The sequence below is a fragment of the Lepidochelys kempii genome, chromosome 1 (genome assembly GCF_965140265.1).
Source record: "Lepidochelys kempii isolate rLepKem1 chromosome 1, rLepKem1.hap2, whole genome shotgun sequence".
Lineage (NCBI taxonomy): Eukaryota > Metazoa > Chordata > Testudines > Cheloniidae > Lepidochelys > Lepidochelys kempii.
Genome location: NC_133256.1, coordinates 124,739,286 through 125,027,643, shown reverse-complemented (window position 1 = coordinate 125,027,643; position 288,358 = coordinate 124,739,286). Strand labels below are relative to the sequence as shown.

At 41.4% G+C, this 288,358-nt stretch overlaps 2 protein-coding genes and 1 long non-coding RNA gene across 7 annotated transcripts in view; all 3 read left to right on the top strand.

The window, feature by feature from the left end:
* Positions 1 to 11,583, top strand: part of LOC140905136 (uncharacterized) — a 15,625-nt gene extending 4,042 nt beyond the window's left edge. For all 3 annotated transcript variants that reach the window (XR_012156767.1, XR_012156765.1, XR_012156764.1), the window contains 3 exons: positions 7,310 to 7,505; positions 10,883 to 10,965; positions 11,501 to 11,583. This is a non-coding gene — a long non-coding RNA (uncharacterized lncRNA). The remainder of the gene's footprint in view (positions 1 to 7,309; positions 7,506 to 10,882; positions 10,966 to 11,500) is intronic.
* Positions 11,584 to 56,571: 44,988 nt separating this feature from the next.
* Positions 56,572 to 281,115, top strand: DHRSX (dehydrogenase/reductase X-linked). 2 transcript variants are annotated; one of them, XM_073354104.1, is made up of 8 exons: positions 100,503 to 100,585; positions 113,576 to 113,644; positions 114,317 to 114,385; positions 192,007 to 192,075; positions 206,924 to 207,025; positions 225,032 to 225,239; positions 243,957 to 244,164; positions 264,540 to 267,023. In XM_073354104.1, exons 2-8 carry the CDS (start codon positions 113,629 to 113,631, stop codon positions 264,807 to 264,809), a joined length of 942 nt encoding a protein of 313 aa, XP_073210205.1. In that variant the 5' UTR covers positions 100,503 to 100,585; positions 113,576 to 113,628; the 3' UTR covers positions 264,810 to 267,023. The 2 variants fall into 2 exon arrangements, with proteins under 2 accessions (XP_073210196.1, XP_073210205.1); XM_073354095.1 differs by lacking the exons at positions 113,576 to 113,644; positions 192,007 to 192,075; positions 264,540 to 267,023 and adding exons at positions 56,572 to 56,888; positions 280,653 to 281,115 and having other exon boundaries at positions 100,478 to 100,585.
* Positions 56,804 to 100,562, top strand: ZBED1 (zinc finger BED-type containing 1). 2 transcript variants are annotated; one of them, XM_073354071.1, is made up of 3 exons: positions 56,804 to 56,888; positions 66,523 to 68,697; positions 100,478 to 100,562. In XM_073354071.1, exon 2 carries the CDS (start codon positions 66,574 to 66,576, stop codon positions 68,659 to 68,661), a length of 2,088 nt encoding a protein of 695 aa, XP_073210172.1. In that variant the 5' UTR covers positions 56,804 to 56,888; positions 66,523 to 66,573; the 3' UTR covers positions 68,662 to 68,697; positions 100,478 to 100,562. The 2 variants fall into 2 exon arrangements, with proteins under 2 accessions (XP_073210172.1, XP_073210182.1); XM_073354081.1 differs by lacking the exon at positions 100,478 to 100,562 and adding an exon at positions 97,835 to 97,872.
* Positions 281,116 to 288,358: the final 7,243 nt, after the last annotated feature.

Genomic DNA, 288,358 nt, shown 5'->3' with positions numbered 1-288,358 from the left:
CCAGCCCCCAATTTACTTATGGGTTTGACACAGGAACCATTTAGTGAAATTCTATGGTCTGTGTTATGCAGGTCAGACAATATGACCATAAGGGCCCCTTGTGGCTTTAAAATCTACAAACACATGCATTCTGACAAGCATTTAGTTTTATTTGAGGATTGGCTCTATATATTTATAACCTGGCTCATAGGGGATTATAAATATTAATTAGGTAATGCTTGCAGAGCAATTTGAAAATGCAGAAGGGCCATCTAAATGCCAAATATTCTTATTCTTATTCATGGGAGTAGAATGCCACATGCTCAGATATATCTATGGCACATTACATCTGCATCCTATTCTCCTTCTTCAACACTAATAATGATGCTGCCCTAATAATGTTAGTAAAAATCCCACATGGCTACATAGTATTCTAAAATGCATCTATAAGTTAGATCACCTCTTACTGAAGTCCCACATCAGTTATATAGCACTGCTTACTTTTCTGGTATGTTCTCTACACACCAAATAGTTCAATACTGCTCCACAGAGGGAACATTTGATAAAAAGTATGTTGAAAAGTTGTACTGCCATTTCTCAGCAGGTAAAGAATAGCTAACATTTTCAGGTTTTTTTGATAACTTTTTGTTTGTTTGTTTGTTTGTTCTCTGCTTTTTCTCCTAAGGTATAATATTTTGAGCTTTGACTGCTTAGGACATACTTGGAAGACAAACTGCACAAATTGATTTTCCTAAAGTGTGCTGGTAAATTGATAAGAAATATTGGAGAGCTTTCCATACAAATCTTCACTACAATATTTGTAGTAGATAACTTTATATTTTTATTTGTAGTAAACTGTTTTTCCTTGTTCAAGTAGAGATCCTTTAAAGTAAAATAGCTTCCTTGGTGTAGCATTCTGTTTTTTGTGTATGTTCTAATGAGCAGCATATAGCTACAGAGTGGTACCTTATAGACACTAGGGCCCAGATTTTTAAAGATATTTATATGCCTAGTAGGATTATCAAAAGTATCCAGGTGTATAAAACTCATTTAATTCAATGTGTGTTAGGCACTAAGGTGCTTTTGAAAATTCCAGTAGCCACCTAAAAACATTTAAAAATCTGGTCCTAAATGAAAAGATTTGGGTTTAGTCCTGCATGCACTGTCTGCGGTTGAGAATTATGTCTCTAATTCGGATACTTTGTTATGGTATTGTGGAATCCTGGGTATACTCTTTGGTGTTACAACATGTTATTGTTAACAAGCTTAGATACAAAGGGGGCATATACTAATAGAGTGATTTTTTAAAAATATAAAAATTTAATGAATTTGAATCATAGTTGGGGTTTGGATTAGTGAGACACAGGGGTGGAAAAGATTGCCTGATTTTGTGTTTGTACAAGAGAGAAATAAATGGAAAGAGAGAGCAGAAAATAATATAGCATCAAGAGGAAAGCAGAGAGACTACAGGGAATTCAAATTCTGAAAAGCGCAGCTAATGTAGAGCAGAGTGCTGGTCTCAAAGGACATGAATTGTCACTTCTGTTTAAAAAAGTATTTTTTAGATAACTATGGGATTGAGATAGAAACCCATATCTCTACAGCTACCTGAGATTCTTTATATGAATGCCTTTGTTCATTTAGGCTTGAAATTCATGTCTGTTTTAGCTCACATATACATACATGCACTTAACACTGGTAGTGTTGCAGCTACTTCACAGAGAATAAAAGAAAGATGATATTATACAATGGCACTTTAAATGAAATACACTCATGAAGGGAATACATACATACTAAACATACTATCCTCTTTCTTTAAAAAATGAGTATAGATTCCATTTGGTACACAAAAACGTTGGTTGGTAGTCCATCGCTGACGATGATGATGATATTGTCACAATTCTCATCTATAACTATGCATATGACTCTGATGTCCGAACCCTGATGCAGAGCTGGCCTCACTGAGGACATGGGAAGTCCATATCTATGATGTTTGATGATGCAGCTTTGTGGCACCTTTCACATGCAGCCTGGAAACGATTTCATTGATTCCGCTCAAACTTGTTACATGCTGATCTTGTCAGAGAGCGCCAGTGATTCCTGTTCTGAGCCATTTGCTTGAGTTCCTTAAGATTGACACCAGCTCACTGGAGACTGTTCTTCTGATGATCTTTTAAGTGCGTATATGGATGACCCATTTTTCTTTTGCCCTGCCTCAGCTCCCCATACAAGATCTGTTTTGGGAGACGGCAGTCTTCCAATATGATGACATGTCTGGTCCACCTCAGTTATGCTCTCAATAGCACTTTCTCAATTCTGATTGTGTTTACTCTCTCTAGGACCTTAATATTGTTCACTCTGTCCTGCCAGCGAATGCTCATTATTGAGAAGAGTAGGCGCTTGTGAAATTGCTTAAGCTATTTAATGTACCGTCTATAAAAAGTCCATGTCTTAGATCCATACAGGAGAGTTGTTAGAACCACTGCACTGAAGATCTTCAATTTGATGGAGAGATAAATGTTGGGTTGGTTAAGGACTTTTGTTTGGAGTCACCTGGCTGGCCTTACTGACTCTGGAGGCAATTTCCTTATCAAGGGAACTTTCACTCAAGATGGTGCTGTCCAAATACTTGAACTGATCCACATTTTTCAGCTGTTTGCCTTAGGTGAAAATGGCTGGAACTGGGACATTGGAATGAGGTGCTGGTTGGATCAAGAACTCTTTTTTACTGAGACTGATGGTGAGGCCAAAGAGCTGGGATGCTTCAGAAAACCTGTCAACAATGACCTGAAGGTCATCATGTCTATGAGCCACCAAGGCGCAGTCATCTGCAAAAAGTGCCTCAATGAGAAGTCTCTCCTGTGTCTTGGTCTTAGCATGGAGTCTTTGAAGATCAAAGAGGGTGCCATTGAGTTGGTAGCAGATGTATATCTCTTGATCCAAGTCCCTTGTGGCATAGCTGAGGACATAGGCAAAGAACAAATTGAACAGCACTGAAGCAAGTACACAACCCTGCTTCACTCAATTTGAGATTTTGAATGCATCAGAAGAGTCACCATTTGAGAGCACTTGCACTGTTATGTGGTCATGGAACAGACGTATGAACCTTCCTTGCAGCCCAGTTTATGTAGAATAGCCCATAGACCCTCTCTGTTGACCGTATCAAAAGCTTTGGTCAAGTTGATGAAGACTGCAAACAAGTCCATGGTCTGCTCCAAACATTTTTCTGGACCTGCTTTATGACAAAAATCATGTCTGTAGTATTATGACCTGGTCTGAAACCACACTGCGCTTCTGGCAGATTCTCCTCAAGTATGTTTTCAATGAGTCTGTTCAGTAGAATGCTGTACAGAGGAGCGAAATACCTCTGTAATTTCTGTAGTCAGCTTTGCTGTCTTTGTTTTTGAACAGTGATACAATAATAGCATTTCTTCTTCCTCCCAAATGCTATTCAAGATGTTGTGGAACACTTCAATAGCCTTTGGGCCTGCTACTTTGTACAGTTCTGCTGGAACACCATCCTTTCTGGACACTTTGCCAGAGTTCAATTGTTTAATGGCTTTCATGACCTCTTCAACTGATGGAGGGAGATCAAGATCCTCTTTGATGGGTTTCTCAAGTAATTGATCAAAGACATGTCGATTGACTGTGGATAGTCTTTACTGAGTAGACTATTGAAGTGTTCAGCCCAGCTCTGTATGATTCCCTCCTTGTCTTTGATGAGGGTTATGCCATCTGCCAGAGTTAGATGGTCCGTAGACTGCTTTGAGAGAGTCAAAGAACATCATTGTGTTGTTCGTATCTGTGTAATGCTGAACTTCTGCAGCCTTCCTCTCCCACCATTCATCCTGCATTCTTCTCAGTTCAAACTGGGCCTTGCTCTGTAGGTACTTAAACCTATATTTCTTTGAGATGGAAGTGAGAGTCTGCCATTCAACAAATGCTTTCTGATTGTCACTTAGGAGTTTGGAAATGTCCTCACTGTTCTCATCGAACCAGTCCTGGTGTACACTTTTCTTTGGCCCCAGTACTGATTTAGCTGTGTCAATAATCACATCTTTGAACTAGTTCCATATTTCTGTTGGGTTGCCAGTGATTGGTGGCATGAAAAAAGCTTGTAATCAAGTGACTGGTGAAACTGCTCCTGATAGTCAATGTGCTTTTGCTTTGCTGTGTTGAAGGCTGTTCTGTTGAGCTTGGGGTGCCAGCGCTGTGAGGGGATAATATGCAGGTTGAGCACCACTCTTACCAATCTGTGGTCTGTCCAGCATTCTGCACCACACATGGCTCTGGTAATTCTGACATCGCGGATATCTCATTGGTGGGTGATACCAGAGTCTATCAGCTGCCATTGTATGGTCCGTGGGAGCATCCATGGAAAAATATATCAATATCAAATAGATTTTTGTGCCTGATCTTGTTCCCACTAAATTTAATGGGAGCTTTGCCACTGACTTCAGTGAGAGAAAGGGTGGACCCTAGCATGCTAGGGGAAAAGGTTTTAGATAGTTAACTTGTTATGACCACGAAATATACATATGCACAGAAAGTAGGAAGAAGGAAGTAGCTGAATTTTAATATTTATCCTAAAAAAATAAAGTCTGTGCACAAAAGAACATACTTTTCACATTTTCTACATCGTATGTGTATGTGAAAAAGAAGGAAATCTCCTAGAAGACATGAGAGATTAAGGTTATACATAATGAAGCCTGTTGTACAATTATTGTACTTGGTGTATGGTTAGATCTTTAAAAAGAACAAACTTTTTGGATATGATTCCTATAAAATCTGTATAACAAAAGGGTTTGATGTGACTGGAATAAGAGAACATATATGCTAAGTGCAGAAAAATGCATTATCTTTTGTTTAGTAGCATCTTTCAGATTGATTGTATTTTAGGATAATAATCGAATAGATGATAATAAACTTTATCTGCCAATTCAGTATCCATTTCTACTGTACGTTGTATGTACTGTGAACTCTGTTAAATGAGGACTTGACAAACCATTTGGAAAATAGATTTATAATGCCTACAGTAATAATTAAGTAAGGTCTTCAGGGAAAATATATTGACACAGCTGACTGTACCTAACATTTCTTAAAAACATTACCTCTTTAGGTTAATGCATTTCTGAAGATTATCATCATCCCCCTTGTGAGATATGTATATCTAGCAGGGATTAAGACTAACTAAATTGATAATCAATCTCTGTTCTAATTACTTGTTTTTATTTCATATTGTAATTCCATTCTGGCAAGCCTACTAGGGATTACAATTAAATGGGAGATTAATGGAATGTTGGTATCCGTGAAGACAAAATAAAGACACTGTGAGCATACAGAAAGACACACATTGGTATAAGTTTGCAGTGACTGAAAAAGTGTAAATGAGCTGGAATAAGAATTAGGAACTGAGGAATGTACATTTACCCATTGAAAATGGAGATGCAGAAGGATGAGGTATTGCTAGACCAAATCTAACTCCCCCCTTCGGGAAATCACTCTGAGGAAGTAGTACAAAGGTTATGCTGGAGAGAGAGACAAGACTGTTGTTGGAATTCAAGGACTTGGCATGTCATGATGTGTGATAAAGGGGAGGTTTATATGGCCAAATCTTACAAGTACTAGATTACTCCCTGTGAATTCCTAGGGGCACACATGAGCTGCTTCCAGTGAGGAATCAGTTGTATTCAGTGAGGAAAATAATACTGCCTTGCTTTTATATGGCATTTTTAGTCCACAGATCTCAAAACACTTTACAAAGGAGGTCAGTATCATTTTACAGATGGGGAAACTGAGGCACAAGGTGGTTAAGTGACTTGCCCCAAGTTCACACAGCAAACAAGAGAGCCTGGGAACAGAACTAAAGTTCATCTAACTCATAGTCAAGTGTACTTTCCACTGGGACACACTGGCTTTAGATTCTCCTACTAGACTATATAGTGGCTAGCTGGCCTTAATGTCCCTCTGTTGGCTCTCAACCTGTTCCAGGCCAAATAGCCCAAACAGGAAAGATGTCAGCTTTCAAAAGAGTGTGTATCTGGACTCATTGACAGGACTTCCTGACCCATACCTGATCAAACAGCTATGCAGCAGCCTAAATCATTCTGAGAGCTTACTCTGGTCAGCAATTCACACATGCCTACCACTTACATAACTCCTCACTTCTGCCATGCCTGACTCTAGAGATGAAGTGATCTAGATACATAGACGTGCATCACTGGAAAACCTGGACCACTATAATGAGATATGGAGGGAGAATGCTGCCTCCAAATACAATACTAGTTCTGGAATACAGGGTCTAGAATCACAGGCCTGTATATTTTGTATATCTCTTATGCAGCACCTAACACACTTTTGGCACTACAGAACAATAAATCATAATAACTCAGATCATTATATTTTGTGTTGGGCATACCCCTGTGTATTACTGTGGGTTTTTTTTAGTGTACATAGCGTTCTTGCATCATTACTGCATTCTATTAAAGGTGCCCATTACTTCTCAAAATACATTACACATACTATAGTTCCCAGGTCAACTGGGCAGTATAGTATGTGTAACCATTTGTACTGTAGGGTTTGCAAGCAGTTAGCACTCAAATCTGACCTGCTTTGAGAAAAGGAGCAATTACATGGGTGTTATCATGAGAAACCTGTGCAAACGACTGCTGTGTTTTACTCCCTTATGTAGATGGAATACTGCGAATGGTGTAACTTTGTCTGTTGTGCTGCTCCCTTACTGCACTGAGCCAAGAGTGGACTTCAATGAAGATGGGAGTCAGAATAGTTTTTAGTGGGGGAACCTGATACTTCTCTGCCTACATTACTATTTACTCAGAAATTGCAATATCAAGCTAAAAATGGTAATAATTTTCAATACAACACCAAAATACTGTAAATTAGAGCTCCAGTGAACTAATCATCAGAGATTCAAACTCTGATTCTCTCAGAATAGTTCACAGACTCACTGTCATTCACCTATTAGACTCAAGAAAAGCAAGACAGAGATGCCTTTCTTATGTAATTTATTTTATCTGCAATGATGTCATATCACAATGAACGATGTTTTGAGCCTGGAACAAAATGACTTTTGCATATTTGAATGCTTAAATTGTTTTCTTGGAGGTTGACTCTAATTTATCCCCATACAGGCTTGCAAACCTGGAGAGCTTTTAAATAAAAAGAGTTAGAAAAGAGAACGTGAGGCTGTTAGGTGTATTTGTATCAACTTTCCCAGGTCTAAAAACAAATCATACATCAGCTAGCAAGAACATATATTGCACTATAGAACTATATAAAGTATATAAAGGTCTCTTTTTACATTTTACAGTTTGATAAAATAAGTGGATCGGCTATGAATAATACAGATTTGTAAGCTGTGTTCAAGAACTTGTGTGAATTTACCAGACTGTGAGGAATCAAGTTTCTGTCTCCTTGGACTATCCTGTTCCAGATACCAAGTTGAGACCAAATTCATTTAACTTGATTCTGCCAGTGGGACTGGATATGGGATCCAGAGATCAAAGGTTAGTGTATATAAATTACAAACTAACGGTTGCCATTTTGCTTCAGAAAGCATTCCTCCCAGTGTTACCAATTAGGTCAGATGCAGAGTAGGCGCATTTTTGGCAATACAGCCATTGCAAGCAGGAAGCAGGTAACAAATTCTGAAAAGATTACTTCAAATACCTAAAGTTACATGTGTCTTTCATGACAAATTCTGTTCCCAGTCACACTGGTAAATAGCCCATTGAATTAAATGAGCTTGCATTGGTATAGCTGAGACTAGAATTTTGCCCACTTTTGGATAGATCTTTAGCTGATGTAAGTCAGAATAGCTCCACTGAAGTCAATGGAGCTATGCAAAGTTACACCAGGTGAAGATCTTGTCCTATGTATAGGAGTATGCATACATGTGTACATATTGCATGTTTAATTCAAATAACATCTTTAGCTTACTAATAGAGAGACGTGCTTCTTACTACTCGGTATTAACTTTTAGAATGGTTTGCTGTACAACACTGTTAGTCAGATTTAAGGCAGATGTTGGGTGACTCAAGCTTGTGCATACACTGTAACTACTGTTTCTGTGATATACTAGTATAGTAACATGTCAGGGGGCTTATTCCTTCGCCCACTTCCCTGGTCCTTCTCGCATGAACAGAGAGCAACAATACCTGAAGTCCAAAGGTGCAAACAATTTGATATTTATTGGGGTGAACTTCCAGCAAGCATAATTCCAGTTTCCTTTCTTAGTGCCCCCCTTCCTAGCTCTGACACCACAGAGCCTTACACCCGTGTCCCTGTTCCCATTCCTGCCCTTAGCCAAACATGATTCCAATTTCCCCATCTCCATTCGCTGTTCCCATTTCCCCCACCCACCCACTCACTCACTCCCTGACTGACTGCAGACTATATAGTAAAACTTGAGTTCAGCTTAGCTATACCTTACCCAATCATTTTCCTGAAATTTAACTAACCAATCCTAACATATTGTAACATGATTATTTAACCAATTGTATCCCACCACCTTAATTAGTTTACACCCAGCAAAATTAATTATACAGCAGACAGAAACAATCACAGAACCAGACAGAGATTATACAGACAAATAATAGCAAAGTGGGAACTATAATGACAAAACAGTACAGAAGTAAGGATTTCACATCCCAGCTATTGATAAGTGAGTTCTTGCCAGACAGGATGCTATCAAACTAAGTTTTCTTTTACATTTTCTAGACACTTCCCTTTCTCTGAAGGTGATAGGCACTATCAGGACAGGATTGTATTCCTAACAGCCCAATAGCACCTTATTTCAATGTGACTAGTTTGGAATGTGAGGAGGTGACCGGTCGCTTCTCAGCTTATGGCTGCCTCTGTTGCTTAGCCAAAGACCTTAGCCTAAGAACAGGGCCTCAGACAGTCACAGTAAGAGAAGGACCTTACACTGGCAGACAGTGATTTTGATTCTTTCTTTTATACCTCTAACTAGCCAAGTGATAAGAATACACCTAAATTCTTAGAGTACAGGCCTTTACAGACAGGCCTGAATATCTATATCCTAACAGTAACATTAAAGTTGCCTTAGATACAGTTCCGAAGAAATATAGAGTTCCTTAGAAATACAGTTCTGGAACAGGTGTTTGAATCACACAATCCTTTATTTTATCCATTGCTTGAATTTTATATTCATGTAAGAAGAAAACCCTGTTCACTTGCCTCACACAAGTCAGTGGGACTACTTGTGTGAGGAAGACAAGCAGAATTTGCCCTGAAATGTCAGGACAATTGTGCTAGTTAGGGCTGGACATGTAGCTGGGCCTAATCCTATAAACTCTTTATGCACCAAATTCTCATTTGAGTCAATGGGAGTTCCATGAATGGAATGTATGTGGGATGGAGCCCACAGTTTAGACAGGATTTTGGCAAATCTTACTTGTACAACTTAATTCTAATATGCAGCTGAACCCCCGCCACCCCAGCTATCTAACAGCCTACTCCTGCTCCCTTTGAAACTGTTCCAGTGGAAATATATCAGGCCTGAAGCCCGGACTGACATTTGTAGAGAATTGTAAAGTGGTTTTGTGCTGTGGAGTAGACAGATCTCTGCTATGGGATAGGTTAAACTTTCCAAAATTATTTTAATTCACAATCTAATCTGGATTTGAAAATGAGTCTTTAGATTTAAAAGGTAAATGCATTAACCCAATGTACCAATAGTTCCCATTCTCTTGCTGTCACTAGTCAGTGTAGTTTGCAGACATGAATGTCTTCCTTTGCTTGATGGAGAACAGTAATAGAGGAATGCTGACCCTTGCTGTTCCAGCTGTAAAAAGTTAGAGAATTTATGCAATAGGAGCAGCAAATCTTAAAATAAACGACCCTCCCAGACATTTCTATGGTTGTTTATTTCCTTTTTTGTTTGTTTGTTTTTTAAAAGGTTTATGTGATACATTTTAAAGGTTTATCACCCAATGTACTCACCAAAAAGAAATTTTAAAAGTCAAAAGGAGATATTGTCAATTGTCTATTGTTGGTAAACATCTTATAAATTTCTCTCCTCATTTTTCTATCTCCATTAAATAAGCCTAGATTTTCCCCTGTTATATGATCTGTTTTTCTGCCTTTCATTGTAGTGTTTCTAAAAGGGAATATAGATTGACTGTGCTGAAAAAGGAAAGCTTAGATTCCCCAGCTGTTTCAAAACAGTGTTAGTGCACCTGGTGATATGAGGCATAGGTGGCTTTACACCACCTATTCATGCTTCCTTCTTTCTCCTCCAGGGACACTGCTAGAAGCTGAAACAATCTCTGGCACGAATTAGAGCAGCCTCAGAGTTGCTCTAACTTCTGCTGGTGAATAACATCCTGGAGAGGTTGTTCCATTGGCCAAAATCACTAGAACACATCATGCAATTCGTATTACCTCTCATATCTGACTAAGCCCCACCCCAACCCAATCCCATGCTAAAACACCCCCTACACTGGCAAAGGGGGGAGGAGCAATGCAGGAATAACTGGCATAAGATTTCCCTATACCAGGGGAATCCTCAGCTGCTGCCTTAAGGCAGTTTTAAGTCCCTTTAGCGCTGCTGAAGCACAATGATGACTAAAACTGCTTTAAGATGGCAGTAGCTGAGGATAGTCCTAATGCTGGGGAACCCTCAGATGGGACAGACATTTCAGTGAAGTGTCCTAATTTTAGACATGCCGAACCCTTTCATTTTGATACCAATATATGGTTTTAGATGACTAAGAATTGTGACTAAATCTTTCTAAAATCATCACTTAAAACCTTGTCAAATAAATGGAGAAAATATTTAAAGAAAAGGGAAAATTATTTCATTTATTGTAGCTTGTTTTCCAGACGTTTCCCTGAAATATCCCTCTGTTTTATTGTTTAGCTGTGCTAAAGGGACATTATATCACAGAAACATGGAAGGCCAAGGAAATCTATGGATAAAAAATGCACTTCAGAGTAAGAAAGGTAAAGAACAAGCAAAGGTGAAAATTATTAAGAGTTTCTATGTCTTGTTCATACCACAACTTGTGAAAGCACAAGATTCTTCCTAACAAGCATCTCACTGGCACAGACAATTGGATCCTTCGAGTTAACAGTCTTGTAGGATTTGCCTGTTCTCAGCTTTTTGTTTACAATGTTAGGGCCAATTAAATGAGGCCCTACTCAGTGCTCAGAACAAACTACTAATACTTTCAATAGGAATTTTGCCTGAGTCAGGATTGTAGAATAGCTTGGAATAAGTAATGCAGGCATGGAAATTTTGAAACGGTATTTGTGATACATTTTATGGTGTAAGCTGTACTGGGCAGCTTACATTGTGTTTGTACAGCACCTAGCACATTGTGGGTGGTACCAGAAACAAATAGTAAAATAAGGATGATGGTGATGATTACGTCTATAACTGAGAATGTAGTAGTAACAGGTGTACATACTGCTAAACCATGGTGCCTGTCCATTTGATGTCATTTTCTAAACACCTATAAATAATTCTGTCTTTCAGGTTGGATGTGGCACCTCAAAGTTATCATGTCACATCTCCTTCTCTCTCCACATGCAAAGAGGCAATAACGACAATGCTGAGATAATATAGTAATTCAAGAAAATAAAATATTTTTGAAAGTGAATGACATTTGAGTACCATTCTTTGCCTCGTAATGTCAAAGTAAAAGCACAGCTAATAAAACTACTTATAGCACTTAGAGGAGTTTACTGACACTGAAAACCTTGTCTTTTTTAAAGAAGAATAAAGGCAATTGCTAACAGGAGGAAAGTATGTTGTTGGGCAGCGAGGTTAGTCTCCTTGCTGTGACCAATGCAAGTGGCATGCCTCTTAAATAATATCTCATTCTTTTTTTTAATGCAAAAGTGAGAAGCAATCCTTTCAATGAAAGAAGGCAGTGTCTTTCGACTCAGTTTAAAAAAACCCAAAACAAAAGCCAAACTGCAGATTATATTTTATTAAAATGTGAAAGCCAGAAATGTTTGAAGATATCCTTGACCTTCAAGCTCTTTTCTTAAATATGGGAACAACAGATGAGGACTGTGAATGTTTAAAATTGCATGACTTTAGAAATGGATGGAGTGCTAATGAAGTCTAGAAACATTCTTGTTGGGTTCAGAAGGCAGAGCTGCCTAATAAATTAAGGAACTGCCCAAGAAAGGCAATGATCAGCCATGGCATGTTGGCAAAGACAAACACACAGGTCCTTATTAGTGACACAATATAAAAAGCAACAACAATTTAAACCCCCTCCCTTGTCAGGATTTCTAAGCTAATGATTTGCCCTTTTACACGTGGAGCGCTGTGTTACATAAAGGATCTCCAATCACCGTAGAATGGATGTGAAAAACATGACCTAAATGGAATGATGTGGCTACTGTACACTAAACTCTTTTTGTTAAGAAATTTGGAAGATAACATATGTGATATGAGAAGGGCTATAATCAATTTAAATGGTCTATTAGGAAAAAAAAAGACTTATTTCAATGAAAGCTCTAGAAATCCTGTGTTTCATCCATCCAGATATTAATAGTCCATCATCACGTAATCAGGATGGTTTTATAGTCTATTTTATTTATTGGGACAGAAGAATGTAAATAAAAGGTTTAGCAGGGGTCAGAAGTTACTAAAATTAAAAAAAAAATCTACCTACATTTAGAAATGGTCTATTTGCTGTAGAAATCTAAAGTACTGAAAATAGTGCCTTGTCTTTTAAATAATGAAAGGCCCTGAATTGATAAGAACAATCCTTCTTGCCCTACTCATGCAAAAGTTCCATTGAATTTTGCAAGAATAATATAATCAGGATTTGGCCCCCCAAATGCATTGATTCAGAAACTATTGCTAAAAGAACTATAGCTGGAATCCTTAAGCGATAAAAATTAAAATTACATCCAGGCCTGCCGCCAGCATGCACTCTATTACAAAGGAGCGCAAAACTAGCCTTGTCAGTACTGTATATGTAAATTATTTTCTAAATGGGAAAAATACCTTTAAGTGTTTTCATTTCATTCCATCTTGCCTACCCAACAAAATCATATTTGGAAACTTTTTTGATAGGTCTTCAAAATTCCTTGTTTGTTAAAAGGACACAATTAAGTGATTATTTTTATAGCTTTTTGTAGAAGCTCCATTTTCTGTTATAACTCTAGGAAACTTGAAAATGATTGTTTTCCCTACCAATTTTGCCACTGAAATTTACATCAACATTTACAACTTTAGCTTATGATTGTGCCTTATCACCTAGCCAGAACATCTTTGTTTATGCACGAGTATCACTGGTGATGAAAACATAGATCTCAGAATAGTATGCATTAGTGAAGGGTTCCTGCAAAGTTGGCAGAGTGAATACAAAATAAGGGTACAAATGCATCCCTTGCCTAATTCAATTGGAGAGACCCCATGTATGAATTTGGCCCACTGTGTTTTTATAGGCATGACATCTCTTGCTTTTTATTGTTATTTTTTTGGGTGGGGAGGGGAAAGGCATATGTATTTTTCTATAAAAAAAATATACATAGAGCCCCTAATGTAACAGGGTCCTGGTCCATGACAAGGACTCCGAAGCACTCTGATAATACAAATAATAATAATAATAATAAATGTAGACAATATAATCAAGTCTAGATGGTACACATTTTATCATGTCTGTGTATCACTGCTATTTTACTGAATGGAATTGAAACCACTAGACTGTGTGCCATAAGGCCTGTACGTCTGACAGCTGATGGAGATTCTCTTTCAGCTCATGTTGTAGAGATCCAATCTTTTGGAGCAAATGGATCACCGGTCTATTTCTGCTGTTGTAGGTAGCCACCAATTTGTTTACAATATTGAAGTAACCAAAGCCAGACAATTTCATCTGATGCAAATCACAAAATAGAGAATAATAATAATTAAAAGGTCCAAGCAGTACTATATCATTTTCCATTCAACTGAGGATCACAGGCTCAGTGGGTAAAATCCTGATGCCATTGAAGTTAATGGCAAAACTTCAATAGGGCCAGGAGTTCACCCAATGTATTTATTTATTTTGATTTTCAACATACAAACATTACCAAGAATGCCTACTTCAGGCACTAACATACCAGCAAAAATACAAAACTAAAACTGTCAGCGGGCAGTTGCAACCATCTCTCTCCATGCAAAAAACAAACAAACAAACAACAGTCTATACAGAAAATTGAAACTTTCCTTCTTCTTAGCTCTTGCAGAACACAGAACCCTACAATTAAATAATCCACACTCCAAGATAGATTCCTAAATGCCAGCCCAAATAGATGGACTTTGCAGTGTGCCATAGAACAGTGGTTCTCAACCAGGGGTACATGTACCCGTGGGGGTACCAAGAGGTCTTCCAGGGGGTACATTAACTCATCTAGATATTTGCCTAGTTTTACAACAGGCTACAAAAAAAGCACTAGCAAAGTGAGTACAAACTAAAATTTCATACAGACAATGACTTGTTTATACTGCTCTATATACTATATACTAAAATGTAAGTACAATATTTATAATCCAAATGATTTATTTCATAATTATATGGTAAAAATGAGAAAGTAAGCAATTTTTCAGTAATAGTGTGCTGTGACACTTCTGTATTTTTATGTCTGATTTTGTAAGCAAGTAGTTTTTAAGTGAGGTGAAATTTCAGTGTACGCAAGACAAATCAGACACCTGAAAGGGGTACAGTAGCCTGGAAAGGTTGAGGGCCACTGCCCTAAAGGTTAATAAAGTTGGATTATTTCAGCTGGCGTGAAAGAGTTAATTCCAAAGTGGAGGGGCCCTCGTTGAGAGCAGCTCCTCATAAGCTTCCTCTCTTTGCCCCAGACACTACAATTCAAGCACCTCTGCTGATCTCAACAATATTACGTAGTCAGAGATTGGATACAAGTACAATAAAAATAGAATGCACCTATTATTAAAAGAGATTTTATAATGAACAAGTTGTAGTCTGAGAAAGTACTATACCAAAGCTAACCCAAGAACTCAGTGTTCATCTTATAGAACATGAAGGCATGTTGCCTGGAAGCGTAGATGACATTTTTAAGTTTCAAGTCATTCAATTATGTTGTTGTTATTGTACTGCAGATCTTCACAATATGGAACAATGTTCACCCCTGGCATCTGTTAGCAGTCTCCCTTCCAACCTGCTGATCTATCTAGATTTTTCTGTCCACCATATAGTGTGAATCACCAGATCCATATTTGTGAGGGTGGAATTCCAAAAGGGGGCAGTTTAACCAAATATAGCTAAATGCATAAAGTTGTGTGGTGCTGTACTCATCTGAAAGTGTTAGATAAGGAGCAAATACATTGAGCCTAAGATGCTCCTAACATCAATCTTACCTTAAGTGTATGAGCCTGCATAAGTGTGCAAACAATAGGGAGCCATCCGGATACAAACATGTGACATCTTTATCCTATCCTTCTCCAAAATAATATATGCAAACATGTGCTTTGAAATTGATGACCAGTGTTTCACGCCTCTGTGACATAGCTGAAAAAGAGTGCAGCCCACTGTACATTTTCTGTTATAGAACTCTTATGATTACAATCAGTTGTTCAAACCTTCCTTTATGCCATCAGTATCTCCTGTACGCTCGCATGTTCGCATCCGAAGGGTGTTGGTTTATTCAAGTGTAGAGAGCAAGAGTCCATATTGCATGACATAGCAGACTTGTACAGATGGCCTTCCCTAGATGATAAAAGCATCAAAACAAACTGTGGCTTAATGCAAATCCCTTTATGTACTCCCAGTGGAAAAATGTCTTGAGTGAAAAAAGAAAAGGAGGACTTGTGGCACCTTAGAGACTAACCAATTTATTTGAGCATAAGCTTTCGTGAGCTACAGCTCACTTCATCAGATGCATGCCGTGGATGCATCCGATGAAGTGAGCTGTAGCTCACGAAAGCTCATGCTCAAATAAATTGGTTAGTCTCTAAGGTGCCACAAGTCCTCCTTTTCTTTTTGCAAAGACAGACTAACACGGCTGTTACTCTGAAACCTGTCTTGAGTGAGTAAGGGAAAGCAGGTGGAGCAGGATGTGGGGAGAGAAGCCATGTAGAAGCAAGAGGACTTGAGGAGAACCAGGGTCAGCTGGAGGGGGTGGAGAATAGCTAGAGGAGCAAGGAGGAACTCGAGTAGTCAGCAACATCTGGGAATTCAGGGGATAACTAAAGGGGTGAAGAGTCTGGGAGAGGAATAGTTAGATGGAGGAAGTCTAGAAGATTGCTGGGTGGCAAAAGAGCGAGACACAGCCTGGGTGAGTTGTTGTGGGAGGGAAGCAGAGCGAGAGGAGGTGAGTTGTTGGGGGTAGTGGGAGCCTGCAAGGCTTTTGGGGATGTGAGTAGTCTGGGGTGGGGGGGGTCACCTTTTTCATTCTGTCCCCTTCCAGCCTCTGCACTCTGATCCCCCTCTGCCGAGCCTCTCGCTTCCCTATCAGCAATGCACGGGGCAGGAGTTACCACCTCCTAATCGCTGAAGCTCCAATACTGACCTAGGGACAATGGAGAGGAGACCAGCGGGGCAGAGGGAGGTGGCAGAGAGGAGAGGCCAGAGAATCCAGGACCACAGCAGAGCCATGGTCGCTGGGGAGGAGGAACTGCAGTTGCAGTCCAGTTGACAGCGCAGTATCGTACATGGCCAGCAAGCAGGTGTGACAGAGCTGGCTGCCAAATGTCAGCATGTCCCATGAGAGACAGATGATACTTGTGTCCCTAGCAAAATCAAAATATGGTGAGGAAACCAAAAGCATAGAATTCATAGCAAATAATTTACTAATTTAATTTAGCCCCTTGTCCTGATCACACAATATCTATGGACAAATCGTTATGCTCTTGAATCTACTAGTTATCCAATTAATGTCATTTTCAGTGTTTTACTTTATGGGTTGATCACAAATATCCATTCCAGATGTGTTGCTTAGGTTTGTTTGGTCATGTTGGTCATGTGACAGGGAAAATATTGGTGCACTCAGATTCAAAATTTGGTTCCTTCAAATTTGCAGGTCTCTTTGAAATTCACTTTCTGTGAATCTTTGTGCCGGTAAAACTTTTCTCCAATGTTCGTGGGAACAAAATGTATTTGAAGTAAAATCACTCATTAACTGTGCCAGTCATACAAACCTTCCAGAGTACTATCATATGCTCCTGCTCCCAAAGTCTCTTACTTAGTGGCTCAAATTTTAATATTTTTTGAAACTACCCCTGCATGTTCTTTAGGAGACAAAAGTCTCCTCCTCTGCATGCTGCAGAACAGGCTGTTCCAAGAAGCAATTACTTAAGGTGCCGAGAAATTGCTTGTCTAAACCCTATCCCATTGGAACATTTGGCCAGTTTATATGAGGGTAGTTGATGTCCCCCATTGTTACTATTTTATTATCTCTTGTTACCTATTTGATTTCTCTCAGCAGTCTACACTTAATATCATTTTATTGATCTGGAATCTAATAGTACAAGCCTATTGGTATATTTGTATTCTTACGATATGGCACTTGTGTCCATAAACATTTGACTGTGTGATCTTCTCCACTCAGAGGGTAAAATCCTGACCCCATTCAAATTATTTAGAGTTCTGCCATTGACTTGAATGGGCCCAAGATTTCTCTTTCAATTTTTATTTCACTAGATGCAACGGAATCTTGTATGCACATAGTATCATCCCTCCACCTCTCCAATCTAACTAATCTTTTCTGTATAATTTATAGTCCGCTATTACAGTATCCCATTGGTTTTTTTTGTTCCATCATGTGGACTTATTATACTCCTACAAATGTACAGTTTATGCTTGGGACTATCAAAGGGCCAGAAGAGAATTAGGCACTCAAATCCCATTGAATGTCAATGGGAGTTGCACACCTAACAACCTTAGGCTCCTTTGAAAATCCCAGCCTACAGTGCAAAATTCTTAAACAATGATGAGGGAGAATAAATTAATGATGACTTTAACAAGACTATAACACTGATCTGCTTTTTTTTTAAACCGTGAAGGATAAGGAAATAAGATAGAGATACTGAAGATATAACAAAGATCTTATAAATAGAGTTTTTTAGAAAAAGCAAGTAACAGAAAAAAGGGAATCAAATTTTCAGGACCAAATGATATACATTCCAGAGTGTTCAAAGAATCAGTTAATAAACTTTGAAAAGTTAGGACAAGTTGGGATGTACCCAAAGAGAAAGATATGAGCTATCTATTTATATATGAATAATTTATCATCATATATTTATGGATACATGATAAAAACAAGATTTTATAAAGACAAATTCAAGTCAGATAAACTTGATCACTTTATTGGGATAAAATTACAAAATGACGGATTGCTGTAGATGTAACATACCTGGACATTATAGTAAAGCATTCGATATCATCTCCTAAAACCTTAACGTGAAAACATAATGATTGGAACTGAGATTGCCACATGGACTAACGACTTGTGGAAGGACTGTAAACAAAGGATAGCGAGTAATAAAAACCCCTAAAGTACTAGGCTGAGGGAGGTTGCCAGCGGTGTCCCACAGAGATCAGTATTAGGCCCTGCTTTAATATCTTAGTTAAGAATCTAGAAACGCAGTAAACAACACTGAGTAAATTGAAATATGAATGTCTATATTTTGACTAACTGACATCAAAGGGAAAATCTGCTTCCCAAACCACCTACCCTGAGGAGTATAAACAGCACGGAGGGAAAGGAATTATTCAGGGTGCTTTTAGGACGGAGGATCAAATTTATAAACTGAAAAACCAGGACACCTGTCCCTAGAGGGGAATTGAACAGGTGAGCGGTTAGGTTAGGGGTAGTCACAGAAGTGTGCACTGCAGGCTGTTGGGAGCTGGATTGTATGATATATTGCTCCCTCTCCCTCTCTATTTTCAGAATAAAAACGCAAGCATTGTACAGTAAAAGGTGAGGTGGGAGAAAATTGTTTGTCCTTTTAATGGTCCTTTTTGGTCCCAACCTCTAATGGTACAGGAAAGCTTTAGCTGAATATCAGGCAGGATTTCCTAATGATATGGGTCTCCAAAACCCCCCTCGAGTAAAGCTTGCAGGATCAGGTCCTGTGAGATCCATTAAACTGTGAAATCATCTTGTAGAAAAGTGCTGAAAATCTCATCTGAACCTGAGATATTTAAAACCGGACTGATCAAATAATTAAGAATGTAGTTTAGGGAATTATCCTGAATTCTAAATACTAAATGAGCCAATAGCTTTTTAGTAGTCTCCACTACCCCAATCTTTCATTTCTATGATTATATAACTTTAACATACTATGTAGCACTAATTGGGCTAATTTAATAAAAAAAACCTAAACATTTAAAAAAGGCAACCACATTTTATAATTACCTACTTCTTGTCCCTTTGTCTTTAATTTCTTCCATAGCTAAAATATCCACTTATCTTTGATATTCATTAAAATATAATGTGAGTCTCTTCCAATAAAGGCCAAATTCTGTTCTCAGATGCACACAGGTCCCATTGACTTTAGTGAGAATTGCACGTCCACCATCTGATGATAGATTTTGACCCTAAGAAATGGTTGATTAAAGCTCCTTCCTTAACTTGAGACATCCACATAGTGGCGCTCTCAATAGTATGACTGATGGGCTGTAGTGCCTTTTTTTCTCCAGTTAGCTACCTGAGTCAGTGGTTTTTAGGTGATTTCCTTAGAATGTCTAAAGATTCATTAAATGGCAATATGCCAGTCAGAGAATTCTTGTTTTACATAGTGTTTTGCTTCTCTGTTACATTGGTACTTGGCATTTTAGCTGCCATTTCAAAACAGCTTAGAGATCCTTTACCCTGAGCCTGTTGTCACTGTAAATGCTTACCAATGTTCTGTGATTTTCCATTAAAAAGTTAATAACGATAGCCCTGATCTTGTGACGAGAATTGTGCTGGGGGAACCCTGTGCCTTTGTGGAGATCCACTGAAGTGAGCAGGGTTCTGTGCAGACAGAGGAGTCTTCCTCTGCAGTTCTCTTTAAATATTTCTCTTCTGTATTTGGGGAAAAAAACAGATTATATAGTCTCATCATAGGGTGATAACACTGTTTCCATTCCACTGTTAGCTCTAGAGGATGTTAAAAAGAAGCTACTAAAGTGAGACATTTTAAAATTATCAAATCCAAATAACATGGGCCCATATAATCTTCATCCAAGAATATTAAAGGAATTGGCACATATAATTGCATGCCCATTAGCAAGAATTTTTAATGAATCTGTAAACTCAGGGGTTGTACCCTATGACTGGAGAATTGCTAACATAGTTCCTATTTTTAAGAAAGGAAAAAAAAAGTGATCCGGGTAACTGCAGGCCTGTTAGTTTGACATCTGTAGTATGCAAGGTCTTGGAAAAAATTTTGAAGGAGAAAGTAGTTAAGGACATTTAGGTCAATGGTAAATGGGACAAAATACAATATGGTTTTACGAAAGGTAGATCGTGCCAAACGAACCTGATCTCCTTCTTTGAGAAAGTAGCAGATTTTTTAGACAAAGGAAACGCAGTGGATCTAATTTACCTCGATTTCAGTAGGCGTTTGATACCGTGCCACATGGGGAATTATTAGTTAAATTGGAAAAGATGGGGATCAATATGAAAATTGAAAGGTGGATAAGGAATTGGTTAAAAGGGAGACTAGAGCGGGTTATACTGAAAGGTGAACTGTCACGCTGGAGGAAGGTTACCAGTAGAGTTCCTCAGGGATCAGTTTGTGGATGATACAAAGCTGGGAGGTATTGCCAATTTAGAGAAGGACTGGGGTATCATACAGGAGGAGCTGGATGACCTTGTAAACTGGAGTGATAGTAATAGGATGAAATTTAATAGTGAGAAGTGTAAGGTCATGCGTTCAGGGATTAATAACAAGAATTTTAGTTATAAGCTGGGGACGCATCAATTAGAAGTAAAGGAGGAGGAGAAGGACCTTGGAGTATTGGTTGACCCAGGATGACTATGAGCCGCCAATGTGATATGGCTGTGAAAAAAGCTAATGCGGTCTTGGGATGCATCAGGCGAGGTATTTGCAGTAGAGATCAGGAGGTGTTAGTACCGTTATACAAGGCACTGGTGAGACCTCATCTGGAATACTGTGTGCAGTTCTGGTCTCCCATGTTTAAGAAGGATGAATTCAAACTGGAACAGGTACAGAAAAGGGCTACCAGGATGATCTGAGGAATGGAAAACCTGTCGTATGAAAGGAGACTCAAGGACCTTGGCTTGTTTAGCCTAACCAAAAGAAGGCTGAGGAGAGATATGATTGCTCTCTATAAATATATCAGAGGGATAAATACCAGGGAGCGAGAGGAATTATTTAAGCTCAGTACCAGTGTGGACACAAGAACAAATGGATATAAATTGGCCATTGGGAAGTTTAGACTTGAAATTAGATGAAGGTTTCTAACCATCAGAGGAGTGAAGTTCTGGAATAGCCTTCCAAGGGAAGCAGTGGGGGCAAAAGACCTATCTGGCTTCAAGATTAAACTCGATAAGTTTATGGAGAAGATGGTATGATGGAATAACATGATTCTGGCAATTAATTATCTTTAAATATTCATAATGGCCTGTGATGGAATGTTAGATGGGGTGGGATCTGAGTTACTACAGAGAATTCTTTCCTGGGTATCTGGCTGGTGAATCTTGCCCACACGCTCAGGGTTCAGCTGATTGCCATATTTGGGGTCGGGAAGGAATTTTCCTCCAGGGCAGATTGGCAGAGGCCCTGGGGGGTTTTCATGTTCCTCTGTAGCATGGGGCACGGGTCACTTGCTGGAGAATTCTCTGCACCTTGAAGTCTTTAAACCGTGATTTGAGGACTTCAGTAGCTCAGACATAGGTGAGAGGTTTATTGCAGGAGTGGGTGGGTGAGATTCTGTGGCCTGCATTGTTCAGGAGGTCAGACGAGATGATCATAATGGTCCCTTCTGACCTTAATATCTATGAATCTATAAGAGTTTAAAAAGAGCTGCTGGGGAAGTTTCAGAAGACTGGAAGAAAGCTAATGTAGTGCCAAATTTTTTTAAAAAAGGAATGACCTGGGTAATTATAGGCCTATCAGCCTGACATCGATGCTGGGCAAGGTAATGGAGCCACCGATATAGGACACAATTAATAAAGAACTAAATGAGAGCAGTGTAATTAATGCAACTCAACATGGGTTTATGGAAAATAGATCCTGTCAAAGTAACTTTGATATCTTATTTTCATGAGATTACAAGGTTGGCTGATAAAGGTAATAATGTTGATGTAACATACTTGGACTTCTTTAAGGTATTTGATTTGGTACCACACAACATTTTCATTAAAAAAATTAAAAAACAGAATGATATAAAATTAACCTGGCACACATTAAATGGATTAAAAACTGGCTAACTGATAGGTCTCAAAATGTAACTGTAAACAAGAAATAGATTGAGAGGGTCTGTTTCAGGTAGGATCCCACAGGGATCAGGTTTTGGCTCTATGCTGTTTAAAATCTTTATCAATGACCTGGAAGAAAACATAAAAATATCACTGATAAAGTTTGCAAATAACTCAAAAATTGAGGAAGTGGTAAATAATGAAGAGGACAGCTCATACATTCAGGGTGATCTGGATTGCTTAGTAAACTGGGCACAAGCAAACAATATACATTTTAAGATGGGTAAAGGTAAATGTATACATCTAGGAACAAAGAATGTAGGCTGCACTTACAGAATGGGGGACTCTATCCTGAGAAACAGTCACTCTGAAAAAGATTTAGGGGTTGTGGTGGATAATCAGCTGAACATGAGCTCCTAGTGTGATTCCAAAGCCAAAAGAGCTAAAGTGATTCGGAGATGCATAAACAGGGGAATCTCAAGTAGGAGTAGAGAGATTATTTTACCACTGTATTTGGCACTGGTGCAATTACTGCTGGAATATCATATCCAGTTCTGGTGCCCACAATTGAAGAAGGATATTGAAAAACGGGAGCGGGTTCAGAGAAGAGCCACGAAAATGATTAAGAGATTAGAAAACATGCTTTCTAGTGATAGACTCAAGGAGTTCAATCTATGTAGATTAACAAAGAGAAAATTAGAGGGTGAGACTTAAATATTTGCTCCCTATGTAGATTCTTACAATGGGCTCTTCAAAATAGCAGAGGAAGGTGTAAATCAATCCAATGGCAGGAAGTTGAAGCTAGACAAATTCAGACTGGAAATAAGGCATACATTTTTAACGGTGAGAGTAATTAACCACGGGAACAATTTACGCTGGGTTGTGGTGGATTCTCCATCACTGACAAATTTGAAATCAAGATTGAATGCTTTTCTAAAAGACGTGCTCTAGGAATTATTTTGGGGATGCTCTATAGCCTGCGTTGTACAGGAGATAGATGATCATAATGGTCCTTTCTGGCTTTAGAATCTATGAATCTTGGGAGGATCCAATGTTAAGGCCTAGATTCTGCAGTCAGAACTTCAAAGAGGCTCTGTATAGGCACAAGGGTCTGCAGACATGGATCAAATTACAGGTCAGGGCCTAAAAATTTGACTTCACCAAAAGTACACTTTGATATCCAAAGAGATTAAACAGGACGCACGAGTCAGTGAAAATTTAAGTGAGATGACAGTGAAAGAGAAAATGTTAGTGAACACCACTGCAAACTCTTATGATTTTATCTTACAATATTTGGTGGTTTTCTTAGAGCCTCAGCTTCTGGACTCATGATAGCACCAGACACCCAGCTTTCACTTTAAGGAAAGTAAGATTCTAGCCTTCATGACTGCAGAAAAAAGCATGAAAACATGAACCAATTCCACCTAAAGGGATCAAAACCCTGAAGACAAATACAAAGGACCTAAAACTTACATTTTTTAAACAATCTCATGATATTTTGGGACCCGACTCATGATTTTTGAATGTTTGGGGTTGGCACTACTGATGTATTTACATACATTTTAGGTTACCTTTTTCACATTTGTGTGTTTGCCACTTCAGGTGCTGTTTACATAGATTTCTTGACATTTTAATGGCTTCCATTGAATCAGAAAGGTTTCTTCCATGCACCCAAGAGTTTAAATTTAAAAAAAATCTGGTTTTAATTTGTATTTGTTTGTGGTAAAATTGATTCAGGTACTGCAGGCCTGGGCAAGACCTTCTGAGACCCTTAAAATAGGGTAGTTCGTGGAATGCCTCTATTGAGAGGAATTTGCATTAACTGAGTGCCACAGAATGGGCTTCTGTCTGGCTTATTGGCCAGGGTTGGGCTGTTTATGAGCCCATGGATTTTTGCAAGTGTTGCACATAAGCAAAGGGGTTATAGAAGGGTTACAGCTGCTGCTGCTGTGCAGTAGCTTCCCCACAGGCAGTCCATTTACTTAGGCTCTCTAGAGAGATGTGAATGTCACTTGATATTTGGCTGATCAGTAAAACAGAAAATTCCACCACGAGCAATCAACTTCTTTGTGTGAACATGTCTCAGCTAACTATGCTCTCTCAGATAAGCTCATTAAGCTATGGAGACTGACATTCGCTCCTTTAGAAAGTTATCAGGTATTAGAGAGATTCATCTGCTAGTTCAGGACAGCAGTTCAGTTTTATTTCAAATCAAAACCAAACAGAGTTGCATTTGGCATGGAGAAAAGGGAAGGCAGGCAGACTGAGAGAAAGGACACCATGATAACGTAAATCAAACTAGATCTGAGACCATGTTTCTTTGCAGTTGTGAAAGAAATAGCATTCATTACCTCCTGATGCTTAAGCACAGTCAGCAATGCTCAGCAGTGACAAAACTGATTTGGACTAAGTAACAGCTTGCATTGCAGCAGGAGGCTTAACTATGTAAATATTTGAAACTGTAACCATACATGTTTTTAAACTTAACTGGCAAAATAATCTTCAAACGGCCAAAAGTTCAGTGTGTGTCTCAAAGAACTGACATTGGCATAGTCACGAAGTGGCAGCTGACCCGGATGTGTGGTGTTGCCTAGCAATCCCGCACTATCACATACAACCCAAATGTGGGTTAGAATGATTTACACAAGGAGAAAACAAAATGCTAATTTGCACCAGAAGGTTCTAGTTTTCTGTTGTGATTAGGAATTATATTAATTTATAACACCTCTTTTCTTCCTAACACTTTCTAACACATGAAACTGGAATCATCTGTCCAAAGTCTGTAAACAGGTGAGTTCTTTCGTCTTCAATGCATTCAACTAATTTGTTTCCCTGAGGACAGTGGTTCTCAACTGTGGTCCACCGTTTGTTCAGGGAAAGCCCCTGGCATGCCGGGCCAGTTTGTTTACCTGCTGCGTCCACAGGTTCAGCCGATCGCGGCTCCCACTGGATGCGGTTCGCCGCTCCAGGCCAATGGGAGCTGCGGGAAGCGGCGCAGGCCGAGGGATGTGCTGGCCACCCTTCCCGCAGCCCCCATTGGCCTGGACCGGCGAACTGCGGCCAATGGGAGCCACAATCGGCCGAACCTGTGGACGCGGCAGGTAAACAAACCGACCCGGCATGCCAGGGGCTTTCCCTGAACAAGCAGTGGACCACAGTTGAGAACCACTGCCCTAGGAGATAACCTTTTTTGAAAAAGGTAAATGCAAAGGAAGGGTTCTTCTAATACCATCTGAAAGGCATTCTAGATGCTCAGAATTATGGATGTATCACCCAGACAGTGATCGTGCAGTGAGCTCTGCACATTGACCCCACATGGAGCCCAGTTGACTTCCAGTGTAGAGGTTTGTCCACATGGAACTCATTGCATGATCAAACAAACATTTTGGGCAAAATCTCACTCCACAGGGAAAGCCCACATTCCAAGAGAAGTGTGGAGCTCATGTGTCATCCTATCATTGCTAAAGTGGAGATATACAGATTTTGGACCTTTGGTGGAAGGTGTTTAGAGCAGGTTTCTCAACCCATGGGTTGGGACCCAAAATTGGGTCACCAGAATATTTCAAAGGATCATGTGGCATCTCCTGTGGCTCCTGTCCCCAAGGGGTAGCTGGGCTCACCTCTCTGCTCCAGGCACTGTGACCTCTGAGGTCCCAGTGGCACGCAGGTTTGGCCCAGGCCAGAGGCGCTGACTCCGTGAGTGCTCCGGGGCTGGTGCCAGCGGTGAAAGTAATAATACATTGTTACCGGTACAGGAGCTGGCTCCGTCCCCTGGAAGGGGCAGGGCCTTGGGTGGAAGGGGCGGGGCTGGGGGGAAAGCCTCCCCCCAGACAGCCCATCTGCGCTGCCTGGCTCCCACCACCCGTGGCTCCGGCAGCGATTTAAAAGGGCCTGGGGCTCCGGCTGCTGCTGTCGGAGGCCCGGGGTGGGCCAAAGGGGGAAGGACGTTTGCTTTAACGGCCTTGCACCTTTTGCCTCCCCTGTTGGCGCCCTTGCCAGTAGGGTCTATATCGGCAGGGCTGCCACCGGCGGGGTTGGGGAGAAGGGGCAGCAATGTTAAGGCGCTGCCATGGCAGCGCTTTAACGTGGGCTGCGTATGGGCTGGTATCAGCTTCTTACCAGTATGCCATACCGCCCCATACCGGCTCACTTCCACCCCTGGCTGGTGCACCCACGGGGGAAAACATGGTGGGTGCTGAGCACCCACCAGCAGCAGCCCTATCAGCTCCCTTCTTCCCCCCAAGTGCATCCCACCCGCCGGTGGGCCCCACCAATCAACACTTCCCCCATCTCCCTGCACCTCCCACCCACCGTGATCACCTGTTTCACGGCAAGCGGGAGGCTCTTGGGGGAAGGAGAGAGGAGCGAGGGCCCAGCACGCTCGGCGGAGGTGGTGGAACAGGGCAGGAAGGGGTGGAGGTGAAGCGGGGGTGAGAAAAGGAGGGGTGGGGCAGGGGCTTGGAAAACGGGTTGGGGGGAAGGGGTGGAGTAGGAGTAGGGCCTGGGGCAGAGCTGTGGGTCAAGCACCCACCAGCACATTGGAAAGTCGGTGCTTGTGGCCCAGTCATCATGATGATAAGAGTCCAGGTAGGCCAAATTTGAGTGAGTAGCACTGCAACCCCATGAGCCAGGTCACAACCCCACTCACACAAATTTGTCATGGGCTCCACTCACACAAATTTGTCATATCAGTCATGGGGGGCAAACCTGAGCGGACTGTAACCCCAGAGGTTGCAACGCTCGGAGCGGAGAGCCAAGCCAAGCCAGCCCCACAGCACAGGAACTGCAGGAACCGCCACTGTGGGGTGAATGCCAGGCAGGACCCAAGCTCCCCGGGGGGAGGATCTGCTCGAAACCATCCCAGGGCCTCTACCCTTGGACTATTTACTGGGTCGCGACAGGCCATAAACATTTATAATTGGGTTCTGAGCCCAAAAAGGTCCTCAGAACCACTAATTTACACACACTGGTATATGGTCCATGTCTCATCAGTGAATAGTACCTGTTTCAATCCTTGGTGTGTTGGTCAAGATGGCAGCCACCACACAAGATCACACAAGATCATTAGAAACTTGTTTCCCCCCACCCTCAAAGGGAGAGGAGCCATACTTGCAGTAGAACTTTACCTGCAAACAGGTAGTAGAATGTGGAGTACTTTTTGCCTAAACCATCCTTTTGTCCTACCAAACTGCACAACCTTTTAATTCTCAATGAGCACTAACACGGAGGAACTGTGGAGCAGGAAATGTTCATTGTGTCAGACTGTGGTCAAAACTACCATACTCTACTAACATGTGAAAAGTTACCTGACATTGCCAGCTGTCACAGAGCCATATCTCAAGATTGGAATAGGCCCAATGTCTTCTTTTTTTTTTTAGTTTTGGTTACAGTAGCTGAACTCTATCTCATTACTGTAATAATAGTCCATCATCGTGCTATCAGACTTGTCCCCCAGATGGTTCTGGCCTCCCTCACGTGGTGGACCAACCCTTCCAAAGTCCTGGTTGGAACCCCCTTTACCCTCTCCCACCCCACAGGCCACCAATGGATGCCTCCCTTGCAAGTTGGGGAATCTATTTGGACCATCACAGCCCAGGGAGTCTGGATGCCACGAGAAGCCAGGATGCTGGCACTACCTGTAACAAGTGCCTACTCTTCCCCGTACCTTGTATAAGGATGTGTGACTGCACTCTGTTGCCAGCTCCTTGGCTTCATAGAAACCCTATGTGTTTCTGCCCAGGTGAGCTTCATCCCCAATTAAGCCTCCCTGAATCCTAGCTCCCCCCCAGGAGCAGCCTCTGGCTAATTGGCTTCTCTTGCCTATATTAACTCCTCCAGGGCTAGTGTGGGGTGAATGCCCCATCATAAGGAGACAGACATGACATCTGACAAAATTGCTCAGTTTATCGATAAAAAGATACTTTGATCTATTTGCCAGCCCAGCAACTCAATCTAGCCTCTGAAGATCAACTGGATTTTTTCCCCTAGCTCCTATATCATCACCAATATTTAAGATTCTGCATGCCAAATCATTCCCTCAGTTACTCCTGTGCATCCCCACTGATACCTAATGGGTTGTACAAGTGTAATTGAGAATATAATGTGGCCTGCGGTAGTAGGGAACCATATGATGCCAATTTTTCCAAAGTCGCTTTTCAGAATAGAACCAAAGTTTAACTATAGAGAAACAATTAAAAAGATACATTTTGAAATGGATTTGGGACATACGTTAATGCTGCTGCAATTTACTGACATAGTCAAAACAACCCCAGTTCAGGGAGAAGAGACCCCTAAAGCATTCCCACATGAATACCTTTTTCAGTTTTGTTCTTTCCATTGTTAGAATTATAACACCTACCTGGAGAGGGACTGAGCTAGTCAGAAGTGGGGACAAAGGGAAAAAACCTCAGAATTTTAGAGAAAGGAGACCCAACTCCGAATCCTACCAAAAAACAAAACAAAACAAAAAAACAGCATAGAGAAACAGCACTAGCCCTTCTCCTCTGAAAATCATATTGTTTCCTCAGTAGAATATGATCTTATTTCTCCTGTTATCTTTCTCCATCACTGTTGAGCCCACCAGGAGTTCAATTAGCTCCAGCTAAACCCCATCTGCATTCTCAGAACTACCTCGGCAGGATCATTACTCAATCACATCTCTGCATATGTGCAAGAAAGATCTGATCCAAAGCTTACTGAAGTCAGTGGGAATCTTTTCATGGTATTAATAGGATTTGGTTCAGACCCTAAGTGAGTAGCCAGTGGAAAGGCTCAGTTTCACCTTATTCATGTAGTTGTTACAAATGGCACTGCTATACTGAGGGACAGCATGGTGGGTAAGGTTAAAGCTTCATCTTAAACGCTTTATTTCCTGTGTCAGTCCAACATACCATAATGAGCATGGTCATTGTCTTGGTCTTTCGCTGTGCTGGGAGAGAGAGAGAGAAGAGTATCTCACATGGGTGTCTAACTGCATTGTTATTATTCAGATTGGTAAGGATGGGTTCCGCAGTGACCTATGTCCAGCCCTCTTTGATCAGAGGGAAGAGGACAGTAACACAGCCAGTTTGCAGTCAGGACCTGAAGAGATCCATGTAGGTTCAAGAGAAGGTGGAAAAAGGGAGGATCTCAAAGAAAAGTCTTTCTCACAGAACCAGGATTGGTTTGCACTTGTCATTATTATTTAGAGCTTTTCAAAGCAGTGCATGAGAATTTTGTCACGTGATTCCCACTGATATTGGTGGATATTTGTTGGTGCTCTTTTGTTGCTTACCCTTTAATAGGTGGGTACTTGGAACTCTTTAGTGAATTGCCACAATAACTAAATGAAAATAAAGGAATATTGCCAGTTCATTACAGCTCATAATTTTACTACGCCTAAAAATACCACAAAATAACAATGTGAGGACTCCCTCTGCTGTCTTGACTAACAAATACTATTGCCAGAGCAGTGTTGGTAATTCAAACTGTTATTTATTCTGACAGTTATGTTTCTATAGAGTCTGTTTCTCTGAAGAAAAAGCAGACTCCTTATGTGAAAAACCAGTGGCTAGAATTCAGATCTTCCTACAGTATGTGTTACAGATAGGAGTCTCATGTCTGAGGAAGAAGTAGAAGACTAGCGAAAGGATAAACACATGCTTTGAGGATCAAAATAAGGAGACATTATATAAAATGACTAAGTGAACTTTAAAACGCTCACGTTTTACTGGTGATTTTCAAAATCTGAACCACAGCAAAGGGAATTTTATTAAACAAAACTAGTCAATCTCTTGAGTGACTCTCCACAGAGAAGATATTTGGCAGGCTAGTATGAAAGTCTTGTAGGGGTTTAATGTATGCATAAGGAAAGATAGCAAATTTTATTGAGGGAGGCTGTGTATATTGTATGCAATGTATGTGATATTTCATGCAATCCTTATGCTATTTGCTGTCTCTTTTTCCAAACAAAATTAATATTTGTGAAAAATGCAAAGTGCATGACAGGGGAAAGTATTTTCTACTGCAAGTTAGAGAATAGTTACAATCTGGGAAGCAGATGTGCAAGCCTCTCTGCTAATATACCTCAGACTTGACTGGAAGATCATCTTAAATGAGAGGATAGTGCTGTCTCCATGCAGATCCAGTCCTTGGCCTTTCGGATGAGGCTGCTGACAAAGGTGTCAGTTGTGAGGACAGTTTATGTAACATGGACGTGTGCTTTAGTCACAGGACTCACATGCCTAACTCACTTCACATAAACCTCTTAACAAATAGCTATAGCTAGCAATGATTTTTGGGTCACTAATAATTTTGACAGGGTTTTGGTTGATGGCTTTTATACAGACTTAGTTGAGAACATTGAAAACAACGAGGAGGATGCTCTCCTCATTTGTAAATCAGGAACACAACTCCATTGAAATCAATAGTGTTCCATTGATGCATAACCAGCTTAAATAAAGGGGAAATAATTTATATTTATATACAATGATAATACTGAAAGGACAACATATAGTGTAATATTCACCCCTGTGCAAAAGGCCTGTATATACCACAAAAATCCCACTTAGATCCTCAATATTGATGCTCTGTTTAGGAGTGAATTTCATTCACAATAAGGAACAAAGGAACAAAATATAAAAAGATTAGGATAGATTGGAGCTGCTATGGCAGATGCACATCAGTGTGTATACAAATGGCAAATAGTCTGGGAGCACCAAACTAAGCAAGGGAATATGTACTAAGTGGTACCATCATACTGTGCACTGATCAGGAAAAGGAGCTGAAGGCTATTAAGGGAAAATCATTGAAACCATCAGCTGAGTGCATAGCAGCAATAAAAAGGCAAACAAGATAACAGGTTGCAATAGCAGAGGGATAGAATACAAAATAAAGAGGTGATACTTTGTGATCAAGAACACAAGACTGTGCATTTACCTCTTAATACACAGAGGTAGGCACACTTTCGGTGTGCTGCTGCAAACGCTCAAATGATTGAACACTGTGCATTTTCACTGATTGTGCAGTTCCTGGAGTGAGTTACTTATCCAATGTTTTCTTTTTAAAAAATTGTTTTTCTAAAGAAAAATGGATTGAGATGCATATTATCTGCTGGTGGAGTGACTTGGCAGAAATAAGACAGAAGTAATCAGCAAGTTTCCTTCCTCCAGCAGGAATAAATCTTTATAACCATAAATCAAAACAAGTTATTACAGAGCTCATAGTGCTCTGAAAATTCCAAGTAGCAGTAGAAGATAATTAAAGGGGAAAGGTCTGGGCTGAGAACAAGCCTTACATTTAAAATGTTTCAGGAATTAATTGTAAAGCCTCTCTCTCCCTCAAGGGGCAAAATAAATAAATCTGAAACTCAAAAGCGTGAAGAAAAATTACTCGAAAAATATGTTTAGTGATACAGTGATTTAACAGGTGAAGAGACTATGTAGTCCCAAGGTGTGGATAGAAAATAACATGGGTTCGGAACCCTTTCCCACTCATCAGGTGGCAGATGTTATCCAAGCCATTCTGCAAAATTAAATAAAGCACTTGTTAGACTCCATCTGGAATACTGTTCATGTTGTTATCAGTCACCACATGGACTGGTCTCACCCTCTAGTATCATTAGCTGGATGGCTGGAAAGAGTATACACATGCTATCAAGTGAGAGCTAACGGATTTTTTCAAGGAAAAATAATATTAGGATACAATACTTATTGTATTGTATCTCTCTCTTAAGGTGATTTAGTAAATGGAAACAAGGAGGTGGGCCAGCACTATGTAACTAGTGAGCTCTCTGCAGGGACTAAGAAGGACACCAGTAGCCCATAAATCACAGCTTAAGAATGTCTGATTTACTTATTACTAAACATTTTAACTTAGTCCCAGCCTGTACATAGAATCAAGGCAGAGTTTGGTACTAAAAATATGCAAAACACTATTTATGCCAGCCACTATCTATCTATACCTATCCCAACTTTATTTTCTGGGGTAATAAACATTATACAGTAGGCTTAAATATAAGATGTCTAATTAAGACTAGGTAGTATGGAGATCCTTGTGTCAGATATACAATGCAAGCATATCTACCTGTAACACTTTAATATGGTCTTAACATGCGCAACGCGCCTCAGGTGGCACGTGATCAGAATACATCAACGAATTTGATCCACTGGTTGGATCATTAACTTCCCCACCCCAGGTCAGGCACTGACGGGGAGTATGACGTGAATGCTGATAACCATGGCTTTTACCAGAGACTTGATTAGCACCCTCCAGAATATATTAACCAACCTAAACTGGAATGAAGGAAATGAAGAGCAGAACAAAAAGCCATGTATTGGGCAGCACAAGCTGATCTGCCCTTATACCTTATAAGAATACTGTAGCACAATATGTATTGGGATTATAGATTTAGTAACAGATTTCAAAGGATTCTGCCACATCTATATTTTTGAGATCTAAACATTTTTGCTGGTGGATGCTGGCGCTTCAGAACAGTCAGTATCTAGGATCACAGCTGCTTCCGAAACGAACCAGCTGCTTCTTCTGGCTCATAATACATGGACTCATTGTACAATTTGAAGGAGACAAAGGAGCAGAGTACAGTGCTTGAAATGACCAGCAGGCCTCCTAAACTGAATAGAACCTATACAATACTTTTAGTCAACAGTGTAGTGAAACCGCAGTGGTTAGGACTGGTGCCCGGGCAGTTTTGTATGTGTCTAAGATGAAGGAAACCTTTCCCCACGCATCCTTGTTTTGTACAGTGGTGAGCTGGAGCCGGTTCGCACCGGTTCGCTAGAACCGGCTGTTAAATTTAGAAGCCCTTTTAGAACGGGTTGTTCCGCGAGGGACCACCAGTTCTAAAAGGGCTTCTAAATTTAACCTGCCAAAAGTGGAGCCTTAGGCGCCGACTCCACGGGTGTCCAGCCCTGGAGCACCCAAGGGGAAAATTTGGTGGGTGCAGAGCACCCACTGGCAGCTCCTCTCCCTGCCCCACCCCCGGCACAGCCCCGGCTCCAGCCCCAGCTCACCTCCGCTCCACCTCCGCCATCTCCCCTGAATGCGCCGCCCCACCCTGCTTCTCCACCCCCCCCACCCCAGGCTTCCCGCGAATCAGCTGTTCGCGCGGGAAGCCGGGGCGGGCTGTGAAGCAGGCCGCGGCTTCCTGCTCAGGCCCAGGGAAACGCAGGTGAGCTGGGGGAGGGGCTGCAAGGAGGGCTGCCCACGTCGCAGCAGGTAACCCGGGGGAGGGCGTGCAGGGGAACCACTCCCCGCCCCAGCTCACCTCTGCCACCCTGGGCCTGCGCAGGAAGCTGCCTCCTGCTTCTCAGCCCTCCCCAGCTTCCCGCTGAACAGCTGATTCGCGGGAAGCCGGGGGGCAGAGAAGCAGAACGGGGTGGTGCATTCAGAGGAGGAGGCGGAGCGGAGGTGAGGTGAGCTGGGGCCAGGCACGGGGTGGGGAACTGCTGGTGGGTGCTCTGCACCCACCAAATTCTCCCCGTGGGTGCTCCAGGTCTGGAGCACCCAGGGATTCGGCTCCTAATGCACCACTTTTGATGTAATCAGTGGGGGAGTAGCCACTCCGTCTGCTCCCCCCAAGCTCCCCCACCCCTAGGAGCCAGAGGGACCTGCCGGATGCTTCCTGGGAGCTGCCCCAGGTAAGCACCTACAGGACTCCCCACTTTGGCCCCCCGGCAGGTGCCTCTGGCTCTTAGGGGTGGGGTGGGCACCGACTATGGTGGCCCATGAGACCCTCCTGCCCGGTTCTGGGGGCAGTCAGGGGACAGGGGAGGGGGGTGGATGGGGCCGGGGGCGGGTGTCAAGGAACGCGGGAGGGGTTGGGTGGGGCAGGAGTCCCGGGGGGTGGGGGTGGGCAATGACCCCCTCGTGGGGTGAGGAAGGAACCCATTGTTAAGATTTTGGCAGCTCATCACTGGTTTTGTACCTTACTTATTCTTCACCTGCAGATTGGAGTTAGTATTAGTATGGAACTTATGGCCCAGGTTTCCATCAGACCAGTGCCCAAACTGCCCTGGCTACTTGGAATGCTGTCAAATTGTTCCAAAGCTTGAGCACTGTAGCAGCATTCCTCTTGTGAAAGGCATTCTGGGGTGCTTCAGACTGAAGGCAGAGCAAATCACGGAAGGATACAAACACTGGCTCCAGGCTGCTGCTTATGAAAGATGAACCATAGTGATGGGTAAAGAGATATGTTGAACAAGCACAAGGAAACAAGATCAGACCAAAGCACAGTGTAAATACTGAGAGGCAAGGAAGAGGTGCAGGTGGAAGAAAACGGGGTTGTGACAAATGCTGGAGATAGAGTGGCTTGGGTAGGAGGAGATTGCTGAATGGGTGACTGGGATATTGTTAATTCAGATCAGTACCTTGGAGGAACTGATTTTCCATTACATTAAGCCCCCTTTAAGCTGTTCAGCTCTGTTAGTGCAAAGAGGCTTAAAGGGGGCTGAATTGGCCCCTTCAGAATACACCTTGTGCAGGGGACCTCCCTAGCCACTGACAAGCCAGTGTAAGGGCACTACATCTGTGTTGCTTCCATCGCCTGCATAGGATGTGTTGGGACAAAGGCCAGAGCACACAACGATGGCTACTCTCTGCCTTTTGGAAGCCTTGGGTGGACTATAAGTCAAAAAAAAAAAAAAAAAAGAGAAATAAAAGAAAAAGAAAAAGAAAAGAAAAAGGGTTGCATATGTCCTCGGCTTCAAAAGATATCTTAAACCCACCTTTGGTCTCTTCTCCATTCCTGCACTAAATACAAGGATGGAGGAAGTAAGCATCTGGACCAGGTAATTTTTCAGTGGTGCTTCACTCTGTCTCTTCATAAGAACATAAGAGCGGCCATACTGGGTCAGACCAAAGGTCCATCTAGCCCAGTATCCTTTCTTCTGACAGTGGCCAGTGCCAGGTGCCCCAGAGGGAATGAACAGAACAGGTAATCATCAAGAGATCCATGCCCTGTTGCTCATTCCCAGCTTCTGGCAAACAGAGGCTAGGGACACCATACCTGCCCATTCTGGCTAATACCCATTGATGGACTATCCTCAATGAATTTATCTAGTTCTGTTTTGAACCTGTTATAGTCTTGGCCTTCACAACATCCTCTGGCAAAGAGTTCCACAGGTTGACTGTGCATTGTATGAAGAAATACTTCCTTTTGTTTCTTTTAAACATGTTGTCTATTAATTTCATTTGGTGACCCCTAGTTCTTGTGTTAGGAGGAGTAAATAACACTTCCTTATTTACTTTCTACACACCAGTTATGATTTTATAGACCTCTATCATATCCCCCCTTTGTCGTCTCTTTTCCAAGCTGAAAAGTCCCAATCTTATTAATCTCTCCTCATACAGAAGCTGTTCCATACCCCTAATCATTTTTGTTGCCCTTTTCTGAACCTTTTCCAATTCCAATATATCTTTTTTGAGATGGGGCAACTACTTCTGCACACAGTATTCAAGATATGGGCATACCATGGATTTATAGAGTGGCAATATAATATTTTATGTCTTATTATCTATACCTTTCTGAATGATTTCCAACATTCTGTTTTCTTTTTTGACTGCCGCTGCACATCGAGTGGATGCTTTAGAAAACTATCCACAATAACTCCAAGATCTCTTACTTGAGTGGTAACAGCTAATTTAGACCTCATCATTTTATATGTTTAGTTGGGATGAGAACTTTCAAGTAATTAAAAAAATTAATTGTGATTAATCGCATGATTGAGTGTGCTGTTAAACAATAATAGAATACCATTTATTTAAATATTTTTCGATGTGTTCTACATTTTCAAATACAGTATATTGATTTATATTACAACACAGAAAACAATGTGTACAGTGCTCACTTTATATTTATTTTTATTACAAATATTTGCACTGTAAAAAAACCAAAAGAAATAGTATTTTTCAGTTCACCTAATACAAGTACTATAGTTCAATCTCTTTATCATGAAAGTTGAACTTACAGATGTAGAATTATATACAAAAAAACCTGCATTCAAAAATAAAACATTGTAAAACTTTAGAGCCTACGAGTCCACCCAATCCTACTTCTTTTTCAGCCAATCACTCAGACAAACAAGTTTGGTAACAATTTGCTGGAGATAATGCTGTCCACTTCTTGTTTAGAATCTCACTTGAAACTGAGAACAGGCATTTGCATGGCGCTATTATAGCTGGTGTCGCAAGATATTTATGTGCCAGATGCGCTAAAGATTCATATGTCCCTTCATGCTCCAACCACCATTCCAGAGGACATGTGTCCATGCTAATGATGGGATCTGCTCAATAACAATCCAAAGCAGTGCAGACCGATGCCTGTTCATTTTCATCATCTGAGTCAGATTCCACCATCAGAATATTGATTTTCTTTTTTGCTGTGAAAGTGTTCTTAAAACGAACGTGTGCTGGGTCATCATCCGAGACTGCAATAACATGAAATATGTGGCAGAATGTGGGTAAAACACAGCCAGAGACATACAGAAGTTCAGTAACAAATTTAATTAATGCATTATTTTTTTAATGACCATCATCATCATGGAAGCATGTCCTCTGGAATGGTGGCCAAAGAATGAAGGGGCATACGAATGTTTAGCAATCTGGTATGTAAATACCTTGCAACGCCAGCTACAAAAGTGCCATGCGAATGCCTGTTCTCACTTTCATGTGAGATTGTAAATAAGAAGCAGGGAGCAGTATCTCCCATAAATGTAAACAAACTTGTTTGTCTTAGTGATTGGTTGAACAAGAAGTAGGATTGAGTGGACATGTAGGCTCTAAAGTTTTACGTTGTTTTGTTTTTGAGTGAAGTGATCTAAGAAAAAAAATCTACATTTGTAAGTTGCACTTTCAGGATAAAGAGATTGCACTAAAGTACTCATATGAGGTGAACTGAAAAATACTATTGCTTTTGTTTATAATTTTTACAGTGCAAATATTTGTAATAAAAATAATAATATAAAGTGAGCACTGTACACTTTGTATTCTGTGTTGTAATATAAGTCAGTATATTTGAAAATGTAGGAAAACATCTAAAATATTTAATCAATTTCAATTGGTATTCTATTGTTTAACAGTGTGATTAATTGTGATTAGTTTTTTTAATCGTGATTAATTTTTTTGAGTTAATCGCGTGAGTTAACTGTGGTTAATCAACAGCCCTTTTTGGGATTATGTTTTCCAATGTGCATCACTTTGCATTTATCAACATTGAATTTCATCTGCCATTTTGTTGCCCAGTCACTCAGTTTTGAGATCCTTTTGTAGGTCTTCACAGTCTTCCTGGGACTTAACTATCTTAAGAAGTTTTGTACCATGGGCAAATTTTGCCACCTCACTGTTTACCCCTTTTTCCTGATAATTTATGACTATATTGAATAGGACTGGTCCCAGTACAAACCCCTGAGGGACACCACTATTTACTCTCTCCATTCTGAAAACTGACCATTTATTCCTACCCTTTGTTTCCTATCTTTTAACCAGTTACCAATCCATGAGAGGACCTTCCCTTTTATCCCAGGGTAGTTTACTTTGCTTAAGAGCCTTTGGTGAGGGACCTTGTCAAAGGCTTTCTGAAAATTTCAGCACACTATTATCCACTGGATCCCACTTGTCCACATGCTTGTTGACCCCCTCAAAGAATTCTAGTAGATTGGTGAGGCATGATTTCCCTTTACGAAAAAAAACATGTCGACTATTCCCCAACAAATTATGTTCATCTATGTGTCTGACAATTTTGTTCTTTACTATAGTTTCAACCAGTTTGCCTGGTATTGAAGTCAGGCTTACTAGTCTGTAATTGCTGGGATCACCTCTGGAGCCCTTTTTAAAAATTGGTGTCACATTAGCTATCCTCCAGTCATCTGGTACAGAAGGTGATTTAAATGATAGGTTACAGACTACAGTTAGTAGTCCTGCAATTTCACATTTGAGTTCCTTCAGAACTCTTGGGTGAATACCATCTGGTCCTGGTGACTTGTTACTGTTTAGTTTATCAATTTGTTCCAAAACCTCCTCTAATGGCACCTCAGTTTGGGACAGTTCCTCAGATTTGTCACCTAAAAAGAATAGCTCAGATTTGGAAATCTCCCTCACATCCTCAGCCGTGAAGACCGATGTTAGCCCTTCTCCTCTGAAAATCATATTGTTTCCTCAGTGCGGGTGGGGGTTCTTGCGGGCGAGAGCTGCGCAGAGCTGTTTGCGTGCCTCCACCTAGGAGCCAGACCTGCTGCTGGTCACTTCCAGGGCGCAGCGTGGTCTGCGGTGTCAGGACACCCCCCCAAACCTGGAACCCCTTTCTGTACCCCAAAGCCCTCATCCCTGGCTCCACTCCAGAGCTTGCATCCCCAGTCCAGAGCCCTGACTCCTTCCTGCACCCAACCCCCTGCCCCAGCCCAGAGCCCACATCCTGACCCCCTCATTCCCGGTCCCACCCCACAGCCCTCACCGCTGCACCGAAACCCTCTGCCCCAGCCCTGAGCCCCTCCCGCACCCCAAACCCCTCATCCCCAGCTCTATTGGGTCACGGGCATCAACAATTTTCTTCAACTGGATCACCAGAAAAAAAGTTTGAAAACCACTGACCTAGTTCACCCGTCTTATTATTTAGACTTCTAGCATTTGTATATAAGCACTTCAAAAAGTTGTCACTTTTTAGTTGTCTGCCATTATGATGCAATTGAATGGGACTTTTTTTTCATTCGACTCTTTCTCATCATATCCTACCTGTATTTTATCATCTTCCATCCTCTCCTCCTTATTAGGACATATGGAATCTCCATTAATAGATCCTCCCCTAAGGGAAGCCTCTGTCTGAACTACATGCTCCTCTACACCTGTCGGCTTTCCCTTAGTTTTAAACCTGCTCTACGATCTTTTTAATTTTAAGTGCCAGCAATCTGGTTCCATTTTGGTTTAGGTGGAGCCCATCCTTCCTGTATAGGTTCCCCCTTTCCAAAAAGTTTCCGCAGTTCCTAATAAATCTAAACCCCTCCTCCATACATCATTATCTCATCCACGCATTGAGACTCTGCAGTTCTGCCTGTCTAACTGGCCCTGTGCATGGAACGGGAAACATTTCAGAGAATGCTGCCATGGAGGTCCTGGACTTCAATCTCTTACGTAGCAGCTTAAATTTTGCCTCCCAGACCTCTCTCCTATCCTTCTCTGTCATTGGTACCTACATGTACCACAACCACCGGCTCCTCCCCAGCACTACACATAAGTCTATCTAGATGTCTCGAGAGATCTGCAACCTTCACACCAAGCAGGCAAGTCACCATGTGGTTCTCCCAATCATCGCAAACCCAGCTATCTATGTTTTTAATGCTCAAATAGTCCATTACTAATACCTATCTTTTCCTAATAACTGAAGTTCCTTCCCCTGGAGAGGTATCCTCAGTGCGAGAGGATACCACAACATCATCTGGAAGGAGGGTCCCAACAATGGGATCATTTCCTTCTGCTCCAGTTGGATGTTCTCCTTCCCTGGGACTTTCATCCTCCTCAACAGCACAGAGGCTGTCAGATGCGGGGTGGGACCGTTCTACTGTGTTCCAGAAAGTCTCATCTATGTACCTCTCTGTCTTACTTACCTCCTCCAGGGCAGTCACTCTGGCCTCCAAAGCCCATACACAGTCTCTGAGGGCCAGGAGCTCCTTGCACTGAATGCACACATATGCTACCTGCCCATAGGGCAGGTAATCATACATGCTGCATTTGATACAATAAACTGGATAACCCCCATTCTGTTGCTGGACTTCTGCCTGCATTCTCTTTTTACTCCTGAAGCTGGTTCCTTTGTTGTTGTTGTTTTTATCAGGGGGTGTTTTTGGCTTTACGTTTAAAGAATGTTAAGTGTATCTTGTCCCCTCTTATACTTCCCCTCACAACTCCTTCACAAAACTCCGACTAGCTGCTCCTGTTCACTAGTTGCTCTGGTCGCTTAGGAGCCGGCTTTTTAAAACCCTGGTCTTCCTGAGTAGCCCCACCCCCTGGTTAAGGGTTGATGGCTTGTAAAGGGCTTAGGGATTACAGCCTTGTGAAGAAGCTCTCAGCCTTGCCTAGCAGGCCGCTAGCCTCAGCACACGGTCTCCCAAACAAACAGACCACATGGTATATTTCAGTCAAGCAACAAGCACAGCACAAACACAAACACACACACTACAGACAACAAACTGACTCCAAGGGTCTTTGCACCATCTTTCCAGTACAATCACTGTGTATTTTAGTGCCTCCAGGCTTGGTTCCAGATTTATCCCAGACACCAGTTCATTGTTTACTGTCGTATCTCATAGTAGCTGGTGCAAAGTATGTGGATGCAGAGATGGACAGGCCTTCTAAAATTTGGTGGCTCATTTCAAACAAGTTCCAAAATATTTAGAAGCCTTTTTAAAGTTTGTGATTGTCTCTTCATTGTCACTTCTCTTCTCCCCAGGAAAGTCAGCTTTTTCTCCATTCCTGCCAATTTCATCTTCCTTTCCTTCAGACTCCCCTAATCCCTGTTTCTCTCCATCTGAATACAATCAGTTGATTCCCCATTCTCCTGATCGTATCTGACTACCAGTTCTCTAAGAAGATTATCTATACATTGAATTTTGAGTTAAGTCTTAACTTCAGGTCCCATTACTTTAATAAATGAATTATTGCCCTGTTATATAACTTGGTTGTGTTCTGGATTACATAGCTAGTGATTTGGAATTGGGGCCTTCTATATTTTTCCATCAATAAACTAAATGTAAAACAACTGTGCAAAAACATAAGACTGAGGGATGAATGAATAGAATAAGAATGCCTGGATTAAAAAATTTAACTGTAAAACCCCATGGGCAACCAAGAGGAGAGAGGATGAGCATGTCAGCCAAAAATCACATGGCATGATAGTGGTAAGGAAGGAAATCTGAGAATCTGTAGCTTGTTTCCTGGCCTCAGGGAGAAGTAGGTCTCTCTGAACACTGGTCTTTTCATTTGTCATGCTACTTCTGTCAGTATAAAGAGAAATCATAATGTGATCACAGTGCCAAAGAGTCTTAAAATCAACAGCAAAGAAGCTTCAGCAAGACTCAGACCTTGAATGTCTTCCCTCTGACACTTGACTGTGAGGAACCAAGAAGTGTTCAGAGAATATAATTTGACCTTTCAAATATCTGCAGTGCAAATAATTGAAGAATATTCAGTTTACTGGATAGACTCAAAGAGAATGGCTGCAAACACTGGAGAAAAGTGGTAGTAAACCAGGACTATTGCTAGAACATGATTCTCTAAGATCCTTAAAGTCTTCTGAGTGGTTTGAGCATTGGCCTGCTAAACTCAGGATTGTGAGTTCAATCCTTGAGGGGGCCATTTAGGGATCTGGGGCAAAAGTTGGGGATTGGTTCTGCTTTGAGCAGGGGGTTGGACTAGATGACCTCCTGAGGTCCCTTCCATCCCTGATATTCTATGATTCTATGAATCGAAGTTAAAGTATGTGATATTTGTCTTTATTTTTTTCAAAGGTGCAGTGATGAAATTGGCAATTAAGTATTACACCTGTATTACTGCTTATGTTTATTTAATTACAAAAGCAATTAAAAGACAAAAGTTTAATTCTGATCCAATGTCATTATCGTACCCCACTATGTTTAGATATTGTAGAATGAAAGATCATTGTTTGTTTTAAATCTCAAGCTACAAGCCCATATAATATATAATAGGGCGGTGAACCTGGTCTGTTCTTAATACCTTCAGTTCCCACGGGCTGCACTGGGAATGGAGGGCCCTCAGCACCTAAAAGGCAGCGTATAGCAACTGACAGGCCCAGGCCCAGGCCCAGTTGGTCTAGGCAGAAAACGGCAAGTAAAAGATACTCTACCATTTCCTTGGTTTCAGAGGGGTATACATCAATATCAAGCAGTTAAATTTAGTGACTTTTAATTTGATGATGCTAACCCTCAAGCAGCTGAATAGCAGATAGCAAAGTTAATTACACTACTCTGAAACCTGTGATAGTTTTTAGTGTTGCTGTGTATTTTTTTAAGCATTGTCCTGTCATATTAAAAATATTATACAAACTAAGCACAGGCAGCGCATGTGACTAAAAAGCTTTCAATATTAAAAGTCCAGTCTGTTTTATAACAAGTATTTTTCATATTGAAAAAGGCCTTAGTCCACATTAATCAATAACTCTAAGTAAAGTTCCATTTTTTTAAAAGTAGGCCATTTTGTCTAGAGATTTGCAAATGAGCAATCCTACAATGATTCACTGTTTGCTATTTTGGAAAAAGGGTTTTTTTTACTAGATAAGCTTCTTTACCACTGCAGAGCACTTTATCCCACAAACCCGAACCAGAAGATGCTTTCTCCATCCCCTGAGTACACTTCAAAGCAGATTTATCTAGAACCTAAATGGTAAGTGACTATAGCACAACCTAACTCATTTTAATGAAAAAAGAACAGGGTCAAAACAAATGTACACATTGACAGCATAGTGCTGTCCAGATTAGTTAAAATTTTGAAACTCTACAGTATATGGAAATTAGGGTGGGAATAACTGTTAAAATCCTTTTATGCTGCTCATTCATTCTCTATTTTTGAGGCTCATTATGGAAGAGTTTAATAGGGTTTGTGTCATACTCTCACTGCTCCTCTAAAAATGCTGATCTCCTGTTTTTCTTGTATGCTCGATTACTGTATTTTGCAGTATTTGCTGTGTTGGTCCCAGGATATTAGAAAGACAGGGTAGGAGAGGTAATATCTTTTATTGGACCAACTTCTGTTGGTGAAAGAGACAAGCTTTCGAGTTGTCACCTACAATCCCACACTGGAACCCATATGGGGTATCATTAAACAATTACAACCCATCCTTAATGGGGACCCCCTCCTGAAATAAATCTTTCCTGAATCGCTTCTTCTGGCCTTCAAATAACCTCCAGTCTCACCAAGCTCATTATTAGAAGCAAGCTCCCCACAGACCAGGACACACCAGATCAAAGCAGCACCAGACCCTGCGAAACCGACAGATGCAAAACACAAAGACATATTGCCACTGCTACAGTGATCAACACGGCCTGCCCAACTCACCTGTCAAGGTTCCTTCCCCACTCTGAACTCTAGGGTACAGATGTGGGGACCTGCATGAAAAACCCCCTAAGCTTATTTTTACCAGCTTAGGTTAAAACTTCCCCAAAGTACAAACTATTTTACCTTTTGTTCCTGGACCTTATTGCTGCCACCACCAAGCGTCTAACAAAAATAACAGGGAAAGAGCCCACTTGGAAACGTCTTTCCTCTCAAAATCCTCCCAAGCCCTACACCCCCTTTCCTGGGGAAGTCTTGATAAAAATCCTCACCAATTTGCATAGGTGAACACCAACCCAAACCCTTGGATCTTAAGAACAATGAAAAAGCAATCAGGTTCTTAAAAGAAGAAAATTAAAGAAAAAGTAGAAGAATCACCTCTGTAAAATCAGGATGGTCAATACCTTACAGGGTAATCAGATTCAAAGCATAGAGAATCCCTCTAGGCAAAACCTTAAGTTACAAAAGACACAAAAACAGGAATCTACATTCCTTTCAGCACAACTTATTTTATCAGCCATTTAAACAAAACAGAATCTAATGCATCTCTAACTAGATTGCTTATAAGCCCTTTACAGGAGTTCTGACCTGCATTCCTGCTCTGGTCCCAGCAAAAGACAACACAGACACAGAGACCCCTTGTTTCCCCCCCTCCAGCTTTGAAAGTATCTTGTCTTCTCATTGGTCATTTTGGTCAGGTGCCAGCGAGGTTGTCTTAGCTTCTTAACCCTTTACAGGCTAAAGGGTTTTTCCTCTGGCCAGGAGGGATTTAAAGGTGTTTACCCTTCCCTTTATATTTATGACACCCAACACACCTTTCAAGATTCAGGGGTTGTATCCATGTCTATCACGACAGGTGGTGTACTTCATCCAGTGCATTGAATGCTCCAATAACAACTATGGGGTGAAACTAAATGATCACTATGCTCTCAAATGAACTGTCACAGGAAAATGATAAAAGACAAAAACACCATATTACCTGCAGGTGAACACTTTCCACAAAACAATCACTCCCTATTTGAGCTCTCAGTCCTCATCCTCAAAGGAAACCTGTACAACACTTTCAAAAGATGAGTCTGGAAGCTTAAATTCATAACTTTGCTAGACACTAAAAATCATGGCCTTAATAAAAACACTGGATTTATGTTTTATTACAACAATCTGTAACCCACTAATCCCCCTTTTTTGTTTTATTGCTGCAGCGGTGTTAATGGCCTACTTCCCCTGGGAGGGTCCCTTAGACTATGTGTTAACTACTTATGCTAAACAATCCATTCCACCTTTTATTTAGCTGTGACACTCTTGAGTACCTTTCCCAGACCAAGAAGAGCTCTGTGTAAGTCAAAAGCTTGTCTCTTTCATCAACAGAAGTTGGCAAAGATACTGCTTCACCCACTTCGTCTCTCTATTACTGTATTGTTACTTCCACGAGTGGAAAAAAAAAGTTTAACTAGGCTCTAAAGTGTACAGATTTCACTTCCCCTGACCTCCTTAAATTTAACATCCAAGTGGACATGACTTTTCTCTGTAACATCCTACTGTGGTGTGAAAAATACCAAAATACCCACATGAAATATACTTGACTTGGAAATACTTGAGTATGACTCTCTGATTACAAGTACAAGTCATACCAAGGTGCTGACCCACAAAACAGGCTAAGAATTGGTCAAGCTCATTTATTGTTTCAGTTTTAACTAAGTTAAGTAGTGAGGGCAAACTCTGATGAATTTTAAAAATTTATTTAAATATGTGTGTGCTGCTGTAGATCAGAGCATGGAACATAGGAATTGCTAGTCTGGATCAGACCCAAGATCTATCTTGTCTAGTATCCTGTCTCTCAAGTGACCAGTACCATGTGCTTCAGAGGAAGGTGTAAGAACCCTCCAGTAGGGAGTTGGGGGATAATCTGCCATTCTGTTATCCTCAAAAATAGGCTCTTGGGGGCCCCCTAAAATAACATGCCTATTGCCCCCTTAATCTGTCTTTCCTGAAGCATGGGTCTCCAGGGTAGTTAAGGAAACACTTGAAGGACACAGATATAACCTTCCGATAAAATGATTGACACAGGCAGTATTTTTCCCAAAAACAAAGTATCTTTTTATTAATGTAACTAATAATTCCTAATACAACATCATCTAAAACCATGAATCAGGCACAAATCCCTTATTGTAAGTTAAAGAGCATTCAAACCGCACTAGTATACAGTTTAAATGATTTTAAGAGTGAGCACTCTGTCACAGATGGCCAGTCTGTAACAGATGGCTGACAGGAGTTCTTAAATTGTACTTTAAGTTTCACATAAGTAAATTACAATTAACATTAACACACTTACACATCACACAGATACACATACAAATGCTCTACTGCACTATCCTATATTAATATTATAATTAAATAATAACTAGCAGGCTTGCTTACTCTGGCCGTTGACTTTGCCTCAGTGAGAGGACTCCCCCTGTTGCTGCCACTTAGTCACTGCCACTGCCGTTGCTGCTTCTTCAGGTCTGCCGCTGCTGTTACCATTGCTTCTTCAGCTATCAGCTTGGTCAGATCTCTTCAGCAGCTATACGCTTCTTCTGTCCTCTTGGAACTCCCTCTATCTCATGCAGTTCTTGCTGGCTCCTAACTGAAAACTATATGCTGACTGTCTGCCTTTTATACTATCAGTGTGTCCTGGTCTGTGGGGAGCTCTCCAGCATGCTCAGCATACCTCCTTCCAGTTTACCACACAGGATCATTACTACCAGAAAAAACAGCCTCAAACCAGTCCAGCGTGGAGCTGTTCGATCTCTCTCTACCTTTGTATCGCGCATGCTCATTTGAAGCATTACCTCATTCTCCACATGCTCACTGCCATTGTTTTTACCTCAGAGCCATGATTTCCTCATCCGACTTTACTGCCTATTCTCCAGATCTAATCTGCTTCTTAGCCATACCTCATTTAGTAACCTACATTCTACTGGGCATGCTCAGCCCAGGAATGCTCATGGCCATACCTCATTTTACTCTCAGCTCTAGTTATGTGATCTACAACATCCAATGGTAAGTTTTCAATTGGTGAAGTGACTCCTGCTTATATGGAATGGAAGCTAGGAACACAAATTGGAGTCTGAAGGAGTCTGGGGAATTTTTCCCATATCAACCTACATTAGATCTCATTCTGATCTCTAATAGTTATTGGTTAGCTTAAACTCTGAAGCATGAGATTTAATATCTCTTACAAATATTTTTGCTATTGTTAATATTGATAAAACTGGATATTCTTGATATTAAAAAAAAATCCAACCCTTCCTTTTAAATCTTGTTATATTCTTGGCCTCATCAACTTCCATTGGCAGTGAGTTCCACATCTAATTACACATTGTGTGAAAAAGTATTTCCTTGTATTGGTTTAGAACTTCCTAACTTTTAAATGTCTGCTTGTTCTTATATTATTATGAGAGAGGAAATCTACCTTCCCTTGATCAGTCATTACATTTACATATTTTTATTTGGTACCCTCAGTCTTATTGGTCTCTTCTTTTCAATTTCTCTTAATATGAGAGTTCTTCCAAGCCCTTGATAATCCTCTTGGCTTTTCTCTGAACCTGTTCTAATCCCGCAGTATCCTTTGGCATAAGGGGTGAATGTATTACTGATGAGGGTACCTCACTGATTTATATAAAGGCATTGTAATATTCTTTGTATTATTCACCATCACATTCCATATGTTAGCTTTTATGACCACAGCTGCACATAATTGGCAGAAATCTTCACTGTGCTGTCTACAGTGTCACTGAGTTTATATAGTTAATATAGAACTCTGTAAGATATATGAATAGTTTAAATTTTTCCCTCCAAAGTGCATGACTTTGAGTTAATCAACATGGAATTTCATTTGCCATCATGTTTCCTATTCACCTAGCTTGTTTAGGTCTCTCTGAAGTTCCTCTGTCTTCCACTGTACATGGCATACATTACTTATATTAATCTAGATAACTTTGTCATATGCAAATTTTGCTATCTCACTAGTCACCTGGCTTTTCAGGCATTAATATATTAACAATATAGCACAAAACCTAGAAGTATCCATCCCACTGTTAACTTTTAGCCATGATGAAAATTGACCATTTAACCCCGTCTCCTAGCCAGTTTTTGATCCATGAGAATATTTTGCCTGTCATGCATGACTACTTAACTTCTTCAGTAGTGCCTTGTGCGGGACCTCATCAAAGGCCTCAGAGAAGTATAAATAAATTATTTTGACTGGTTCTCCTTTATCCACTGCTTTTCTGACACATTCAAAGAATTTTAAGAGATTAATGAGCCATGATTTTCCTTTGCTGAAATGGTGCTGGTTAGTACAGCTGTTCAAAAATTTTTGGACAAATAGTTTACTCACTGAAAAATGTGGTTTCCAGTCAACCAAAACTATATGTGAATTCTGCAAATAGGTTTGAATGGAAAAAATGATTTTTTTTCCAAAAAAGCCCTGTGTGTTTTGTTTGAACATTTTCAAAACAAAATATTTTGACCTTTCATTCAAAATGACATTTCATTTAGAAGTTTAGTTAGATTTATTTAAAGAAAGAAACAAACAAAAAGGATAAAAGATACCTGAAAACAAAATGAAACAAAATGAAAAATAAATAAATACATTTAATAAATAAAAAAAATATTTTTTCCACTTTTTCATATTGGCAGAAAAAACATTAAAAAATCTGTTTTGGATCAACTTGAAATAAAATTTTTTGTGGATTTTTTTGTTCACCCAAGAACCAAAAAATCTATTATTTGCTCAGTTCAAGTTGTTAATCCCTTTCATATTTCATTATTCTGTTTTAAATTATCATTTCAGACAATTTTCAGGTGAAAAGCATACCGATCTATAATCCCCAACATTTTGAGTGGTCCAATCCCAGTTTCTGGCAGTCAGATGGACCTAACCTCTATGAACTTATCTAATTCTTTTTTGAACCCAGTTAAACTTTTGGCCTTTACAACATCCTGTGGCAAAGAGTTCCACAGGTTAACTGTGTGTTGTGTGAAGAAGTATTTTCTTATGTTTGTTTTAATTCCATTGCTGCCTATTAATTCCATTGGGTAACCCTTGTTTCTTGTGTTATGTGAAAGGGTACATAATATTTCCTTATTCACTTTCTCCATATGATTCATGATTTTATAGACCTCTATTATACCCCTCCTTACCCCTGGTCCACACTACAAACTTATGTTGGTATAACTACGTCACCCCTGAGTGATGCAGTGATATTGACCTAACTCTCGATGTAGACAATGCTATGTTGACATGAGGGCTTATCCTGTTGTCATAGTTACCACATCTTTGGGAGATAGAGTACCTACACAAAGGGAGTAAGCAGCATCTTCATTAAGTACTGCAGCTGCTCCGCTGCAGCCCTATAAGTGTACACAAGCCCTTAGTTGTCTCTTTTCTAAACTGAACAATCTCAGTCTTCTTAATCTCCTCTCATATGGAAGCTGTTCCATATCCCTAACCATTTTTGTTGCCCTTCTCTGTACTTTTTTCTGATTTCAAGATATCTTTTTTTGAGATGGGAAGACCAGAACTGAATGCAGTATTTAAGGTGTTGGTGTAACATGGATTTATATAATGGCATTATGATATTTTGTCTTATTATCTATCCCTTTCCTAATGGTTCCTAACATTTTGATAGTTTTTTTGACTGCCACTGCATATTAAGCAGATGTTTTCAGAGAGCTATCCATGATGACTCCAAGAGCTCTTTCTTAGAAGAAAAAACAAGAAAGAAAAAAATATTAAAAGACTTCTTAGTTAAATATACTGTTAAAGTCTACCTCTATTGAAATTATTGCCATCTTAATTCCTCATGTCATAATTACGTGTTATGTAAACTGGGAATGAATGACACCTATATTTCTAAAGCAATTTGAGATCTGTGGATAAAAATGCTAATGATTATTATTAGGGCTGTTGATTAATCACACGAATTAACTGTGATTAAAAAAATAATCGTGATTAAATGCAGTTTTAATTGCACTATTAAACAATAGAATACCAATTGAAATTTGTAAAATATTTTTGGATGTTTTTCTACATTTTCAAATATATTGATTTCTATTACAACACAGAATACAAAGTGTACACTGCTCACTTTATATAATTATTTTTTATTACAAATATTTGCACTGTAAAAATGATAAACAAAAGAAATAGTATTTTTCAATTCACCTAATACAAGTACTGTAGTGCAATCTCTTTATCCTGAAAGTGCAACTTACAAATGTCAATTTTTTTTGTTACATAACTACACACAAAAACAAAACAATGCAAAACTTTAGAGCCTACAAATCCACTCAGTCCTACTTCTTGTTCAGCCAATCACTAAGATAAACAAGTTTGTTTACATTTATGGGAGATACTGCTGCCCACTTCTTATTTACGTCACCAGAAAGTGAGAACAGGTGTTCACATGAGACTTTTGTAGCTGGCATTTCAAGGTATTTACATGCCAGATATGCTAAACATTCGTATGCCCCTTCATGCTTCGCCCACCATTCCAGAGGACATGCTTCCATGCTGATGACGCTCGTTAAAAAAATAATGCGTTAAATAAATTTGTGACTGAACTCGGGGGAGAACTGTATGTCTCCGGCTGTGTTTTACCTGCATTCTGCCACATATTTCATATAGTAGTCTTGGATGATGACTCAGTGTTCGTTTTAAGAACACTTTTGCTGCAGATCTGACAAAACACAAAGAAGGTACCAATGTGAGATTTCTAAAGATAGCTACAGCACTTGACCCAAGGTTTAAGAATCTGAAGTGCCTTTAAAATTTGAGAGGGACGAGTTGTGGAGCATGCTTTCTGAAGTCTGAAAAGAGCAACCCTCCAATATGGAAACTACAGAACTCGAACCATGAAGAAAGAAAATGAATCTTCTGCTGGTGGCATCTGACTCACAGGATGAAAATGAACAGGCATCGGTCTGCACTGCTTTGGATTGTTATTGAGCAGAAACTGTCATCAGCATGGACGCATGGCCTCTGGAATGATGGTTGAAGCATGAAGAGACATATGAATCTTTAGTGCATCTGACACATAAATATCTTGTGATGCCGGCTACAAAAGTGCCATGCGAATGCCTGTTCTCACTTTCAGGTGACATTGTGAACAAGAAGCGGGCAGCATTATCTCCTGCAAATGTAAACAAACTTGTTTGATCAATTGGCTGAACAAGAAATAGGACTAAGTGGACTTGTATACTCTAAAGTTTTACATTGTTTACTTTTGAATAGTTATTTGTTGTACATAATTCTACATTTGTAAATTCAACTTTCAGGATAAAAAGCTTGCACTACAGTACTTGTATTAGGTACACTGAAAAATACTGTTTCTTTTGTTTTTTACAGTGCAAATATTTGTAATCATAAATAAATACAAAGTGAGAACTGTACATTTTGTATTCTGTGTTGTAATTGAAATCAATATATCTGAAAATGTAGAAAACATCCAAAACTATTTAAATAAATGGTATTCTATAATCAGTGCGAATAATCACGATTAATCTTTTTATTGCATGATTAATTGCAATTAATTTTTTAATTGCTTGACAGCCCTAATTATTATGTATGATTAATTTAAGACTTCTGATTAGCTGCTTTTTGGAACTTAGAAGCATAGGAACATAGGCCTTGTCATTCTGTCTCAAGTGATGATCATATAAAAAAAATTAATTGGAGATTTAAAATTGAAAACTGAGGACAACTTGTAGCTTGCTTCTACGAAATGTCATCATATTGAGAATTCTGGGCACATGGCTGCAATGAAATTTAGTCATCTGTTGTGGCAGAAACTTATGGATAGTGATTCAAAGCTATATGGTACTCAAATTAGAAGGCAAACTAAATTAACGTATTTATGTGACTACTTGGGCTTCCCGGTAAGAAAGATAATTCAAGGGTGTCTGGTGTCCAAGGTGACACAAATTTTGCCTGAAATGACCAATGCTTGTTTTATTGGGCCAAAGCCACTGACTTGTGTCTCAAAGTTGGAAACTAGTGAGATAACTTGGTAAACCCTTAATGCGCGGCAGATTTGTCATGAAGATGTTGGTTTATCTTAGCATAGGCTATGGACATTCATTCTACCAGGTAGATATTTACAGTAGATTCCACAGTGATGGACACTGTATAAAAAGAAACAGATGGCATCACTGGATTGACTCAAAAAAAGCTCCTATTTCAGATACAGAGAACTCTTGTTGCTGATTTCAGAGTAGCAGCCGTGTTAGTCTGTATCCGCAAAAAGAAAAGGAGTACTTGTGGCACCTTAGAGACTAACAAATTTATTTGAGCATAAGCTTTCGTGGGCTACAGCTCACTTCATCAGATGCATGCAGTGGAAAATACAGTGGAGAGATTTATATACACAGAGAACATGAAACAATGGGTGTTACCATACACTTTGTAACAAGAGTGATCAGGTAAGATGAGCTATTACCAGCAGGAGAGCAGGGGTGGGGAGAACCTTTTGTAGTGATAATCAAGGTGGGCCATTTCTAGCACTTTACAAGAACAATAGGAGGAGGAATAAACACGGGGAAATAGTTTTACTTTGTGTAATGACCCGTCCACTCCCAGTCTTTATTCAAGCTAAGTTAATTGTATCCAGTTTGCAAATTAATTCCAATTTAGCAGTCTCTTGTTGGAGTCTGTTTTTGAAGTTTTTTTGTTGAAGAATTGCCACTTTTAGGTCTGTAGTCGAGTGACCAAAGAGATTGAAGTGTTCTCTGACTGGTTTTTGAATGTTATAATTCTTGACCTCTGATTTGTGTCCATTTATTCTTTTACGTAGAGACAGTCTCTCTACAAAATGGCAAAAACTTAACTCCTGTTCTTTCCTCCCAAATATTCTCTACTTTCTTTACTCTGTCACTGCTGACAACACTGCTATGCTCTCTGTAATTGAGACCTGTAATGCAAAAATCATGTTTGACACCTCCCTGTACCTTCCTTCGAAGCACTTCTACAATGGGCCTCTTATCCTACAAAGCCAGACTACGTTCAGTTCTTGCCACTTCTTCCTCCAAAGCACTTCTACAATGGGCCTCTTATTTCTGTCCACACAGCAGGACCTCTTGTCCAGACACTTTTCATTTTCTGTCTTGATTATTGTAACCTCCCCATCTCTGGACTCCCTGACTCTGGTCCCCTGAGCTCTCTAATCCCTTCAAAGAGCAGCTGCTAAAATCGTTTTAGATGGACTAGGTCAGTGTTTCTCAAATGCCAGTCACTGTGGCCGCATGTGACCACCTGGGGCTTTTCTTGCGCCCACAGCCTCCTGGGCTGGGGTGGGTAGTTAAATAGTGGCTCCTCCCCCTGCCTGTTGTTCCTGGATGCACTGCCTTGGTGTTGATGGCTGGGACCCCCAGCAGGAGTTGGGCTCTGTCCCACTCTGGAGACACTTGGGGCACAACACTGGAGGAGCAGGCAGCCAGTGAGTTCCCCATTTTCGCAGGGGGCTCAGGCTTTGGGTCTCATCTCTGGGGTGGTGGAGCGGCAGGCTCTGGCTGAGGGGCTTTGGGCTCCAGCTCTGGCTGTGTGGCGGTAGGCCCCAGGCTCTGGCCGCAGGGCTTCAGGCTTCAGCACCCCGCTCCCCACCCACCAACTGCCATTGCCCCTGCTGCCTCCCCCCGCCCCCCCATCCAGGGCTTAATTTGTCCCCAGGCTTGGCAGGGCTGAGTAAGTCTGCTGTGAAAAGCGATACTTTCATGTTTGTTAATATCATTTTTCACAACAGACTTACTAGCTAACAATAAATAGATTACAATGATTTGGACATGTATTGCTAAATATTTATTTGTTTTTCCTAAAGCTAATTATTTAGGGAAAAGTGTGAGAACAGCCACCAGCAACACATAAACACCACCCTATACCGGAAACCTACTGGCCGCTATTCCTACCTACATGCCTCCAGCTTTCACCCTGACCACACCACACGATCCATTGTCTACAGCCAAGCTCTGCGATACAACTGCATTTGCTCCAACCCCTCAGACAGAGACAAACACCTACAAGATCTCTATCAAGCATTCTTACAACTACAATACCCACCTGCTGAAGTGAAAAAACAAATTGACAGAGCCAGAAGAGTACCCAGAAGTCACCTACTACAGGACAGGCCCAACAAAGAAAATAACAGAACACCATTAGCCATCACCTTCAGCCCCCAACTAAAACCTCTCCAGTGCATCATCAAGGATCTACAACCTATCCTGAAGGACGACCCATCACTCTCACAAATCTTGGGAGACAGGCCAGTCCTTGCCTACAGACAGCCCCCCAACCTGAAGCAAATACTCACCAGCAACCACACACCACACAACAGAACCACTAACCCAGGAACCTATCCTTGCAACAAAGCCCGTTGCCAACTGTGTCCACATATCTATTCAGGGGACACCATCACAGGGCCTAATCACATCAGCCACACTATCAGAGGCTCGTTCACCTGCACATCTACCAGTGTGATATATGCCATCATGTGCCAGCAATGCCCCTCTGCCATGTACATTGGTCAAACTGGACAGTCTCTACGTAAAAGAATAAATGGACACAAATCAGATGTCAAGAATTATAACATTCATAAACCAGTCGGAGAACACTTCAGTCTCTCTGCGTCATTACACAAAGTAAAACTATTTCCCCATGTTTATTTCTCCACCCCCACCCCCACCCCCTACTGCTCCTGGGATGTTCCTGTTAACTGCTGGAAATGGCCCACCTTGATTATCACTACAAAAGTTTCCCCCCCCCCCCCCTGCTGGTAATAGCTCATCTTAAGTGATCACTCTCCTTACAGTATTCAGAGGAACAGCCGTGTTAGTCTGTATTCGCAAAAAGAAAAGGAGTACTTGTGGCACCTTAGAGACTAACCAATTTATTTGAGCATGAGCTTTCGTGAGCTACAGCTCACTTCATCAGATGTTTACCGTGGAAACTGCAGCAGACTTTATATACACACAGAAATCATGAAACAATACCTCCTCCCACCCCACTGTCCTGCTGGTAATAGCTTATCTAAAGTGATCAACAGGTGGGCCATTTCCAGCACAAATCCAGGTTGTCTCACCCTCCACCCCCCCACACAAATTTACTCTCCTGCTGGTGAAAAGAAAAGGAGGACTTGTGGCACCTTAGAGACTAACCAATTTATTAGAGCATAAGCTTTCGTGAGCTACAGCTCACTTCTTCAGATGCATATCGTGGAAACTGCAGCAGGCTTTATATATACACAGAGAATATGAAACAATACGCTAGCCCATCCAAAGTGACAACTCTTTACATAATCAAGTCGGGCTATTTCCTGCATAGATCAAGGTTTTCTCACATCCTCCCCACCCCCATACACACACAAACTCACTCTCCTGCTGGTAATAGCTCATCTAAACTGACCATTCTCCAGGTTTAAATCCAAGTTAAACCAGAACATCTGGGGGGGGGGGTAGGAAAAAACAAGAGGAAACAGGCTACCTTGCATAATGACTTAGCCACTCCCAGTCTCTATTTAAGCCTAAATTAATAGTATCCAATTTGCAAATGAATTCCAATTCAGCAGTTTCTCGCTGGAGTCTGGATTTGAAGTTTTTTTGTTTTAAGATAGCGACCTTCATGTCTGTGATTGCGTGACCAGAGAGATTGAAGTGTTCTCCGACTGGTTTATGAATGTTATAATTCTTGACATCTGATTTGTGTCCATTTATTCTTTTACGTAGAGACTGTCCAGTTTGACCAATGTACATGGCAGAGGGGCATTGCTGGCACATGATGGCATAGATCACATTGGTGGATGTGCAGGTGAACGAGCCTCTGATAGTGTGGCTGATGTTATTAGGCCCTGTGATGGTGTCCCCTGAATAGATATGTGGGCACAATTGGCAACGGGCTTTGTTGCAAGGATAAGTTCCTGGGTTAGTGGTTCTGTTGTGTGGTATGTGGTTGTTGGTGAGTATTTGCTTCAGGTTGCGGGGCTGTCTGTAGGCAAGGACTGGCCTGTCTCCCAAGACTTGTGAGAGTGTTGGGTCATCCTTTAGGATAGGTTGTAGATCCTTAATAATGCGTTGGAGGGGTTTTAGTTGGGGGCTGAAGGTGACGGCTAGTGGCGTTCTGTTATTTTCTTTGTTGTATGATAACACCCATTTTTTCATGTTCTGTGTGTATATAAATCTCCTCACTGGTTTTTTCCATTGAATACATCCGATGAAATGAGCTGTAGCTCACGAAAGCTTATACTCAAATAAATTGGGTAGTCTCTAAGGTTCCACTAGTACTCCTTTTCTTTCAGCAAGAGTTGGTGGCCACACTCTGAGCCATCAAAAAATTTGTCCTGAGAGCCCTTGGACTAGAGGATCCTGGAAGTCCTTGACAATCTTGTTTTCATGACTATGATGTATAAGATCATAAACTCCAACATTATGTCATGATGGAACACAAGGTTACAAATAGAGGCAGAAAGGAAGGGGCAAAAGGGGGAGGTGCGGATAAGGTAAGGGGGCAGCATTGTTCAGTTTCACTGGGTCACATAACACCTAAATTCTGTATTATGGTACATCCAAGGGCAGAAGGCACCACTGTGATCACCTGGTCTGACACCCTGTGTACCACAGCCCTTGGAACTTTCCCAAAATAATTCCTAGAGCATGTTGGGTTTTTTTAATCCAATCTCGGTTTAAAAATTGCCTGTGATGGAGACTCCACCACAACCCTTCTTAATTTTGATCCCAGGGTTTATTACCCTTGCTGTTAAAAATGTATGTCCGCTTTCCAGTCTGCGCACACTTTACAATGTAAGGGCAGCCGGCTCTGGCCTCATTTTCATGGCTGGGGGCCCAGGCTCAGAGCTCCCTTTCAAGAGGCACCCACAGGGCCCCATTACTTTCCGGCTGCTCAGTTCTCCAGCCTGACTCCTCGGCAAATCCAAAAACAACCGGGCCCCGGCCAGCTGGCCCCTGCACCTCCCGCCTCCCTGGCAGCTAGCGCAGCCCTGGCTGCATCTCTCCCCAACTCGGGTGGCATCGTCTCCCCGACACAACCCCGCCCCGCCACCCGCCCGCTCGGCGCCTAGGGCGCCACTGGAGGCACGGGGCTCAGGGGCCGCTCTCCCCTTCCCCCGCCCTGACGCGGGGTGGCCGCGCACATGCCCAGAAGCGAGCGGCAGAGCGTCCGGGCCGTGCAGCCTGTGACAGCGGCGGCGCTTTCCCTTCCGCTGGGTGTGGGCTCTGCAGCAGCGCCGCGTCCGCCCAGCCCCGGAGCAGACACACACACACACACACACACAGAGGCGCGCCGGGGCCTCGTCCCCGCGCCGAGGGGCGGGAGGCAGCCATGTCGCTATTGTCTCGGGCGCTGCCCGCGCTGCGGCTCTATTGCATCGGCCTCGCCGTCGCCCTGCACCAGCTGCTGCGCCGCCTCCGCCCCGGCGGGGCCCCCGCGCCAGGTGAGAGCATCGCGCCCCGCGCCCGCTGCTGCCCCGTGCGGCGCCGTGCAGCGGCACCGGGCGCAGCCCGACTGGGGTCCGCCGAGGCCACGGGCACCGCGCCCGCTCTCCTAACGGGGCCGGGGGAGAGCAGGAGGCCGGCGGCCGCTCTCCCTTTGCAGCCTTCCCTTCCTCCCCCGCCCGGGCCCCACTGTCCCCGCGGCGGCTGGGGCGTGTGCCGTGACCTTGGCCCCTGCGCACAGCGAGGGGCCGCAGCGCCCCCGGGCTTCGGCTGCTGCGTGGGCGCAGAGGCTGGGCGCAGCCTGCCCTCGGCCGCACGGGGGGCTCCCCTTCCTGCCAGGGCTGCGGTACCACAGGGCCTGGCCCTGGCGCGCCTCCCCCGTGCGCTGCACACGCCGCTGCTGCGCCGGGCCACGGAGCTGCGCGCTCCAGCCTCCCCTCGGCCCGCCGCGCTGGCGCCCTCCGCACGCCCCTGCCTGCTGGGCCGGGTCCGCGCCTGGCCGCTGGGCCGGGCCCTTTCCCGTGCTGGCCTTGCAGGCGGCTCGTGGGCTTGAGCCGGCCCGTTCCCCTTCCCTAGGCGGCTGCTGCCATACCCAGTTACTGGGGAGGCACCTGCACACGCCCCCTTGCTGCTTTAACTGCACCCGTTCCCGTGCTAGACCAGGGGCGGGCAAACTTTTTGGCCTGAGGGTCGCATCGGGTTTCCAATATTGTATGGAGGGCCGGTCCCCCAAACAGCCAGGCGTTATCCCGCCCCCTATCCAACGCCCCTCACCCCCGCTTCTCCTCTCCTGACCGCTCCCCTGGGACTTCTGCCCCATCCAACCCCCCCGTTCCCTGACGGCCCCCCGGGACTCCTGCCCCATCCACCACCCCTTGCTCCCTGTCCCCTGACCACCCCCGGACCTCCCCCCCGACTGCCCCCCACTGCCCCATCCAACCCCCCCTTATTCCTGACTGCCCCCCGGGACCCTGCCGCATCCAACCCCCTGTCCCCTGACGGCCCCCCTGAGATTCCTTTTTGGTCTGAGGACCACACTGGGTTTCCAAAATTGTATGGAGGACCAGTAAAGGGAGGTTGTGTCTCCTCAAACAGCCAGGCGTGGCCCAGCCCTCGCCTCCTATCCAAACCCCCTGTCCTCTGCTTCTTGCCCCCTGACCACTGCCCCGGGACTCCCGCCCCATCCACCCCTCTCCCCCCCCCGTTCCCTGACAGCCCCACGGGACTCCTGCCCCATCCACCACCCCTTGCTCCCTGTCCCCTGACCACCACTGGACCTCCCACCCCTGACTGCCCCCTGCTGCCCCATCCAAGCCCCCCTCTCATTCCTGACTGCTCCCCCGGGATCCCTGCCCTATTCAACCCCCCTGTTTGCCGCACTCTGACCCCTGTCCACACCCCCCGAACTCCCCTGCCCTTTATCTAATCCCCCCTTATTGTGCTGCCCGGAGCACTGGTGGCTGGCGACAGTACAGTTGCACCGCCCAGAGCACCGTCAGGCTGCAGCTCTGCAACTGTGCTGCCTGGCCTCCCAGAGCGGCGCACTGAGGCTGGAGGGGAGGGGGAACAGCAGGGAGGGGCTGGGGACTAGCGCCCCGGGCCAGGAGCTCAGGGGTTGGGCAGGAGGGTCCCGCTGGCCATAGTTTGCCCAGCTCTGTGCTAGACCCATAGTCTCCCCCTCCCCGTTACTGCACTTGCCCCAGGCCCCTGCGTTATGCCCCTGCACACACCCTTGCATATACCTCTCTGCTGCTGGACCCGAGTGGCATTTTGGTTAAGTTGCTGGACAGACTCAGGAGATCTGAGTTCAGTTCCCCGCATTGTCCCAGTTTCAGGCGTGGTTTTTGATCTGTTTGTGCCTCAGGTCCCTGCCTCACATGGGTTTTGAGGATTGATCAGTGTTTGTGATGTGCTCAGATACTGTGGTGATAAACCTATAGAAAATCGCCAATCTCCCTAGCTTGTTCTGCTGTACCTACCTACTGAGGAAGAACTTGCTTCTTTGCCTGGCTACCTTCCTCTGTCCTGGTCCTTCACCTAGATACTAGGCTAGAACCCTCCCTGTTCTCTTTGCCTGCTTTTGAATTCTACCACGCAAAAGTAAATTCCTCCATCTCTGCTAAAGTTGGACACTGAGCTTTATTCCTCCACACTCCTGGCCACTTGATTACATCCTCTCTAAAATCACTCCTCCAGTACTTGACGGTGGTGAACTTCTTCACTGAATTCGACTCTCACAGACTGCTAGTCTTCTCTTCTCCCCCAGTCATTGGTGGGAGTGTTGGTGTACACATTCTGTATGCTGAATATATATTGTCATTAATTGCCAGTATTTAAGGAGACAATTCAATGGCATTCAGTTTGCTCTATGGAGCTTTTAGTTTAGTTCCTTTTCTGATAGTTGTGTGTTACGTTTTTAAATTATTTTTATGATTAACAGAAAACTTAATGATGTTCTGTTTCCCCACATTAGGTATCTGTGAAGGAAGCTTGAGGTTTCCAGAACTGATTGATCTGGGAATCTCTTCAGGCCAGACATCAGCACAATAGGAATCTTAAATTTAAAAGGAAACTGATTTTTAAAAACCCTTTTTAATTTGTTGGTGCTTCTAACAACTCCCTGCAACTTGGAAAGGCCTGAAAACCATGTAATGAGTGACAGCATCACTGCAGCTCATTAGTTTGGTTCTGTTTATTTTTTCTGACTAGCTTCAAATGTGGCTCTTACGGAGGTAATGGTGGTTTCAACAAGAATAACAAAAATGCAGGTGTATGTATGCAGTTCAGTGAGATTATCTAAAATATGAGGCCCAAATCAATTTATTGTATAGTTGAGGTACTAGAGAGGAGAGAAAATAAATTAATTGTAAAATTAATGCAAAGACTGGATAGTACAGATTTCCACACATGGGTTCATTGGGTAATGTTACTTCCATACTAATAATTCTAATGCAGATTTGAGTTTTGCTTTCTCATTCTCAAAAACATATAACATGCCAAAAAGAAAAGAAAAAAAAAAAAGGAGATGTGTGCCTACAGTTTTATGTCAGCTGAGCATTCTTCTAGCATTAGTTTTTCTTGGCAGGGTAAATTTGTGTAGTATGCCTAGGGTGTGTAACGCTTTCAAAATTTAGAACTGAACAGAAATATTATGACAAAGTTTGACCCAAACATTTTATTTTATTGTAATCTTAAATATAATTAACAAATCAAAAAATATCAAGAACCTATTTGAAACAGTGTGATTAAAAAACAAACCAACTTGTCAACAGTGGTATTTTGATATGGACATTAGACTAGTTTAGGTAAGATTTCAAAGAATGGACATAGTTAATCTTGGATCAGTAATCTGCTACTTTTATTGGAATAAAGAAGCAACAGTTGTGTCAAGAAGTTAGTGGACTAAAAATATTTTAAAATACAGAAGTTGAAAGCTTTTTCTAACCCTTGTAATCCTCAATTCTCAAAAAGCTATGATTACTGGAATAAAAGGTACATAAATCAAGTATCAGTTGTCTCATCATGAGAGACATTTAAAAAAACATTGGGGGGGAATAGGGGAGAGCCAAAGAGTTGTAGTTTAGCTCCTCAAGTCTCCATGTTCTGGAATTTGGACCTCAGACCTGCTTGACCTCATCTACACTGGCAAGCCACATAGCCATAATTCAGCATAGGTGCAGCTCCATGGTGGAAGCTATATTATAGAAAGCCATCTGGCATCCAGTGATAGATCTGCCCTGTGTTGAATTAAGGGTCTGAAGTGTACTAGTATAGCTGCAGCCCTTATATCTTCAGAAGCTGCATTCTTTTAAAAAAAGTTTGTTATACTATATTACAGAAATATTCGGGAGCTGCAGTCTAAACTAAACTAAATTAAATTAGTTTTCGTTTCCTGAATTAATCAAGGTTGTATGCTGTTTTCAGTTCACAACTTGTCTTTCTAAATACTGACTCCTACTACATCCTGCTAATAAATGTCTAATTTTAAAGGTTTTGTTTAGGATGGTGTGTATGAAAAGGACAGTTTGAACTGTACAAATGAGGCAGCTCTGGGAGCAAAATATATTGTAGTAATTGTCTTGATTTGTGAACTGAAAACACGAAAGTGTAAATATATAACATGAAAGTGCAAATTTCACAGCATTCCAGGTAGGAATATCAGGAAGTTTGCTTCAGACTTGGAACCTGAAACACAGAAGGAGGAATTTGAATGCAGAATTTAATAAAAAGAACAGGAGTACTTGTGGCACCTTAGAGACTAACAAATTTATTAGAGCATAAGCTTTCGTGGGCCCACTTCATCGGATGCATAGAATGGAACATATAGTAACATATAGAACATATAGACACAGACATACACAGAGGGTGGCTACTATATGTTCCATTCTATGCATCCAGTGAAGTGGGCTGTAGCCGACGAAAGCTTATGCTCTAATAAATTTGTTAGTCTCTAAGGTGCCACAAGTACTCCTGTTCTTTTTGCGGATACAGAGTAACATGGCTGCTACTCTGAAACCTGTGAATTTAATGTAGACTTCACAATTAAGTGCAGTGCTGTAAAATAAAGGAGGAAGAGGAATTATATAAATTATTATTTAAACATTTTTCAATACTAATTGTGTAAAATAGTATAATTAAAGATCAGTATGGTAATATATAATCTGCTAGTGCTGTGTGTACAAAGATAACTAATAATTCAAATAGATACTACTGTATGCTTAATGCTCGAACTGATATCTTAATCTAAGGTGTGACCTTGCCTCAAAAGCAAGTTTTAAAAACAAAAATCTAATCAGTGAATTTACAAAAGATGAGCTAGCTAATTGTGACACCAGGAAGTTAATACCGGAAATGTGGTTTCAGCCCATTGAAAGTCATTTCATTGTTTTTTTTTTAATCTTTTTAAAATCATGCTATCTCTGACATTAATTGTTTCACAGAGTAGGAATTTCTATGATCATGTTGAAGGATTGTCAAGAATTTTTTGTTTTTTCCTCATGCTGCATTTGCTCTTCTATTGCATAAATCATTTAATTTCATTTGGCTTCAGACATACTCAATGCTGCATGTTTTGTACTTTTGGAAAAGACTTCTTAATGTTTATATTTGGTACTTGAGAGATGCAGAAAGTGACTTAGAACTGAGTACTAATATTAGTCATTCATGTTTTTAAAAACACCTTTTAACCTCAGATAGACTTTAAATTTCCTCTCGCTAATTAATCTAAATGAAATTATTTTCTTCTGGCTTTCATGATAATTTTCAAAATTGTTAATAATAGAGATCTTGGGTCCCCTCAGTTATGATTCAAGTATTAATATCTTTTATTTCATATGGAGAAAGTATTATAATAGATTAAGGATGCTTTACTTCCGGTCTTAAAAAATTACGTTTCCAAGTTGTTAGAATTGTTTCACTCCATAGACAGTTTGTGAGCCATTTCTGGTGAAGCGATTCATATATATGAGAGGAATAATATCTGGAATCCATCAAGATGAAAGGAACTATATATATTGTGCATGTAAGATATTAAATTATATCCTGAAAAAGACTACCTTTAAAAGAGAGCAATTTAGATTGCAAAGTTATGCACTGAAAAGTTAGGAAATGCCAAATGTATTGTTGCCTATGCACTGAATAAGGCAGAAGTCTGTGGGGTGGAGGCGGGGGAAAAGGGTGGGCTGTATTTGAGACTGTTTTACATTGTACATGGACAACAAGGTAGAATTCTGGTAATATGGTTGATACTAAATCTGGTATTTCATATCTTTCAGGTGCTTCTCTTTGCAACCTAATTAACTTTTTAATGTAGATTTTGTATAAAATTTCTTAGTTTTTTTTTTTTAAAAGAGAAAAGGTAAAACAAATTATTTTATATACAGTTGTAGCAACCCTTCCTATCTTGTATGATCACCAAGGTTTAAACCCTTAACTTCCAGCCACTGGAGCAATAGGACTATCTATGTGTTTAGCTTGCAGCAGGAGACTACAGTAGAACCTCAGAGTTATGAACATCTCTGGAATGGAGGTTGTTCCTAACTTTGCACAAAATGTTGTTGTTGTTCTTTCAAAAGTTTACAAGTGAACATTGGTTTAATAGAAATTTGAAACTTTACTATGCAGAAGAAAAATGCTGCTTTTAACTATCTGAATTTAAATGAAACAAGCACAGAAACAGTTTCCTTACCTTCTCAAATCTTTTTTTAAACGTCCCCTTATTTTTTTAGTAGTTTACATTTAATCCAGTACTGTACTGTATTTTTTGTTTTGTTTTTGTATTTTTTTTGTCTCTGCTGCTGCCTGATTGTGTACTTCTGGTTCCAAATGACATGTGTGGTTGTCTGGTCAGTTTGTAACTCTGGTGTTCGTAACTCTGAGGTTCTACTGTACTGAAGGGTGGGTCTCACAGGCTAGGTCCAGGCGGTGGTTGGAAGGAATCCAGCCTGGTTCTCTTCCTTCTTCCCCAAGAATTGGGAGAGCTCCAGCCCTGCTGGTACGCTTTGCAGTGGGGATGAGAAGCTGAGGCCATGTGCTGTGTAAGGGAGCTCAGTGAGTCCTAACTCTCTTCTCCTCCTCCTTTCCATTGCTACAGCTACTCTCAGCTTTCAGGCCAATGTAGAGTGCTTCTCTAGTAGTGGTGTAAGCCCAGCTCTTTAGAATGTTGATGTTCAGTTATTGTTTTGGCATGCTGTCAAAATTTTCTTGAGCTACACAAACAAGAGAAGGGAAGTGGCAGTTTTTAACAGTTTACAGCTCATTTAAATACGAATGAAATTTCTTGAGCAAAAGAAAAAGTCATCTTGTAGCCTGGGTGCTTTCTCCTTGTGGAATTTCAAAGATTTGCAGCAAATAATGGATGTATTAGAGCTTCAGTTTTTTTTTAAAGTCACAAAAATATTTTTATAAGGAATATTAGGTAACTTAAATACAGGGGTTGCTGTCACCTCTCCCTATAATACAGTACTATCATATATCAGATAAGACCCCAAAGTGCTTTACAAACCACACAGGTGCTGAGTGCCATCAACTCCCGTTGAAATCAAATAGAATTAAAGGTGCTCAGACTCTCACCAGGAGTCCCATTCTTGGAGTAATATATAGGAGCCTTTTCAGTAGCACCAGCCGTGCTGCACAACAGTTTAGGAAAGGCAGTGAAGAGCTGCACTCTATATTAGGGTTACTGTGACAGTGTGTGGTTCAGTGTTGTAATTAAGGTGGTGGTATGCTGATGTATCCTTAACTGTGGCGATGCGACAGTGTACCACTCTAGTTAAATGTCAAATCTGTATAAAAATGGTAGAAAAGATCTTACAGTCATAAAATCGGGTGGAGGGAGTCTGAGACATTCATTCACTGTGAATTAACTTGCGTTTTGTTGTTATATGACAGAATCTGTATGTTGTAGAATTTCCCTCCTTAATTTTAAATATTAAAGGCACACCACCTGTTTTATTACTCTACTGTCCTCTTTGCTTCCAGGAACCTCTGTGTTACAGTAAGGGATACTCTGGTTTAAAATGAAATTCGTTGAGTCTGTATGTGTCCCAGAAACACTGTGACATGGCTTGAAATAGAGGCATCTGAAAGCAATAATAATAGCAAATTCTGATATGGTACATCATGCAGGTGCATAATATGAAGCTATTAAAACCATCATCTGTAACATTATACTGTATATACCTCTCCTTCTAAGTTATATTGTGATACGATGAGAATGCATAACATGGCGTTGTTATTCATAGAATATAAGGGTTGGAAGGGACCTCAGGAGGTCATCTAGTCCAACCCCATGCTCAAAGCAGGACCAATCCCCAATTTTTGCCCCAGATCCCTAAATGGCCCCCTCAAGGATTGAACTCTCAATCCTGGGTTTAGCAGGCCAATGCTCAAACCACTGAGCTATCCCATATCTCTCTTAATATTGATCTTTGGAATGAAACAGCATAACCATGTTGGGTCAGTAATTCATACTGATGACTCAAGCACTGAAATTAGTCATAGCAAAGGACATACCAGGATTCAGAGCACCTTTTTAAAAACAGAATAGTTTTACTTCCTGATGCAGAATCTTCAGATGTGAATATTTAAAGAAATCAGCCAAACCAAAAAATCTGCAACCCCCCCTCATCTTTAACCTTCAATAACCTTATCTTAATATTTTATTAAAAAAACCCAAAATATTAAAAAAATAACTAAATGGTTAAAAGGAACAAAAGTCCCTTATTCCATAGAGTAAGACCACAGGAGCAACTTCACTGAAAAGATACACACACACACAAACATTTCCGCAGGTCTGCAACAATGTCACGAAAAGCCTACTAGCTTGTCTTATTCACCCAGGGCTTTCCTTTTCTGTTTCCTGGCCTGGTGCTGCCACTGACAGGAAATGATGTGGACATGTCTTCTTCCCCAACTTATTGATTTGTTGATATCCCATTCTCAATAGAATGCATCATGAACGTATTCTCAACTCTGGTCCTCTCCAATTTTTGTATGTGCCTGCACTACTGTTCCCTGGTGGCTCCTTTCCTCTCTCCTTACTGATCCTTGTTACCCGCTTACTGAGCATTTCAAGAATGGGGCTGTTTGAGGGTCTGTTGGCAATCATCTGGCTAGGTTGCAGCCATGGTAGAGGTAGACAAAGCAACATCTACACATGCAGCAGTCTCAGCCATGTGTCATGGTGCACAGGTGCAGAGAAATGAGCTCTGGCAGGTGGTTTCTTGCAGGGAGACTGGTGGCTTTATTATACTTTTCTGGCAAAAATATTTTGCCCCATGCAAATCTGTAGGTATAATTTTCCAGAGCGCACAGAAAACTCTTATGTTTATTCTTCTGAACAGCTAAAAAGAATGTTCAAACTGACATATTTTAATGCTTATTATGTTGATAAAAGTTCCCCTGCCTGCCTCTCTTCCTGCAATTATAAGGTGCTGATATTCCAGGAGCCAAGAGCTCTGAACATTAATTCCACAAAGAGGCAGGCAGGAAAGTCCTCAAATGTATATTGTTGCTCTGCGTGAGGGCTCTGATCCTACTTTATGAATCCAGCTGGAAAATGTCCTTTGATTTCAGCAGAGCAGGATCAGTTCCAGAGTTGTAATGTACAACTTAAAAAATTAATCTCTAACAAAGTCTAACCAACTTAACAAAATTTGTTTCAGAACAAACAAACATTTGTTCCTTGTGCATCAAATTTCTGCTGAAATAAATGTTAACAGCAGAGTTCAATAATTCTTGTGCAAAGGGATGTTGACTCAACCTTAAGTATAATTTTAGGATAGGGAGCTACTATAAACAAATGTCTAATGTATGTGGCAATAACGTACTAAAACTCTACAGTGACCATTACACTTTCTCTACCAAGAATTTTCATGTTTCTCAAGAAACTCAGTTTTTCTTGATTCTACTAGCTCAGTCACGGCATCGCTTCACATATTAAAACACTTTTATTTTTGGCATTCTAATGGGTCTTCCTATAGGTCACACTTCCTGTAAACCTCCTCTTCAAATTTGCAAATGTAATTAGGAAGGTAGGTTTCATGGTGTATTCGCAGAAGCACTGATTTCACATAGTTGAGTGTGCTTCACGTGTGCTTTCTCATTGTATCTTTATCTTACTGCCTTTATCAGGTACTCATTAATGAGTGAAGGATCAAAAGGTGGGACGGTGGCCAAGAAGCAATGGAGAATAAAAGCTTAGAAGGCTCGCCATCAGATCTAAAGTTAGTGGCTCATCCAAGAGCAAAGAGTAAAGTATGGAAGTACTTTGGGTTTGATACTAATGCAGAAGGATGCATATTACAGTGGAAGAAAATCTATTGCCGCATCTGCATGGCCCAAATTGCCTATTCAGGAAACACGTCCAACCTTTCATACCACCTTGAGAAAAATCATCCTGATGAGTTCTGCGAATTTGTGAAAAGTAACACTGAACAAATGAGGGAAGCGTTTGCTACTGCATTTTCAAAACTGAAGCCAGAATCGTCACAGCAGGTTGTTCAAGACACTTTAATTATGAAAACCAGCCACAATTATGAAAACAAAAAGCATCAAGAACTGACTTCTGCTGTGATTAGCCTAATTTGTGAGGGCATGTATCCTTCCTCTATTGTTGATGAACCCACATTCAAGGCACTTTTGAGAACAGCTGATCCTAGATATGAACTTCCTAGCAGGAAATATTTCTGCACAAAAGCAATTCCTGAAAAATACAATGCTATTAGAGAAATTGTGTTAAAAGAACTTACTGAAATTCTATGGTGTGGCATATCCACTGACATGTGGAGAAGTGAAAACCAGAATAGATCATATGTAACACTTGCAGTTCATTTTCTCAACAGTAACCCTTCTAACTGTCTGGCTGTTAACTCCCGGTGTTTAAAAACGTTTGAAGTGCCAGAGGAAAATACTGCAGAAACTATTACACGAGTCCTTTATGAAATCTTTATTGAATGGGGGGTCAATACAAAAGTCTTTGGTGCTACAACAGATTATGGTAAAGACATTGTGAAAGCTTGCTCTCTCCTAGATATTCCAGTACAAATGCCTTGTTTGGGGCAGACTTTTAATGCAGGAATACAACAAGCTTTTCAGCTTCCAAAACTGTGCAGCCTTCTTGCCAGGTGCCGAAAACTGGTGGAATATTTTCAGCAGTCCACGGTAGCAATGTACATGTTAAGTGAGAAGCAGAAGCAACAAAATATTCTGCACTGTATGCTTGTAAGTGATCGTGTTTCCTGGTGGGGAAGCACACTTGCCATGTTGCAACGTCTTAAAGAACAGCAGTTTGTAATTGCAGCAGTTCTTGTGGAGGACAGCAATAACCACCATCTGATGTTGGAAGCCAGCGAATGGAATACAGTTGAAGGCCTGGTGGACCTACTGCAGCCCTTTAAACAGGTTGCTGAGATGATGTCTGCTTCAAAATATCCAACAATAAGTATGGTGAAACCCCTCCTCCACATGCTTCTAAATACCACGTTGAACATCAAAGAGAATGATTTGAAAGAAATTAGCATGGCCAAGGAAGTGATAGCCAAAGAGTTATCAACAACATACCAGCATACACCTGAGATAGACATGTTTCTCAATGTTGCAACTTTTTTGGACCCTAGGTACAAAAAACTGCCTTTCCTTTCAGCATTTGAACGGCAACAGGTAGAAAACAGAGTGGTGGAGGAAGCAAAAAGCCTTTTGGAAAAAGTAAAAGAAAACACTTTCAGGCCCGAAGAAAAGTTCTTTACAGTGTCAGAAGAGCCACCTGTGAAAAAAATAATCATCTCGTCTACCCCTCCCCCTACCAGTGCAATCAATAACATGCTTGCGGAAATCTTTTGCCAGACAGGAGGGGTGGAAGACCAAGAGGAATGGCATGCTCAGATTGTTGAGGAATTGAGCAACTTTAAGTCACAAAAGGTTCTTGGTCTAAATGAAGACCCCCTTAAGTGGTGGTCTGACAGACTAGCATTATTTCCTGTTTTACCAAAGGTTCTTCAGAAATATTGGTGTATTCTCGCTACAAGAGTCTTCCCTGAACGCCTTTTTGGTTCTTCTGCTAATGTTGTAAGTGCTAAGAGAAATCGGTTAGCCCCAGCTCATGTGGATGAGCAGATCTTTTTGTATGAAAACACTCGCAATGTGTCTGAAGCAGAACCTGAAGATGAAGATGAAGGCGAGTGGGGCTTGGAACAGGAACAGATTTTTAATTTAAATGACACAGTAAATGTAAGCAGCAATTTCTTTAATATCCGAGACAGTGGGTTCATTTAACAGGAATACTATGGTACATTAAATAACAAAGAAAAGGTATTTGTCTTAAGTTACCAAAATTATTCTGTTTGATGCTATGAATACTGTAAATATTGAACAAGCGTAACAGACTTGGTTTAAGCTTCCATTGTATGTCTTGCCTACTATCTTAAAACATGAATGACTTGTGATTATACAGCACTGAAATGAAAAAGGAAGTAATTCTGCAAAGTCCATGACTCCTGACTCTGGCCCCAATTTCAGGAAAGCACTTACGCATGTGTTTAATTTCCATGTACTTCAATGGGACTTGAATGCGCTTATGTGCTTTCTGTAATAGGGATGTTGTTTCTGAATTTGGACCCTAAACAGAGAAGTTTTAAAAATGTACAAATCCACTTCTGAAGCCAACATGGATTAGGATTTTGAAGTTTAAATTCCTAAATTTAAAGCTGATTTTAAAACCCATAAGTCAGATCTTCAGAGACTCTTACAAAAATATTAGGAAGAAACTAGACAATAAATAACTTTAAGCCTGATTTTTTCACTACCTCATACTTTTGGCCTCGTCTACACTACAAGTTCTGCCGGTATAACTACATCAATTAGGGGTGTATTCTCACCACAATTGACATACAGGTATAGGCCCTAGTGTGGATTCAATGATACTGATAATAGCTTTTTTTTGCTTCCCAAACCAGAATAAGCTATATTGGTATAAGCGCTTTTATGCCATTATAACTGCACCCACACTGGAGGACGTTTTGTTACTTAGTCATACTAGTATAGTTAAAGTGGTAAAACTTTCAAGTGTAGACGAGCCCTTATGTCACCCCTTACATTTATACTAAGTAGGTGGAAATCACAACCACATCAGAATTGTGGCATTTTACATTCACTTTGTGTGAGTCTAAGACAGTGGTTCTCAAACTTTTGTACTGAGGACCCCTTTTACACAGCAAGCCTCTGAGTGTGACCCCTCCCCCCCCTTATAAATTAAAAACACTTTTAAATATATTTAACACCATTATAAATGCTGAAGGTAAAGCGGGGTTTGGGGTGGAGACTGACAGCTTGCAACCCCCCAGGTAATAATCTTGTGACCGCTGAGGGGTCACGACCCCCAGTTTGAGAACCCCTGGTCTAAGTGGTGGCTACACAAGGTGCAAAGCAGCAAAGAATCAGGCCCCTGAAGGATGGGGGAAGTAGGGAGATTGGAAAACGGCAAGGACCATGTGTGTTTTTATTTGTTTTTATACAAATTGTTTTAATTTAAATTGGGACTTTGTCCAGGGAGTTAGAAAGATCTTTGGTAGAAAGAGCCTTTCAAAAAAATTAAGCTTTAATTTTGTGTAAATGTATTTAAGCAGGAAAAAAAACCCTCACACAAGTTGTTAGACCTTGATAATGATTCCTGTCATGTCAGCACTTACAAACTTCCTTTTCCCCTGCTTCCCTTTAGAGTCAGTCTGTAGAGGGCTTTGGTCTGTCCCATCTCAATACTAGTTCTGATTAATCGTTATGTGTACTGGAGTAGCTCCCCCTGTGTCTCTATGCCTAAATATTTTAAGTCTTTCTGAGTATTTAGCAAAATAAAATAATAAAACATAATGTATCTCTTAGGAAGAGCTACATGTCTAAAACAAGTGTATAGTCCACTTTTTGGGTGAGAGTGGGGAGGCAGCCAGCATATTTTGCTTATGCATAGGGGGACTTTTGGAACTACCATATTATAAGCAAAGTTTTTTTCTTTTTTTCCCTTTTTTCATTTCCCAATTGGAAACGTTCTGGGAATATCACTCTTACTGAATAGAATACAAATTCTCATTAGTCTACAATGTAGCATGAAGGTAGAAGTGGGATGCCCCCTGAAAGTCTTCAGAGTAGCAGCCATGTTAGTCGGTATTCGCAAAAAGAAAAGGAGTACTTGTGGCACCTTAGAGACTAACCAATTTATTTGAGTATAAGCTTTCGTGAGCTACAGCTCACTTCATCGGATGCATTCCCTGAAAGTCTGTGTATCATGTGATGCTGGAAATCATTCAGCTGTTGCAGAGATCAGAGACATTCACTCTGTTGTACTAGTCTCACTGACTATGCTATAAAATAGATGTGTACATATAGCACCCAGATACTGTGATGATGGACAGCAGTATAAAATGCTAACACAGAACATGTACGTGTGTGTGTGTCTGTGATTGTCTTATGCAACACTGATTTGAAGAGATGTCCACCAGAGACTGTTCAGTGTATTATTATGGGATGGCTATTTGGAATTCATAATCATAGATGCATGGTTTTATAAAGGGGCTGGTCAAAAGTAACACAAAAGTGAGATTTACAGTGATATTTAATATGCTGTTTCACTTGTACTATCAAGCTGTATATGTTTACATTTTGTTTTTACAGTTCTCACCAACCGATGCACAGTATGATCATTTGGCAGTAGGTGGGAAGGGGGATTAGAATCATGAAACAAATCAAATGGTGTAAATTATCCCACAGGTTTTAGTTAATGAAAAATGACTGTAAATGGTGGTCTAACTTGTACAGACCTAGCATTTAGGTGGCCCAATTCTTCACTGCCCTGTCTCTTGTGTAATTATTTGTACTTCTGAAAAGTGTGTGTAAAATACACCATTCTGATATGGTATCACCATACATCCACTTTGCCAGATGTACATGACTACAGAAGGTGCAAGGCTGTAGGAGATTGGGTCCAGAGAATGTGCAAAACAAGTGTACTTACATGTGAAGGAAGCGTAGCAGAATAATTGATTAACTGGAGGGAGGAAGTTAAAGCAAACCTCTTAGCTGATTTTCCTTTTACACCTGTTCAGTGAATAAGTTACAAAGTTTTTCACATTGAATGCCAAGCTGATGTAACTTACACTATCACATCAATTTTAAGAGTAACTTTTACTGCGATTTGTCACCTACTGAATTTGTCCCTAAAGGAGCTGAAGCTGTTAAATTGTGCTTAATTTGTGCCTGGGCTGATCCCCGGCACCTTTGGGCTTGCCACATCAGGTATGAAAGTAAAAAAATTGCTTGAGACCCGACCCTCTTTCATTAAAAATTAAGCACTGTATTAACACCAGAGGTTTGAATCTGCTCTTACGCTACTGTAATTAGGAGTAGCTTCACTGAAATCAGTGGAGTTACACCAATGGAAAAGAAAAGAAAATCAGCCTCCCCAGGTCTGAATTCAGCTAATGTGTTTTGGTACTCTCTAGCCCTCATTTCCACGTGGAGTGTCTGAAGGCTAAAATTATCATGCAGTGCAGCCTGTTTTCTCCCCAAATCAGTTTCAGCAATACCAGTGCAATGCACTGTTCTGCTTCTTCTGGCCTTTTAATTTTTGGTATCCAAAATAAAATTGTAATTGGTTCAGTTGATATGTCTCGTTGTTCTAAGACAAAGCCATTGTTAGTCCTACCCATTGTCTGTGAGTTTTTATTTAATGTGCTAAGCTTGGAATATTGTTAAATAAACCAGAGAAATAAATTAGCTACTAATTTATTTGTCTGATGTGTGTTCATATTTTCAGTACCTTGACATTGAACTCTCTAGCAACAAGGTGAGGTTATATTTCAAGTTTTTCAAACTATGCATACCCCCTCTGTAACTTACTGCAGTATACTGTACAAATCTTTCTGGATAATAATAATATGTTGAGATCAATAATGCCTCTCTTACTGAGAAGCTTAGACAGTTTCTCTTGATAGAATTACATGCCGTTTCCAGGCAACAGTACAGTACAGAAATTGCCATGTGGGTGAGCTAAGTTGCAACACTACTGCATGCTGCCACAACATGAGTAAACATGGTTCATTATTGCTATGGTGGGACTAGAGTCTACTGAATTGTGCTATAGCTCTAGACTTTGAACTTATGTCTCTTAAATTCTATATGAATATACAGTCTGGAATTGTTTACAATTTGTGAGACATGAAGAAATGGTGATGGGGTGAGGGTGACGAGCAGGGATGCACCTTTGGATTTTGCTTCTTGTCTGGAAAATATGATTTTATTTTTAACTTCCTTAAAAATGATATTTATGATAAAAGAAGACAAATTACCTTGATATTACACATCTAAATATCCTAAAGTCATTATTAAGACTTTATGGTAGGAATCAGGATTAAGAAGGCATCTGATAATTTAAGTGCTTTTGGGATAACCCATATTAAACACGTGTTATGACCTAGAAGGGTAAAGGGAACTATGAAGAACCCACAAGTTGAAAAGGTTTACATTTTTAGCAGAATATATTTATTTCCTAGTTTTAAAAGTCCCACTTACAGATTAGAAAAAAAATGTATATAAGATATAATAGAATTCCCCATTTTGAAAGTATGGAACACCTCTGGAACTGGCATTATTATTTTATTTTGTATTACTCTAGGGCCTAAAGGGCTCATCTAAAATTAGGGCCCCTCCAAAAACAAAGTAAGAGACATTCCCTGTCCTGGAGAGCTTAGAATTTAAATACTCTTTCAAGTATCTTTGTAAGGGCATCCACTGTAGTTTTTCTATTTAGCTTTTACATGTTTTACATTTAAAATAAAGTTTCACATCAGTAAAAGGAGTGTTGATTTAGTGTTTAGGTTGCGCAATGTCTAACTTGTCTTTAGGATACAAAACATAATTAGAGAAAGGATGGTCTAGTGGTTAGGGAGTTGACTGTGGAGCCCAAAGTTATGGATTCAGTTTTTTGCACCGCGACAGACTTCCTGTGTGACTTCAGGCAAGTCACTTGAGGCCTGTATCCACAAAGATATTTAGGCTCCTAACTTCCACTGATTTCAGTGGAAGTTAGCAGCCTAAATACCTTTAAGGATCTGGGTCTTAATGACTCTGTGCCTCAGTTTTGATCTATAACATGAGGTTAATAGTTTTTTCCTACTGCTCAGAGGTGTTGTGAGGCTAAATACTTTAAAAATTGTGAGCTGCTCAGATACTACAGTAATGCGGCCCATAAAAGTACCATAGAACAAAGTACTCTATACAGAGATCACATGATACCATATCACTTCCACTGGTAATTCCATTGGACCCGAGTCTGTACTGCCTTGTGTCTTGGTGTACCCAAAGGTAAACTTAAAAAAATATTTCCCATAAGTTCAGATGATGAGAGCCTTAGTATAGACAAGGCTGCTGTGACACACCCTGTTTTTACCACTGTATTAGTTAAATCTGCTAAAAGTAAGTCTAATTTCTGCAGTGATAAAAATTTTGGTTCTGCTGTGGGACCTCGTTTTACATTATGGCTTTCACTGATTCAGCTGAAGAGGTGATAGCACAAGTGGGAATTTTTTTTTTTTCTGTTTCTCCATTGTAGACAAGCTGGAAGTAGTCAGTTGTACCTGGGAAAAGTGGTTGTAAAATGCTACTAAATCTGAATAATTCATTCAGACACATAGTACCTTATTAATACTAAAGTGCAAAGCAATGGAGAATCAGATCTATTGAGTTCAACTGAGTTACTTCTAACTTACAGTGATGTAACTGAAGTCAGAATGAGACCCTGTATATTAACACCTCCCCCAAATGAAAAAAAAATCATTACCTGTGTGTTTAATATCTTAGGTTATTAAAAAAGAATAGTATTCTGGTTTACTTTTACTTTGTGCTCTCAGTTTACTCATCTTGGGGCAGTGGTTCCCAAACTTGTTCCGCTGCTTGTGCAGGGAAAACCCCTGGCGGGCTGGGGTGGTTTGTTTACCTGCCGCGTCCGTAGGTGCGGCTGATCGTGGCTCCCAGTGGCCGCGGTTTGGTGCTCCAGGCCAATGGGGGCTACTGGAAGCAGCGCGAGCCGAGGGACGTACTGGCTGCCGCTTCCAGCAGCTCCCATTGGCCTGGAGCAGCAAACCGCGGCCACAGGGAGCCGCAATCTGCCGAACCTGCGGATGCAGCAGGTAAACAAACCGGCCCGGCCCACCAGGGGCTTTCCCTGCACAAGCGGCGGAACAAGTCTGGGAACCACTGCCTTAGATCATGTCTACATGCTCAGCGGTGCAGCTGTATCAGTGTAGCTGTCCTGCTGCAGCGTGTCTGGTGAAGATGCTCTATGCCAACAGGTGAGAGCTCTCCTATTGGCATAATAAAATCACCTTGGCAAACTGCAGAACCTACGTCGGTGGGAGAAGCTCTCCTGCTAACATAGTGCTGTGCACACAAGCGCTTATGTTGCTGTAACTTACATTGCTCGGGGGATGGTTTATTTACACCCCTGAGTGACATATGTTATACTGACATAGGCTGTAGTGCAGACATAACCTTTGACTTGTTAGTGTCTCCTTCAACCATCTTGTGTTCATTAATACAATGACTGGAGCTATGAGTTTTGCAGAGGAAAATTTACATTGTCTGGCATCATATTATTATTGATGTGTATTCCCGTAGCATCTAGGAAACCCCAGTCATGGGCCTGGACCCTATTTTGCGAGATGCTGTACAAACGGAATGAAGGTGGAAAAACTTTTATTGATATTTGTAAAATACTTCTTTTGCAGACCTAAATTTTATATCTAGTTTTACTTAACTTATTATGCTAGGAGCATAATGTTAACAGCGTGTCTGAATAATTTTAATGACTGAATCATATTGATTTAGAAGACTTTAGTTCTAGATAAGAGTTCGTAAGTTTTCTCATCTCTTTAGAGAATGATTTAAAGTACTGTGCATTGTGACACCTTTTTAAATAGGTATAACACTTGTTAAGTTACACCTGTACATGTTAAGTTATAGGTGTACTGGAAAGAGAATAATATCCTTACGCAAGCTCCACATATTTCACTCCCTCTCTGCTGTTATTTCCATTTTAATATTTTCTTTTCAGAGGATCATTCCTTTCTGAAGATCTTGTGATCTGGCTTTTCAAGTAACTACAAGGCTATATATATATATAAACCAAGCATAGTTTTTTTTTTTTTTTGTTACATTGAGAAGGCACAGTTCATCTGGCTCTCTTTTCTGGGGTGTTTTTTTTTGTGGTCAACTAAGATACAGTTTGGTGTCTCGTCATACTTCCTCTGGACAACTGCTTTTCTACTAAGATTAAAATGTACTTTATGGGATGGAAATGGGGGAAATTATAAAATAGTTCCTCCTTTAATGTAAATAATATTACTAGTGCACATTTTAAAGGTACAATGTCATCTTAAATTTTTTATATTGAAAACACAGTTCTTTACCTGGAATACTAATAGCTACTTAAATTGTTTAAACTGGATTTTTAAAATTCTTTCAGTATTTAGACATTCACTATGTTGTGGTTATTTGATGTAAGTAAGCATTTGCTTCAGTTTGGACAATAAAAATCAACTAAATCAACTTTGCTTTTGATTTAGGTCTTGTCATTTTCAGGCTCTCAGTGCTGATGTGATTGGATTATTAACACAACAGGGAATTTAAAACAAAATTTCCACTGTAATTACAAAAATATTAAAATATTTTCATTGATCTTGGAGGTTTAAATACATGTTTTAAAAATCACTATGGGTGAAATATGAGTTGTCAAAAATAGAAAGGAAACTAAAGAGATTTTTTTCAAGCCAGGTTCATTCAGAGTCTGAAATGTCAGTGACAATCTTGAGCACAGTATTCCTGCTTCTCATTCCTGTGTTCCCATTTAGGATTTAATATCTTATCTCCCTGTTGTATGTAAAGGTCAGCGTTCAGAAATGAGCACACTGCTTTCTGTAGCATTTCAATGTGATAATCAGGCCTATTTTCTGTGTCTCTTTCAGAGGGCTAGCAAAGATCCTGGGGTATGTTATTTCCCATTGCTCTTCCAATCCTTTTTTATTTCCATTGAGGTTAATAGTCCAAATCTGCACTGCTTTGCACCTTGTGTAGTTATTTACACCTATGCAAAGTAGATGCAAAACAGCACTGTTCTGATTAGGTAACAATTTTACAACCACTTTTATCAAGTGCAAGTGAGGAATTAAATCAAAACTTCTGTTTAAACAGTGATTGTTTTTAAGGTTGTCTTGGGATGGGAATCCCATCAGCTCTTTTCCTGAATTCTGTAAATTTTTTTATAAAAATAATTTCGATCAACATGTAAGTACCATGCTATATGCTGACAGGGCATTAATATGTGCTTTTTATATTTGCACGCTTGAATAGATTGGGCTTGCAGGAAGTGGTTAGTACTTCTAAAACACACTTTCATTCAGTTGTTACCACAATATGTTGTCTGCTTCATCCCTTTTTTTGCCATGTTCTTGTTGCAAAATGCAAACTGGATTCTCTCATTTTTTTTTTTTCCCCTCTGCAAATACACTGATTGTCACCTTAAAGTAGGAATGTTGCTGTCCAGAATACATTTATGTTTCTGTTGGAAGACCACAATGTCAGTGCCTGATAGTGAAGGCTTTAATGTTACACACACTGTGCCCATAAAACAGTCTGATATAATGTTTTTATTATTGGATAACTGGGATGTTTCTAAATACTGTAATTATGACTTAGCAATACAATATGTGTACTTGACACTTTATAGATCAAAACATTATTTATGAGGTACACTATTTTTCAGCATCTGTCACGTGTCAGGGCAGTGAGATTTATTTTATACAGTTGCTGATTGGTTGTGGTATGGTACCAAAGCTGTGTAATGATACTGGAAGCTTGTGCGGTAGAAAAATGTGTGAGCTGTGAATATTTTCACTGACTTTCATGTCAGTCATATGCTGCATCAGATGATTTTAAATGAATTTGCCTACATCTAAAGTCTTGCTGCTCTTTTTCTTGGGACTGGCACGATATGTAAATATTAAATTATCTGTTTTCCTCAGTCTCTGATGGTCTGGAATTTCAAATGGTAGCAAACAAATGGTTATATATATTCCTCATTTTATTCATGCTGATGGTTATGGGTTGTATTTTAGCTTCTGTGGAAGAGAAGTATAGTTTATTTTTAAATAACAAAATACCATTGGTAAAAAATGTAACAGATGAGTATAGTACATTTGTAATCTGTTCTTTGGTTTATGAAAATGAACCTTCCAGGGAGCTTTTGAAGGAAAAACATATGTTTCTGAATGATGGATTCTTACACTGGTTCTCTGGTCTAGCAAACATTGAAAATCATAAAAAGAAAAGGAGTACTTGTGGCACCTTAGAGACTAACCAATTTATTAGAGCATAAGCTTTCGTGAGCTACAGCTCACTTCCTCACAAGTACTCCTTTTCTTTTTGCGAATACAGACTAACACGGCTGTTACATTGAAAATCATATATAGCCAGCTAACTCCTCACTATTGATAGCAAACCTGGGGAGTCTTAAAAGCCCAAGTCACTGTATGTGAAACGCCCAATCTAAAGGATATGTGCATAACTCCTACTAAAATAAACAAGCGTTTTGGGCATAAGGGCTGTAGGATTGTGAGGTTGTCATTAACTTGAAATCACAGTTTCCTTCCAGATCTGCTTGTTTCAGGTAGTATCTAAGTTGGTGTTTCCTAATTAAACCAATTTTGCCTATCAGAAGAGAAACAGGTTAATTACAAATCAAAACAATGATAGTATCTGCATACTTTTAGTGCTTGTTAAATATTCTTCTCTACCTGGCACCTTGGGTAAATGGTTACATTTGTGCCAGGTGTTAATCAAATACTGCCAAATCAGAGCGCTAGCTTTTATACAGGCATTTTGCACAAGTGTAAATGACTACCAGGGGTATCGCCTGATTAGTGGTGAATCAGTCCCTGTGTTTAAAAGCTTGTGTACTTTTCACCTCAGAAACTGTGAGAGAACCATTTTCTTCATGACAATTTATTAATAGGGAAGATGGCTGTGTCACTGAAGTAAGATTAAAACCAGCCACTGCCAAAATTTTTTTTGAAACTAATTCATTTGATATCCAGATTTGTTTGCATATTCTTATTTACAAAAAATGTTTCTATACAACATTGCATAAGCACTAATATTCCTGCTTTAAGAAAACTGACCTGAATGAGTCTGTTAATCGGTATTATTTGCTAAGTGAAAATGGATTTACAATTTAAAAAAAAAAAAAACCCTCCACCAAACAACGGGATTCAATTATTATTGTAGTGATAATAGCACTGATAGGCCCCAGGTCAGATCAGAGCCCCACTGCAATAGGCACTGTACAGCCACACAGTAAGAGAGCATCCCTGCCAAGGAGAGCTTGCACTCTAAATAGACAAGACAGACAAAGGGGAAAGAGATGCAGAGAAGTGAGGGAAAACAGAGGCACCGAGAGGTGAAGTGATGTATCCAAGGTGACATAGTAGGTCCATGGCAGAGCCAGAAATAGAGCTGCCACAAAGACAAAATGTCACGGGACAACAACTGCCTCTCATGACCAACTAATAGTGATAGCCTCTCAGTTTCTCTCCAGGTGGTGTCATGAATAAATCAGTGGAAACGTACCACTTCTGTCTGATAAATGATTGATACAAGCAAGCATGCTCTTATCTAAAACTACTATTTATTAAATGGTAAGCATGTGCACACGCATGCATGTGCAAGGACACATGCAGTAGGTTTAGGACATCCCGGATATAAGTACCCACAGTCTGAGATGGTTTTGAGTGATCATGAGCTGGGCTTCCAGGGGCCTTCTTTCTGTCCAGCTGATGGGGCATTTTGATGTCAGTTCCTTGCCGAAGAAAAGCTCCCTCTGACTGCTCTGAGGCATTTACTTTTACCTAATCTTTTATAGCTAACTAACAGTCATATAGCTGTATTTATTAAATTAGCAAACTGTGAATTCAATGTTAAAATTAATAGGGAAAAGGTCAATAGAGGCAAAAGGTAAGTTTTCTACAGATGCATTGGCTCAGTCACATTGGACAAATTGTTGATTTTGATGTTTAAAGGGAAATCAACTTAAATTTGCAGAGAGAAGTGTAATTTTGTACCTACTACAACATGGAAAGTCATCTGAAAAGTTCTCTCTGCAGTTATATGTGTATTGGACAGCACTTTATCTCTAGTCTGGTTCTCTGGTACATTTGCAAAGTCATTTTCCTGTGTGTGTGTGTAAGAAAGAATTTTATTTTAAAACACAGGAAAATATTGTAAAACTGAAAAAATAGATGAGGAGTGTCTGGCAGATGTTACACCTAAAATTACTTAACTTTTTTAACAGACTACATTTGAAGTTGGCGGTGGCTCTTAAACAACGTAATGAGTTATGATGACCCAATCACATAAATCCTTCATGCCAGTAGTTTGATAACTTTCATGGGATGACTCCAGGTCAGACAAGAATGAGAAATTATTTTTGTAGAGTAGTGTGGTTTTCCCACCTCCCCTCCTCCATCCTTAACCAAAAAAAAAAAAAAAATCTGAAGGGATTTTCCTTGAATGTGTTATTTATTTATTTATTTTTAAAAATTACCAATTAGGGCCAAACATGAAACATTTTGACAGAGTATAAATGAAACTCTGTCTATTTATAATGTAAATCTATACAGTTTGTCAGAAAAAGGTTTCCAAACGTTGAATGAGTTCTTTGGAGGAAGTTTCCATTCTGGTTTACTCAGTCTAAATTCTTCCAATTTGTTGTACTTCGGGGGCGGGGGGCAGTCACTGTAAATGACAATTTTTTTGCTTTTTTGCATTGACTCTATTGGCTCTGACCCTTAATTAGGCAAATCTGCTGACATTGTCCATTATATTAGTTTAAATTCATTGAGTCCACTGGCATTAACTCCTGTTTTCTCACAAGTGTGAGATTTGACTCTGGCCACGAGTTTTTAAGGTCAGATGGCAACAAGAGTGAGGGGGAGAGGTGTTTCCAACCCTGCTCTCACCGGCCTCATGCTTGCAGTTGACCATTTTATTCTTCTTGTGGAGTATACTTGCTATGCAGTGGAACAATCAATTTGACCTTGTAGTTGCTGAGGAGATTGTGTTGGCTGGAGTGCTGAGCTGCTCTGCACAGTCAAGTTGATGCATTTTGAACCAGCTGGAGCTTTTTGGGGGCAGGTATAGTCATTCCAATTGCAATGTATTGCCATCATAATCTGAAAGGCACAAAAGCATGAGTGTCAGTGTCATAATCTGCATACACTTAGAGAAAAAGTATTCCTCTGGCCAGGCGGAATATGGAAGAAGGGACACTGGGAGCTAATCATCCATTTCATAGCAGCAAAAAGTTCAGGAGGAACCTGAGGCTGTGAACTGTCTTGACAACCTGAAGACAGACTTCCCTTCCTCAAATGATAGTGATTGCATGGGTTTGGCTAGTTCTTCAGTTTCTCTCATAGATACTAAGGTCAGAAGAGACCATTATGATCATCTAGTCCGACCTCCAGCACAATGCAGGCCACAGAATCTCACCCACCCACTCCTGCGAAAAACCTCACGTATGTCTGAGCTATTGAAGTCCTCAAATTGTGGTTTAAAGACTTCAAGGAGCAGAGAATCCTCCAGCAAGTGACCTGTGCCCCATGCTACAGAGGAAGGCGAAAAACCTCCAGGGCCTCTTCCAATCTGCCCTGGAGGAAAATTCCTTCCCGACCCCAAATATGGCGATCAGCTAAACCCTGAGCCAAAATTCACCAGCCAGATACCCAGGAAAGAATTCTCTGTAGTAACTCAGATCCCACCCCATCTAATATCCCATCACAGGCCATTGGGCCTATTTACCATGAATATTTAAAGATCAATTAATTACCAAAATCATGTTATCCCATCAGACTATCTTCTCCATAAACTTATCTAATTTAATCTTGAAGTCTGATAGGTCTTTTGCCCCCACTGCTTCCCTTGGAAGGCTATTCCAAAACTTCACTCCTCTGATGGTTAGAAACCTTCATCTAATATCAAGTCTAAACTTCCCAATGGCCAATTTATATCCATTTGTTCTTGTGTCCACATTGGTACTGATCTTAAATAATTCCTCTCCCTCTCTGGTATATATCCCTGTGATATATTTATAGAGAGCAATCATATCTCCCCTCAACCTTCTTTTAGTTAGGCTAAACAAGCCAAGCTCCTTGAATCTCCTTTCATAAGACAGGTTTTTCCATTCCTCAGATCATCCTGGTAGCCCTTTTCTGTACCTGTTCCAGTTTGAATTCATCCTTCTTAAACATGGGAGACCAGAACTGCACACAGTATTCCAGATGAGGTCTCACCAGTGCCTTGTATAACGGTACTAACACCTCCTTATCTCTACTGCAAATACCTCGCCTGATGCATCCCAAGACCGCATTAGCTTTTTTCATGGCCATATCACATTGGCGGCTCATAGTCATCCTATGATCAACCAATACTCCAAGGTCCTTCTCCTCCTCCTTTACTTCTAATTGATGCGTCCCCAGTTTATAACTAAAATTCTTGTTATTAATCCCTAAATGCATAACCTTACACTTCTCACTATTAAATTTCATCCTATTACTATTACTCCAGTTTACAAGGTCATCCAAATCTTCCTGTATGATTTCCTGGTCCTTCTCTAAATTGGCAATACCTCCCAGCTTTGTATCATCCGCAAACTTTATTAGCACACTTCCACTCTTTGGGCTGAGGTCAGTAATAAAAAGATTAAATAAGATTGGTCCCAAAACTGATCCCTGAGGAACTCCACTAGTAACCTCCCTCCAGCCTGACAGTCCACCTTTGAGTAGGACCCGCTGTAGTCTCCCTGTTTAACCAATTTCTTATCCACCTTTGAATTTTCATATTGATCCTCATCTTTTCCAATTTAACTAATAATTGCTTATGTGGCACGGTAGCAAACGCCTTACTGAAATCGAGGTAAATCAGATCCACTGCGTTTCCTTTGTCTAAAAAGTCTGTTATTTTCTCAAAGAAGGAGATCAGGTTGGTTTGGCCCAATCTACCTTTTGTAAAACCATGTTGTATTTTGTCCCATTTACCACTGACCTCAATGTCCTTAACTACTTTCTTCTTCAAAATTTTTTCCAAGACCTTGCATACTACAGATGTCAAACTAACAGGCCTGTAGTTACCCGGATCACTTTTTTTTCCTTTCTTAAAAATAGGAACTATGTTAGCAATTCTCCAATCATACGGTACAACCCCTGAGTTTACAGATTCATTAAAAATTCTTGTTAATGGGCTTGCAATATCATGGGCCAATTCCTTTAATATTCTTGGATGAATGTTATCTGGGCCCCCCGATTTAGTCCCATTAAGCTGTTCGAGTTTCTCTTCTATCTCAGATATGGTATTCTACCTTCATATCCTCATTCCCATTTGTCATGCAACCGTTATCCCTGAGATTCTCTTTAGCCTTATTAAAGACTGAGGCAAAGTATTTGTGTAGGTATTGGGCCATGTCTAAATTATCCTTAACCTCCACTCCATCCTCAGTGTTTAGCGGTCCCACTTCTTTCTTTGTTTTCTTCTTATTTATATGGCTATAGAACCTTTGACTGTTGGTTTTAATTCCCTTTGCAAGGTCCAACTCTACTTGACTTTTAGCCTGTCTCACTTTATCCCTACATGTTCTGACCTCAATAAGGTAGTTTCCTTGCTGATCCCTCCCATCTTCCACTCCCTGTATGCTTTCTGCTTTTTCTTAATCACCTCTCTGAGATGCTTGCTCATCCAGCTTGGTCTACAACTCCTGCCTATGATTTTTTTTCCCCCTTTCTTGGGATGCAGGCTTCCGATAGCTTCTGCAGCTTTGATTTAAAGTAATCCCAGGCCTCCTCTGCCTCTAGATCCATAAGTTCTTCAGTCCAATCCACTTCCCTAACTAACTTCCTTAATTTTTGAAAGTCAGCCCTTTTGAAATAAAAATCCCTAGTTGCAGATTTATTTTTGTTTATCCTTCCATTCAGTTTGAACTGAATTAGCTCATGATCACTTGAACCAAGATTGTCCCCTACAACCATTTCTTCTATGAGGTCCTCACTACTCACCAAAACCAAATCTAAAATGGCATCCCCTCTAGTCGGTTCAGCAACTACTTGATGAAGGAATCCATCAGCTCTCACATCTAGGAAAATCTGAGCCCTATTATTATTACTAGCACTCGTCCTCCAGTCTATATCTAGGAAGTTAAAGTCTCCCATGATCACACAGTTTCCATTAGTATTTACTTCATTAAAAACATTAAAGCGGGCTCTATCCATATCCAAATTAGATCCTGGCAGTCTATAGCACACCCCAAGCACTATCCCAGGGGAGGGTCTAGTAGTTTTCTTCCCCAATGTAATTTTTACACAGACGGACTCTGTCTTATTCATTCCATCGGTTCTGATTTCTTTACATGCTACTTCATCCTTGATATACAATGCTACTCCACCACCTTTACCTTTATTTCTGTCTTTCCTAGACAGCACATACCCCTCAATACCTGTAGTCCAGTCATGACGACTATTCCACCATGTTTCTGTTATCCCTGTAATATCTGGTTTCACTTCCTGCACCAGTAGCTCTAGTTCCTCCATTTTGTTACCTAGGCTCCTCGCATTGGTGTACAAACATCTTAATTTTTGCTGTTTGGCCTCGCTCACATTCTGTACCCGATTAGGCACGGTCATTCTACAGCCAGTATAACCTATTAGACTGGTATCCACACTGCCCTTCCTCTTTATGTCCATTCTCCTACCCACGGCTCTATCCTTTCTTACTTCGTTTTCTTCCCTCACAGTGCTAAAATCCAGCGTGGAGATTACCTGGACATCTCCCAACCATCTCCCCCAAATTCCTAGTTTAAAGCTCTCTTAATCAGTTGTACCAGTCTTCATCCTAGAAGTCTATTTCCTTCCCTACTCAGATGAAGTCCATTCCGAGAGAACTGTCCTCTGCCCATGAATACCTCCCAGTGGCCATACATCCCAAAGCCCTCCTTATAGCACCACTGCCTAAGCCATCTGTTGATAGTCATAATCTTGTCACACCTTTGTTGCCATTCTCTAGGAACAGGCAGAATCCCACTAAAGATCACCTGAGCCTTGATTTCCTTAAGCGTCTTCCCCAGCCTAGCATAGTCTCCTTTAATACTTTCCAGCGAGAATCTAGCCGTATCATTTGTTCCCACATGAAGGATAATTAGGGGATTCTTTCCTGCTCCCTTTAGGATCCTTTTCAACCTCAGGTCTACATTCCTTATCTTAGCACCTGGAAGACAGCACACCCTTCTATTTTCTGGATCAGCTCTGGTTACAGGCCTGTCTATTCTTCTCAATAAGAAGATTCTATTCTATTCTATTCTTTCCTGGTAACGGTGCTATTCTCTAGTCTGTCCCCTGTTCCCTCTGGCTGCAAGTTCTTTCCATTCCTATTCTCCCTTGTAATCCTGTATCAACCCATCCTGTATCCTCCTGGGGCTCATATTTGGTGTAGTCTCCATTGACTCGTCCCCTTTTCCTGTAGGACTAGCCGCTCTTCTCTTCTTCCTTGCATTTCCGCCTTCAGTGACTACCTGCTGAGTCCCTTCTTCATTTTCCAACTCCGCAAACCTGTTCTTGAGGTCTATTTCTCCTTCACTAGCCCGACTTTTCCTCTGCCTGGTTCTCTTCATCACATGCTTCCACTGACCACTTTCTTCACCCAGTCTCCCCTCAGAATTCCTCAGTCCTGCTTCCATCTGCAAGTCTGAGCTTTTCCCTTCAGATACCTCATGTCTTTGCTCCATAATCTGCTCAAACCCCTTTCTAAACTCAACCAGACTTTACACCTGCATCTCCAAACCTCGGATCTTTTCCTCCATCAGCTCTATCAGACGGCATTTCATGCAGACAAAACTCTTACTGGGTACCCCCTCCAGAATCATGTACGTACCGCAGCTTCCACATCCCGTCATCTTCATTGTGTCTTCCACGACATGGGTCACTCCCACTGCTGCCTCTGTAGCTGTCATAGCCTTCCCACCTAAACCCTGTTAATCTGGGAAACACAAACCACACCAAAACACCACCACCCACAGCAAAAACAAACCCCAAACAAGCACCACAAGACAAACTCCCCTGTTTACAGCTCTGTTTGCTGGCTCCTGTGCCGCTGCCTGACTGGCTGGCTACCTTTATAGGACCCCTAGTCAGAGAAGCCCCGCCCCCTAATCAGGGCTCAGCTTCTTTCCCAGCACAAAGCCCCTACAAGCCTCTCCACATACAAATACAAAACCAAACACAAATACCTTCTCCTCCAACAGAGCTCCCACTCAGACTCCCCGGTTTACAGCTCTGTTTGCTGGCTCCTGTGCCGCTACAGCTGTCTCCTCGTAATAGCATCACTTCCATCTTGCCTGGGTTTGGCTTTAGCCAGCTACTTTTCACCTAAACGCTGATCTGACTTAGGCACTGGGACAGCTGTGAAGTGGTGCTGTGACATTTGATCCCTCCCTGCCTGCTCCTCTTTCATGATCCCAAAGATGCCTCTTCATTCCTCCCAGGTCTTCTTGCTACTTTCCTTCTCCATTGCTCACACCACATCTTCCAGACCCAGACCCTTTCCTTATTCTCTTTTGCACACCTTCCTTCCACTCCCTCCCCAATATTTGATTTTTTTTTCACTATTTATTTAAAATTTGAGTCAAACTAACTGGCAGAACTCGAGATTCTTCAAAACTCTAAGCACTGTATAAGTTTCAAAACTTGTCCCTGATCGGGGACAGGGGGAGGGGAAAGTACAAAAATGTACTTGTTTATAGATTCTAATAACTACTTCGGTAGGTTGGGGGTGCTCAAAGTTCGCACCCAAAGTGGAAAATACATGTCTTGTGCCACTATACTAGTGCTCTAAAAATGCCTGTCTTCTTGTTGAGAGGTAATATGTTGAAGGGTGATAAAACAATGTTCAAGCTTCCCTACTGGATATCAAATAAAGTATAATTGAATTAAATATTCATTGCACATCACTTTGCAAATGATTAAAGTAGAGTTTGAATTGTAAGTGAATCTAAAAGTCTGGATTCTAAGGCACTACATCTTTGGGTGACATCTTTCAAATTATCAGGGAAAACTCACTGTGTGATACAAGGCATACATTTGAAATGCAGCCACATGACATTCATGGAAAAAGCAGAAGTTGTGTGTATTTTAATATAAATATTGTAGGCAAGAATGCAGTGCATCAGGTTTGCACGTGCTCTCCTCTGAGAGGTGTTCTTGGATATCTAGACTGCATGGGAACTTGGTCATGAGTTCGATGTATTTTAAAAATTGGTCTTCAAGGACTGATTCTGATCAAATAAAGATCACGCTACAAAAAAGGCTCAAAAGAAATCATTCCTTGAATGGAGAAGGGTATTGTAAAGATTGTGTTGCAGGAAGGATAGTTTCAAATTCAATTACCTACAACAGTGTCATTTGTTATGGGTTTGATCAAAAACATCTGGGCTGAAATCATTGCCTCTGGCTAGACAAAACTCCAGTAGATTTTTGAGGCCAGGAGTTCACCCCTTACATTTGTGTTCAGAAGTATGGAAGGGGTATTAGATTCCATTTGTCAAGAAAATGATGTATTATTTAGAAAATTAATCAGGTCTTCAAACTTCGGAAAGATGTTCATTGGAGAGAGTTAGAATGAGGAATAAAGACAGGAATGGAGATTATGTCATATCCCTTGAGAACATTGCTCTTAGTGCATTCTTTGGGTTTCATTTAGTAAACAGTTCAATTTCTTCAGATAAGAATGACACATTCTAATTTAAGTATTAATAGGAGACAAATGTTATAATAGACTGATAGCCTCTCATGTCAAGACACATCTGAGGAGCTTTTAATCTGCATAGTAATTCTACATATTAAAAATCTTTTACAATTTTGATGAAAAATAATTACAGGGAATGCACAATAGTTGTTTTTGTAAGCTAAACAATTCACGAAACCTAATGAATCCACATTAGACTAATGGCCTATAGAATTTCATCATAAAAATAAATGTTCATTTTATTAAAGTAATAAAAATGTCTAATTTTTAAAGCCTCCAAAAAACACTTGCACCACAACCTTGTGCGGGAAGAACATACTTCATTGAAAACGAAATGCATACCCACAAATGGTCAAGGAAGGTAGAAGAAAAATGGAAGGGGTATTGGATTCCAGGATAGCTTCAAGAAGTCCTAAAAGAAATGTTCTAAGAGACCAAGACTTCTCATATTAGAGGACTATCAACACCACCTCAAGTGAAGGAAACAGAAGAAGAAATTGATATCTATTTTTAGAAAATATTTTTTGTAGTCATCTTATAACTTAGACGAATATTTTGTTTTGGTGAGCTACAAGAAACTTAAAATCACTTCTACTCATCAGAGCTTTTGTGCCACGTTCCAGCTTGGTGAAATTTTACAGGAGAATTTCAACTAGTAGTTAAAGCACTGACAGCCATGAGAGAATAGCAAGTGCAAATTCCATGACTAATTCTAATTCTTAATTTTCCTTGTTTTGCATTTTCACTAGTCAGAGTTTGAGCACATTTTACATGAATCCACTTAAATGCCCCCAAAATACACTAAAATATGAAATATCCAGTTTTTCTATCATTATGTCAAAAGGTACGACGGCAAATAATCACTGCATAAAGTTAGCAAGATGCAAGTTGGTCCTTCAGTAATTCTCTCCACCAGTCACATACAGACACAAAAAAGTACTTAGGCAAAGCAGAGGTGTTCAGTTTTGAACAGAAACTGTTATAGGAACTAGCACATGTTCTATTCATTTTATTGATATTTTTCCAAATGCAAAAGAAAAAGGAAGCTTTCCAAAGCTAAATCTCAAATTAGCCTGCTGAAACTTTCTTCTTGCTGAAGGATGAAAGATGTAGTGACTGTGATATGGGTGGGTTTAAACTTGGAGAAACGGTATGTAATTGGAAATGAACAAATATATTTTATTTTCTAAAATGTATTGACTGTGAGAGGGATTCTTAAACTTTTTTTTGTGCAGTTATGAATGACTAAGCATTATTATGATTATTCTGTTCTTTTTCTTTCATCTCACATTGTCTGCTTATCTGGGGTTCATTTTGGTATCTGAGCACCTCACAAATGTTAATGAATTTATCCTCACAACACCCCTGTAAGGTATCAGAGTATTATTATTTCTGTTTTAAAGATGGGGATATAGGGCGCACACATTCAATAACTTCTGAAGGTCCCATAAGAATTCTGTATTGAATTCTTGGCTCTGCTACAGATCTCATCATCCCAGTCCAATGTCTAACTCACATGACCGTCCCTTCCTTTCTTGCACACTGCTTGCTTGCACCTGAATCAAGGGTTTGGGTAGCCCATGTAGAGAGAGAAGGGAGAGGCTTACACTCCCTCACCCCACTATGGAGGTGGGTAGGCTAAGAGACACTTGAGCTCTAAATGAGATGAGCTGTTAAATAGAAGAGAATGTTATAAAGCACCATTTGAACATTTTACCAGACACCTTGCCGGAGAGCTAAATTTACTAGCAAGAGACAAATTTGAGGGATAGGGCAGTAAGGCTCAGGAGCAACACAGTTGAAAAGACTGCAGGGAAAGGGAACAAGGGGAAGTGAGGGAGGAGGTAATGGGATTCCAGTTTCATCTCTCTTCTGACCATCTGGTATCTAACTTATACCAGTGTTTTATATTGTGGCAAGTTTGGACTATTAGTTTTTTGATGCTTTTAATAACATAAAAAGCCTTTCTGGTGTTTAAAGATGTATTTGATGTCAAAATATCTCCCCCTCACTTTTGAATACTGATTGTTTCCTATGTTAAATTTCCAGTTATCTAGCTCTTCCCAAGAATATTGAATCATTTTGCACCATTTATACTGATCCTAATTATTGGAGCTTTGTATATTTCAACATGCACTTCAGTTCAGAAGTGATTGCCCCAATCTTGTAAAGTGAAGTACTCCAGCAATTTTCAATCACTTAAGGTTGGCTTCCTAATTTGTAACTTCGTAAAAATGAAAATAGTTTCACTCTTAACCTGCCTAAAGCAAACCTGGTTGTTTGAGTGATAACAGAATATTCTGCTTTTTGGAAGAAGCAGGGTTGAGGAGTATGCTCTGGAGTATGCTCTTGGGTCTGACTGGAGTATGAAAGTGCAATTTCCCTGTCTCTGGAAAGAGAGAGGATGCAATTTACACTGATCGAAAACAATCTCCCACCTTTCGGATCAGAATGGGATTTTAACCACAGCTTCCTAAATGAAAGGGGCTTTGCCAGGCTATTGCTTCCTCTGAATGGTTATAACACTACTAGGCATATTTTGTGCAGGCACTCTTTGCACAAATAATAGAATAATAACCACAAATACAGAGAGATATCAATGAAATTCTGGGGAGACTACTGATCTGTGAAAACAAAGGAGGGTAAAAAACAGGGGTGTGTTTTGTTTTTTTGTTTTTTTAGGCTACAGGTATCCTGAGTTGGAGACAACTGATAAGCATAATTCCTTATATTAAGGAACTCAGTCTGTGGCATATTGCAAGTATTCAGATAAATCTATTACAGTAAATGGTGTTCTGAACTGAAGAAGTTGCAGCAAACACTAGTTTTTACTTGTCTTTGTGTCCAGACTGGTTCTCAGTTGAATTAAATGGCAAAACTCACACTGAATTCAGGGGGAGTAGGAAGAATGTGGTTGTGCACGTAATTCATAGAAATACTGTAAGTAAAGGAGGGAAGCTCAACGTTCAAAGGCCCTGGTACAGTTGAAATCTATGAGAGTCTTTCAATTTACTTTATTGGGAGCTAGATTCAGCTTGAATAAAATGTTATCTGTCACACGCATTTCTGGAACTGAAATTAGTAGGCTTGAATGGGAATGTTTGGTGTTTCTTTACATCATCCCACTTACCTCTTGTCATATCTGCACACCTTGATTTACGGATGAACTTTGTGAGATCAGTATTTTAACTGACTGTAATTTCAAGTGAGAGTATCAACTACAGCTGGACACAGTTTTTAAAAAAACCTGATCCATCATATATACATTCTTCAAATTACTCTCTCCCTCTGAGCCTCATTGAAACACTTTTACCCAGAACTTTAAAGGTACACATCCACTAACATTACACATCCTCCACTAATACTCTGCTGTTTATGTATGCATTTTGCTTGATGCTTACTTCTCATATGGATTGGTTGGTAATCTGTATCCCTCCATCCACGCTCATAGTGAAAAACGATTGACTCATCATTGGAACCTTTTAAATTTTAATAGCAAATGAGCCAAAAAAGGAAAGGTGTCAAAACTTACAGGCAGTAAAACAGCTGAAAAGAGGATATTTTGTGGAATATCTAGAGTTTGTAATATGATATTTTACACTGTCTACAAATGTGGTAATAGAGCCATGGAAATTAGAGAAAATCTGTTAGCTTCTGATAGATCTTTAGTGCAGGATTATTTCCTAAAATATAATTTATAGTGTTCTGTCCAGTTCAGTTTTGAATCACTGTAGTAATAACGCTAAAGTATAGGTTTCAGAGTAGCAGCCATGTTAGTCTGTATCCGCAAAAAGAAAAGGAGGACTTGCGGCACCTTAGAGACTAACCAATTTATTTGAGCAAGTGAGCTGTAGCTCATGAAAGCTTATGTTCAAATAAATTTGTTAGTCTCTAAGGTGCCACAAGTACTCCTTTTCTTTTTGCTAAATTATAGATAGCCGGCCGGCTGTATTCCTGGTTCTGTCATGGATTTCTACTGTGCAGCATTAGGCATGTCATTTAATCATGCTGTGCCTCAATTTCTACATCTGAAAAATGGCAATGATAGCATTTACCTCAGAAGTATTATGAGTCTTAACATTTGTAAAGTGCTATGAGATTTCTGAGAAAAAGAGCTAGGAAAGTGTTGTATTTTAGCTTAGTGCAGCTTACTGTGTGATCCCGGTATGTCTGCACTACATCTGGGAGCATGCTTCCTAGCTCAGGTAGACAGAGGCGTTAGCGCTGCTTGAGCTAGTGTTCTAAAAATAGTAATACGGAAAATGCAGCACTGGCGGCAGCTCAAGCCTGTCTGACCTCCTGGGTCTGTATAATGACAGCTCGCCTGCCCCACCGCTCACATTGCTATTTGCAGTGTGTTAGCTCAAGCAGAGCTTGTGTGTGTTTGTCCGTCCAGGCTGGGAGGCACTTTCCCAGCTGCAGTGTAGACATACCCTTAGTCTTAATGGACCTCAGAGCAAGACAGCATTTCCTGATATTGATGATACATTTTATTTTATTTGTTGTTTGATTTGTAAAATGTGGCAATTGCTGGGTTTCTGGGCACGTCATTATGCAGAGATGATCCCATTACCCCATGTTATATCACCTGGGACCAAGCCTGCTCTTCAACTCCTGTTTTTACAATGGGAAAAATATAATTACATGAGGACATGACTTGCAGAGCAAAGAGAAGTGTTACATAAAATAATTTCACTTAATGTGTACAATATATACGTGGTTACACTTTATCAAAAGGGCCTGGTTGGGGGAGACAGCATCAGTATGGTATGTTCAAGAGAAAACTAGATGATATTTCTGCTTGAAAGATACACCTGTATAACATCACTAACCTCAGAGTTACTCCTGATTTACATCAGGGTAAGGTGGAAAAGAACCAGGCCCACAGAGTGCCGATATCATAGGTAAATAAAAGGAGGAATGCAAAGTAAGCAGGGCAATGAATAAAAGGCAAATAGAGCCTGTATCTCTTTCTGTGTACTTGGGATTGTAGTTCCTCACGTAAGAAAAGAAATGACTGTTAAATGGACTGTTTTGATAAATGCTTATGAAGGGAGCGGTTACTTCTTGGTGTTAGTATCAAATTTTCTTTCTTCACCTTTTCAGCAAATTTCTGAAAACCTTTAGCATATAAGGTGTTGATTTGCAATGTACGGTAGGTAGTTACCAGGCTTTCTTCACACTTTTAGCAACCCCTCCTACTCCTTGTCCTTATTTCACTAGGCTGAGTGTTAGTTTTTTGTCAAGTGCTTTTCCTGTGGCAAGCTATGGCTGCAGATACCTCCAGGAATCCCTTTAGTACAGTGGTCTTCAGTTACTTTTCAGGAGCAAGATGGTGCAGTGGTGTTTGTGCTCTGCAAGCCTGTCACATCTGGAGGCATGGCTACAAATTCCTTCATTCTCTTACAGCTGTAAAGGAGTTAGCTGGCATTTGTCCACGTGACAGAAACATTACTGTTCAGCAAAATTTGCCACCTCTGGCATAACGTGGGAATAGTGCATAGTGATGTGTAAGCCTCCCTTCAACCTCCGTCCTTAACCGAGACACATCTCCACCAGCTTCTGCCACAGCCTCTTGGTAGCTACAAGGGAGAGGAAGAAAGAAGTTTCTGCTAGTCTCCCTAGCCCTCAGCCTACACTTCTTTGCCTCTTCTGCCATAAAAATCTCCAGTGCCAACCTCTGCTGCTCACCATTCTGCCCATGATTCACAACTTGCCCACAGGTTTCTAAATAGTGGGACCAAAGCCACCTCAAATCTTATGGACTATACTTTGTTGCTGCTTGGCAAAATGATGACAGGCAGAAGAGGCATAGGAACTGTCTGCAGACTCAGGCTGGAAGATTACATTTGGCATGTCCTCACAACCATGGGCTAGGAACTTTTCTTTCTTTTAATGAAAGTTTAAATTGTGTACAGGCTGAAGGCTTAAGCCCCCACACTTCCCCACAAAGGGTGATTTGCACTTGCACTTTTTCTAAGCATTGGAATAATTATTTTTTCCCTTGGTTCTATTTACTAGCTTTCTACAAGGGATAAAAAACTATTGGGACCTTGTTATCACACAACCTAAATAGATGCCTGCCTTAGCTTCCTTTCTAAGAACTGTCATTTGGACAGAATTATCCAGTAGCCAGATGATTACAATCAGGAATAGCAGTGCAGATGAATTCTTTTTTGTAATATAGCATTTTAAAGTTGGTGAAGATGCTTTTAAGCTCTGCACTGTTAACTTACCCACGTAAATAAAAATGTAGGAAAAGTATCTGAGTGTTTAGGATGAGAAAAACTAGAGAATAATATTGTAGTTGGCTGAGCTCACTATACTGTTTCCTTTACCCAACTTGAAAAACTTGATTGTGCTGTGCTGTGTCACATTGAATTATATTGTGTCTGGCAACAACACCCATCTATTCACCTTCCTTTCAACATGAGCGTTGCTATATGAAAGCAACTCTGAACTTGATACCTGATGTCATCAGACTAAATATTCACCTTTCTTTTCTGTCTCTAGCAGTTACCTGCAGGCCCATTATTTGCATGTACATTATTCACTTAGCCAAATAAATAAATAAATAAAACCCCCACTGTTAGGGTCGATTATTTAAAGTATTAATCTTTAATGGTGTTAACATGATTTAATGGAACAGTGAACAATAAAGGAATTATACTTTAGTGTCTGTGGGTTTTTAATAGTCCAATATATACCAGTCCAGAAAGAACTTGGATTAGGGGAAAAAAGCTTAATAAAGTGTTGTATTAGATACAGTTTGTGCTCCATGATAAACTTGTACGATTTTGCCTCAAAAAGTTGTAGTCTAAAGACAATGCAACTGCTGTGACCTTGCATCTTGAGTGTGACTGGCATTTTAAGGGTTATTTCCTTAAATTTAAACAATACATTTTGGCAGTTCAAATAGTTAATTTAATGCCATTATTTTATTTTGATTAATTTTATTTTTACACAGAAAAGTTAAAAATTTGCCAATGATTAGTTATAAAGCTGCTACTGTCTGGTTTACTTCTATAGGTTTATAGTGATTGCACACATATTTTTTAGCAGGACATCTGAAGGGACTCTAGAAAAATAACTTATGTTGCAAGAATATGGATCTCACTTTACATATTTCATAGCAAAAATTATGAGCCCGAGTGAGTTCTTCCAGAGAAAGAGATTAAAACCATTAGACAGTTCCAAACTGGTGTGATTGGCTTAAAGACTATGTGGAATAATGAATGTTTCTGAACCTGAAGGGGAATTAACAACAAGATATTTGGTCAGATTTTGATCTCATTGCCACCAGTGTAAATCATTAGTGACTTAATTGAAGTTAATGGAGTTACTCAGGAGTTACATCTCTGCAAATGAGAGCAGAATCTGGCTCATCTCTTCAGGATCTGAGAGAGATTTGAAATGCTTAAAGTAAGATACAAACACTGTCGAGGAGGATTTCTCCTGTGTAGCAAAACAAACTGAGAAAGAGCAACACCTTCCCACAAGGGGTCTTCTCCAGCTTTGAGCAATACCTAGATCATGGTGTCACACACAATAAAAGAGTCTTCATGTGTTGGGAGATTAGGTTAAGCCGAGATCTATTCTGGAAACTAAGACCAGGTCGTCACTGAAAAAATAGGTGTGCTTTTAATACTGAGATTGCTTTCTCATTGTAAATCATAGTGGAGTCAAGGCACTGTATTTTTTACCTAGATGTAGTTAGTCAAGGCCTATGCTCTTCCATCTAAGGTTTGTGACACAAGCGGAGCAATTAGGTAATAATGCAATCCACAAAAGCCAGAACATTAGGCAGGCAGCTGCTAAGCTAGCTAATGGGGGATACCAATGAGAGGAGCATGTGCTATGCCCCTCCTCTCTCTGAGATAAGCACCTAAGTCCAGACTACAGGAAGGTACCCATCTCTGCTAGCCATCCATGAAAGGGAACCCATCTGTATGTCTACACTGCAATTAAAAACCCATGGGTGGACTGTGCCAGCTGACTCAGGCTCTCAGTCTCAGACTAAGGGGCTGTTTAATTGCAGTGTAGATGTTTTGGTCTCAGGTCTGCAGCCAAGCCTGAATGTCTACACCACAATTAAACAGTCCCTTAGTCTGAGCCCTGTGGGTTCAAGTCAGCTGGCAAGGGCCAGCCCCAGGTGCGTAACTGCAGTGTAGACTTATCCTCAGGCACCTATGGCCTTTCTTGCGGGAATGCCTTAGGTGCCTGCTGCACTCTACACAAAACAGCTGGAGGAGGAGATGATGGTGCCCGCCTCATAATGTTTAGATCAGTAGTTAGAGTACTCTCCTGGGATGTGGAAGAGGTTCAGTTCCCCCCCGCGAGGGAGAAAGGATTTGAACAGGGGTCTCCCACCACTCAGGAGAGTTCTCTAACAACTGAGCTATGTGATGTTCTGAAGTAGGGCTTCCTCCTTCTATTTTGTTCTAGGTGTTCCACTGTGGATAAATAATGAAAGAGTAATTGGAGCAGGGGGACAGTACCCACTATACCCTAACCATTAGGCTAGAGAATCACCCCCTGCCTCCTCAGGCTCAATGACTTTTTAAGACAGGACAGATAAGAGACATCATGGATTGCTTTGGGGCCTAGGTGGGAGACAGGTGTCCAGACACCTAGAGGGAGGCAGCAGTGAAGGTGCACATGCAGAAACATAGGTGTTGAGGGAACTTTTACCCTGAAAACTTAGGCACTGAGTGAGTTGAGGCACCTACAGGGTTCAGCAGGAGTTTTGTGGATAGCAGTGGAGCCTAAAACTGTGCCTTAAGTGCCTAAACCTGAGATTTAGGCACCTAAGTCTGGGGTTTAAGTATCTAAGTACCTTTGTGGATTGAGTGATGACTGGCCTGTCAACTTTATAAACCCAGTTCTGTGAGAGGGTTGGGTTTTTCCTTTCCCATTCCTCCAGCATTAAACACCACTCCATCAGCTTCTCTTCCTCATCATGCATCCAGCGTCTATCACTTTTCTGACTTTGCTCCTCCATTTTACTCTCTTCACAACCACCTCATTCTTAGTGACTTCCACTTCTACTAAAATGTAGCAAAGTCAGTGCAGTGAACAAAACTAATGATGTAGGTCATTGAAATAAGTGATGGGGATATGTATCTGAGATATACAAAAAAGTGGTAGGTTGAAAGGGGGGACATGGGGAGAAGGGGAAGGAAGCAGGAGGCATATTTAGAGTGAGAGGAGGTGGAAGATAATATACTTGGAGCTGATGGAAAGCAGTCCTATTTAAGGATTTTTTTTTTTTTGAGAATCACTACAGTTGAAACTGCAAATATCAGTACAGAGAATGAATGAAAATGGAATAAGCCTGAATATACTGAACAGACAGTTGTGGAATAAAAAGGAAATGAGAGAAAAAAAAACAGTCTGCATTTGTGTAGGCTTCCCTCATCACTCTTCATAGAAGTTGTCTTGGATTGCGATGTATTTACCTCTACTGTGGGCTATTTTCAATGTACATTCCTATTTAATGAATTCTTATTTATCTAACTTTGTTAAATGTGCCCATTAAGTAGGCACATACACATGTTTGTGCCCTGTAAGTGCATTTCTCTTTACACATGCATATAATTGTAGCACTGTCTACAAATGGATCATCTTGCCCCCATCATCAATAAAATCCTAATGCTTCTTATCCCAACGCATACCCAACCCCTGGGGAAAATCCTAAGAAATAGAGCTTATTTGGGCTAAGGAATATTAGCTTAGAAAGAGTTAGTTATTGTTTCTTTGTGAAAGTTTTGAAACGTTGGAACTAAAAGATTTCCAAAATTCTTCAACTGAAATTAATTTTAAGGAACTTAGGCCCTGATCCAGCAAAGTGCTTAAACACATGCTTAACTTTAGGTATGTGAATGGCCGCACTAAAGTCACTGGTGTGAAATTGGAACAATACACTGGAGAATCAGGCCTCTTGATTCTGTGCTGAAAACTGCTTTGTGGCAGGATCTTTTTGTTGTTTGTGCATTTGCTGTATTCTTCCTGCTTGTCAAAGTCCCATAAGCACTGGGCTCCTTCTTGTTCCCTTGATCCATTATGTTGTAGTCCACCTCCAAATTGTTATCCTCAGCCATTTCATCTTTTGTTTCAGAGTGGCACTTGTCAATGCTGTGTCATGTTACAAAGAAATCATTCATCTTTGGCTTTGGCCACCTTCCTCCTTCCATTTGCACCTTCAGTGATCATACTGCCTTCTACTATATGCACCTGTACATTGAATGAGACAGAGTTTACCATAGCATTTTGATAGAGTCCAAAATGCCACACAAGTTACAAGCCCACATAGTGTGATAAGGCTGATATTTAATACACCGTTATTGTTATTCCTTTTTAGCAACTCTAACGATTCTGCTAAGTCAAACTGTATTTTCACTGGATGGCTGAAAGGAACACATCTGGCCAAGAGATTATTTCTTTGCCAAATTACAAATTTCTGCCTTGTCTTGTTTAGGCACAAGAGCTGTTGATAGAAAAGTTGCAATTTCTTATTTCATTCTAGAAAAATATCTTTTTTTTTAATTCACTCTCTTATTTTCAAAAACTGCAGAGGCATTTTTGCTCAACATTTATTTTCAAGTGTCCTCATGGAGAGAGCAGATCTGGAAAATATCAGCCAAAAAGGTAAAAGCTTAGCAAAGTAATAAACACCTGAAAAAGGCTTTTGGAACAGAAAATTTAGTAGACTACTCAGTGCTCACTCCAGCTGTAATTTCAACCTTAACTCTTAGACCTGATTGTGTGCCCCTTATTTACATGAGTGGACAGTTACTCAGATAGAGCCAAATTGATGTGTCAATAGAAGAGGCTTTAGAGCAAACTGGTAAACTAAACAGAAATAAGTCACCAGGCCTAGATGGTATTTGCCCAAGAATTCCAAAGGAACTCAAATATAAAATAGCAGAACTATCAACTGTACTGCATAACCTGTCGCTAAAATCAGCCTTTGTAGCAGATGACTGGAAGATAGCTAAAGGGGATCCTGGCAATTACAGGGCAGTGAGTCTACTACTCAGTACCAGGTAAATTGGTAGAAACGATAGTAAAGAACAGAATTATCAGACACACAGATAAACACGGTGTGTTGAGGAAGAGTCAACCTGGCTTATGTAAAGGGAAATCATGCCTCACAGTCTGTTAGAATTCTTTGAGAGAGTTAAGAAGCATGTGGATAAGGGGGATCCAGTCAATAAAGTCTACTTGGATTTTCAGAAAGACTTTGACAAGGTCTCTCACCAAAGGCTATTAAGGAAACTAAGTAACCCTGAGATAAGAGGGAAGGTCCTCTTATGGATCAGTAATTGGTTGAAAGATAGGAAACAAGGGTAAGAATGAATGGTCAGTTTTCACAATGGAGAGGTGAACAATGGGGTCCCCCAAGGTTCTGTACTGGGACCTCTGCTGTTCGACATATTCATTAATGATCTGGAAACAGTGAAAAGTGAGGTGGCAAAGTTTGCAGACAATAAAAATTATTGAAGATATGTAAGTCCAAAGCAGCCTGTGAAAAGTTACAGAGGGATATCACAAAATTGGCTGACTGGGCAACAATGTGACAGATGAAATACAGCATTGAGAGGTGCAAATGAATGCACATTGGAAAAAATAATCCCAGCTATAGATGTACAATGATGGGTTCTAAATGAGCTTTAAACACCGAAGAAAGAGATCTTGGCATTACCATGGATAGTTCTCTGAAAAATTCTGCTGAATGCGCAGCAGTGATCAAAAATGCTAACAGTATATTGGGATCTATTAGGAAAATGATAGAAAATAAGACAGAAAACATGACGACACTATATAAATCCATGGTGCGCCCACACCTTGAATATTGTGTCCGCTTCTGGTTGCCCCATCTCAAAAAGGATATAATGGAAGTGGAAAAGGTTCAGAGAAGGGTAACAAAGACAATTACGGATGGATTATGGAACAGTTTCCATATAAGGAGAGACTAAAAAGATTAGTGCTGTTCATCTTAGAAAAGAGATGACTAAGGGGGTGGATGACATTATAGAGATCTATAAAATCATTAATGGTGTAGAAAAAATTACTAGAGAAGCATTATTTACCCTTTCAAACAACACAAAAACCAGAGGTCACCTGATGAAATGAATAAGCAGCAGGTTTAATACGAACAGCAGGAATTACTTTTGTCACACAACTAACCTGGGGAACTCATTGTTATGGGATGCTGTGATGGTCAGAAGTATAACTGGGTTTATGAAATAACTGGATACATTAATGGAGGATAGGTCCATCAATGGGTATTAGCCAAGATGGTCAGGGACACAACCCCATGCTTGGAGTGACCCTAACCCTCTGACTGTCAGAAGCCAAGAGTAGAAGACAGCAGTGGATCACTCCATAATTGTCTTGTTGTGTACACTCCCCCTGAAGCTCTAGTATGGGCCACTGTTGGGAGACAGGATGGTGGGCAAGATGGACCAAGGTCTGACCAAGTATAGCTGTTCTTATGTATTTACATGAGTAAGAGTTGCACAGTTCTGCTCATAATGAACAAAATATTGACTAAAACTGATAAACCCTCACATTTTCTCAGGGGCATATGTTTTTATATGTTTTTAATATTTTTATATTCTATAGACAGGGCTGCAAAAATTTTGGGAAGTGGACATCAGGAATTTTGTTTTGACATTTTTTCTTGTTCAGCTTATTTGTGATTTTGCTCCATATTATTGGGGAAGCAAATGCAGAGCCCCTTCCCAAAGGGTCTGAAGGATATCATGCTGCTTACTGAAAAATTCTTATATTATCCCTGTATGCATGTTTGACCAATAAACAGCCTGTAAATTGACTTGTAACAGCTGTCATGCTGTCTTTAGACAATAGAAATAGTTAAGCCGAAATTCTTAAAGGACAGATTGTTGCAGGACAATAACAATAACAACAGAAGGCATGCAAATAGAAATTACTACATTTTTCTAATTGGACATCTATAATTTGTGTGTCATCAACCACAGTCTTTTGTGAACTATTAATACTAGAAAATTATACTGTGGATGATAAAGGTAAGTGTTACGTTCCGTTTATTGCCCACCAGATTTGTTGTCGCATTTTTTATTGGCCAAAGTTGAGTGATCCATTAAATGTATGTATATATTTATAATATGTACCTTATAGCCTTATCTGTATTGCTATCGTGAATTAATGATTTTTTTTTCTCTTCATGTAGTTTTCCCTACACAAAATGGAAATGTTGCCATAGTGACTGGAGGTGCTAAAGGAATTGGTTATCATACTGTGAAGCATTTGGCAAGACTTGGCATGCACGTTATAATAGGTACTGTCATTATTTTGTCAATACAAATGTATATTGTGCCTGAGGGACCAAAATCTTAAAGAAATATCGCTCCATCAGTATAACTAAACATATGCCTGGTTGTTATGGAGCCAAATCCTGCCAAGCCTTATGTTATTTAAAATGTTTATTACGGCAGTGCCTTGGGCCAACCAAGAGTGGGGCCCCATGGTGGTAGATCCTGTACAAACACAGAGTGGTAGATGGTCCCTGTTCCAAAGAGCTTACACAGATCTCTTTTGTAGGAGTTCTAATGCTTAGCCCCTCTGGATATTTCATGCAAAAAGCAGTCAGTATGAACACATATATATAAACACACACTTGAGCACGGTAATTTGAAATGCACTGTACAGTGGGCATGCTTTAAAATGTCCTTTTTACTGATTTTTAGGCAAAGTACTACTGTTATGAGCAGGTATTCCCTCTGCTTAGGATGTGGGAGACTGTAAAATTTTTTTAAGGTGTCCATTCTACATTAAGAGGAAATATTATAAAAAATGTAAAGGTATTTTTTGGTGTACGGTGGTTCATGTTTTGTCCCATATAGTGTAACTCAAAAGAAGTTAGGCAATGCAAACATTGACTTATCCAATACAAACATTGACTTATCCACACATAAAAATATTAGTGAAGATTTTGAGTCATCTTTCACTCCAGTTCTGGGGTTTTCTTGGATTTTTTTTTTAAATTATATAATGTTTAAAACACTACAGTATATGACCTAATCTTTTCCTGTTGCTAAGCCACAAGCTTTTAATTTAAAATAATGTAATTTAGAACTATACAAGATTATTCTATTTCTATTTAATAATACTTCAGCAATCCAGAAATTTAACTTTATTCAAATGGAAAATATGACTTTATTAAGAGTGAAAAGCTACTAGCAGTGGTGGATCAGTCTGTTCTCAGTCATGCTGGTGGGAATGCAGAGTAACTCCTTTAACATTAAGGGAGTTACTCTGGCTTAGCACAGGCTAATGCAGAGAAGAACCTAGTCAGACACGTTTTAAAAGTCAAAATCAAGTATCTGAAAACACAACCTGGTGCTACTGTATTCTATCTAATGCTGTCACTGTTTCTGTTGCACTCAAAGTATCTTTATGTATTTTTAAGGTGAACTGCAAAAACTTTACTCAAAAAAACGCAGTTCCTGTGTCATTTTTTCTCCCCTTTATTTAGGAAATTTAAAAACACACTTTTGTTTTTGTTTTCAAAATAATTTTACATCATTTAAGGTAGAACTGATGAGAATTATTTCAATCAAGTGCAATATCTGAGCCAAATCCTGACCCAAGCATGGAGCCCAATCGGAGCTTCACAGCCTGGATGGGTTCTGCATCCAGGGAGCCCTCCAGAAGGGAGAGGCCCCCTCAGCAGACTCAGCAGTCACTCTGACAGGTGAGCTTTGCCCTATTTGGCAGTGCAGTGACATTTCTGCCCAGAGGAAGGAGGAGAGGGGGCAGTGCATCTACCCCGGGTGCATGGCCAGAGAGAGTGTTAGAGGACCAATTGGCCCCCTCACAGAAATGTGTGTGACAGCTGCAAAGGAAGCTATTGACTGGTAACAAGTGGAGTCCATCATGTGCTGACATACCATGGTGATGGGGGCAATATAAGAACCTCAACAGAATCCTAGGAGTCGGTGCTGGAACTACGGGTGCTGGAGGTGCTGTTGCTCCACCTGGCTTGAAGTGGTTTCTGTTATAGATAGGGTTTGGTTCAATGGCTCTCAGAACCCCACTATATAAATTGTTCCGGCATCCCTACCCCCCCACCCCATTCTGATTTCCTGTCTTTATTCCCCAATTTTGATCTATAATGGCTACTCCACCTTCTGCAGCGAACTGGAGTTCTGCATAATTTTTTAATATCTTTTGCAGCGAACTGGAGTTCTGCATAATTTTTTAATATCTTTTGGGGCTAGAGAAATCTGTAGGGGTTAAAAAAGAGACATGAACACTAGATAGTGTGGGGAAAAACTTGACCCCTGGGTAGTCTATGAGCGTTTTGCCATTGGCTTCAATGGCTCCAGGATTTCACCCCAGACCTTGATACTAAAATGCTTAATTATTAGACCTTATTCTCAATATATCTGTGACCCCAGAGAAGCTTTTCCACATACTTCCACTGTTTTTTTCTGTAGTTCCTGTTGTCTGGAACAGCTGTCCTGTATGCCATGGCCTTATTACGGGCTCCCATCTGCTCCCATTAAAGTAAATAGCAAAAGTCCTAATGTCTTCAGTGGGAGCAGACTCTGGGCATATCTGTATTATCAGCATTACTATACTGGTACAATTATACTAGTATAACTCCAAATTTGGAGTTATTTGGAATAACGGCAAAGATTCCTGTGGCACCTTATAGACTAACAGACGTATGGAATAACACTGTTAATGTACAAATTCAGCTACACTGAATAAAAGGTTGCTGTAATTCTGAATAAGAGTGTCTACACAGTGAGTTTTACTGGTATAACTATAGCGGTGTAGTTCATCTCCTGTGAAATCTCAATATAATGTAATAGGACACCCTTGGGAGGGTTATCTGCAGCAGGAATTATATCTCTGGATCTAAAAGCATGAGCCTCTGATTCCTGAGCTAAAAGACTCAATTTTGTCAGCTCAAAGGTCTGGGTTCATAAACTTCTATGTGGTCCAGCCACGAGGAGACAGAATCACTTTGGGTATGTCTACTCTGCAATCGAGAGGTGTGATTGAAGCAGGGGTTGACATACCTGAACTTGCTTTCATCACATGGCAGCTATTGGACCATGTACCCAGGGTTCCACAAGGAGCAGCCACCTATGCTGTTATGGCTTCCCTACTATTGTTAGAAATTAGGTCACCTCAAATTGTGAGCCAGAGTTTAGACTGATTCAAAGTTTATGTGCTTTAACACCTGCCATGCCCCCTGGGTGTTTCAGCTTTAGAATGAATAAAGAAATATTTTGCTGTGCATGTGTTAAAAATTCTGACTTTAAACACTTAGAAATTTAAGTTGGCCTCTTCCTTAAATCTCAGTGAGTTAATAAAACAAGCTTAGCATAGTGATTCTATTTTGAGCTGTTACCTATGTGAAAAAAAATTCCATTTAGCATATATGGGAACAGTTGAGTGTTCTTCCCCACCACTGTCCTTCCATCCAACTCATATACACTTTCACACCCATAATTCAAAACAAAACTGAACCAGCTTTGTTCAAACCAGAGCATAAGTAGCGGTAACTCTAAAACACCACCCTTTGTAGCACTTAAATGAGACATCACACGCAGTAAATCGTGTAGCTCTGTGATTCCTCCTTTCTTACATGAGGAACGAACAGTTACCAGTTCTGACCCTTTAAATTATCCCTAGCCTCTGAGTTAGCTTCTTACTGACAGGAATTGGGCAGTTCACATTACTCAGAGTTATTGTTCCAGATTCTCTGTAAGCATCTCTTCATCAGTTACATGAGTCACATTTTTTAAGTTTTCTTCTTAACAGTTCAGTTTACAGATGTAATGGTTTAATGGAAGCTGAGATTCTGGATCATGAAACCAGCTTCAGAGAAGCCCCAGGATGCTGCAGATCAGCTCAATCTTAGCCCGGGTTCAAACTTTCAGAACATTCCATTCACTGAGTCCAAGCATGGACAACTTTAGATCAAAAAGAATTTGTATCCAAAAATGATGAGCACCTGAAAAAAGGGGTTTTAGAATGGAAGTTAGAACTCGCCTTACCTGTGGCAGGCACTAGTTACTGAATAACTGGACTTGCTGTTCTAGTTTGGAATTACAAATATCTATTTTTGAATTTCTCCCTTTGTAAAGGCTGGTGGTACTAAAGGAAGTGGCAACTTTTGATTTGTGTGGCAATATCTAATATAAAATATAACATCTAATATAAAATCTATAATATCTTTAACATCTAATATAAAAGCTTTCATTCTCCACAGCTTTGCACCATCAGTGAAAAGTTCTGATTTGGTAGCATTTTGTGCCCGTTGGGCACAGCTGAAAACACAAGGTAGTGGAAAATCAGGCCCATACTATACACTGTACAAAAGAAGCAGTCACTCTATAAATACACTTAACCTGTTGGAGCCTCAAATTTTGTTACAGATTAATAAAATTCTACCGAGAAACCCAGCACTTATTTGAGACCCTTTCAAGTCCAGCTGCAACCGAGAAAACAAATACCTTTGTCATCTCTTTCTGTTTTGTCTGGTTTCCAATTTTTAAGTTAGACTCCTTATGCTCTAAATCAGTCAATTCGAATACAGTATGTTAAAACTACAAAGGTGACTTTAAGAGGATAATTAAATCCTATCTCGGGGGTGCAGTTTTTCATTTTCAAAGATAGTTTGCTTTAATTTCAATTACAAAAATTTATATACGACACTGTGTCTCCTCTCACTCTAGATTGTTGCTGAGAGATATTTGAGTTCTAATATGTGCAGGAAAGCATTTCTCTTCCTAAGTGAGGCATATTTTGTTTGGATGGTTTGCACAGTAGAGTTAGAGTTGAGCAGTATTTCATATTTGAGAGCTTGTTTTCTAATTCTCTTATGAGCGCTGAAAAACAATTGCCTAGTAATGATCTCACTTCAATATTTTACTGTAATAGTTGCGCTACAGTGAAGGCTACAAGAGATCCAGCTATCACTCTCTATTTTTACACACACACAACCTTCCAAATCATTCATGTTTGCTGAAATTTGCCCAGCTTACTTTGTTTAAAGACAATTAAAAAGTAAAACCCGAGCAAAGCCCCTCTATGCCTTTGTTTGGGATAGCTCTATTGTTTTGTCCCTAGTCAAACAAAGCAAAATGTATACTAAGTCTAAAACTATCAGTTATGTGTAGTACAAGTCAAGAGGTGGAATATCTTCTCTGCACTGCCCTCTTCTAGTCATTTTAAGTGTACTTGGTATACTTTTTTTGGAACTTCCTGGTTCCATTTCATTTCTGCATTTTTTTTTTAAGTCAGTAGTCAGGAAATTCTCCATCTTGCTAACTTTGGTAACAACATTTCTTTTTTATTCGAGGCAATTTTAAGCTTTGCAGGTTGTGACATCATTTTTGAAATATTTTAAGTTTCTTTTTTTCACCCTGAAATAGTTTCTTCCATTGTGAGAGCTGTTCAAAAAAGAAAACATTTTTATAGGGATGTTGATTATTCACAGTTAACTCATGTGATTAAAAAAATTAATCACGATTAATCGCAGCTTTAATTGCACTGTTAAACAATAGAATACCAATTGAAATGCATTAAATATTTTGATGTTTTTCTACATTTTCATATATATATTGTATTCTGTGTTGCAATTGAAATCAAAGTATATTATTTTTTATTATACATATTTGCACTGTAAAAATGATAAACAAAATAAATAGTATTTTTCAGTTCACCTCATACAAGTACCGTAGTGCAATCTCTTGTTGTGAAAATGCAACTTACAAATGTAGATTTTTTTTGGTTACATAATTGGACTCAAAAATAAAACAATGTAAAATGTTAGCGCCTGCAAGTCCACTCAGTCCTACTTCTTGTTCAGCCAGTTGTGAAGACAAATAAGTTTGTTTACACTTACAGGAGATAATGCTGCCCTCTTCTTATTTACGTCACCAGGAAGTGAGAACAGGCATTTGCATGGCACTTTTGTAACCAGCATTGCAAAGTATTTACATGCCAGATATGTTAAACATTCGTATGCCGAACCCAAGGTTTAAGAATCTGAAGTGGCTTCCAAAATCTGAGAAGGACGAGGTGTGACACATGCTTTTAGAAGTCTTAAAAGAACAAAATTCCGATGTGGAAACTACAGAACCCAAACCACCAAAAAAGAAAACCAACCTTCTGCTGGTTGCATCTGACTCAAATAATGAAAATGAACATGCATCGGTGCACACTGCTTTGGATAGTTATTGAGCAGAACTCATTATCAACATGGACACATGTCCCCGGGAATGGTGGCTGAAGCATGGAGGGACATATGAATCTGTAGCACATCGGGTACGTAAATATCTTGTGATGCCTGCTACAACAGTGCCATGAGAACACCTGTTGTCACCTGCAGGTGACATTGTAAACAAGAAGCAGGCAGCCTTATCTCCTGTAAATGGAAACAAACTTGTTTGTCTGAGTGATTGGCTGAACAAGAAATAGGACTGAGTGGACTTGCAGGCTCTAAAATTTTACTTTGTTTTATTTTTGAATGCAGGTTTTTTTGGTACATGATTCTACATTTTTAAGTTCAACTTTCATGATAAAGAGATTGCACTATAGTACTTGTATTAGGTGAACTGAAAAATACAATTTCTTTTGTTTTTTTACAGTGCAAATACTTGTAATTAAAAATAAATATTAAGTGAGCACTTTACACTTTGTATTCCATGTTGTAATTGAAATCAATAGATTTGAAAATATAGAAAAATCCAAAAATATTTTAATAAATGGTATTCTATTATTGTGTAACAGTGCAATTAATCGCAATGAATTTTTTTAATCACTTGACAGCCCTAATTTTTTATTTTGGTTACTTTTTTCTACAGCCAGGTGAATAATTAATTCCCTATGTTTACAAAGTACAAATCCAGCTAGAAAATATCTCGCTCTTTCATTTGGATCAGTCAATCCAAGTGAACATGGTTGAAAATTATCCTTTTTGAGAGATTCCAAATAAATTTAAAAAAATTATAAAAAGCATACATTCATACATGAGATTCTAGCCAGTAGGGGCTGTTTCATTTGCAAAGAGTGATGCTGAATGCAGATTAAGTTGAACAAGTGGAACTTTATTAAACCCTGTGCACTGCTCTCTCTGTGTGGCTGAGTTGCTTGCAGCCTAACTTCATGGCATTCCCTGTGTCCACTGGTGTGCCGTCACTAACAGTCCCTCCAGGGAACATGGGACCTCTGACTTCAGTTCCACTGATCATGATACATCTTTCCTATTTCACAAACATTTTAATATAAATGTTTAAAACAAATTTGATGCCCTGCCCCCAATCTGTTTCCCTTCGTCCAGAAATTGCTAACATATAGCCAAATTGGAGTCTCATCTTTACCACAAACTTAGGTGGTTACATTTTCTTGGAGATAGTTTGGTCTCCTCAACAGGTGACCACCCTGGGAATGAGCTGTGAACCTCCCTCCTTGTGGGGCTTGTCTCTGAATAGTTCTCTGTTCTGTGATCTCTCTATCTCAGTAGGCTCTCTGGCTGTTGTGTCTACTGGTTTGTAACAGCCTCCTGTTTCTTTGGATCACTTATCCCTCTTACTTATCTTATATGATCTGATGCCACTGCACCCCTACAGGATCTTTTAGCTGACTCTTTCTGGTGTCTCCCTTAATGGCTGGATCTACAGGGGGATGCCCGTCTCTAGGGCCAGTAGGTCCTAAGCTGATCTGCCGTACTCTAGTGCCTGCATTCTCTGATTGTTTGACATCTCTTCTCAGCGGTGTTTCCATCCTTCTGACTGTAACAGACCTCCTCTCATTGATAGCAGGGTTTTGGTTCTTCATCCCATCAATGCCTGTGCCAGACTGTTTTGGCACCCTTCTGATTGGGTATTCTTCTGTCCCAAAAATGTTAACAAGGGTCTGAACCAGAAGAAACAGCCTTGTGTAACAGTCTTTTAGCTGTTTTCACAATTGAGTCAACTGCTGGGGAGGAGGTAGGGTGGTCAAATTCCCATTTGCATGTGAATTGCTTTGAATTTTTCTGGGGCAAACTGGGGGCTATGGTTGGTGAATACAATGTTCAGAATGCCATATCTTGCAAAGGGGGCCCTCAGTTTGACTTGCTTCTTGTGTCAGGCAAGGCACTGACATGCCTAAAATTTGAATAGCAGTTCACTGTAATCAAGTACTGGTTTTCATTGAAGGTAAATAAGTCTGCTCCCACCTTTTTCCATGGTTAGGTGGGCCACTTATGTGGTAAGAGTCTCTTTCTGCTGGCATTTATCACATGACCGTCAGGCATCACTCATCTATCAAGGAGCGGAGTTGTGTATTTGTTCCCACCCAGTAAACACATTCTAGGGCACATTTAAGTCAGCTGTCAATACCCAGGTGCGAAGCATGTATTTTTCGCATGAAGTCCTTATGTAATGAGGCAGAGACAACAGCAGTTTGTCCACAAAATATGATTGCATCCTGCACTCTCAGCTAATCTTTAATGCGAAAATATAGTTCTGCTCCTACTAGTACTTGGCTTTGGTAGAATGGCTGTCTTTACTGCCTGTAGTTGGGTGTCCTTTTCCATAGATAGACTGTTTGATTTTCATCAGTTTCACTGTTAAAACTGGGAGACAGTACAGCATGTTAAAGGAGTCAGTGTCCTGATCTTCTGCTTCCAACCTGCTGATGCTGGGTATATATGCCCTGCTCAGGGTGTTAGCTAACACCACTACCCATCTAGGAACAATGCTGGGTGAGTCTTCTCTGGGACGTCTCTCGTGCTGGCCTTATGCATATTGACATGGGCAGCCATCTATAGCAACCAAATGGTGTTGCGAGTGTTGTCGGCATGCTGAACTCTGTCCCAGTTTCTGTGTCCAAACCAATTCCTCATATCACAGACTGTCAAGATTCTGGCTTTGGAAAGTTCTGACAAGATGTCATCATGTATAGTGGCATCTTTCCAATGTCTGGTTCAGTGGCATTGGGTCTATGCAGATGCACAGTTTGACTGATGGCTTCTTTGCCACCACCATGGTACTATGATACCCTTGCTCTGCAGACTTTCAAACTCCTTGTGAACTCCCTAGTGCCACTGGAATTTTCCTTCACGGTAAGCACAGAGGTTCTACTTTGGGGTCTGTTTCCAGGGGCTTTTCTTCAAGGCACCCGTCGCATTTGAAAACATCCCTCCTATACTTCTAAAATGATCTACACTGTCTTGTTGCACTGCCACTATAAAACTCTGAATCTGTAGCCTGATCAGATTCATGCCTTGTATGGGTGTATTCTCCAAGAAGGGTCTGTGGAGCTTACCATCCATCACCACAAACTTCTGTAGGTACCATCTGTTATTGTTTGACTTATTTATTATTGGATCACATTTTCCTATGGGTTGCATTATGCACTCATTGTACATTATTAGATTGTGCCTGCTCTTTGTAATGAATGTGTTCGAGTCCAGTTAATTCTGGGGAATCCCACTGCAGGAGGATCCGTGATCCTGGAGTTGTGCAGGCCGTTTCCCTCGTAACATTGTGTTGGTCTTGTTCCTTGTTGCCTCTCTGTCAGGACTTGATATGCTCCTTAGAGTCAAGGAGAGAGACATGATGTCATCACTGCTGTCTGATGTGCAATCCACCTCTTGTGCAAACCTGACTGAATCTTTCTGAGACCTTCCTCTGCTCTTGCACGCACTGCTAAAATGGTTCAACTGGTCACTTTCCTAGCACTGCTTTCCTAGTGCGGGGCACTTCTCCTTCACCCACTCATGTTGTCTACCACAGTAAATGCATCTCACTGGAACCCTGGCCACCTGCGCTCCCTTGCTGTTGTCTCTCTGCACATACTACTGGGGGTGTTGTGCCTCCTAGGGCTTCCATCCTTTCTCTTGAAGCTTCTGCTGCATGCCCCATGTCTAAGCATCTGTCTGATGTGAGATTGCCTTCCTGGAGCAGCTGCTCCTGCAGGTGATGATCCTAAGTGCTGGAACTATCCTGTCCTACATTAGGGAATCTATCAAGTCCCCCAAACTGCATGTAGCAGCCACTGTGCATAAGGCTGTGTATAGGGTGTTTTTAAAATTCTGTTGAAAGGATATTATACTCCATTATATTCTGTGGTTGCTTATCTTGATTTCTCTGGAACCCTTTACAAATTTAGAAAACCTTTTTCGTTTCATCCTTATTACATTTTATAGGACATTTCAATCAGGATATTTCAAATGGTGCTTAAGAGTGTTATGACCTTTCCTTTCTTTGAGTATCAACATTCCTGGTGACTTCTGCACAGCTTTGAGAGTGTAACCTGTTTGAAGAGTCTGCAGTGAGAGGATGCAAAGTATTTTGTATTTTTGTCTAGGTCCTACATAAAACAGACGATAGACTTTGTGTGTATGATTTTTAAATATTGATTGGTGACTTTTAAAAATAAAATCTGAATTTACTACCACATTGGAACATTTTAAATTCACTCTCAGTAGTAGCTGTTCTCCTTTGGGTGCACTGTCCACTTTACTAGTGGGTTACAGAACTACTTGCTAGACAGCAGTACAATATAAGAACTAGGTTGTGTTCCTGGCTCTTGAAGGGAACTATAGCCCAGTGCTTAAAGCGGGAGACTGAAAGTTAGGACTCTTAGCTACTAATTATTTGATGATGATGCTTTGCATTTACATATAGGACTCATTCAATTGTGGATTTTAATGAGCTTTCTAAAGGTGAGCATGCAGGAGTAGATCTGTTTTGCAAACACAATAGCCAAGCACATAGATTTGGCATGTTCATTCTAGGAGGCAGCATGTTTAAGTAGACGAGATTTAGGTACACATGAAATCTACTCCCCGATCTGCCCAAAGTGATCATGGAATATCAGGGTTGGAAGGGATCTCGGGAGATCATATAGTCCAACCCCCTGCTTAAAGCAGGACCAATCCCCAATTTTTGCTCCAGATTTCTAAACGGCCCCCTCAAGGATTGAACTCACAACCCTGGGTTTAGCAGGCCAATGCTCAAACCACTGAGCTATCCCTCCCCCTTTCAAAATCTTAGTTAACATTTTTTAAATAAGGGAGCATTTTATCTACTTGTTTATTAAGGTAGAAGTATGAGGCCTTGCTCAATAATAAGGGTTATAAGTGAGCAGAATATTGAAACTAGTCCATGGAAAAAGTGAGACAAGAATTCATTGTCTGGTTCCCGCCCCAATGGATCTTCCAAACAGTATTTCAGTGGAGCTGTTGCTTCCTGTCTTTAACACTTTGTAGTTGTTTGGTGACAATGAAAGAGTATCACTGTGGGCTGGGAATGTGTCACATGTAGCTTGGATATTCAGAAAATGAAAAAAATATCTGCTGAGCATGTGGAAGTGACTATTTTTTCCATTGCTTATAACCTAGCCAAAACTGAACAGATTTTCCTGGGGTGAACAAAATGCAAAGGCTCAGGACTAATCCCCCAGACAAATTAAAAGAAACTAAATTGTGTGGTTTTAGTAGTGGCAGAATTTCCCATTTTTCACTCGTCTCAGTCCATGTTGAGTTGTGTTTGCTCAGATTTTCAAAACAAAATTAATCCTAAGGCAGAGATCAAGCGTGGAAAATTTCAGACCAAATGGTTAGTTTGTCACAGTAAAAGCAACTGAAACCGGGGATTAAAATGGAATGTGTTTATCAACTTTGACTATAAATGTTGCTATTGCTTTGCCCCTAATAAGTAAGGAATCACTCATCTCTTTAAATAAAACCAGAGGTATAGATTACTCTTACAACATTACTGTATCTTTTTGCAATACATTACTTTGAACTTTTTATAAGGATTTGGTCACTTATCCAGTCGTTCTATTCATCCCTAAAGCATTTGCTTTGCAAAATCATTTCAAAAGCCTCCAGCACACAAACGGCTTTGGTCAAGGCAATTTTCAATTTTATGATGCTCCCAGCTCCTAGACTCATCTTTTCAATCTCCCTCTTAAGCTAATATGGAAACAGATTTGAAGCAGCTATTTAGTAAAATGATTCTTTTGTCCCAATGGTCTTGAATTAAAATATGCAAATAAGAATAAACTGAGTTCGTTTGGGGGGTCCTGAGCTTTAATGAGGAACCATTAATATAACAGTGAAAATAATGTGAATTACAATTTGTTGTGCAACGCAAGTTCTTTGAAAAATAAATGAACATACTGAGAATTAAATCAAGTCACTGGAGGTTTTAATATGCATGTTCATTGTGTGATAAATGCTGAATGAAAGGAGGATCAGATGGGACCCTCACAGGGCTTGCCACAGAAGTCAGTTTTTAACATAACTGTATCTAGCACTTTGACAGACTGATTTTTGAAACCCCACTGTAGGAAATCACTTAAGCTGAAAGAGTGAGGAGAGTTGATTCCTTGCCCATAGCTGCTTTGTGCAGAGTTACACAGACATGGCAGTTTCACTGTAGGGTTTGTTCTTTGACACTGCATCTATTTCCAGAAATTAGGATCAAGCTGAATGTTTGTGTGTCATAAAACCCCAGATGGATTTTGCAGAAAAAACAAATACTACAAATGAGTGTTTCTTTGCTTTGTTTCAAAATGGTTAGTATGAGGAGGTCAAAAAGGAATTGAATCTAATCTGTACATACCATTATAGACCAGTATGCTTGTAGGTGTTTACAGGCAAGCTGTCTTCCCATTAACAGTTTTAAATGGCAAAATTGCCTGTTTCAACTGCTTTCAGATAAATAATGAGTCTTCTCTTTCCATTTCATGAACCCTCCATTTGTCACCTCCAGATAGAATACAGTAACTCCCCATACCTGGGGCTAAATGTGCAAGCAACACTGAGGCTCGAGCTTCTGCGGAATGCATTAGCCTATCCCCTCAGTGGCCTGGGCGACATCACCCCTGTGCTGGTCTGATCTCTCCACTCGCTCTTGGACAATGCAGTTTATACAAGCCAGAATGAAGTGTAATGAGGTCCCAGAGATAAAATGTTCTCTCTCAAGGGCATACAGGGAGTTCCCAGAGGAAGTCAGACTAATCCAGAGTCTGACTGAACTGTTCGGCATGCCACAATAAACTCTTCTGTGCAAGATCTCTCCCTCCATAACCAGAAAGAGAAAGGAACAAATAAATGGAAGATAAATAAACAAAATAAATACATACATAACCTAATAAACAATAACAAATCAAAATAGGGGGAAGAAAAATAAAGCCTTCCTTATCACCCAGGTTTATAAAAACCCAGGCAGTCTTTCTATAACTAGAGGCAGCAGAAGACTTGTTAGCATTCATTAGGGGGCTTACTATGTGCATCTAATTTATCTAGGAAGGACTTAGATGCTGTGATGATGGGGCTATAGAAAATCTCTATCTCTGTTGATGGACAGACAGAATGGTAAATTCCACTTTCAAAATTAAAACTCTGTTACCAAGCACAGTGTTTTTTTTTGCTGTTCCAAAGACAACATTGTCACAAAGCAACTGCCAAACAGTGACTACTATCCAATTGTTAACTGTGATTGTCTACTGTAGTTCAATGACAGGAGGGCAGAGTCTCTTCTCGCTCTTTGATGTCTACACTTATTTTCTATTAATGCTAGTAAGAACTGTGCCTATGCATGGAGTCAGATGGACTGGACATTTTAGTGAGTATCCACCAAAATACTCAGTGAAATCCCATCAGTTCTTTTTCATTTTGGAAAATGCAGTCCAAGCTTACTGCTTTATTGCTGTTTCAGACTCTGTTTCTGAAACGTGTTTCACTTGAATCACCAGATTTGGTTTTAACTGCAGCTGCTCCAGCACGTGGCTGTCCAGGCCTCATGCAATAACTAGAAGAGACAAAACAGTCCAGTCATGTGTGAATAGCAATGTGTTTGTATGGTGCCTTCTGAAACCTCTGTTAGTGTGATTGCAGTAAATAATTCTCTTTCACTTCAAGCTTGTTGTTTGCTTTCTGATTGTGGCATTTTACATTGTGGTTAACCTAGACTTGTGGGATGACTGGGTACTCAACAGTCTTTAAGCTGATTGCATTATTAATTTTGCATTTTCTTGATGATGACAGCTGGAAACGATGAAAGTGAAGGCCAAGAAGCAGTGAGGAAAATAAAAGAAGAAACTGTGAATGAAAAAGGTATGATATTTTATGCATTTGTAAAACAGCTGCTGTTGATACCTCATGGCAATTTTCTTCCTGAGGTACAGAGTAATCCTTTTCCATGGTATTTATGTGCAAACAAATGAGTATGTGTGATCGTGTGCTCTTGAAGTGTTGCATTTTGGGAAATGAGTTCCTGAATCATCCCGTCTGATTTTATGTAAAGATACATTTAGAAAATTGCTTGACTATGTAATCCTTGGATGTTCCAACAGAACTGGCTGTAGGTTCTGCAGGGCGCTGTGTGAACTGCAATAATTCACTGTGTGTGTGTGTATGTGAGAGAGAGAGTTTGATGACTGGGCAGAAGATCATGACACTAGTAATTTTGGTTTAAAGAAAGGATGACAAGGAGTTTATAGTGAGTGTGCTCTTGTCTTTCTCACAGATGGGCTTTAAATCTCTTCTTTTGTGGTGTGGGAAATCCCAGCAAAATAGTCTTTTTGGGAAGAGAGTGCTAACAGTGCAGGGATATAAGATATGTGGGTACCTATCCAGCCCTGCTCACTTGGCACATGACTAGAGTTTACAAACATTAGTAACAAAATTCTGTTTCAAAAACAAACTTTCAAGGTAAGCAAAAAAAAAAAAAAAAACTGCCAGGAGATACAGTGAAAAGTAGCAGCTAGCACTTGAGGAGAATTTAAGCTTAGATTTCTAGCCTGAGAGAATGTTGATTCTCTGATCTCAACAACTGTGTGCCTTTAAAATGACTAGATATGTCAAAGAAAAGAGAGTTTGTCAGTTTTGTCCTGGTTGTTTTAATACTGCAGTTTGAACCATAATAAATCCATTTTATGCAAAGTATTTGATCTGTATGAGTCAGAATCCTTGAAACCTCACGAGTAGAAACAATTTTTCTACATTCCAACACACAATCTAATTGATTCGCTGGCAGAACTTGATAGTGTTGATTCATTATAATTTTTTTAACCTCTTAAAAAAGACCAGATAAACAGTTTCAAACCTTCATCAACTGGTTGAATTAAGCTCTACTGTACATAAAGGAGACCCTGATATAGTCTGAGGGCTAGTCTGTTTAAGAAAGAGAAGACTGGATTTGTGTGGACACAGTTTTATCACATCTGAAAGCAAAATCGAACTGCTTCACCATGGAGCTCTTAGGATTACTTTAGCCATGCGCTTTTGAATCTGTTGAATGATCAAGTAGGGCCATAAGAAAAGGAAAGTGGCTTTATTTCCGAGAAAAGTCATATAGCAAACTTTGTTCCCTGGCAATTCTAATTTGCAATTTATTCTCTAGGCCATTGCCTCTGTTAGTTTTATGTTCTGAAACCACTGTGTATAGTTCTTCCAAAGTAACTTGTGGTGACTCACTGTTACTACTTCGATGTATAATTTCTTGGCCAGAAATGCTGCACTGATACTGGAGTGCTGAACTCCACCCTATTGAGGACCTTCATGGCTTCTGCTAAAAGCTGATTCTGCCTTTGATGCCTCTTTAATATTCACTGTTGTGATAATTGAAAGAACCAAAAACTTTCATTAAGATTTATCTTTTGATTTAAAAAAAAGGGCACCCATCATAGCCTCAGGATGCACCATAAATTAACAGTCAGAACCATAAAAGGAATAGGGTAATTGCTATCTTTTCTAAACATTTTCCTGGAAGTTTCATTTCTGAGAAAGACCAAATCATTTTGACTAAGTTATATTGGTAAATTTACACCCCATTTGAATAATCCAGATCTCTTCTAATCTTATCCCATTTATGTAACCATAGAAATTCCTAGGATCTTGGACTCATCTAATCTTCTGAACTAAGGAAGCTCTGATTTTGGGTGATAAACTGTTTCAATCTACAATTTATAGAATCAATAGTTTCAGTAAGCTGAGGCTGTACCTAAACATGATATAGAGCTCTCTGGCCTACATTACAGTTCTAATGACTAAGAGGGATCAGTAAATTTAGATACTGATTGGTCAGTATCTGAAAAAACTATAGAAAATTATTAATTTAATTTTGAAAATACGACCTAGTTTGGAGAGGATTTTTATGTATATCTACTCTATGTTGTACAAGTAGAAGGAACAAAAGGTAGAACCCTGTTCCTGGTGAAGGGGAAGGGGAACACCATTAGGGTTGAAGATGAATGGAAAGAGAGAAATCCTGGCCCAACTGAAATCAGTGGTAAAACTCCCATCGACTTCAATTGGGTCAGGATTTCACTTGAAATATATATTGAAAATGTTTTCTTGGGCTTGTGCTTTTCCCCCCCTTCTCTTCATGATGAAGGATGATATTTTTTAAAGTTAGAAATATCAAAAATGTCAAGTCCAATCTCTTTTGGTTTTGCTGGAGGACTTCTAGGAACGCTCAAGGATGTTTATTGTAGAAGCCAGAATTATGTCAAAGTTGTAGTAGGGGGGAAGTATTATTATTATTTATTCTTTGTATTATCGTACAGCCTAGGAGCTCCTGTGATGGACCAGCTCCTGTGATGGACCATTGTGCTAGGCACTGTACAAACACAGCATAGCTGGTGATCTCTGCTCCAAAGCGCTTACAATCTAAATAGACTAGACAGATCCAGGGTAGGGGACCGTGTCTAATAAACAAGCAGAGTGAACAATGTGACGGTAGCAAACAGCATGTTATTCCATGTATTTTTTTTAACTTTTTTTCCTCTTTAGGTAGGTATATATAGGAGGGGTAAGCTAACAGGAAAGAAAAGGGAAGGGATGGCAGACATTGATGGGAAGGGTGGGGGGACAGGGCAGGGGAGAAGAGGGTAAGAGGGGCAGCTGTGGAGTGACACTGAGGTGAAGAGATTGTGAGGTAGGGCCAAGGGTTGAAGCAAACTGCCAATCAACATAGGGCAGAGAAAGTCGAGTCTGAAGGGTAGAACATTCTCCCAAGGCCAAAGTCCCTGCTTTGGCTGTTCATGCCCCGACCAGCTGGAGTCTCTGGTTGGCTCCTCATTGTGGCTTTCTCCTAACACCACACATTGGCGGGGCGGGGAGGGGAGAGGAGGGGAGGCAGCGTGTGGATCCTAGTGCCCCCAGAATGTGTGTGGAGGGGTGTCTCCCAGGCCCAGTTCTGGGCTGGATTTATCAATTTGCTCCACCTGGTTTGTACCACATCAACAGTATACTCAGCACCTGAGTCACTGGAGCGGCCTGCCTGCTGCCTCAGGAAGACCACGCTTTTTTGGTTTACGTTCAGTTCATAGTGGGAAGTTTATCTTACCAACCATAAGGCTGGAATTTTTAAAAAATTGATTTTGTATGATTATTTTAAAAAATATTTATATTGCAGTAGCATCCAGAGCTCACACCCAGTACTTGTGTTATAGAAACACATACAAAGATATGGTCCTTGCTCCAACAAGCTAAGATCAGGAACTAAGGAAAGCTTACAGTCTTCAGACACTGATGTCTTAGGCCACCCTATCAGGGAAAAGTTCCCATATGAGCTGATGTGATAGCATCATCTTGGCCAGCACACCAGAAACTGAGCTGGGGACCTCCAGAGCTAAAAACACAGCTTGCGCTCACGAGCTAAGGCTCTCTAGATAGGACTGTAAAAGTACTATATTCTCTGCAGATTAGGCACAGAGGCATCTGTAACACAGAACACACACTCAAGAGTGGGTTACACGGGCAATTAGATTTTAAAGATCTGGTGTAAATCCAGAGTAATTCACTTGATGTCAGTGAAGTTACCTCCGATTTACCTGAGTGCAAGTGAGAGCAGAATTTGACCCAATCACTTTGCTATTTATGCCATCTGTGAATTTGGCCATTTGACTTCAACTGAAGTATTCTGTGAGTAGGATTCGATCCTATTAGTATGCCAGCTTTTCAAAAGATGAAATTGGAGACCTATTTATCCACTCCATAATCTCCATAATGATAATTATTACTGTTCTGATAATCTTCTGCATAATTAACTTTCAAGCACTTTTAGTGGCATATATGCACTAAGCAGATAAAGTCTAATGAATATATTGCTTAGAAAAAAGTTTCATTGGAAGGGAGCTGTTCCCATTTAGGATAATTTATAATGACTTTTAAAGAAGAACATTTCAAGATTTATTGCTAAACAGACAAAGAGGATGTTTGAATGAAAGCCACATTGTAGCAACATGACCGTGAATTAGGACTGGTAGGTTGGGAACATCTTAATTTCAGCCAATAAATGCATGAATGCCATCTATTTGCTTTCCTAGATGTCTAATTCGAATGACTTGGAAATATTTCTCTCTCATTAGCTGGTGATCTTAAGGAATTTCTTTCTGAAATAGTGGAAGAGGTTGGGGTGGTAAGAGATGTGACTGGAATTTATCAAGAAATTCTCAGTTGTGGAAATTCCCTTCCTAAATAGAATTTTATCATGAACCTCATCTGTTAATACAGGGAAAAATTTGCCTCTGGCAACTGCATGGTGTAAGGAAGGAGCCAGGAGCCTTCTCCTGTCCCTTCTACCCACTGTGTACAGCCACAGAGACTGCTTTCTCCTATCATTTTAGGAGTGCATGTCATACCAAAGAGGAGGAGAGACTGGTCAGATGCATGGAGATGCATGCACAACTTCTTAAGGAGAGATGGAGAAAGGATCGTGCCTCTGAAGATACAGAGCTCCCCCTGGTGTGGTGCATGTTCACCCAGCCCCAATTCTGGCTCAGATTGTGAATGATGCAATCTGGTGCATGGCTATTACTTAGCAGTCTACTGCATCTTTTGACAGTGATAGAGAGCACCTCTTCTCTCTCTCTGCTACGGTTTTCTTGCTACTCATCAATTCTGTTTATAATCTGTGTTTCAAATAGAAGTCCACTTAATTCTGTGGATTTAGAGTGCCATGTGTAATGATCATGTTTTAATTTGAATTAGGTGTCACAGTAAATGTTGGGAAAGATTAATCACAAAGCTCCCCTTTTCAAGCTGTTTGTGATTAATGTGGTTTTACACCTAATTTCCCCCCTAACTTTTACATTTTTCCCCTTGAGCTCAGTTGTTGTAACTCCAGGTTCCACAGGGTGTTTGTGAAGGCCTTCCCTTGGTACTAAGCTAAGTAAAAGAATTCATGTTTATGCATAAGCGTTTGATAATTTTCAATTCCATCTCCATTCATGAATACAAATGGAGCATGAAAAGAGCTTTTGTTTATAGTTATATGTTAGTTTAATTCTTAGGTATCTTTGTACTCAACAGGTCAAAGTCCATTTGATTTACACAGATATAAACCCAGAGTGACTGGGTTAGTAGAGTTGCTCTATATTTTTGCTGGCATCACCAAGGCCAGAATTTGTGCCAAAGACTTCTAAATTCCCACAGATCACTAGAGTATGTGCATTTAGGCTATGTCTACACTAGGAACGATTCCCTCGTGCTAGATCTCATTGAGCTACTGCACTCTTGTAGCACGGGCAATGACACAGGCTAGCCGTGCCGAGTACACACACCCTTGAACCCCATGGGCATGTAGTTGGGGTGGATAGCCTGTGCCACCACTCTCTCCTGCCATGCTACACAACTATTTTTAGCATGCTACCTCAATGAGAGCTAGTGAGAGAATGTCTGTACAAACCAGGGAATCCAATCCCTAGCTCCAAGTGTAGACATAGCTTTACATATCATTCAGTGCTAGTAATTGCATGTAAATATGAAAAAATATATTTGCATTCTCACACAATTAGAACATCAGTGTGGTGATTTCTAGCCTAGTGTTGGATTTTTTCAAGCATATAACTACTAATATTAACAATACAAGTAAACATTTTAGTAAACATGTCCAGTTAGCTACCATGAAATATTCTGATCCAGCAAAACCTCTAACAGGTTAAGCTTATATGTAGGTCTTTGTAGAATCTGGGCCTAAAAGTGTATGATGGTTAGGACCCCTGTAAAGTTGAAAGAACCATGGATGGGGCTCTGTACTTGACCCCTGATGCCATTGACCCTACAGTTGAAGACCCCCTGATCTGTCAGGAAGGGAATATTTTGAGCAAATAAAAATAACTCCTGATAATAGCATCATTGGATGGGCTGAATGACAAACAAATACATTTTTCCTGCCTTTCTTCCATTTTACATAATACTGTAACATGAAAATAAGTTCACAGTCAACAAGTATGTCTGTTTGTATGCGTTTGTTGATTGCCTTTTAATTTTAAATACATCAATTTTTAGGGCGTGTTTGAAGCCATTTAAAATAACTGAGAATTTTCTGTTTTTTTCCACAAGACTTTTAACTTCTTCGAAATTAAGATGTGATGTTAATAGGATGGCAGTTCAAACACTAATAGAATTACACATATGGTTCACAGAGAGAAAAATTAGCTATAGATCTGGAGAAAGAGATAAAGGCAACATCTTTCAAATATAAAATATATTCATAATGTAGACACCAGCTATAGCCATCAATTTATATAATTTCCATTTCCATTGGAAATGTGAAATGGAATTCATTAGCAAGCTATGCTGTAAAGAAACCTGATTTTCTTTTATGTATTTTTTCCTAACTGATACATGAAAACAACAAAACAAACCCAGATAAATAAACACAGTTATATCTTTAGGCAGAGAAACAAAGTCCTTTCAGATATTTAGAAATGATTTTTTTATCCTAAATCACTGTGATGGGGTGGAGTAGGTCCGGATGCCTCCTGCTGGAGGCCTAATGGCCCTGCCTCACCCTGCCCCAGAAAAGAGCAGAGGCATTAGTCCTCCAGATGGCCTAGAGTGGCTGCAGAGAAGCAACCAATCAGAGGGGCTGCTGGAGTGACCAATCAAGGGCCAGAAGGGCCATATAAAAAGAAGCAGCAGAGGCAGAGCAATCAGTTGCTGCCTGGAGCTTGCAGAGGGAAAACGGGGTGCCTGGCTTGCTGGAAGAGCAGCAGAACTATGGACAGCTCACTGCAGGCTGTACTGAGCCCAGGAAAGGCTGCTGAAGATCGGGTGCCTGGCTGGCTGGAACAGCAGCAGGACCATGGACAGGTCAGTGCAGGCAGACTAAACCCAGAACCTAGCCTGACCAGACTGATGGGCCCTGCTGGTCTGGTTGAAGACTGAGCCCAGGAAAGGCTGCCGAAAGGACACCAACTGAGGGTACCAAGATGGGCCCTTGTTGCACTGTTAAAGAAGGCAGTGCCTCCAGGGGGAAGCCTTGGTGCTATGACCCCATAGCAGGGCTGTGAGGAAGAACTAGAGACTGTATACCCCAGAAGGGGGGACAGTGTTTGTGACTCAGCCAGAGGACTGAGTTACTGAAGACCTGCCAAAAGAATCATTGGCCGGGGTGTGGGTGGAGGGGCACTCGCAGGAGGTGGGTGCCAATGCTGTTACAATCACATAAAGCTTTGTGTGGATATTAGAGGCGGCTAATGTCCTAATGGAACCAGACCTTGGTGTTTAGAATTTCATTGATCACACTGTTCTATTAGAGATGGATTTGGGGGGGAAAGGAATTTAAAAATCACCTCTGCAAAACTTGAGAATTCTTCTGTTTCACTCTTCACACATTTTGGTCCTCTTTTCAATTTCCAGAGGCCTGGTGTCATGCAGGTGACCTTCCCACTGATGGAAATGGGGCTGGATTTCACACCCTCCAAAGTTTGTCACTCTTTTTGGAGGCACTGGAAGCTCTCACAAGAGAACAGTGTGAGATACTTCAGACCCTGCCAGTTCAGAAGGAGATCTTTGCAGGGTCCTGAAAGACAGAGAAATTAAAAAGGCAATTTAAAGGCCATCTAGCTCTCTTCCTAGGGCTGTTTTATTTAGTCTTGTCTTCCATGGGTTATACACAGGCTTGAAAAGTTCACTTGTCCATAGCAAGTAGGAAGCTTTCCTGAGCAAATACCTTCAACTTCTGGAGGATCCAAGCTTTCATATTTTTTAAACATTAGGAACCTGAATTTCAGAAGTGCTGAGCATTCACAACTCTAAGTGAAGTCAGTGGAAGCCACTGGTACTCAGACCTCTGAAAATCAGATCCTTTTACACTAGCACTAGTGGTTGTGAAGATAATCCTCCAAATGTGAGCTAAAGGTTAGGTTTGCATAGAGATTTAGGTGTCTGCCTCTTTAGGCACCTAATTTCCACTGGTGAGCATGTGCCAAGGCACCTAAGTCCTGATGCCACGCCACAGCTAATGAGCTGCTTGCTCACACCTAAACCACAGCAGGTTTTTCAAATTAAGCTTTCTCCCACTTATCTTGCCTGCGGGGACTGATCTGGTAGGTGTGATCAGAGCATATCTAACCCATACAGAATATAGATGTAAGGGTAAGCAGGCTGGGGATTTTTGAGGTGAGCTACCTGGCTGCTATGTATATATTCCAGAACACCCAATAGCACAGAGATTAGGGTACTCCCCTGGGATATGGGAAACCCAGGCTTGAATCACCACTCTGCCTGATTTGGAGCAGGGAGTTGAACCTAGGCCTCCCCAGGAGAATGCCCTAACCACAAGGCTATTGGTATTTTGTGGGGTTGCTCTCAATTTCTCTTGTTGAAACTGTACCACACTGCATAAATAATTAGTCATTGGAGCAGGGACTTGAACCTAACTCTCCCACATACCATATGAGTGCCCTAACTATTGGGCTATAGCATCTTTCTCTCTCAATCTCAATGAATATTGAGTTTTTGAAGCCCTGGCCATATATACAAGTTCTTAGATTTGAAGGTGGTTGGGGCAGGGACCCTCTTTTAGTCCTGTGTTTGTACAGTACTTAGCACAATGGGGTCTGGTCCGTGACTGGGGCTCTTAGGCACCACCATAATACAAATAGTACATTCTGACTATAATACAGCCCTTGAAAGCAGACTTTGGAGAAGGCGAAAGGACTTTGGAGAAGAAGATTAGGGTTACATGAAGCATAGAACCTTCGCTGTAGTTCTACATTCCTAATGGCAACTGGGGTATTTATTTGCACTTCTAAATCCTCTCAGACTATCTAAATGTTTCAGGAAATCCATAATAACTAAGCCTCCATTTTTGCAGTGTTTTGTGAGCCCCTTGACTATAAAACTGAGTTGGAAGAGAAAAGCCTGCTAATGAGATTTCCTTTAATGAAACAGAAGAAATCTTGAGAGGTAACATGAATTGCATTGGATTCCTAATTCTAATGTCTGGATTTGCATTTTTGCTGTTTCATTGTGTGACGTTTATGGTGGTCCGGGGTTGATGTCAATAGTCACCAGTGCCTGATTTATTTTGATAGCCTTCATCCATATCTTAGTGGCAGACAGAATGTTAAATAAAGGACTATGTACTCTAACCAAGATTACTATTGATGTCATGCTGCTTGACAAGAGTAGCTCCTCAGAACTGATCTGACTCAAGGTGACAAAATGAATCAAATCATTTTTCAAACATTTAGTTTGACCAAGTTGAAAAATAATTCTTGTCAGTGTTTTAGCTCCCCAATACAAAAATCTATAGGCTTGGTATCCAGATATAGTGCAAATCTCATGTATACAGGGGGCTGTTTGTCTACACCCCGGTGGGGCAGGAGGTAATCCTCCAAGAGGAGGATATAAAAATTAAAGGACAGTGACCTCCATAGGACCCCGTCTCCTCCTTCCATCTTTCCGCTTATGAGAGCGACTTCCAAAGAACTGAACAAAGGAGGGAGTGGTCCCAGACTGGAAAAGGACCCAGCCTGTGAAATGTATTGCAGCTCTTGCTGAGACAAACCTTTTGCTTTTAAGCCTATTTAGCCAGATGAAGTTTAGCTTGCATGTGTTTATCCCTTTATTTCTTTTGTAACCAATTCTGACTTTTATGCCTGACCACTTTTAATCACTTAAAATCTATCTTTTAACTTGTTTTATTATTTTTTTGTTTTATTTAAACCAGTGTGTTTGGGAAATTTCTACTCTGGCCAACAGGGCTGGTGCATATTTATTACCCATTGTTGGAATGATGGACTATTTATGAGCTTGGACAGTTCAGTGGGCTACTGAATGATACAAGACACACATTTTCTGGGGGGAGAAGTCTGGGACTGAGAGATATGTGGGTGTTGCCCTATATGTAATTCATGGATGGCTGGGCATAGCATTCATGCTGTCAGCTGGGAGTGACTTCGCATGCTGCTGACTGAGAGTGAGCAGAGCCTGGAGGGGTTTGCTGTTCACTAGCAAAGCAGTGTAAAAAGCATCCCAGGTTGGAGAGCTAAGGGGACACAGCAGTTCAGGTTGCACCCAGGGGAATGTCACAGTAGCTATAGAGTGTGTCGTGTCTGTGTGTGTGTCTCTCTCTCCCGCACCAGAGAGGCCTGGACCCCCCCAAAAACTCCCCAAATTGAAAAGATCATGTTTAGATCCAGAAATAGACATATCAATACACTTCCATTTTTCCAAACATGTTTGAAAGCTTTTTTTCAAAAGTTATTGAGAAACGGAAGTGTTATCCTCTGGCCAGCTCTACTTTTAAGTGAGTCTGAGCCCAGCTTCAGTCAAATCTGGTCATATTTTATGGCTCTTACATTGAAATCATGGAAAATTCATGGTTTTGCATAGTTTCAAAGGAAAACTAGGTAAAACCCTGTGCTTTCACAGAGTTTCCCTTTGAGATTTTGTCTGAACCCAAAGTTCAAAGCAATTCTCGGGTGCTGTGAACTCATGTATATTGAAACCAAAGAAAATGGGCAGATGGAAGGTGAGAGATGGCAGACATCCTCTTGTATCGTTAGTGTTGAGCATCTTTTCCTCTGTGTACCCTATCTGTTGGCTGTAATGCCCCCATCAGACTTTCTTTATCAAAGAGAACAATTTAAGCGAACAGCCAGAGACCTACACTAGCTAATTATCTCGCAGGCAGTGCTGTTATATAAAATGATGAAAGCTCAGTTTCAAATGGGATGCTTTCATACTACCAAGTTTGAGAATGTGAGTGTTTTGATTAAATCTGTAGGCCTCATGTTTTGGAGTGTTGAAAATGTCATTTACCCACTTAAAGGTAAATCCCTTTCTGCTCCTTAGGTGTCTGATAGCCCACATTGGAGAGGAACAGGTATGGGATTTAGGACATCTATTCATGGCAGGCTGCATCTTCTGTGTGTTGCACAGCTGCACAGGGGGTTTTCTCCCCCCCCCACCCTAGAATTCCCCACTGCCTTGGGGAACATGACTTTCTAGCCATTCTCCCTGCACAAGTATATTGGGGATTTGATGTAAGTGGGTTGGAGATCGTTGTAGCCTGGAGAAGAGAACTGGATCAGTGGTCTGTGTAAGGGAGTTTCCTCTCCCCAAACCCAGCTCTGCAGTGGGATGAATCCATTGGGAGAGCTAACACTCTTAATCATCTTATCTATTTGTATTCCCAACTGAATGCCAAAGAGCCACATCCTTCACAGCTCCATTGAATTTGAGGATCTGGTCCATTTTTGTGAATTCTGCATGAATACAGTTGTGTGACAATCTAGCCCGTAAAGCCTACATTCAAAGTATAATCTCTTCAATTTTATTTCCCCCCATTTATGGGGATAATATTTTGAAACAAAACACCACTTTTGAATTTCCCACCTTCAAATTATAATGTTATGTATAGACCATGTCCTGAAGCTGGCAGGGAATGAGTTAACCCCTTTCCTTCAGCTAGAACTGCTGCCTGCCCTGAGCCCAGTGATTTGCAAGGTAGTAGGGCTGGGCCAGCTATGGGGAGTTAATTTCCTTCAGCACTCAATAAAAGGCACATGCTGTGGAGAGTTCGGGCTCAGTCTGGTGTGATGAGTCTGAGAGGAAGATAACGTAGGAAGTGGCCAGGAACCTGAACCAGAATTTGTGCATTTAGCTTTATTTATAGCCAGCTTCACCATATCCCCATCTAGCTAGTCAGTGAAGATGCAGGTGGTTTTGATTCTGTAGATTAACTTCACTGTTTTAATGCCTCTCCAGGCAACTTCAGAAGCTCTTTAGGCATTATTGGCACAGCAGTCCAGCACACAGCCAGTGAAAACCTATACATTGGCTTATTTGAACACTTTATGGGGAGGAACTCAAATGTAGGGGACAGTTGTTCTCTGAAAATGTTGACCTTGCTGGGTTATAGACAAATGACCACCCTTTCCAGAGCTCCAAATTGATCTAAACATGCTTGGCCAGATTCTCTCCTGGTGTAACTCAATTGACTTCATTGCAGGGGCTGGCATCCAGCCACACTGAACAACTTATAGAATTATATCAATTCTACTTCTGTTTATGTCAGTCTTTCACAAAGGAGCAATAGAGGGGGTAAAAACATGTTTAAAATATGGAAAAGCCATAAAAACTGGCAGGGGGGATCAGAGGCAGGTGTAGTGCCTGAAAGATCTTCTAACTCATTTTTTTTTAGGTTTCAGAGTAACAGCCATGTTAGTCTGTATTCGCAAAATGAAAAGGAGTACTTGTGGCACCTTAGAGACTAACCAATTTATTTGAGCATAAGCTTTCGTGAGCTACAGCTCACTTCATCAGATGCATACTGTGGAAAGAGTAGAAGATATATACATTATATATTTATACATTATATATATGTATATATACATTGTGTGTATTAAAAAGATCTTCTATTCTTTCCACAGTATGCATCTGATGAAGTGAGCTGTAGCTCACGAAAGCTTATGCTCAAATAAATTGGTTAGTCTCTAAGGTGCCACAAGTACTCCTTTTCATTTTTTTTAGATTAGCTTGATTTCAGGTTGACCACGTTCCTCGTCATTACCTAAAGACATTAGGCCTTTTAATAGTTAACCACAGTGATCATTGCCGAGCACACCAAGAAAAGGCAGCTTCTAACTGTTAATGTTATTTCTTTCTGTTTGAGCACATGTACATACTCTGCTTTTATTTAGTGCCAACATACAGCGAATATCGCTGGGAACAGCCTGTACTTTATTTCACTCATTCATTTCCAATGCAAAATTAATCACAATTTCATGGTCAGAAAATTATACATTCTTTTGATATGAGAACCATGTGGTTTGCCATTCTGCATGTCGCTTCCAATTCCTTAGTTTTTATTTATCTGTTGTTCAGCTGGATTCTCAAATGGAGGCATAAATATGTAAGCCAGCCAGTAGACAGAGACTGCTTGATCATTTACACAGGATTTTTATGGTTACACACTGAAGAGACAGGCCCCATGATAGTCTTTGCTTTGGCATCTATTCTATCAGTTAATTTTATAGCTGTCACATTTCAAAAAAGAAAATAAGGGAGACACATCATGTCCAAAGGATATGTTTGTCCTGGCAGGGAGTGTCATGACTTTGTTGGCCAAGAGGCAGAAATAACTTCAACTAGGTTTTAATTGGAAACCACCAACCCCCAATTAAATCTCTGCTTCAAAATGCTGAAAGAAATAAACTTTCCCTGAAATAGAAGGAAATAATTTACTATGTTGCTGTGTAGGGTTTTTTGTTTTTTCCTTTCCCTTTCCTATCCTCCACTCTTTCTTTCCTTTCCTGTTTGTAACTTCAGTCATCTTAGATCTCTGCATATTCATGGATTTTCCTCAGCCTCACTTCAGATACAACACCCTTTAAAGTGTATTGGGGTTCATCCTCTGAAATTCTCTCTGGCATGTTTTCCTTTATTTGGCCTGTCTTTTTGCCTCCTTCGGTTCTGATCTCATGCCTATTGAAGTGAACGGAAACTTCAATGGGCTTAGGATCATTTCCATTGTTCAGATCCCATTCCCACCTAACATCTTTCCATTCCACAGTCCCTACTTGTCTTCTCATGCCAGTCATCTGCTGCTGCTCCTTCCTAGTGCTCACCTCTCCCCTTCCTCTTATCCCTATTTATGTTTCTAGATTGTTCCAGATGATGCCATCTTCTTATTTACAGCTCAAAATACTGAGTGACAATGCCAAAAATAAGGTAGAAATGTATCAAGAGAGAATCTCATTCATTACAAAAGGTTTTTAAAATGGTGTATACTAGAGGCAACCTCTAAAGTGGAAAGTGAACCATGAGGCCAATATCAGGCAGAAATAATAAGCCAGCACTTGAACTCAGAAACCTGTCCTTCCAGATACAGTTACTCATCCTTATCTTTTCAGCACTGCCCTTCCCCAGTTCCCTGCAAATCAGGATCCTCCCATCTTTTGTCCTCAGAGCTCTTGTACTCATTTGCTGCTGCAGTGGTACTGATACGCACCAGAAAGTTTTGAGTGCTGCTCTTACTGTAGCTTATTGCCTCCTCAGGTGATTTCAGACACTCTGGAGGTATTATTGGTGCTGCAGACCAGCATGCCGCAAGTGAAAAAGCTTAATGGTATGAAAAACCATATGTACACTTGCTTACTCAAGCACTGCATGGGGACCCCCAATGTGGGGGGGACAGTTCTACGCTGAAAATAGTGACCTTGTTATCTTGTAGACAGATAACCATCCTTTCCAAAGCTTCAACCTGACCTCTTCACCATGGGGCACTTTTTTGGTTGGTGTAATTCAGTTGATTTAATTGAACGTATACCAGCAGGGAATATGGCCTGCTGAGTTTCTGCAGTAGCCAGCAAACTGCAGGCTTGTACTTGAGACTGGCAAATTCCTCTTCTGGCTCCATCGGTGAACTCCTCATATTGTATTTTATTCATTTTTATTTTCTTGTATTGTGGCCACCTTTACAAATCATTAGGATGGTGCGGGGAGGAACACATTAGTGAAAGGGCAAATACAGACAGGTAAGGGTCCAAGCCACCTGGTCCGAGCATGTGGTGTGGACCTACAGGGTGTCCGTAGAAATTCAAAACACAGAGGATATGGGCTGGTTGCAGGGAGTGTGGGTTCGAGCAATTAAGCCAGGAGAAGCAGTTGTGTGACCCTGAAAGGAAGAAGAGTCAGAGAGGCAACCTTTCCTTGTGCACAGTAGAAGCTGGAAGGACTCACTTGGAGTTTCTGAGAAAAGAAGCTGTCTGTACATTGCTGTAGTTGCTTGGGAAAACAGGACTTTGCGTCTGTATCTGTAAAGAATCAGATTAGTGTCACCAATCTCTCATCCAGCCAGAACCACCTCACAATGCCTTGAATTTCAGCTTTGCATTCAGCCTAAAGAGGCAACAATATTAAAACTACAATTTCTAACAATAACATAAGCTGTAACAAAGACCTCAGAAAACCAGCAGCTGAGCTTACAAAACCCAAACCTTACTCAGAAAACATAACTTAATATCTCCATCCCTCAGTTTCCCCAAGAATCCCCTGTGCCCTAAACACTTTAGCCCTCCCCAGATACTCATCAAAAGAGCTCTGTGGAGTCTCATCAGCATACTGAAAACACTTCAATCTGTGTCTCCTTACGACCCCTTGTAATTACCTCATTTCTACATTGAACAGGAATGGTGATGGAGTGGAAACCTGTGAAGCCATCTTGGAACTTCTGGAAGGCAGAGGTTGTCCAGAAGTACCTTCAAGTTTCTTTCTTGAGAGAAAATAGAGTGTAGCTCTATTCCTCTCTGGCAGGGCTCAGGCAAGTCAAAAGCACCTCCTTCATAATCAGTGGCCTCAGGCAGCTGATAGACTGAATAACGTGACCAGGGCACCTGATCTTCATCCGTTGCCAGGAGGAAATCTTTTTATGGATTCTGCATCCAGAAAACTATATGATTACAGTCGATGATTAAAAAACTATTAGATTATTACATCTAAATAGTTACTAACCTTTTGGAAGAGGAGTGTCTGCATTTTACTTTCTTAAATTACAGCTTTCCAGGTGCAATCCCAGCTTCACTCAAGCCTGTGGCAAAACTCCCATTGACTTCAATGGAGCCAGGATTTCACTACCATAATTTAGAAAGGTACAGTGCATCTCCATGTCATCCAGGATTCTGTCATTATCAGGCAGCTATGCCAGGTTTATTAGAGAAAAATTAAACTTTAATAATTTACCTGGACAATTTATTAAATCCTATACCAGAAATGATAGAATTTCTGATCCCAGCTGGCTATCCATTTATGCTGTGAAGCATGAAATCTGATGGCCTTTATAGTTTGAATCATAGTATGAGTACATGCAGATGTTATCCTTATTAATTTACATGCTTATCACTTAGACATTTAGGGTTTGTAATTTTTTTATTTCCTGGGACAGTGAGATTTCCATTTCAACTGTACATTATATAACATTATATGTCCTTTTTTTGTTTTCAATTTAAAAACAATTTACAGTTAATTGGCAAGATTTTCGAAAATAGAAACTAGGGCTGTCAATTAATTGCAGTTAACTCATCCAGTTAACTCAAAAAATTAATTGTGATTTTTAAAAAAAACACAGTTTTAATCGCACCATTAAATAGAATACCAATTGAAATTAAATATTTTGGATGTTTTTCTACATTTTCATAGAAATCAAAGTGTATATTTTTATTACAAATATTTGCACTGTAAAAATAAGAGTATTTTTCAATTCACCTTATACAAGTACTGTAGTGCAATCTTTGTCATGAAAGTGCAATTTACAATTTTAGATTTTTTTTTGTTACATAGCTGCAATCCAAAACAATGTAAAACTTCAGAGCCTACAAGTCCACTCAGTCCTACTACTTCTTCAGCTAATCGCTAAGACAAACAAGTTTGTTTACATATAAAGGAGGTACTGCTGCCCTCTTCTTATTTACAATGTCACTAGAAAGTGAGAACAGGCATTTGTGTGGCACTTTTGTAACTGGCACTGCAAGGTATTTATAAGCCAGATATGCTAAACATTCGTGTGCCCCTTCATGCTTCGGCCACCATTCCAGAGGACCTGCTTCCATGCTGATGATGCGCTTTTTTTTTTTTTTTTTTTTTTTTAAAAGCATTAATTAAATTTGACCTCCTGGGGGGAGAATTGTATGTCCCCTACTCTGTTTTACCTGCATTCTGCAGTATATTTCATGTTATAGCAGTCTCGGATGATGACCCAGCACATGTTTATTTTAAGAACACTTTCCCTGCAGAGTTTACAAAACATAAAGAATGAAATTTCTAAAGACAGTTACAGCACTCAACCCGAGGTTTAAGAATCTGAAGTGCCTTCCTAAATCTGAGAGGGACGAGATGTGGAGCATGCTTTCAGAAGACTTAAAAGAGCAACACTCCGATGTGAAAATGACAGAACCCGAACCACCAAAAAAAAGAAAATCAACCTTCTGCTGGTGGCATCTGACGCAGATAATGAAAATGAACATGCATTGGTCCACACTGCTTTGGATTGTTATCGAGCAGAACCTGTTATCAGCATGAACGCATGCCCTCTGGAGCGGTGATTGAAGCATGAAGGGACATATGAATCTTTAGCGCATCTGGCATGTAAATATCTTGTGACGCCAGCTACAACAGTGCATTGTGAATGCCTGTACTCACTTTCAGGTGACATTGTGAACAAAAAGCAGGCAGCATTATCTCCTTCGAATGTAAACAAACTTGTTTGAGCAATTGGCTGAACAAGAAGTAGGACTGAGTGGACTTGCAGGCACTAAAATTTTTACCTTGTTTTGTTTTTGAATGCAGTTTTTTTTGTACGTAATTCTACATTTGTAAGTTCAACTTTCATGATAAAGAGATTGCACTACAGTACTTGTGTCATAAATATAAAGGGAAGGGTAAACACCTTTAAAATCCCTCCTGGCCAGAGGAAAAACCCTTTCACCTGTAAAGGGTTAAGAAGCTAGGATAACCTCACTGGCACCTGACCAAAATGACCAATGAGGAGAGAAGATACTTTCAAAACTGGAGGGGGGAGAAACAAAGGCTCTCTCTGTCTGTGTGAGGCTTTTGCTGAGAACAGAACAGGAATGGAGTCTCAGAACTTAGTAAGTCATCTAGCTAGGTATGCATTAGATTCTGTTTAGTTTAAATGGCTGATAAAATAAGCTGTGCTGAATGGAATGTATATTCCTGTGTTTGTGCCTTTTTGTAACTTAAGGCTTTGCCTTCTCTGTTTTGAATCTGATTACCCCGTAACGTATTTACCATCCTGATTTTTACAGAGGTGATTCTTTCTTTTATTTTTTCTTCAGTTAAAATTCTTCTTTTAAGAACCTGATTGCTTTTTCATTGTTCTTAAGATCCAAGGGTTTGGGTCTGTGTTCACCTATGCAAATTGGTGAGGATTTTTATCAAGCTTTCCCCAGGAAAGGGGGTGTAGGGTTTGGGGAGGATTTTGGGGGGAAAAGACGTTTCCAAGCGGGCTCTTTCCCGATTATATATTTGTTAGACGCTTGGTGGTGGCAGCAATAAAGTCCAAGGGCAAAATGTAAAATAGTTTGTACCTTGAAGTTTTAATCTACACTGGTAAAAATAAGCTTAGGGGGTTTTTCATGCAGGTCCCCACATCTGTACCCTAGAGTTCAGAGTGGGAAGGAACCCTGACAACTTGTATTAGGTGAATTGAAAAATACTATTTTGTTTTTACAGTGCAAATATTTATAATAAAAAATAAAGTGGGCACTGTGCACTTTGTCAAATAGATTTCAATTACAACACAGAATACAGTGTAGAAAATCCAAAAATATTTTAATAAATGGTATTCTATTATTGTTAAACAAAGTGCAATTAATCGCAATTTTTTAAATCACTTGGCAGCCCTAATAGAAACCTGAAGTTTGGCTCCTAAATCCTTTTTTAGGCTCCAAAATAAGTGGTGTGATTTTTCAAATGTGCTAAACACCCAGTAAATCTAATCAGATTCAATTAGATTTGCTTTCTCAGCACTGTTGAAAATCAGGCCACTTGTAGGTGTCTAAATAAAGAATTAAGAGCTTAATTATGAGTTTTTATTTTACCTTTTAATTTATTTGAATGACCTCTTGTTCTTGTAATATTGGACTGAGTGCTTGACCTTCAGCTATGCTAGTGTCTTATCCTCTTCAGCACTGGCATGAGCAGACACTCCCACTGGAGTCAAATCTGAGTTGTGCTTTCTTATGTTCTGTGGCTAAATTGAGCCTCAGATCTTTTAAAATAACTCCTGTGCTTATTATTAGTTGCATTGCCCTAATACCTTGGGACCATGGTGCTAGGCACTGTCCTCCCCAGTCACTCCCAAGGGCTCTTGTGGAAGTCTCCCTTCCCTTTATGCCAGAAATGATTTTTGTGACCTTCTCTTGCTTGGTATTTATACTTCTGCCCTGTCATTTCTGAGCACAGTTTCACATTTTTAAATATTTTTTTTACAGTACTTTTATTCCCCCCCTTCTCTCCCCAAGCCTTACGCATTTGGCAACCAACATCTTTAGATGAGCTGTCTAGATCTCTTTCCTATAAGTTACACTAATCCAGAACTTTGGTGGTTTAAGTTGTTCCTTCAATTGTGAAATACTTTGCACTTGTCTGAATTGAATTTTATCTGCCATGTATTGCCCACTTACCTGTTTTTTGAGTCCTTCCGGAGTTCCTGACAATCCTCCCCTGTATTGACTAAGCTGAACATTTTGTAAGTGGTCATCAACTTTCACTACTTGTCTATTTAGCCCACTTTACAAATTAATATTTTTTGGTAGAGATCCACTTGCTTAGGTACAAAGCAACTAAACCAAAGCATTTCCCTAGAGAGCATCAAGCTATTCAGGAGCAGCAGCAGACAGAGGAAATTGGTCTGTTCCTGATAAACATCATCATTAGTCTCTTGAGACTCAGGTGCAGACTGAAAGGCAGCTGCGGCTCCCACAGGGCCCAAATGAACATTCAGTGAAACTTTCAAAACCTGGGCTGACTTTTTAGTTATGTGCATACAGAATATTCAAATAAACAAACCAATGCAACCCCACATGACCAGTGTGTCTGGCTCAGATCAACTTTTGCTTTTAATCGCAGGCTCTTCCTTGTGAAAATCTTGGCCTTGGCCCTTCATCTTGAGCTTGCTGCGCAAAATTCTAATAGAGTTCAATGGTGCCCAATCAGGCCTTTAGAATCAGACAAACATTTTCAGCCCTAGGTGTACAGACAGATAGGTTCCTAAACAGAGGACTGACTTTCAGAAATGCAGACCACCCACAAATTCACTGAAGTCAGCTTTGCAACTCTTACATTTAGGAACCAACCTGTACATGTAGCAATCTAACTTTAGGCACCCAGGATTGAAAATGTTGGCTATGCATGTTAGGGATAGAACAAAATTTGATCATGTAGGTCAGGGATCAGCAACTTTTGGCATGCAGCCTACCAGACTAAGCCCCCGGCAGGCCAGACTGGTTTGTTTACCTACCACATCCGCAGGTTCAGCCAATCGCAGCTCCCACTGTCCGTAGTTTGCCGCTCCAGGCCAATGCGGGCTGCAGGAAGCAGCGCGGGCTGAGAGATATGCTGGCCACTGCTTCCTGCAGCCCCCATTGGCCTGGAGCGGCAAACTGCAGCTAGTGGGAGCTGCGATTGGCTGAACCTATGGACGTGGCAGGTAAACAAACCAGTCCGGCCCGCCAGAGGCTTACTCTGGTGGGCCGCGTGCCAAAAGTTGCCAATCCCTGGTGTAGGTTATTCCACTGAAATTCAGGATTGTGGCCCACAGTACGTTTTCTCAAGATTTGTCCAGACTAATCTTAAAAGTCACAAACAATAGAGCTTTACCACTTGTCTTTTGTCTTGTACAACTTAAGATCAGTTTTCAGGTAACTTCTGCAAATTTAGCCTAAAATTTCCCTTCTTTAATTTCATCCTATTACTCCTAGTCCTAACACCATGGATTCTAATATAAAAAGATGACCTCTCTAAGGTAGAGTCTACCCAGCCATCATCTTTTAGAGGAGCAGACAACTGATTGAAATTGCTGATTCAAAAGGACACTTTCATGTCCAATGAATTTGGCTGGACGCATCAGGAGAGGGATCGGACTGCAGAAATGAAACACTGGGGACACCTTGTAGGGTTGAGAGAGGATGGCCTATCTAAATCAGTGGTTTTCAACCTTGTTTCATTAGCAGACCCCTAAAACATTTCAAATGGAAATGCCAGATCCCTTTGGAAATCTTAAACATAGTCTCCCAAGGGTCTGTGGGCCGCAGGTTGAAAACCACTGATCTGAACGATAAAAATAAAAGGAATGAGTGTCCCTTTCTTATGCTCATTCTATGTTAGGCATTTTTCTTTTTTGTAATGTTTACCTTTGACAGTGTCTGAAAGCTACATTTCATTAAATGAGCTAGACAGAAACATAAATTAAGATTAATTATGGCTGTGGAATTTTCCTCCATTTAACTAAAAAGATATGTTCACTAAATGAATAAGAATTGTTTTATTTCTTCATCAACATGTCAATAAAAACTTACCTTTGGGAATCTTGACCTTTCCAAATCCAGTTTCCACTGCCTTATTTATTTTTGATTAAGAGTTGGCAGGAGAAAAAAGAATATTGACTCACTTCTGAGTTGATACAATCTTAATGGAGAGTGCCTGGTTCTCATGCTGACATTGATGACCTTGTTTTCACAATATTAATGCAAGTTTAAAAGCCATCCCATACCCTCCCACGGCAGAACACATAGGTAAGGGCTCGGAAGTGTTCACAAGGTTCGCTTTATGGTGTTTACACAAACACTCTGCAGTAGGCTGTGGTTCAGGAACCTATGGAGAAGGCAGGTGGTGTAGCTTCCAATTCCTGGATCCATCTGTAAAGGAAGAGCTTCCATGGTTCTCACTGAACTCTTCCTCCTAAGAAACTATGCTACATAAATTGTCCCTGCCACACTTGCATAATACCCACTTATGAATGCAGCTACACAGCAAAAGGTAATGATGCTTCCATACAGCTTTCATCTGGGTCCTCCCAGACAAAGTAGAAAGTGGTTGCTGCATGGCCGCACCACCTTCCAATCCCAACATTGCCCTCCAAATGCTTATGGGGGCCTGTAAAGTTCAGAGTTCTGTAGGATGGCAGGAGCACAACCCTGTGTTAGAGATTTTCTATCTGTTTCCTTATCTCATCAGAGGGGAATGTAGGGGCAAAAATAGCTGGATAATATTTTGTTTAAAAAACCTTGGGTTTTTTTGAGTGCTGGTCCCTATTTGTAATCCATTGTGGGTTATGGATGCACTCCATGTGCCTGAGACTGGAAGATTCTTGCTAATAGGGTCCGTTGGTCTGAGCATGTGCTCTGTCTCCGGGTGGTCTGAACTGAGGGTATGAGGGGTGATGCAGAGCAACCACCTCTCCCGTTCTTTTTTTTTTTTTTTACTCCTGCATGGTGTGAGATGGAACACTCCCAGTGTCCTCGCTCGATTCTTTTCCTTTGGGCTTATCTGTAAATAGTGTGATTTTTGTTTTGTTTTTTTCTTATTAGATAATTTTAGTATGGTCAGTTAGGAACTGGGGAGTCAATTTCCCCTTTGGGAGGTCATCCTGATTTCTTTCTAGTGAGGAAATGAAGTATGCCTGGAATGCTGGGACTCAAACGCTCTCTCCTTCCCACAAGCCTTCCTGATCAGTGATGACTATCCTCATACTGCCAGGGAAAAGCACACATCTCTGCCAAGTGCAGTATCTGCTGCTCCTTTCCTAGACAGAGTCACCAGCCATGGGAGTTGAGGCTCAGAAAACAACTTATGGAACAGGTGATGGAAACCCAGGCCAAGCAGGCCCCCTCAGCAGGTTAGAGGCATTGAGAAGCACACCTCCTAGTAACATGACTTCTGACAAAAGCGTGACTAGAGATAGAGTTAAGGACTCCTCTACTCAGAGAAAGCACATTCTAAAGTCTAGAGATAAGTCTCCCTCTAAGTCCTACTCTACAATGAACATTTTGTCCCCAAGCCCTTCTGAGTTGGCTGAATTGTTACACTCTGGTCACAGATCCCCAAAGACCCACAATACAGGTGTTCAGACATGGAAGGCTAAGACTACTTTGATTTCAATACTGGCTGCTACTACTGGTACTGAGACAGGAGAAATACTAGGAGTCTAGACCTCAACCACTGATGATGCCAGCAAAGCAGAGACACAGCCATGTGCAGGAATGGTACCATCATGCTTGTATACAGAAGCTATGACTTAAAATCATAGAATATCAGGGTTGGAAGGGACCTCAGGAGGTCATTTAGTCAAACCCCCTGCTCAAAGCAGGACCAATCCCCAATTTTTGGCCCAGATCCCTAAATGGCCCCCTCAGGGATTGAACTCACATCCCTGGGTTTAGCAGGCCAATGCTCAAACCACTGAGCTATCCCTCCTCCCCATTGCTTCTTACACCAGCTCCATTAGTATGGGGAGAACAGAACTTTCATCCTTCATCAAGGGAGAGGTATACTACCCCAGAGAATATCACTATCCTCTCCAATACACACACTCGCTGCATGTTGGAACTGGCTCTCACTAGAGAGATTATAACACCATTGACGTGGGATTACTATGAGGAGAGAGAGAGAGCCACAGTACTGAGGTCACCATCTTTAGAAATGGCCCCTATGTTTTCATCAAAAGCATCCAATATTGAGGATTGACCTCACACCCACTGAGGGAAGTTCATCCAGATGTGAGATCCAGAATTTCCTTGCTTTGGGCGGCATACCCCCAATCTCTAGGACCATTGGTACCCCATGCCTTGGGGACCACTGCACAAATTCGGCTCCCTTCGCTCTGGCCATATTGGGTACCATGGGCCCTGTATACGTATTACCAAGAGGCAGTATGGTCCCACAGAGAATTACATATTCACTGTTGTCCAAGAGATCTGTCTGAGCATCTACTGGAGCCCATGGAAGAAAAGGAAGAATAGGTGGATCCAGTGGTACCACCGTCCCATCAGGCATAGCATCTTCCTCCCTGGATGATCACAAATAGTTGCTGAAGCTATTAAAAATGGTGGTTGAGGTGCTCTAGATCCTTGTGGAGGAAGTCCAGGAGCCACCCCACAAAATCCTGTTTGGCATATTCCAGCTATATGGACAACTACACCTAAGAGGGCAGAGAAGAGCTATTGTGTCTCTGCTCAGGGTGCAGAGTTTTTGTTTATTCATCCTGCCCCGAACTCCTTGGTGGTGCAAGTGACCATGGAAAGGAGAAGACAACAGTAAAGCAGATCTACCCCTTCAGTTAAGGAAGCATAACACCTGGACCTTCTGTGGAGGAAGGTATTTTCATCCATCAACTTGCACTTCCGAACAGCTAATTATCAAGCTTTACTGCTAAAATAGGTAACTATTCCAAGTTTTTGGAATTTATAGGCAAGCTCCCACAGGAAGACAGCATAATTCCAGGCTCTCATTGAGGAAAGTAGGCTGGTGGTCAGATCATCTTTCCAGGCAGCAGGAGATGCAGCTGACACAATATCAAAAAAATGGCAATTGCCATTGTGATGTGACAGGAGTCCTGACTTCATTCCTCAGTGTGTGGAGGACTTACCCTTTGAAGGGGACAATTTTTTGAATCCTTTGACTCATTAAAAAACTTAAGGGTGATCCTCTTTACCCTGGGTAAATACAATTGAGCTCCCAAGAGGAAATAACAGGCCTAGACTGCCAATCCAGCCTTTCTACCATCAGAAGGGTACAAACGCCAGAAAAAAAAAAAGTTCTTCCTCTTTTCATCCTCAATCACCAGGGAAGAAATACTTTTGATGGGATTTCTGAGAACTGTGAATCAAGCCAAATGCCATGCTCTTCCAACCTAAAAATTCGAATTCATGGCCAGATGGCCCAGTTTCTCCACATATGGCGAAAAATAACAATGGACAAATGGGTTCCCTTTGGTTACATGGTAGAATTTCTCTCCCAAATCCTCTTCCATTCAGGGACCACTCTCAGGAGGCATACTCTCACAGCAAGCACACTTTAATGAGGGACCACACAACAGATACCACCCCAGTACCAGAGAAATGGATTTTATTCCAAATACTTCCTGATCCCTAAGAAGAGAGACCCATCTTAAACCTCTGTCACCTCAATATCTTTATGCAAAAGTGAAGATTCAAAATGGTTACTCTGGCATTGAGAATCCTGCCTCTAAACAGAAAGGAATGATTCACAGCTCTCTACATGAAGGATGCCTATTTCTGCATAGACACCCTTTTCTCTCACAGGAGGTTCCTGAAGCTTGTGATCGGTACAAATCATAATCAGTAGAGGTTGCTTCCCTTTGGACTGGTAACACTTCCCAGAGCATTCACAAAGGTGCTCTCAGTAGTGGCAGCTCACTTCCGTCGCCATGGCTCAATAGTCTTTCCATATCTAAATGCTTGGCTTCTCATGGGGAGGTGGTCTTGAGAAATAATTACATCAACCTCACCCTTATTTACTCTCCTAATGTCATGAGGAATCTGTATAAATTTAAGTAAGTCCACTTTAGTTCCAACACAGGCCATAGTTTTCATTGGAGCAATTCTAGATTTGCTCTGAGTCTGCCTCCCCATGTACAGATTTCAATCAATGAACCATCTGATCAATCAGCTCAGAAAGAGTCCCCAAACATTGGTTCAGACACACCTCATCCTCCTGGATCACATGGTGTCTTGCACCTATGTGACCCCATTTGCAAGACTTGACTCTGATGCATACAAGCTGACTTCGGATGGTTTACATGCCAAGCAAGCACAGTATTAACAAGTTGAGTTCTGATCTCTGCCCAGGTACAAGACACTCTAGCTTGGTGGCAGGACAAATAACAGATGTGCCTGGGAGTTGCCTTCCCTTCACCCCACCACCTCTACTTTCATGCATCTAGTGACTATGCAGTGTCTGAAGGGTTTACATAGAATCTTTCCTCCAGTAGCTAAACGTACTCTAGCTTGGGATCTTAACCTGGTCCTTTCGGCACTACCTGAGCCACCAGTTGAATGAGTAGAGATATGCTCACTGTCTCATTTATCTGTGAAGGTCTGTGACCCTAAGAAACCCCCAGTGCCTACTGGTAAAGGGCTTACTGTCATATAACAAAAAGAAAGGGAGTACTTGTGGCACCTTAGAGACTAACCAATTTATTGGAGCATAAGCTTTCGTGAGCTACAGCTCACTTCATTGGATGCATACTGTGGAAAATACAGAAGATGTTTTTATACATACAAACCATGAAAAAATGGGTGTTTACCACTACAAAAGGTTTTCTCTCCCTCCACCCTACTCTCCTGCTGGTTTACCTTTTGTAGTGGTAAACACCCATTTTTTCATGGTTTGTATGTATAAGAACATCTTCTGTATTTTCCACAGTATGCATCCAATGAAGTGAGCTGTAGCTCACGAAAGCTTATGCTCCAATAAATTGGTTAGTCTCTAAGGTGCCACAAGTACTCCCTTTCTTTTTGCGAATACAGACTAACATGGCTGTTACTCTGAAACCTGTCATATAACAGCAACTCCTATCAGACCTGAAAAACTCACTAGATATAACACACTGTTGTCATGGTAGTTATCTATAAAGAATGTCATGTCAGGTATCAAGTGAAAACTGATAACATACCAATCATTAATGTCATTGTGAAATGTGTGTATTGACACTGAGGAATTATGAACACTTACTAATATTCTTAAAAATCTGTAACCAAACAAAGGGAGAAACAAGGTATTTTTTACCAGACAGGAGGCAAAGGTAGTTATCTCCTTATCTCTAATGGAAATTAAGCAGGGATAGCCAAAGACAATGGTAATTATATTTGCATATTGAGTCAACAGGAAAAGTAAATGAACAGAGTTGCAAAAACACTGGAGTCTGAACCCCAGGGATTCATCCTGACTCTAGAAACAGACAATAGATTTTAGGAAATACAAGGAGAAGAAAAAAACATTTTTGTTTTCCATTTCACTGAGGAACATTCCTGGCAGAGAGGAATGATTCGCTAAAAAGCTGTATCTTGATTTAACTGAAAATCAACAATTTCTGCAGAAAAGAACTTTGAAGGTGAGAGAACTGCTTTGGCCAAAGAATTGTAGCTTGTTAAGTTTAGTTACTAGGAAGCGAGTTATCCTTTGTTTTTATTTTTGTAACCATTTTCTGTTTCTGTTATCTTGGCTTAGTATCTCTTAAATCTCTGTTCTTTATTAATAAACAAATTCTGGGTTTTACTATAAATTCATCTCAGTGCAATATGTAAAAGTATGCACCCTCAGCTGAGTTAATACTGATGAGTATTTGGTCTCTTTCGAGGCAGTGGACTTGGTAATTTCTGAGAGTGTTCAGTGACATGGGCTGGATAGGGCAGGGCAGGGCAATACTCTTCTAGGGAGTTCAGGAGCTGAAGTGCACCACTGGTAACCTGCAAGGTGAAATAGGGCTGGCAGGGTCCTGAGGAGTTTGTTGGGCTGGCTAAACAGACTGGAGTTTCGGCGCTGACACACAGTTTGCATCAGCAAATCTCTCACATAGAGGCAGAGGGGTAACAAGGTGACTTACATTCCTGGATGCCTAGAGAAAGTGTCACAAGGTTGCCTTCCTAGTGGCTATCACTTTGGCTAGAAGTGGAGGCAAATTGGAGGTCCTGATGGCTGACCTACCTTATACTGTATTCCACAAAGATAAGGTTTCCTTAAAAGTTCACCCTGAATTTGTCTCCACAGTAGTCTTTGTTTTCCATGTGAATCACTCCATACACTTACTTGTGTTTTTTCCTAAACCACATCCCATGAATGAGTAACAGAATCCATTCCTTGGATGGATGTCAAGCATGGGTATTCTATCTTCAGAACAAAACCCTTTCAGAGGCTGCCTAGTGTGACCCTAAGAGAAATCCTGTTTGACTATGCCAGTGTAACACCCAGGCTCTTTGTTGCCCTCGTGCAATGCATGAAAGGGCAAGCAGCCTCATTGCATAGACTAAGTTGATCTCGGGTAGTATCTTGCTCTGTCTCCAGTTGTCAGAGACTCCCCTGCCACAGAGAGTGAGGGTATACTCCACCAGAGCAAAGGAGGCCTTGATACCTTCACTTTGGGGAGTACCTCTCATTGACACATGTAAAGCAGCCACATGGGGTTCTGTTCGTACCTTCACAAGACATTATGCCATGGGGCAGTCCTCCTCAACTGATGTATCCTCTTGCTTTATGGCCCTTCAATCCTCAATACTGCAGGGATCCTTGCACCCCTCTTTCATGAGTCACCCACAGTGGAATACACATAGTCACTAGCACTCAAAGAAGAGAGGTTACCTACCTTTTGTAACCAGAGCTCGAGATGTGTGATCCTTATGTGTATTCTACTGCCCACCTGCCTTCCCCTCTACCGTGAATCATATTTATGATCCAAAGCAGAGAAGGAACTGGAGAGGTGGTCGGTCCATAGAACCTCTCCTACCTTTGGTCCCCAGCACATGGTGGGAAGAGAGAGAGTCCAGGCATGGACCAGCGGACACTATTAGAAAGAACTTTGCAGTCTTAGGTTCCTGGCACATACCCCACAGTAGAATACACAAAGGGACGACACATCTTGAGGTCTGGTTATAAAAGGTAGGTAACCTCTCTTTCTAGCTAGGTCTCTTCTTTTCCAGCTACAGAGTAGTAATAGTTACAAGACACTAAACATTAAAATAAAGCAAATGATGATTTAGCTCCATTGCTGCTGCCACATCAGCGTCTAAGGGCTGATCCAGTGAGTGGAGATGCATCAGGGCAGGAATATCAGATAACATATGGGGGATTGGGCTCCTAGATAGCCACATAATGAGGAGGAGAAATGGAAACCAGCAAAGAATGATAGAAAAATACCAATTCAAATAGAAAGAAACAAATTGTTTCATTTTGAAATTATGCTTTAAGTGCTTTTTGAGCCCAGACTTTGTTTAGGAACACATTGCTACCGTGTTTAGGACAGAATTCATGTATTTTTAAGGGCAGAGGGGCCCGTTACCATTATCTAGTCTGGCCTAATGCTTAATGCAGACCATGGAATTTCATCAAGAGATTCCTGCATTGTGAGCCTAGCAACCTGTAGTTGAACTACAACAAATCTTCTCGAAAAATTTCTAGTTCTGACTCATGTGACTGGAGAATCCATTTCATCCTGAGGTAAATTGTTTCAACGGTTACTTACCCTCACTGTTGAAACATTTGCACACTATTTCCAGTTTGAATTTATCTAGCTTTATCCTTCTGCCATTGTATCTTGTTATGCCTGTGTCTTAAAGAGCCCTCTGTTAACAGAAATCTCTTTATCATGTAGGTGCTTGTAGGCAGAAGTCACGTTACCTTTTTACTTCTTTTTGAGATTTGTTTAAACAGCAATGCAAGGGTTCCTAAACAGATATAAAAGTTGTAGTGTTTCATTATGCTTTGCAACTGTTTTGTGTCTATGTGCAATGAAAGGAGTATTTTAATAAAGACCACTATGAATGTGTGTTCATTTTTATACAGGTTAAGGAAGCAAGCAATTTTACAAGTATATAATGGAGACAAATATGTGTGTATTGGAGACAAATACGGAGCTACAACTAGGTAGCCCCAGTTTAGCAAAGCACTTAAACATATGCCTAACTCTAAAGAAAAACCATACAATGTTTGGCATAGTCCTTTTCTAATCCTTTTTCTTAAGGCCCCAAACCTGCATTGTGATCCATGTAGTCTGCCTTTCATTCTATGGGGTTCCACGTGGGCAGATCACAATGCGGGATCAGGGTCTTATGTACAAAAAATAGTAAGACATTTTCTTTCCCCATCTGCCTGTTCTTTATATGTAGATGATCCAATCCTTGCTTGCCTCTTTACTGGAGGACCATGGTGAAATCTCTGAGGGATCTGAATAGGGATGTTACACAAGACTATAACCTGAATGGCAACAAACTTCACAGTTTTAACTGAGAAATGAGAGGATATTGGCTCTCTCAGTTTGTAGACTTGTGTGGCATCATTATTGTTAAGACCCTTCAACGTGCTAAGATTATCCACTGAAGGTAAAAAATGGCAGCCTTAATACATTAAATAGAAATTTAAAAAATCTTTAGGAAAAAAACCAAAATTGTGTTCATATATTAAACTACTTTAATGGGTATGACATCAACAGTGCTACTTGGATTAAAGTACTACACAGTGTAAGGATGTCGGAAATGGAATCTATACAATGGTTTAGATGAGGATGTAGCAAAATCTGTAATTTTTAAGTACTTCTGTAACAAAATTATGTTCACTTGTTCAATGTATCTATCCCTCCCACACCCCACAAAAACAAAACCCAACATTTCAGTGAGTTTCTTTGTATTTACCTGTACTGAAGGTTGAACAGCTTTTGGAACAATAACAAATATTTCACCATGTAGAATATTACCTGCTGGAATTCTGACAACATATCTAGGGCATAAAAGATTGCTTCTCTGAATTCCAGTGTACAGTGTAATTTGTGCGTTAAATGTATTTCATTTTTCTAGTACTGCATGCTTCCTATTGAAATCCATTAGTGTGTCCTCCATGTGAACCTTTTCAAAATGTCAGTAAGAGTGCCTTTTCTTTGCTGTTTTTAAGAGTAGTAAGTTTGCAGAGGGGGTGGAAAAAGAGGGGAAAGTGCGATAAGGATCGTGGTCTCGTGGTTAATGGGTTGGATTAGGACTAAAGACATATGGGTTTGATTCCTGCTTCTACCACAAACTTGTCCAGGCATCACTTACTCTGTGTGCTACAGTTTCCCATCAGTAAAATGAAGATAATGATCCTTTCATGTATATTTAGATTGTAAATTCTTTGGGGTGGGGCAAGGACTGTCCTTCACTGTGTGTTTTGTACAGCACCAAAGACCGTAGAGCTCTGATCTTGGGGGGGCTTCTAGGTGCTACTGTAATAACATAATATTATTAAGTTGTTGTTCAAGGTTTTGGAGGAGTACAAGGAAATGCAGCCCTCTTTACTTATTTTTCCTCAGACTCCCTAAAAGAATTAGTAATCTTGGTGATTTATTTAAAACACTTCTACCCATAGCTTTTCAAGCAATTTGCTATCTACAATGGGATTTTCAAAACTGTGTGAGTGGTTGTCTACACAGCACTTTAGTCGAGACCAGAGGGTGTAAATTTTAGTCCACACTAGCAAGTCACACACTAACTGGCCCATGTGGATCCTGCTGGCATGCATTAAAAGTTCCCTAGTGTGCATTAATGTAATAATTTTTAGAAATGTCTGGTGTGCCAGCAGGATCCACGTGGTCCAGTTATTACACAATATGCTAGTGTAGACAAAAATTTGAAACCCCTCTGGTGTGGACTGAAGTGCTGTGTGGACAAGTTAAGCATCCAACTCCCATTGAAAATCATTGGGAGTTGGTGCCTAACTTTGTTGGGTGCTTTTGAAAATCCCACCCATAATCTCTGTTGTTGAGATGTTGGTCATGGCTCCATGGCCAAGGCTGAATTTTGAAACAGATATATGAGAGGCTCAGTATCTATCTTTCTAAGTATTTAGACACAGCTATCAGTTCTGAAACTGCCAAACTTGTCATTTCTAGGGTTGCATATGACAAAGTGTACTTGAGCTTGGGAGCAGAAAGTGGGGCTTAGCTCATATGGCAGAATTTACAACCCCCATCACAGAACCTTAGGCTCTGTCTATATTGGGGATATTTGTACGGGTGTAAACACACCAGTGCAAACCTCATTGTAGCTGTGCTGGACCAATTCCAGTTTGAAACCAGGGCTAGCTGTACTGGTGCAAGGCCCTGTTTTAAATGGGTGTATCATATCTACACCAGAGGTTTGCAGAGATACAGCTACGTCCTCCTTCAATCTAAGGGCCAGATTCTGCCAACCTTACTCATCATGAATAGCACTGTTGAGCAGCTCAAATTGTTGGGCCAGACAAAAGTCTGTGTGACCACTCAGATGAGTAAGAACTCACCAACATAGAACTGTAGGGTTAGAAAGGACCGCAAGGGTCATCTAGTCTAACCCCCTGCCAAGATGCGGGATTTGTTGTGGCTAAACCATCCAAGACAGATGGCTATCCAGCCGCCTTTTGAAAACCCCCAGTGAAGGAGCTTCCACAGCCTCCCTAGACAGTTTGTTCCATTGTCCTACTGTTCTTACAGTTAGGAAGTTTTTTTTTTTTTTTCCCCTGAGATTTAATCTAAATGTGCTATGCTGTCATTTGATCCCCTTGCCTCTTGTCCTGCCCTCTGTGGCAAGAGAGAACAACTTTTCTCCACCTTTTTTTATGGCAGCGTTTCAAGTATTTGAAGATTGCTATCATGTTCCTCCTTAATCTCCTCTTTTCCAGACTAAACATACCCAGTTCCTTCAGCCTTTGCTTATACGGCTTGCAGTCCATCCCTTTGATCATCTTTGCTGGTTGCCTTTGGAAACTTTCCAGTATGTCTACATCCTTTCTATGCAGTGGTGACCAAAATTGGACACAGTAGTTGAGCTGAGGCCTAACCAGTGCCGAGTAGAGTGGTATTATCACCTCCCATGACTTGCATGCTGTGCCTCTGTTAATGCAACCTAAAATTGCAATTTTATTTATTTATTTATTTGGCAACAGCACTGCATTGCTGACATGTTGAGATTGTGATCCACCACAACTCCTAGAACCTTGTCAGTAGTGCTGCTGCCAAGCCAGTTATTTCCCCATTCTGTATTTGTGCGTTTGGTTTTTCTTCCCTAAGTGTAGCACCTTACATTTGTCTTTATTGAATTTTTTTTGTCCAGTTCTCCAATTTATCAAGATCCCTCTCAATTTTAGTTCATTCCTCTGAAGTGCTGGCAAACCCCACCCCCCAGCCTTGTGTCATCTGCAGATTTGATCAGTATGCTCTGTATTCCTACATCCAGGTCATTAATAAAGATATTAAACAACACTGGACCCAGAACAGATTCCTATGGAACCCCACTTGAGACCTCCCTCCAGAGTCTAGCCCACTGGGACTATTCACACTGCGAATAAGGAGGGCAAAAATCTGGCCCCAATTAGCTTCCACTAAAATAAATATAGAAACTGGTATAAGCAACATGTGCACAGGAACAATGTACTGTTTTCCATCACATTCGCTCCTAGCAATGTCTGTTGGGATGAGTGCTTTCAACAGTTCTAATCTTCTCTAGCATTCTTGAGTGACTAAGGGTGGAAAAAATAGAATGTAGCCAAGGGAAGCAGACCATTTGCTTCTGTAAAATTATGGTTAGTAAACCTTTTGGGAGTTTGTATCACTCATATCTGAAATGCTCTTAGTCATGAAAAAGAGAGGCATGTCATGTGGAGATGAAGGAGCATTCTGGGTGTATGGAGGAGCTGTTAAAGCATCTTAGCCAAAGAAAGGGAACTAGTCACCAGCTCTTGGTGGAAACCTAGTAGTATTCACAACCTATTCCAGTGTATATTAAGATTTGAAAAGCATCCAAATTAGAAGCTACAAATCTAAATTGCTAAATAAGAAACACATGGTACCCCTGACTGTCACGGGGCAGCATGGTCTAGCAGAACACCTGAGTTCTGTCTAGAGCTGGATGAAATTTTTCAGCTGACAATTTTTTTTTTGCCAAAAAATGCAATTTCAGGTCAATTGAAGCATTTCACTATTTCATATCAATTGCAGTGAATTGTTTCAATCAAAATTTTTTTTCTTTTCAATCTGGAAATACTGTAGTGGCTCATTTTGACATTTCCAAAAAGAAACCTCTAGATTTTTCTGGCTAGCTTCACAAGTAGGCCCTGCGGCAGGACTTGGTGTAGGGTGCGTATTTCACACATTTGTTTACATATGACTCCTGGCTCAGCAATTTAAATTATGCCACCCCTTGCCCTTCTGCACAAATTACTGCTGTCTTTAGCAGGGATAATCTTTGGAGGCAGAATGGAGATTAGGGAAACTATAGTTCAGAATGTGGGCATATAGCACTGCTTTTATGATTCTAATGTGTGCCTCTTTCATCTCCTTATTGATATACATTATTTCTTCCCCTTATCCCATCAGCTGGGGTTTGGTCCTGCAAGCATCGAGCGTCTTCATCTGTCCAAGGAGGCACTAATGTCTACCTGCTTACTGTCATCTTTGATGCAATCCATCTATTGCTTCTTTGGCTTTCCTTGGGGTCTCTTTTCTACCTCCCTTTCCTGCCATACTATCTTCACCAGATCCCCTTCATTCATCCTCTGCATGTGTCCAAATTAGCAAAGTTTGTGCTTCATGGATTTTGTCATCCATATCATGGACTTTTGACTTCCATCTGAATATGTTTGCTTTGAAATCTGTGTAACTCCAGTGGCGCGAAGACATCTCCTCTCAAACACCTGTAGGCACTGATCCTGCCATCTCTTTACTTCCCATGCTTCTGCAACACATCATTGCGGGGTGCACCATTGTTCTGTGAAGTTTGGCTCTTAGTCTCAGTGGCATATGCTTGTCATATGCTACTTCTGGGAGGTCATTCCACACTGTTCCAGCACTCCCCAATCTAGACTGTATCTCATGTTCAAGTTCGACATCTTCTGTGACCCGGCTGCCAAGGTACTACAACTGGTCAGTCTGGTTTTAATCTCACTCCATTACTCTCTCTCTGTCCAGTTTCTCTGTGGCACCTCTACTGACCCCGTTTCAGTCATTCTGATTTTCATCCGGTGCCATCCTATCTGTTCATATATCAGTGGTTTAGTATTTCCTCTAGGACTCCTTTTGGGAATGCCTTTATTGCTATTGGTGTACAATATTTCACCAGCCCATATTTCACACACATTGCTGATTAATGGTTTTAGCCAACTGTCTGGCAGTGGAAACATTTTATATACAGTAAGACACAACAAGTGTTTAACATATATTTGCGTTCAGTGTCTGTGCTCTATTTTTTGCTCTGCAACAATTTGTTTTAAATAAAAATGATGGGTTGCTGAGATTTTATTCAGATCACATTGCACCAGTCTTCCTTTTTTGTTGCTGTTAGAAATGCCAGTCACAGGACCCAGATGACAAGTAGCAGTGGCAGCTGGCTGTATGGCAGATGTATAAGTAGTAGTTGGGATGTATAAGTAGGGGCATAGCGAGCAGATCGAGGGACGTGATCGTTCCCCTCTATTCGACATTGGTGAGGCCTCATCTGCAGTACTGTGTCCAGTTTTGGGCCCCACACTACAAGAAGGATGTGGATAAATTGGAGAGAGTCCAGCGAAGGGCAACAAAAATGATTAGGGGTCTAGAACACATGACTTATGAGGAGAGGCTGAGGGAGCTGGGATTGTTTAGCCTGCAGAAGAGAAGAATGAGGGGGGATTTGATAGCTGCTTTCAACTACCTGAAAGGGGGTTCCAAAGAGGATGGCTCTAGACTGTTCTCAATGGTAGCAGATGACAGAACGAGGAGTAATGGTCTCAAGTTGCAGTGGGGGAGGTTTAGATTAGATATTAGGAAAAACTTTTTCACTAAGAGGGTGGTGAAACACTGGAATGCGTTACCTAGGGAGGTGGTAGAATCTCCTTCCTTAGAGGTTTTTAAGGTCAGGCTTGACAAAGCCCTGGCTGGGATGATTTAACTGGGAATTGGTCCTGCTTTGAGCAGGGGGTTGGACTAGATGACCTTCTGGGGTCCCTTCCAACCCTGATATTCTATGATTCTATGATCCCTAAGGCTGTAGCTGTGTGAATGCTTCTGGACTTACTTGGGCTGTATCACATAAATGGGTTGCAGATTATTTGTCTGAGCTGTCTTACATTCCAAAAGCCTCCAGCTCCTTTCTTTCCTTCTCCTGATCAAAAAATATGCAGTTTTATGATGTTGAAACTGCAACCCTGGGTAAATCTCTCTTGAAATGTGTGAGCACTGTAGACCAAAAGAGTTGTTTAATTTTAACTGTATCATTCCACATGCATAAATTCAGTTAATTCATTCAATTAATAAATAACATTAAATATTCTCAGTAAGGTACTAGATTAAGGATGCATCCTTTCCTTCAATACCCCCAATCTATTCTCTCCTTGTTCTATCTATATAGAAACTTGGTGACGATAGGGGTCCTGTGTGAAGATCAAAGCAGAAATATTAATTCAGACAGGATTCAGTTCTGTTTCTTAAAATAAAGGTCTCAATGTTTTTAGACTAAATTGATTGACTTTAAGTGCTACTTTGCTCCACATAATGGTGGTAGAATATGGCTCTAGGTTTCTAAAAGAGAACAAAGGTTGCTATTCTGAGGCTATGTCTACACTACTGATGTAAGTTGACCTATGCTACGCAACTCCAGCTATGTGAATAATGTAGCTGGAGTCGATGTACCTTAGGTCGAGTTACTGCGGGGGGTCGACGGGAGAAAATCTCCTGTCGACTTACCTTTCTCTTTTCATCAGGGATAGAGGACAGGGGTTGACCGGAGAGCGATCTGCAGTTGATTTTGGTGGGTCTTTAGTAGACCCACTAAATCGACTGCCGGTGGATCGATCTCAGAGTGTTGATCCCTGCCATAGTGTAGACCTGCCCTGAGAAACAGCTTTTCACCCACACGAAGGAACTGTAGCTAGCACTTCCAAGGCCTGGAGCTGTCCAACATCTTGTATAATCGGACGTAGAATATGTAATGATGTTGTGGCTGTGTCAGTCCCAGGATATCAGTAGGTTTCCGGTATAGGGCGGTGTTTATGTGACCATCACTTATTAGCACTGTAGTGTCCAGGATCTCTTGTGTGGACTGGTCCAGGCTGAGGTTGATGGTGGGATGGAAATTGTTGAAATCATGGTGGAATTCCTCAAGGGCTTCTTTTCCACCACCCTATACTGGAAACCTACGGACCACTATACTTACCTACATGCCTCCAGCTTTCACCCTGACCACACCACACGATCCATTGTCTACAGCCAAGCTCTGCAATACAACCGCATTTGCTCCAACCCCTCAGACAGAGACAAACACCTACAAGATCTCTATCAAGCATTCTTACAACTACAATACCCACCTGCTGAAGTGAAGAAACAGACTGACAGAGCCAGAAGAGTACCCTGAAGTCACCTACTACAGGACAGGCCCAACAAAGAAAGTAACAGAATGCCACTAGCCATCACCATCAGCCCCCAACTAAAACCTTTCCAGCACATCATCAAGGATCTACACCCTATCCTGAAGGACGATCCCTCACTCTCACAGATCTTGGGAGACAGGCCAGTCCTTGCTTACAGACAGCCCCCCCAACCTGAAACAAATACTCACCAGCAACCATACACCACACAACAAAACACTACAAAAACACTAAGCCAGGAACCTATCCTTGCAACAAAGTCTGTTGCCAACTCTGTCCACATATCTATTCAGGAGACACCATCATAGGGCCTAATCACATCAGCCACACTATCAGAGGCTTGTTCACCTGCGCATCTACCAATGGGATATATGCCATCATGTGCCAGCAATGCCCCTCTGCCATGTACATTGGCCAAACTGGACAGTCTCTATGCAAAAGAATAAATGGACACAAATCAGACGTCAAGAATTAGAACATCCAGAAACCAGTCGGAGAACACTTCAACCTCCCTGGACACTCAATTACAGACCTAAAAGTTGCAAATATTCAACAAAAAAACCTTCAAAAACAGACTCCAATGAGAAACTGCAGAACTGGAATTAATTTGCAAACTGGACACCATTAAATTAGGCTTAAATAAAGACTGGGAGTGGATCAGTCATTACACAAACTAAAAACTATTTCCCCATGCTAATTTTCCCCCTACTGTTACTCACACCTTCTTGTCAACTGTTTGAAATGGAACATTCTGATTATCGCTACAAAAGTTTTTTTTTTCTTTCTCCTGCTGATAATAGCCCACCTTAATCGATTAGTCTAGTTAGAATTGGTATGGCAACACCCATTTTTTCAAGTCCTCTGTGTGTGTGTGTGTGTATCTTCCTTCTGTATTTTCCACTGCATGCATCTGATGAAGTGGGCTTTAGCCCACGAAAGCTTATGCTCAAATTTGTTTGTCTCTAAGGTGCCACAAGTACGCCTCGTTCTTTTTGCTGATACAGACTAACACGGCTACCACTCTGAAGACAAAAATTGGGGTTAGCGGGCTGCAGATTTTTGTAATAAAGCATAACTCCAGTGTCTTTATTAAGACCATGATTTTTAGTGTCTAGCAAAGTTAAGAATTTAAGCTCCCAGCCTCATCTTTTGAAAGTGTTGTGATGATGACTGAATGATCGCCTTGTGAAAAGTTTCAGAGTGATAGTCGTGTTAGTCTGTATCAGCAAAAAGAATGAGGCGTACTTGTGGCACCTTAGAGACTAAATAAATAATTTTTTTTTTGTTAGCCTCCAAGGTGCCACAAGTATTCCTCGTTCTTTTTGTGAAAAATGTTCACCCACAGGTGATAGGGTGTCTTTGTCTTTTTATAATTTTTCCTGCATGTGTTCATTTGAGCATGTAGTGATTGTCTGGATGTAGTCCACACATTTGTTTACATATGACTCCTGGCGCAGCAATTTAAATTATGCCCCCTAATCCCTCTGCACAAATTACTTTTCTTAGGACCCTGCGAGGGAGGAGGATTCCAGAGCTCAGACTTCAGCCCAAGCCCAAACATCTACACTGCAATTAAACAGCCCCTTAGCCTGAACCCTGCCTGCACCAGTCAGCTGGCACAGGCCAGACATGGGTTTTTAATTGCAGTGAAGACATACCCCGTGTAGCTTGAAAGCTTGTCTCTCTCACCAACAGAACTTGGTCCAATAAACAATATTACCTCACCCACATTGTGTCTCTCTCTGATGTAGAAGAGTCAGCACCAGGTAGATCACAGTGACAAAAGATACTGGAGCCAGGGATGAAATTAGCCCTTTATCATAAACAAACTTCCCTCCTTTGACAGCATCAGGAAAAGGGGATTGCTCCAAATTTGACAAAGGGGCTTTCCAAATGACCTAACCATGCCCAGGCTCTGCTTAACTCACTGCTTATTTTCCTAAGGCTTTGGAGAACAGCTGCTAAAGTGGAGCTAAGTGCTATAAAGTTTTCATCCCTTTCCCATCACATCTTCCCGGAAACACTGCTTATGCTGTGCAGAGCTACTGGTGAATATTACTGTTACGCAGAAATGACTTAGTGATTCCAAATGCACAATATGCAACCAAAGGCAACTCCACAGTCCTTTGTTTTAAAGCTACTGCATTATCCTTGTCTTTTTTTACAGTGACTGTGCTATATCTGTTTAAAGCTCCTTTGTTTAATTGAGTGGCACAGTCAAATAACATTTCACGTGTGCGACTTTCTCCAGCTGCTTTTGCATGACCATCAGTTCATGTTGTCACTTCCTATTCTGACGAAGGCTATGGCTATGCTGGCACTCTACAGCCCTGCAACTTTCTCGCTCAGGGGTGTTGGAAAAAACACACCCCTGAGCACAGCAAGTTACAGTGCTGTAAAGCGCCCGTGTAAACAGTGCCCCAGCCTCCCAGCCCTCTGTGCTAATCCCCTCGTGGAGGTGGAGTACCAGGAGCGCTGGGAGAGAGCTCTCTCTCCCAGCGCTGGTGCGTGACCACACTCGCACTTCAAAGCGCTGTGTGGGAGCGCTCCCGCAGCAGCGCCTTGAAGTTTTGAGTGTAGCCATGCCTTCGAGCTGTGCAAATAACCAATATTTCAGTAGGTGAACCAAAGAAGAAAAATGTTTCAGGTTGACATGAAATGAACATTTTTTCAAATTCTTCAGTAAACCCAAAATGTTGGATTTAATTAGAGGTCTTTTCCTTTTTAAAAAATTGAAGTTACATTCAAATTAAAGTCACAATATTTCATCTTGAAAATGTTAAAATGAAACATTTTGTCTTTTGAGGAATTTTGGGGTTTTTTCTTGACAGCTTGGCCACTTCAGCATGAATTCACTAATTGTTTCAATCTACACAAATCTGCATTTTCTTCCCACATAAAAAAAAAAAAAGTTTCTTTTGACAATTTGCCAGCTGTAATTCTGAACTTTCAGCTTCTAAAAGCATTTGGTACTCCAAATGATCTTCAAAAAGGCATCACTGATGGTATGTCGCTGCACTTTAAGCCACAAGAGCGTCTCTGTCTAGCTCAAATGTATGTTTGCTCTGTCCTGCTAAAGGAATTGCAATCTCGTTATCAATGTTGACTTTCTTTTTGATGAAACCACGAACTGCAGACTGATTGCTCACTTGTTGCTGTGTCCCTTTCTGATAGGAAACAAGTTTGTTTGACAGCATCCTGTATTTTCCTCCGATTGTTAGTTCTTAATAGAACCCCTCTTTTGCTCTTGTCCGCATAGTAGCTATTCACCCACTGTTACAATTCTGACCTAGGGAAGTACTTTGTGGGGTTGTTCAACTTCTTTGACTTCAATTTTTTGTTGTCCGTGAAGCTCCTGTTAGTTCTCTATCATGCTTCCAATTGATAGGATTAGGCTCATGCTATTGTTTGACAAGATGTGCTGGCAAAATGTCTTGTCTGCTCCCTGACAGTCTATTGCAAACTTGGCTGCTGAAAATTAGCTGTTGCTGGCAACAAATCAGCATCAGAGAGCAAATATCAATTTTTGGCTAAATAATGTTTCTTCATGCTCTGTCCCATTTCATTCAGTGGATGCTTCTTCATTCCTGAGGCTTCTGTGTTTCTGTTCTGGTATTTTATTCTTGTTTCTGTTTGTATCTGGGGTTTTTTTTCTGCTCTATTTCTGCTTGATCCAAACATTGTATTACATAACATCTGTGATACAGCATGGCCAGAGGGCAGCAGGAGAGTGTTAGAAAGGAGTCTTCTTTCCTGTAGAGGGAAGAAAGTTTGCTATAGATTAATTACAGCACCTGAAGCCAGTCACCTGATAAACACCTGCTTCAATCAGACAAGAGGAGGAGTTGAAGCAGAGTGGATTGGTGTTGGAGCAGAGAGCAGTTTGGAGGGAAGCAGAGGAGAGTTTGGAGAAGTGCTGCAGTGGGCTAAGAAGACCAAGACCCTAGGTAAAGGGACACCTGGTTTGTGCAGAGGGAGGGTAGGAAGCCCCACAAGCTGAAGGGCAAGAGAGGGAAGTAGCCCAGGGGAAGGAACCGCTAGTTCAAGTGGTTTACTGCTATCTCTAGGGCCCCTGGGCTGGGATCCAGAATAGAGGGTGGGCCCGGGTCCCTCCCTCTCCACTAGGACACTTAGTTAATACCCCAGTTCAGGGGCAAGAAACGCTGCTCTGCCCTCCCAACCCCCAAGAAGAGAGTGCAAGACCCATCATAGTAGTGCTGGCAATTTGCCACACATCCCAGGGGGCCTGAACCAACAAGCATTGATGTCAATAGAAGGAATGTGCAAAGTGTTTGATTTTGGGAACCCGTGCTGACCTCCTTGGGTTAAATATGCAGGTTGTGCTGAGTAATTTTATTGCTAAGCCTTTCCATCATATACAGATATCTCAGTCTCTTTAATCTGTTCCTTAAGTCTGGTATTTTTTGTCTTAATTACAGTCAGTCCAAATCACAGCTGCCAAGCATACATTCTCTCAGTTTTCCAATCACATCTCCCTATACTTAAAGCTGAGTCTGCACTGGCCCCTTCTTTTACATGTTCTGTTCAGTCTTCTCTGCCTGTAACCTATCCTGTGCTGTATGTTCGACACAAGTCTTTTGGCTGCTTCTTGTCATTTTGTCTACATCTAAGACTATGCCTTCCTCCACATCATCCCCAGTGCTTGCAACAGTCTCACCATTAATATTTGCTCAAGCTCCTTATATTTTCTCCTTCAGATCATTTCTAAAGACTATGGACTTGTTTTTCTTGCTCCCATTGAAGTCAGTAGAGATGGCATGCGTCCGATGAAGTGAGCTGTAGCTCACAAAAGCTTATGCTCTAATAACTTTGTTAGTCTCTAAGGTGCCACAAGTCCTCCTTTTCTTTTTAGTAAAAAATTTGTTATTGACTTCAGTGGAAACAAGCTCAAGCCCTATATACATAACCCCATTGGCTATAGCTAATGTTCACAATACTGTGCCTGTTTGTGCTTTTCAGATTGTTAGCACTTTGGGGTAGGAACTCTTTCTCATGTGAGCTACTTCATGAACTTCAGTGTGACAATGCCAATGAGTCAGGACCACTTGCATGAGTAAACGTTTGTCGGAGCAGACTCCTTGTTTTGGTTTTCTTTAGTATTGTTAAGAGCCATCCACAGTGCTGCAGAAATGCTAATTATCACCTAAGCAGCCTAGGTGGGGTCAGTCAAGGTTTGGGCTTCAACTTTCCTTTTCCTTGGTACCAACAAGCCTTCTTTCTCTCCTCTTGTATCAGGGCTGATCACAGGGCCCATGTTCTCCATCATGTGTCACAAGGCAAGGCTTTTCCCCAGCTTGTTAAGGACTCGCTGCCAAACCCACAGCCTCTTTTAAACAGCTTTATTTTTCAAACACAACCAAACAGATCCTTGGCTCCCCTTTTACGTCTCAGGCTCTCACCGCCTCCCCTGACAGTGGCAACCACTGCTATCTCAGCCAGTTCTAACTCACTGGGTCTCTCTCAAATCTGTATAACCTCAGGTGCAGCCCCACCCCCCTTAACTGGCCCAGCTAGGAGCACCTGCTCTGGCACAGGGCATAGGGGAGCTGGACCTGTGTCAGTTACAAAGGCCAGCCACCTGTGATGCTCTTGAAGGGTGAAGTAATTTTTGTCAGGAACAGAGAGCTCAGGGACATTCTGTTGGTGATCAAAAGGTTTGGTTTTCTTTGCTCTTCTAGAGGAAGATGAAGTAACAGTAAAATGCATGCATGCGTACACATAGTATTAACAAAATTCTGTATAATCAGTGTAAATTACATAGCAATTTATATAGTTTTACATTTCTTCCCCGAAGAATTTATAATCTAAATTAAAGGAGAGAAAAACAAGTCAATGGGCAACACTTTACCAAGGGAGGGTACAGAGATAATTGCTGATGTGAAGAAGGCAAGAAGGGTTGTTTGAAGACGTAGGGCTTAAGGAAGGATCTGAGAAGTGGAGAGAGATGTTCTATATAGATATACATAGGGTTTCTACAGGGCTGCAGTATCATACATGTCTGTAGAATAATTAAATTATATGACCGTGACGGAAGCAGTAATTCATAGCTACTTTCAGCTGTAACACTAGCAGAGCTCATTGTTATCTGCAAAGCTCCAAAAGTGCCATGTGTATAGTTTGTTACTCTGTTCATGAATTTGTGGCCCTGGAATTCGTCATGGAATTCAGCATGTTTTTGAAAAGTTCACTTTCATGGCCTATGGACATACTATCTGTTGTAGAGCATGATGATATGCTGCCAAAACTACTCCTGGGGGAATTCTGCATCACTGCGAGTGCACAGAATTCATAGCCCCAGCAGATTTCTTTGCTTCCCTGCAGAAAAATGACTTCTGACAGGGAAGCAAAGGGAAGCTGCAAGAGTGGTCACGCACCCCTTCCCGGCAGTGCAGACAGGTCAGTTTGGGCACCCGGAACAGCCGGTAGAGATACAAATCACCATTGGGACAGGAGGGCTGGGTAGGCATACGTGTGAAAGAGAGACACTCTGTCCCTCTTGCTTGCTACTGCGGCATGCTCAACGTGGAGGGGCAGGACTTTAGGGTGTTTCTGGGGAGGTAGGTGTGAGGCAGGCTCTCTCCCTTCAGGCAGAGCTGAATGTAGCAGCCTGCCTGCTTAGTGAATTGTTCCCATTGTTCTTAGTGAATTCTCCTAGGAGTATAAAACAGGTGTAAAAATTTTAAGGTTCCTTTACATTATCATAGTGTAAAGGAGCCTTAGAGTAAAGGACAGTGTGGTCTTATAAATGCTTATGGTGCTTTAGTGATTAGAACTGGTCTACATTTTTGGACTGAAAAAATTTCCTATCAAAATGTGCTCTATGAACTGTTTGCTACTGACCTTTCTGGAGATGGTCAGTAGCCAATATAAATTGTGAGTTTGAGTCCCCTTGCTTGCTTTTCAGTTGCCTATGATGTAACACTGAGCATATGGCTGAATATATTTGTTGACTAATAACTGGAAGTAAAGGGTCAATACTAGCTACATTAGTATTAGACAGAGGGGGTTTGGGGATTTCCTCCAGTGCTCCCCACTTCCATTCTTCATCCATTGTAATATATTTTAAACAGATTACTAAAATAATTGAAAGCAGCATGATTATATTGTGTTTTAACAAAATTTGCAGAATATTAAAATATTGTACACAGAATTTTTTAAATTTTTTGGTGCAGAATTCCCCCAGGAGTACAAAACCAAAAAGCCACAGGAGTCTGCAGCTCGAGACTGCATGTTGTCGGACAGGGAAAAGAGAAAAATAACTGAATTAAATAAGTAAAATAACAGTCTCCCCATGCAGCATGGAGCCAGACAATTCACATGGCAGAAGTCAGATTATTTATTAAATGCCCATTTTGATTGCCTGCTGGAGTTCAGCACTCTTGTGCATGATATTACCTGGACAATTACAGGCTACTATGTCATCATTCTCCATTAGAGTAAAGCAACAAAGCAAGGAAAAGCCCTGAGCTAATTTGAATAAAATATAACAGAATTGCTTGTATTATGAGCAGTATTCTGTGACAGAGTCCTAGTGCTGTGGAAAAATGCTAATTTAATCTCTTCAGTAATGTTGGTAAGCTTTCTAATGTCATTCAGAACCATTTGCTATTTGCATTTTCTCCCATTTGAATACACTTTGCACATGATTTCTCCCCACCCGCCCCATTAATCAGAGTGGTGTTGTAACCATTGAAAGAATATTGATGACTGCTGGTGGCATTGTGGCAACCAAGTGAGGATGTCAGATTAGATTTTCCATTTGAAATGCTGGCATGATTCTGCATGGAGCCACAATGGCATACAACTTCCCCCACCCTACTCCCCTCACCACCCTCTTATTCCCCCCTAATTTTGCACTAGACAGGATTTATTTATGAGCCCCATTTAGCCACTTAGACACAGAGAAAGAGGGGCCATTGGACTATCTAGCAATGTTTACCACTTATTTTACAGATAGCTATAAAAAGCATGCAACGAATGAAGGTGTATGTAGAACCATGGACCAATCCTCTCTACTGGATGGGAACAGAACTACTCAATTAACCAACTGCAACCCCAGGGTCTCCTCCCACAACTGTTAACCACATGTAAGCGGGGGAATAGTCCTGCTTTTGTGGGGAACTTTCCTGGCTTCTTCACTACCCTAGTGAAGTGGGCTAGTGAAAGGATCTGAGGCCTTGCTCCCACTTCCTTTACCCAGTGGCCTCCCTGCCCTTGAGGACTCCCCTTCCACTCTCCTGTCTGCCAGAGTCCTCGTAACCCCAACAAGGCTGGGCCCAGGATTCCTGGGTGGGCTCGACCCCCAACCCTGCTGTGGTCACCTAGGACAGGGGCTAGGGTGTCTGGAGTACTCTCTCTGCACTGGGCACTTCTCTGACCCGCTGACCATTACATACAAGTTAAAGCAAATGAAAGTTATTTAATCAACAATTAATTTGAAAAAGAATGAGGAAAAAATGGGAAAGTTTAAAGGAAACACATCACCCCGCTCTGTGGCAGGGAACATCAGTGTCTCTGGAACGTCAGGGCAGTTCAGTCTGCTCCTTGTAAGGCCCAGGCCTCCTTCTCCAGCCCTGGTTGTGCTGCAGGGATGCTGTGGCTTGGACACTCGGTCTGGTGGTGGCCTCACGCTCTCAGGCTCTAAGTGGTAGGACCCTTCTCCCCAGTGTCGCCCCCGCCCTGTCGGGGTTACGATCCAAGCTTGGCCTACAGAGCCTCTTGGCTGAGGTGTCTCTCTGTGCTGGGCCTGCTGCCCAGGGTCCCCCTTTCGCTCTTCCCAGCTGCTCACCACACCCAGCTCCGGAGACTGCTCCAGCCCCAGCTCTACCACTCGATCTCTGCACAAGTGCTGCTGCTCTGCCTCCAGCTCCCTGGGCTGCTTCTCTGCTCCCTCTACCTCTGGTTGCTGCAGCTCTACTCCCAGGACAGGTCTGCTCTGCAGGCTGCTTCTGTGACTCAGCTCCCAGCACTGACCTGCTTCCTGGGCTGCTTTTCTGGCCTCTCTGGTTCTGGTTGCTGCAGCTCTGCTCCCAGGGCAAGTCTGCTCTCTCTGGGCTGTGCCTCTGGCTTTGGGGCTGCAGCTCTGCTCCCAGGACAGGGTCTGTTCTCTCTGGATCTGGCACAGCTCTGCTCCCCAGCTCAGCTTGGGCCCCTGCTTTCTCCTTAGCTCGACCCCACTCTGTCTGACCCAGGCAATTCCAACTCACACAGAGGACGGGACCTCCCTGGCCTCCTGACTCCCTGATTAGCCTGCTCACCCTGTCATTCAGGCTGACCTGGAGCATTGGCCTCTCCCCATTGTTCCTGGGGACTGTCAGTCTCAGGGCCCTGATTCCCCATCGACCCTTCCCTTTTTTTAGTACTGGGAGCTAGCAACTGAAACACCCCCACTGAATGTTATAAGGGGGCAACAGTCTTCTTACACACAGGATATGATCTGGGCCTTGGATTTTACACCATTCCAAAGAAGGTATAAAATGATAGATGATCAAAATGGTAGTATTTTTACATTCACATTGCAGTTGCTTTGCATGAGTATAAATCACTGCAGAAGTTGAAAGGCAATAGAGATTCAGACCCATTACATTATGGCAAGGGTATAATACAGAAAAATAATACCACTTTCTAGTTCTGTCCCATTACCTCATTCATACCTGAATGTGGAATAATCTAAAAATGGGGGGGGGGGGTTTCTCTACTGGGAAGTGATTGCCTCCATTTCTATATATCTAAAAGTATACTCTCATCTCAATGTAGGTGCAATTAAAAGTTACCACTGTGTATCAAAATCATTATAGCTGAAAGAATGAAAGTGCAGAGAGGTCACCATTAAAAAGTCATCATTGGACAACACTGACCACAAACTAGTATCAGAGCTACTGCAGTTATTTCCTGTTCTAAGGGCTTGTCTTCACTACTGGGGTAAGTTGACCTAAGTTATGCTGCTCCAGCCACGTGAATAATGTAGCTGGAGTCGACAAAGCCAGCTATGTTGTACTGGTTCCTCATATTGTTACACATAAGATCTTATGAACCCACGTAAGATAGATATTATATATATAAAATGCACAGTTATGTAAGGCCTAGCTATATGTATACACAGTTGCTCTATTAGGATCTGGTGGCTTCTACAATCGAAGACAGGGAGGCTTATTAGAGGACTCTCATGCTATTTAAAGGGATACTGCCCAATTCCTATACTCTGCAATGGGGAAGGTGAAAGGTGTCACCTTCTCACTTGAATAACCAGCATAAGGGTCAGGCACTATTGTTGTCCAATTTTCCCCAGGGTTTGCAGTGCCCAAAAGGGGATGATCAGGTAACTGGATCAGTTCTCTCCTGTAGCAGATAGCGGAGTAGGACTGCCCCAATAGGGAGGGGACGATACGTTATACACCATGGAGGGATGTTGTAGCTGGTGTGCTCCCTCATGAACACGGACAGAATTCTTCCCCAAATTCCCCCAGGGGCGTTGAGGCGCCACGCTATTTCTGAATGTGGGGCTCTGCCTAAATGGCACACATGAGTCCTAATTTTCCATATTTATATATTAAAATATATGTATTAATCTAATGAACTATACAAGTCTATTAAGTAAAGAGAATTGAATAGACTAGAATAGAATTGGTTTGTTTAAATATGTGGTAGCTTTTGTTCACATATATGGCTCACCTTTTGCAAACACTTAATATCCTCTAGTTATTGCTCAAATGTGCTGTCGTAGCCTAGAGCCTAGAAACTTGATGATGCCATTGCAGCTTTTCTAGTTAGTACCATATGGGAAACTGAACTATACATTATTGTGCTTCAAACCCAAAAGGACTGTTGCAACTCCAGCAATTCAAAGGTGGGAGAGTCACTGTCATTTGATTTATGTAGGTGTAATTCACTGTCCTTTTTAATACGTATATTTAGCAAAAGTGGATCAATCTATTTCAGAACAATGAACTTCCAAACATGCAGGTAGGTTGATTATTTTGGCCCATTATTGAATCAACTGCTTATATTTAAGCTAGCCCTGTAGGAGTTTTATCTTAATTAACTTAGATTAGTTAATATTTGTAAAGGGCTTTGAAGATTAACTGCTAGATCTTCTTACTGCAGGTTAAGCAAAGGCATCCTTTTTGTCTCATGAGTAGCTTTTATTGTGAAAGTTCCAATGACTTTCTGGCATTGTCAGCAATATTTTTTTTTCTGACTAGGTAATGGCACATCTGTGGCTGGGATTTTCAAAGGAGCCTAAGGGAGTTGGGCACCAGATTCCATTGACTTCTGTGTCTCTCATAAAAACTGATGCCCCAAATTATGTCTAATTTGTTTGAATCTGAATGCTGTCACACAGAATGAAAACTGACTGAAAGGCCACAAATATAACTATTAAGTTGGGGGAATTTGTGTAGTGGGGTGCATTACGGGTTAGTGATATGGTTCATCTGATTTAACATCTTAATGATGTGGCATGAGCGCATGGTGACTAAGACTGAGAGCCTATAACTGGCTCCATGTGGGTCCAAGGGTCCATGACAGAACCTTGGATCCCCACTGAGCCCCCTTAACTTCAACTGGGTAAATCTGTGTGGGCCAGTCTGCAGAACTGTGGCCTAATATCTCTCTCTAGGAAAGTATCCCTATTCAGAAAAAGAAAAGGATCCGATGAAGTGAGCTGTAGCTCACGACAGCTTATGCTCAAATTAAGTGGCTAGTCTCTAAGGTGCCACAAGTACTCCTTTTCTTTTTGCGAATACAGACTAACATGGCTGCTACTCTGAAACCTATTCAGAAAAGCACTTACGCATATGCTTAAAGATAAGTACATAATGAAGTATCTTCCTGAAGCAGGGCCTCAATTAGGAAATGTTATGAACAGCAGTGAGAGCAGACAAAAAATAAAGAGACCTAGAAAAATTATAAATAAGGGTGGAAAATAGCAAAATGTTATACCAAATGGGCAAATGCAGGCTAATACATCTGGGGAAAAACAATCCAAAATGCTTGATCTTCAGTGGGCAGGAAAAACCTAGAAAGGAGTAATGCGAGACAAGATTTTAGTGCAATATAAGACCACAAATAAGAGATGAGTTTGTAATGTGATATTGTAGTTAAAAACAACCCAAATGTTACTTTGGGCTGCCCACAGTGTTGCATCAAGTCAAGGATCAAGAAGGAGACTCCTGCCCTGGCATAGTTCTGGCAAGATCACACTGGAATATTATTCTCTGTGCCTTTTCAAACTCCTATAGAAGTTTTCTTCAGCTCTCGCAGTAATGGTTTCTCTCAGTGAAAGAGTAGCTCATTTTTTCAATTAAAATATTTTCTTTTTCAAGGCTTTCTTTTCACAAACACACAGACAATCTTGTTAAATTATGCTGCTTGTTCCGTCAGTTATCCATTTAAAATATGAAAATACTGAGTGTTCAGTGTAAAGTTTATCCATAAATGTACCAAACTGATTATATTTTTACACACAGGATCTTTTTAATTTTGATAAACAAATATTCATAACATACAATGTAACTAACTCTGAAGTATATACAGAATAATTGTAATGCATGGGAAATGCAAATAATTTAGCACCACAAATACATAACTAGATTTTAATCTGTCTACAAAAAAACAACACCTGTGGTTCTGAACTAATGTGTAATCAGAGAGCAGGAACAATAACAAACAATAGCGTGGTAAAATGAAATCTGAGAGTCTAAGGATGCATTTTTTTCAGAAAATAAAACCAGCTATATAATATACTTTCCTTCGCAAAAGTCTATGTATCTGATGCAATCTAAGAATAAAGGGAAGATGTTGCTTAATAATTTCTGTTAATTAACTTAAACAACTGACAAATTTATGGATGTGTATGCTGATTTGAGCAAGCCACTGATTGTACTAGCTACACTTAACAGACAGGATTTAAATCTGTTTAACAGCACGTTCTCCATCCAGTCTAACCAGGTTCTTTGGTAACCTTGAAGAGACATTTTTTTCTTTTGATAAAATGTTTGAAAGCTGTGGGTATGATTTATATGTACTTTGGCAATCAGTCAGTTTTATTGCTTGGCTGTCTTCCCAGTTGCTGGTTGCTTGTACAACTTAATTTTGTATGGAACAAGCAAATAAATGTTCTAGTTATATATAAGGAAGCCGCTGTTTTGATTGCCATGTTTTCAATTCTTAACAACAGCTTAAAGTATTACAGTTATCAACATATTGTAGCAAGTCTTATGAATTAATTTTAATAATGAATGCCAGGAATATGCTACTAAAACCCTACAATACAGCTGACATATTTTCATAGCTGTGGTTGATTTAACAATATTTCTTGTAGCTTCCATGTAATGATGATTACTGTTTGAGAAACTAGGGAATATAGTACACAATTTAGTTCCTGTTTAATTTTATAATCTTTCAGAATTCCTTTTAAAGAGAGACAAAATCTTACCATATTTGGAATCCTACAGTAGTCCTTATAGCACTTCCTCTAGTTTTAGACGTTCAGAAATAAATACTTGCTTCTGCCACCTCTGTAGAAGCAAAAGGATCCTGTTGCAGCAGAATCAGTATATGCTGCTGTGCAAAAAGTGGGACAGTATTTAGAAAGCCCTTGCACAGTCTGTGCATTCCCTGTGCACCACAGAGCCCAGCATTGATTGCAGGGGCTACTTGAGTGTAGCTCAGCAAAGGGAATTTGGATGCATGCTTTGGATGCATGCAAACACATGCACCTACACCAATGGGGAGAAAAAACATCAATAAATGATGTCTACTGCTGTACCGTTAACAAGAGCAGATCCAGGTATATTATACCAATTTTATATCTAGGTTGCTACATCCAGTCTTTCCAGTAATGGAAATATATTGCAGCTTTCCCATGCTGCTCCTACTGCGGCTAAGGCAGATTTCTGTTTTTGCATTTTAACCCCCCATCCTCCACCTCCCCTTTTCAGTTGCTTATATCTTTCTCAAACAACTTGCTTGAGCTTTGCGGCTGAAATTTGCATGTTTGATCTCATCCCAAGGTAAATTATTCAGAAAAGTTCAAGCAAATGGCTATGCAGCCATTTATGATTTACACAACTGGGAGGAAGGGGGGAATTTACTCTCCCAAGTTGTCTAAATTGAAATGCTTGGGTTCACAGGGCTCAGAATGACTCTAGGCGGCAACTTCACGTTTGGCCATTTTAATAGTGGCCAGCCCTCTGTGGAGATAGAGATGGTTAGGGACTATTTAGAAAAGCTGGACGTGCACAAGTCCATGGGGCCGGACGAGTTGCATCCGAGAGTGCTGAAGGAATTGGCGGCTGTGATTGCAGAGCCATTGGCCATTATCTTTGAAAACTCGTGGCGAACCGGGGAAGTCCCGGATGACTGGAAAAAGGCTAATGTAGTGCCAATCTTTAAAAAAGGGAAGAAGGAGGATCCTGGGAACTACAGGCCAGTCAGCCTCACCTCAGTCCCTGGAAAAATCATGGAGCAGGTCCTCAAAGAATCAATCCTGAAGCACTTGCATGAGAGGAAAGTGATCAGGAACAGCCAGCATGGATTCACCAAGGGAAGGTCATGCCTGACTAATCTAATCGCCTTTTATGATGAGATTACTGGTTCTGTGGATGAAGGGAAAGCAGTGGATGTATTGTTTCTTGACTTTAGCAAAGCTTTTGACACGGTCTCCCACAGTATTCTTGTCAGCAAGTTAAGGAAGTATGGGCTGGATGAATGCACTACAAGGTGGGTAGAAAGCTGGCTAGATTGTCGGGCTCAACGGGTAGTGATCAATGGCTCCATATCTAGTTGGCAGCCGGTATCAAGTGGAGTACCCCAAGGGTCGGTCCTGGGGCCGGTTTTGTTCAATATCTTCATAAATGATCTGGAGGATGGTGTGGATTGCACTCTCAGCAAATTTGCGGATGATACTAAACTGGGAGGAGTGGTAGATACGCTGGAGGGGAGGGATAGGATACAGAAAGACCTAGACAAATTGGAGGATTGGGCCAAAAGAAATCTGATGAGGTTCAATAAGGATAAGTGCAGGGTCCTGCACTTAGGACGGAAGAACCCAATGCACAGCTACAGACTAGGGACCGAATGGCTAGGCAGCAGTTCTGCGGAAAAGGACCTAGGGGTGACAGTGGACGAGAAGCTGGATATGAGTCAGCAGTGTGCCCTTGTTGCCAAGAAGGCCAATGGCATTTTGGGATGTATAAGTAGGGGCATAGCGAGCAGATCGAGGGACGTGATCGTTCCCCTCTATTTGACATTGGTGAGGCCTCATCTGGAGTACTGTGTCCAGTTTTGGGCCCCACACTTCAAGAAGGATGTGGATAAATTGGAGAGAGTCCAGCGAAGGGCAACAAAAATGATTAGGGGACTGGAACACATGAGTTATGAGGAGAGGCTGAGGGAGCTGGGATTGTTTAGCCTGCAGAAGAGAAGAATGAGGGGGGATTTGATAGCTGCTTTCAACTACCTGAAGGGGGGTTCCAAAGAGGATGGCTCTAGACTGTTCTCAATGGTAGCAGATGACAGAACGAGGAGTAATGGTCTCAAGTTGCAGTGGGGGAGGTTTAGATTGGATATTAGGAAAAACTTTTTCACTAAGATGGTGGTGAAACACTGGAATGCGTTACCTAGGGAGGTGGTAAAATCTCCTTCCTTAGAGGTTTTTAAGGTCAGGCTTGACAAAGCCCTGGCTGGGATGATTTAACTGGGAATTGGTCCTGCTTTGAGCAGGGGGTTGGACTAGATGACCTTCTGGGGTCCCTTCCAACCCTGATATTCTATGATTCTATGATTAAGGAAGCAAAAAAAAAGATTAATGTTACTTGATTACAGTGTACAAGTAATTTCAGAGGAGAAAATATTAGGTACCAAAGGGCCCTTTAATCCAGTGGAGAACAGCATAGCAAGAGCAATGGCTAGAAATTAAAGACAGACTCAAATTAGAAATAAGGTACATATTTTTACCAGTGCGGGGATTAACTATTCACCAAACTGCCAAGGGAAATGGCACTAATGGAGACTGAGATGAAATCAAGACTGGATCCCTTTCTGAACTGTTTTGTCAAACACCAGTTATTGGGCTCAACACAGGAGTTATATTCTGTGGCTAGTTTTTATACTGGAGGTCAGACTAGACGATCTAGTCGTAAGGCTTTGAAATGTCTGATTGTGAAGGGGAGACTAACAAACTCTTCTGGGCCTGTTCAGCACTAACAAGGCGCACCCAGAAGGCATGCCTGAAGGCAAGGGAGCTTAAAAAGGGAACCTATCACAGGAAGGGGTGGTGAACAGGAGAAAGACCGCTCCACCTCAGAGATTGCTGACAGAGACAGGTCAGCCAGAGGGAGACAGTTGTGGACCTTGCTGACCCTGAAGCTGCACAGACCAGCTGCAAACTGCATGCCCCAAAAGAAAGATCTGGAGATAGGCCAAGCCCAAAGAGCTGAATCCAGAAAGATTGCCGAAGGGCTGGGTCATCTTTGTCTTTCTTTGCTTTCACTTGGGTTCCCCTGTCTCTTAAGGGAAAGAGAGAGGAAAGGACCTTCTTTTGTGTGTTTGATTTGCTCAGAGAACCCCCTCGTCTGATAGAAGCTGGGGAGGAAGGACATTATAAATTACTTGAAGGGGTGGTATAGAGGGGACTGGGGGAAGCCCTCCCCACCCACAAGGATTATGATTGCTGGCCATTTGATATGATGAGGGCCATAGCCATACCTGGAGAACTAGATGGATAGGCACTGTGATGCTGGAAGACCAGGTACAGCTCATGCCAAGGCCTGTAGGCCTCACTGAACCCTGACAAATGCATAGCTGGAAACCAGTCTGGCTCACCTGTGTACTATTATTGTTAAAATAAGTATTAAATTTATAGAGATGTGTTTTAGCCTTTGGACTTTATGAAATGGTTGAGAGTTGCTGCATGCATTAATCTCACTTATAATATCTGTATCCGGTGTTATAAGGTAATATTTAACTCTGTAACTATAGAAGTGTTTGATGTGAATCTAAAAACCCCCATGACCAAGAGAAATATTGCCCTCTCCAAATTCCAAGCAGCATAGTGATCACAATTCCTTCTTGACAGGAGTTTTTACTCCCTTCTCCTCCCCCCGCCCCAAGACTTCAAGTGTGATGGGATGAGCATTTGTGCACATCCCCTCCTCGTAGGTGTGGGGAAAACGATTAACGAAGTCTTTCGTCCACTGATGTTCCACAGTGGTTTGTCTGGTTCCTATAGGCTTTCTTTTGTTGGGCAGGTGATGACACCTCTTGTGGTAAACTAGTATTTCACTCTCGATAATGCTTCGCCTGTTTACTTGAATAGGATCAGTTATGCCAAGGTAGAGCATTTTTGAAAATTTCACCAATGTGCTTAAGTGATTAGGGGAATAGGGAAGGAATAATCCAACACTAAACAGTTACGTGTTAGCCAAAGAAAGGTCAATGCATATGTCTTGTGATAAACCCAGGCCAATTGGGTACAGCAGAGTAGCAGAAGGCAGATATACTGGCCACTGGATTAACAGTTTTCTGTTCCCTGACTGACCAGATCAGAAGCTGCTCCAGGCTAACAAGAACACCTGACTCCAATTAACCTGCAAAGAGTCAGGTGGGGCCATTAAGCTAATGTGACCACCTGACTCTAAGGCCCTCTGATAATATAAAAGGGCTCACTCTAGTCTGGCAGAGAGGAGCCAGAGGAGAGGAAGTGCGGCTGAAGGGCTGGTTAATGAAGACATCCTCAAGTCATTGGTAAGAGAGCCCCAAGGTAAGGGTGAAGAAGAGAGAAGCGGGAGAGCTGTGGGGAAGTGGCCCAGGGAAATGTAGCAACTCTGGCAGTGAAAGGTTGGCTGCCAACAGCTGCTACCATTAGGATCCCTGGGCTGGAACCCGGAGTAGAGGCCGGGCCCGGGTTCCCCCCAACCCACCACTACAAAAACACCTCCTGGGAAGGGAAAACTAGCCTCCTGTCCTGACAGGGGCCTAACTGTTTTGGCATGAGGCCACAGGAGCAACAGAGACTTGGGAATTCTCTCACCAACCTCCATTGCTGTCTTATGCTCAGTAGACTGTATCCCGGGCCCTAGAGAGAGAAGGGCTACATGGAGGATTGCAGTGAGCCTCTGAAGCTACCATAAACCGCCTGGAAGTGTGGGACCCATGGGGACAAGGTCGGAGCTCTGCCACAGTCTACATGGACAATTGAATGACACAATTTTTGTCTTTCAGAGGTGTTAACCATCCCCTCCTCCCCTGAAAGACAACGCAAACACCGCTCATTGGGGTTGGATGTTTTTTGTCGGCAGGAGAGCCGAGGAACAGCAGCTACACTGCACGACTTTTAGCGGCACGGCTGTAGCGACACAGCATGTCGCTAGAAGCTGTGTAGTGTAGACACACTACAGCCTAACTAATGATGTAATTAATCCAGTTTTTCAGTAGGCCATAAGGATAAGGACTTTTGGTGATAAACTTCTAGTGTAATGCACTCAGCACTTACAGCTAATGTATAATTATCTCTCATTTTCAAATAATTCATGCTTCTTTCCTCTATGCATTTCATTAAAGTGCTTTCAAACATAATGGAATTTCATTAAGGAAAAAACAAATGTACAGCATCCTATTTATGAGTTTAAACATGTCACATATTTTTCATTAAAGTCAATGAGACTTTTTTTATCAGAGTAAAGACACCCCCAGGAGATTCACATTCCAATATCCTATCCTGGAAAAAAATTTAAAATTGGGCCCATTAGCTGTAAGAAAATGTTGCTTCGATAAAAAACAGCCCAGATAACCAGCAGAATATGGTGCAGGTTCATGTGGCTACTCCTTTTCATGCTGTATCTGAAAGACCCAGTGGAAAGAACATGCAGCAAGATGTGCAGATTTATAGATGACATGAAACTACAGGGCAGACCGTTGCCGAACATGAGGTAATCTGAATGTAAAGGTAACTGGTAAAAATGAGGGTATGGGCTGGCGAATAGCTTGTGCAAATTTAGGCTCCAATCATGTAAAGACTAGTCAGAACTATATGTGGTGCATAAAGTAAAACGTGTAAGTCTCTGCAGGATGCTCAGTGTGGAAAAGTCTGTTATAGATACAGGGTTCAAAAATGGGCAAGAGGATTTTGCCTTTAATCAGACACTGCAACCTGACATGATAGTGGAGAGAAACTTACAATCACCAGCTTGCTCTCTGACTATCGCAGAGAGCCAATAGAATGGTGGGATGTGGAAATGAGAAGAATGAAACACAAATCAGAAGAGATCATAATGGATCAGTGTAGAGTTTGGTTGCGTTTGTCGCATCACTGAGGACAGTGTGCAATTGTGGCAAGGCAGGAAATACAGGGAAGATTATTCAAAGTATAGGATATGTCTGTAGAGGGCTGAGAACACTGTCTGCACTCGACTAATAATAGGTAATAAAGATAATTACACATTTAATATTAAGACACCAAGGATAATAGTAAATCTCTGTGTTTATAGCTGAAGATAGCTTTGGAAAACTAGGCTTACGTTCAATTTGAAGAGAAGCTTTTTCCTGGCCACTGTACAATTCCAGGATATTGTCTAGGAGTTGCCTTCTGTTGTCCCAGCCAAACCAGGACAGTTATATGAATGCAGTGGGCCATGTAAACCTAGCGTATTCTCTGGTACACTTGGGTTTCGTTGGTTAGAATACAGGTGACAAAGGATTGTAGCTTTTTATAGACTAGGTGGTGTGAGTTTTTAAGTATGTAAATATTAAACCCTATCTTCACAAACATTTACAGAGATTGGCTTGGTGCTGCAAGGTAGCCCAAAGTCAGAGGAGTAGTAGTAGTTCATCTGTATTGCAGTAGCGCCTAGCAGCCTCAGTCAAGGACCAGCACCCCACTCTGCTGAGCAGGTACAAACAGAACAAAAAGACCATCCATCCTGAGTTCTAATGGTGTTTCATGCCATCGGAGGCATTCTTCAGAAAATTTGTTTGGAACTTTGCTGTGTATTTTAGCTGCCCTCTACTCATCCTGCTGCTTAGTTTCTGTTACCTGTGCTGCTGGTGTGTTTTTTCTCTGACTATATTACTTGTTTCATTCTTGTCATGTTTCAGTCATTCTTCTCTGTTTGAGATGTTTAGTGACATCTGTCTGCAGATTTTCTCCTCTTCCAGCAAATACCCAGGAAGAGTCAGGGGGCAATGTACTAGAATGTCTTCATGATTTATAGTGGTGACTCCCCTCTATGCCTCATGCGTGAGGAAAAGGGCAGCTTTGACCGTGAACTTTTTCAAGGCTATCATAGTTGATTTTTCTGTTCCCCATGTTGATATGATGAGACTTTAAAGAATTGTAATGGTAGATTTTTCCAGTTTGGTTCAGACGGAGCTTTGGTATTAACTTTTTTTTTATCACATAGACTCCAGTCCCATCTAGTGCAATCAATTCAGCAGAGGTATGGTTTGCTAATAAGAAACTGCAGAATGTTAGTCCTGGAGAGGTTTCAGAGTAACAGCCATGTTAGTCTGTATTTGCAAAAAGAAAAAAAGTATTTGTGGCACCTTAGAGACTAACCAATTTATTTCAGCATAAGCTTTCGTGAGTTACAGCTCACTTCATCGGATGCATAAGTGAGGATGCATCCTTTTCTTAGTCCTGGAGATGATTTTTCCCCTCTTGGCTGACATGAGATCCACAAAAAGTCATCTTAGGAACTTTAATTTGAAATAAATAATTGCATAGGTAGTGTTTGTGCATAGTCCTGTACACTAAATTATATATGCTAGAATTTCCAGTTTCTTTGCACTGCTTTCCATGCACACGGGGCACACACAAACTTTGAGTAACATTTTATTATTATTGTTTAGTACAATACTGTCTAGAGACCAACCAAGACTGGGGACCCATTGTGCTAGGCATTGTACAGAGTAGTAGATGGTGCCTGCCTCCAACAAATTTTAAATAGAAAAGAAGCAATCTGTCACTACTTCAAAGTATATCATCCATTAAATATATTCTAATACTGACACAGTAGTATGATTGACTCCTATAAGAGCACTTTAGTCATTTGTTGCAGATTGTTTCTAGTACAATTTTTATTATAGGTGTAGCATATAGCTACAGCTATATCTACAGTTGCACAACCTACTTCCATTCTAAGGGGCTATTTTTATTTGTTTATAATTTTACATTCTTTAATCTTTCTGGCAGAAATTTGGCAAGTTGGTTTTCAGTTTGGAAGTCGGCAGAGCTCAGAAAGCTTCAATTCATAGGATAAGTGAGATTATGTATGTAAGGAAGTAAAGTTGTAAGGAGACCTGCCTTTTTCCATAGAACATAGAAATGTGTTCCTGGAATAAGGCTAGAGCACTTCTGCCTTTGATTCTGTATTACTCCTGCACCAAAAAATAAAATATGCAGAATCTTAAAATATTGTGCACAAAATTTTTAATTTGTCAAAATAACACAATATAATCATGCCAGTTTCAATTATGTTGGTAATTTTATTTCCAAATACCTGTCAGCAGGTATGTCTGTAACAGTATAAACAACAAAAAAGACTCAGGAAATATTTTTTTGACAAATAGCTTTCCTACTAGGTAAATCAATACACAACTTGGAGTAGTAATTCATTTAAACTACAATACAGAAACGTATTTCCCACACCTCTCAGAAGTGCAAAGGCTTGGGGGAGTCAGGAGTAAGGGAGGAGCTGAGGGAGAAGGAAATAATTGCTGGGAAGAAGCCTGGGAGGGAACCTGGAGGATTGTTGGGTGTCGGTGGGAGAAATATGGAACAGGTTTTTTGGCAGGGGGGAGGGATTGTTAGGTAGTTAGGAGCCTCCCACATGCAGACCCTGGCTGACCCTTAGTCTCTCTCAGGCACATCTGCCCCATCCCAATGTGTCTTGGCACCCACACTCAGCCACCACTACCCCTTCCCCATGTGTCCCTGCACCCTTTTCCCTTGTGTATATACATTATGGCTCAATATTTTATTACATAATATGTACTGTTTTTTTCTGTAGACTTCCAGCTTCATTCAGGTCACACACTGGAGGAAAAATAAGGCAGGTTTTGTGGGATACAGAGGTTCTCAAACTGACGTCTATGGATAACTCAGTCCTGGTCCATGAGGGGCTGGCTGATTCATAGATTCCAAGGCCAGATGGGATCATCTAGTATGACCTCCTGACTAACACAGGCCATAGAACTTCCTTCAAATAATTCCAGAAGCACATATTTTAGCAAAACATCCAGTCTTGATTTAAAATAGTCAGTGATAGAGAATCCCTCATGAACCATGGTAAATTATTCCAATGGTTACTTACTCTCACCATTAAAAATCTATGCCTTATTTCCAGTCTGAATTTGTCTAGCTTCAACTTCTAGCTATTGGATCATCTTGTACCTTTCTTTTTTTTTGCAACACTGAAGAGAAAATTATTAAATATTTGTGTCCCATATAGGCAATTATAGGCAGTAATCAAGTCACCCCTTAATCTTCTCTTTGTTAGGCTAAATAGACTGAGCTATTTGAGTTTATCACTAAAGCATGTTTTCTAATCTGTTAATCATTCTTGTGGCTTTTTTCTGAACTCTCTCCAATATATCAATGTCCTTCTTGAACTGTGGGCACTAGAACTAGACATAGTATTCAAGCAGTGGTTACACTGGTGCCAAATACAGAGGTAAAATAACCTCTCTACTCCTATTCAAGTGTCTCCTGTTTATGAATCCCAGAATCACATTAGCTCTTTTGGCCACAGTATCACATTGGGAGCTCATGTTCCTTCTGGCCTTAAAATCTTAAGACTCTCTGAAGGCAGCATGGGCAATATTAACCTAATTATTTTGTGACTTCTGAGTACAGTATTTTACTTTGCCGTCTTCCATGTTTTTTTCATGTAGTATTTTTTGTATGGAATTATAACTGTTATTTGAACAGGTCTACTGTACTTAGCACAGTGATCCAGGAACGACTTTTACACTGCTTTTAACCTATTTGTTTTGTTAGGTACCAGCCTGTTTAACTTACTATTTGGTAGTCTTCAGCCACTTTAAAAATGCATTTTGTCAGAATTTAAAACTGTATTGTCTGGCTGCTCAAAACACTTAACATTCTTCTCAACAAAGCTAGTGCATCATCATATAATTTTGTGCTCTATTTTGAATCTGATATTCCTACCGTTTTTTATTTTTATAAGCTATTTGTCTTTGTCAGCTCATCTCTTCTTGTGCATGTTCGTATACTATATTGACGCTGAGAAATGCAGAGTTATGTACAGATAACTCAAAGATGAAACATTTGTTGTCCTTTAGCCACTTCACTTATCTTTCAAATAACAGTTCAACCTCTTGCTTGATAGAAGTTCCATTAAACGATTAACCTCACAGTAAGAGTCTAAGGGATCTGTATATTTAGAAAAGCACTTTTCTTCTTCTCCTTTTCTAATCATCTCATATTTTTTACTATATGAGAAATGTTGCAAGATAGTCTCTTCTGACTTACCTGGATACTGAAGTGAGGGTGGTTAATGATATCACGACTTTGCTAATCTGATCTGTTGCAGTGCTTTATAATACATGCTTTCCTTCCCAATAGGTGACAGTGGTTTAGAACAGAGGCGTTCAACCTTTCCAGACTACTGTACCCCTTTCAGGAGTCTACTTGTCTTGCACACCCCAAGTTTCACCTCACTTAAAAACTAGTTGCCTGCAAAATTGGACATAAAAATACAGAAGCGTCACAGCACACTGTTACTGAAAAATTGCTTGCTTTCTCATTTTTACCATATAATTATAAAATAAATAAATTAGAATATAAATATTGTACTTTTCAGTGTATAATATATAGAACAGTATAAACAAGTCATTGTCTATATGGTCTAGAGCAGTGGTTCCCAAACTTGTGCTTTCCTTGCACAAGCGGCGGAACAAGTTTGGGAACCACTGGTCTAGACTGGATCCACTGAATGGATCCAATGAAGTGAGCTGTAGCTCATGAAAGCTTATGCTCAAATAAATTTGTTAGTCTCTAAGGTGCCACAAGTACTCCTTTTCTTTTTGCAAATTGATGATATTCATCATTTATTGGTGGTAAAGTTATTTCTAAAAATCTTTAGAGTCTGAACCTGTCATTTGATAAAAATAAGTTTCTTCATCTAAAATTGCTACAATATGCAGAACATTCAAATGATTCTTGGGAGAAACAGAAGATATGCTTAACCATGTGTAACTGGAGACTTTCATAAGTCTTTCTTTATTTCAGTGGGAAGTTTTGTGTTATCCTCCATGATAACATCATAGTTTCCCTTTTCTTTTAGCAATTGAAATTGGAGTATTGTGCATGCAGTGGCATTGTCCCTAATTCCATGTATTAGCTTATTCCAGAAATTCAGAAGTGAGCAGTGTTTTCCTTGCAGTTTGCACATCCTGCCAGTATGAGGAAGTATTCTGAATTGTTGCCATGCATTGTACTTTCCTTTTGATCAGCTTCAGTTTTTTTCAGATATAACTTAGTTCTCTTGAAAACTCACAAACCACTTACTGGCTGACGTGGGCAATTGTTACTTCTAAAAGGGTAATCAAATTGTCAGCCAAGTCTAATCTGTAGTTTTCAAAGTTTGGTAACTGTGATTAGGGTGACCACATTTCTCGATTTTTATAGGGACAGTCCTGATATTCAGAGCTTTTTCTGATATGGGCACCTATTACTCCCCACGCTCTGTCCTGATTTTTCATACATACTGTCCACCCTAACTGTGGTTGGCTTCTTACTGTTACATACACAGTGTCATATTAGGTGGGAAGTAGGGAGCACATTTTGTATTTAACCTCTTACATCCCTAGATGCTCTTCTAAGGAACCTAGAATTGCAAATAGGGAACAAGTTATGAGCATTTGTTCTCTCAAAGGTCGATAATTCTGCTAACAAGAGTATAAGAAGGATCCACTCATCCATCCAAAAGCAAAATCTGGCCCACAGTGATTCAATTTATAATGAAAGGGCATGACAAAAGATTATTTTTTATTAAACCCAGGGATATCATCACTGCAGAGTTACCTCAGGCTCTTACTTGGATGTTACTCCTAACCTGCCTACCCATCCACACACACAATCCTGTGTCCTGAGTTTGATGATGCTTTAAACCTGGCACAGTGGAGCTGTTGGTGAAAGCTGGTAACCCACCCACTTTGTAATGACAATGCAGGCTAACTCACTCGAATGTTGATAGTCCTCCAATTCATTCCCACAAATCCACTCAGGTGCCCAGAAAGAGACAAGTCCTTCCATAATTCACTGGGAAAGAATCATAGAGCAATTGATCGTGAGCATGAAGGATCATGAAATATGTCCCCAGAAATCCTAGCAACACACCTAGGGGAGGACAGCAGTAGTAAAGACACAATAACTCAAGTATGGCTTTTCAGTGTGTCTGCTCGCTCTGAGGTTAGGCTAATTCGGGTGCTCAGACCCAGGAGCCAGCCAGTGTAGATATACCCCCCCCCAAAGAGACTATACTGTAACCTGCAATATGTTTAACATACAGCTTCAAGCTGCCCCATGAAGAATGTTGGTTTGCGCTTTCCTCATTTTCCTTTTTCTTTATTCAAGGGCATTGGTTTGCTCTTCCTTTATTCAAGGGCTCACTTTCATTTTTGAAGCAAGTCTCTTTTCCTTCTCTGCTGACATTCTTATTTGAATGCTCACTTTTTCAGAAGCCCTCTGCAGTCATGCTTACATTTGAATAACATAAAAATATAGAAAAGGAGGACTTGTGGCACCTTAGAGACTAACAAATTGATTTGAGCGTAAGCTTTCGTGAGCTACAGCTCACCTTCATCGGATGCATTCAGTGGAAAAAATGAATGCATCCGATGAAGTGAGCTGTAGCTCACGAAAGCTTATGCTCAAATCAATTTGTTAGTCTCTAAGGTGCCACAAGTCCTCCTTTTCTTTTTGCAGATACAGACTAACATGGCTGCTACTCTGAAACCTATAAAAATATAGGAGTGTGACAGAGTAAGCTGCATTTTCCAAAGGGAAGTGATCCTAGTAGGAAAAGGGCCAGTGCGGGGGAGGAGGTTAAAGAACAACAGTCAGAAAAAGTTAATTCAGAGCTGCAGTGTACACTCATTTGGACTGAACAAGCCAAATATTTTAAAGTTTGTTTTCTGATGAGAGATGTACAGTTCCTGAAAAGCATTGCCAAACTCTAATGAGTTTTTTACAACCAGTAAAATGAAATGGTGCAGAAAACTGATGTGGCACACAAACAAAATAATATTCCACATTGACCAAATGTCTAAAACCTTCCTCCATAGTTTGGGCTTCACATTTTTGTTAGTTTGCCAGAAGCGAGGGCTGGGAACAAGGAGGTTTGCTGTGAGGGGTAAGGAATGCAGTTGTTTCCAAAATGGGGAAACAAAGTATCTGTGAAAACAATGAGGAGTCCTTGTGGCACCTTAGAGACTAAAAAATTTATTTGGGAATAAGCTTTTGTGCATCTGATGAAGTGGGTTTTATCCCATGAAAGCTTATGCCCAAATAAATTTGTTAGTCTCTAAGCTTTCGTGGGCTAAAACCCACTTCATCAGATGCACAAAAGCCTTTTCCCAAATAAATTTATTAGTCTCTAAGCTGCCAGAAGCATTCCTTGTTGTTTTTGCTGATACAGACTAACACGGCTACCACTCTGAAAAGTATCTGTGATCATTTACCATCTCCTTCATTACAGCTTAACAGGAAATGGCTATTACTAAGCTTGCAGTCATTCCAGTTCACCTTTCTCAGGGTATGTCTACACTACAAAATTAGGTCGAATTTATAGAAGTCGTTTTTTTAGAAATCGTTTTTCTATATTCGAGTATGTGTGTCCCCACAGAAAATGCTCTAAGTGCATTAACTCGGCGGAGTGCTTCCACAGTACCGAGGCAAGCGTCGACTTCCGGAGTGTTGCACTGTGGGTAGCTATCCCACAGTTCCCGCAGTCTCCGCTGCCCATTGGAATTCTGGTTGAGATCCCAGTGCCTGATGGGGCTAAAACATTGTCGTGGGTGGTTCTGGGTACATATTGTCAGGCCTCGGTTCCCTCCCTCCCTCCGTGAAAGCAGCAACAGACAATCGTTTCATGCCTTTTTTCTTGAGTTACCTGAGCAGATGCCATACCATGGCAAGCATGGAACCTACTCAGGTAACAGTCACCATATGTCTCCTGGGTGCTGGCAGACGTGGTACTGCATTGCTACACAATAGCAGCAACCCATTGCCTTGTGGCAGCAGACGGTGCAATAGGACTGGTAGATGTCGTTGTCATGTCTGAGGTGCTCCTGGCCGCGTCGGCCGGGAGTGCCTGGACAGACATGGGAGCAGGGCCTAAATTTGAAGTGACTTGATCAAGTCATTCTCTTTAGTCCTGCAGTCAGTCCTGTTGAACCATCTTATGGTGAGCAGGCAGGTGATACGGATGGCTAGCAGTCCTGTTGTACCATCTTCTGCTGAGCAGCCGTGAGATGTGGATGGCTTGCAGTCCTTCTGCACCATCTGCTGTCAGCCAAAGATGTAAAAGATAGATGGAGTAGACCAAACCAAGAAATAGACCAGATTTGTTTTGTACTCATTTGCTTCCCCTCCTCCACACCCCCATCCCCCCGTCTAGGGGACTCATTCCTCTAGGTCACACTGCAGTCACTCACAGAGAAGGTGCAGCGAGGTAAATCGAGCCATGTATCAATCAGAGGCCAGACCAACCTGCTTGTTCCAATAAGAACAATTGCTTAGGTGCACCATTTCTTATTGGAACCCTCCATGAAGTCCTGCCTGAAATACTCCTTGATGTAAAGCCATCCCCTTTGTTGATTTTTAACTCCCTGTAAGCCAACCCTGTAAGCCATGTCATCAGTCGCCCCTCCCTCCGTCAGAGCAACGGCAGACAATCATTCCATGCCTTTTTTCTGTGTGGACGCCATACCAAGGCAAGCATGGAGGCCGCTCAGCTCACTTTGGCAATTAGGAGCACATTAAACACCACACGCATTATCCGGCAGCATATGCAGCACCGAACCTGGCAGAGCGATACCGGGCGAGGAGGTGACGTCCGCGCGGTCACGTGAGTGATCAGGACATGGACACAGACTTCTCTGAAAGCATGGGCCCTGCCAATGCATGCATCATGGTGCTAATGGGGCAGGTTCATGCTGTGGAATGCCGATTCTGGGCTCGGGAAACAAGCACAGACTGGTGGGACTGCATAGTGTTGCAGGTCTGGGACGATTCCCAGGGGTTGCGAAACTTTCGCATGCGTAAGGGCACTTTCATGGAACTTTGTAACTTGCTTCCCCTGAAGGCCATGAATACCAAGATGAGAGCAGCCCTCATAGTTGAGAAGCGAGTGGTGATAGCCCTGTGGAATCTTGCAACGCCAGACAGCTACCGATCAGTTGGGAATCAATTTGGAGTGGGCAAATCTACTGTTGGGGCTGCTGTGATGCACGTAGCCCACGCAATCAAAGATCTGCTGATATCAAGGGTAGTGACCCTGGGAAATGTGCAGGTCATAGTGGATGGCTTTGCTGCAATGGGATTCCCTAACTGTGGTGGGGCCATAGACGGAACCCATATCCCTATCTTGGCACCGGAGCACCAAGCCAGCGAGTACATAAACCGCAAGGGGTACTTTTCAATAGTGCTGCAAGCTCTGGTGGATCACAAGGGACGTTTCACCAACATCAAGGTGGGATGGCCGGGAAAGGTACTTGACGCTCGCATCTTCAGGAACTCTGGTCTGTTTCAAAAGCTGCAGGAAGGGACTTTATTCCCAGATCAGAAAATAACTGTTGGGGATGTTGAAATGCCATAGTTATCCTTGGGGACCCAGTCTACCCCTTAATGCCATGGCTCATGAAGCCATACACAGGCAGCCTGGACAGTAGTCAGGAGCTGTTCAACTACAGGCTGAGCAAGTGCAGAATGGTGGTAGAATGTGCATTTGAACGTTTAAAGGCGCGCTGGCGCAGTCTACTGACTCGTTTAGACCTCAGTGAAACCAATGTTCCCACTGTTATTACTGCTTGCTGTGCGCTCCACAATATCTGTGAGAGTAAGGGGGAGACGATTATGGCGGGGTGGGAGGTTGAGGCAAGTCGCCTGGCTGCTGGTTATGCGCAGCCAGACACCGGGGCGGTTAGAAGAGCACAGGAGGGCACGGTACGCATCAGAGAAGCTTTGAAAACCAGTTTCATGACTGGCCAGGCTACGGTATGAAAGTTCTGTTTGTTTCTCCTTGATGAAACCCCCCGCCCCTTGGTTCGCTCTACTTCCCTGTAAGCTAACCACCCTTCCCTCCTCCCTTGGATCACCACTTGCAGAGGCAATAAAGTCATTGTTGCTTCACAGTCATGCATTCTTTATTCATTCATCACACAAATAGGGGGATGACTACCAAGGTAGCCCAGGAGGGGTGGTGGAGGAGGGAAGGAAAATGCCACACAGCACTTTAAAAGTTTACAACTTTAAAATTTATTGAATGCCAGCCTTTTGTTTTTTTGGGCAATCCTCTGTGGTGAGTGGCTGGTTGGCCAGAGGCCCCCCCACCGCATTCTTGGGCGTCTGGGTGAGGAGGCTATGGAACTTGGGGAGGAGGGTGGTTGGTTACACAGGGACTGTAGTGGCAGTCTGTGCTCCAGCTGCCTTTGCTGCAGCTCAACCATACACTGGAGCATACTGGTTTGATCCTTCAGCAGCCTCAGCATTGAATCCTGCCTCCTCTCATCACGCTCCTGCCACATATGAGCTTCAGCCCTGTCTTTAGCCCGCCACTTACTCTCTTCAGCCCGCCACCTCTCCTCCCGGTCATTTTGTGCTTTCCTGCACTCTGACATTAATTGCCTCTATGCATTCGTCTGTGTTCTGTTAGTGTGGGAGGACAGAATGAGCTCAGAGAACATTTCATCAGGAGTGTTTTTTTTTGCCTTCTAATCTTCACTAGCCTCTGGAAAGGAGAAGATCCTGTGATCATTGAAACACATGCAGCTGGTGGAGAAAAAAAAAGGGACAGCGGTATTTAAAAAGGCACATTTTATAAAACAGTGGCTACACTCTTTCAGGTTAAACCTTGCTGTTAACATTACATACATAGCACATGTGCTTTCGTTACAAGGTCGCATTTTGCCTCCCCCCACCGCGTGGCTACCCCCTCAACCCTCCACGCTTCCCGTGGCTAACAGCGGGGAACATTTCTGTTCAGCCACAGGCAAACAGCCCAGCAGGAACGGGCACCTCTGAGTGTCCTCTGAAGAAAAGCACCCTATTTCAACCAGGTGACCATGAATGATATCTCACTCTCCTGAGGATAACACAGAGAGATAAAGAACGGATGTTGTTTGAACGCCAGCAAACATACACTGCAATGCTTTGTTGTACAATGATTCCCGAGTACTTGTTACTGGCCTGGAGTGGTAAAATGTCCTACCATGGAGGACGCAATAAGGCTGCGCTCCCCAGAAACCTTTTGCAAAGGCTTTGGGAGTACATCCAGGAGAGCCGCGAATGCCAGGGCAAATTAATCCTTTCACATGCTTGCTTTTAAACCATGTATAGTATTTTAAAAGGTACACTCACCAAAGGTCCCTTCTCTGCCTGCCGGGTCCAGGAGGCAGCCTTGGGTGGGTTCAGGGGTACTGGCTCCAGGTCCAGGGTGAGAAACAGTTCCTGGCTGTCGGGAAAACCGGTTTCTCCGCTTGCTTGCTGTGAGCTATCTACGTCCTCCTCCTCCTCCTCATCTTCTTCTTCTTATCATAGAAGCGGCATGTTTGGGGCTCTGACCCGGAGCGCCTCTCTGGTTTTCTGGTAGGCTTGCCTCAGCTCCTTAAGTTTCACACGGCACTGCTTTGGGTCCCTGTTATGGCCTCTGGCCTTCATGCCCTGGGAGATTTTGACAAAGGTTTTGGCATTTCGAAAACTGGAACAGAGTTCTGATAGCACGGATTCCTCTCCCCATACAGCGATCAGATCCCGTACCTCCCATTCGATCCATGCTGGAGCTCTTTTGCGATTCTGGGGCTCCATCATGGTCACCTCTGCTGATGAGCTCTGCATGGTCACCTGCAGCTTGCTACTCTGGCCAAACAGGAAATGAGATTCAAAAGTTCTCGGTTCTTTTCCTGTCCACCTGGCCATGCATCTGAGTTAAGAGTGCTGTCCAGAGCGGTCACAATAGAGCACTCTAGGATAGCTCCTGGAGGCCAGTACTGTTGAATTGTGTCCACAGTACCCGAAATTTGACCCGGGAAGGCCGATTTAAGTGCTAATCCACTTGTCAGGGGTGGAGTAAGGAAATCGATTTTAAGAGCCCTTTAAGTAAAAAAAAAAAATAAGGGCTTCATCGTGTGGACGGGTGCAGGTTTACATAGATTTAATGCTGCTAAATTAAACCTAAAGTCCTAGTGTAGAGCAGGGCTCACGGGGAAGGTTACTTTGAAATGGATGTAAAGTCTGGGTACTGTTGAAAGTCAATCTTAAAATATACAGGATGAAGGTATTTTATGAAGCACAATACTGTGTCTGTTCCGTTACAATTACAATTTGCTCACTGTAAAGTGCTGAAACTGTTGGGATATATGTTTCACCAGTTGTTTAGAGATCAGTACCTCCGACTCATAGCTGTAAGCTAGTCATATTAAAGACAACATATCAAAACCACTGAAATCGAAGGACTTGTCCTCTTACATATTTAAACCTTAAGGTTAAAAGCCTGGCCATTTACTGCAGTCAATGGCAAAACTCCCATTGACTTAAAGCCAGAATTTCACCCTCCGTCTGCAGTTAATGGACTAAAATACAGTATATTACAAGGTGAAGGATTAATTGGGCTAGGCCCCTGTTTACTCTAGAGGCTTGATTCAAAGGTGAGAGACAGTAGGTCCACCAAAGGGATGGCTAAGTCAAATAGCACCATCATCAATATTACACATTTTACTATCTGGCAATCTGAATATCACCTGAATAAAATCAGTATGTTCATTCTCAGGGGGCAAGAGTAGACCCTAGACTAGGGGTGGGCAAACTTTTTGGCCCAAGGGCCTCAAGCAGCTCTCAGAAGCAGCGGAATGTCCCCCCTCCAGATCCTATGTGGAGGCACAACCATGCAGCTCTGTGCGCTGCCCTGTCCACAGGCGCTGCTCCTGCAGCTCCCATTGGCCATGGTTCCCGACCAATGGGAACTGCGGGGGCAGTTCTGGGGGCAGTTCTAGGGGCGGGGGCAGCGTGCTGAACCCCTTGGCTGCCACTACAGGTAGGAGCTGGAGGAGGGATATGCGCTGCTTCTGGGAGCCATGCAGAGCAACAGTACATGCGGAGCGGGGCAAGCTCCGGACCCTGCTCCCTGGCGGAAGCTTAAGTGCCACGTTAAAATATCTGAAGGGCCAGATGCGGCCCCCGGGCCAGAGTTTGCCCACCCCTGTTCTAGACTAATTGTTGATCCAGTAGTGCTATCTCATTGGTCAAGAAGAGCGAGAGGAATGCAGACCAGTTTCTCCACTGATGTCATGAACTACTGTGCACCCTCTCTGTTGCCGCACAAGTTACTCACTGGCAAAGGGGAATGCAACCCTCACCAGTTACTCCCCACCCCAAGAGAGTGAGAAGGAGAGTAGCCCAATTTCCCTGCCATCCTGCCTCAATCCCTGTACATTAGGAAGGATAAAAACCTCCCAAAGAGTGGATGTCTCTCTAAAGGATGTGATGGAGCTGAACCAGAAGTCATAGGTTCAATATGGGAATTACTGGTTAAAGTTCTGTGCTGTGTTTTGCAGCAGGTCAGACTAGATGATTGTAATGGTCTCTTAATACATTAAAATCTATACATTTATGAAGCACCCACCCAGCACAAGACATTTCCCTTACTAGGAGCCATGTTCTAGAAATAGTGTGGTCCAGAGGCATCTATTCCTTCTCTCAGCTTCAGGGTCCGTAACTTGGTCCTCCCTTTCCTGGATTTTTAGAACTTTTTTTTTATGATGTCTGGTAGGCAGACAACTATCCCCCTCAGTCTAGTTGAAGATCTTTGAGAGGAGTGTAGCCTGCACTCTGCGGGGTGGGACCAAGAAACACTGCCTACCAGTCCTGCAGATAATGGCCCTTTAATTCTGGCAGTGGAATGTGGAATAGTACCACTGTCTCCAGAGTATTGAAGGGATTCTTTCAGTAGGTACTGGAGGAATATTTTTTGGTCTTGTGGTAGAAAACTAGAGTGAGGAAGTGGGTCAAGCCATGCTTCCCCCCACTTAAGAAGACTTCTTTTCTGTTCTTTTTTTCTTTCTTTCTGCATGGGAGGTGTAGGGTGTGTGTGTGTGTGTGTGTGTGTGTGTATAAAATGATTAGCTGAGACTTAGCTTCCCACCTTGAAGACTTTGGAGGTTGAAAGTAGAACAACAACTGGTCATCTCCTTCCACTCAGAACGCAACCCTAGGTATGCGGGGTGTATGAACTAGGTGTATGATGGAGGAGGGAATCTAGTGGGAGAGGTTTGTTGCTGAGAGGCTGATACTTGGATTCAGTGGCTACTTGGGTCCAGATATCACTCATATATCAGGAACCCCCCAAAAATTCCATTAGAATATTCACTCTTTTGCATACTATTACCCAGAAGTGTGTAAGAGCAATCAAAGAAGATTATGAAATTATAGAGAAAATAAATAATTATTTGTATTAGTCGTCCCCACCGAAGATTATGGTGAAATGCCTACCTCAGGCTTCACTACTTACAATAAGGTAGGTCTGCTGTTGTTGGAGATTGAATTGTCAACAAATGGGGGTTTGGAATAAGTAGAGAAATTAGTTTGCAATAAATCACAAAGAGTAGATGGCAGGCATCCAAGCATTTTGGAAGATCCAAGCGATGGAGCTGCTAACAAAAATATATAATTCATCATTAAACTAGAAGCTTTCCAGTGTCTTCTACCTGTCTTTTAAAAATGTGCTAATGTTGATCCTGGGAAGTATTATAATCCAGTGAGATTTACTGTAATACCAGAAATAGTAGCTGAGAAAATCATAAAGGGATGGATTATCACTTTACAGTCCAGTGCAAGGAAGGAGCAGCATGCAAATGCATTGCACATATGCAAAGCAGGGATTGAATTGTCACGGAGCCACAGTTCAGTCACTGCTGCTCCATGGGACAGCGAGCTGCACATGCCCTTTCTGGGCACAGTTTACTTTCCTCTCCACATCAGGTAAACTGTACTTCCTTGCTCAGCTGTGTGAGAGGGGAAGTAATAGCCCATCAGCAGCTGTTCTCCCCACCACATCCCACACAAGGTCTGGTGATGCTGTAGACCCCACAGGGAAGGAGCTATTTTAGGCCCTCTCAGTCAACGCCATGGGTACACAGCAGGGCTCACTATAGAGTTCTAAACATAGTGATGAAGCATCTACAGTAGGTAAGAACAAATAGCATGGTTCTGTAACTTATTAACAGAGCCCTGTACGTTCTGCAGCACACTGAACCCAAGTTCTGCAGGAGAGCCTTGATCCTGCAGTTCTGTTGGTACAGAGCTCTGCAGGAACTGAAATGCCCCAAAAAATTCACATAAAAGAGTTTTCTTGAATGAAGTGAATAACACTATAGATTGTGTAAACTATACTATCTGAATGTTTTCCAATGCATTTTAAGATGCTATGGAATTCTCACCTTATCAAAGAATGCAAGTCTGACCCAGAAGAAATCAGAGGACCTTGATGAAGCATATTGTGCCACCATTTATACATGTTTGCACCCACTTTTCGTGGTTACTGGGAGACAATGATGTGCTCCAGCTCCTTCCAAGTCTTTGGGCTAGTCTACGCTGGCAATGTTAAAGCACTGCGGCAGCAGTGCTTTAACATGGCTTATGTCATCATGGCAGAGCGCTGGGAGAGAGCTCTCCCAGCACTGTAAAAAACCCACCTCCTTTTTCACACCCCTGAGCGAGACAGTTGCGGCGCTGTAAAGTGACAGTATAGACAAGCCCTTAGTAACTTCTCTCTAGTCGGCGGTGGTACAACATAAATCATCTGAGGCCCTATCATTAGTGATTAGGGGAATGCATAGATCCTTTCTTTTCCCCTATTGAGACCTGGCACCTACTAATCTATTTCTCTTTCATGCCACACCAGATGGAGGACTGATGGTGGGCAATGTATTTGTGAGTGAAGGCAGAGGGGCAAAATAGTGAGTTAGGAATGTTTGCAAGTGACCAGCATAACTGAGGGTAGGAAAGAGAGATATTTGGGATGCAGAAGAAAACTTCAGGTAATTGGGCAACAGAAGAAAAGCATAGAAAAGTGCAAAGCACTTTGGAGGGAGAATTTAATTTACTGTCATATTATCATGGTTTCTGAATTAGTTGTGACTTCTCAGGATAAAGTTTTAGGCATCCTCCTGCAACATGAGATCATCTGCTTAATGTGTCCTGGCAGACAGAAAAGGTAAAGATGATGTTTTTGGTATTGGGCTTTTTTCATATATGTGTGTGTGTGTGTGTGTGACTGAGCTGTAGGAAATTTTGCAATAGATACACTTTGATTATCATTATTATGGTAGCACCTATAGACCCTGAGTGAGACTTGGGTTCTATTGTGTTGGCACTGTACAAACACATTGAGCAGGCCACATGGGGTAGACAGGTGAAGTGACTTGCACAAGCCCATATGACTCAGTGTCAGAACCAGGAATGCAACCCAGGTCTGCTGACTCCTAATTCAGTGCCCTTCCCACTGGACTATGCTGCCTCTCAGCTTATACTTCAGTACAAATAAATAGTTATCATTACAGTATATTAATTTTATATTCTTTTCCATTTTTTCTTAGTAATATTACATCTAAAGTTTTGGAAGAACAAAGCTTTAAGAGAACTTTTTTATTGCCTCTTTCCTCTATGGTTACTTTACTTGTTCCCCTTTTCTTGTTCTCTTCCCATCCGTGGCTCTGTTTTTCTGTTACTTTTCACCAGATCATTTTACTGCAGTGCCCATTTGTAGTGAGGGGCTTCAAAGGAATTCTCTCTCATAACAGTACCCTGCTAATGTCAGCCATGAATTCAAGCAGTGTAAGTCAGGTCAGTGGAGCAGGAATTCATATGCTGTTCTCTTCTGCTTCTAGTTATTTAATTTTGAGGTTATTTTGTTTCTGCTTAGAGGCAAGTGTTCTACTGAGCATCATGGAGTTTCTGAGTAATTCTTGCTTTCAGGGCTGTGCGTTGTCTGTATTGTCTAGTATCAACTCATGCTGACAGCTTTCATTAGAAGTTTTACAAACACTCTCCCTTTGTCCAGACTTCAGCTGATCTCATGATTACAAAAATAGCTGTAGTCAAGTTTAAAGGTATAATTTAATCTGGGGAAGATTTAGGCAAGAATGGGCATTTCGCACTTACTAAAATCTATATCTCTATATCCATAGACTGTATTGTTTGTGAAAGGTGCCAGATCAACACTACTGGAAGCTAAAGTCCTTCATTCATTCAAGCAAACAGGTTAATTAATGACAGGAGCCATTCAGGCTCCCACGCACTGTCTTGCCACTTTACTTTCAGCTAGCTCTGGAGGAAGGCACACCTATATAGATGACAGAGCAGGTTTTTTTTCCATGTCTATTTAGTTCTTGACTTCTTTGCTGAGGCTGCTGCCAATCAAGCATGTCAGTGAGTTCTGTGATATAGGTTCTGAAAAGCTTCTGAAAAGTTTACACCATCTCACAGAAGCCCTTAAGAAGCAGGTTCACCACCAACACATGTCCCGTACAGCTAACAGTCATCAGATAATACACTTTTTGGGTTACTTCTGTGTTGGGAAAAATTCAAACCTATGACCTAGAAATTTCAAAATCTTTTTATCTTTCCTGTGAGCCAGCCAACCCTCACAAAGTGTTTTGAAGCAAAGACTAAACTGAATAGTTTCTGAAATAGATTACCCTTCTGCATATTTTCCCTTTCTTTTTGACAACTACTTAGCAGCTTTCTAAGCGCCATGTTCTGCCATCAGTGAGGCTACTGAATATTTCACAGTTGATCTTGTACTTGTTGTTGGGTGATAGAAGTCTGGCAAGCCACACGTGTTGTAATGCCCTGCAGGTCTAGAACCCAGACTTGCACAGCTGCCAAGCAGCTGGTATCTCTGTCACCTAGCAGCAGCTGTAATCCGCTTGCGCTCCACTGCCCATGACCTACTATTGACACAGACTACGGGAAGTCCCACCTCAAGGGGTCTACAGGCAGAAGTCCTATGACTCCTGATTGGCTCCCCACTCTATGTAAACTTAAGGGGTGTTCCAGGAAGCGTCCAGGCAGTAGTGTGGATTTCCAATAGCTGCGACAGCCATTCCTTGCTCAAATCCTGAACTCTTGGCTTTGACCTTGGCTTGATTTGGACTTCACCTTCTGATTCGGACTCTCACCCTTGGTGTTGACCCTGGCCTGGAACCTAACTACGAACTCCTCTGCTACTCCCCATCTCACATTTGCCCCTACTCTGACCCTTGGTCCTGACTGTATGTTTGGGATTCTGACACATGCGCACATTCAGAACAAAGAAAATGGTCTCCCTGGGATTACTGCTTCAATATCAACAAAGTGGAACTCGGGGATAGAGCAGGTCAAAAATTTTCCCTCAGTGTTTTTTTTTAAATTGTTTTTGATGGAAAATGCACTTTCCAATGAAATGGAAATCTTCCGACAAAATGCAGTTTTTGTTGAAAACTTTTGAAATTTTATTAAAAAAAGCTGGATTTTTACAGTTTTTTTTTTCAGTGAAAACCTGGAAAAAATGGTGAAAATTAAAGTCATTTTCAGTGATTTTTTTTTTTCAGGAAAAAAATAGTTTTCATACCAGTGCTACTCAGGGCAATGGTCTTTACCATCAGGGCAAACGTTCACCAGACTCACATGTACATCTCAGTGGGAGATGTAGATACTGTCAGAATAGCCATATTGGGTATGACCAATGGTCCGGGTAGCCCAGTATCCTGTCTTCTAATGGTGGCCAGTGCGAGATGCTTCAGAGGGAATCGACAGAACAGGGCAATTATTGAATGATCCATCCCGTCGTCTAGTCCCAGCTTCTGGCAGTCAGAGGTTTAGGGACACCCAGAGCATGGGGTTTGTCCCTGACCATCTTGTCTAATCTCCATTGGTGGACCTATCCTCCATGAATTAATCTAATTTGATGAATCAGCAGAGTACCAATAAGTCCAGTTCAAACATCAACGCTAGAGTGGGTTGAAATTTTTGAAACAAAACATTTTTTTTGTCAAAACATTTTAAAATGATATTTTTGGTGAAAGACTGATATAGTTTTAACTTTTGTGAAAAATGTCATGTATTTTAAGAAAAAAATTAAAGTATTTGTTGTTTTAATTCCTAAGCAATCATCATTTAAAGTAGGCTACGTCTTACACTTCTTATAGAATGTGGAGCTTGCCAAGCCAACTTGCAGAAGCCTCATCAGCGAAATACAGAGCCCTCAGACCACCATGAAATCTGGTCAGTGGGCTGTCACCACCCCAGTGTAAGCGGCATGTAGTATACATGTGGATACATGGTGCAGTACAAAGCAGGCCACGTCCACACTGCAGTATGTAGTTACACGTCAAACACTCTGGCAGCTGGGAGGCAGTGGGGAAAGATTTCAGCAGCTCCCTGCTGCGTGAGCCTTTCACCATGGTGAAGAAAGGCTCTGGCAGGGAAGAGGCAGCGGGGAATCCTTTCCCTGCTGCCAGAGTCTTTCCCTGATGCGGGGAAAGACTCCAGCAGTGGGGAACTGACAGTCTTTCCCCATTGCGTCCCTGCTGCTAGAGTCTTTTCCTGTGGTGGGGAAGGCTCTGGCATCAGAGAGCTGCCAAAGCCTTTTGCTACTGGCCCCCCATCCCTTCCCTCCACTCCCCCCCCCCCGCGCCGGAGCCTTTCCCCACTGTTGGAGTCTCTTCCTGAGGCAGGGTGAGACTCCAGGAGCACAACACTACATTGATAAAAATAGCATGTAGACAGGGAGGCATAGCTTAGGAGAGTATAGTGCCATCTAGGGTAGGTGCTTGTGTCTTTACTTATTTTACCCGTGCTAGGGGTGCTAGGTACATATGTACTCTACATGCCATTGAAAGACATGCAGTGTAGATGTACCTTTAGTGGTGTCATAACTGGGCCTACAAATTTACCTTAATTGTAAAAAGGTATATGAACGTTCATAAGATGTTACAACAACCTATAATAACAGATGTTGATGAAAAGTGGGTCAAGTTGCTTTCAGTAATGAATGTTATAAATGGGTGCAAGAGAACCAGAGAGACTAAATTAGTCTTGGGGAAAAAAAGGCCACATTGCTATAATTCAAGGGCTATGTTGAAATCATGCTTGGTAAAAATAGAAGATGTGGAATCAGAAACCAATGAACCAAAATTGATGTGCTGGATATTAGGCCAAATTGGTGGACAAAATAATGAGGGGATGGACTATTCTATGCATCACTTCCTTTGTGGGTTCTTAAAGAAGAGACTTTGGGAGGACAAGAAAGGAAGAACAGCAGAAGCTACTGGATCAAGCTTCACCATCATGATTTGCACCCCCACTGTTTCTTTATAATCCAGATCCTGAGATGTCTTGACTAAACTGGGTCAGAGAGAGGGAGTCAGATGATATTGCCATCTCTATCAGCTCCAGATCAATCCAAAACACCACCTGAGATGAAATGGGATTGGAGTTGAACAACAGCTCCAGCCATGTAAACTCATAATCGTCCTTTTGGATAAAAGAGAAGTAATTACCATCTAAGACACTGTCAAACAAAGGGATTTTTGCTCCTAGAACTCTCGCCAGCTAAATGGAAAGGAAACAAGGGATGCTGTTAAAATGAAAGCTGTACTTAATACTTTACATTTCAAATGTTTTACCTGTGTTTTTTCTTTTTTTCTGTATCTTGAATAAAGGGTTTAAAGGATTTTTAGAATGTTTGCACCGTGGTACCAAAGAGGCTGAGATCTCTGTTTACCAAACCTTGGTTACCACTGTTTAATGTTGCACAGTGACTGGGTTATGCTAAAACCTTTTGCCCATTTATTCTGTCTAAATCAGTGGCTCTCAACCTTTCCAGACTACTGTGCCCCTTTCAAGAGCCTCATTTGTCTTGTGTACCCCCAAGTTTCCTCACTTAAAAACTTACAAAATCAGACATAAAAACACAAAAATGTGACCGCACACTATCACTGAAAAATTGCTTACTTTCTCATTTTTACCATATGATTATAAAATAAATCAATTGGAATATAAATATTGTACTTACATTTCAGTGTATATTTTTATGCAGCCTGTTGTAAAACTAGGCAAATATCTAGATGAGTTGACGTACCCCCCAGGAAGGCCTCTGAGTACCCCTGGTTGAGAACCACTGATCCAAATTAATGCAACAGTATTTCCAAAGAAAAAATAATAATATTCTTTGCTGACCTCATGGGGCAGTGGCTCATCAAATTGGCCTGTACTTGGAAGGGATCACATTCTTCCCACTGCTCCAGATGGCAAATTCTGTCACTGTGTTTATTCCAACATAAGAACAAAGAAGGCAAGAGGGATGATTAGTTTAGTTTAAACATTTTTGTCCACCCACTGGTTGCTGTCTTAGGCTCTCCATTCCCTCCTCTGCTGGACAAAGATACTCCCTCTGAGATACATCTTTATATCCTGATACAAACAAGTTAGTATTGCCTTTGACATAGTTACTGCCCCCTGACATGGCTACTTATTACTTTGTACATGTTCGTTTGATTAAAACATTTTTATTGTGTACTGTTATTCTGACCTTATCTTTTAGGTGGGGTCAGTGTGTTTCTCTTTTCCTTGGGGAATGTTCTGGTACCACTTGATATCGGGATGTGTTTGCGTAAGTACTTTGTGCTTAGCACTTTTTAGGAATGTCTATTTCTGCAATATCAGCCCTGTTCTTGCCAGATTGTGTGAACAGGTTCTGGCTTATACCAGACTTCTGATACAAGGGCTTATGTCTTAGGCTCTCTTCCTACTTCATTTGCTAGCTGCGGTAGCTTCATAAATAAGGAGCTGTCTTTCCCAGTACTGACTAACTGTGATGTTCATGCACAGAAATGTGGAATGGCCACATGTATATGCCATATATGCAGTAAACATGGCATAACCTAATGAAAGAGAGAGGAAGGATGGTCCCATGATTAGGGCCCTAGCCTGGGGCTTGGGAGACTGTGGTGCAATTCTCTGTGCTCCAGCACAGGCTTCCCATGTAATGTTGGGCAAGTTGCATACACTCTGTGTTTTAGTTCCCCATTTGTAAAACAGGGAAGATACTACTGCCCTACCTTCTAGGGGTGTGTTGTGAGGTTAAGTACATAAAGATGCAGTAATGGGGGCCAAGATAGATAGTCTTTCTCTTACTTGAACTGGCTAAGAAAATTCTTTTGTCATTGTCTCAGAGAAAGAAATGCTCCCTTAGCCAGGGAGAAGGGGGAAGGAAATTGAAGACCCTCCTTCCTCCCTCACCCCAAAAAGTTAGATTCCAGATCTTCTAGGTAACAGTAATTAGGTTGGATGTTTGCATATTAGTTCCACAGTACTTCTGCTTACTGGACCGGAATGAAGGGCATTCTGAGTATAGCCAACATCTATGTATATGTGTGGCTTAGTTAATGGGAAGGAAGAAGCTAGAACTAGGTTAAAATGTTTCATGGTTGCAACACTGATCTGTCTTTTTATGTATAATAACCTCTTAAGGAAGAGGGAGAGAGAGTAGATAGCTCTCGTCTGATTTAAACTAAGGTACAAATGAGTGGAGAAGCTTGATTTTTTTCCTCCCATGTAATTCAGTTCTATAAGTAACATAACACATATCCAGAAAGACCAGACCTCTTTCTGGTTTTACACCCTCTGTATGGAATTACTCTTTTTTAACTTTGTGAACTTTTTAATGCATTATCCAAAATCTGTAGTTAAACAATCTAGAGGTCCCCCCCCACACATTCTTACCCTAAATGATATATTCTTGTTTTTAATGTGTCATAGTTGTGAGGCTATTCCCAATATTTCCAGCCAGGAAAAATATATATTGTTGATGAAGTAATCACCTAGCATATTTTTTCTTGAATAGGAAACACTTTCCTAAGCCACATTTGTTCAGGTATGGCAGTGTTTTGCACTGACATGTCTTTCTACTCTCAAAAGGTAATTGAAGGGGAAAATAGTCTCTTTGTGTGTCTTGTCAATGTCAAATGGGGCACAGAAATATTGAACATACTGTATATCCCTTAAGATATCCTTGCCTAGAGTGAAAAAATATTGACTTTTAATTGTTTGTTTAAAATGATTTGACCTCCACAAGAGAATTTTTGATCTTTAAAGTATTATGTATAACCATAACCAACCTACTTCTATTAGCTCAGAGATCACAGAACTCCGAGGTGTTTTGCTGGTGATACAGAGCTGTATTACAATAATATCTATACACACAGAAGATTATTCTTATCCTGTGGTGTTGAAAGGTTAAACAGCTGCACCTTTCTGTATTTCTCCAGTACTGTAACCAATGAGAAAACTATCTTGCCATCTTACAATGGTTTTCTTATCTTAAAACTGAACACCATCTTGAAGGCGTGTGAGATTTAGACACAGTGTTGACGACAGGTCTTATTAAGAGTGAATTATTGTAGCTCTCCAACCTTATTTGCTGTATTTGTCTCTGTAGAGAACCTCTGTTCAACATACTAGAAAAGATTTGTTTGAGTGCTCCTTTGAAAAGAATATATTAATGTTTTCTGTTCCATTACCAGCCAATTTGGCTTAATTTATATTAGTGTAAACAAGCAGACCTGCTGGATTTAAGAATATCATTTTGTGTGGATTTTAAAAAAAATCAAGAACGTGGGGCAATGAATTACACCTACAAGAGGATCTATCTAATTCACACTTCAGTAAAGCCTCCTTCTTTGTAGTAACATCCAGGACAAGATAATAGAAGCATCATCAGTGTCAACAATGGAACTTATGTAGCCAAGTCTTGAGAAATGTGTGAGCACTGTGACGTCACTGGCATTGACCCCATTCCTGCATCTGGCAATCCATAAACCTCACTAATCTGCATGGGAGCTCCCTTATCTAAAGGAAGTTCTGATGTGCTAATATAGTGCATACTACAGCTATGCTTGTAATTAGGATGTCCATTGTAAACTCCTGTTTGCACATCCATAATTTTCTGAAAAATTCACCTTTTCAGCTAACTTCCCCTCTTCAGTCTCTGTCCAAAAGTGAATGCTTCTGGAAAGTTTGGGCCCTTTCTTTTTGAGTTAAGTGGGGTGTCCCTTCTCAAAAAAGGTATATTGGAATTGGAAAAGGTTCAGAAAAGGGAAACAAAAATTATCAGGAGTATGGAACAGGTTCCATATGAGGAGAGATTAATAAGACTGGGACTTTTCAGCTTGGACTGACCAAGCATGGCCATTCTTATGTTTTTTATGAAAGAAATCACTTTATTTTTTTAAAAAAAACCCTAATGCTTTTTGGGGAGGAAGGGGCTATGGAGCAGGGATATGAAAAAGATGGCTGAAGTTGAAACCTGGCATGTAAATTGCTTTAATTGGGGACTAGAAGCTTTGCAGAAAAAGTGGTTTTGATTTAGTAAGTGCATGCAAACTGAACATTGTGCATACAGAAAACACAAATTCTGTAAGTCTTAGAGGTGAACGCTTTGTGAGAAGAGCTGGGTGCATAATTTGGAGTATGTGCACTTTTCATGAAAAGTTCTGAAGTCCTGATTGTTGCCTTTTAAACTGAGCCCACTTGTTCTCTGCCCAGCTCTCTTGTTCCTGCATATATCTCTGTTTTTTAGAAATCTTGATCAATAGAATATATATATGATTCAAAGGGTAAGTCTATACTTGAGCTGTATGTGTAATTTCCAGCATATGTAGACATACCTGCACTAGCTCTGATTGAGGTAGCATGCTAAAAATAGAAGTGCTAGCGGCAAGACTGGCTAGCCGCCCTGAGTACATGCCTGTGATTTCAGATGGGATCATGCTAGGGCAGATAGCCTACCTGTTTCTTGTGACACTGCAGCTAAACTATTTGTAGCATGCTAGCTCCAATCAGAGCTAGTGCAGTATGTCTACCCATGCTGCAAATTACACCTACAGGGACAGTGTCGACATATCTAAAATGTCTTAGCTTTTGGGCTTTGCACCCAGAATGCACTGCAAATTTGCAGCTATAGAGTTGGGAAATTTGAAAGAGATGATAGAGGTTGTAGTTTCCCAAGTTTGAGTTAAAACCTCACCTGATGTCATTGAGCTGAGCTCCATTGACTCACTGAACTTCAGCAATTTACACTATTTTAGAATTTGGCCCTGTGTCTGGGTATGCTTGACTGTTTGGTCAATCTGGCTTTGTGTCAGTCCTAGCTAACTGTGAAGTACATTTTCATTTTGTCATGCTTCTGCCCTGCTGATATTTACCATCTTTAATAATATATATCTGAGCTGGATGCTTATTTTCCATTCAACCTCTCAGGGGTAAAGATAAGCTTTAGTTTTCCCACAATTTTTAAAACTTTTAGCACATTGTTGGAGAAACCTATAATCACTTTAAATGTTTGATGGGAAGGAACAAAAGAGAATTTCTCATACCTTATTTATCTTCCATTTACAATAACCTGTTCTTCTTTTAAGTTATTTTACTTAGTTTGTTCTCATGGCTGCATAAAATTCAAACTAACAAGAATCAGCAGGAATCATTATTTCTTTTCTTTTCTTTTGTATTGTATCTGATGGACAAATACCTATGCATTGCTTGGACAAAGTTTTTTGCATGTAAGTGAAATTCACTCCTCTATTGGGGGGAAGAGGCACTGCAAGGACAATGCACCACTTATGCCCCACATTGAGCCCTATTTTGTAGGCATAAGTGGAATGTAAGTGATGCACAGAGTAGGTCTTGTGCTGGCCTCTGCACCAGTGGGGAATGTCACCTGTGTAGGGGGGAAAAGCAATTTGCAGCTTGCTAATTATAGGAGTGAAAAGTGTCCATATTCACTGTTTCAAAAACCCATTCACCTGTGTCAAGTAGGAAAACTTCCTCAGCTAATAGGGGCAAGGAGATGCCAAGCAATCCATTTTTGCAGTTTCTTTCTTTCAACAAGAGATTCCCTTTGGGCAGAGGAATCCTCAGCTACTTCTTTAGATCACCTATAAATTCCTTTTGTACCATCCCAGTGATGCAAATGGGACTTAACCTGGACCAAGGATCTGGCATGCAGTTTCTAACCCTTATGGTTGTGAAGAAAATATTCCAAATGTGAACTGATGCATAGCTACCTTCCAGAGTCTTCTAACAGACAACTCTAGTGCCCCTGCTCCTGCACCTACTTTTGCCAAACCAGATCTGCAAAGTGAAACTGCTAAGTCTCTGGTCATTTTCACTCTGGTGCCATTCAGAACCCTGTGGACAGGGACAAAATTGACAAAGCTTTGTCAATTTCACCCTAAAGCTACAGGAAGGTCAGCAGCAGATCCTAAAGACATCCAGGAGAGAGAGGGACCCCCCCCCCCCCAAAAAAAAAAAACCAGTCAGGGGAAGGGGCAGAGCTACAGAAAAACTCCTCCTAAGAAGCAAGTGTCTGGCAGGAGAGCAGAGACCTCCCCCACCTTTCACTGCAGCCAGGGACCTGAGTATAAGGAAAGCAGTGGACATACCCATCAACCAGGAGGCTCTGGAATGCGGGGACGGGGGTCAGAGAGCTCCGGCTTTCCAGCAGCCATAAGAGTGAGCTTCAGATGTAACAGATATCTAATACCCATAGGCTGTTATGACTAATCAGGGAAAAACTCTTGCCCTAGAGGAACCCAACTCCATTGTAGGCAGCTGAGGCAAGGCTTCTTACCCAGCTTTCTCACCATGGGACTGCCCCTTGACCTTGCAGGTGTTATCCCTTCCTCTCATCTTTTGTATCTGCCTTTGGCTAGATAGGTTTAGGTCTCTAGTTAGATGGTGGCTGCTCAGTTTTTCAAGCCTGGTCCATATTGAGCTGCAAGCATATACAAATATAGAATCATAGAATATCAGGGTTGGAAGGGACCTCAGGAGGTCATCTCGTCCAATCCCCTGCTCAAAGCAGGACCAATCCCCAACTAAATCATACAGCAAGGCAGTGTATTTACGTGAGTTTATGAAACACATGCATACTGTACCTGTAATGTATAGAAAAGAAAGCTTGTTTCAAATAATACACTATTTGTGGTATAAATAGATTGAGGCAATCACGCTTGAGTAGTTCTCAACCTTTATCTGAACTACTTTTTGCACCACGGTTCAGTGATGTGTGCTCTGGAAAGGTGACTGAACTGCGAATCAGCCTGGAGATTCTGTTATAATGTACTATTTTGGCAGTAAGTGGAGCAGTTGCTAGTGATGGAACTTGAAAGCAGAGCTGTTGTTCTAAATTTTGCTTATTTGAGGACTAAGTGTTGCAGTAGAACTGGCTGAATTTGACACACAAGAGGGTCAGTGGAATGCCATTTAATTCTGCTACACTCATATATACACTCACCAAGAAGATTAAGTTGTATAGGAGGTGAAAATGGGTAAGTCAAGCTGCACTGTGTAAAAATATATATATATATATATATAATAATAATTAATAAAAAAAATTCCTTTCAGTTTTAGACTTTTTACTTTTTTTAAAGTAACTCCTGAAACGTAACTCTTGAAAGTTTTTTTTCCCCCCTGCCCTCTTAGTACAATAAGTCAAAGCGACATAGTTAAGAAGTGGCACTATAAACTGCTTTTTCAGTTGTTTCTTTTGAGCAGACAATGTTCAAATAGTTCTGGAAAAAAGCATGTGCAAATAATTATCCACCAAGAATTTCTAAACACAGTATTCCTTAAACACCCCAGACAAAAGTCATATTGCAATGAATAGGCTGGAGAACGCCACTAGTACTGATCTTAACCAAGGACTTACAGTATACTGTCTTGGAAGTTCACAATTTCACTCATGCACTTTGGTACCCGTGTTATGACACCTCAGGGGTGCACTTTGACATTTAGTGAGTTTGGATTTTATTCTTTTTTTTTGCACATTACAGAAACCTGTTTAAACAGAGAGTTAATCTGTACAAAGATCAGCTTTGGTTAGCTGGTTAGATCTGTAAAAGCGGGGAGAGCAAAGAGTTTCCTTAGGACCATTTAGCTTGAGGTGGGGGAAGTTCAAAGCTATTTACCTCCCATCCAGGTATACTGGATAGATGTTTGAAGGTGGGCGTGCCAAGGATACAGGTGAGATTATGCTTGCCAGGTTTGTGATGACCATTCTGTCTCCAGTTTGTTGTTAGTCATTTTGTTTGATTTTTATGTACAAAAGCTTTAAAGCAGACATTGTTAGGATGTTGAAGTACAGCCAGTACCTGCTTAAGCAAAATGCTACAATAGAATAAATGCATGTTAAAAAAACTTGTCACATTGGGCAAAGCAGAAATATCGATAATATCAAACATGCATGTTTGGATGTGAATAAGCACAGAATGAATTCTGGTCATCTTTTTGCTCCGTTACACTCCATTTGTATGTAATTAGCTAATAACTTTCTGAGTATTGAATTAGGTGTCCCCAGATTACAGCAAAGTAATAGTCAAATCTTGGTTTGTTTGTTTTTTCATTCTGTGTGAATGTTTTAGCTAGCATCTGACAAAGATATAATTGCTTTGCTTTTAGTGAAGGTATTACCTAGATCAGTGTGTCAGACACACCCACACAGAGGAAAGAAATACAGGCACGCATTCTAGAAGTGAATGTCTGTGTGTGAAAGAATAGTAGAAGAAACAGCTGAATGGAATAGTGTTTGAAATGATTATGATGATTCAGCAACATTAGTTGCTAATGTTCCTCTTCCTAGATTCCAAATCCTACGTTCTTGCTCTGTTTTTGTTTGAGAATTTGAAAGCCACGTGCAAAGTCAAGGACTGATTAGTTTTAAAGACCTATTATGCTACTAAACTTAGAACGTAAACAGAATTACATTTCAGAGTAACAGCCGTGTTAGTCTGTATTCGCAAAAAGAAAAGGAGTACTTGTGGCACCTTAGAGACTAACCAAATTACATTTGTTAACAATTCTGGGGACATGAATGATTTGAGGTCTAATGGACTGATAAACTGAAAATGTTAAAAATAATTTTTGTCTAATATTTATGCCTAATATTGGCATCAGCTTTAATTTGGAAAAGTATTGACTTTGTTTGTATTCCATCAAAGCTAATGTTTGCTTTCTTTGCCCAGACCTACTATACATGAAAAAACTTCATGAGCTGTTGTTTCTCATTATATTGGTCAAGTAACAATGCTATTGCAAAGTTAAGGCTTTACTACCCAGTGGGGTGAGCACACTGACATGCACAAGACTAATGACTGCAAGTTAAGGGCTTCTCTATATGGACAAATAAATGTGCATCACATTAATGCACTTTAGAAAATTCAATTCCTTTAGAGCCCATTACCCCCACTGTGCATAGAAGGCCTTAATCTGCAGTCATTTGTCTCATCTCTATTGCTGAATGTTGGGTTTGGTTAAAGGGTAGTTTAAAAAATTGGACTATACTTAAAACTGTTATAATCTGGCAGTATCATTTAGATTCTTAATATGCAGTTCTTTAATCTACTACTCAGGCTAAAAGAACAAACCATAGGAGAAAGGAGATCTGGTTTCTATTCTCTGCTCTGCTACTGATGCACTGCAAGACCCTGGGCAAGTCACTTAGGGCCATATTCGGACATTCTCATGTGGAGTAGCGCCTTAATCTCCAAAAAGTTCTGTTTATTTCAGTAGAACTACTTGCAGAGTAAGGTACTGCTACATGTGAGTAAGAGTGTCTGCTTCTGGCCCTTAATCTCTCTGCCTTCTGAGCAAACTAAGATTAATATTCCCTACTTTGTGAGGATTAGTTTATTCATTTTTGTGAACTGTGTTGAGATCTTTTGGTGGAAGGAATTTTAAAATTACAAAGTTACAAAATATCATTATACATTTGCCCAGAAATGAGCCTGAAGCAAGAAAACAATATTAGTAGTACTTGTAGTAATGCCCAGAGGCCCCATTCATGGATACGAGCCCCATTGTATTAAATACTTTGTTGTTGTCATTATGAATGACTATGAAGTGCTGCTATGAATGGCCGTGAGTAGTCATTGGGCCAGAGAAAAAGAATGAGAATGGCTCTATAGCTTGATGGTTAGCGCGCTCACCGAGGATGTGTAAGACCCAAATTCAAGTTCCTGCTCCAATGACTAATTATTTATAAAAAGTGAAACAGCTTCAATAGGAGAGACTGAGAGAAACCTATGCCAGAATACTCCAAAACCCAGTGGTTAGCACATTCACCCGAGAGGTGGGAGACCTGGGTTCCAGATCTTTCTCCTCATTTGTGAAGAGGGGGAAACAGAAGACCCATATCCCAGGTGGGTACCCTACCCATTGGGCTAAAGGCTACAAGAATGATGTTGTTCGTTCTTCCCCATGCCCTCAAGCCATTTTGTGAATCTAGTTCCCCTTTGCTTTTGTTAAAATTTGAATTGGGTCAAAATGAAATCATAGAATCATAGAATATCAGGGTTGGAAGGACCCCAGAAGGTCATCTAGTCCAACCCCCTGCTCAAAGCAGGACCAATTCCCAGTTAAATCATCCCAGCCAGGGCTTTGTCAAGCCTGACCTTAAAAACCTCTAAGGAAGGAGATTCTACCACCTCCCTAGGTAACGCATTCCAGTGTTTCACCACCCTCTTAGTGAAAAAGTTTTTCCTAATATCCAATCTAAACCTCCCCCACTGCAACTTGAGACCATTACTCCTCGTTCTGTCATCTGCTACCATTGAGAACAGTCTAGAGCCATCCTCTTTGGAACCCCCTTTCAGGTAGTTGAAAGCAGCTATCAAATCCCCCCTCATTCTTCTCTTCTGCAGGCTAAACAATCCCAGCTCCCTCAGCCTCTCCTCATAACTCATGTGTTCCAGTCCCCTAATCATTTTTGTTGCCCTTCGCTGGACTCTCTCCAATTTATCCACATCCTTCTTGAAGTGTGGGGCCCAAAACTGGACACAGTACTCCAGATGAGGCCTCACCTATGTCGAATAGAGGGGAACGATCACGTCCCTCGATCTGCTCGCTATGCCCCTACTTATACATCCCAAAATGCCATTGGCCTTCTTGGCAACAAGGGCACACTGCTGACTCATATCCAGCTTCTCGTCCACTGTCACCCCTAGGTCCTTTTCCGCAGAACTGCTGCCTAGCCATTCGGTCCCTAGTCTGTAGCTGTGCATTGGGTTCTTCCGTCCTAAGTGCAGGACCCTGCACTTATCCTTATTGAACCTCATCAGATTTCTTTTGGCCCAATCCTCCAATTTGTCTAGGTCCTTCTGTATCCTATCCCTCCCCTCCAGCGTATCTACCACTCCTCCCAGTTTAGTATCATCCGCAAATTTGCTGAGAGTGCAATCCACACCATCCTCCAGATCATTTATGAAGATATTGAACAAAACCGGCCCCAGGACCGACCCTTGGGGCACTCCACTTGATACCGGCTGCCAACTAGACATGGAGCCATTGATCACTACCCGTTGAGCCCGACAATCTAGCCAGCTTTCTACCCACCTTATAGTGCATTCATCCAGCCCATACTTCCTTAAAATGTTTTGTTTCAACATTTCAGAAACATTGCGATTTCTCAGTCTGGTCGAAACGTTCAATGAACTTAGTGGTTTTCTGGTGTATAGTTTATTCACTGAAAAAATGTTGATCAGCTCTAGTCACAAGTGCTTTGTGTCTATTGTTATACTGCATTAAAAGGAACTCCTCCTTTCATGGTGCATGCATCTCTCCTGTGGAGGAGGCGACCATTCTTTTACTAATTCTCTTCTATTGGGGGGCTAGAGCCGATTGGAGAAATAAAAAGCTACAGTAGATTCAGAGTATTTTTTGATATTTCTATTTGCACACATAAAGTAAAGATCTAGATGGTAGTCAATACTGTTCAGAGCTATAACCATGCATTATTAGTTACTAAGCAACAAGACACAACAGGTAGTAACTACCTGGGAGATTACGGCATTGCTCATGTGGCCTTATACAGCAAGAAGGCCAAAGAAGGAATGGCTGTATCCACTTTCAGTGTGCAGTAATCCCCTAGAAATATGCTCTCTGTTGTGTCTCATTGCCACTTGCAAATGCAATACACAAATAAAATCAAGGAAAGCAGCCAGATCTAACCATATATAGAATAAAAAGAATGAGGAGTACTTGTGGCACCTTAGAGACTAACAAATTTATTTGGACATAAGCTTTCGTGGGCTAAAACCCACTTCATCAGATGCATGGAGCAGAAAATACAGTAGGAAGTTGTGTGTGTATACACATAAGGTGGGGGTTGCCATACCAACTCTAACAAGACAAATCAATTAAGATGGACTATTATCAGCAGGAGAAAAAAAACTTTTGTAGTGATAATCAGGATGGCCCATTTCAAACAGTTGACAAGAAGGTGTGAGTAACAGTAGGGGGGAAATAGTCTGACATAATTGACAACCAACTGGAAGCTTCATTTGTGTCTGAAGTTCTAAAGCAGTTTCAAACTGGAAAAGTATTTTGCTGTAATGAATTTGAATAAGTGTTATCATTACTGTTTGTTATGTGGATTGCTGGAGTGCCTAGAGGCCCCGCTTTAGTGGATCCCACTTTAGCAGATCTTGTGGCTTAGCTGTAATGCACTCTTTACACACAATCATACCTCAAATAACTCACAATCTATTTTATGACCATATAAAACATGTGGATTAGATGAATAAGTGGGGAAGGGAACCATGAGATAACAGTTGTAGTAGGAAGAGAGCCTGAAACATAAGCCTTTGTATCAGAGGCCTGGTATGAGGCAGGACCTGCTCACAGAATCTGGCAAGAACAGGGCTGATATTGCAGAAATACACATTCCTAAGAAGTGCTAGGCACAGAGTACTCACGCAAACACATCCCAATAGCAAGTGATACCAGAACATCCTGATATCAAGGATGGTACAAAAACGTTCCCCATGGATAACAGAAATGTACTGACCCCTCCTAAAAGATAAGATCAGGATAACAGTAAGTAATAAAAATGTTTTAATTAAACCAACATGTACTGGGTAATAGCTAGCCACGTCAAGGGGCAGCAACTAATTATGTCAAAGGGGCAGTACGCAACTTGTTTGTATCAGGGTATAAAATGGAGTCTCAGGTAGAGTGTCTTTTGTCCTGCCAAGCGGGGAATGGAAAGTCCCGCCATTCACTGAGCTGTGTTCATTGTCATGGGCATACATGTCTTAGTATCCTCAGAGCATCTACCAGGTGCTATTACTGTGATTTGTCAACAATAAACCTGGCCTGGTGCCTTCGCACTTTAGTGCATCTTGTGGTCATTGGACAGTTTGCTCGAGGTCTGCTGTGCTGTCTGTCTGCGCAGACACACAGGGAGAACACACGCACACAACCGAACATCTAACCGCACTGGTGACCCACATGTACACGGTAATAACTAAACACATGCATGCAGCTGAACATCTAACCACAGCAGTAAAGCTGAATATGTTACAGTACAATAAATAGTAATCTCAAATCACCACATGGCTAGCCTAATACTCCTGTGTCATTGGCACAAATTGTTGTTTTATGGGTAACAAACCAAGAGAGAGAAGAAAGAGCATATACTTTAGAGAGTATAGTTGAACCCCCCTCTCCATGTTTGTCAGTCTACATTTTTTAAAATAGCATGCAGTTTGAATAGCTCTTCTAAAGTCAGCCTGCAAAAAAGGGAGGTTGCGTTTTTTTCTCTTGTCTTCTTTTGATGTATAAAAAACATCTGAAAGTTTTGCTTTAAAAATGAAATGAATAAATAAATTAAAGTTTGATAGGGTGAGTGGGAAGGGGGGAGCAGAGTTATTAATTTTTCACATAAGACATCCAGGCCTCGTCTGCCCTGTTATATTCTAGACAAGAGAACTAATGAAGTGGTGACATCAAAAAAGTCAAGAGAGCAAGAGTTGAACAACTGAAAGGGGAAGCAATTTTTAATCGGACTGTCTAAAACACATGGGAGGATTTTGGCTCTTTTGTGTTTGAATGTTTATTAATTTTGTTGACACCTATTTAATTACTGATTAACATTGGCTAAAAGATATTTTTGTTAAAGATTCAACACCTTCAATTAAGGTGTGATATTTCACAATAAATGTGCTCTGAAACATTCAACAGATACCCCAGCAAAACAAGGGAAGACCATACTTGACATTCTTGATATTTGGAAGGTGAAAAACCAAGAACTTGAAAAAAATAAGCTGAAAGAAAAGAAAGAAGGGGAAAAACCTAAACAAATACTTTGCCTCAGTTTTGAATGAGTCTAATGAAGAACTTTGAGGTAGTGGTAGTGTGACTAGGGTAACAAGGATATTGAGGTAGAAATTACCACAGGCGAGGTAGAAGTTAAGCTCAAGCAGCTGAAAGGGACTAAATCAGGGGGCCCGGATAATCTCATGCAATAATATTAGAGGAACTAGCACACGAAATTGCAAGTCCAGTAGCAAGGAATCTGTAAACTCACGGGTCATATCTTATGACAAGAGAATTGCTAATCTAGTTCCTAATTTTAAGAAAAGGAAAAAAAGTGATCCAGGAAACTACAGGCCTGTTAGTTTGATCTCAATTGTGTGCGAAGTCTTGGAACAAATTTTGAAAGAGAAAGTAGTTCAGGACATAAAGGTGAATAGTGAGTGGGATAAAATACAACATTGTTTTACAAAAGGTGGATCTTGCCAGACCCAACCTGATCTCCTTCTTTGAGAAGATAACTGATCCTTTTTAGACAAAGGATAAACAGATCTAATCTACCTAGATTTCAGTAAGGCATTTGATACAGTTTCACATGGGAAATTATTAGTTATATTGGAGAAGATGGGGATTAATATGGGAACTGAAAGGTGGATAAGGAACTGGTTAAAGGGGAGACCACAATGGGTCACACTGAAAAGTGACCTGTGAGGCTGGAGGGAGGTTACTAGTGGAGTTCCTCAGGCACTGGTCTTGGGACCAATCTTATTTAACATTTTTATTACTGACCTTGGCACAAAAAGTGGGAGTGTGCTTAAAAAATAATTGCAGAATGACACAAAGTTGAGAGGTATTGCCAATACGGAGTAGGATTGGAATATTATAACAAGAAGATCTGGATGACCTTGTAAACTGGAGTAATAGAAATGGGAGGAAATTCAATAGTGTAAAGTGCAAGGTCATGCATTTGGGGACTAACAACAAGATTTTTTGCTTTAAGCGGGGGATTTATCAGTTGGAAGCTACAGAAGAGGAGAAAGACCTGGGTATATTTGGTTGATCATAGTATGACTATGAGCAGGCAATATAATGTGGCTGAGAAAAAGGCTAATGCAGTCCTAGGATGCATCAGGTGAGGTATTTCCACTAAAGACAGGGAAGTATTATACAAGGCACTGGTGAGACCTCATCTGGAATAGTGTGTGCATTGCTGGTCTCCCATGTGTAAGAGAGAGGAATTCAAACTGGAACAGGTGCAGAGAAGGGCTACTAGGATGACCGAGGAATGGAAAACCTACCTTATGAGAGGAGACTCAAAGAGCTTGGCTTGTTTAGCCTAACCAATAAAGGCTGAGGGGAGGTATGATTGCTCTCTATAAATACATCAGAGGGATAAATATCAGGGAGGGAGAGGAGTTATTTAAGTTAAGTGCGTATGTTAACACAAAAACAAATGGATATAAACTGGCCATCAACAAGTTTAGGTTTGAAATTAGGTGAAGGTTTCTCACTATCAGAGCAGAGGAGTGAAGTTCTGGAACAGCCTTCCAAGGGGAGCAGGGGGGGCAAAAAACCTAACTGACTTCAAGACTAAGCTTGATAAGTTTATGGAGGGGATGGTATGAGGGGACTTCCTACAATGGCATGTGGCCCATCGGTGACTGCCAGTAGCAAAAATCACCAATGATGGGTGATGGGACACGAGATGGGGAGGGCTCTGAGTTACTACAGAGAATTCGTTTCCAGGTATCTGCCTGGTGGGTCTTGCCCACATGCTCAGGGCCTAACTGATTGCCATATTTGGGGTTGGGAAGGAATTTCCCCCCAGCTCAGATTGGCAGAGATCCTGGGATTTTGGGTTTTTTTGCCTTCCTCTGCAGCCTCTGGCACGGGTCACTTGCAGGTTTAAACTAGGGTAAATGATGGATTCTCTGTAACTTGAAGTCTTTAAACCATGATTTGGGGACTTCAGTAACTCAGCCAAAGGTCATGAGTCTATTATAGGAGTGGGTGGGTGAGGTTCTGTGTGCTGCAATGTGCAGGAAGTCAGACTAGATGATCATGATCAGGGCCGTCCTTACCCATATGCAAAGTACGCAGCTGCATAGGGCACCAGGAAGTTTGGGGTACCAAATTTCCTGGTCCTCTGTGCAGCTGCGTGCTGCTCCAGCCCCTGCCTCTCCCCACCCCTACTTTGCCCCTTCCCGCCCCTGAGGAATGCAGGAGGGCTGGGCCTGCACTCATGGATGGCAGAAAGTGCAGCAGCCCGGCCCCAGCCATGCTGCCAGTGAGTGCTGGGGAGTGGTTCCCCCTGTCCCCCAAGCCACTGTAAACTGACTTCACGGGGTGTTTTTTTCTCTGTTTCTTTCCAGTGGAGTTTTTACACTGTGATTTGGCTTCAATGAAGTCCATACGGCAATTTGTGCAACAGTTTAGAGCAAAGAATTGTCCACTCCACGTCCTGGTGAATAATGGTGAGTTTTCTTTCACCTTCTCACATGCTTACTGTAAGATTTGGACACATTGGGTTCTTTACAATGCTTCACGTTTCAGATGCTTTATTTGAACCAAACAACAAGATAGCAATATGACTGAATTACTGCTTACGGCCTTGTCAGCACTTCAGTACATTTTAAGAGGCATCCTCAGTTTGCCAGCCTCTTTGATTGTATTGCAAGTGTCATGATACTCGTGGTTTTTTTTTAATTAAAGCCCCAGCTCCTGGAGTCACGGAATTACAAGAGAATTCCAGCATTCATTTTTTAAAAGTTTCTAGCCCTCATGGTTGTTGAGGAAAAACTGGAAAATGTGACCCTAAACTTTCAAAAATCCAAAGGCAGATAAAAAACCCAACTTTTTTTTTACCTTTTTTCTTTTTTAAATCTCAAGATTTTGGGGTACTGACTCTTGATGTTTTTGAACATTAGGATTGGCAGTTCTAGCTATCTAATTTTTTTTTTATAACCATGGTATCTTCAGGATCCAGCCCAGAGAGATATTTTTTTTCTCCTGGCATTTTTGTTTTAAAAGCCTCCTCTGTACTAAACACTCTACTATGAGGGAAACTTTTTGTATATTCATTTAACAGGAAGCAAATCATCAACAAACCCATGCCCCACCCCACTCACTTGGGGCTGTTGTCTAAGCCCTTCAGCGCTCACACGCTGTTTTTTTCTTTCCCTCCAATTCTGTGCATGAACCGTCTCTCAATGAAGACACAAGGGAGAAATCCAAAAGGACTGATACTGTTTTCTCCACTCATGTAACTGTCCTGCCCTGCTGAGGGCAAAACAAACTAATAATTTCACTTGCATTACATTAGATGATTTGCTACATGCACTTATGTACTATAGGAGCTCTTGATAGTAGCTCAAACTGTAGCTCATGCACTATTAAATGAAAATATAGAGTTTTATTCTATGGAGTTAATGGAAATGTCTGCCAAATCTTAACTCCTCTTTTCTGCAAGTGTCCATAGAGACAACCCTCTCCCCCTGCTGGGCATCTACACAAACAAAATTTTGACTGCAATGGATGGGATTCTTAAGATGGAATGGATCTTGGTGTCCTTTTAAGAGAAAAAAAAAACTTCTGGATTTCATAGATTCATAGAGTTGTAGGCCAGAAGGGGCCATTAGATCATCTATTCAGACCTCTTGACTAAAAGGCTAGCTTCCACTGCAGCTGCAGCCTGTACAGTAAAAATGAACACCCATACTGTAACTGTACATTCTTGCTCATACGAGCAGATAAAAAGCATTATAGGCCCAATTTTTCAAATGTAGATACCTAAAGTTAAGCATCTAAGTAATTATTTAGGCATCAGAATAAAAATGGCGTGCTTTTCAGGGTGTCCAGCTCCCCTTGACTTCAGTGGGATTTGTGGATGCTCAGAAATTCTGAATATCATGCCACTTTTACTCAGATGCTTAAATAATACACCTAAATTTGAACATTTGGGCCATAAACTATGTAATTATTCAACTGATCTGTGGCATATTAATATCTAGCTCTTCAATAGTGTTTTTCATCGGTAGATTTCAAAGCTCTTTACCAAGGAGGTCAGGATTATTATCTCCTTTTTGTAGGTGGGGAAACTGGGTCACAAGGAAGAGAAATGACTTGCCCCATGTTACCCAAATAACAGCAGTGACGCTGGGACTAGAACCCAGATTGCCACAGTCATAGTCCAAAGCACAACCACTAGGCCACATTGATATCTGAGACAAGGTTGACAAAGGAACAATGATGGTAGGGAGAGAAGTAAGAAATAAGTGCTTGATCTTGCAAATACTACTGAGCATATTGCTCATAACTTTATGTAGTTCCATTAATGCCTTGATTTGTCCCATTGAGTTATGGGTCAACCGAAGTACTAAACACTACACTTGGTAATATAATTGTGTTTGAAGGATCAGACCCTAAAAGAGTGGCTTTGGGAAGATGATAGCAAGCATCTGATTTTCAATGCTACATTTTTGCTGTTTTTCATGTTACATTTTTAAGAACATAAGAACGGCCATACTGGGTCAGACCAAAGGTCCATCAAGCCCAGTATCCTGTCCTCTGACAGTGGTCAATGGCAGGTGCCCCAAAGGGAATGAATAGACAGGTTATCATCAAGTGATCCATGCCCTATCACCCAATCCAACTTCTGGCAAACAGAGGCTAGGGACACCATTCCTGCCCATCCTGGCTAATAGCCACTAATGGACCTATCTTCTGCGAATCTTTCTAGCTCCCTTTTGAACCCCAAAAGGGGTTTTTTGCTGTATCACTACACGGGAAACAAGGAGCCTGACTATTACAGCAAAATTCATCATCTTAAAAATGTTATTTTTTGATGGACTTAATAAAAAACGGGATACGACACCAAAGCCTCTAAGTCCAAAATATAAATTTTAAAGAGGCTTGACGTACAGTGCCCTGAACTAGTTTACATTTTCATGACCCCCAAGAAAGGCATTTTATTTAATTCATGCTCAGTTACTGTTGCCCAGATAAATTAGCTCTTTAAGAAAATCCTTTCAGAAGCTGTAATGAAATGAATGGCTTAACTTTGCCTTTTACTAAGGCCATAACAGAATCACAGGAATAATCATCTCCAGAGCCCCTGTAAAGGCTCCCTTCTAATAATTAGGTTAGCCTCTGACAATCACATGGTGAATCACCAGGCTTTCCGCTTCTGAGGGCTTGTTTCCTATTCTGTTCAACATCTGTTTTAGCTCCTGTAAATAATCTGGCATTTGGCTGGCATTAAAAGGGAAAGTCAGTAGGTTCCAACACAGTGAGCATCTGATCCTTTGACAGCAAGAGAGAGGCTCCCAGTGACCTTGGATTAGTGCGGAGTGCATAATTATGCCCATAGAGCCATTGATGTTAATTGATATTTATTTTCCTTTTTAATTTTGCATTCCAGTGTCTTCACTGAAAATCCATTCAGTGTGATTTATACTGTATTTAGGGAACATGATTCATTCACAGATTTTAAGGCAACAAGGGACCAATATGTTCCTAGTCTCTGACCTCCCTCCACGCTCGGACGTTATTGTTCTTCTGCCTCCCATGTTCAGTCACAAAAATACCAGTCACTAGAAAAAAGGCAATGCCTGCTGTAATTCTGCTGTGGACTGGTTCTGACTGGATTACAAAGATGTGTGTTTGCATGTTTTTTGTTAAAATATTTGATTGTCAAAACACAAACATTTTACAGTTTTAGGCAGTTTGGGGGGAATTAATTTTCTCCAGGGAAACTTTGTTAATGTGCAGATCTAAAATAACCCATTGTGAATCATAGTTGGGGATTGGTCCTGCTTTGAGCTGGACTTTGCTTTAGACTAGATGACCTCCTGAGGTCCCTTCCAACCTTGATATTCTATGATTCTATGAAAATGGGAAATGAGCTCAAAAATATTTTTATATTTAATGCAAAATAAGTTACTTCAGAGTATTACTTAGTTTATTTATTTCCATTCTCACAAGGTCTTAAAGTTATTTTAGTTGCTTGAAATGAAATATTTAACATTTAAAATATAGATATAGTTTCATTTATTATATATTATTCATATTTACATGATGTAAATGTATGATTATGCAATACGTTTATGCTGGGTTTGTGTGTATATCTATCTATACACACACACACTTTAACTTTTATTTAAAGTAAATAATTTATTGGGCCAGAGAGACAGTGAAAATGACTCTATAGCTGAGTGGTAAAGGCACTCCCCTGAGAGATGGGAGAGTTGTATTCAAGTCCCTGAATATTTACATATTTTATACAAAATGTAACAGCTTCAGAGTGACCCACCACAGAAGTCACTGGTTAGGGGATTCATCTGGAAGGGAGAAGACTTTGGTTCAAGTCTCAGCTTTGCATCATGCAGGGGGGGGAATTGAACCTGGATCTCTCACTTCCTGGGTGAGTCCTTTAACTACTGAGCTTTGGGGTATGGGGCGGGAAGGAAAGCAGCTTTTTCTTTTCTTTTCTTTTCTTTTCTTTTCTTTTCTTTTCTTTTCTTTTTAAACAAGAAAGGGCTGACCTGGCTTGGCTGTCTAACTCCAGGAGAGCAGAGGGAGGTACCTCCTTATGGCCTTTGAGAGGGTGGGGCTTAGACTATACCTCTTTCCTTGGCATTTCCTCTTGGCTAGTTTAGGCGGATCTTTGTTCAACATGCTGGCTTCTGTGAACCAAGGACAGAGCCACCGGTGGGCCCTGGCCCACCCAATTAGCACCCAAGCAGCCCACACAAATCTGAAAAAAAATGTCAAAGTTGAGCCAGGCCACTGAGCAGTCTTTTAATGCAGCTGCCTCAAACTGCTCCACTTAGCTCCACTTCCCCATCAACATAGGCTCCGACTCTGCACCCCTCCACCCCTGCTCCAGTTACTGCCTCCCTGTTGGCTGATTGTTTCTTAGTTCCCAAACAACCAGGTTTTGGCCAACCCCTCCCCCAGCAGTGGGCAGGAGCGGGGCACACCCTTCACTATGGGGAGAAAGCAACTGTGTGGCATGGGATGGAGTTGGCGTCTTTGTCAATGGAGAACGAAGTGGAGCTGGGGTCTGGGAGCATGCACTGGGTCACAACGCTGCTCATTGGCCCAACCACCTCTCCATCACTCACACGGGGTGGGGCTCCACTGTATGCCACCTGGCTCTGGTTATTGTCTTCCCATTGGCTCACACAGCCAATTTGATTATAGCCAATCACCCTTCCCCCTCCCCCCCCAACACACACCCTGTTCATGGGCAGGCTGGGATGTATCACTTCCAATCAGGGGGCAGTAACTAGAGCTGGGTGGTGTACTGGTGGAGCTCCTTCCAGGCAGATGGGCCAAATTTAAATGGCAATGAGATGTGGTACATGGGGTCCTGCTGCTCCCCCATGGACGTAGGATCTGCCATGTCAGTTGGAGCCTGGGATTGGGAGAAGGAGCCCATTCCCCATGTCACAATACTACCCAGATTTGGCTTGGCCACCCCCATCATGTCAGTAGGGAAGGGGCTTTGCTGTTATGCCACCCAGCCCTGGTTGTTGCCTCCCCATTGGCAGCGGTCTGCCCCGACATGGTCTCAGCCGGGTGGGTGGGGCTGACCACAGCCAGATATGCAACAATATATAATATAATAATATACAATATCAATGGTTTGCTGTGATGTTAGACCGTCGGTCATTGCAAGTCCACCAGAAGTTGAGGCCACCTATGTTTCCACTCCTAACTATGTCACTGCTGTGAATCCCATTCTTAGGCACCTGACTCTCCCCATGCATTGTGCGCGTGTAACCTGGGCTATGGATTCCATTGGCTTCAGAGCACCTACAGTTGTGTTGCAACGTTGAGCCTACATCTCTTTTCTGGATCTAGCCAAGTCACTTAGGTACTTTAGAAATGTTATCTGCCATTTAGAACTCATCCCATTGCATGGATCTTATCCAAATTTGATTTATTATTCCAAATCTGGGAGTTTCAAATGAGCCTAAGGGAATTAGGTACCCAAATCCCATTGAAATTCAGTAGGATTTGACCAATTAACTCCCTTAGGCTCTTTTGGAAATCTCATGCCAAAAGTATAACGATTCCAAAGCAAAAGGGGATGAGGTAAGGGCAGTGAGACAATCTCATCTATCTCCTTGCTATAGTTGATTTAAATGAGAACCTGAATGCTATCATAACATAATTTGGGGGTTTAATTTAAGGGGGAAAGAGTCGGTTGAAAACACGTGTGAGTTCATTTGGCAAACAAAGGTCAGCCCTTTCATTGCTAGGCTTTTTACTCTGCTTCCCAGGCCCCTCTTTGCTAATCCATGCCGCTCATGCTCAGCCCGTTGCTTTTCAAAGTGAATCAAAAGGAAAGCATTTTTTTTTTAAAACGCAAATGGCGCATTGCTTAAACAATTTCAGTTTCTAAAAATTATTTGGGTTGGCATATGACACATGAGCTAATGTGGTTTTTTCCCCCTACACTTCCTTTAACATAGAAAAACATCATGTAGCTCAAATAGCCTGTCTACAAAGTCATTAAAAGGAGGATTTCAGATTTTTTTAAAACTCTGATAAAATATTAACTAACTAACGGTGCATAATAAGTGCAATTGATCAGCTAGTCTTACAATTCAGTCTTGGGTATCAACACCACATTCTTGTCAGGCTGTATGCTCTTCTTGGGCCTGGGACTGTGTCTTTGTATGTTTGAAAACCATGCAGCATGTTATAGGCACTACCACAATATAAATGTTAAATTAATAGTAATTGCATGTAGAAGAGGCATGTATTAAAAAACCTTAGGAGCTGGCAGTGACATGGTGTGTAAATCTCTAGAGCTGTAAGTTGATGGTATTATTTCCCACTTACGAGATTTTTTTTTCCATACCAAATTGACAGTTGTTTTCCTTGTATGCTGAAAATGCTTTTCAATATATTTTAAATACACTTGTTTGTTTATTTTATTCTTTTGCTATGGTGAATGATTCCACTCATCAGTAAACTGAACAAAGCCATTACAACATCCTTAGGGAAAACAGAGCATCCACACATACCACCAAAGGTGATTAGAATACAAATTGCCAGACTTGAGGACAATGAAATACCGTTTGAGAGTACCTGAGTGTCTTTTTGGCACTGGGTTGGGGAGGGAGGGAAATCTATAAGACCTTGAATACATTTCTTTGTAGCACTGAAGTTGAGAGATTTTAATATATTAGCCCATTTTAGGCAGATCACAAAGCTAATGAATTTCAGGCTGAACCCTGTCTAAGCCACTTTAAAATCAGACAATAATTCTGAACTATTGACTGGTTCAGAAATTCATGATTGCACATTTTGTAGGTGAGTGCAGAAATTTATTCTTATTATAGTATGCAACCCTCTCTAAACATGCTGGTTTGTGGGGTATGGCTGTATGGTACAATCAAAATTATAGAGACAGATATGTGTATGAGTTATGTATGTGTGCTTGTGTGTAATATACCACATATATATGCATACACACTTAGACCCTGATCCTGCAAACACGTATGCATATGAGTAACTTTACATATGTGAGTAGTCCCATGGAAGTCAAAGGGACTAATCACTTATGTAACGTATCAGAGGGGTAGCCGTGTTAGTCTGGATCTGTAAAAGTGGCAAAGAGTCCTGTGGCACCTTATAGACTAACAGACGTATTGGAGCATAAGCTTTCGTGGGTGAATGCCCACTTCGTCAGATGCATCCGACGAAGTGGGCATTCACTCACGAAAGCTTATGCTACAATACATCTGTAAGTCTATAAGGTGCCACAGGACTCTTTGCCGCTTATGTAACATTACTCATATGCTTAAATGGTTCACAGGATCGAACCTTAAGAAGAAAACTGATATTTGATGGGTAGGGTACAAATATATATATAATTTGTATACACCTAAAATTTATTATTAATAGCTAAAGTAAGTTGTAATTTATTATTTATATTATGGTGGCACCAAGCAGCCCAAGTCAAGATCCTGGCCCCATGGTGCGAGGTGCTATACAAATACACAGAGACAGTTTACAATCTAAATAAACAAGATAGACAGGGTGGGAGAAAGGAAGTATTGTTATCCCCATTTTACAAATGAGAACAAAAACAAAGAAATTGAAGGTGAAATCCTGACCCCATTAAAGTCAGTGAGGAGTTTTACCTTTGACTTCAATGGAACACAGATTTTGCCTACACGACTTGCCCCAGATTATACAAGAAGTCTATGGTTGAACCAGGAATTGAAGCCAGATCTTCTGAATCTTAGTCTAATGCCTTAATCACAAGACCATGCTTGATCTCCTGTGCCCTATATTACCACCTACATTTCCTAAGAGCCAACCATCCCTATTTGCCCTTCATACTGTGATTAATTAGCTGATTTTTTACAGGCATCATGGCAGAGCTGCGTCTAGGGGAGAACTTTGAAGGAGGAGAAGATAGTGGCTTTATGGATTAGCTCAAAGAGGGTCTTCCTGCATTATTGGTAGCACTGAAGGAGGCATAAGGATATTTGTGTGTAACACTAATTTGTTGTATAAATGTGAGATATTCACAGAGAGCCAGATTTTCAGACAAACTCAGCATCTAACAGCTACCATTTAGTCTCCCACATAAGTGGTTGGATTTTCAGACAAACTCAGCTCCTAATGTAGTTATCTAAATTAAGTTGCCAGATTTTCAATAGTGATCAGCATCCAGCAGCTGCATTGTTCAGTGGTTTACTGAGCAGTATTGTTGTCAGCTGAAATAATATCTACATACTTCACCTGATAAACATATCAGAACTCTTCTAAAAGGTCTATATGTTTATTGTAATAACAAGTCAGTTACAGCAGCAACTTGCTCATTCAGGATAGTTCTGGCAGTCAGAGAATCCACATCGCATACACTGAAATTCTGACTTTTGTTTAGCATAGTCTTGTTTTTTCCTAACTAGTTTAAAAGATTTTTCTCATTCCATAATGTCAAACACTCTATGAAACTGTAAATATCTCAGTCTCCACAGGTGGCGAGTTCGCCACCTTTGGTTTCATGTCTTAGCTGCAAATTAATGATGCCAGCTTTATCAATAGAACAATATACAAAGATACAAAACTCAGCAGCAGATGTGCTGTATTGCTCAATCTTAAACGATTGAAGTCTATGGGACTTTGCAATACGCTTCAGTGGGAGCAGGATTGGGTCCATAATTTATTTTTTACCAAACCCTTTCATTTTGTTCCACGTTAAATTATTTTTAGTACAAATCACAAAATAAGAAATTTCACCATCAAGCAGCATTTCTTATTGAAGTAGGATGGTGTGGCTGCCTTATCTGTTTTATGATTGAGGTTGTGAATGCTTATCTTGAATAATAATGCACTGGAGGGAATGTATTTTCAGGAATAAAATGTTTTTCTGCATCCAGACCCAACTAAGAATGCTCTATTTTGTTTTAATGAGAAAAAAAATCCATTATAAAACAATGAATTAAAATTAAATATGAATTTGTAACTTGTTTTTTGTGTTTTCTAGAAAGCCAGGTTGGGTTTTATGTATTTTCACTATACACATAATACATAAATCAACACTCTATTGTGCCCCATGGCAGAATGCAGGTGTGTCAAAAATCTAATCAGCCCTTAAGGAGCTTACTATGTTTATAGGCTTTTCATTTTTGTCAAAAACCTGATGAGTTTCACTTATTGTTTGTTGCATTTGGGCTCTGTCTTTTTTTTTCCCCCCTGCCTGATAAACCTAAGCCTTGTCTACACTAGAAAGTTGTACCACTTTAAGTATACAGGTACAGTTAATCTTTCTAGTGTGGATGCAGTTATTGTAGGCAGGACTTCTAGCACCGCCTGTTAAGGTTGTCTGACACTTCTCATTTTAAGACCCTGCTTTCAGTTGCTTATAATATTGCCAAACTTCAACTGTTTGGGCTGAAATTTTCCACGTTGTGTGTTTGCCTCAGGGTGGATCTTTTGGAAAATGTGAGCCAAAATTGTTCAGCTGGTTCTGACAATGAGGTGAGGGGAAAATAGTTATTTTGCCCAGGATAAAAAGGTCTAGCAACCTTTAGAAAAAAAACCTCCAGCATCCCCAAGCTTTGGAGCAGGGACTTGAAACTTGGCAGGGGATGTCCTTTGTGTCAGGGATGTGCCTTTTGCCATCTCTATGGAAATCCACCCCAGATTGGCTAAATTATAAGCCTTTGAAAAATGGCAATTCACATATGCTCAGTAGAGACATCTTAAATTTTAGCAGCTAAACTTCCTGAAGATTCAGTTTGCACTGTGCTTGCTCCATCTCCGGGCTAAGCAGGACTTTCCTGCAGTTGAAGCTCTGGTCTTCTGTGGGCTGTGCCAGGTCCAGGTCTGGACACTTGAACTGAGAGCAGAGAGCCTGTCTCTCCTGTGCTTTCAGTGACCCCCATGCAGGGAAAGCAGGGTGGAAGAGAAAGCTGCCTCATTCAAATACAGAGGGAACAAGAGCTAGACCCCTTGAGGGAAGAGAGAGGGAGGAAAGAGATTGGGACAAGGAGTCTGGGTGGGCAGAAACTGGAGTGGGAGTGAGAGAAACTGGGAGTTGAGATGGGAGGAGTCTAGGACTGGCTGGGCAAAGGAGACTGGGACTGAATCAGTGCAGCGGGGGAGGAGAGACAGCCCTGAGGAGCTGGAGTATTGGGGTGGGAGGCTGAGCAAAGAAACAGGGACAAGGAGCTGTAGGAACAATGAGATTGGATGAGAAGCCCAGGAACAGAGATTGGGACTGAAATCCAGTGGGGATGGGGAACATGAGCAGGGGAAGGGAGGGTGACTGGAGGTTAGAGTGGGGGAAATGATACAGATTAGATCAGGAAGGGGAAGGGTTCGAGCTTGAGGTAAAAGGGCAGAAGAGGCTGTGCCCACTAGACAACACTCCTGCTCCAGGCATTGGAATGGAATCAGAGATCCCTAAGACTCATCATTCCTCTGCTGTGAGCAAATATCTCTGAAACCCCATGGCAAAGTGGCCCACCACTCTCTAATACTGGCCCATCTAGAGGATAACAGCCTACTTCTGTTTTCAGTTACACTGTTAGCTCAAGTGACAGAGTTCTATATGGTGGATCTAAATGTTCCAACCTTGCTGATGACCCATGTGGGTGTCAATATGATGCCACACAATGGAATTTTGGTATTTTTAGTTTGCTTTTTTAAAACCTAGGAAATAACACCCAAAAAATTGTTAGGAAATGACAGAATTAAGGTTGCCTGTGCAACACCCTGTAGAAAAAATATGTTTGTGATCATTTAATTAAAGACTGTATCATAATGTATAGGCACAAGTGGGCCAAATTATGATTCCACAGATAACTTTCATTCTGGCTTTTCCCAACTATGGAGTGACTTGACTTTGTAACCTTAATGTTCTTTTAACATAGATTTTGAGTGTAGGATATCAGAATAAAGATGCTTTAGACCAGTATAACTATTCCTGTGCCAGTATAATTAAAGCAGTACAACCCCATAGTGTGGATGCCATTATCCTGGCATAAAGGTGCTTATGCTGGTATTCCTGCACAGAAGGGGGAACAAGCTATACCAGTATAAGATACCTGTTTACCTATAATTGTATCCACAATAGGAATTGTACTGGTATAACTATATTGGAACTATGTAAATTGTAGCAGTGTAGTGAGCATGACCTTGTTGGTAAAAAAAAAAAAAAAATCACACCCCTAACAGAAATAGTTACACTGGTATAAAAACTGAGTGTAGATAATGCCTTGTGGAACAGCCTTCTATTCATTGTTCCCCCTGGAATTTCTTTTTTAGAACACACTCTTTCTTTGTAAACCAGAGGAACGCACATCTGGGAATAATATAAAGCCTGTGAAAAATACTTTGAGAGAGAGATTCAGCTCCTCCGCAAAATGAATTGCATGCAAATATGTATAACTGAGCCTTTTCAATGCTTAGCATTTCCTTGTGCTGCCACGGCTGGAGACTTAGGTGCAGGAGCAATGCCCTCTGAGTTGGGTGACATTTTTCTGTCAGAAATTTTTTGATGACAAATGCAAACTGAGCAACACTGAAACAGTTCATGAATTCGTGTCAGTTTTGTTTTAGTCAGGGAGAAAAAAATCTGAAAAAATCAAAATGTTTCATTTTGACATTTTCTAAATTTAAACATTTAAATTTTTCAGTTTGAAACAACTTTTTGTTTCAGAATTTCCTTTTTATTTTTATAACCAAAACAATCAAATGTTTTAAAAGGTTGAGATCAAAATCCAGCATTTAAACTTTGTTCAGTCCTAAATTAAATATTTTACTTTTCAATTTTCAAATAAAAATAATTGTTTTGACTTCAACCAGAAATTATCCCCCCACCCCATCCTTCAGCAAACTGAAACACCTGTTATTTGCACAGCTGTCCTTGGGACTGCTGTTCCCTGAGCCTGTTGAAAACAGGCAGGCAAGGAGGACATGTTGATTACTCCATGGCAGAGATACTTTAAATCTTTTGTGCCATGCTTGATTTATTTAAAGTAAAATTTGAGAAATATACATATCTTTAAAACAAAACAAATTGAAGTAACTTTTTGTAAATAACAGTCTTTCTTTAATAAATCCTTTGTTTTAAAGCTTTTAAAATACATTTACATACAATATTTAATTTCTCATGAAAGCAAAGTAGCAATGTTTGTAATCAACTCTAGTACTGTCCAAGTTCCTACATACAGTTCTGTGAAGGTTCCTTGGTCCTGACCTGCGACATTTATTACGCCAGTCCAGAACTTCTTGCTATGCCATGTGCACTATGGACTAGATGAGATAAAACCAGCCGTTTAATATAAGGCTTTTTTCATTGGCTTGCTCTCCCCTGACCAAGAGAGAGGTTTCTTTAGAAAAAATACAAGGCAATTCACAATGCCATTTCTCATTGGGCAACTGTATATCTCAAAACTTAGCAAAAACTCTCCATTATTCACCATTCATAGAAGATAATCATTATAAATGCCTTCTTATTAAGTGTAGCTAATTAAAACATTTATGTATACAACAATACAACTAAATGCAGTTCAGTAGAATATAACTATCTTTACAAGAAATGGTCTTTCAGAGCAGTTAATGAAGTACAATATGCTTGCTTGTGCTAATTTATTTGTATTTTGCAGAATCTCATGGCAGCATGGCATTTTATGCAGTTCTCAGTATGCATACTGTCAGTCCTCTGCTTGGATACTTCAGTAATAATGGTTAACCAATCGCAAAGCAAAAGCCCTATTAGCAGCTTACTTATTAATTTATTTTCTGTCATGTTTCTACTGGTGATGTCTGTTTAAACAAAGATTTCTGGAGTCAATCCAGCTGAATCAGACAAAATAACATATAAAATAGTTGAATCAAAACAGATTGTGACTGCTAATGGTCTGTATGTTGCCATTTCTTCTTTAAATCCACTTTCAAAGCCACTCTAAAAACACTGGGGAGAATTACTAATCCCAAGGCAATTTGTAATGAAACAAGTCTGAAAGATATTGTTATATGGCTTCCCTATCAGAAGAATACTAATATCCCTCTCAGCTGCAGGTAGTTTGCAGTGAGGATATAAGATGGAAATGCTGCATGTTCTTGGCATCAAATAGTCTTTGAGTTATTGGAAAAATAGAAATAGTTTTTGTTCTTTTATTTCACCCCTTCAGGGCCCATGAGTAAAGCTGATGATGTGTCTGGACAAAAGCAAATCAATAGTGTACCATTTTTAGTACCTGCTGAATGTTAGGTAATTAATAATTTAAAAAAAGAGAGCTTGTTACACTGGTGAGGTTTACCCTGTTGTCAGAAAACCGACCTGGTTCAGTTGTTTGCTGTATTTATATGCTCTGTCTTCCTGTAGATATGGACATTAAAACTGCTCTTCCTCAAACTGCAGGAAAGGTTTTTCACTAACCTTGATGTGAATCTTTTCAAAGCCTTTAGGAGAATGGGGAAAAATATTTGTTGAATACTGAAAAATCTCAGTTTGCCAAATTTGTTCTTGGATTAATATTAGTTAGCAAATTCTTAAAAAAGAGGAGGAGGAGGAAGACGTTCTAGCAGAAATGACTGTGCCTGCTCAAGGACTGAACAAGAATTTCTGCAAAGAGGAAGCTCTTAAGCAGTGACCAAAATAGTTTGATGGAATTTATACTTTAGAAATTACACCCTTGAGTGGGTGTGAGCTCTCTCCCTCCTCACCTGGATCACAGGAATAGGCTCAGATTTGGTGCTCTGCTTCCTGGAGGTGCAGCCCAAACGGTGGAACGCAAAGGCATCTCTGAGTCCCCTTTGCACTCACCAAATTCAGTGCATCTCCAAAGGTCAAAAGTCTCTTTGGGCAGCCCTGGAGCTGCTCTAATAGAGCTGGTTGAAATTTTTCATCCTAAACGTTTTTCAGCAAAAAATGCAAATTCAGCAACGCTGAAATATTTTGTGAACTCCTTTTGGTTTCGCTGAATTGTTTGTGTGGAAAAAAGAAAACCTCTGACAAAGTCGAAATGTTTCATTTTGACATTTTCTAATGAAAGCATTTCCAGTTTTCAGTTCCAACCAGTTTTCATTTAGAAATTTCCTCCGGTTTATTTTAAAAAATTAAAAAATGTTAAATGCTTGGAAGCTAAATGAAAAGTTTCATTTTGCATCAAATATTTTTGACCTTTTGATTTTGCTGAAAATTTCACAAAATGTAGTGTTTTGGGTTGACACAAAACACATTTTTTTCCCCTGAGTTTTCAGAATTGCTGGTGAACTGAAAAATCCATTATTTGCACAGCTCTAGCTCTAAATTATGACAGCCTCCCCGGGCCTGCCTATGGCTTGTGACAGAAGCCAGAATGTCTATAGAAGCAAGCATTATAGCTCTGTCCTCTTCTACCTTAACACCCCCTATGTCTGGGCTGGCAGGGGAGAGCATACAGCTGCCTAGAGCAGCCCACTGTTTAGGGTAGCCAACTTTCTATGTGCACAAAACTGAACACCCTGGTCCCACTCTCTGTCCTGCCCCTCCTCTGAGGCCCCACCCCTGCCATGCCCCTTCTCTGAGGCCCCGCTTCCCACTCACTCCATCCCCCCTCCCTCTGTAGCTCGCTCTCCCCACCCTCACTCACTTGCTCTTTTTTACCAGACTGGTTCAGGGGGTTGGGGTGCGGGAGAGGGTGAGGGCTCCAGCTGAGGGTGTGGGCTTTGGGGTGGGCCAGAAATGAGGAGTTCAGGGTGCAGGAGGGGGCTCTGGGCTGAGGCAGGGGGTTGGGGTGTGTGTGGGGGGGTACGGACTCTGGGCTGGGGGTGTGGGGCTGGGGCTCAGGGATTTCGGGTGCAGGAGAGGGCTCCGGGTTGGGGCTGAGAGGTTCAGGGGGCGGGAAGGGGATCAGGGCTGGGGCCGAGGTCTGGGGGCGCAAGGGGTGTATGAATGCACCGGCTGGGTGTGCAGTCTCTAGGGTGGGGTTGGAGATGAGGGGTTTGGTGTGTAGGAGGGGGTCCGGGCTGGGATTGAGGGGTTCAGAGAGCTGGAGTGGGATCAGAACTAGGGCAGGTGGTTGCGGTGCGGGAGTGGGTGTGGGGTACAGGGGAGTTTGGGTGTAGAAGGGGGTTCCAAGCTAGGGCAGGGAGTTGGGGCATGGGAGGGGGTTAGGAGTGCAGGCTCTGGCTGGCACTTATCTCAAGCAGCATGTCCCCCCTCTGACTCCTACGCAGAGGCACAGCCAGACCAATGGGAGCTGCAGAGCTGGCACTTGGGGTGGGGGCAGTGTAGGAGCCGGAGCGGGGACATGCCACTGCTTCTGGGAGCCGCGCAGAGCCATGGCAGGCAGGGAGCCTGCCTTAGCCCCGCTGCTCTGCTGACCAGACTTTTAATGGCCCTGTCAGTCGTGCTGACCAGAGCTGCCAGGGTCCCTTTTCCACTGGGCGTTCCGGTCAAAAACAGGACCCCTGGCAAACCTACTTATGTCTGTGTCATGAGAATTTTCCCTGGCCCTGTGTATGATTCCTACATGCTGAATGGGGGACAGAATAATCCAGTTCAGTTCAGAAGGAGAGCTTGAGTTTCACATTTACTTTATTTTCGGATGTGCAAGGCCCTCTGTGATCAACCTCATGCCTTCTGATACACTTAAACTGTTGTCAACATTGCTGGAAACAAAAGTTAGCAGGACTGCCACTTCTCTCTCTCTCCTCCAACCCAAGCATGTGTCTGAGCTCCACTGCTCCCATGTGATGGGACTTGCCATTCCTGACACTTTACTGCAGCTGAGACTCAGACTGGGACCCCAGCGTTACCAGGCTGGCCCAAAACTAAGCCTTCCCCAGCTGAGCCAATGGATTCTGCAGGAAGCTTGTCTCAGCTTGAAGTTGCTCTGTAACCTTCCTGCCAGTGCCCAGCCCAAGCGGCTGGACTGGTTTGTGGGGTAGGGAAGGGGGAATCCTCCTTCCTTCTCCAGCTTCAGGGTGACTCCACAGCTGCTCCATGGAGGACACCAGCCCTGAATAACAGTGCTTCAGTGGAGCTGAGGAAATGGTAGAGTACAACAGAAGCCTCGCGGTCTGGATGCCGCAATTATAAAAAATATGAACTGACATGCAGATGAACTGGCCATGGAGTGCTCCTCCCATTTCAGGGGATCTCAGAGACTCATAAAAATATCAGAATGACCTGCCGAACAGGGTCTTCATGGAACCCAAAGAGATCACTTCTATAGGGTTTCCTTATGCCACCAGCCTGCAAAGTGGGAGGGACTTTGCTGAGGTTCAGCCTACGTCTTCCATATAGTAGCATGTTACATTGCTTCTGAGATACTCACTCCTTCCACTTTTTTCTTCCCCCCTACCCATGCTCTGTCTTCTTTGATTCCTTCCCTCTACTCCCCTTTCCACCTTTCTCTTGCTTCCTCACCTCTGCTTTCCTCTCCCCTACATTTTCCCTTTCTTTCTTTTTTCTTCCACCATCGTTCTACTCCCCTTCCTCCTCCTCTCTCTCTTCCTAACTGTATAAAAGAGCTGTACATAGAAATGGTACAGTTATTTATCTCTGCTCTTACTGAATGCACATGCCCTATTCCAGACCATCACACACCGCCATCTATTTTTCAGTGTATATGCCCATTAAGGAGTAGGAATTACATATGTATTAGAAAAAATTGCTACAGGAGCTTGCCATACAAACAAAAAAAGTACTCCATTCTTTCCAAGCACTCTGTAGCATGACATTGTTTGGCAAGTGGACCCCAAAAAGGAAGCAGTGATATTAAAGCACAGTAGGAGCAAGTCAAATTGGGATGTTCGTATGCCATCATCCGTCTGACTTTTGGTGAAAGGCTTTATAATGGAAATGTGAAGCATCACTGGGAGGAAGCTTATATTCTTCCATGTCAGAGAGCACAGTTAAACTTCCCATCATATGGTACTTAGTGTTTCAGAGAAAAAGCAGAAAACCTTCAAAATTATTAACCACATGAACAATATGCATCTCTGATTCTCTCAATCCAGTTGTGCAGCAATTTTAAAAAAATGAAATGTATTTCATAACTTTTTAATTCATTTTTTTTCTTGTTTTTATACATACCCCTTCCATATCATCCTGATACATGTAGCATTTTCGAAGTTGGGTGCTTCAAGTTATGCTCCTAAATCCATAATTAGACACTTAAATGGAAGCTTTGGCTGATTTTCCAAGGTATTGAACAACCTGTTTCCAGAGAAGTTAATAAGAGCTGCAGCTGCTTGAAAATTAGACCACTGTTATATAGGGGCCTAACTACGGATTTAGGGGCCTAACTACAGATTTAATAGCCTAACTTTAGGCACCCAAGTTTGAAAATTGTATATAGAGATATACACAGTATGTATTTCCCTAATGAGTCCTAATAAAACTGTGTGTGTGTATACACTGTTTTGTTAATACTTATCAGGGTAGATTTATTTCTGCTCCAGTTCCCCCTCCCCGCACATGGAGACAGCTGTGGGGATGGGGGTTTGCCCCTGGGGGAGGGTAGCTTTTTAAACTCCAGCCAGAATTCAATAGAAAAGTTGCCTGGAAGAGCACATCTGCTGATTAGCCTGGCCCTGCTCACTGGTAGGGTGGCAGGGAGCTTTTTGCATTTCTGCATTCCCACTCCAGATGAACTTACCACTGCCAGGGGCCCACAGTGTTGAGAGCTGGTGCAAACCCAAAGGTTAAATTGAACCCATCATTTTCAAAACACCTTACAAAAATTAACTAATTAATCCTTACAGTGCCAGAGGAAGGGAGGGATGATTCTATCCATTTTCTAGATCGGTAAACTGAGGCCTGGAGTTTGTCATTTTTCTCCAGGGGAGTCCATCATTGTCAGTTTTACAGTTCACATGCAATCACCAATCATCCATCATGCTGAAAGTTGTGTTTAAGATGTGTAGCAGGAATCTTGTGTTGCTTTTGTGTCAGGAATCCTCATTCAGTCTCTGAAGTCATCACACTTTTTCTGCACTTTCTTCCTTAGCAGGGGTGATGCTGGTCCCTGAAAGGAAAACAGAGGATGGATTTGAGGAGCACTTTGGGTTGAACTACTTGGGACATTTCCTGTTGACTAACCTTCTCTTGGAAACACTGAAGCAATCAGGAACTTGCACTCACAATGCTAGAGTCATCACCGTCTCGTCAGCCACCCATTATGTAGGGAGATTGCATCTTAATGATTTACAAAGCAGGTACAAATATATTTTTTTTCTGTTTGCACTGGACTGCCACAAACTGCATAGATTAAAGTCAGTATAAATTGTCATTCAATGTCAGCTGTGATTTTCGTTAACCAGAGGCTCAAATAATTGCTGATACCATTAACTTTCATAACGCTGTGATAGCTTTTGGCTTGAGCAACCCTTCCAGTCATGGGTAGGAAAGAAAAATAGCATATAAACACATTTATAAATTGAGTCTGTTTTACACTGGGCCTTGAAAATCTTTGGGCGCATTTTGGTTCTTATATAATTGTGATGAATGTGATATAAAAAACATTAGACTGACTCCATAACCAGGACATTCAGGATTCTATGTAACTGGGGCTTTGTAAAATGGCGTATGGATATGTAAAATGGATTCTGGACTCAGGTAATTATCCTACAATCAGATCCACAGGCAGATGCCAGCACAGAGCCCCATTGTAATTCCCCTCCAGTGTAACGCACCACTGTTGTGGTATGCCAGAGCCGTTCTTAGCTTAAAGGGTTTCAGTGCTTCTGGACTACTGAAACTTTGTGATCTGCCAAAGACAGCCACTCCTGCCTGGCTGGCTGGCTTTTAGCTTCTCCCGCACCCACACATTGTCAGCTTCTTCTTCCTTGGCAGCTCCACCAGCTGGCACACAGGTCTTCTCTAATTAGCCAGAAGCACGCTGTATAAGCTTCTCCTCAGAAACCCTGCCAGCTGGCTGCCACTGCACTATGTTGCAGATGGCATTCCTCCTGCTCAAGTACCATAACCTAACCCTCTCCCTGCTTCTCCTGCTTCCCTCCACAGCTAGCATGCTATATCCCTACTGTGCCTTTTGTCCACCCTGCCTATTTGCCTTTTCCCTAAGTGTACGCCTACAGCTGCTGCCCAGCTGCTCCGGCTCTGCTCTCTCTCCACTGTCCTCCAGCTACACAGTACTCTCACTCCACACACTGTGCCAGCTTTCCCTGTTCGGCTCTCAGCCTTACTGATCAGCCCCTCTGACTGACTGCAACCATGTTCCCACACCCCAACATACCTGCCATGCCCCTTTGCCCGCCTCCTAGCTTTGTCACCCCCATGTCTTCTGAACTTTCCAAAAATGTTGACTGATTAAGGGGTTAACAGAATCCAAAAGTATATTAATGCCTTTTTTTAAGCTGGGCAAAGGTGCTACATAGCAGCATTTTTCCAAATAACAGACCATGTGACTCTGTTTTCTCTTTTGTGCAAGAAAATACAAACCTTTATGCTAAGTGAAACAGGGCTGCTTGTTTAATTAATTTGAGAGTGAGAGAATTGTGTTTACAAGCTCGATTTACTAACTAGTTCAAATGGCTTTATTCTTGCAGTCAAAGTCAAAGAGTTTCAGCTGGTTTCATACTGAAACTAAGCATTTCACATAATTTCCATACCCAGTCATATCTCAGTCCCTGTGACCCTCAACAAGGACCTTAGCAAACATTTTGAGGCACCTGGTCTGACTTTTCACTTTGGAATGAAACCTAAAGGCAGAAGGCTTGTGTCTTTTATTGCAAATATTTCACATGTGAACACCACATTAAACATGTCAAGACTTTCTATCTGATTTCTGATTTTATTCTAGGCTATCCATTCCATCACAAGTATATTGCATAATCTCCACAGAGCAGTTGTAATTTCATCTCTCACATGTAAAACAAGCAAGGAAATTATCCTTACACTTCACATAAAGTACATATGCATTATCTATGATCTGTATGCACTGGATCAGTGGTTCTCAAAGCTGATCCACCGTTTGTTCAGGGAAAGCCCCTGGCGCGCCGGACCGGTTTGTTTACCTGCCATGTCCTCAGGCCATTGGCCTGGTTTGCCGCTCCAGGCCAATGGGGGCTGCGGGAAGGGAGGCCAGCACATCCCTCGGCCTGCGCCGCTTCCCTGCAGTGCCCATTGGCCTGAAGCAGCAAACCACAGCCAGTGGGAGCCGCGATCGGCTGAACCTGCGGACTCAGCAGATAAACAACCCAGTCCGGCGCCCCAGGGGCTTTCCCTGAACAAGCGGCAGACCGGCTTTGAGAACTACTGGACTGGATGATGCCATTTAATGCAGCTCTGCTATGTCTGTAGATAACAACAGCTTCCTTTATTACAGAGAAACCTTGTACAGTGCCTCTTTAGTTTAGGATGTATTTTACCAGTAGCTCACTGTTATTAACTCTTTTTTCAGGGAGATATACACATAAATGTTTTAATTTAGAAAAGCTGTGGCTTAATATGTATAGGAAAAATCTTGCAGCAAAAGTGCCAGTGAGTTTACTATGCAGTCTTTGTGTTGCACAGGTGTAAATTAGGACAGAATCTGGCTAGTTGTGTGCATTTCTAACCAGTGGGAGTTCTGCCTGAATAGAGAGTTCTGACCTACCATATATACACACCCACCAAAGATTTCAAGAAGTGAATTGCAATTTGAACTCCAGACCTATATCTGTGAAAAGACAGCCCTCTTCCCAGACAGGAGAGGCTCTCCACTTATTTTCTCAGTGCCAGATGAATTGTTTCTCAACCAATGACCCCACTCAAATCAGTGAACCTAGTTGTGTGTGTGTATGTGAGAGAGAGAGAGAGAGAGAGAGAGAGAGAGAGAGAGAGACTGACTGCTCACCAATGTAAGGGAGTTCAATAACCTGGCCTATGCCAGCATGGAGAACTATTACGGTATCATAAATACACAGAAATTGACTATACCACACAACTTGAGATGCGTTGATTCAAAGTAGGATATAACAACTTCACAGCTATAATAAGTAAATCCCAGAATAACCATTACAGTATTGTTCATTGTGCTAACCTCTAATGATTTCCCCCTATTTCTTTCTTTTAAAAGTGTTTTTAAAATACTAATGTAACAGATTATTGCTACTTTTCTAATGTAATATAACGACCTAAATCCACATAAGCAACAGAATCAAAGTTAAAGGTCATACCACCCTTACCTCACCCTTTCCTGCCTACATGTTGCAGTAACATTCATGGCTCTTGGGAGATTTCACATCACAGGACTCTTAAAGCTCCACAGCACACTACTTTGGACCACTGTCTTGGACTTAACCTGGTGAGGAGTGAGACCCCATAGTGCTTTTAAAGATGCAAATACTTTGTGTTTTTTTTTAAAGTCTGTGTGTGTGTGTGTGTGTGTGTGTGTGTGTGTGTGTGTGTGTGTGTGTGTGTGTGTATATAAAATATGCCCCAGGGTGGGCAACATCGTTAGTTTTATGATACTGTGTATCTCTCTCCATTTGTTCTGCTGAACTGCCACATTTTCTAAGAGACAATGCCAAAGTCACCCCTTGTTTTTTCAGTTAAGATGACTGCAAAATCTGTGTGACCATTTTTCACATATCTTTTTTGTAATTTTGAGCTGCCTTTGGTTGGTTCTGATTGGTCACGTGGTATTGGTTCCGGTTTTCTGATTGGCTGAACATACCCCATATTATCAGGAGAGTTAGTAGATCACCTCCCTTTGAGTAAATTGCTATGTGTGCTGACTGGTAGAAATATCGATAAAAGCAGGGATAACTGCTTATCATGCACTCATCCATCCAAAGATACTTCCGGGATTTTAAATTGGTGGTGCCCAAACTGATGACCCATTAGTAACACCAGAGGGGAGACCCATCCCTCCATCTGAGACCCCAGAGGGAGAAAGGTAGAAGGCCATCACTACTTCGGTGCACAAACCCCAGGTAGGGAGCTGGCCAAGGAGCTGCCCTGTATTAAATTCTCTGCTCCACCAGACTTCCTCTGTCACCTTTTCCATACTCTGTGGACTCCTTGTTGGATTTTTCTTCTGTTTCTTTCTTTTTTTTAAATGGAACGCTTCACGAATATGAATGTAATTCTGGTGCAGGGGCCATGCTAGTTGGATATAATCTGTTTTATCTACACCTCTGTTCTCTTGCTCCAACGGCCCAAAATTCTGGTTTGAAGTCACAAACCACATCGAATACATTGGCCACAAAACACCAGAAGGAGAAATGATTTTAAAATGGTCTCTTTCCTGTGAATAAAGTTACATAAAATATATACAGTGACCTTTGTTATGTTTCTCTTTCTCGTGTTTGTGCTTCTAGTGCTCTGACTTCTACATGTCTTTCTCCTGTACCTTTCCCCCTCTTATATATCTATTAATTTGCATCTTTTTTCTTTTGATTTCTTTGTTGTATCAATTCCTTTTTCCTCCTTTTTCTCTCTTTTTAATCTGTTTACTTGATTTCTAATTTTACATTTTCATCTTCTTTTCTCTTTTTCTTTTGTATATTTATTTCTGTATCTTGGTCTTTTAGCTTTTGCCTCTCTATTTCCATCCTTGCCTTTGTTTTCCTTCTCTGCTTGTTCTGTTTCTCCTTTCCACTTTCTTCTCGATTTTCACCTCCTCTTTCTCTGTTTGCTTCTCATCCGCTTGCCCTTCCACCCCTCCAACCCCATTCCTCTCTTCTGGATGTTTATTTCCCACTAATAGGGCTTGCTGTCTGGATACACTGTGACAAGACACAGCTTGTTCCACATGGACAAAGCATAGCTTGTTTCATGTGGTCTGTTGGAAAGGAAAACTCACAAGAGCAATGACTGTTCTCACAATGCTTTTGCTGAAGAACATGCTAAAGAACATCAAACATCTTTGTGGTCTTTCAGATCGAGTCCATTTTCAACAGATCTCACATGAGCTCAGGCGAAACCTACTCCATCATCCACATTTTGAAAAATAGCTCTTTAAAGACTAGTGTATTCCATGAATGTATTCTCTGCATGTCAGAAAACAAAGTTGTGCCTGGAGGTGGGTGAGAAACAATTTTCTTGCCCTATGAGAATTTTTGAGATTTTGAATTTTTGCCCATCCCAAATGGGATGAAAAATTGAAATCTAAAAAATAAATAAATAAATAAATAAAATAAATCACAGGCCCATAATATGAAAAAAAAGAAAACACATTAGATTGGGTCAGTCAAAATGTTTCAATGTACATCTACACTTGGAGCTGGAGATGTAATTCCCAGCTTGAGGAGGTATACGCACACTAGCTCTGATCAAGTTAGCACACTAAAAATAGTGTAGCTGTGATGGTGTGAGTGGTGAAATGGGTCAGCTGCTCAAGTATGTGCCTCAGATGGGGTTATACTTGGGATGTCTAGCCCCTGACACCACTCTCACTGTGCCAATTTATTCATATCTTAAAATAGTTTGGTTTTAGTTCAGTTAAAATACTGGTGAAGATTTGGTGAAGGTATAGGGGGAGGATAGGACTAACTTCTTATTTTATCCAAACCATCTGCCTCTCAAGTTTTAAATTAAAGTGAGGAATAGCCCCTCATCCCCACAGAAATGGAACCTAAGGTTATATATCTCTGAATAACTGGGACTATTATGTATTTTTAATTGCTCATATAAGACTGGTAGAAAATTTTCTCTGCCAAGCTTGTTGTGTTTTTGACTAAATAAATATTTTTTGTAAAAGGGGTCTGTTTGCAACAACAAAAAATTCAAATTTTCATTGAAAACGCAGATGCCCGAAAAATGAGCTATTTTATCTGAAAATTGTAATATTTTGATTTGGAAATGCTGCCACAATGCCTCATGTGAATTGAAGTTCAGTTCCTTCATGTCACTATTCTCCTTCATGGGATGGGCTCCCTGGCCACACTGCGTCTCCCATACTGCACCACCACAACTCTTTAAGGGGGTTGACTTTTGTGCAGCATGGGAGACATAATCCAACGTGGGAGCCCAGCCTACAGAAGAGAATGGGAGCTTGAGGCACTGGAACTAAAGTTCCCATGAGGCACTACAGCAGCATTTCCAACTCAAAATATTTTGATGTTCGGATGATCTGTTTTGGTTTTCAGCTGAAATTTTTCAGTTTTCAAATTACCACTGAAAATCAAAATTTTCCACAGATAAAAGCCCCATTTTTGACCAGCTGTATTACATAAGAGCGGCCATACTAAGTCAGACCAAAGGTCCATCTAGCCCAGTATCCTGTCTTCCGACAGCAGCCAATGCCGGGTGCCCCAGAGGGAATGAACAGAACAGGTAATCATCAAGTGATCCATCCCCTGTTGTCCATTCCCAGCTTCTGACAAACAGAGGCTAGGGACACCATTTCTTACCCATCCTGGCTAATAGCCATTGATGGACCTATCCTCCATTAATTTATCTACTTTCTTTTTGAACCCTGTTATAGTCTTGGCCTTCACAACATTCTGTGGCAAGGAGTTCCACAGGTTGACTATGCATTGTGTACTCAAAGATTTTTCCCCATAAAGGAACAAATAATCCTGCCCACCCACCCTGCCTCCAGATAGTGAGATCCCCAAGCACAACAGAATAGGTGCATTTGTACACTGAGGGTGAAGGGGGTTGGATTTGGGGACACCATGTTGGAAGTAGGACACAGAGATTCCAAGTGGTTTCCTTGAGTGCTCTAATATGGAGAGGTTTGGTAACAAGGGAGGGAGGAGTAAGGCCCAGACCAGTGGATCCATCTCTAAGTTGCCTGATCAGCCATTGTCTTCCATGAACATGAGCGTACGAGCAATGGGAGCTACTGAAGCTGCGAAAATTTGCAGCAGTGGCGGCGGCGGTGGCGGCGGCCATGGAGTGGCTACATGGCCTGAGAGAAGGGTCTTTTCTCCCCAGCACTTGTACAGCATCGTGCTTCACAGCCCAGGTACTTGTGCTATATGTTGATTTTCAAGATTTGGCCAAGAAACTTTTAAAATATTGTTTGGAAGCATTTTTAGGCTTTGATGAGTTACTCTGCCTACTTCATACATACCTTGTTGGTCCTGGCTTTGACTGAAATGTTCATGTGTAATTTCCACATTCTGTCTCTACTTTCCACCTTGCTGCCGCTTTTGGAAATAATTGGTTTTTCATCACAAATCATGCAGGGATCAGCTTACTGTGATTCAGTGTGACAAAGTATTTGGGAAATTTAAAACCTACTGAATAGGAGGAAGGTGACAATAATACTTCTTTCCCCCTGTTTCCTTGACCACTTGAGCTGCACTGCATGGCCTGGGTTCTCAAGACACACACATGAATCATAAATGACATTTTAAAGATTTTGGTGAGGTTGGATTATTGGCTTCATACAGTTTGAAGAGAATTTTAGTGTGCCATAAATAGTTTAAAGGCAAACCAAAATTATAGGATAGAAAAGACTGCACCAAACAAGCCTCAAATCAAATATAATTCTGAGTAAGAAGGAAAGGGAAACATTTTATTTTTTCCTTTTACTGTCTGCTGAACTTTGCCATTTTAGACTTGCTAAATAAAAATCCCCTCTGCACAAGCTATTTTTCATTTTCCATACTTTTATTAATCCCACATCTTTTCTGACAGCTGGATGTGGGCCTCTGGTGACATGCAGTTTTATATAACTAAGGCCTTCATAAAGGCATTGAATCTGGGAAGTGGATCATCCTTGAGGTCCAAAAATCTCAGGCGTTTGAGTTGTGTTTGTACCTGTTTCAACCATATTCCCTCCTTCAGCCATCTGTGTCCTAAGGGGAAGTGGGGTTTTCATGAGATGTCTTGAGTGTTTTTAGTAAATCATTTTCTTCTCTGGCCATTATCTTCTTCATTCTGTTACTAAATTAACTTAATGGTTTTGATGACTGTGTACCTCTGTGAGTCCTCAGCTGTATTCTTACCCAGGGTATGTACAAACAAACTTTGACAAAGCAGAGAAAATTAAAAAGAAAATAGCAGATTTTTTTTGGTACTGCTAGCCTTAGAGACTGAAGTTTTTTATCACTCTATATAATAGATAGAGATAGTGCAAGTGTTTCCTCTCGGTCCTGCTAATGGTCCTCAGTGTTTTTTTGGAAATAGCTCTGTAGGTTGGGGGTCATTCAGTCTTAATGCCATTCAAGCCTTGACCTCTCTGCTCAGACAGCATGATTAAGTCGATGGGCGCTGAGGATGCTGAGCAGCTCCCAGGATGAAAACATGGTATATAGATACCTCAGCTAAAGGCACTGGACTGAGCCCAACTTATTTCACATGGGCCATCCAAGGGTAATAACTCTTGTTCATTTTTAAGCAGGCTAGAAGTGGTGCGAGCTGCAGGGACATGTTGTCCGCTGCTTCCTGCAACTCCCATTGGCTGAGAATGGCGAATTGCGGCCACTGGGAGCTGCTGGCGGCCATGCCTGTGAACGGTCAATGTAAACACTGTCTCGTGGCCCTCTAGTGGATTACTCTGAAGGGCTGTGTGCGGCCCGCGAGCCACATGTTGCCCACCACTGATCTAGAAAGAGAACACATAGAGGTAAGACTGATACCATCATTGTCTCACCTTTGTCCTTTTTCCCCAAGCTGCTTTGTTTGTGTCCATCTTCATTGAGATTATTTTTTCCTAAACTGACTTGATTCTATATTTTAAATATATACTTGAATGTGAATGTTTTGGAACTTTATACATAAAGAAAATCCATTGAGTCTATTTCTTGTATTTGCCGTTTGATTTTGCCTTTTCCAGCAATTTCTTATTTTTAACGGCAACATCATAGAATTCTAAACAGGAATAGCTGAGGTTGCATATAATGCAAAGCACACTTTTGATCACTTCAACACCTGGGCGATTCGTCTCGTCCGTCCAAAGGTTTGGTGGTGGGTGGGCAGACTGCTGTATTTTCAACAGTTTTGATCTGTTATCGCTTAAACTACGGAATTAGGAACACTGCAGCATCTTTAGCTTGACACATTTTTAACATTAGATTCCCAGTGTATTCTGATAATAATGCAAATCTTTAGACCCACATAAAAAGAAACTGGCCGATTTAAATTATTTTTCTGGCAACTGGCAAATCCATAAAATATCCGACCAGGCTGGTCAAATTCCGGCCAGGTGGTAACCCTACATCCCGGCTATGATGAAGCGGCTTTAAGGAACTCCCTTGCTCCCTGGTGCACAACCAGCACTACAGGAGTGTGGAAGAACTTCCACAGAGGCCTTGTTCTCCCTTCCACGTATATGGGCGGGGAGTGGTCAGACCTTGGCAGTATACCAGGGGAAGTAGTCTGTACAAGCATAGGGCTGATGCAGATTACTTCCCCTGAGGCGAAGGGGAAACCAGGAACTAGATTGTGACCTTCAGAGTCCTGGTCCGCTCCTGGGACAGTGCGGCTATGTGCTGCTCCTTACAAAGGGCTTGTGGCAAAGCCATGACTGAGCATACTATTGATTGTGGGGATTTTGAATTAAACAAATGAGTACTGTTCATGTTTCTTATTTAGCTACTTCAAGTGGTAACAAATAGTTCAAGTAATTACTTCTAAGCTTCTGTATTTGTAGAAAATGGGTATTTTGTCAATACTGACTTGTGCCAATATCTATATGTGGGTTTGTTTTCTGTGAATATGGACATCCTGTAGTTGCTCCTAGAACGAATCATTACTGTTCAAAAGTAGATAAGGAAAGGGTATACCGGTCATTCATAACTGCCTTTTTAAAAGTGAGGATTCTGCTGTTCCTTTGAGGGATCTGGCCTTTGTTGTCACATTGCATAGATTTCAGACTTCAGCCCATGACTGTGGAAGTGGGAGAGTGGAAGGAAGCCTTTCAGCGGTACTTTAGAAGGGGGACCCAGGCCGTATTACAATGATGTGTCCTTTCCTGCGTGGAAAGTGGTGCCCATGCTGGCAAGGCCCATTCTGATTTATTTTGTTATTAATATTTTGTAATATGGTGCCTTAACATTTATTTCCAGGCTGCAGGTTTACAAAAAGAGAGAGAGGAATTCACTCTTCCTTTCCCACATATTATAAATGAATCTGTGTATGATCACACAAGGCATGGAGTGACTGATTTCAGAGAGTGGGAAAAGCTCTGAGACTCGATCAATCAATTCCTTTCTTTCTTTCGACTGCAGATCAGAACAAGGGCTCTGGCTAGACTGGTTTAGGAAATATACTCTGCCTCTGGCAGTTCAAGAAATCTGGCAACACAGGGCTAGGTTCTCAGCTGGTATAAATGGATGTTGCTCCATTAACTTCTCTAACCAAACTAACATCAATATTTTAAAATTCTGGTATCTGAACTTAGGCACCTATGACCACATTTTCAAAAAATAATATATCCAGTGTGTATATAACATTTGCACAAGAAAGTGCAGGCTGAGCACTCATTATGCTCTTGTCTGCAAAATGGACAACTGTGCAATTGCATGTGTGTGGTAGATGTAATTGGTAGCAGGACAGGTACAGTACACATCTCTGTGATGAAATATAGGTAATTTGGTGTATTAGTTCCTTTGAATTTAGTTCTATTTCACTATTGTATATCATGGAATCGTAGAAATGTAGGGCTGGAAGGGGGCCTCAAGAGGTCATCAATCCTACCCCCCTGCCCTGAGGCAGGACCATGTAAAAGTAGACCACCTCTGACAGGTGTTTGTCCAACCTGTTTTTAAAAACCTCCAATGACAGAGATTCCAGAACCTCTCTTAGAAGTCTAGTCCAGAGCTTAACTACCGCTATAGTAGAAAGCTTTTCCTACTATCTAACCTAAATCTTCCTTGCTGGAGATTAAGTCCATTACTTCTTATCCTACCTCCAGTGGACATGGAGAACAATTGATCACCGTTGTCTAGTCTATATAATAACCCTTGACATATCAGAAGACTGTCATTAGGTTTCCCCCATAAGTCTCCTTTTCTCAAAACTAAACGTGCAAATTTCTTTTAACCCTTTCCTCAGAGGTCAGGTTTTCAGAATCTTTTAACATTTTTATTCTCTCCTGGACTGTCTCCAGTTTGTTCACATCTTTCCTATATGTATGTTTGTTTTTCAATTAATAAGACTTTTTTCAGCAGGAATATACATATTTTCTCAGATCCTCCCATTCTGCCCTTTTTTGGTTTGTGGTTTCCTTTACTTACATCAATGGAAAATGACTCTTCAGTCTCTGAGAAGTGATTGTACATGATAAAGAGATGTAGCACAGACAAGTAACCTTCATAAATATAATGAGTAATATTTTGGACTCTGAGTCTGGTTTATCATAAAAAGGGAAATGAACTATGTTATAACAAATAGCCAGAAAAGATGCACCTAGGTTCTGCAAAGCTTTGTTAAAAAATAAACAAACTGTAAAATCTTTTAAAAGTCTTAGGGCTTGTCTACACTGTTGCTTAAGTCGATGTAATTTACGTTGCTCAGGGGTGCGAAAGACCCACCCTCTGAACAACGTAAGTTACATTGACTTAAAGGAGTGTCCACACTTCACTGAGGTGGAGTAATTACATCAATGGGCAAGAGCTCTCCCGTCTTCACCAGATGTGCTACATTGGCATAGCTGCATCAATGCAGTAGGTCAGCCGTGAACACAAGCCCTTCGAGAATACTTTAAACTCCTGCATGCCATTCTTTGGGGGGACAAAATCTAGAAATCTGATAGCACTGTCAGTGTTTAATAATGGTCTTTTAGATTCTTGACTAAGCAACAATGGTGTTAAAATATAAATCATTTAAGAAGTTCAGTCATTTTAATAGATCGTGCCAGCTTTTGCTGTATAAACTGATTCTACCCTAGGCATGCATTGCAGTTGTGCCTGTGGTCTTTCATTAAAAACCCCAGCATGTTACCCACATTGTGCAGCAGTCCCCAAGTTTTGATGGAAGATACTGCTATTTGGCTGTACTGCAGTTTGATCTTAGGGCTCTGTGCCCTGTAGCTAATTAAACACACTGGGAATTGAAGGGGCATGATGGGAGAAGGCATCAGGGTTTTGACCTGTAAAACAATACAGTGGTTAGGGTCAGAAAATCTGAACTTGCAGCACCAATGAGATTAAATATAGCTATTTATTGTGATCTCAGCGCACTCAGGGTGGCTCTCTGAGGCTTTTGCTTAAGCAAGAGGGGGTGGGGAAGAAAGCCTTCAGGATTTTAGAAATGACATTGAGAGGACATTTAATGTGTTGTTCTAACTAGAACTGGGCAAAATGCTGATTTTTCGGTTCCCTGGTAGTTAAAAAAAAATTGGTTTGAGTTGAACAAAACATTTTATTAAACCTGAAATTAAACATTTTGCTTTGGGTACTTTTAATAAAACCAAAGTAAATTAAGGGCTAGATTCACAAAACATAGCGGAGGAGGAGGTGATGGTAGTGGTGGGTCTTTCTTAACATCTCCTGTTTAAGTTGTTCCACTTTGTATGAAATAATTAAGTATTCATTGAACCAGACAGAGAGAGTGACTATGACTCTATAGCCTGGTGATTAGGACATTCACCTGGAGAGGTGTGTGGAGGGAAACCTGGGTTTGTAGAGAAACAATGCCTTAACATGATGCTAGGGAGACAGCTGTTGGAGATAGCCCCTTATGGGTGATATGTAAAACCAACTTCCTGATTATAATTGATTGGAATTTTTTTTATTTCTCTGCAAATTTAGACCAAACCAAACAAACAAATCTTTAATTAATAACCCCAAACCTTGTGGCAAAAAAATGGGGGGGGGGGAGGAATTGGGTTTCCATCTAAAAAACAAAACAAAATAGTTTTTCAATGAAAAGTTAAAAATTTCCATGGAAAACAGATTTTTTTGTGACAAAATTGTTTAGTCAAAAACCATATTTTCTTGTGAAAAACAGTTTAAACAGAAAATTTTCACCCAGATCTAATCCTGATCAGCTGTGGTCACCGGAGATTCCAAAGCATTTTCGTAAGAGTAACAGTGTTGTTCATTCTGTTGTCTTTGACTAATTTGATTCTGTCTACTTACTTTCCCTTGTAGTTTCAATAGAGTAAATTATTCTTTCTTTCCACTGCTATGTAGTATAGCTGATGCAGAATTCCCTCTAGAGAGGATTTCTTTTCATTGGTGGGAGAAATAACCCACACACTTCCCGAGACCACTTAGAAATTAATGAGTCTGCTCTATAGCCTTACCTAAGAGGCCTCTGGCTTTTAGCTCATGCAGTAGAGGTTCCTGCACTAGGCTCCAGAGGTCTCAGGTTCAGTCCTGCCCATCAACGAGCAGGGTCTGTCAGCGTTGCAGATGATCTGTAAAGTATTTTGAGATCCTTCTGGTTGAAGGATCTTAAAATTTGGTCAGTTTTCTTGCACAGTTTTATAAAAGATGCTGCAGAGAGAACATAGAGAAAGTGGAGAGTACACAGAAGAGCAACTAGGATGGTGAGAGATTTGCATTGAAATTGATAGGCTCTGAGGCTAAATTCAGGGAGTTAAATATATATTGTACTATCTGGATTATAGGGGATACGATTATGATATGTGATTCTATATGAGGAGGAAGAGGAATTTCATTAGTTAGCAAAGCCTTGGCTGGGATGATTTAGTTGGTGTTGGTCCTGCTTTGAGCAGGGGATTGGACTAGATGACGACCTGAGGTCTCTTCCAACCCTAATATACTATGATTCTATGAAAAGTAAGACAAGAAATAATGGAATTAATAGTAGTAACTGGGTTTTCAGGACCTGTGTCAATGTTTTATTAATGTTTAATTCAAGTCCCTTTTAATGAAGGTTATTTTTACCTCATTATCATTTGATCAGAGAAAACCAATTCAATGTGTTTTCATTACTTTTATTCAAGACCATAAACAACTACGAGGTAACGAACTTATTATATTTCTCTAAAGTTCTAAACAATATGAAAATTAGATTGAGGTTACAATGTAAATCAAGTTAGTCAAATCAAGGAGTTAACAATAATACAAATTAAAATTGTTAACTAAAAAGAAAACAATTTGAGACCAATAATTGCTCAGACAAATTGCATGAGCACATTCAGCAATCAAATTATAAAGTTAACATAATGACTGAATGGTGTACTTAGTCTTTCTGCCTCTGTGGAGTTGATTTAGCAGCTTATACTTTCCTTTGTGGAAATAATGTGTTAAGGTTAGATTCCTTTTCATACCCAGGGTGACATCGAGTGATCTGCTTGGAACCTAGGTTAATTGATGCCCAGTGGTAACTTGTACTATGGACTTATATGCATCCGCTATAACTGGTCTCTCTCTTTCTCTCTCTCTCTCACAGACACAGACACAGACACACACACCCTAAACTATAACTGCACTACTTTGACTAACTCCGTCATTTTTATTCCAATGCAATAACACTAAAAGTGGTTTTTATTCATTATTAAAAGACCTAGTCCACTCCTAGACCCAGCTGATACCTTTATAATGGTTGAGCTACTTTATCTATTATGTTACAGCTCAGACAATTGACTGATGTTATGATACTTTATATGATCTTCTTTATTACTATCTCACAGCTAAATACATGGTGGAACAGCTTGTTTAGCATAAATAGTGAACACATATTTCAAGGGACCATTTCAAGTGGCCACTTTACCTTGAATGGTCCCTTGAAATATGTGTTAACTGCTTATGCTAAACAATCTGTTCCATCTTGTATTTAGCTGTAACCCTTTCAGTACATTTCCTAGACCTGAAGAAGAGCTCTGTGTACCTCAAAAGCTTGTCTCTCTCTCTCACCAACAGAAGTTGGTCCAATAAAAGATATTACCTCACTCACCTCATCTCTCAAAGTTGTACTGTCATTTTGTTTTTATTGCTACTTGACTTTTTCTTTTGGACAAATATAGAAACAATTAAAGAGAATGAACTGGCAAGTTAATATTATACTTCTTTACTTCCTGCAGCTGGGATGCAAATACAGCCCTTTGCTTTCCGTTTTTATTTCTTTTCTTAAATTTCTCTGGAATTTATTGGTGTTTGTTTAATTTTTCTTTAAGGGTGAAAAATCAATAAAAAACAAAAATGAAGGGCAGCTGGCATGGGGGCAGAGGTGTCTGGAATTCCCGGTGGCTGGGGCATGGCGGAAAGGACAGGGAGGGTTACTCACAATGTGACAGTCAAGGAAGCCTTCTGCTTCCTGCAGCAGTCAGGTGGTCTTGGCTGCTGGGGCCTGGCTTCCTGCCCTTTTCGCTCCTCCACTGTGCAGAGGAAGCAGACAGGAACCATGCTGAAGGGCCAGCATCAGGAAGGGAGAATCATAGAATCATAGAATATCAGGGTTGGAAGGGACCTCAGGAGGTCATCTAGTCCAACCCCCTGCTCAAATCAGGACCGATCCCCAATTAAATCATCCCAGCCAGGGCTTTGTCAAGCCTGACCTTAAAAACTTCTAAGGAAGGAGATTCCACCACCTCCCTAGGTAACGCATTCCAGTATTTCACCACCATCCTAGTGAAAAAGTTTTTCCTAATATCCAACCTAAATCTCCCCCACTGCAACTTGAGACCATTACTCCTTGTTCTGTCATCTGCTACCACTGAGAACAGTCTAGATCCATCCTCTTTGGAACCCCCTTTCAGGTAGTTGAAAGCAGCTATCAAATCCCCCCTCATTCTTCTCTTCCGTAGACTAAACATCCCCAGTTCCCTCAGCCTCTCCTCATAAGTCATGTGTTCCAGTCCCCTAATCATTTTTGTTGCCCTCCGCTGGACTCTTTCCAATTTTTCCACATCCTTCTTGTAGTGTGGGGCCCAAAACTGGACACAGTACTCCAGATGAGGCCTCACCAGTGTTGAATAGAGGGGAACGATCACTGGCAATGCCCCTCGATCTACTGGCAATGCCCCTAGTATACATCCCAAAATGCCACTGGCCTTCTTGGCAACAAGGGCACACTGCTGACTCATATCCAGCTTCTCGTCCACTGTAACCCCTAGGTCCTTTTCTGCAGAACTGCTGCTGACCCATTCAGTCCCTAGTCTGTAGCGGTGCATTGGATTCTTCCGTCCTAAGTGCAGGACTCTTGTTGAACCTCATCAGATTTCTTTTGGCCCAATCCTCCAATTTGTCTAGGTCCCTCTGTATCCTATCCCTACCCTCCAGTGTATCTACCTCTCCTCCCAGTTTAGTGTCACCTGCAAATTTGCTGAGGGTGCAATCCATGCCATCCTCCAGATCATTTATGAAGATATTGAACAAAACCAGCCCCAGGACCGACCCTTGGGGCACTCCACTTGGTACCGGCTGCCAACTAGACATGGAGCCATTGATCACTACCCGTTGAGCCCAAAAATCTAGCCAGCTTTCTATCCACCTTATAGTCCATTCATCCAGCCCATACTTCTTTAACTTGCTGGCAAGAATACTGTGGGAGACCGTATCAAAAGCTTTGCTAAAGTCAAGGAATGGTCTAGGCTGGGACTTCCAGCAAGGGGGGAAGGAAATTCCCCTTCTTTGACCCCTGTACCAATATGCCAATAGATTGTTCAGCCCAGGAGGGGTAAGAAGAGGAATTATGGACCAGCAAGAATGAAAATATTGTGTGTCCCTGAAAGTGAACACTCTGCTCAAACAGGGGAAGACATAGTATGAGGCTGCTGGATATCTGGTTTGTTTTGTTAGACTTTTTATCTACACCCCTGAAAGGGCTGAAAGGCTAAATTGTTTAAAAACACAAGAGTCAACCAGCTTGGGGAAATTGAGGAGGCAGTGAAGTCTGATGCCAGATCAGACAAAACCTTGTTAAAGAGCCACTGAATAAAAAAATAATTTTAAATGTGGTCTAAATTTGACCTCTCTCTTTGTTTTTATCAGATTTCAACCACTAAAGTGCCTTGGTAATGCATTGTCTGACAATCTAGCCAACTTTCTATCCACCTTATAGTACATTCATCCAGCCCATACTTCTTTAACTTGCTGACTGTTCCTGATCACTTTCCTCTCCTCTAAGTGCTTCAGAATTGATTCCTTGAGGACCTGCTCCATGATTTTTCCAGGGACTGAGGTGAGGCTGACCGGCCTGTAGTTCCCAGGATCCTCTTTCTTCCCTTTTTTAAAGATGGGCACTACATTAGCCTTTTTCCAGTCGTCCAGGACTTCCCCCGATTGCCATGAGTTTTCAAAGATAATGGCTAATGGCTCTGCAATCACATGTGCCAACTCCTTTAGCACTCTCGGATGCAACACATCTGGCCGCATGGACTTGTGCACGTCCAGCTTTTCTAAATAGAAGAAGTGAAGAAGGCTGCACCCTGTGAGTCTGATATCCCTGTCAGAGAGAACCCCCTTTTCCCCCCGGCCCTGGGATCAGGAGAACATTCTGTCTGGCAAGGGGACTCAATACTCATGGGATGCAGCATTTAGGGTTACCATACGTCTGTATTTTCCCGGACACGTCCAGGGGAAGGGGTGGATTTGGGGCAGGGCTGGGGGCAGGGGGCGCGAGCAAGTACCTCCCCAACCCCTCCCCTCCCCCCCCCCCCCGTGGAGTGTCCTCTTTTTTGAATGTTCAAATATGGTCACCCTAGTAGCGTTCCACTCTGAGGGCCCGTTGCTGCAGTGGTCAGGTGGTCTCAGGTCCCAGGACCTGGTTCCCTTCCTGTCTCTCTCCAAGAAATTCCCAGGTCCTGCAAAAGCCAAAATTCAGATGAAAACTGTAAAATCCAAATACTAGCTTTTTCAATAGCCGGGGATTTTTCCGAGAAACATCGGTAAATACTGAAAACAAAGGGACTTGGCTATTAAAGTCACTGTTGCTTCTGAAAGTTCCTGATTATTCACATTGTTGGCATCCAGCACTGCTAACTGTTAGATAGCTTCACTGGACTTATAAATCCACATGAAATGAGAGTGCTTGCTAGAGGCCTATTCTTCCACCTCAAGGCTGACTAGTCAAGTGTACAGAACATTAAAAGCCAGGTATGATATGGGAAATAAAGAGTAAACAGAATTCTGAGAAACAGTTACCATTCAGTCAGCACATACTCTTCTGTGCATAACAAAACACAGAAAATCTTCCTAGGCATTACCCTTGTCTCTGTGAAGCGCTGAGAGATTAAATGAAAGGTCTGCAGTAATTACAGAAGCAGAGTTGTCATGGAAGTGGAATTCATGGAAGTGATGTTGAAACCCCAATCTGGGGGAGTATTTTCAGTGACATACCTACTAATTTGCTTGACAGTAGCATTCTTTATTCAGACAGAATTTTAAAAAATGAAGTGAAACATGATTAATCAGCAACTACTAACTAAGAAGGTTGACTTTGAGGAATTTGAATTTGAGAACTTCCAACATCTGAATCACAGAAGGGGCACATGGGTTCTGAACATAAATGTTTTGACATAGAGTCTATCAGTTTTATGTTTACATTACATATGCCGTTTGTCATGGGCTCCATTTAAACCGTTGTTCTAACTAGTTATCTTCCAATGTTAAAGGTTTTATGACTTCTGTAGTACAACTTTTAATTAGCTTGTCACCATACTAACCATCACACACTTTTGCCTGCCTATCCACCTGTTGTATCTTGTCATAATCCTAGACTGTGATCTGGGGCAACATAATGCATCCGTGATCAGGGCCCAATAGGTGCTGCAGTTGTATAAAGAATAAATAAGTAATAGGAGGAATGAGACTGGGGCATTCTGTGGCTTGATATTTCAGCATTTCCAGGAAAAACGATACCTTTTAAATTGTTTGCAGCACGGATTCTGATCACATGTATGTTTATCTAAGATACTTTCCATAAAGCAGTCATTGAATCTAGTGAAATAGTCACCAGAACTATAACAAGCAATCTGCTTTCAAGTGATAAGGCTTTCCTGTGCCTACTTACTTGTGTTGCTGTCTACCGCATAATTTAGCAAACTGGCAATGCATGTGATATCTGTGCTATAACATTTTTCTTCTGATTATTTTCCTCTCTCCCTCTTTTCTATACAGATGTTCTTATTCACCCCATGGAGCCTATGCCCAAAGCAAACTTGCCCTTGTATTGTTTACCTATCGACTACAGCATCTCATAACTTCAGATGGGAACCATGTGACAGCTAATGTAGTAGACCCTGGAGTAGTGAACACTGAGCTCTACAAAAATGTCTGTTGGGCTACAAAAGTGGTCAAGTGGATGACAGCATGGCTATTTTTCAAGGTACATGATTATTTTAATGATTTCGGTGTCATGTTTTTGCATTGCTAGAGCTGCAGTCTGTGCAGGACTACAGAGACTTTCAGGCTTATCATTTATGTGTTTTATTTATTATGATAGTTTCAGTCCTGATAAAGTGCACAGAACAAATAAAGTCAGTCTCTGCCTCAGAGAACTTATTTAGACGATGGAGAAAGGACAAGACACAGCGTGAGATCAAGAGGAAGGCATTACTGTCTCTTTGTTTGTAGTTACACATATGAATACTCCTGGGGGAATTCTGCACCAAAAAATTAAAAATTCTGCACACAATATTTTAAAATTCTGCATATTTTATTTGTCAAAATAACACAATATAATCACTCCAGTTTCAACTATTCTTATAATTTATCAGGTATGTCAACAATACACACAACAACAAAAAAGATTCCCCCAGGAGCAGAGTGTTAAATAAACCCCTAAGACAACCCAGTTCCAGGCGGCGTTTGCTGGAGGGAGCTGCATGGGGCACCCAAAGCACAGACATCTGCACCTCTCTCCCCCCTCAGAACCCAGCCATGGGGCACCCCCAGATCCCAGACACCCACACCTCCTTCTCTTTCCCCCAGAGCCCAGCCTTAGGGAACCCCTCACCCCCCGGCCCAGACACTTACACCTCCAGAGCCTTTACGTCCCACCCTCACAGCTTCTTTACTATCCCACCATGGGACGTTGTGTGGTACGACCCTGCCCATCCCTCACCCTTTGCCCTCTCCAGTCCCCAGGAGAATGAGGATCAAGCCAGGCAGCCAGAGCTTGCAGCCTCTATCCCCCCAGTCTGTTTACTTCACTCACTGCAAGCTGGGCTCTGAAGAGTCCAGCAGCCCCAAGTGGAAGCCAGCAGCTCTGCAGCCCTAGTTATGCAGGGAAAACATGGAATTCTGTGCAAATTCTGCATTGCGCAATGGTACAGAATTCCCCCAGGAGTAATATGAATTATTTGTACACGCAAATTATCATTACACCCAAAGAAAAAAATTAGTTTAGTGTAAGCTTATGGAATGACTTGCTAACATGGAGGCCCAAATATGCAAAATGCTCTCATAAAGCACCTTCCACATCCGATCACATTCTGAGAACCAGAGGCAAGCTCTAATGGCAGTGTGTGTTCTACTTGCTTATGTGATGGTGTCCATCACACTGGACGGCACTATGCAAGCACTATGTTATGTACAGGAGAGTGGAAGGAAGAGAGAGGCAGGACAAATGCAAAACGATGTGGCTCTCTTTTGAATGCATGCTTCCAGTTGCATGTTGTCTTCTAGGCCTGATCTATGCTGGAAAAGTTGTAGCTCACGAAAGCTCATGCTCAAATAAATTGGTTAGTCTCTAAGGTGCCACAAGTACTCCTTTTCTTTTTGCGAATACAGACTAACACGGCTGTTCCTCTGAAACCTGTGTGACTAAGTTGATTTAAAATCGATCTTGTTACACTGGTGCAAACCCCTAATGAAGATGCACTTAAACCAGTTCAAATGTCACTGAAATCCATCTTTGTTAGGGGTTTGCACTGGTGTAACTACATCAATTTTAAATTGGTTTAATTACACTGGTACAAATTTTCTAATATAAACAAAAGAGCTGTGAAGAGAGAATTTTCTGCTTGTGACTCATCCCACGGCTTTGCAGGTAGGATTGGGTTAAGTGAACTAAGCCTGATTCCAATGGAAAAGTTTGTTTTCCAAATTAAAATGAACCACTTTAGATGATCTAGGAACAGATCCTCAGTCCCACAAAATAAAATAATTTAAAACTTTGATATGGAAATAGTGTTAGTTTTAATGTTTTATAAAGGGCCTGGAGTCTGAAGGAACTGCTGTAGAAACAAAATATAAACAAATAAAACCATGTTTTAGAAACACTTTATAGTGTTTTTTAAGTATAGTGTTTATTTTTTCACTTGCATACTGCTAGCAAAAATTGTAAGGGGAACACTTGTATGAAATGCAACACAACATTCTAAAAGAATTTCATTTTGCTACATTTCATGTCTTGTCTGCCATTTCTTTTCAAAGTGCCAGACTCCAGTTTTGTTGTTTGTTTCCTTCCTACCTCACTTGCTAACATTAATTTTCTTTAAGGTGTTTAAGTACAGCTCAGCGTTCCGTGCAGAGTCACAGCAAAAATTCTCTTTCTCAGAAAGGAAATAAGATATCTTATTGTTTGCAGCACTCAGTGCCACTCAGCTTTATTGTTGTGTCAAGGGACTCATTTTGGTACTATATTGACGATATTTAGAAACTAAATAGGATGTCACTAAACACATAAAGTGAGTTTGGATTTATCACAAAAGGGAATTGAGTACTTACAGCTGTAATAGTAATGCTTCCTGCAGTCCCTCATTCCCTCTTATTCCTTATAGGAAATGCCAGTCTAAAAAAAATCTGCTCCTTCTTGTATTTAGCAGTGCATTCTAACAGTAACAGCCGTGTCAGTCTGTATTGGCAAAAGGAAAAGGAGGACTTGTGGCACCTTAGAGACTAACCAATTTATTTGAGCATAAGCTTTTGTGAGCTACAGCTCACTTCATCGGATGCATACTGTGGAAAGTGTATCCGATGAAGTGAGCTGTAGCTCACGAAAGCTTATGCTCAAATAAATTGGTTAGTCTCTAAGGTGCCACAAGTCCTCCTTTTCATTCTGAGTTAGTTTCCCAGACCTGAAGAAGAGTTCTGTGTAAGATCAAAAGCTTCTCTCTTTCACCTACAGAAGTTGGTCCAATAAAAAATATTACCTCACTCACCTTGTTCCTCTAATATCCTGAGACCAACACGGATACAACTACACTATGTAAATTTGAAAAAAAAAAAAAAAAAGCAAAGCTGTCTTGTATCAATAGATGAAGGAGAGATAGTGAGTTGCTTTGAAGTGCCATACTCACAGAGTCTGAAATGAGAATCCAGCAATTGAGGGGTTGCTTTTTGAGTCAGAATGTACTTTCTTTGTTTGTAGCAATGCTGCACTTTTCCTGTAAAGCAGTGGGGGCAGAGGGAGGACAGAATAATAAAAGTTGTCTCTATGAATTTTGTCTCTCCCCCTTCATTAGCTGTCTGTACTGTACCTTACTTTACCTTCTCCTTTTTATTGCTTAATTTTTGACAACATGCTTACTTATTTGGGGCCAAATTCTGCCACTCCTTCCCACATTGAGTTGCTGCTTATTCCACATATGGTCCAATTCACTGCAGTGGGACTGTATGTACCTCCATGCAGAGAGCCAAGACAAGGGCAACATATCACTTAAGCCTTCAAAATAAATGATACGTGATAGTCTTCTGATTAGGGGTGAATTTCTCCCAGAACAGTACATGAGTAATGATGGCAGAACTGGGTCCCTTAGTTACACGCAACAAGAGTGGATATTGTTTATTTCTTTGTGGGTTTTTTCTTCCCTCCCCCAGAATTTCATTTCTGAGTTGGTAAGCGTGAGTCTGGTTTTTAGGGTTATGTGGCAACAACACATTGAACATGGGGAGGTTGTTATTAATATTAATATCGGGGTGAGCCTTTCATCCTAAAGGCTCTCAAAGCACTTTGTAAACATATACAGGAATTCCGTCATCCACTGTAACCTGACACTGATGGATGTACACCCGGCCCAAATAGCTCCCAGACAGGAATTACGGAATGGTTTTGTCCCCTCTTACATTCTCTCCTTTTGTTTGTCGCCATTTTGTTTTATTCCATTTAAGGGCCCAGAAGGTCAAATAGAAAACATCCAGCTTACTGTATTACTATCTTCACTAGCATTAAATCCACTTCTTTTACATCTATGAGCCCAAACTTCTGAAGAGACAAATATCTCCTGTGAGGTGCCAGCCACACTCAGCTCATCACCTCCCAGGAGACCCTCAGCACTTTGCAGCTACAGACCCTGACCTGCCTAAAACAGGTATTTATGTGCCTGATTTTAACTCTTAAGCAGCCAAGTTTAAAAATATGCCACTGCACATTCATTTACTTTTCTTTAAGTATTGACAACTCAAGCTGCTTACAGCATATGAAATGTTTTCTTCTGATTACTGAATAAAGCTCAGAAAAAATCTCCCTAACATTATTAAAAATTGCTCTCCAACATACTGCAGTGATGTGCACCACTGTAAAAGCATGGATCAGTGAGTATTACCAGCTCCTTTAATCTTATAAAAAATGCTAGATTAATGTCCACTCTCAGGTAGTGACTGAGGGACTGATCCTGAGAAGTGCTGATCATCTGCCGCTCTTATATTTTCTGTCAAGGTTGCCAGTCCCCACTGTAAAATTTCTTCTTTAAGTATCCTATTTCCAATACAGTTTATAGATTTTTTTCTTTTCCCCCTGCAGGAGGTTTCAATACATGGCCATTACCCATGTCACTGTGTGAGAGAAACCAAGTATTCCTTCTTTAAAATGTAAATTGATGTTCAGCCTTATGACTTGCTAGTAGACAAAGCCTGATAGAACTCTCTCTAGAGTTCAATCAGATGTTATCCCTTAAGAATCCGTAATGGATAATGGACTTCAGTTTAAAGGAACACAGCCCCAAACTGTAAAAGATAACAAATTAACAGGACAATAATTGACTAGTTAACAGGACTCTCATCAAACCCACAACTAAAATATAATCAATTCTGTGGTCAAACACAACCACTTCAGTGAAGGATACTAGCTGAAACTCAAGCAGAGAGGGTGATGCATTTTGTCCTCTCCAGAACTGCCTCTTCCCCTTTAGAATTTGAAAGTTGTTTCTAAATCCAAATTACCTAGTCTAATATAATAACTCCTTACAGAAGGAAATATTTGATTCTACCACTGTATGGAATCACTGAGGAGTCTCCATGATATCCACTTTCGAAAACAGTTCCACTGCATGGGATTTCATTGTGCTATGGTGGAAGAAAGGAACTAATTTCATTGCTTTCTGCACAGCTGTAAGATTCCCAAAACTCCGTATGGTGCATTTGGTTGGACTCAAATTCTTTGCCACTGGAGCTCTAGCTGCCTTCTCTCATGGTTCATCTGTCTCAGACCACCTGTATATTCCAAGGTATCCTGTAAGGATTAAACTGAGGAAGAGGTTGCCCCTCAGTTGATTGTCCGTCATAGATTTTTGTCCCATATAAATAAGAATTTCTGACTATTAAATCCAAAGCAAAGAAGAGGCTGAACATAAGCTTTCATGACCTGTATCGATTTGGGTTATTGAGAAAAGTGTAGTCAGGCATAGGGACTATAGCAGTCAGTCAGAGTGAGCTACCCCATTTCTTCCAAAACTTGAAATAAACTTAATTTTAGGGGTTTGTTTGTTTTCTTTGTTTTCTTCACTTGTTTCTAAATTATCGTTAAGAAATCTTACAAATGCTCAAGTGATGCTGGAAAACAAAATCCAAAAAAATTGGATTTATCTTTCATGCCATCAGAATTTTTGCACAAGACTTAGAATCACATTTGCTATTCAGAATGAGGCACTTTTTCCTTTTGGCACTCTGAATGTAGCAAATGCATTTCAGCTTCCTGCTTGAGGTGTTAGAAGACAAGCAAATCACCACATATTAATAGCAGCTGTACAGAATTAGAATAATTAAATTCTACAGCTGAAAGTAACAATATATCAGCATCAAAACCCACTCTCTAGGAGTGTCTGTCCCTACAATATCATGACTCTTTTTACCCTGAAATATGGCCTAAGGAAATCCAAGATAAATCTACATTTTTTTTGTACAATGTAAAATGGCTTCTGGTTAAAAGTTTGCAAGGATAAATGGATGAAAGTTATAAACAACTGAGGAGTGTATTGACAAAGCTTTAGTTTTTTATAAAAGAAGATTTTTATTGTTAACTTTTGTGTGGTAAAGGATAAACTCTCAAATTCATTTGATTTTTACCAATGCAAGTTTTTCAACATACCTGAAAAGATACAATTCCCATAGAAATCAATGAAGAAATGCTCTTTGTAGTGCCTTAATGGATGGGCAATAGTTGACAGGATATGGCATAGAGAACATTTAAAACATTACAGCAGGTGCCAAAGATTATTATCTCTTTGAAGAGAAGACACAACAAGTTCTTCTGATGGTGAAAACATTTTCATATTCAGAATTATAGAAGTTGGAGATGGGGAAGACTTACTCGATCATTTAGTCCACCCTCCTGCCAATGTGGGATTGTTTTCAATCACACATTTTCTAGTGAGTGTTCAGTCTAGTTCCAATCAGTGGGGCTTCTGCCAGAGTTGATGATGAAAGTGGATCTACAGCTAATGGAACAAGATCATTTGGAATGGATCAAATAGAGTTTCAACTTAGCATCTGAACTCAAAACGATCATTTAATGAAACTTACAGGCGGTAAGCATTTAGAAGAGACTACTCTAAACATTCCTTTGTTTCTCTGAAGAAGGATTGTGTAGAAATGCTGTATTGGAAATGCCAATTCAAATACAGCATTTTAGGAACATGGATAAAAGAACAGGGTTTGGGGTAAATCTGGATAAAATCTAGCCACAAACAAGACTCTATGGAACAGAGTTTTAAAAACAAATAAGGAATATCCATGGCTATTAGTAAATCTAAATGAGTGTCTATACAGCAAGTTAATTATTTTTTCCCTGAGGAATGCATCTCCTCATGCTTTCCCTTTCTGGTAGCAAGTGGCTCAAAAAACTAAGTTTTAGTTTCTTACTGCCTCTTTGTGCGCGTCTGTACACAGAGTGCCCTTCTCTGGGTCACTTTGTGAAACAGAGGATTTCCAGTTGCTGTTGTGTTACTTCCTCTCTCCATTCTCCAGATAGAAAGTGTTATCTTTTCTGTAGTATGTCTGGTCTCTGCTAGGTAGCCCCCAAAACAAAATGCAAGGCTATCCCTGACTTCAAGCCTCCTCCAGGATCATGCTTCTGCTCCACCACCAGGAGGACAGCTTAGTTTTTAGAGATCTGTGACATTATTCATTCAAACGACATTAACAATGCAATAGGTGTTGTGGCAACAATACTATAATTATATGTTCTCATAGTTGTGTGTGTCTAACGCCTTGCAATGCAGTGTGCTCTGGTAGAGAGCTACCATCTTTTTCAGGCAAGTTTCATTTCATTAAGACTTTATTAGAATGCTGTCCCAGTGGCCTAGTGGCAGTATTCATATTTTAATTTTTATTTAAAATGTTAGAAAAAGACACCTAGGACCTTGCAACGTGCCCTAACATCTTCAGTTAATTATACAATCCAATAAAATCCCAGCAACTTTAAAATAACCATTCCAACAGGAACTCAACATCATAGTACATATTCCAAAGCAGGAGTTTCCTAGCCTAACTCAGGCAGGGAAGCTGTAGATAGTGCTGGCCTCCAGCTCCAGAGGTAATAGAAGGTGTTTTACATTTTAATCCATTGGCCAAAGGGCAGAGAGTGGTTGCTACTAGGCTCTCCCATTAGGACAGCTGCCAGGACACCACCTGTGGAGAAGGAGAGCGAGCCACCCAGTATTCCTCTAATTGAAACATCCAGCCACAGAGAAGAGGGAGAGTATCAGCGAGTCTTCACTGCACCCCATCAGGAGGCACAACTGTGAGGCAGGGGAAAAAGCCATTGGCCTCTCACTAAAAAATCCTGTCATGCTACCCTGAGTGGAGGAGCAGTTCTGGGACAACATCATCAAAAGTAGGGAAGATGCAGAGGAATAGTTTGGATGGGGTGTGTGCAGATAGAAACTACATGAAGGTGTGGTGTGATCTACAGGTTTGCTGAGACAAGTAGGTGAGGTAATATCTTTCATTGGGCCAACTTCTGTTGGTGAGAGAGATAAGCCTGCCAGCTTACACAGAGCTACAGGTTTGCTAGCATTCGTTTGGGCACGACTTGCATAACTCACCTACTATGTTGCCACTTACACATAGTGGCAGCCAGGCCAAATTGATGCTGATAAAACTTATTCCATCTGCGTGTGCCACTTATTTGACAGAAAAAATATTTTTGGAATGTTTTGGAGAGTTACTGGCACCATTTCTCACCTCCCGCCCCGAGTCTCTGTGCCTGTAAAGCCTGGTGCCTTAGTTACCATGAATCCAAGTGTACAGGGCTCAAAGCATGACAGAAAAAAAACTCTATATGTAATCTAAAATAGCGTTTCTATAGATAAACAGACAAAACTCTGAATCTTTATCTCAGGCCTTCAAGGAGAAGCAGCAATTGCTGGGTTCCACTGGAAAGTAGAGAAATTCCCTTTTCCGGTGGTTCCAAGTTTCCATGTCTGGTCCTACAGCGCTAGCCATTAACCCTATCACTTTTGTTTAAATAGAAATATTGGTACAGGACTGAATCTAGTCCATTCTGGGCATGAGGCAGGTATAATTCAGGGTGGGGTGGGGGTAACTTCCACACTTGCAGAGGAAGGAGTAAACATTTAAATCTAGATAATACTTAATCCTGCCATGAGTGCAGAGGACTGGACTAGATGACCTCTCAAGGTCCCTTTCAGTTCTATGATTCTATGATTTTCAGGCCAAGTTGTTGTTTGTTTTTTTAAATAGTGGCTTTTTGAAGCTCTGTTGGGGCTTGGAATGCCAGATTCAGCTATCCTTGGACTTAATTTGTAGGTTGCTGCCGGTGAGGCAATCAAAGGTGAATATAAATAAATTGATCACAAGGAGATATTACACTGGTCATCCTTGAAAACTTATGCATAAACTATTCAGTGAATTCTTATGTATAACAAATAAATTTGTAAAAATTAGGCTCAGTTTGCACATGATTTGTGAACAGGAAAAAAGCTAAATTCACAAGAGGTGCTTTGACCAGCTTTCCCTGGAGTAAAGATAATATAAATTACTTGCACAGAAGATTTATTGCAAGCCCCAAACAAAAGCATTTACATTGTGACTATGTGAAAACAAAAAAGGCTACTAAAGTATTAAAAGATCAGATAGGTGGCTGAGTTAAATATATTGTAAGAAATGGCAAATAATAAGCCAAATTCTGTTCTCAGGTAAACTCACTGAAGCTCATGAAGTTTCACGGGTGTAATTAAGTACAAAATTTGGCCCAATATCTCTAGCTGTGTGTTCCAAGAGTACCATAATCCTGGGCATCCCATAGTTACAAGTAGTCAATACACATATTGGCAGGTGAGTGTTAGCTTGTCAGTTTATATGCATTATTACACTGTTCAAATATTTCCTTCAAAATATATCAGTGTCTGTAAGTCTTCACAGGGCACATAGTTACATTTGGCAGTCCCAGTTTTAGTGTTGGAAAGCGTAAGCTCACAAATGAGCTCCATTAACATGTTCCAGCTGTGTGGGAGGAAATGCAGGTCACGAATGACAGAGGATTTGCATGAGTCCTAAACAACATACAATAAAACCACAATGTGCTTGCACAGCTTCCCAGGGATGGAATTTACAATTGTGCTGGTTGTGGCTCTTTCAGACTGAGCTAGTTCTCTGTCACTGAATGAGATGGAGATGTCTCTCCCAGTCCAGTGTCCAGACATGCTTTTAAAAATTAAGAGTTGCCCAAAATGTTTGGGGTATTTTTGGTTTGCTGTCTTGAGCTATGGAGCTTGTAACCTTTGACCTAAAATCCTTTCTTCATTTTACTAATGGTTTAGCCAGGGGTGGTGCATATGTTTTGATACATGATATTATTCTGATTCTAATGTAACCTTATTCAATATCTTTGTCTGCTGAGCTTTTAGGAAGCATTGCTTTCCAAAACAACTCTGTGATATTACTTGCAGCATATTGTGTTCAGATGATTAAAGGCAGAAAGAGAGAGACTCTCAGTTTTGGAATTTAATCTGTTGAAAATAAGATGAGCCATTCAAAGTAAGTTTTAAAGAGTAGCTTTGCTCTGAAGAGTGGCTGTAAAGATGGCATTGTGGAATGCCATGTTTATTGTCCATATCCAGTGTATTCACTTTACAAACATGCCAGACCTGTAAACTTAGCCTGCAGTTAACTTCCCCATGTAGACAAGTCCATAGTAAAGTAAACAGTCAGGCTGATGATGCACAAAACAGAATAGAATTCAGCTCACAATCATCTTTCTTTTGACTCTTGTAGAAGCAGTGTTTACCCAGTCTGGCTCTTGGGCTTGCCACTGCCTTGGTTTCTCTAATTAAGAAAACTTTGCACTGTGGGTGTTTTCTCAGTAACTCTTCACTTTTGGGAGTCTGGTTTATTAGCGTAAAATTCAAAATAACACAAAAGTTTCACCAAACCTTCCTAGCCGGCTCCTCTCTCTACAGACTTGCACTTCCCAGGCTGTCCCCCTGGGAACTAACGTGTATGTCTCTATGCAATGCATCATGTGACCCTTTTATATATCTGTTCTACCCTGGCACCAGTGCAGCTGAGCCCCAACCCCCTTAAAGGGCCACCTCTCCCTTTGACAGCTCTACAGAGTAACAGAAGTTAAAAAGGGGAAAAATGTATTTTTGCCACTGTTGATGCTGAAAGTAAATCTGGTAAGTCAGAAGGTGGCAGTTTTATCTAATCACTTTTCTGAATAATTTTCACTGTAAATGCAGTTGCAACCATACGTTCAGTCCTCAGTCAGTTTTCATTCAGGCCGAGCCTCTTTTTCAGCTATTGTTAACGGCCTACATACTGTAAATGTGTCCTTCTCCCAGTGCTTTGGCTGTGTAACCTTTCTGAAAGGTCTGCACTGCATTAGGTCAAACATGAACTGCTGAATGGGTCATAGATTTCCAGCTTTTTAAAAAGTAATAGACTATGAAATGTGTTTATGGCAAGATGTTTAGATTTGTCATCTCTGGGTCACTCAATATACTTCCAGAAGAGGATCTAAAGGAGATGCGGGACCGTCAGTGCTCCCACACCGTACTAGCACGTGTGATGATGTAGCTGTGGTGTTCTGCTTATACTCATGCTCTCGACACTAAAATGACAAGGCATCTGAAGCATCAGAATTTAGAGGCTGGGATATAGCAGGACTGTGGCAGTCCTACAGTGGTTGCCATAAAAAGCCAGCATTTACCAGTGGAATCCTGTGCAAGTCACTTCCTATTCTAAGAACCATTCTTTGATCGTTGTCGGCAAAGGCTGACATTTTAACAGTACTTACTGCCAGCATATGTCATAAATGGGGGAATTGACAAGCACAGAGGTGTTTATTGACTTGTCATAAACCAAAATAAATAGGGGTAAGTTTTGTTTTCTTCTCTCATGCTGGAAATCCTTCTCTTTATGATCACATTGTTTTCTCTGCCATTCTTTCATTGCCTTTTTGACCAAAAAGGGGGGGAGGATGCTTATAGTAAGGCCCCAAGTAAATATTTAGGCACCTAAATAAGTACCCTGATTTTCAAACCAATCAGCTCCTCCTTTTGAAAACCTCAGCCAGATGTCCTGCTTATTGACCTATCTCTCTCTGTTGTGCTTTTCGGAATAATAGTTCTTCCTGTTGGCAATTGACAAGAAGAGCTGGTTCCCACAGTACTGATATAGAACCATAGTGGAAAGTACTGGACTATGTGAATAGAGATCTGAGTTGAGCAGCTTTCAACCAAAGTAGGAACTTTTATTGTTCATTTTCAGGTTAAAGAAAGCTGTGGACATTACATAGAACAAATTTGTATCAGTAAACTGGGATGCGTGGCAGCAATAGGTACTTTTGCCTTTTTCACTTCCTATTTGGATTACCATAATGTGCTCCTGGAGATTGGGCAGTCCTTGGAGGTTCCTTAGAAACTTCAGCTAGCGCATAATTCAGAGGCCAAGCTGTGTGGAGGGGTTGATTGCAGGTTGATTGAAATACATTAGTGCTCCCATAAGCTTCCCTGGTTTGCTGTTCGTTACCAGGTGTAGGTCAAGTGCTGATCTTGATCTTCCAAGACGTATGTAGTTTGATTTGTGGCTCCCTGAAAGATTGTAGCTCTTCTAGTACCCTGCTGTGACACTTGAGGTCAGCTCATGAACTCTGGCTAACCGTTGCTAGAGTGGACTGCCTGAGGGTTAAAGGGAGGTGTTTGTCCAGTATCCTTAACTCTAGAATCATGTCTCTCGGTGGGCTGAATAAGCCTGCATTTGTTAACCTCCAGAGCACCGAGAAAACACCATCATTATGTTCAGGCTTTTGTATGAGAGGCTGGGAGAGGTATTTTTATGTTCTTGTTTTAGTACGGTGAGTCTGCTTCATTTGAACTGATGCTTGTAACACTAAATCTTGAGTCGTTTTTATATACACACAGAGAATTGGTGATGGACACGTTTAAAAAACTGAAAAATAAATGTGCTGCTTCAGTGGTTTTTAGGGTGGTTTTTAAAAACATGATACTGTAATTTAAACAGGGCAGGGTGAGTTTATAGCCTCTCGTGGGCCCTTGGACTCCAAGTTATAGGCCTGTGGTAAACCCCTGGCTACTGATCCCTTGTGACAGGTAAGATGTATTAACAGTCCACAGAATTGCTGAGCTATATGTTTGTCCTCCGATGTAAATCCATGTCTAGATTTAAAAATGATAAATCCTTTGGATTATATTGAAAATTTGAACAGTCAAGAAATAAATGGTACACTAGACTGAGGCATAGGTCTCTTAAACGGCCCTAAATTTAGATGCAATTCACTAATCCCTCATGCACTTTTCATTGCTCTTGGCAGCATGTAGGGTTTCTCTTATATTTGTGATGGAAACATCTGTTTACGAATCATGTCACTGAGATATGCATCTTCCTTATTGGTTCTCCAAGGTATGAGATAAATAGGCACAGTTCCTCTGGCAAACATCACTGCATTGCAGACTCATTTGCACCAGGAAATTTTTGTTCATGTACATTTCTCTGCTGCGTAAAAAAAATCACTTATTTTCACATAGGGTAGCCATGAAATATCACAGTGGAATACATGTAGCTCTAGTTCTCTATTTGCCTAACTCCTGGTATCAGCTTGTATCTCTGGTTGATGGTGAATATGTATTAACAGAGCTTTGCAGGCATTTTATTACAACCATTACACAATGCCATTATCATGGAATAAGATATGAATCTAAAACTCAGCAGGCTAAGGCATTCTGCATGTTCTGGTGGTCCCTCTCAATTATCAATAGAATCATAGAATATCAGGGTTGGAAGGGACCCCAGAAGGTCATCTAGTCCAACCCCCTGCTCGAAGCAGGACCAATTCCCAGTTAAACCATCCCAGCCAGGGCTTTGTCAAGCCTGACCTTAAAAACCTCTAAGGAAGGAGATTCTACCACCTCCCTAGGTAACGCATTCCAGTGTTTCACCACCCTCTTAGTGAAAAAGTTTTTCCTAATATCCAATCTAAACCTCCCCCACTGCAACTTGAGACCATTACTCCTCGTTCTGTCTTCTGCTACCATTGAGAACAGTCTAGAGCCATCCTCTTTGGAACCCCCTTTCAGGTAGTTGAAAGCAGCTATCAAATCCCCCCTCATTCTTCTCTTCTGCAGGCTAAACAATCCCAGCTCCCTCAGCCTCTCCTCATAACTCATGTGTTCCAGACCCCTAATCATTTTTGTTGCCCTTCGCTGGACTCTCTCCAATTTATCCACATCCTTCTTGAAGTGTGGGGCCCAAAACTGGACACAGTACTCCAGATGAGGCCTCACCAATGTCGAATAGAGGGGAACGATCACGTCCCTCGATCTGCTCGCTATGCCCCTACTTATACATCCCAAAATGCCATTGGCCTTCTTGGCAACAAGGGCACACTGCTGACTCATATCCAGCTTCTCGTCCACTGTCATCCCTAGGTCCTTTTCCGCAGAACTGCTGCCTAGCCATTCGGTCCCTAGTCTGTAGCTGTGCATTGGGTTCTTCCGTCCTAAGTGCAGGACCCTGCACTTATCCTTATTGAACCTCATCAGATTTCTTTTGGCCCAATCCTCCAATTTGTCTAGGTCCTTCTGTATCCTATCCCTCCCCTCCAGCGTATCTACCACTCCTCCCAGTTTAGTATCATCGCAAATTTGCTGAGAGTGCAATCCACACCATCCTCCAGATCATTTATGAAGATATTGAACAAAACCGGCCCCAGGACCGACCCTTGGGGCACTCCACTTGATACCGGCTGCCAACTAGACATGGAGCCATTGATTACTACCCGTTGAGCCCGACAATCTAGCCAGCTTTCTACCCACCTTATAGTGCATTCATTCAGCCCATACTTCCTTAACTTGCTGACAAGAATACTGTGGGAGACCGTGTCAAAAGCTTTGCTAAAGTCAAGAAACAATACATCCACTGCTTTCCCTTCATCCACAGAACCAGTAATCTCATCATAAAAGGCGAGTAGATTAGTCAGGCATGACCTTCCCTTGGTGAATCCATGCTGGCTGTTCCTGATCACTTTCCTCTCATGCAAGTGCTTCAGGTTTGATTCTTTGAGGACCTGCTCCATGATTTTTCCGGTGACTGAGGTGAGGCTGACTGGCCTGTAGTTCCCAGGATCCTCCTTCTTCCCTTTTTTAAAGATTGGCACTACATTAGCCTTTTTCCAGTCATCCGGGACTTCCCCGGTTCGCCACGAGTTTTCAAAGATAATGGCTAATGGCTCTGCAATCACAGCCGCCAATTCCTTCAGCACTCTCGGATGCAACTCGTCCGGCCCCATGGACTTGTGCACGTCCAGCTTTTCTAAATAGTCCCTAACCACCTCTATCTCCACAGAGGGCTGGCCATCTCTTCCCCATTTTGTGATGCCCAGCGCAGCAGTCTGGGAGCTGACCTTGTTAGTGAAAACAGAGGCAAAAAAAGCATTGAGTACATTAGCTTTTTCCACATCCTCTGTCACTAGGTTGCCTCCCTCATTCAGTAAGGGGCCCACACTTTCCTTGGCTTTCTTCTTGTTGCCAACATACCTGAAGAAACCCTTCTTGTTACTCTTGACATCTCTGGCTAGCTGCAGCTCCAGGTGCAATTTGGCCCTCCTGATATCATTCCTACATGCCCAAGCAATATTTTTATACTCTTCCCTGGTCATATGTCCAACCTTCCACTTCTTGTAAGCTTCTTTTTTATGTTTAAGATCCGCTAGGATTTCACCATTAAACCAAGCTGGTCGCCTGCCATATTTACTATTCTTTCGACTCATCGGGATGGTTTGTCCCTGTAACCTGTAACCTCAACAGGGATTCCTTGAAATACAGCCAGCTCTCCTGGACTCCTTTCCCCTTCAAGTTAGTCCCCCAGGGGATCCTGGCCATCCGTTCCCTGAGGGAGTCGAAGTCTGCTTTCCTGAAGTCTAGGGTCCGTATCCTGCTGCTTACCTTTCTTCCCTGCGTCAGGATCCTGAACTCAACCAACTCATGGTCACTGCCTCCCAGATTCCCATCCACTTTTGCTTCCCCCACTAATTCTACCCGGTTTGTGAGCAGCAGGTCAAGAAAAGCGCCCCCCCTAGTTGGCTCCTCTAGCACTTGCGCCAGAAAATTGTCCCCTACGCTTTCCAAAAACTTCCTGGATTGTCTATGCACCGCTGTATTGCTCTCCCAGCAGATATCAGGAAAATTAAAGTCACCCATGAGAATCAGGGCATGCGATCTAGTAGCTTCCGTGAGCTGCCGGAAGAAAGCCTCATCTACCTCATCCCCCTGGTCCGGTGGTCTATAGCAGACTCCCACCACTACATCACTCTTGTTGCACACACTTCTAAACTTAATCCAGAGACACTCAGGTTTTTCTGCAGTTTCGTACCGGAGCTCTGAGCAGTCATACTGCTCCCTTACATACAGTGCTACTCCCCCACCTTTTCTGCCCTGCCTGGCCTTCCTGAACAGTTTATAACCATCCATGACAGTACTCCAGTCATGCGAGTTATCCCACCAAGTCTCTGTTATTCCGATCATGTCATAGTTCCTTGACATCACCAGGACCTCCAGTTCTCCCTGCTTGTTTCCAAGGCTTTGTGCATTTGTATATAAGCACTTGAGATAACCTGTTGATCGCCCCTCATTCCCAGTATGAGGCCGGAGCCCTCCCCTCACAGACATTCCTGCCTGTGCTTCCTCCCGCTTTCCCACTTACCTCAGGGCTTTGGTTCTCCTTCCCCCGGTGAACCTAGTTTAAAGCCCTCCTCACTAGGTTAGCCAGCCTGCTGGCAAAGATGCTCTTCCCTCTCTTCGTAAGATGGAGCCTGTCTCTGCCCAGCACTCCTCCTTCATGGAACACCATCCCATGGTCAAAGAATCCAAAGCCTTCTCTCCGACACCACCTGCGTAGCCATTCGTTGACTTCCACGATTCTAGGTAGTTTTCATGTTAAAGTATTACTCTTATATTCAGTTGTTTTCCATATACTGCATTTTCTCCATGAACCGAGTCATTTATATTTTTTTACCATATGCTAAACAGGAATGTGACCTGTCATTCTAATGTGGCAAATATATATATATATTAAATTTAAGTCACCTACAAAACTAAAGAATATTCCAGTATAAACGTAGTTATTGCACTGAAGACAAAGCCTTGAGAATGCTGGCAGCTTACACAATCCTTTAACTTCCACATACTATTTGTCATTGTCAGTGCAAATTATGGAGCAGAAACCTTGCAATTATCCTCCAGTTAATGTACTTTCAAATCAAAAGAAAGGGCAGATCTGTGGTACATCTGACAAGCAATCAGCTCACCTTCATTCCAAGCAACCAAAAAAAGCTCTTCAGTGGGGCTTTTTAATTATGAAACACGTCGTGCCAGGTCTGCTAACAACACTTAGAACAAGAAAGATGACTGTAACTTTTTCTTTAAGTTAAGCCAGAAGCTTGGGAGCAGACAGTGCAAGGTGCCCAGATATGTGCTTTGTGGTAGCATAGTAGCTTCCTGCCGTGCCCTTCACATTATGAATGAATTAACAAAGAACCAAAAACAAGGCATTGCAGTATTATTGATATTCTTCTCTCAGGTTTAATACCCACTAGCCTGCTACATTTGATACCATTCGGAAATAGTGAAGAAGTACAGCTTTTCTGTGTAGACAAGACCTGTGTTTGAAATGAACGTTATTGACAAACCCATGGGTATCATTTTTCATTTGATATATTTGCCTAATTATTAAAACTCAAACTCAAATTTGATTATATTGACAGAGAAGATCATAACAGTTACACCCAATTCCTGTGATTCTTTACTCATTAAAGACACATTTAATACAAACATTTGTACTTAAACATTATATTTTAAAATTTCTGAGCAGTGTTTCTGCATTGTGCTAGATCATTTATGGATTTTTACAGAGTATTCCCTGCATTTCTTTAAACTAGAAGAGCAGTCATTTTTTTAAAAGACCAAACAGGTTTTTCCCTCTATTATCTTACAGTTATATTTTTTCTTGTCAACGTTGTGACTATCAGGAAAGTATCCAGGGGAAGATTTTCAAGGGCACATGTAAAATTAAGTATCCAACTCCTGTTGCCCTCCAGTGGGAATTGGGCACCTAACTGACCTTTGTACCTTTGAAAATCTCCCCCTAAGACCAGATGTTGATACCATATTATAGTTCAGTGCAGATGTTAACAAAGAAGTTGCCTGTGCACGAGCAGATATTAACGTTCTAAATAATATAGATAAAGGCCTGATTGGCATGGTGAGTACTTGAATGGCAGACCTATAAGAAAATACCTGAAAGGCCTGATTCTCATGTTGCCTTGAACCTGGAGTCAGTTATAACTGGGAACTATGTGTGAAAAATTCTACTAATGTTGTAAGTGAACAGAGAATTCTAATTTGGAAGCTTTTTTAGTTTTATGACCGCTTTGCACTGGATTCACATAGGTGTAAATGACCACCCAAGATGGAAGGCCGTATTAGAGAATTAGGCCTGTTATACTTTAAGAAGTGTTAGTGATGATTCAGAAAGTAACAGAGCACCTACTAAGTCAGTGATAAACCTCTCTTCCAGGATACTCTTAGGGCATGGCTACACTTGCAGATGTAGAGCACTTTGAGTTAAACCCGCCTTCGGAGAGCGCAGTAGGGAAAGCGCTGCAGTCTGTCCACCTGACAGCTGCAAGCACACTGGCATGGCCACATTTGCGGCACTTGCAGCGGCATTGGGAGCGGTGCATTATGGGCAGCTATCCCACAGAGCACCTCCTCCCATTCTGACGCTGTGGCTTGTGGGAAGGGGGCGGGGCATTCTGGGTCCTGTCCCAACACCCCATGATGCATCGATTTGCATCCCAGCAATCCCTGTGCTTCCATCCACTTTTGGTGCCATCTTTCAACATTTTTTGTACTGCATGCTCTGTCTTCCCTTTTGGTTTGCGGGAATGGAGCCCGAACTGCTGAGGAGTATCCTGACAAGTCTCGCCAGCACGTCACATTTGGCAGTCGAGTTATTCCTTATGATCCAAAGTGACAGTGAGGGCTCCGACAAAGATATCGACTCGAGTAACACATATGACATGAGATTGCTTGTGGCATTCACGGTCATGCTCACCTCAGTGGAATGCCGCTTTTGGGCTAAGGAAACCAGCAATGAGTGGTGGGATCACATCGTCATGCAAGTCTGGGATGACGAGCAGTGGCTGCAGAACTTTCAGATGAGAAAAGCCACTTTCATGGGACGTGTGAGGAGCTCGCCCCCACCCTGCAGCGCAAGGACACGAGATTGAGAGCTGCCCTGACGGTGGAGAAGCGGGTGGCGTCGCAATCTGGAATTTGGCAACTCCAGACAGCTACCGATTTGTTGCTAACCAGTTTGGAGTGGGGAAGTCGACCGTTGGAATAGTGTTAATACAAGTTTGCAGGGCCATTAATCGCATCCTGCTCAGAAGAACCTGACTCTGGGTAACATGCATGACATTGTGGCTAGCTTTGCACAAATGGGTTTCCCTAACTTCAGAGGGGCGATAGATGGAACACATATTCCAATTCTGGCACCAGCCCACCTAGCCTCAGAGTACATTAATCAGAAGGGGTATTTCTCTATGGTTCTCCAGGCGCTTGTGGATTACCGTGGGCATTTCATTGACATTAATGCAGGCTGAACTGGAAAGGTGCATGACTCAGTTATATCTGTATGCTGTACCCTCCGTAACATTTGTGAAGGGAAGGATGAACGATTCACTCAGGCATGGAACTCAGAGAGTCAGCAGGGCTATTAGAGGGGCCCAGCGCAGGGCTGCAAGGATCAGGGATGCCTTAGGGGAGCAATTTAAGGCTGAAAGCCACCAGTAATGTCTGGTGCCCTGCACGGGAGTGAAGTGCAGTGGTTCCAATATTAGTAGGAATCTGTGTTTGCAAAGCTGAATTGCAGTGCCTGTTTCTTTCCTGGGCTAAGGTATCTTTTACTTTATGCAATAATAAAGAATATTTTCAAAGCCAAAAAATCCATTTATTGAAAAGAAAATTCATTTATTGAAAAGAAATGTTGGAGATTGGTCCTGCTTTGAGCAGGGGGTTGGACTAGATGACCTCCTGAGGTCCCTTCCAACCCTGATATTCTATGATTCTATGAAACACAACTGCTTGGGAAACAGAAAGGGGAAGGGGGTGGGGTGGGGCACGGTACAATCACAGATTTGTGCATGTCCTGTTGTCATACTCAGCCTTCCTGTCTGGAGTGCTGTGCAATGAATGCTGCACTTTGGGATGGCTATACTGCATGGTGATGGGGGTCGAGTGCAGTGGGTAAGGGTCGTAGTTTTCAGGGCTGGGTGGTGACGCTACAGGTGTTGGAGGCAGCTGGTGGTGGTAAGAACCCGGATGTGGGGGAAAGTGGGTTGGAGGTGAAATGGGGGCACAAGGGAAAGCGTTTTGGGACAAGGGCTGCAGTGGGGGGGAGGAGGGGAGCAGGCACGGTAATGCTCCGCCTGCATGGCTATGAGCGCCTGGATAGAGTCCGCTTGGCATTCCATTGTGCTTATCAGCCGATCCGTGCTTTGCTGCTGGAGCACCATACTTTTGTGCCGTTGCTCCTCATTCTGCTGGCGGATCCTCCTTTCACTGTCCCGCCACTCCTGCTCTTTTTGATTTTCATTACTTGCATGCTGCATTATTTCATGCAACATGTCTTCCTTGCTTCTACGTAGCCTCTTTCTGATTCTTTGGAGTCTTTCGGCCAGTGATAACACGGATGGCTGAGATCTCAAGGTTGCATCTGTAAAGGCAAAAATGCAACACTAAACAGAGACAGCATTGGTCACACCAGACAGAGCAATGATTCCCCCATACTTAAGGGCAAGCACAGTCTACACAAAAGCATAATTTGCCCATCCCAAAGTGAGCGCACATAACCCACAGGAGCCCCAAAATGATCAGTGAGCACAGGGTCAAGCATGACTGATTTTCACAGCTCTACTGTCCTCTGGGTTTCTGTGCCTTGGGGAGAGCCAACAGCTGCAGGGGGCCCCTATACTGAACACTGTCCCCACATTTTCCACAGGAGTTCGTCCTGGAAGATATCTTGCTGCTGAGGGTGACCTGGGAAGCAAGGAGGGTCTTCTACTGCAATGCGGCTTCCGCCCTGACACACATGCAGCTTGCCTGTGTGCAGCAATGGTCTCCCTGCCCCTCATGGCACAGTGGCGCAGACAAGTTAGCCTTGCTGGGACAAGGACCACAGTGGCTCTCCCGAGAAACCTGCACAAGCGCATTGCCCAAGTTCTGGATGAGACCTTTGAAGAGATCACTGAGGCCGATTACCCCGATGTGAGAGAGCACATCAACACTCTATTCCGCATCTAGGCATGCATGCAGCCCTAACCCTCCTCGCCCCAAGAGCCCGGGCCGAATAACTTCCTTCCCAAAATAAAAGCCGCTTACTGGGAACCTCTTTTGGTGTTTCCCCAAGCACCGGCCGCCGCGACTGGCTACCTTCCTCCTGGCTTGAGAACAGCTCCTGACTGTATGCATCTAGGGATTCCGGGGCGTCTTCCCCTGCCTCAGCACCCTCACTCCCACTTTGCTCCTCCTCCTCCTTCTGCCTTGTTGAACTGGGCTCTGAAGTGTCCACGGTGGTACTTGGAGTGGAGGTGGGGTTGCTCCAAAGTATTGCGTCCAGCTCTTTGTAGAAACGGCAGGTTGCAGGGGCAGCACTGGAGTGGCTGTTTGCCTTGCTGGCTTTACAGTAGGCATTCTGCAGCTCCTTCCCTTTAACCCTGCACTGCAGAGCGTCCTGGTCATGGCCCCTTTCCATAATGTCCCTTGATATCTGCCCAAAGGTATCGTAATTCCTACAGCGGGAGTGCAGCTGGGACTGGACAGCTTCCTCCCCGCAAACACTGATGAAGTCCAGCACCTCGCCATTGCTCCTACTGGGGATCGCCTGGCGCGTGGAGGCATGGTCACCTGGAAAAATTAGCTGAGAGCACTCCACACCTGGCTGAGCAAACAGGAAGGGGATTTTCAAAATTCCCAGAGAATTTAAAGAGTGGGTCTGACAGTTGGTTACCTGAGGGCAGGGCAGTAGAGTTCAAGTGATGACCAGAGTGGCTAGAACAGGCATTGTGGGACTCTTCTGGAGGCTGATCAGAGTGCACTAACAGACTAGGGTGTCCAGACTGGCGCTGGGGCACTCCAGCGAGGGCGCACTAAACGTTATTCCACTCGCTGAGGTGGGGTACCAGGAGTGCTCTAGCCACGGAGTCAGAGCGCTCGACATGCCTTGCCAGTGTGGACAGGTAGTGAGCTAGTGTGCCCAGGGCTCCTTTAATGCGTTCTAACTCGCAAGTGTAGCAAAGTCCTTAGGAGCCATTAGGCCAGATTCACTGACACGCCAGTGGTTTTGTGTCATTCAAGCTATTCCAAGCAGTGGCCCAGTGCATCTGGGACATTGCTTTGCTGGAGAGGCCTGTCTTTTGGAAAAGACATAGGACCGGATTCATAAAGTCATAGATTCCGAAGTCAGAAGTGTCCACTGTGATCACCAAATCTGACTTCCTATATAACCCAGGCCATAGAAATTCCTCCACACTGTGTTATTCCAGGTTCATGCTGAAATAACTCCATTGGCTTCAGAGGAGGAACACCAACATAAAACTCGAGTAATGCAGTGATGAGCCAGGCCTATAAAAATTGAAGTCTATTTCGTGGTCATTAAACATCCCTCGGAATAAACAGTGCAACACAGAGTGCCAAATCCACAGTATCCCAGTGACACTTCTAAGCACTCCTGCCACTGAGATTGATCAACTGCAAACCACATAGGTTCATTTATGTTTCAAACTAATGTCGAGTTGTTATATATTCGCAGTATCACAGCAAAGAAAAAAATGCACCTCAATCTAAGAAGGAAAGCAAATATTACTGTAGAACTCTTAAATAGCGTGCATATTGCTTGTGGGTGTAGCTTCATATGCTTCATGGCTTCAGGAATTATTTATGAATTAGAGCCATTTTTTTCCTCAGAATGGAGCTCCTACTCATTAAGCACAGTCATTATCAATGATTAGCTTTAAAGTTATTTTCATGCACCAGTGGTTCAGATTAAGAAAAATAAGTAACTTATTTTACAGCAACATGTAACAGCTGTATAGTATTTATTAATAGCTGACGGGTTCTTTGGATTTCTTTTTCATTACTATTGAAAAGAAATCCTCAACCTTTTAAATTGCCACAAATCCCAGAATGACTAGAACAGTCTTTGTTTTTTAAATGTCATGTTATCTCAGGACAGAGCTGCAAAAAGATGAATTTGTCAGTTTGATGATGATCTAATTTGCAGGTACTCAGGGTACATGGCTCTCCTTTTAATCCCAGTTGTGCTGATTTCTGTGTAGTAGACAATACATTACTTTTTCTGATGAAATTATGAGAATAGTGATTTAGCAAGGAGGAATAATTAAAACTGTTTGTCTTGCAGACTGTCAGAGGCTCTTAGGGATTACACAAATAAAAATTAACTTTTTTTTTCCTGTCTGTGTTACAGTCTCTGCAAAGTTCACAAACAATTGTAATCCTATTTTACTGAGTACAGACTTAAAAGTAAAAGGTTGGTTATCTTTCATTCATTAAGGATAGTCTTAGATTAGTGAAAAGCGAATATTTTATTATGAAAATGTGCTGATCACAAAACTGCCTGACTCTTGATTCTGAGCTGTATTTTGGCCCCTTTATGCCACTTGGGGACTGAAAACCAGCCAGATTGCCTCACCAGCAATCCCCAGAGCTGTGTAGGCCAACAGAACGACCCTCTGCTGCCTCTCAATGTAGCCCCCACACAGGAGCAGGCCTGAGGAAAGAACGGGGTGTCCTAGAGTGTTTGTGGCTCATGCACTTTGCCATCCGGCTATGCTCGGACACCAGACAGTAATTTGGGGTTGTTGCAGCCAGGCCGGAAGTTAGAGCAGCCCTTGGGGCTGAGCCAAGGTAGCTCCCAGCCATCCAAGAATACAAAAAGCACAACATGTTAGAGTCACTTTCACCTCCACTCTTGCTGGCTTGTGCTTTTCACAGGATGACCTGCACTTTCTGCCCCAGCCTGTATGCATGACAGCTAGTGCACTCTCGCCACCTTCCCGTCCATCTGTGAACACCTTTCCCTGCACTTTGCAGGGCTGGCTGGGTCAAGGTGCTGACATGCATTCACTTGATGTAGGTCTGTTCCTCCTTCCGTTGAACTTATTCCTTCCCACCAAAATGCTGCTATCGCACCCCACCACCACGCATGTTGGCTACCACTCGTGTCTGCTCCAGCAAGTGGGAGAAGGGAGTCTGCCAGAATAGCTGACCCACTGCAGACTTCCACATATCCTACGCAAGCTGATGGAGGGGTTGCAGTAGTGAGAGTGGTGTTCTGAGGAAGGGGGTTGCTAGGATGGCATTGAAGCCGCCTGGCTCCTCAAGCACTGAAAAGACCTCAAGTTCCATCCCACTGCACCATCGGGGTGAATTAAGCGTATTTATCAAATGAGAATGTCCTGGGAGACCCAGAGGAGAGTGATAACTTTAAATGTGTTGTTTGTTTTACAATCAGGGTGGTGATGGAGCTATATGGCAGTGAGTTAACATTTGTGGGCCTTGTGGAAAGACTGGGCTTTCCAGAGGGGTATGAGGGAAGGGAGGGTGGGTGCTTGGCACACTGGGGTAGGAACATTATTCCAGGCATGGGTGAGGGTCAGGTGGCAGCATGGAAGGAGGCATGAAAAGAAAATGAAGGGAGGGGTGAGGGTGGCATCTCTGGTGAAACAAAAGAGTGATGGGGGGTTATAAAAAAGAGTGAGCTGAGAAAGAGATGAAAGTTTAGTGTGTGAACTTGTTTGCATGGTATTACAGTAGAGCCCTGATTGAAGCCCCTGGGTTCTGCTGTACAGTACATACTAAATAATAAATGGATGCAGAATTGTGCAGAGACTTGAAGGTGAGGACCAGAATTTTAAGCATGATTCAGTAAGTGCAGGGGAGACAGTGGAGGGATTTGAAGCACGGTGCCAGCTGATTCAGAATCAGAGTTCAAGTCCCTGCATTTATTTTTATGTGTTAAAAACATTTACTGCATCACAACACACAACGATTTTCCTTCATGAATTCAGTTGGAAACTTCCCCAGCAAACAAAGGCTTAATCCAGGACTATCTCTGTTTATACAACGTTAAAATGAGGAAACAGGCTCACTCTTTAACGTCAGTCACAATAAAAAGTACGCATGGCATAAGAGAGCCAAAGTGAATTATTAAAGGGCAAAGTTCAATATATCCCCCCAATGAAGCACATTATCTCATCACCTGATGAGCTCACAATGTGTGTTTATTGCCCCACATAAACCTCACGGTATCGTTTCCCATTCTAAACAAGCACTCTAACCTTTTCGTTAAAGACCCCTACAAATAAAAGCACAACAAAATACTTCCTGGAGCACTTAATACAATGAAAAGGTTAATTCTTACAGCTGTTATTGTGGCCAGTGATAATTCTGGAAACTCGGAAGCGCCTGTTTATTCTGAATGGCATCCTGCAGGATGAGGGCAGAAGCTGCTTATGCCCTGAAGGGGTGGAGCAGCAAGGCCTAGGTAAGATAGGTAGGGGAGCTGAGTGAGAACAAAATGAGGAGGAGCTGGTGAGGTACTGAGGAAGCTGGTTGGATTTATGAGAAGATTTTCATCTCAGAAATATTTCTGAAAAATTGTTGCACTCTTGAAGGATTTTGGTGCCAAATGAAATAGGAGGTATTTCTCCCCTTCTTCTCCTTCTATTTTCAGTTTCTTTTCATTTTCCTACCTTGGGGTTTGGCCCTTTGCCATTGCTCTTGTTCTTCTCAATGCCTGAATTAGCTCTGAGCCATTATTGTATATCCTGGGCCTGATAACCCACTCTTTCCCACAGGTTTTCCACAGGACGTGCACATACTGTACCAGCCTCCACATCAGTATACCACTTCAGCTATGACTCCTGTCACTATTCAAAAACAGGACTTCTGAAAAACAACTCTGTGCAGACCACATTTTGTGGAGCACTCTGCGTTTGGGCAGGAAAATTGAAATTGTTCCTCTCCCATGTTCTTGCTCTGCATTTGCTGCTCCCCCATCTGCCTACTAGTCAGTCCTGTGGAGAAGACTGCAGCCTGCCCCAACATGGCAGTACCATTTTTCTCATCCTTAGCACACAGAAGTAGCAAGGAGTGTGTGTGCGGGTGGGCGGAGGGGAGAGAAGGGAGGAAGTACCGCAGAAGAGACTGAGGAAAGCAGCCAAGTAGTGGGAAGAAAAAGTCCTGGGGTAAATGTTTCATTATTCCGGCTTTTAGCTAGTTGATGATTTGGCTGATAATGATTTTGAAATTAATGAACAGTCAGTATTCTATTTTATTTTAATTGATAAGAAAACAAAAACAACTACAATGGCTGCCCTTAAAATGTTACTACCAGTTAGAAACATGCTTCCTATGTTATACACATAAAAGGGAATAAATTGGAGGTTCCGAAAAGAGCTACACAAATGATTGGAAGGCTTGAAAACCTGCTTGTTGTCTGAAGCGTAAGAAGCCCAATCTACTTAGCTTACCAAAAAGAAGGCTAAGACATGACTTGATCACAGTCTGCGAGTACCTAGCTGTGCAGAAGATCTCTGATGGTAATGAACTCTTTAATCAAGCAGAAGAAAGGCAGAAAAAGCTCAATTCAGACAAAAAAATAAGGCACAGATTTTTAATAGTGATCGCAATTAACCATTGGAACAACTTACCAAAGGATGTGTTGGGTTCTCTATTACTTAAAGCATTTTTGGATGTCTTTCTAAAAGATGCACTGTAGCCCAACCAGTTATGGGATTAATGCAGGAATTGTTGGGTGAAATTCTATAGCTTGCGTTGTACAGAAGATCAGACTAGATCGATGGATCCTTTAGGCCTTAAAATGTATGAATGTATAAATCTATCAATAATGACAGAAATCAGGGGGAAATGAATCAGGTAGAAGAAACTTGCAAAATGTACATCCTTTTCAGTGGCCCAGTGTCACGTAGCAAGTTATGCAGCAAGGTCCCCCAATTTGCTAAAATTATTCTAAAAATGCGCTACAGGGAGAAAATATACAAACACAAATGTGTTTTATTTATTAGCACTGAAACAAAGCACTACCATTCCTCCAGGCTTTAGGAGCTACACAGGAGAGGAGACCTTTCAGATTGTGTGGCTAGTTGGAAGAATGAATTTTTTAATAGATTTTATAGAGCAAAGATAACTATTTATGTGGTATCTTTGCAAAACGTATACATTATAGTGCCATTAATGTCGCCACAAAATTTCATTACGCATGGGAAGTAGGCTGGCTGAAAAATGTAAAATGAAACATTTTCCCATAATAAAATGTTTTCACTGGAAAAGCTTGATTGTTGGTTGACTTTGCCTTCAAGAAAATCAAAACAAAATGTTTCTGAATTGAAAATTTTCAGAACTTTTCATTCCATGAAAATGTTGATATTTTGACCCTCTGTTCTAATTCAGGATAAAAATGTCAAAATACCAGAATTTCCCATGAGATGGAAATTCTGCTTTTCAGTTGGCTCTACATGGGACCTTTGGGATAACCATGCATTTTTTGCTATGTATAGCATAATGTCACCACTATGTATTTTGGATCTGAGTTAAACATTTTTGAGGTCTCTGCTATAGACTTATATACTCTAATGTGGAATCCTGGCCCCATGTAAGTCCATGGCAAAACTCTCATTGACTTCAGTGGAGCCAGGGACTTCACCCTGGGAGTGACTGAGAAGCATGGCACAATGTAATAAATCTTCTCCCGTGGAAACTCCTTTCTGGAGTGGCACCATATGAATGGAATTAACCAGAGCTGTGATGTATGTGATCAAAAATTCAGACTTTTCTTAAATGTGAGAGCACAGGTAGAGGGAAGACTTCCCAGGGTATGCCTATGAAAGAGATGCTCATGTGCCATAGCAACAAGGGGCTTATGACTATCTAGAGAGATTTTTTTAGTTGACTGACAAGCTGTGCCCTAATTAGCTCCTGTTGCCCCAGACTTGGTAAAGTTCTTGAGCATGTACATAATTTTAAGTACATGAATAGTACCACTGAAGTCAGTGGAACTCCCCATGTGCTTACAGTTATTCATGTACTTTAGTGCTTTGCTGGATTGGGGCCATATAGTGCTTTTCATTCATAGGTCTATTACAATATAATAATATGCCCAAAGACCAGTTAGAGAAGTCCTCACCATGATTCTGAAGTTGAATCTCAAGCTCAGAAATCAAGCAATATAATCCTTCTTCCTCCTTACCCTTCTCCTTCGTCAAAAGACTCAAGGTTAGTCTACACTACAAACTAAAAATCTGCAGCCCTGAGTCTCAGAGCCCAGGTCAATTGACTTGGGCTCACGGGGCTCAGGCTGCAGGGCTAAAAATAGCTATGTAGTTTGCTTATCTTACTGAACACTATCCACACACACACTTTGGGCCTAATTCTTTCTTATCCAAGTGAGATGAATGACTAACTTCAGTGGGACTGGGGTGCCAAGATCAGGTCCTTTACCAGGCACCTCAGAGGATAGTTTATCTGTTTACTCTCTGGGTAGTTAGGACTGAAGGCTTACTCAGTTCCAGTACTGACACCACTAGGTGTTTACTTGGAAATGGTAGTGCTCTTGAAATACCTGGTGCTCTATATCTTTGGAGTATTTAATAAATTACTCTGAATGTTTTTTGTGTTATGCTTTATCAACCTGTGACGGTTGACAAATAGGTTTCCTACACTAATACTATCAAAACATTAGAGTGCTTTGTATGTTCGGAGCATCCTATAGATAATTCATCCTCAAACTACCCTGTAAAGTAAGTGAGAAAGTATCATTATCCAATTTTATAGATGGGGAAACTGAGACAGAAAGGTAAACTGACTTGCCTAAGGCCAGGTCTACGCTACAGATCTATATTGGTATAACTATGTCACTCAGGGGTGTGAAAAATCCACACTCCTGAGCGATGTAGTTATACAAACCTAACCCCTTTATGTAGACAGTGCTCTGTCAACAGGCGAACTTCTCTCATCAACATATCTACTGCCTCTCAGGGCGGTGGATTAACTACATCTATGGGTGAAGCTCTCCCATTGGTATAGTGGTGTCTTCACTACAGATAGGTCAGTTATAGAGTGATTGCTTTGTGAAAAGTATTTTACATCATTGCGTGTGATGTGAAAAGTCGTTGTACATTACACAGGTGTGCATTTAATTAAGAAGAAAATAAATTCCAAATCCACTGGAAAACATTTTTATTAGTTGGGACATTGCTTGTTCTCATAACATCTTGGCTTGGTAATATAGCAATCTGTGTAAGTTAAACACTACTGATTTGCTGTGGTGTATCATTGTGGTTACCCAGAATGCTGGCATTCTTTGAAAGAATTCACTGAAGTGGGGATGAACTATAAATTGGCATGAGACTATGCATGGCAGAATTATTAATTAAAAGCTGTCAGGAGGGGTTTGTTGTTTTGATTCCTCTTTTAATTTTGATCCATTCACTCTTTGCTTCATATTTAAATTGGTTTCTCAACAAAGGGAAGGGAATGTAAGTCATTAGATGGAGCAGATGTTCTAGCATTAGAAATCAAAGAGGATCTCTCTCCAAGTAGCTTTGTTGTGTTTACTGAAGGAGGAGCTGTCTTATGTTGTCAGTTATATGACTCAGATAATAACAATGATAGCTGAAAACTCTCGGTAGAATTAAGGCATAGCATGATTAACAGGAATAACAGTATTGCTCTTTAACATAACAAGTCTCTAGTGTGAATACTAAACTATGGTTAAGTATTCTTAGTTAATGATAGATCAGTCTACATTTAGGATTGAGGAGAAGGTTAAAAAAGATCTGTACTTTTTCTCTTATAATTAGGTGCTTGCATGCTATGGTAATGAAAGCCATAGAAATGACTATAAATAAATGAATGACATATTATATTACAAACTCAGAGAAGAAAGACAAGCATGGACTTGATGGCTAAGTTACTGGACTGGGACTCCGGAGAACTGGGTTCTACTCCTATCTTTGATCTGTGACCTAAGCAAATCACTGACTGGCTGTGCCTCTGTTTCCCCTCCCACCTTTGTATGCTTAGATTGTAATCTCTTCTGGGAAAGGACTGGCTCTAACTATACCTTTGTCCAGTACTTAGGACAATGCAGTTCTTGTGGCTGGGGCCTCTAGGCACTATTATAATATGGAGGAATTTGTGTTACCTTTACATATATATTGATTACATTTTCATTGTTAGTGATTCGGTCTGAGATGGTAACAATGAAATAGGGAGACAGGAGTAGTCAGGCTTGATTGTCTTTATTAATAAAGTTGCCTTTATTATTTAAGAGTAGCACATAATAAGAATAGATATACAATACCCAATCCAAAGTTTGCAGCCAATGCCAGTCTGATCCCAGTCCTGTCTGATCCGATCAATAACTCAAACTTGCAATCTTTTATAGATAGGTTGTTGACAAGCCATAACTTCCTTTTTTTACGCATGACAGTTACAGACATCCCCTTTTGTCTGGAACATGTTTGTAAATTTCTAAGCACATATTGCAATATCCAGACTTGACATCCTCATGTGGTTAGTATGTTTTGTGGTTAAAAAAGGAATATTATATTAAACATTAAGCAAATAAACTTTCCGTTCTTATTAAACTAAATTTCCCTCTTCATCAAAGTTACACTACTTAATATTATTATTGAAAATTATTCTTAAAACTTCATGGGGGTTTGGTTCACTTACCAGTAGGCCTTTTCTTAGCAATAGGCCCTTTGACTTTATGGTTAACATTGTTATGTTCAGGGCCGGCTCCAGGCACCAGCTTTCCAAGTAGGTGCTTGGGGCGGCATTCAGAATGGGGCAGCAGTCCGTGTCCCGCGGCAGCAATTCGGCGGCAAAATTGGTAGAGCCGCCCCCGGTTATGTTGAAAGTCATCTGCATCAGGACTTCTCATTGGATGGCCTTGTGTCCCTATGAGAAAAATTGCTAATGAACAGATGTATAATTTTAACCATATTGGCTGCTGTCCAATAAGTTCTATATAGGCTGGGATGCTGCCAAACAGGCCCATGGAGTTGGGAAGATACAGTTTGCCATAGCGAGCAGTTTAAGCTCCTGTTTGACTAGCGCCTAGAACAGATATGGTTGCAAAACATCAACCATGATGGTTCAGTCTATATAGTGTTGTGGAAGGAGCAAACTAATAGAAACGGGCCATGATGAAACAATTCATATACCTTCTAATGGTATCACTATGAAGGGAGACTCATAGTCCAAATAGACACATTCACCATGAGACTATTAGTATTATTTATTATTTGTGTTTCTCTAACACCCTAAAACTCCAATTAGGGTTGAGGCCCCATTGCGCGAGATGCTGTATTAATACATAAGAATATACTTTTCCTTCCCTGAAAAATTTATAATCTAATTTAAATCAAAACATGATAAACAATAAGAGGGAAGAGGGATGGGAGAGGATAAGGTTAATAGTAATAAATTTATACTTCACATAGGCCTGCTATCCTGGGGGCAGTTGGGGAACCATGTTAGCTCCCAGTGTAACTTAGAATAGCCTCAGGGCTGCCCTACCTTATCCCAGTTTATAACACTCTAGAGGCTGTTATTTTGACAGGAATCTCTAGAGTGCAGTATTCTCCAGTCTTCCTCCCTCCAGTCTTCCTCCCTACACTGGGAGGTTAGAAGGATGTGGAGCAGAACTGGCTATGCTGGCTTGATGCCATTCATAGATTCCAAGACCAGAAGGGACCACTGTGATCATTCAGGGCCCAACTACATGATTAGGACATCTTTAAGTCCCCTTTGCACTGCATGCAACCATATGAAATACACGCATTGGTAGTACAAATTGTTGGCTTTGACAGGCTTCCACTCAGTACGTGACTGATCAAATGAGTGCTCATACCTCAGCAAGTTGTAATGCTGTGGTTGCTGAATTTGCTAAATTTGTTGTTCAGAAGACTAGATCCAGCATCAGATCATATGTGTGAGACACAAAACATGTTACTATTCCTGGCCTCAGATAAAAGTTCTATATATTCTAATAAATTCCTGGCCTCAGATAAAAGTTCTATATATTCTAATAAATATACATAGCTCTTTGGTGTCACAGCCAGCATTGCACTATGTTGAAAACATATTTGCCACCATTGCATCATACATCCTTTTAATAGTTTATTTAAATCAATGGGAGTTAGGCACCTTGGCACTTTCAAAACTCCCACTACCTACCTTTTGACATTTTTTGGTCCCTAAATACTTCTGAAAACCTGTCTCTAAGGCCAGAATTTTCAAACATGACCGTTTAAGGTTAGCCTCCTCAATGCATATTTAGGCTCTTAAATGAAAATGTCTTGATTTTTCAGAGGCTCTGAGCACCTATAGATCTCCTACTGATTTCAGTAGGGTTCAGAACAGTGGCCATACTCCTCCTAAGTCAATGTCTGCTCATTTAATAGTTCAGCTTTGTTTCTGTTTTAAGTGACACACCTAGAGTCTGACAGAAGGCTTCAGAAGCTTTCTCAATTTTCTTGTACTAGAATTTCCATGAAAAAGCTGGCAGTAGGTATCAATTATCCAAGTTAAAACATGTGTCTTTCTTGCTGAGCCTTCCATACTTCAATTTTTTTCTTTGAAACTGGATTCACAATTTGTTCAACCCAGTACTGCATCTTTTACTATATATTAATATTAATATCTCTGATTCCAGAATAAATTGTCCTCCGCCACAGCATTGTCCTGGAAAGAGCAGCACTTTTCAGCTCTGTCTCCTCTGTTTCTAATTTTCTTTCTTTTTAAAAAGTGAAATGTAAACCATTTTAATATTGCATGAACCTATTAAAGTCCTCACTTTGCTCAGGGTTAGCAGTTCAAGTAGTCTGAAATCAATTTGGTGGTGCTGGCTAAGTCTTTATGGAGAACACTATAGTATAGTTGATGAAACATCTCCAGATCTTTCTTGGCCCCTAATTGAGGCAGAGCAAAGAGAAGGGTAGAAATAGAGGAATAGTGGATTAGAGGAGAGAAAATGGGAGGAGGGAGAGAGGGATGCATGGAAGAGAAGGGTAGAATAAGGCTTTTTAAGTCAAGGATGAAGTCTCTGGTCTTGAAAGCTGTATCACAGATTCTTGTCCTGTCTATTTGTGGTATCTGACATTTTGTACTGACCATAGATGTTGTCATTGTTATGAGCCCAGCTATTTACTCAGTGACCACTGTACATGTAATTATGGCTACATAATAGTGTCCATTCAAATTTTCAAATGAGTGTTTTCAATCACTCATAAAACATACTTGCTTTTAAACCATGCATAGTATTTTAAAAGGTACACTCACTGGAGGTCCCTTCTCCGCCTGCTGGGTCCAGGAGGCAGCCTTGAGTGGGTTCGGGGGGTACTGGCTCCAGGTCCATGGTGAGAAACTGTTCCTGGCTGTCGGGAAAACCGGTTTCTCCGCTTGCTTGCTGTGAGCTATCTACAACTTCATCATCATCATCTTCCTCGTCCCCAAAACCTGCTTCTGTGTTGCCTGCATCTCCATTGAAGGAGTCAAACAACACGGCTGGGGTAGTGGTGGCTGAACCGCCTAAAATGGCATGCAGCTCATCCCAGAAGCGGCATGTTTGGGGCTCTGACCCGGAGCGGCCGTTCACCTCTCTGGTTTTCTGGTAGGCATGCCTCAGCTCCTTAAGTTTCACGCGGCAATGCTTCGGGTCCCTGTTATGGCCTCTGTGCTTCATGCCCTGGGAGATTTTGACAAATGTTTTGGCATTTCAAAAACTGGAACGGAGTTCTGATAGCACGGATTCCTCTCTCCATATAGCGATCAGATCCCGTACCTCCCGTTCGATCCATGCTGGAGCTCTTTTGCGATTCTGGGACTCCATCATGGTCACCTCTGCTGATGAGCTCTGCATGGTCACCTTTGCTGATGAGCTCTGGCCAGCGTGGCAAGCTGCAGGTGACCATGCAAACAGGAAATTGAAATTCAAAAGCTTGCAGGCCTTTTCCTGTCTACCTGGCCAGTGCATCTGAGTTGAGAGTGCTGTCCAGAGCGGTCACAATAGAGCACTCTGGGATAGGTCCCAGAGGCCAATACCGTCTAATTGCGTCCATAGTACCCCAAATTCGACCTGGCAAGGCCGATTTAAGTGCTAATCCACTTGTCAGGGGTGGAGTAAGGAAATCGATTTTAAGAGCCCTTTAAACCGAAAAAAGGGCTTCATCATGTGGACGGGTGCAGGTTTACATCAATTTAACGCTGCTAAATTTGACCTAAACTCCTAGTGTAGACCAGGGCTGAGACTTGTGTGTCCCAAAGAGCTGTTGAATTCAGTAACACAGTGTCCAATGAACCATCACATGAGTAATAGGCTTACTGTATCACTAGATTTATAATTAAAATACAGACAATACCTTAAGACTCAATGCTTTCCTTCTGCTATTAAGAAATTTAAATCATTAAAATATTAATGATTACTACTAATTGCTATCCTTCTGCTATTAAGAAATTTAATATGTTGCTGTTAGTGATGATGATTTATTATTTATCCAAGGTTCAAAAATTTAATTGAGATACAAGCCTCCTTTACAAGGCAGTCCTGGTTAAGAATTAAGCCCTTATTTGGCAAAGAATTATGTACATGCTTAACTTAAAGCAGTGTAAATAGTATCTTTGAAGCCAGTGGAACTACACCCAGTATGTAAAGTTCAGCATGCACATTAATCTTTGCAATATCAGGGCCATATTTGGTTTTACTGTTCCCAATGTCTTCCCAGTGTAGAGTGGTTTTTATTGAAAAATCAACATTTACCATTACTGTACTTGCCTGGGCCAGATTTTTTTACTCATGTTGAGTAATATCTTACCCTGTGAATAGTCTCTTTGTTATATGATTACCATAATATTTCACTATGCTATCTTTGGATTAGAAAATCATAGAATCATAGCATATCAGGGTTGGAAGGGACCTCAGGAGGTCATCTAGTCCAACCCCCTGCTCAAAGCAGGACCAATCCCCAATTAAATCATCCCAGCCAGGGTTTTGTCAATCCTGACCTTAAAAACTTCTAAGGAAGGAGATTCCACCACCTCCCTAGGTAACGCATTCCAGTGTTTCACCACCCTCCTAGTGAAAAAGTTTTTCCTAATATCCAACCTAAACCTCCCCCACTGCAACTTGAGACCATTACTCCTTGTCCTGTCCTCTTCTACCACTGAGAATAGTCTAGAACCATCCTCTCTGGAACCACCTCTCAGGTAGTTGAAAGCAGCTATCAAATCCTCCCTCATTCTTCTCTTCCGCAGACTAAACAATCCCAGTTCCCTCAGCCTCTCCTCATAAATCACGTGTTCCAGACCCCTAATCATTTTTGTTGCCCTTCGCTGGACTCTCTCCAATTTATCCACATCCTTCTTGTAGTGTGGGGCCCAAAACTGGACACAGTACTCCAGATGAGGCCTCACCAATGTCGAATAGAGGGGGACGATCATGTCCCTCGATCTGCTCGCTATGCCCCTACTTACACATCCCAAAATGCCATTGGCCTTCTTGGCAACAAGGGCACACTGCTGACTCATATCCAGCTTCTCGTCCACTGTCACCCCTAGGTCCTTTTCCGCAGAACTGCTGCCTAGCCATTCGGTCCTTAGTCTGTAGCTGTGCATTGGGTTCTTCCGTCCTAAGTGCAGGACCCTGCACTTATCCTTATTGAACCTCATCAGATTTCTTTTGGCCCAATCCTCCAATTTGTCTAGGTCCCTCTGTATTCTATCCCTGCCCTCCAGCGTATTTACCACTCCTCCCAGTTTAGTATCATCCGCAAATTTGCTGAGAGTGCAATCCACACCATCCTCCAGATCATTTATGAAGATATTGAACAAAACCGGCCCCAGGACCAACCCCTGGGGCACTCCACTTGACACCGGCTGCCAACTAGACATGGAGCCATTGATCACTACCCGTTGAGCCTGACAATCTAGCCAACTTTCTACCCACCTTACAGTGCATTCATCCAGCCCATACTTCTTTAACTTGCTGACAAGAATACTGTGGGAGACCGTGTCAAAAGCTTTGCTAAAGTCAAGAAACAATACATGCACTGCTTTCCCTTCATCCACAGAACCAGTAATCTCATCATAGAAGACGATTAGATTAGTCAGGCATGACCTTCCCTTGGTGAATCCATGCTGACTGTTCCTGATCACTTTCCTCTCATGTAAGTGCTTCAGGATTGATTCTTTGAGGACCTGCTCCATGATTTTTCCGGTGACTGAGGTGAGGCTGACTGGCCTGTAGTTCCCAGGATCCTCCTTCTTCCCTTTTTTAAAGATTGGCACCACATTAGCCTTTTTCCAGTCATCCGGGACTTCCCCCTTTCCTCAAGATGAAAGGTGTTTCATGAAATAAGGTATTAATTTGATTTAAACATTTGTTTCATGCCAAATGTTACAAAGCTTCTTCCATTTTATTTTTTGACAGCAGCGAACTCTGATAATTATGTTCTATGCAAAATATAGTATTCTGGTTGGATTAAACAGCAGAATTTTCATTTGCTGTCATAGTTGTCATGGTCTTTTGCTCATGCCACATTATTAAAAAGTGTGCTTTATACACACAGACTACACCTTCATCTGCTTAGAGCAGATTAATAAACATTATCCTTATAAAATGAATAATTACACTAGCGATTTTAATATTTTTGTTTGCTTTTAGAAATGAATTATCTACCTCCCTAAGAAACAAACTTCTTATTGGATTATTGCTGGAAAGGATGGGCCTGGACTAAAATCCTGTCTCTGAATATCTCAAAGTTTTCCATGTGCATGTGAGAGTTTTGTGGCTTGAAGCTGTCTCTAAATAGAATGTTAATAAAATGCTATACTGGGCTGTCTGGATATGTGGCCTTTTTCCTCCCCTTCCTCATCAGAGTGTGAATAAAACCACAAAGCTGGGTACAGGACAAAGGAAGCTCTTTGATATTGGTAGTGTATAGTGATGAACCAATGTCTTTATGTATATGCACCTGTCTCATTTAGCTTTGTTTTCTACTGTCTGCAGACTCCAGAGGAAGGAGCCTCCACATCCATCTATGCAGCTGTCTCACCAGAGCTGGAAGGAGTTGGTGGCATCTATCTTTACAATGAGCAAAGGACAAAATCTACTGATGTATCATATGATGAGGAGCTGCAGCGAAGGCTCTGGACTGAAAGCTGCAAGATGACTAGGATTTCTGATGTAGGTAGCAGAGATCTCTAAAAGTAGCCACTTCCAACGGGGTGAATGAAATGTGTCCAACAAGCATCCTTACCTGACTTCTTGCAGCATGAACCAGCATCCTGGAATTCACAGTTCAATCCCAAAGGCAAATGTGAACAGTGCTGCTTTTCACTTGAACCCATAGTCTGCTAGGGAGTCAAGGGGAAATATTCCCACAGAAATGTGTATAGGGTGGTTTTAAATCTAACCATCAGTTTTGTAATCATGATGTTTCGGTCTGTGATTAAAAAAGTCTTTAACCTTGTGCAGAATTGTGTTTTTCCCTTTTTATGTAACAAGAGGAGACTGTCCCTTGTGGGACTGTTATGTCTTAAAACCAGCTCTGCAAATCTTGCAAATATAACTTAATCCACTTTTTATCAGTTCTGGAAATTTAGGGTTTCTTTCCTTAAACTTCTTAAATCCTGCCTACACTTTATAATAAGTAACAGATTATTATAATTCATTCTTTTGTCCTTCATGATAATCACACTGTATCCATCACAGGAACTACAGTATAGTACAACACCCTTTACCCAGATGTTTCAGCAGAAACCAGATGCATTTAAAGAAAAGGACTTTAAGATAGGAGGGTAGGTTGGAAGGCTTAGAAAAATTGTTGAAAAACTGGAGAGGGTTCAGAGAAGAGCCACAAGAATACTTAAAGGATTAGACAATATGCCTTACAGTGATAGACTCAAGAGACACAAAGGAAATTAGGCACCTAAGCCCCAGACTGAGGAACCGAAGTCCCAGTTTTAGGCTCCACTGCAATCCACAAAACTTCTCCTGAACGCTGTAGGCGCCTAAACTCACTCAGTGCCTAAGTAAAAGTCCCCCACACCTATGTTTCTGCATCTAAGCATGTGCCCTGCTGCCTCACCCTAGGTATCTGGGGGACTATTGCCCACCCAAGCCCCAGAGTAATCCACAAACCCAGGGAAGATAGGTGCTCTGATGGGTGTTGGTGCCACCAGTGGTGCCCATCTTCTACCTGTTAGCCCTGTGGTTAGAACACTTGCCTGGGATGTGGGAGGCCCTGGTTCAATTCTCCCCTGCTCTGCCTGAAGGGGAGAAAGAGGTGGAAGACCTCAGTTCAAATTCTCAGTGGTGCTCTAAACATGGGGCTATGGGATATTCTGATGTGGGATGCCTTCAACCTCCCCTGTTGAAGCTGCTCCACTGTGGATAAATAATGATAGATGACTGATTAAAGCAGAGGGACTGGACCCAGGGTTTCCTACCTCCCAAGTGGGTGGACTAACCACTGAACTATAGAGTCATTCTCTCTGTCTCTCACCCAGTGATTGAGTATTTAGTGGAATAGTCAACCTCAAGATACGTGATTTTTGGTTAACAAGAGGTTGGTAAATGCCTGGTGTATTTATGTTGCCTGTCTGATACATCCACTGAGCAGAATCTCAAAGGGATGGGGTTTTTTGTTTGTTTTGTTTTAAGAAAGTTTTATCCCTTATGGTTACAAAGAAAACCTTTCCAATGTGAACTGAGTGTTGTCTCCAGACAGCCTGAACCCTGACTCTTTTAGTGGTGTGTACTCCACCCTACTCCCACCTCATGAATCATATCTCAAAAGCAAAATTATGACACTTCAAATATCAGCAATATTTCATTACTCATTTTTTAGTGGCTGGGATGAGAAGGGGGTGGGCGTGAAGGTCACACTGGGGGATTGGGAGTTGCTGAAGGAAATGAACTACAGAGAAAAAAAAAGGGAGTCACAAGAACAAGTAAGAGAGAGAAAGGAGAATGGGAAAAGAAAACTGTCAGAGGGCAGAAATGTCTGGTCCCAAAGAGGATCATATTTTCCCTCTGGGCTGTGAGAGGTGTGATTTAGCCCTGTGTGTTTTCATTTATTATTTGCAATGGTTAGCAGCAGGCAATTTATCATCCAGTCACTGTAGCACTTTCCCTATGTCACTGGCTGATTTTTTTTGGAAGGGAATGTAGTGCTTGTGAAATGTCACAGACTGACACGTTGGGAACTAAATTCCTCTCTTTATTCACAGATCAGGCACAGGATGCAGTGGAGGGTGTTAGCTAGCCAGCATTTTATATTGCAATATTGTTCCCACAATTGTTCTCATTGTTGGCAGAAGTACTTGCTGAATTTACATATAACAGAAGGGACCATATGAATCCCCATTGTAACTCCACTGAAGCCTGATGAGTTTTCCGCATGGTGACCAGGAGACTGCAAAATATTTATCTTCAAGGGAAATTCTTTCCCCATATCAAATTTTAAAAGTTATTTTAAGATGCTTTAAAATAATAGAACTTCAGTTGGGATTGTTGTTCTCAAATAATTTCAAAGTTTGGTTTATATTGTACTTGGAATCTCTAGCTCGTGCTTCCACTTGCTCTTTCAGATGGGAGAAGGCTTCTTCAATTAGAGGAGCTCCTAGAGGGCTATGATGGGCAGAGTCCTTGCTGATTGGCAGGTACTTTGCCTGTAGTATAGGACTGTTTCTTTGTGCTTCTCTTTCTATGGCCTGCTGTAGAGGATTCCCAAATTTCATAGGCTGATGGACCTGGCAGACTTCCAGCTGCAAACAGGAAAGGTGGGGGCACGGACACAAGCTGATCTGACAATTGCCTGAATAAAGACAGGTTTCAGAGTAACAGCCGTGTTAGTCTGTATTCGCAAAAAGAAAAGGAGGACTTGTGGCACCTTAGAGACTAACCAATTTATTTGAGCATGAGCTTTCGTGAGCTACAGCATCCGATGAAGTGAGCTGTAGCTCACGAAAGCTCATGCTCAAATAAATTGGTTAGTCTCTAAGGTGCCACAAGTCCTCCTTTTCTTTTTGCCTGAATAAGGTCATTCTCTTTGTCTCTCACCCAGTGACTAAGTATTTGGGACTTGTCTACACTGGCAAGTTTCTGCACAGTAAAGCAGCTTTTTGCGCTCCGACTGCAGACGCACTGCCAAGCCACTTTGTGTGCAGAAACTCTTCAGTTGCAGCGCTGCAGAAAACCCGCCTCGCTGAGAGTCGTAAGGCTCTTTGCGCAGAGGCTCCAGCGCTCTATTGCCAGTGTAGACACTTGATTGCTTTCTGCCCTGTAATTGGCCTTTGGAGCTGTCCCATAATGCCTCAAGGGACCGCTCTGTTCATTGTTTTGAACTCGGCTGCTGCGGAGACATGCACCCCTCCCCTTTCAAAGCACCGTTTCTGACAGCCCTTGCGTGCTGTGCTGATCTGCTCCGCGACACAAAACAAACCATGAATGTGGAATGCTCGCGCTGTTGAACCCAGAGGGAGGGGTGTGTGTGTGAGAGAGAGAGAAAGAAAGAGAGAGAGATTGCTGTGCAGAGAGCCCAGAGAGGGAGGCGGGGGCTGGTAGGGTTTCCCCCTGCCCCTGCCTCAGGACAGGTTGCTTCATGCCACTGTCTGAACTTACAAGACAGCATGCTGACACACTCTCTGTCCCCCAAAACACACGGTCTCTCTCCATACACACACACACTCTCTGTCACACACTCTGCCCCCCCCCCCACACACACACACTTCAGTTGAAAAGCAGCTGGCAATGTAGTAGGATGCCCATGGAACAATGGGTTTGGGAAACCTGCATCATGTGACGCTGTACCTGCCCCATGAGGCACTGCAAACCCTTCCCAAAGCATCCTGCAGCCAGTTGCACAGTGGGATAGCTACCCACAGTGCACTGCTCTCTTTGCTGTTGCAAGAACTGCTAATGTGGATGCACTCTAGCGTCCCAATGCAGTTTAATTCCAGCATTTTAATAAAAGTGGTATAACTTGTGGCGCAGAAACTTGCCAGTGTAGACATACCCGTAGTGGAACAGTCAATCTCAAGATAAGTGATTTTTGGGGAGGTGGAGCAGGAGGATTTCAGCTCTTCAGTAGCCCAGCCCCTTCCCCAGTCCAGATTTTTGCGCTTTCTCTTCCTCATGGTACTGGCAGCTTCATATTTCCCCAAACACTCCTTGCCACTTTAGGCAAGAGAATAGCTGAGGACTTTGGGAGGTGCTCTGATGCTACTTCCCCATCTTCATCAGGTGATGGCATCATTAGAGATGGGATTGCTTTCACTTGACTGGTAGCAGCAGATCTGAACATTACACTGATGCTATTTTAGACACAGGATGCAATGACTGTTTCCCCAAAAATAAAGAGCTTGGCAGCTTTTGCTATTGGCAGTAAAACCTTTCACATTTACAACATTGCCTTTGATAAAACAGTCTTCTGATTGTGTAAACCCGTAAGCTTTCAATTGAAGAGTTCAATGGTTTTCTTTCATAAAGATGGATGGTTAGTTTCCAAATAGAGCTGTGATCCCTCCTTTTATACATGCCTCAGAATCCTTTTCCAGCTCCTGTGACAACGCCTTGGAAGTATCATGGTAGCTGACACTCTGGGGTATATTTTGGTCCGGGATGATGGAGCCATTTTTACTGTGAGGGTGCTGAGAGCCATTGAACTAAACTGTAAACCCTGGATATGATGGAAATCATTTCAAGCCAGGGGTGCTGCAGCACCCCTAGTTTCCAGCACCTATATTTTGGTCTGAGTCTCCCAGAGAGAAAAGTCAGGGTATAAGTGATGGACCCACAAGAGAGGAGAAAGGGAGGTGTCCTGCTGCCTGATTCTGGAGAGCAATGCACTATATCTCGATTTTAAGGCCAGAAGGGACCGTGATCATCTACTCTGACCTCCTGCACATTCCAGGCCACAGAACCTCACCCACCCACTCCTGTAATGGACCCCTGACCTCTGGCTGAGTTACTGAAGTCCTCCAATCATGATTTTAAACCTTCCAGTTACAAAGAATCTACCATTTACTCTAATTCAAACCAGCAAGTCGCATGTACCCCATGCTGCAGAGGAAGCCAAAAACAAACCAACCAACCAACCCTAGGACCACTGTCAATCTGGCCTGACGGGAAATTTTGTTTCTTCCTGACCCCAAATATGGTGATCAGTTAGATCCTGATGGTCCCATAAGCCAGACACCTGGGAAAGAATTCTCTGTAGTAACTCCGAGGACTCCCCACCTAGTGTCCCAGCTCCAGCCATTGGAGGTATTTGCTAATAGCAGTCATGGATGGGCCATATGCCATTCTAGACAACCTCATCATACCATCCACTCCATAAACTTACTAAGCTCAGTCTTGAAGCCAGTTAGGTTTTTTGCCCCCATTGCTCCTCTTGGAAGGCTGTTCTAGAACTTCACTTCTCTGATGGTTACAAACCTTTGTCTGATTTCACCCAAAAACTTGATGATGGGCCAGTTTATATCCATTTGCTCTTCTGCCAACATTGGCCCTTAACACTAGTCATCTCCCTCCTTGGTGTTTATTGTTCTGATATATATATGGGGGGGGGCATTCATATCTCCCCTCTGCCTTCATTTTGTTCGGCTAAACAATCCAAACTCCTACAGTTTCCTCTCATAAGGTAGGTTCTCCATTCCTCTGATCATCCTAGTGGCCCTTCTCTTGAAGAGAAAGCTGGGGAACAAGAAACCACCGCAGGCAAGTCCCAGCCGGGCAAGGAGACAGAAAAATTATGTTGAATCTCTGGCTGCAGCAAAATGGTAAATCCCTTGGCAAAATTCTCCATTTCATGGTATCATGAAAAAACTCAGATTCCATGGGCACAGAATTGCAAAATCCACAGGGCATTGATTTAGATGAATAGTTCAGTTCACACCTCTTAGAGCTATTGTTTCTGCTTGTCTGCAGGTTCAGGCATGTATCACTACATCAGTTTATATTTGGTCCATTTCTACCAGTGCCTAATTGAAAAAGGCAGCGACTTTACCTTGACATGTCTAAATAAGGCACCCAAATACCACAATGATGGGCACCAATAAAGAAACTAGATCAAAAGAAATTGAGGATGGACTAGAAAAAAGTGGATCTGATACAACACTTGTATTACTTCCGTTTTATGTGACTGTGACTCCATTTAGCGTAATACAGTATTGCATCAGCCTCAGTAGCTGTAATATACATCCTCCAAAACTGTAACTTTGCTCAGAGGTGTCGTGTCTGGGGCATAGGTGGTCACAGATAATGGCTGGAGCAGAAGTCAGGCCTAGTGGTTGAAGGAGGAGTTGGGAGCCAGGAACCAGAGCCAGTGGTCAGAGGAAGAGTTGGGAACTAGCAGTCAAGCCAAGGGTCATGCTTAACTTAAAGCCGGAGACAGGAGCAGACAGCAAACCAGGGCTGAAGCAGAACAGGGATGAGACTGGGATCAAGGCAGGCACAGAAGTGATCACAACTATGGGCATACACACTGAGCAGTCAGCAATCTGCTGATGTTGAGTTTAAAAGCATGCCTGCTTGACTTCTGTCAGCCAGTCAGGTGGGCTAGCCAATCAGTCGGCCCTACCACAACTCAGCAGAGCCCTTTAATCTGCTTGGAGGCTGGGCTCGCTAGTCCTCAGGCTCAACTGAAGGAGCTCACTCCTGTCAAGAGGTTTGACTGAGCAGTACTTTAAGCTGTTTTTACAAATAACATTTTGTTAAACTGAAGTTAAGGTTGCGATCACAGATAAGTAATTGAAGGGTAAAAACATAGCACTGATGTAATCTCCAGAACCATCTATCGTTATTAGAAGTAGTAGTATTGTAGAACCTGGGAGTCCCAGCCATGGACCAGGACCCCATTGTGCCACGAACTGTACAAATATAGGACAAAAAGACAGTCCATACCCCAAAGTGCTTACAATCCAGAAAGACAGTTGGGGGAGTACAAGTCAAAAATGAGCCAGTACTGGCCAACATGATAGGCAGTGGTCTCAGCACACCAGGGGCAAATGGTCATTACAAACCTAAGCACACATTTTAAAAAAAAAATTAAACATATTAAGGAACAGAAATGCACAGCTAAGGTACTCAAATAACCTTAACTGTGCCCTGTAATGACATCATGCCATAAATATACAATTATAATTAGTTTATAGTAGTGTTTATAGTTCTAGATTAATTAAACTGATTTTTAAAGTCACATTAGGTTATTTTCTTTTCTTTTTCTTCCTCATGGTGTCATATTCTCTATGCTGTTAGGGGCACCTATATTAACTGAGGGCAATTTGGCTTCATGCCTATTAAGGATAATGGGAGGCAGATGCCATTTGGAAGAGGGCAACTGTGTCTTCAGTCCCTTTGAAAACAATAGGAGATGGCAGCCCTTTTTAAAGTAAACAATTTCTTCATGGAATTCTCTATAAAAGATTGTTATTTGTCAGCTCCCATTGAATAAGCAACTTTCAGTTATAAAGAATAACAGCAAAAAATGATTTTTTATAAGGAATTTTTATAAGGAAAAAAATTGCCATCCGCACAAGCTTTCAGTGAATTTTAACTAGGTTTAAATTTGAAGCGTCGGAATTATTATTTAATTACTGAGATTATTCAGGTCAAAAGAAAACGGGTCTGACACAGGGTGCTAAATTTCTTAACAGACCTCTTTATAAACATTTTAACTCTGAAACTAACTAATTCTTTTGTAAATTCTC

Bases quoted from the DNA above. Each gene is read 5' to 3' on its own strand.
- DHRSX (XM_073354095.1), top strand. From the start codon at position 56,777: ATGTCGCTATTGTCTCGGGCGCTGCCCGCGCTGCGGCTCTATTGCATC. The intron at 100,586-114,316 runs GTACTGTCATTA...TGATGATGACAG, and splicing joins TGGCATGCACGTTATAATAG to CTGGAAACGATGAAAGTGAA. The intron at 225,240-243,956 runs GTACAAATATAT...TTTTCTATACAG, and splicing joins CTTAATGATTTACAAAGCAG to ATGTTCTTATTCACCCCATG.
- ZBED1 (XM_073354071.1), top strand. From the start codon at position 66,574: ATGGAGAATAAAAGCTTAGAAGGCTCGCCATCAGATCTAAAGTTAGTG.